This window comes from Mobula birostris, chromosome 6, assembly GCF_030028105.1.
Source record: "Mobula birostris isolate sMobBir1 chromosome 6, sMobBir1.hap1, whole genome shotgun sequence".
In the NCBI taxonomy this organism is placed as follows: domain Eukaryota; kingdom Metazoa; phylum Chordata; class Chondrichthyes; order Myliobatiformes; family Myliobatidae; genus Mobula; species Mobula birostris.
This window is the reverse complement of record NC_092375.1, coordinates 71,057,583-71,345,940: the sequence shown is the minus strand read 5'-3', so window position 1 is coordinate 71,345,940 and position 288,358 is coordinate 71,057,583. Positions and strand designations below refer to the sequence as shown.

The 288,358-nt window shown below is 42.3% G+C and overlaps 1 protein-coding gene and 1 long non-coding RNA gene across 4 annotated transcripts; one reads left to right on the top strand and one right to left on the bottom strand.

The window, feature by feature from the left end:
• Nucleotides 1-168,918: 168,918 nt before the first annotated feature.
• Nucleotides 168,919-174,548, bottom strand: LOC140199103 (uncharacterized). Its single transcript, XR_011886344.1, has 4 exons — nucleotides 174,463-174,548; nucleotides 173,289-173,512; nucleotides 172,979-173,164; nucleotides 168,919-169,981 (listed from the first exon to the last, which is right to left on the bottom strand). It is a non-coding gene; the product is annotated as an uncharacterized lncRNA (long non-coding RNA).
• Nucleotides 173,873-288,149, top strand: arhgap31 (Rho GTPase activating protein 31). Of its 3 annotated transcripts, none has more exons than XM_072260621.1 (12): nucleotides 173,873-174,480; nucleotides 238,118-238,220; nucleotides 252,850-252,994; nucleotides 255,542-255,624; nucleotides 256,869-256,976; nucleotides 261,706-261,851; nucleotides 262,845-263,043; nucleotides 266,234-266,355; nucleotides 270,502-270,561; nucleotides 272,595-273,215; nucleotides 273,843-274,141; nucleotides 284,967-288,149. In XM_072260621.1, the coding sequence occupies exons 1-12, from the start codon at nucleotides 174,378-174,380 to the stop codon at nucleotides 287,133-287,135; spliced, it is 4,158 nt and encodes a 1,385-aa protein (XP_072116722.1). In that variant the 5' UTR covers nucleotides 173,873-174,377; the 3' UTR covers nucleotides 287,136-288,149. The 3 variants fall into 3 exon arrangements, with proteins under 3 accessions (XP_072116722.1, XP_072116724.1, XP_072116721.1); XM_072260623.1 differs by having other exon boundaries at nucleotides 266,231-266,355; nucleotides 274,023-274,141; XM_072260620.1 differs by having other exon boundaries at nucleotides 266,231-266,355.
• The last annotated feature ends 209 nt before the right edge of the window (nucleotides 288,150-288,358 follow it).

The following is a 288,358-nucleotide window of genomic DNA, read 5'->3' as shown; positions in this document are numbered from 1 at the left end:
CCCTGGCATTCATTAATCAAAGTATTGAGTATAGGAGTTGGGATGTTATGGGGGGGTTGTATAAGACATTGGTGAGGCCAAATGTGGAGTATTGTGTGCAGTTCTGGTCACCTAACTATAGGAAGGATATCAGTAAGATTGAAAGAGTGCAGAGAAGATTTACTAGGATGTTGCCAGGTCTTCAGGAGTTGAGCTACAGAGAAAGATTGAACAGGTTAGGACTTTATTCCTTAGAGCGTAGAAGAATGAGGGGAGATTTGATAGAGGTTTACAAAATTATGAGGGGTATAGACAGAGTAAATATGAATAGGCTCTTTCCACTTAGATTAGGAGAGATAAATACAAGAGGACATGGCTTTAGGGTGAAAGGGGAAAGCTTTAGGGGGAACTTCACTCAGAGAGTGGTGGGAGTGTGGAATGAGCTGCCATCTGACGTGGTAAATGTGGGCACACTCTTAAATTTTAAGAATAAATTGGATAGGTACATGGATGGGAGAGATCTGGAGGGTTATGGACTGGATGCAGGTCAATGGGACTAGTGGAATAATGTTTCAGCACAGACTAGAAGGGCCGAATGGCCTGTTTTCTGTGCTGTATTGTTCTATGGTTCTATGAAGGCTGCTTGCTGAAGGCAGATGATTAGTTGTATAGTGCAGTGTAGGAAAACTTTGGGGAACTATAGATGGGAAGAGATCCATGTTACAGCAGAGACATCAGGCTCCACAACTTTGATGGTGGGGCAGACGAGGAAGAAGAAAATGCATGCAGCCTTTGAAGGCAGTCACCCTCGCCTGAATGGGTAGTGAGTACAAATGAACTGGGCCCTTTCAATGGTTGGGCCAGCGATCGAATGCACAGTCCAGAAGGGGAGTTCTTGCAGTCATTCAAATAGAGACTATCACAACCCTTCCTATACATCAATGAGAGGGCCTGTGAGCCTGATGCATTTACCTTGCTGGTGCCCCTGATCAGAGAGTAACCACTGACAGACATTGCAGTGTTTTAACTACCAGAAAATGAAGAGGTGAAGATAAAGAATGATATTAATCTGCAGTCGGCCAGTCGGGAAGGAGGCAACAGGCATACCAATGATGAAACAGCATTTTAAAGATTGTTGTCAAATTTCTGGAACAATCTCTGCTAGAGTTTTGCAGGTAGCTACTGGAGATTTAGCGTAGATGTAGATGTACATAGTGTAATTCGGAAAGGGAATTCCAAAGTATAAAGCATTTTTGCTGCCCTATTTGATTAGATCTTCCTTGAGATCTGGCCTTTCCTGTCCAGGACGGCCAAGAGGAGAGTATTTTCTGGAGTTAGGATATATAGCAACTATTAGCTTCAGCAACCAATCTTTAGACCTGAACATGGATTGTTGATTAAATTTAAAATGCAGCCCGGGACAATGGTTTCCTGGAGCTGTGGACATCTATTAGTTGAAATCCAGAAATACCGATCAACATTCATTTTGGTCGTCTGAAGCATGGGTGCAAAGAAAGAGGTAGAAAATTATATGTAATTCAGAGGAAGCATTCTAGATACATTGTAACTATAGAATTGTCCTGCCTCTACCTTTGATCTTTATCATATAAAACGACATGCAATATTGGGTCAAACAGGCCTTTTCCTTCAAGAGTGTGTCATTTTTTGAATAAAACACTTTTGTATCCATTAGCTTCAGTGTCTGCTCAGTGACCTTATTCACATTACAACAGCACATACATGTCTTCATATACAACCCTGAGATTCATTTTCTTGCAGGCATACTCAATAAGTCCATCATAGAATAATAACCATAATAGAATCAATGAAAGATCGCACCTACTTGGGCGTTCAACCAGTGACAACAAACTGTGCAAATACAAAAGGAAAGAAATAATAATAATAAATAATCAATAAATATGAAGAACATGAGACGAAGAGTCCTTGAAAGTGAGTCCACAGGGCTTCTCGTTGGAGAAGACACTGAATGATTTTGTGGGGATGCACTTGTCTACAAATGTGCACAGAATATTGTGATGTGGCCAATATTCTAGAGCACAAATCATACCCTGTGGGGTTTCATGGTGCTCTGGATTGCAGCTCATCACCAACGACGGTACTTGAATCACACTAATGGAAAAAAATCAAGGGATCTGAATATTTAAATTGGGATGTTGATGGACAAAATCTGAAAATATTTGGTTAATGGGTCAGTATGTAGAATGCCAAAACATCTGTGATGATCATTTAATACTAGCAGCCAGTGTAGAAACTTCTAATACATCTTACGTCAGCAAAGGGGATTGGTACAATTACTTCAGTGGTAAAAAATCATTACAGAAAATCCAATTTCTTGTGCAACTGGTTCAGGACACAAATTAGGTCACTGTTTCTTTACCAGCTTGGGGCTACTAATACTGGCACCTTTCAGAAGGTACATTTCAATTTCAAGGACTCAACAACTCAGGTTCTCAGAATTATTTATTATTAAGTTTCTTTGCATACTTACACAGTTTGTCTTCTTTTGCACATCGTTTGTTTATCAGTCTTTGTGTGTAGTTCTTCATTGGTTCTACCGTACTACTTTGTTCTGTTGTGAATGACTGCAAGAAAATGAATCTCAGAGGAGTGTATGGTGACATATATTGAAAATAAACTTACTTTGACTTTGAAAGGTCATACACATGTATCTAGAAATTTGGTTTCATCCATTTTTGATGCACTAAATTGCCACAGATGCTCACTTGGCCAGTAATTCACCATTACCTCTTTATTATAAAAATACCAAATTAATCCTATTAGTGGCTTTTTATTATTTACCCAGAATATTTTTTCCAGTTTATTTATTCCATTTTCCATTAAAATAGCCAACAGTCCTTGGCTCAACGGCTCTCATAGATGAAGCATTCTAGGCTGCAAATCCTTCCACCTGAATCCTTTTCTTCTCAGTTTTCTCTTAACTGATGAAACATCAGTTCAATAGGTGATGGCCCTTCATCATAGAATACCCAGACAGAGAAATAGTCTTCATAAACCTTATTTAAATCTTTGCTTAGCCTTCTATAATCAAACTTCCATAATGAATAAAATATTCAGAAAATTATTAACTTGAAGAAGGCCTAACAGAAGTGTGAAGATGTTGGGCAGAGTATTAAAGGAATTGCCAGATAATTCAGTGTTGTAAGATTTCCTGATACTTAGAGGAAAATATCAGATCTTCTCCAGAGCAGTCAGTGTTTCTTGAACAAATATGGATGAATATTTACCTTATCAGTTATCAAATGCCTATCCCCCCTTGTCTGTTCCAGAAGATTTGCTGGCAGAAAATTTAGGCGGAACATTGGATAAAAGCAGAGAGTGGGATTATGAAAAATACCCCAGACACTAGGGGTTTGTTGGTGATATGTTTGCAGTTTAGGCTTTCTTGAGGCTGCTTTCACAATATCTATTTTGATAAAACTAATTTATTTTGAAGCCATGTACCAGAGGTTTGGAAACATGAGATCTTACAGTAGTTGGAAGCTGATTGTCCCATCACATCTGTGCCAGCTCTTTGCAAAACTTACCCAATTACTCCCATTCCTAGCCTCTTAAGTTATAGATTAATGATCTGGATAATGGAACAGATGTTATCTGATGCCAAGTTTGCAGATAATTTAATGGTAAGTGGAGGGGCAGGTATTTCTGAAGAAGTAGAGAGTCTACAGAAGGAAGTGAACAGGTTGAGAGCATGGGCAAAGAAGTGGCACGTGGAATACAGAGTGTGGACGTATATGGTCAGGTATTTTGATAGAAGGAATAAAGGTGTAGACCATTTTCTAAATGGCGAGATGAGGGTAAGGCAGTGGGCGTTGTCTATATGGATTTTAGGAAGGCATTTGACAAAGTCCCTCATGGCAGGCTAACCCAGAAGATTAAGATGCATGGGGTCAGCGGTGAATTGGCTGTTTGGATTCGGAACTGGCTTGTGCATAGAAGACAGAGGGTAGTGGTTGAAAGGACTTATTCCAGCTGGAGGTCCATAGTTAGTGGTGCTCTGCAGGGATCTGTGCTAATGCCACTACTGTTTGTGATGTATATAAATGACCTGTATGAACGTGTAGATTGGTGGGTTAGTAAGTTTGCGGATGATATCAAGATTGGTGGAGCTGTGGTTAGCTTAGAAGACTGGCAAAGCATACAATGCAATACAGATCAGATGCAGACATGGGCAGAGAAATGGCAGCTGGAGTTTAACCCTGATAAATGTGAGGTGTTGCAATTCGGTAGAGCAAATGCAAGGAGACAGTACATTGTTAAGTGCAAGTTCCTTAACAGTGTTGCTGAGTAGAGAGGTCTTGGGATCCAAGTTCATAGCTCCAATAAGGTGATTAAGAAGGCTTTTGAAATGCTTACTTTTATTAGTCAAGTCATTAAGTTCAAAAGTCGCAACTTTATAAAACTCTGGTCAGGCCGCATAGGGAGTATTGTGTAGGGTTCTGGTTGCCTACCATAGGAAGGATGTTGAGGCTTTGGAGAGGGTGCAGAAGGGGATTACCAGGATTCTGCCTGGTTTAGAGGGCATGTGCTATCATGAGAGGCTGAATAAACTCGGGTTGTTTTCTCTGAAGTGGCAAGTAATGAGGGGAGATCTGAAAGACGTTTATAAGATTATGAGAGGCATAGATACAGGGGGTATCTGTTTCGCGGGGTAAAAATGTCTAAGACCAGAGGGCATGCATTGAAGGTGAGAGGGGGCAGGTTCCAGGGGGATGTAAGGGGTAATTTTTTTACTGAGAAAGTGGTGGATGCCTGGAATGCGCTGCCTGGTATGGTGATAGAGGCAAATATATTAGAGGCTTTCAAGGGACAATTAGATAGGCACATGAATATGAGGAAGATGGAAGGATTAGTGTTTGGGTGTTTTCGATTTGCTTTTTAGCTGGTATGGCACAACACTGTGAGCCGAAGGGCCTGTTCCTGTGCTGTACTGTTCTATATTGTATGTGGACTTTAACAAGGTCTTTGATGAGGTCCCTCATCGCTGGCTAGTGTGGAAGGTTAGATCACAGGGGATGCAGGATGAAATAGCAGACTGGATAAAAGATTGACTCAGTGGTAGGAAAGAAGTAGGTGACAGTTGTGGGGTGGTTTCTCAGATTGGAAGCCTATGTCTAGTAGAGTGCCACAGGGGTCAGTGCTGGGATCTTTGTTGTTTGTAATTTACTGCATATAAACAATGTGAATATGAATATACCAGGAATGGTTAGTAGGTCTGAGGATGATACTAAAATAGGTAGTGCTATAGATAGTGCAGGAGGTTATGAACAGCCATCAGTTAGTTATGCAAATAGCTTTTAGTCCAGAAAGTGTGAGGTGTTTGGATCCTGGGAGTCCAAACCAGGTTGGACTTACGGTACACAGTGAGAGGTAGGACCTGGAGAGTATCATGGAACAGAGGAACCTATGACCACACGTACACAGTTCATGGAAAGAACCATCACAAGTGGATGCGGTGGTAAAGAAGGCATTTGGAATCCTGGTCTTCGTCAGTCAGTGCACTGAAGACAGACGTTTGGAAGTTACATTGCAGTTATACGTGATGTTGATAAAACTGGATTTGAACTATTGTATACAGCTTTGGTCACCGTATTATAAGACAGAAGTAATTAGACCATGAAGAGTGGGGCAAAGATTTATAAAGATGCTATCTGGACCTGGGTTATAAGAAGAAGCTTCATAAACTAGGACTTCCTTTCCTGGAACGTAAGAGATTGAGGGGTGACCTGATAGTGTTATATAAGGTTATGGGGGTTATAGACATGATGAAAGTACATAGTCTTTGTCCTGGGGAGGGGGTATTGAAAACAATGGGGCCAAAGTTTAAGATAAGAGACAAGAGATTTAAAAGGGACATCAGTGGCAGGGTCATTGGCTGAAGCAGGCACATTACACTTAAAAACCACCTAAATAAGTAGAATTGGGCCAACGGGACTGTTTCCATGCTGTGTGATTCTATCATCCCTTCCAGAAGTCTACTCAAAATTGTGAAGATACGGTTCATCTGAACAGATTGACAGATAACCAGGTCAGTTGTCAGCAGTTTTAAAGAGAAATCAGACGTTAAAACACGCGTGCAGACACTTGTGGTGAATTCTCCTCAAAGCATTTCTTCCTTTGTTTTGTATTCATCACCTTTATTTTCTCTCCTTTAGCCCATCACTGCGGAGCCCATCTGCGCTCCGCTTCTTCTGTTAGGTTTCACTTAAATTCAGAGCTCACTTGTTAGGAGTCATTTTCTCTTCTGATCATTTTTGTCCTTGCCCGATCCTAAAATAGAGTCCATTACTGGCACCTGCACTGCCTGCAGACTTGATCTGGAGGGACTACTCAGAAGCAAAGTTGAATCAGTCACTTGCAAGATTACTCCAAGCAAACATAAGAAAAAGACTGTAAGAAAATAGGAACAGGAGTAGATCACTCAGTCCCTCAAACTTTTCCACCAGAAACTGATGAGATGGGATATGTGGTTAAGCACAACTCTTAAACAGTCGCCATTAATGAATTTCCAGCATCTGCAGAATTCCTCGTGTTTACGCCATTAATGTCGGGTTCTGTTCGTTTGGGCTAACAAAGCATTTAATCAGGATGTGCACTCTCCCTGATATGGGCATGTGCGTGAAGGGGGGAGGGGATCTGTGGGTAAGAAAATGATGTACTGAGTGTGAGCAGAGAAAGTAAGGTTGTTAAAACAAAAGAAAATCTTATCTTTGTGGTTTAAGCATCAACAATTAATACTGAAAAAGGATTAAGGACTAGTAAATGTTGAAGATCAGTCTCTGAATAAAGTACACAAAGCTTCTTTTCTTTCAGTTCTAGAAATGAAGGCAGTGATTTGATCGTATGTTTGCTGATCACTATTGATATTTTTAGTGATCTGTTGATTTCTGCTGCTACATACATCTTACTTATTGTCTGGGCACAATGAAGGCAACATTAACCCCCTCCCTCCACCCCCGGAGTAGATAGTTTAGGGTTGGGAATATCAAGCTTAGGCCAAGGATATAACAGCCAGGGATCCAAAGAATGAGAGTGGAGCCCAACAATAAGTGATAACTTCTTGGCTGATTCTGTGAATGGCTTGACACAACCTGTGGTGAGATTGCAAAGATGGGATGTTCGCAATGTGATCTGCAGTTTGGAGCTGTGAGATTCCACACCAGTATGGTCGCTGTTCTTGTTATTTTCGGAATCAGGTGAGGACTTTAATATTCATCATGAGAAGCAACAACAGCGGGACCAGTAACAGTCTTCTCATCACAGACTTGCTGTTTCACAGAAGGAAGGGAATAATGGAGATATACAATCCAAGGAAGTTCTCTCAACAAGTCTGAACCTCACTACATGGGTGCCATCGATAGGGTTCAGCCAGCATCTCCCAGAACTGATCCTGTTACCCTGTTGACCTAAGGACCACATTTAACAATAGGTGTAAAGTTCATGGTTGCTGCCCTTTATTGTGGCATCTGTCCTCTCTCTTTCCAGTCCCAGTGAAGGATCTGGGCCCACAGCATGATTCACTTCCCCTCCATAGATGTCGCCTGGCCTGCCTCATTCTTCCGGCATTTTGTGTGTTGCTCCAGGTTTCCAGCATTTGCAGTTTCTCTTGTGTTACCCTTACATTTTCTTCCCCTTTATTTTATACTGTGATCTCTATTCTTTGTCCTTACCACCAGCAGGAACAACCTCCCAGCATCCACTCAGTTCAAAAATCTCTCACCAGCTTATATACTTTGATTAAATATTCCCTCAGCCTTTTTTTCTCTGGAGAAAACATTTCCACCCTCTCTAATCTATCCTTGCGATCCCAGTTGCTTAGCCCACGCATTTTTCTTGTAAAACATTTCCGGACCCTTCCTCATACCCTCACATTTTTCCTATAATGAGGCAGTCAAAATTAGCACTCCAGTTGAGGCTTAACCAGTGTTTCCTATGTTTTCAGCACAACTTCTCTGCTTTTGTACTCTGTTCCACTATTAGATGAATTATGAGGTCAAGTCCCTTTTGAAAGCTAGAGCTGCGGCTTTTAGGTCCGGGGATACCAGTCGCTACACGGAATCCAGGCGTGAACTCTGGAAAGCCATTAAGGGCGCCAAGAGGCAATATCGAGCCAAGTTGGAAGCCCAGGCTAACCAAAGGGATGCCGGTAGACTATGGCAGGGTCTAAATGAGATCACTGGGTGCAAAGAAAAGGCTGGGAATATCAATAACTGTGGTGCTTCTCTTCCTGATGAACTTAACGTATTCTACGTAAGATTCGAACAGAAAAGGAACGTCCCGCTCCCTCCAGATAACCGGACCTGGTGGAATCGAGATTCATCATCACTAAGGAGGACGTTAGAAGGCCTTCCTGAAGATAAATCCAAGGAAGGCGACGGGCCCAGATGGCGTCCCAGGACAGGTTCTCCGGGCTTCTGCAAGCGAACTAGCTGGAGTGTTTGCTGACATCTTCAACCGCTCCTTGCTTCAGTCCAAGATTCCCTCGTGTTTTAAGAAGGCAACGATAATCCCAGTGCCGAAGAAGAGCAAGGTGGCATGCCTGAATGACTATCGACCTGTGGCTCTGACATCAATTGCTATGAAGTGCTTCGAGAGATTGGTTATGGCACACATCAACCACATCCTACTGGTCAACCTTGACACTTTGCAATTCGCCTATCCAAGCAACAAGTCAACGGCAGATGCCATCTCTCTGGCCTTACATTCCTCCTTAGAACACCTGGAGAATAAAGACGCATACGCAAGGCTCCTTTTCATTGACTACAGCTCTGCCTTTAATACCATCATTCCAAATAAACTGATTCCTAAGCTCCGGAACCTGGGCCTTAACACTGAGATCTGCAGCTGGATCTTCAGCTTCCTCACAGACAGGACCCAGGTTGTAAAAATAGGGGACAAGCTCTCCTCTACAATCACTCTGAGCACCGGTGCCCCACAAGGCTGTGTACTCAGCCCCCTGCTGTATTCACTGTACACCCATGACTGTGTAGCCAAGTTTCCATCAAACTCAATATATAAGTTTGCTGATGACACAACAATTGTAGGCCGTATCTTTGGTAATGATGAGTTTGAGTACAGAGAGGAAATTAAGAAGCTGGTGGCATGGTGCGAAGACAATAACCTATCCTTCAATGTCAGCAAGACGAAGGAATTGGTTGTTGACTTCAGAAGGAGTAGCGGACCGCACAACCCAATTTACATCGGTGGTGCGCAAGTGGAACAGGTCAAAAGCTTTAAGTTCCTCGGGGTCAATATCACAAATGACCTGACTTGGTCCAACCAAGCAGAGTTCACTGCCAAGAAGGCCCACCAGCGCCTTTACTTCCTGAGAAAACTAAAGAAATTTGGCCTATCCCCTAAAACCCTCACTATTTTTTATAGATGCACCGTAGAAAGCATTCTTCTAGGGTGCATCACAACCTGGTATGGAAGTTGTCCTGTCCAAGACCGAAAGAAGCTACAGAAGATTGTGAACACGGCGCAGCACATCACACAAACCAGTCTTCCGTCTGTGGACTCACTTTACACCGCATGCTGTCGGAGCAGTGCTGCCAGGATAATCAAGGACACAACCCACCCAGCAAACAGACTTTTTGTCCCTCTTCCCTCCAGGAGAAGGTTCAGGAGCTTGAAGACTCGTATGGCCAGATTTGGGAACAGTTTCTTTCCAACTGTGATAAGACTGCTGAACTGATCCTGACCCGGATCTGCGCCGTACCCTCCAAATATCTGGACCTGCCTCTCAATTTTTTTGCACTGCCTTACTTTCCATTTTTCTATTTTCTATTTATGATTTATAATTTAAATTTTTAATATTTACTAATTTTAACTATTTTTAATATCTTTAATATTTAATATTTGTAATCCAGGGAGTGTGAAGCACAGAATCAAATATCGCTGTGACGATTGTACGTTCTAGTACCAATTGTTTGGCAACAATAAAATATAAAGTATTGATAAAATCCCAAAACTGTACAGTATATGCCTTAGTAGCTGTTTTCTCAACCTGTGCTGCAACTTTTGATGAACTGGGTCCCTCTGTTTCTATACTCATTTTGTAAGGGAAATACTTGGAATAGATAGTCACAATCTCTTTCCCAAGACAAGCGAGTCTACAATTCTGAGAGGGGAGAAGGGAGAAGGGAGGTGAGATCTGAGGGGTATTCTTCACATAGAGGATGGCGCTTATCTGGTTTGAGCCATTGGATAAGCTGGAGGAGACAGAGAAAATTCTAAAGTTTATAAGGTGTTTGGATAAGGAAGGCATAGAGGGATGCAGGCTTAATGCAGACAAGTGGGTTTAACTTAGAAAGGCATCATGGACAGCATGGACTAGGTGGACTTATCTTTGCTGTATGATTCTATGATCTGTTCTGATTCATTTTCCATCAACATTTCCGGTGGTGCTCCCTTTTCTGTTCATGGTATCATATTGCAGGGGGAATCCAGGAACCGCCCTATACAATATATTGTCTTCCACAGAATCTTTCCTCTGTATCTACCTGAAGTGGACACAAGTGTAGTATGCAAGAAATTGAACTGGCATAATAAGGATATTTTTTAAAAAAACAGTTGACAAAAACTTCATTGTTCCATTCTTCATTCTGTACTTAATTGTAAATGTCATACAGTGGATGATGCTTGGTGTTCTTTTGTAAGTCCACCCATTGATGAGCAAAAGCAGTATAAAGAAAAATAAAGATCCGGTTTATTTCAGACCTTTGGGGTAATTTTACGTAAAACTTCAACAAAACAGAGGGTTATTATCAAAAAGAATGAACTTGCATCCTCTGTCTAATATAGGGCTGTAAATAATCTTCACTGAAGCACATGTACTATTCATGCCTTTAAAGTGGTGCTGACTGTACAGTATTTTAATAACTATAAAGTCTGAATAATAAATATAAAATGATACAACACTCTCTGCCAATGCAGTATGCAAGGTAAATCTATACAAATTTCAAGTATATCACAGAAAATTGTAGCTTTTCAAAAGGTTCCTGTATTACACTTGAAAAAATTTATTGCATTGGTATACATCATATTTGGTGGGATTTTTAAAAGATTAGCTTGCAGAGAAGCCTGTTTGGATGCTCATTAAACTCTAGTTAGCAAAAGATTTACTCTGCAGCTTCTGCAGTGTTAGGAATAGCTGGTGAGTCATAATACGTGTTATTCTCAGAGGCACAGAAAGGTTCCAACAAAACGTACTGAATGTTCAATTAAGAAACAATTATTTAACAGGTCAATATCAGGCAAAATCAATATCACAGAACCAAGCATCAGTGGCTGCACCCTGGAGCCGATGTAATATTCTCACTTCATGTTCCTGCTTGGTACTACGAAGTAAAAAGATTAGAGGTTGCAAGAACGAATGAACATAGATCTGTAGCTTATAAAATCCTCCAAATTACACAAGGACTATTCCCTGTTCTCTATTATACATTCTTGTGAATCATCTAAGTACTACAAGAAGGATTTATCAAATTTTATTTGATAGCTTGTGATATAGCTAAATATCTAATTACAGAGCAAAAACAACTGTCCATTACACTTGGCCACACTGTACTGATTTTGTGCAGAGTATCAACAATGGGAGACAATGGGCCTAACCAGTTCCCCTCTATCACTTGACAGAACTGGTCCTCACCATCAACAATTTCTCTTTTGGTTCCTCCCACTTCCTTCAAACTAAAGATGTAGCCATGGGCACTCGCATGGGCCACGGCTATGCCTGACTTTTCACCAGCTAAGTGGAACAGTTCATGTTCCAAGCCTACCCTGGTAAGGCTCCCCAACTCCTTTTTCTGCTACGTTGACAACTTCTTTGGTGCTGCTTCCTGTATCTAAGCTGAGATCTTCAGTTTCCTGAACTATGCCTCCAACTTCCACACTGTACTCAAATTTACTTGATCCATCTCTGACACCTCTCTCCCCCTTAATTTCTCTCTCTCCATCTCCAAAGACAAATTATCTGCTCAACATCTTTTACAAACCCACTGACTCCCATAGTTACCCAACTTCAGTTGTTCCCATCCTGTCACTTGTAAAAATGTTATCCCATGTCAGTTCCTCCAGCTCCACCCCATCTGTTCTCATAATGAAGCTTTCCGTGCCCAGTCATCCAAGATGTCAACTTTTTTGAGAAAATTAGTTTTTCCCTCCACCACTATCAAATCTGTCCTCACCCATATCTCCTCTACTTCCCACATGTCTGCCTCAGTCCTCGACATAACGGGGATTGGGTTCCCCTTGTCCTCAGCTACTACCACATGAGCCTCCACATCCAACATATAACCAACCCTTTGCAACCTCCACCATCTCTGACAGGATCCCATCATGATCCTTCCCTTCACCCCACCTTCCCTGCTTTCTGCAGAGGTTGCTCTCTCCACAACTCCCTTGTTTACTCCATTAATCTCTCTTCTGGTGCTTAACCCTGTAACCACGCTAGGTGCTCCACCTGCCTCTACACTTCCTCCCTTACCCCCATTCAGGGCCCTAAACAGTCCTTCCAGGCTGGGTGACATTTCACCTATGAACCTGGCAGGGTCACTTACTGCATCTGGTGCTCTCAGGGCCTCCCCTACTTTGGTGAGACCCAATACAAACTGGAGGACTGCTTCGTCACGCAACTTTCCTCTATCTGGCACTACAGCTAGGATATCCCAGTAGCTGCCCATTTCAATTAAACATCCCATCCCCACGATACTCTGTTTATCTATGTCTTCCTCCACTGCCATTCCTCCAGGTCAGACATAGGTTGGAGATGCAACATTGTGTAATCTGTTTTTATAGTCTCCAACCTGATGGCATGAACATTGATTTTTATAACTTCTGCTAACCACTCGCCTTTCTTTCCACACATTGCTTTGTTTTCCCTTATTCTGGTGGACTTCTCACGCCTTCGCTTCCCTTCTCCCAACCTCATGACCTGCCCATCAACTCCCTCTGATTCCCCATCTCCTTCCTTGGTCTACTCTTCTCCTTTTTCAGCCCTTTAGCACTTCTACCAATTAGCACCTTGCTTCTCACATCATTCCCTTTCATAACCCTTCCTCCATCCACTCACAACTTGCTCCTCACCTGGTCTTACCTATCTCCTGACAGTTGGTACTCTTCCAACCCCCTGCACCGTTTTACTCTGGCTTCTGCACCCTTCTTTTCCAGACCTAATGAAGGTTTTGGCTTGAAAAGTCAACTGTTCATTTCTATCCTTAGATGCTGCCAGATCAGCAGAATTTCTCCGGCTTTTTGTGTGCATTGAGGCAAGAATATATACAGATTTAATGTAGGATGGTTGTAATTAAGTGCCTGGTGATCAGTATAGACTCAGTCGGCCTACAGGCCTGGTTCTGTAATGTTGGGCTCTGTAATCTTGCCTATAAATTCATCCTTAGTCAGTAGCGTTCAATGATTTACATAGAAATATTCTTGTGTTGCTCAAGCAGAGCAGAATATAATAATACTGTTAAACATCAGGTTTAAGACAACTAAGGGTAAATTTCTGGGCAATTTTTTTTCTGGAATTAGAAAGTCCAGTTAGTAGGAGACAATAAGTCAATGAGTTTGTGCATGTGTCCATTACATACCCTTACAATTTTCTCATGACTCACATACATTGTCCTTAGTTCTAATCTCACACAAAAGTGAAAACATCTGTATCAATATCCTACAAAATGATTCACAAAAATGATTCCAGGATTGAATGGTTTGTAAGATGAAGAGCGTTTGATGGCTCTGGGCCTGTATACATTAGAATTCAGAAGAATGAGGGGTGACCAAATTGATAGAGTGGATGTGGAGAGCTTGTTCCTATGGTGGAAGAGTCTAAAACTAGAGGAAACAGCCTCAGAATAGAGGGGTGTCTTTTTAGCATGGAGATGAGGGGGAACTTGTTTCACTAGAGAGTAGTGAATCTGTGGAAGTCTGTGCCACAGGCATCTGTGGAGGCCAAGTATTTATGTATGTCTAAGGCAGAGGTTGATAGATTCTTGATTGGTCAGGGGTATGGGGAGAAGGCAGGAGACTGGGGCTGAGAGGAAAATTAGATCAGTCATGATGAAATGACGGGCCGGAGACGACGAGCCAAATGGCCTAATTCTAGCAGAAGCAGAAGGATAAGCTTAAATACAAATTTATCGTAACTTTTCTGCTTCTTTTTTCCATCCATTTCGTAATGAATTTTATTGCACTGTTTGATTTCCATGCTCTGGTAATACCTGACTTTTGCTGAGTTTTTATCCAATTTTAAGCAAACAGTCGACAATGGAGGATCAGTAGATTTAGGTGGAGCTGATTGCCTTCAGCTTGCAATGATAGATGGCCCCAAGGCTTCAAACGTAGTCTAAAAAGCATTTAAAAAAGAGTAGATTTAAAGCATTTAAAAAAGAGTAGATTTGATTCTTCTTGACAAAGTGTTAGAGGAGACACAAGAGATTCTGCAGATGCTGTAAATCTTGAGCAACACACACAAAATGCTGGAGGAACTCAGCAAATCAGGCAGCATCTATGGAGGGAAATGAACGGTCGACATTACAGATATAATATGTTGTAGATTAAGAATTTGATAGTGCATAATAATCACAAATGCCAAGAATTCCATTCAAGTCATGCATTGCCAGTTTTGTTTTCTTTGAGAAAGACACAGGTCTGGTTACAGAGAATCAAACATGCCACTGCTAGAATGAGGGAAGGTGCTCGAGTGAAGAAAGGTGACGTCACATTTAAGAACTTGGAAAGGCAAAAAAAAACTCTGAAGCAGAGTGGTGAGAATGAGGATTTACTTTTCAAAGTTGAGAGGTTATTACAAAGTTAAATAATGGAAGACCAAGTGGAATAATTCAAAATGTTAGCTGAAATTGAGGATGCAGAAGGGAAACTTTGAAGACAGAGTTAGTAGAAGTGTAATTGAAAGAAAATAAGCAAAGTCTTGTTGATGAGTGAAACTTAGGAGCTAGGGTTAAAACACTGGGGAGAAACTAAAATGGGAGGGGAGAAGACAAACTATGAGGAAGATCTCAGCCAGCTCAAACACGTTGGAGCTACAGCCAATAGATAGAGGAGCTTTTATGTCATAAACATTCACAGAGTTTGGGAAAATAGCAACAGGAACTGAAAAGAACATATGCTGATTCTACTGCACACTCAGGACACCAAGTTGCTATAAAATCTGTGACTGAAGTAGGATGCATGCCTCACAGGAGATGAAATATGCATAATCTTCATTATTATGCAGTAGTTCATAATCTTTTGTGAAGAAAGGAGATAAATTTACATTTAATAGTCCAAATTTGACCCAGCATGATGCCATTCTATCCTGTGCTGAAACAAGTATTGATGCTTTGTAATTGTCATGGTAACAGAGAGAGAGTTTTATCTAAAGTATGGAATATTATTCTGATTGTTATACCTAGGTTTGGAAACGATAGCTATAAGTAACCTAAGAGCAACACACAAAATGATGGAGGAATTCAGCAGGTCGGGCAGCATCTGTAGAGCAGAATACATGACTTTTCAGGCTGAGATGCCTTATCAGGCCCTGTTGAAGAGTCTTGGCCCAAATGTAGACTGTTTATTCCCCTCCGTAGATGCTGCCTAACCTGCTGAGTTCCTTCAGCATTTTTTTTGTTGCTCTGGATTTCCAGCATCTGAAGAATCTCTTGTGTTTATGAGTAACTTAAGTTCCCTACTACATTGTTTCTGCATAACACACAGATGATTTCAGCAAACTATCCACCAGTGTCATTCACCAACATCATACTTTTGCTACCTGTCAGACTAGTCACTCGACTAGCATGTAAGAGAGTACATTTCATTCCCAAAAGAAAATTACTCAAGAGCAAGAGATTAGGCACCAGATTCATGAAGGATTAAGAAAACTGGGAATGTTGACCTATACGGTGTAGATTGTTCAGGATGAAAGTTGCAAATGTCACTCCACTTTTTAAGAAGGAAGAGAGGCAAAAGACAGGAAATTATAGGGCAGTTGGCCTGACTTCAGTGATTGGCAAGATGATTGGCGACCTCAGCGATTCAGAAACAGCTTCTTCCCCTCTGCCTTCCGATTCCTGAATGGACTTTGAAGCTTTGGACACTACTTCACTTTTTTAAATATACAGTATTTCTATTTTTGCACATTTTTAAATAATCTATTCAATATACATAATTGATTTACCTGTTTGTTTAGTACCATGTTTTATTTTATTATTATCTTTTCTCTCTCTCTGCTAGATTATTTATTACATTGAACTGCTGCTGCTAAGTTAACAAATTTCACGTCACATGCCGGTGATAATAAACCTGATTCTGATTCTGATTCTGTTCGACCCATTATTGATATTTTGGGGTCCTTGGAGGCACACAATAAAACAGGTGGAAGACAACATGGTTTCCTTAAAGGGAAATCTTGCCTGACAAATCTCTAGGAATTCTTTGAGGAAATAATGGGCAGGATAGGCAAAAGAAAGTTAATGGATGTTGTTCCCTTGGATTTTCAGAAGCTGGTTGTCAAGGTGCCACACATGAGGCTACTAAACAAGGTATAAGCCCATTGAATTACAGAAAAGATATTAGCATGGAAAGAAGATTGGATTAAATGACTGGAAGAAGGCAAAGAGGGGGAATAAAGGGGGCCTTTTCTGGTTAGTTGCCATAACTAATGGTGTTCTGTGAGGAACAGTGTTGGGTCCACTACTTTTACGTTGCACGTTAATAATCTGGATGACAGAATTGATGGCTTTGTGGCCAAGTTTGCTGATGATGCAAAAGACCAGCTAGTGTTGAGGAAGCAGAGAGTCTGCAGAATGACTTGAACAGATTAGGTGAATGGGCAAAGAAGTGACAGATGGAATACAAAGTAGGGAAGAGAAGAGTGTTGTCATGCATATTAGAAGAAGGAATAAAGGTGTAGACTATTTTCTAACTAGGGAGCAAATTCAGAAATCAGAGGTGCAAAGGTAATTGGGAATCCTATGTAGAATTCCCTAAAGGGTAACTTGCAGGCTGAATTGGCAGTAAGAAGGACAAATACAACATCAGCATTCATTTCAAGAGGACTAGAATATAAAAGTAAGGATGTAATGCTAAGGTTTTTTTAAGGCATTTGTCGGACATTTGGAGTATTGAGAGCACTTTAGGGGGACCCATATCTAAGAAAGGATATGCTGGCACTGGAGAGTCCACAGATGGTTCATGAGAATGATCCCAGGAATGAACATGCTAACATATGAGAAGCATTTGATGGCTCTGGGCCGTACTCACAGGAGTTTTGAAGAATGAGGAGGGATCTCATTGAAGCCTACCAAATAATGAAATGCCTAGATAGAGTGGGCATGAAAAGAATGTTTCCAATTATGAGAGAGTCTAGAGCCAAAGGGAACAGCCTCAGAAAAGAAAGACATCCCTTTAGAACATAGATGAGGAGGAATTTATTTTGCCAGAAGGTGGTGAACATATGGAATTTGTTTCCACAGACAGCTATGGAGTCCAAGTCATTGGCTATATTTTAAGGTAAAGGCTGATAGTTTCTCGATTAATAGCATATCAAATGTTACGGGGGAAAGGCAGGAGAATGGGGTTAAGAGGGAAAATGAATTAGCCATGATTGAATGGCAGAGCAGACTCAATGGGGTGAATGGCCTAATTCTTCTCCTACGCCTTATGGTCTTATAACTGTTGTAGTTGCCGGTTGAGTTGAGCAGACTTCCTATTGCAGATTTTTTTATCTTAATCTTAGCAACAGCACCAGTTTTGGAGGTTGAGATTTATGTACTGCAGTCACTGATTCACAGTCTAGTGTGTCGCATAAAGAATTCTAAAGAAATCATGTTAGGTTGAAGAAGTAGCTGAATGTTTTATGATAGAGAAGTGATTAAGGGGTGTATGAGCTATAGCACAGCAAGGACGACATGTTAAGATTTTTTATTGCTTAGCAGAATGGTTTTTGAAGCCAAGTTGCCTCTCTATCAATTTGAACATGAGGTAAATTAATGAAGTCTACTAAAGCAAGATAGATTTCACCTGAGAATATCTGCAGACCTTGGGATTAAGTAACTGATGATCAGCATGGGTTTATAGGGCCAAGGGGCTGGTCTCCACACTGAGTGACTATGACTTTCAGCTCAGTGGGATACCAGCTTTATACAGTATCAGTTAACACACACCATTGACCTGAACCATGGCATGACCATGCTAGATTCTTACACCCTCTCAGACGTGCAATTTGCTTCTTTTGAGTTAGGCACGAAAAAAGCTCAGCAGCAGGTGTTACACATCATTTGTCTTGCTAACAGCTAGCATTCACTGCGAACATGGTCCATCTTTTTAAATTGAATACTGCTTACCAAGTGCCTGGAGCTTGAGAATTTGGGCTGGCACATAGGAATAAATTCTCTATTCCAGTTTCCCACTTAGTAATACTCTTGAGCACTGTGATATAACTGGATTCCAAGGCAATGCTGGGGGTAGGTTAAATGGCTGCTTTAAATTGCATCTACTGTAGGTAGACGTGAGAAAACAGAAGAAGGAAATTAACAGGATCTGAGAGAGAGTAGGTCATGGGGGCGGGGGGAGACAGGAAAGCTCTGAGAGATGGAATGGACTCATGGTCAGTAGCTTCCTCTGTCACAAGAAAATATGAACTGAAGACATGAAAATCATTTTTCTGAGTGTGCCTATTCCTCCAGTGCTCACTCGCAATGTTTGGTTTCTCAAGCACAGAAAACACAAATCGTCAGCTTACCTTAGCTTAGAACTATTAAGAGATGTAAAGATAGAAATTTGTTGAACCCAACACTGCTGCTGGCTGCAAGTAATTAGCATGAAGTAGGTGAGCATCTGTCTCCTGTTCAATAATTGCCCAATGGGATTGTCAGTCAGTGTGCACATCTTAAAAGCTTTCTACTGCTAAAAAAAAGCACTTGCTCTTTTCTTTGGAATTGACAACTGTTATTCTGAAGCCATGGGGAAAAAATGCCTACCAAAAGTCATGGCAACAGCAAGGCAATAGTGTTTATAGCCATAAAACTTCTGTAGCAGTAAGCGTGGCTGAGGAGGGCTGTCACGCTTCACTCTAATTCCTGGATAAGCATAGGTCAGAAGTCATTGATCAAAATAATAGCAGAGATACAGATAGAACAGTAGAGCACTGGACAGGCTATTCTTGATCCAAATTATGTTGACTGTTCTCCTCCTCCTGTGTGTCATCTATATCCCTGCATTCCCTCCACATTCGTATGTTTATCCAAAAGCCGGTTAAATGCCACCAAACTGCCTGCTTACACGACTACCTCTGCTAACCTATTCCAGGCAACTACCATTCCCTGCATTAAAAAAATTCTATCATGCCACCTTTAAAGCATGTCCTCCAGTCATTATCAAAATAACTTGAACTTGGAAAAGTGCCATCACCCTTATTAGAAACAAGTTGGATATTTAGAACCAATTTGGTTATAGATTACTGTAGGAAATATAACTGAGAAAAACACTTCCTTCGTATGTATGTTCACATTGTTGGAGTGTGTGAATACATTGGTATCATTTTTAATAAGCCAGCACTACTTTCCATAACCACCACCTTTGGTACCAGCCTCCTTTAGTACAGTACCCACTTTTCCCAAATCCTTCACTACATATTTCTCTTTTCCCAATAACTAGAGCTAGCAATAAACATTAAGCAGCAAGAGATGGTATAGTCGGTATATGAAGAGCTCTAAGTTGTGAATATTTCTTCATGTTTTAGGAGCATGTTTTTCAATGCAGTGGGCAAAATTTGGTAAAGTAACAGGAGGTGGTTATTTCCCATCACTGATCATACTTTATGTAGCATTCCCTCTACTCTGTTGGAAAGCAAGCAGTGAAAACCCTTCCATGTCAACACTCACACAAAATGCTGGAGGAACTCAGCAGGTCAGGCAGCATCTATGGAAAGTCTCGGCCCAAAACGTCAACAATTTATTCCTCTCCATAGATACTGGCTGGCGTGCTGAGTTTCTCCAGAATTTTATGTGTGTTACTTTGGATTTTCAGCATTGGCAGAAACTCTTGTGTCCATGTCAACACTGCCTCTTCAAAGTGTTGAGGAAACCCAGGATAAGGAACAGACACACACTTTCTCAACTTGTCTCCCTCTTTCAAACAGTGGAGTGGTGTAAAAAAATCAAGGTGGTTGGAAAGTAAGTTGGAAAGAAGATGGAGTGAAATGATGACCACAAAAGAGCAGGATCAGATGGAAGTACAAAGGACAGGTTGGATGGGGAGTAAGATCCAGAGATAAAGGAGGAAGAGTACTTGATCTTCAGAAGTCAATTTTCAAAATAACTTCTTGCAAGTCACCATTCTGTCAGAGCTTTCCAGTTTTAATGTAGACTTGCAGACCATCTTGGAACATTATGCAACTCCTGGGCCTTCTGGAGCACATCCGACCCCTTGCTACAGAAGAGACCCTCTTGCCCAAGTTAGCATTGCCTGTCATTGGCCGGGCTCCCTCCTCATTGACGCTGCACTGTTCTCTCAGATATTTTACAATGGCTTTCTGAACAAACAGAATAGCTGCAATAAATGTCTGTGCCGTGATAGGGTGTACTCACAGGGAACACCGCAATCTACGCCAGAAGAAGGCTGACCATGAATTGCTAGTTACTGATAATCCAGCTATGATTTCACTCACCCTCACTGATAACTTCATATATCCAGAGATCAGTCAGGGTCAGGCTGCAGCCAGATCCAGAAATACATGGATTATCGAAGGTAATGACTCCGACATTCAAATCTCACCTTTATCCCAACAGTTTTTATGGAGAGTTGCCAGTTAACCTAAAGGTACATAGAACATAGAACAGTATAGCACAGTACAGACCCTTCGGCCCACAATGTTGTGCCGACCCTTAAACCGTGCCTCCCATATAACCCCCCACCTTAAATTCCTCCAACAAATAAGAGAGCAGCATTGTACAGGCAATTATGCATTTGCAACTCAATGAGACGGAGGCATGGAATTTTACAAAATATAAGAGAATCAACTTGCAGAATTGTGGTGTTAGTAATATTAATAAAGATTTTCAGTTGAAGATATCTTCAGGCCATTTCTTGGCAACTAGATGTTTCCTTAACTTGACATTTTGCAAGTAAGGTGAGCGCACCAACCACAAGCTGGATCAGCACCACATTTACCACTCAGTTACAAAGAAACTCTGAAGGTCCATCTGAAGAAGACAGAGGGTTATATCATGAGCTTGAAGAGCAGGACGTCAGTGTCAAAGACATGAAGGCAAGTGTGAACCTACCTCAAACAAAAATGTCTTGTGTCGGTATTGAAAAGAGATCAAGGGGAGAAATCCCCAGTCAGTGGGCCAGTCCAGCAGTTCCTCTGCATGAAATGGTACAGTTTCTGTGAATGGTTCTGTAGATTACAGTACTGAGTCACCTCAGCATCCAATGAGAAACATAGCAGAAATACACTTCAATTCCAAGAACTGCTGAAGGTGTGGGTAAAATGTAAGAACTCATCAACGTGGAACCACATAGCAGCAAGAAATTGATACCTTTAGAAAAGAAAGCTTTTCTGGTTCACTGATTCATTTTTACCTGAACTTGTTGGTGCACATCAAAAAAAGAACAGCATTTTCCAGGAAGTATTTGGAATAATTAGAGTTCTCTTTTCTAAAGCTAGATTACGTTGTCTCCAGTTTGCAAGTAATGATTACACAGCAGCAGCGGAGGCACTGAAAGACTCTAGCCCTGATCCATCTCAATTAGTTGGCAGGAGATAGGCGACCAGTATTTCTAGTTAAGTAGTGGTAGCTAATAGAATCCTGTGATGAATGTGGTCGACATCTCACCAGCATTGGCTGAATGTGGGCATTTTAAAAGGAGACAGTTGGTGATGACAGAGTGCTAGTGTTCCCATACAATCTGACATCATATAATAGGCATGGCGGAGGTAATTCAAAGAGAACTGAAGCCAGTTGGCAACTGGTATTTAATTCTGAAGGATTTACATCCAAGCAAATTGATACTAAAAAGATAAATCTTTTGACCTCGCTCTTATCAAATTATCAGACTATCATACGGTTAGGGCCTATTTAACAAATTGTGTCCACTAATCAGCTATCCGACTAATCCCATTCTCCAGCACGTTCCTCTGGAAAATGATTTTTGATTCAAAAGAATATAATCTGAATTAAGAATAAGGTATGCTATGGCTTTTTAAAAAAATTACAACAATAATTCCGGCACAGAATATTAGGCTGACTGCCGATGGCTAAAATTAACAACATATTCACAGCCACTGGAGATTTGAACTGATTGAAATTGTGACCATAATAGTGCCTGAGATGGGCATGGCCAATGTTGTTTCCTTTGGCCCCCTAAGGAGACGTCCATCAGGAATTAATTATGTCGTGCTCGGTGGTCTGTATTCTCAAGGATTCTGGCACCGAGGAAAATCTGTTGAAGCTCATGAAAATTTACAAGAAACTGCAGATGCTGGAAATATGAAGACAAAAAGATTAATCGAGTAATGAAAACAATGTACGATAGATAATCAACTCAAAAGCTAAATCTTTAAGAAGTCGGCTCCAAACCTCCTTGAAGAACACTGGTGGCAGGAAAACGGTGAGGAGTGGCAGAGGGTCTAAGTATCTGTTCTATAAACCTGTAGAGATGTAGGCATGTCACTGCAAAATGAAACCTGTTGTGAATCAGTTTTTACTGGACTCTACACTTTGAGGTCAAAGTATTAGGTCCTCAAAACGTATATTGTCTATATAGAAGATTGTGTTCAACAGGAGCAATCCCTGGAAAAGGGCAACGATGTGTATCATGAATAGGTGTGCAACATGCAACTCTGGGCCTCATTCAGAACTGAATGGACTCTTGGGTTGTTGCACTGCTGGCAGTGACCATCAGATGCAAGGAATGCATACTTCTGCAGCACCTCATGCAGCAAAGCTCCCTCTCCACTCATGGATGTACAGTGCAACTATAATGAGGAGATAGCCTGCTGTGTAACCATCCTGTTTATGAATAATATGACATAAATGTATTTTTCTGGCAGCTAAAACTTTGTATCTCTAAAGCAAGTGCATTAGGAATTCTGGTGATCTGTCCCGGAGCCAATGCTAACAGTGATTTTACCTCATTATAGGTACCAGTCATCTGTCAGAAATATTTCTTGGTCTTCTCTACCAACTGGCATTCAGTCAAAAGATGTGATAATCAAACTTATGCTTCAAAACCACCCAAAGAGGAGCAGCCAACGCTGAAACATGTCATTCAGCCGAGCTGTTAACGTTATGTTCCACAGGAGTCTCCATCCTTCCTCCCCAAACACCATCCAATCCTTTTGACATAGTCTCTTATTCCTTTCTCCCTTTGGTATTTACTGTATATAGTTTCCTTTTAAGTACATCCGAGAGAGCATCATGAATTTTAATTGTGTTCCTCTATTCACACCTCCACTAGTCAGGGCAGCAATGATTAATAAAGATTCCTCACCCACTCTTAGAGGGCACTAACAGCATTGTTGTTAATGGATTCTTTTGCACACCACCCCACCATAGATATAGCCTCTGTTCTCACCGCCCTTCCACTTCTCTTCCATTTAAAACACACTTGATTTCTTACTTCTCCACTTCTAATAAAAGGCTGCTTTTTAACATAGAACGTGACAGCACGGTACAGGTCCTTTAGCCCACAATGTTGTACTGACCTTTTTAACCTACTCTAAGATCATTCTTACCCTCCCCTCCCACATAACCCTCCATTTAAAAAAAATCAATCATGTACCCATCTAAGATTTTCTTAAATGTTTCAAATACACCTGCCTCTACCATCACCTCTGACAGGGAGCTCCATGCACCTACCACTCTCTGTTTAAAAACTTACTGCTGACACCCCCACCCCCATAATTTCCTCCAATCAGCTTAAAATTATGCCCTTGTACTAACAATTTCTGTTCTGGGTAAAAGCTGGTGGCCATGAGCTCAATCTATATCTCTTATCATCTTGTACGCCACTATCAAGTTACTTCTCATCATCCTTTGTTCCAAAGGGAAAAGTCATAGCTCACACAACCTATCCTCATGAGACATGCTGTCTAATCCAGGTGGCATCCTGGTAAATCTCCTCTGCATCCTCTCTGAAGTGTCCACACCCTTCCTAAAATGAGACGTCCAGGGTTTTATAGGGCTGCAGCATTACTTCCCCAACTAATGAAGGCCAGTGCATCATACATCTTCTTAGCAACCCTGTCTACCTGCACTGCAACTTTGAGAGTTTTACGGACATGGATGCCAAGATTTCTCTGTTTTTCCATACCACTAAGAATCTTGCCACTAATCCAGCATTCTGCCTTTAAATCCAACCCTGCAAAGTGAATCAGAATCAGAATCAGGTTTAATATCACCATCCTATGCCATAAAATCTATTGACTTGGCAGCAGCTGTACAATACAATACATAATAATAGAGGGAAAAAAATGAGTTACAGTAAGTATACATACATTAAATATAGTAATTAAACTAAACAAGTCATGCAAAAATAGCAATTAAAAATTAGTGAGGTAGTGTTCATGGGTTCATTGAACATTCAGAAACTGGTTGTAGAGGAAGAAGCTGTTCCTGAATCATTGAGTGTGTGTTTTCAGGCTTCTGTACCTCCTTCCTAATGGTAGCAATGAGAACAAGGCATGACCTGGGTGATGGGAGTCCTTAATGATGGATGCCACCTTTCTGAGGTATCGTTCCTTGAAGACGTCCTGGATAGTACAGAAGCTAGTGCTCATGATGGAGCTGACTAAGTTTACAACTCTCTGCAGCTTAATTCAATCCTGTGCAGTAGACCCCCCCCACTCCATACCAGACAGTGATGCAGCCAATTAGAATGCTCTCCACAAAATTCTCAAGTGTTTTTAGAGACATTCCAAATCTTCTCAAACTCCCAATGAAATATAGCCACTGTTGTGCCTTCTTTGTAGCTCCATTGATACGTTGAGTCCAGGTTAGATCCTCAGAGATATTGACACCCAGGAACTTGAAATTGTTCACTCTCTCCACTACTGATCCCTCAGTAAGGACTGGTATGTGTTCCCCTGTCTTACTCTTTCTGAAGTCCACAGTCAGTTCTTTGGTCTTACTTCCATTCAGTGCAAGGTTGTTGCTACGACACCACTCAACTTGCTGATATATCTCACTCCTGTGCGTCCTCTTGTCATTGTCTGCCAACAATGGCACTTCACACTTTTCCAGGTTGAACTCCATCTACCAGTTCTCTGCCCAACTCTGCGTCTTGTCAATGTCCTATTGTAAACCACGCCAACCTGCTACACAATCCACAACTCTATCAAACTTCATGTCATTTTCAAGCATACTACCCCACAATTTCACTTCCTCATCTGTCATTGATAAAAGTCACAAAGAGCAGGGGTTCCAGAACAGATCCCAGCAGAATAGTGGGCAGAATACACTCCATCTACTACCACCCTCTTCCGTCTATGGGCAAACCAATTCTAAATCCACACAGCCAGGTTTCCCTGTATCCCATGCCTCCATTTGGTACTACTCCTGTGGCCAGTGAAGGACTCAAAGATCATCACCAAAGCCACACCAGTCTCTTCCCTCAATTCCCATAGTAATGCAAAGTATATCCCATCTGGCCGCAGGGACTTATCTATCCTATTGTATTCCTGAAGAGCACATCCACTTTCTTAACATATCAGCCTGTTTTACACTGTCCTCACAAGCATCAAGGTACCTCTCACTGGTGAATACTGAACCAAAGTGTTTATTAAGGACATCCTCTGACTCCAACCACATGTTCACTCTTTATCCCTAATTGATCCTACCATCACCCTAGTCATCATCCTGTTCTTCACATGCATGTAAAATGCCATAGGGTTTTCCTTACTCTTACTTGGCAAGACCTTCTCATGCCCACTTTCAGCTTTCCCAAGTCCACTCTTCAGCTCCTTCCTGGCTACCTTGTAACTCTCTGGATCCCTGTCTGATACTTACTACCTAAACCTTTCTTCCTCTTGACTAGATGTTCCACATCTCTTGTCAACCATAGTTCCTTTATCCTATCACCCTTTCCCTGTCTTAACTAGATAAACCTATCCAGAACCCCATGCAATTGCACCCAAACAATCTCCACATTTCTGTTGTCTACTTCCCTGAGTACATCCATTCCCAAATTATGCTCCCTAGTTCTATCTAATAGCATCATAACTCATCCTCACCCAATTAAATATTTTCCCATACCATCTGTTCCCATCCCTCTCCTAGGCTATGGTAAAAGTCAGGGGGTTGTAGTTACTGTCTCCGAAATACACTCCCACTGAGATATCTGGCACCTGACCTGGTACACTGTCTGGTTCCAGATCCAGCTTGGCCTCTCCTCTAATCGGCTCTCTACATATTGTGTCAGGAATCCTTCCTGGACACACCTAACAAATTCTACCCCAGCTAAACATTTTGCAGTAAGTGAGTGCCAATCAATACTGGAGAAGTTGAAGTCACCCAGGACAACATTTTATGTTCTTTTCTGAAATCTGCGTCCCAATCAGTTCCTCAGTGTATCTGTTGTTACTGGGGAGTCTATCGAATACTCCAAATAGAGACATTGCTCCCTTCCTGTTTCTGACTTCCACCCACACTAACTCAGACAGTCCTTCCACAACATCCTCCCTTTCTGAAGCTGTGATACTATCCTCGATTAACAAAGCCACCACTCCTCTACCTCTATTACCTTCAGTCCCTGTGCCTTTTGAAACATCTGAACCCCAGAACATCCAGCAGTCGTTCCTGCCCTTGTGACAGCCAAGACTCTGTAATGGCCACAACATTGTAGTACCATGTACCAACCCAGTCTCCTAAGTTCATCACCCTTGTTTGTGATACAGCTTGCATTAAAATAGGCACAGTTCAACCCATGACACTGACTGCAATTTTGCCCTATCAACTTCCTTACAGTCTCTCTAAATGCCACATCTGCCTGTATACCAATTACCCATCCTCTAACCTATCACTCTAGTTACCAGACTCCTACCTCCTAATGTTAACTTTGAGCATTGATACTGCTTGACCTGTTGAGTAACTGCAGGACTTTCTTCTTATTTCACATTTCCAGCATCAGTTTTTATTTTTGCTTTGTGCAGAACTCATAGCATAGGATAAAAAGCAATAAACGAGTCCAATACTCAATGTTCAAACCAGTGGGACAGTTCTACAAAGAAAGAGTTAGTATTTTCAGCACGGCATTGATGGAATTAAATAGCTCAATGGAGATTCATCTCCATGGCAACTCAACCCACAATCAACTATCTGATAATGCAGTCACAACTCAATGAGATGGAAGCCTAGAGTTGTATAAAGCATAAGAAGCATCTACTTGCAGAATAAATACACCCAGGCATCCAGTGGTGTCAATAATGTTAACAAAGGTTTTCCATTGAAGATATCTTCAGGTTCAGACAACATCACAGGCTTTTCAGAATTAGATTCAAAATCAGATTTATTATCCCTGACACGTCATGAAATTTGTTGTTTTGCGAGAGCAGTACAGCACAAAACATAAAAATCACTAAGTTACAATCAGAAATACATAAAATTAAATAAATAGTGCCAAAATGGAGCAAAATAGTGAGGTAATCTTCCTGGGTTTATGAACCATTTGGAAATCTGCTGGCAGAGGGAAAGAAGTTGTTCCTAAAATATTGATTATGTTTTTACATGAATTTTGTAAATTTTACAGGAAAAATAGTAAATGCATTAATTACCATCTTCAAATCTCAGGGCATTATGAACATTGTAAGAATATGAGAATATTGGAAAGATTACATCATTGTCAAAAGAGATAACCCAAGCAAAAGGTCAAAATAGGTTACTGACCTGACTAGGGGATCATGATTGGGACAGCAATGGCGTCAGTACTGACCCTGGTGGCACCTATGTGGAGTTTGAATTTTTGCCTTGTGATCACATGGGTTTCCTCCAGGTGCTTCAGATTGCTTCCACATCCCAAAGCTTACAATGTTCTCTCTAATTTGTAATGACCAGTGTGCACAAAAATCTTGTGCTGTGAAATTTTTTGCCCAGTGCCAACAACATGTGTACACTGAATTTTATATATTGAGGTATTAATTTTAAACAACTAGATCTTATTGACAATAAGTTCTTATTGTCAATAAGAACTTCAATCTCTTATGGGTTTGATCGTTTTCACTCTTGTTCATCTGCACTCTCTTGTTACGATTTTGTAACAGACCAGCTGCAAGAGAGGACAAATTGAGTTGGTTTTAATATTAAAACCACTATATTTATTTACATCCACTCAAAAATATAGAAAATTAAATAAACTACTTTCTTAACCAGAAGTTATTAGTGTTATGCGTCTATAGTTCTCTTATAGTCAAACTTAGAACTCGTTCTTAACAAATCTTCCTCAAGCACAGTCTTAAAGTGGCAGTTCAGAGAGTCCCAGTAATTCACAAAATAAATGAGAGGGGAGACTTGTGGGTTGCAGCAACGAGGCGATCATGACGAATTCCAAAGATTCCACGGCTAGCGAATGAAGAAACGGTTACGGAAGATCCCAGCTGAGGAATACTGTTCAGAAGTCCACAAAGAGCGATTTCACAAAGAGACTGTCATGAAATCCACACCCATGGATCATACGAAGGACAGACACATCTCCACAATGCACAGTGTGCTACTGATGAACCCAATCCTTTGGGTAAGGGTAAACATTAGACTTTATCCTTCTCAATCGTGAGCTGTTGCCGGATAGCCCAAAGTCTGCAGTCTTCACTCTCTCTCTCTTTCCTTTGACTCCTTCTCAGCACTATGTCCACATTTCTTTTATACCATCGGCATATGTCATAAGGTAACGCACACAGAAACAAAACTGTGGATTCCCAGTAAATAGAAACTGTAGACATGTGACGACCACAGTAAACAAAACTATGGGCTCCCAGGAAAACAAAACACTGGACACGTAACACCTTCCCCCAAGAAGAGAAAACTTTGATCTGTAAGAACAGAATTTTAACTACAGACTACAATATGTGAAACAATACATATGCGGTTATCAGACAGCACACTAAAAACCAATACAACATATTGCAGGAACATATACAAATAGTAAATTCCACTCCATTATTAAAATTACATTGCAAGTTTAACATCTGGAAAGACAATCAGCAATTACATTATCTTTGCCTTTAATGTGAGTTAACATGAGTTCATACTCTTGCAAAATCAAACTTCAACAGAAGTTAACAGTGTTATGCGTCTATAGTTCTCTTATAGTCAAATTTAGAACTCGTTCTTAACAAATCTTACTCAAGCACAGTCTTAAAGTGGCAGTTCAGAGAGTCCCAGTAATTCACAAAATAAATGAGAGGAGAAGCTTGTGGATTCACAGTGCAGCGACAAGGCGATCATGACAAATTCCAAAGATTCCACAGCCTAGGGACTCTTGCACTGACTCCCTTACTGCAAATAAAAGCAAATGAACTCATTCATCCCAATCCTTCTCATTTTCAGTACAGAATGTCCTAATCATGGTTTTGAGGGTAGAATAGAATCTCTCTAAGGCCTCTTGGGATTATGGATGATACGCAGACGACGTAATCTGTTTGGCTCCCAGTTTATAAACTACCTGCTGGATTAATCCTGACATAAAATTACTCCCTTGATCAGACTGAATTTCTTTAGGCAAACCAAATAAAGTAAAAACCTTTACAAGAGCCTTTGACACAGTTTTGCTTTTTATATTTCTGAGAGGTATTGCCTCTGGAAATCTAGATGTGGTACACAACATAATTAGCAAATACTGATGGCCAGCTTTAGTCTTCAGCAATGGGTCAATACAATCCACAATAACTTTAGAAAGGGGTTCACCAAAAGCAGGAATAGGCTGCAGTGGGGCCACTGGGGTGAGCTGATTAGGTTTACCCACAACCTGATAAGTGTAACAAGTCCTGCAAAATGTTGCAACATTTTTCCTCAACCTAGGCCAGGAGAATTGTTTTAAAACTTTTTTCACAATTTTATATGCACCTACATTGCCACCCAAGGGTTTACTGTGGACTAAAGTTAAAATCTCATTCCTATAGGCTTTAGGAACTACAACCTGGTGAACAATTGCCCATTCCTCACTTGCAGGAATATCAAGTGATCACCACTTCCTCATTAACATTCCATCTTTGAAATAATACCCTACTGGCACTTTATCAATCTCCTCACCTGAGAGAACTATTTCCTCTTAAAGCTTCAATCTCAGGGTCTCTGCTCTGTTCTGCTATAAACTTCTTCCTTGGCAGAGATAAATCTTTATCATCAGATTTAATACCTGGATCCTGGTGACACAATGAAGGCAGAAAAGTCCCTGACAAGTCATCAAAATCTGATTCCCTATTTGGACTATCATGAGTAGCCGAATCATGCTGCACAGGACCATCTGCACTGATAAGTTTCTTGGCTCTAGCTCGAGTTACTGCACATGAGGGATAAATGTTAGGGTCTATCCTTGAATCATCATTGATTGGCTTAGTTGTCAACTGCACTGCAGGAACAACTTTATCACCTGCTAGGTCATTCCCTAACAACAAAGAAACACTTTCCACGAGTAAACTGGGTCATAGTCCTATTTTAACAAGTCCCGAAACTTACTCTGACTTCAAAATTACCTTGTGCAGAGGTACAGAAACAAAGTCGCACCCAATACCTCGAATAAGATTTACCTCACCAATGGAAATCTCATCACCAAACTTTAGAACACTGTCTAACATAAGTGACTGAGAAGCCCCAGTATCTCAAAGAATTTTCACCAGTACCAGGGTTGACCCTTCCTTTACTGAAACAAACCCATCTGATGTAAAATGAAGGAATTCTTTCCAAACCTGACCGGACATCTTAGCCTTTGACAGAGATTCATCAGAACGTTCAGAACCCCATGGGTTCACAAGTGTTTCAACATTCTGAACACAGGCAGCTGGAACTGCTGAGGATGTCTGTGAAAGGACGAAGAGTGATAAAACGGAGGATTTCCTTGACAGAGCTTTTGCACACCGTCTGTACACAATTTGTTTGCTAAAGGACGCTTAAAAAAGTCATGTTTCCAAATATCGCTCCCCATTTGCAAATTCTCCAGCAACTTTTGCGTCGTGGCAATACACACAGGTAACACCAGTTTCTGTATTGTATGTAAATATATATTTTTTAATTTATTCATTTACGGGATGTGGGTGCCGCCAGCTAAGCCAGCATTTATTGCCCATCCCAGGCCGCCCTTGAGAAGGTGGTGATGAGCTGCCTTCTTGAACCGCTGCAGTCCCTGAGGTGTAGGTATACCCATATATCTTGTAGCCGCACTTTCCTTGGCTCATGAGCTTTTGGTATAACAGTTTTAACTGTTTCATTAAGCCATTCTGCCAGAAATAAACTAACAGTTCTTCTGCACTTTGTGCCCTATGCTTCTTTGGAAATAGACATAGTGAATCAATAATTTCTTCAATAACAGTATAAATAAGCCAGTTCTAAAATCTGCAGACATATCATCGCATTGTCAACACCGTCCGAATCAGAAGCCAGAAAAAGAAACGTGATCGTGTACGATCGTGAAATATACTTAGCATGCCAATGAGGTAGAGGGTAACAACCTTTTGTGTGTAATTTAAATTCCTTTGTGCACTAGTAGCAAAAGATGTGTGCACACGCCCATGCGCACACCTTAGAGGGAACATTGTATGGGTACATCAAGTTGCTTTGGCGTGTAGATGAGTGACAGTATCAGAGGGGGCTAATGAAACATATGCGAAATAAAAGTTGGGATGATTGAAGCATTAGTTTATTGGGTAGCTGACCTAGATCACAGGCTGAAGGGCCTGTTCCTCTCCGTGACTGTAACTGATGTGGCGACCTGTCTCCAGACACATGATGCATGTGATAGATCAGCTTCAGCAAGGATAGCCCATCAGTAGCCTAGCGTCTTCTCATAGGATCCTTCCAGCAATTAGACACACCACAGGAATAATTGGTTATATTGAACACTATTGGGATGAAGACTGTCAGAAGCTGTCTCACCCTAATAAATTTAAGGCCAAACCCATGTTTTGCAGTGGTCTACCAACTGAAAGCATGGTCTATAGAATGTTTGAATCCATGACCACCAGCAAACAGTGAAAACAAGACATCAGAATGGTTTTCTATTAAAGGAGAATTACTAATTTCATGGCCTCATGTGTCCTCATTCAACATCCTCTGTGTACACCTCCTCCAGTGAGATGAATGAACCTTCAGCACCCTCCCCTGGCTGGCATCATCTCCGTTTTATCACTCTTCGTCCTTTCACAGACATTTCCTGACACTCTCCACATAGTGACCACCATCCTGAATACTTCCCCATTTCCAACCTCACGCCTTGTTTTTGAACTTGTCCTTCAACCATTAATGCTGTTTCTCTCTCCAAAGGCTTATACGGTGAATCAGTTGAGCACAGAGACTTCCTGCTGAGCCTTATTCATAAGAATGACCATTCATTCATTTCTCTCAGTTTCTCTTCAGGAGAATTGCCAGATATGAAAGAATTGTGGTTGTTGCTGAACATGCAGGAATAACTGCACTATATGAACATTTAACATATATACTTCAGGAAAGTTGAATTTATGTTTTTAAATTAGGGACTAATTTTATATTACACCAACTGCAGGGAGCAGAAGGCAGAAGAGCTGCCCACTTTGTGTGCGGGCGTTCTGTTGTCATGGTTACAGGATGAGGTAGTGCTCCATGCTAGTCACTGAATTTGAGTGACTCACAAGTCTATTAGTTATCTGGTTGAGTTACAATTCCCATACATGGAATCGAAGTAACGTTGATAGGAACTCCTGACCAATGGAAGATGCACAATAACATGAAAAGATTATACAGAATAAAATACAACACTATTAAAACCCAAAAGCCAGAATTAATATTTCCCTGCCACCATCTTAATGCATATAGGCAACTTCAATGTTTTACACAAAGGTAAGTAAAAGTGGTGTATACTATGATGTCCTCCAAGAGGACCACAACCATGTCGTAGGTTTTAGAGGCTTGCGTGCCTCAATGACCTGGAGAATATTGTTGGTTGGAGTCAGGTCTTTGTGCTTTGATTCTTGGTAGGGTCACCCATGCCAAACAGGTAGAGTCCAGACTAAGAGTAGAGATAAGGGTAGAGTCCACCCCAGGTTCAGCTCAGGGATAACAAGCCTGACTGGTCAAAAAGAATTGTTATGGAAACTGCAATGAAGATGGAGAAACTTTTGTGCTGTCCCAAGTGCCAGCAGTGTTACAGGCAGTAAGTACATAAGTATACTATGAGGGGTGATTGACATGTTCCTGGTATAAGGTAGAAGGAGTCAATCTTAGAAAATCTAGCACAGTTATTTTTCAACATAATCCCCTCGGACATTTACACACTTAGTCCAGCGGTCGTGGAGCATACTGATCTTGGACCTCCAGAAAGTGTCCACAGATGGGTGATTGATAAGTTTGTGGCCTAAGGTAGAAGGAGATGAGTTATACAGCTCTCGTTACATGCACATGCAGGTCAACCCTTTGAGTAATTATGCAGAAAGTTTGAAGTTAATATCTCATCTCTTTCTACCTTAGGCCACGAACTTATCAATCATCCCAGATGAGTTATTAATTTCAAACTTTCATGAGGTCCATTGCATTATATTTCGTAATGTAACCAGCCACATGGATAGCCTCCAAGTTTACAGTTTCCTTCACAAGTCAGGAAGTCAGGAATATTTCCACAAGGGCTACATAAAATCCAGAACAACACACACAAAATGCTAGAGAAACTCAGCAGGTCAGGCAGCATCTATGGAAATGAATAAACAGTTGAATTTTCAGGCACAGACCCTTCGTCAGGACTGGAAAGGAAGAAGGAAGGTGTCAGAACAAGAAGGTGGTAAAATGCATCAAGCCCCTGAGTCAATATAACGCAGCATGTCATAGAAGCCACCAATGGTCAGTTATCCTAAGTGACAAATCTTATCACTTTTGCAGCAAGTGAAGAGAGACCACAACACACATCACAGGAGGAAACAAACTGGCCACCATGTAGCAGTTATCAAAAGAAGAGTACATTTCTATCTTCTCTCCTCAAGTGAAGATATACCACATTTGACATCTGTCACAGGAGGAGCACATGCCAGTCTAACAGAAAGAAGCAAGAAAGAAGGTGGTCAAACATGCTTCTGCTAATGCAACAACAATCCTATTATCACCTGTCAACAGGGTAAAAAGAAACTCAATCCAGCACTTGCCGTTGGGGAAAGAAATGACAAGGAAACACCCATTTTGCAAATGAGACATGCCAATTGATGGCATGCCTATAGAAAGGCCATATCAATACAAGAACCTGAGGGCATCTCAACTGGCTCCCATGTTAGAGAATTCACAGCTTTATCACTCTTTACATGTGGATATTTTTCTCATCTTAGTGATCAATGGCCTACCCACTATCCTAGGTTATTCTGCACCTTCCACCACATGGAGCATCTTTCTTGAATCGAGCCTGCCCAGTCCCATGAGGATTTTTCATGTTTCAATATCAAACCCTCTCATTCTTCTGAACTCCAGCACATGAAAATGTCCCACTCTCTTCACACATTAGTCACTGCTCTCGAGGGAATCTGTCTCATGAACATTCTCTGTACATGCTCAGACAAGGAGACCAAAACTGCATGTAAAACTGAACTTGTGGTCTCAGAAAAGCCAAGCAAGTAGCAGTAAGCCATCCCTTCTCCTCTATTCAATCTCTTATGCCAGCAGACCTTCGTTTTCTCAAACACTTGCTGCATCTGCACACTTTTCTTGAATGGTGGACAAGGACATCCACCATTGCTGCACATCACCATTTCTTATTCTCTCAGCATTCAAATAATAATTTCCCTTCATTCTTTTGCCTCTGGAGTGGCTGGTATTAATTATCCACTGTATACTGCTTGTGGCATGCATTGGCCCCTCACTAAATCCATTCCAATCACATTGGAACAAATACTTCTTCAGTATCACACTTCCTCCTAGATTTGTGTAATTGGTAAACTTGATACTATATTTAATTCCCTGATTTAAATCATTAAGGTACGTTTTGAATAGCTGGGATTATGCAGTTTCCTGCTAGTCACTTCTTGCCACTTGCAAAAGGACTCATTTGCTCCTACAGTTTGCTTTCTGTTGCCAACCATTTCTTTGTCTATGACATTACCCAATCCTGTGTACTTTAGTTTGGCACGCAAACCTCAAATCAAATCTTGGTAATAAACTTCCAAAGCTTCATACAAACCACAGACACTGGCCCATTCTACTATTGATACCCTCAGACTTCCAGTAAGTGTGTAAATCCAAGCGGACATTGAAGGTTCAGGTCTTTGTTTTCAAAATACTTTGCTTTTCATCTTTAATAAAGGATATTAACATTTTCCTCATTATCAAGCTCAGACTAATCAGTATAGGTTGGAATTCAATAACTACTCTTCGATCATTCTGAACTAATCCAGAATCTAAACAATTTTGGAATTCTTCAATTGTCAATCCCAGCAATTTTCCCTGTGTTATTTCCCTACTAATATTGATTTCTTTCTCTTTCTCCTTTCACCAAAATCTGGGGGAGTGGAGGGTGAGGAAGTTTCCTACACTTCAGAAGATTATTTGCCTCCACCTTTGAGAAGGTCTGGACTGAATATACTAACTGCATGTGCGTTGACTGAGACTGTATGGGGCTTAAAGAGAATTCAGTTCCATTGGAGTCAAAGCAGCCAAATTTTAGAAATACTGTACAGCCTGTGATCACAGTTTTATTGTGCATTTGTCCTGCTGAAGGGTCTCGACCCAAAATTTGACTGTACTGTTTTCCATAGATGCTGTTAGGCCTGCTGAGTTCCTCCAGTTGTGCTGACTCATTTTCACTAATCATTATCTCCCTGCGTTCTACCAACAGTCTCCCCCAAGTTTCCACCACTTTCTCACATACTAGGGATCGTTTTTAGTGTCCAATTAAACCAAATGACTGGCATACTGTTGGAATATGGGAGGAAACTGGAATGCCCAAAGGAAACCCATGCAGTCACAAGAAGAACATGCAAACTCCACACAGACAGCACCCAAGGTCAGGACTGAACCCAGATATCTCACTTCTTAAGGAAATGGCTCTACTGGCTGCACCACTTCATTGTGCTTGTTGGTTTTCACACTATGTTCTGGTGACCAATTTGTCATAGCCATCAATATGATAAAACCAGCAAGTGAAATACTGGTCAAAAACTCATCTCACGTTTAAACTCCCCCCATAAGTCAGAGTGGTAACAGCGATAATATGCTATTAAATCACTACAGTTTTGTGAAGGAGAGGTGGTTGGTACCAACTCAACTGCACACAGTCCAGCTCCAACCATGTTAGGAATGGACCATGTAGAAAGCCTCACTTAAACTTAAGTGTTACAGCTATCAGCTGGAAAGGACAGACTCACAATATATCTTGGTAGAGGAAATAAAACAGGCGGATTGGTATTTGTGTCAAAACATCAAGTGTAAAAAATGTAGCTGGAATGCGTTTAGTATTCATCCAATGTGAGCATTGCAAATTTCTAAGCCATAATGCCAAACAGAACGATAAATATCACACATAACATGAAGAACATTTTCAGCACAAAAGCTTTTTGATTCTTCCTAAGTCACATTGAAACATTTCTCTCAATTCTATTAGCTTAGATATTCAATCAGATGGTCGGGAAACAGTCAAAAAATCCCTTTAAGCAGCAGTTCATTTGTATTTTCTCAAATAGTACTTCCCTTCAGCACCATGACAACCTTCCCCGGGATCATAATCCAAAATAAATTTGTGATCTTGACTCAAGAGTTAACAAAAATTGTTAGAACGCTTAACTCAAATTCCCAGCATTGAGGTAATGTTGCACACGTGGGACGGAGAGATTTGGGACACATCAGGGATTTGTTTTACTTCAGTGAACCCATACTTTTACATCTCCGGAAGGGAACAAGTCCAAAGACGTGACTTTATGCAATGTCTATCTGTTTTGTGTATCATTGAGTTTAAAAAGTAATTGGGGAAATTGCCACTTGCACTCAACTAATTAAGGCTTTAATTATATGCTATTTAATAAGTCTTAATGCTTGGAGAGAAACCAATCTTCCTTTTTATGAAACCAGCTGTCAGAAGTTTTGAGAGCAGCTTTGCATCGCCCTTAAACTAGCACATTGTGGCCATAAGTACTCAGCCCCAAACACTCAGAGTCTGGGGCAGGAGATTAGACCACATACTTTCAGAAACTCCTCGGTACCGAAACAGAAAACATGACAAAATAAACAAACTATAATCCCTGCTTCCGCAGAGCACCTTATCACAGCAAAATGCTTCACCCTGTGCACTACTAAAGGCAGAAGGTGAATACATTTTTTGGAATTCTCTGGCTAGTTCAAACATACTTGACATGAAAGTAGATGAGAAAAGTTGTGTTATGAATGCTGGCTGCAATTCACAGAGATACAGAGAGACGCAGTTGGAAAACAGGCCCTTCAGTCCACTGAATCTGCACCAACCATCAAGCGCCAATGTGTTATATGACCCCTACACTGATCCTGCTGTGTCCTCTTCTCCATGATGACCACTTAGATTCCACCACTCATCCACATGCTAGCGGCCGTTTACAGAGACTGACCGACCTAACACCCACAAATCTCTGGGATGTAGAAGGAAACCGAAGTCTGAAGAGGAAACACATGCAGCCACAGGGACAATGTGTGAATTCACACACCCAAGGTCAGGAGTGAATCCAGGTTACTGAAGTTTTGAGAGAACAGCTTTACCAGCTGGGCCAGTGTGCTGTCTCAACAACCTTGGAGCTCTGTACCGACGAAACAGGTGAAATAAATAACTTGCACCAACTGCATGCAATAATATCCCTAACATTCCTGATTTGGTCCAAATATACTTAAAATTGACACATTTCCATTGGAGTCTGGAGATTTAGTCAGAATCCATGTAAAAGGGTCTAAGAAAGATTCTATGGGAAAAGAGCCTCTCCAATTGTGTTGTGTCATGAAGATTGCCAATATCTTCTCAATTTCAGATACCTCCCTTCCAAAGCAGTAACAGAGGTCAGCTGCCTCAGCTCCCCTGGGAGGAAGGAAGAACTTCAACATTTGCAGTCAGAAAAACTCCAACCACTTACAGACCAGGGAAGGAAATTTGTTGGTCTTTCAATTATTAACCAAGCTTTGCAGTATCCTTTGTGTTTTCCTATATCCATTTCTTCCCAGGGGACAATCCTTAAAGCCTACAACAGAAAATGTCAGAAGCACTTGATGGATCAGGCAGCATTTGCAGAAAGGAAAACTCGGATGAACAATCCCTCAACAGAACTGGACATGTGCGAATACAGGCAGGACCAAACATACCCAATATCTCCTTACATACCTCAGTGCCAAAGTTCATTCGTTAATATTTCTCTGATGTTTTCTTTTGATAATGGTATTATATACAGACACATTGCTTGATTCCTTTTAACTATAATGGCTTTTATTATCTCCATTATCCTATTTTGTGGCCATTTACTTTCATCTGGTGCTGGACAAGAGTTGGGTCAGCACAGGTGTGGCTGCAGCTGGCACGATTAATGGTTTATTGACCAATGAGTGCATTGGGTCTCTGTCGTCAGGCCTGGTGATTGACGGATACATCTGTGGCTGCATCTGGAGTGCCAGGCTGTGGACTAACTGATGGGATTGCTGGATAGCTGTCTTGGAGATGGGCAGATACAGATGTGGCTGCAGCCAATGCAATTAGATTTTTGAAGGTCATATATTATGTCGCAACTCCTTCATTTGAAAATGTTTCATTAGCGCAATAACAAACTCTCTAGCACCAATAAATGACATATAAAATTTTAATTTTGTCATATTTTTATTTGTTGGAAAATATTACAAGTGCAACTAGATCTATACAATATATAGCTAGGGCCTGATAAATAGCAAGTAATATTCCTGCCTCATAAATGCCAGGCAATGACCATTTCCAATCTGAGAGAGCCTGATCAACTACTTAGGGTACTGCCATCACTGAGTCATACACAGAAAATGCTGCAGGAATTCAGGTCAGGCAGCTTGTATGGAAATGAATGAACGGTCGATGCTTCAGACGGAGACCCTTATTCAGGACTGGGAGAGAAGGGAGAAGATGCCAGAATAAAAAGGAGGAGGGACGGGAAGGAGAACAAGCTAGGAGGTGATAGGTGAAGCCAGGTGGGTGGGAGAGGAGGCAGGGTGAAGTAAGAAGCTGGGAGCTCATAGGTGGAAAAGGCAAAGTACAGGAGGAGAAGGAATTTGACAGGAGAGGAGAGTGGACCATTGGAGAAAGAGAAGGAGGAGGTCACTAGGGGGTGGTGACAGGCAGCTGAGGAGAAGAGAAGAGATAAGAGGGTGGCCAGAATGGGAAATAGAAGAAGAGGGAGGTGGGAGGTGGAAAAATTACCAAAAGGAGAAATCAATGTTCATGCCTTCTGGCCAGAGGCTACCTATGCAGAATATGAGGTGTTGCTCCTCCAACCTGCAACAAAGTATGTTCTCTGTAGTTACATGGTTACTGGGTACACTTGATTCCCTGCTCTGTGGGGGCAACAAGAGGGTAAGTTGAACAATTTAACCTGAGTCTAGTGTTTCCACTGGCTGCCTCACCAAGTCTGCACACAGACACAAGTGTCATTTGTTAAAAGTACCATCCATCTGGGAGCAAACCCTGTCCCTTCAGGCAGCACCCTCACCATGACTTGGTCACCCAGCTCTAGGAGGACTATCTCCTTTCCCTCCGGCTCTCTTTGATCAGCAATGTGCTACTGTTATTTTGCTCGGTCCATCAACACCTTTAGGTTGGTTACAAAGGTCTTTCATCTCCTGTGTCATTCTATCCCTTTAAGCCCCAGGCTCACCGCAACCCTTAATTACCCCATAAGGGGTCGTATTGCTCACTCCATCAATAATCCGTAAGGGCTGAGACCCAGGGTGCAGTTTAGGGTTGCTCGCAATCTCATCAGGATTCCTGGTAATACATCAACCCATGCCTTTCCGGGCTCAGCTGTAGCTTCGGCTCAGGCATTCTTGATTGTTCGGTTCATCGTTTCTACCATTCCTGAACTCAGAGCGTGGTAGGGTACGTGGAACTTTGTCCAATCCATAACAGTCGGCACATTTCCTTCATCACTTTCCCTGTGTTTTCCCGGGATGTTGCCAGCTGTTGCTTTATGCCCTTACCAGGGCCATGCTGGGCTGAATTTCTCAACATCCCTGGCCACCAGCAGTCCTGCAGGAGGGTCAAGGACTAGCTCAGATGCTCAGGGTCCTCAGCCTGACGTTGCCTGATCTCAGTAGGTGCTATTCCGACAGATACATCTGGGTAAACCCTCTTCCTGAAATATCTCCACACCAATTCCCATACAACGCAAAACTTAAATGATGCATACAAGTTAAAAAGTACACAATTAAAACTGCAGAATTTACTCCGCAATCTGCCAGTTATGTGCGTCTAAACTCAGGATGTATTCCTTTGCATCACACTCGCAAAACACATCTGTTAAAATGCAGCTCCCGGAACGAGTGTACACGTCACCACTGGTGTCCCGAACCTCTAATAACCACCCTTCGCAACCGTTGGCTCTGTCTCATCAAATTAACACACAAAGTTCCGTCTCTTACATAGACACGCATGCACGTGCACACACTATTTTTATATCTACCAGTTCAGCTCTCCGCGTTCGTGATACCTCACGTTCCCCTAACAGATCCAAGAGTGAGTGCTAATTTTAAAGATGCTCCCCACTTAGACTGCTAAGATCACTGGCCACGCGATGGGTCGCACAAAGGTACCCCACTGCTGACACCAAATGTTATTGCGTGAATGAAGTCACCAGAGAAAAGTACTAGTAGTAAGGAAGTAGCCTCTTTATTCAGCAAAACAAGATACAGCAGGTATCATAAGGAGATCCTTTTGGTTGAAAAAGGTCTGCTTCGCCCAACCCTGCACATTATTTTATGTGATAAAGATCAAAGAAAAATTCAAACAAATCTGTATTTACAATTGTCATGGTCTGGTCCATGGACTCAGGACTCCGGATCTTCCAGCTGTCCCTTGTTTGACTAAATCAAAGGCACCTGATTCCAATCTTTGGCCTTGCAATATAAGTAGCCTTGGGATTGAGTGTGGGTTGCTGGTTCATCTTGTGAGTCCCCCTTAGAGCAATCTGCTGATGGAAGGCTAGTGAAACCATTTGTGATCTCTAGGCCTGGTTGAAGGACCACTGCTTCATGGAACCTTGTTGCCACTCATTGGAGTGGTCTTTGTGATATGGATCCGGCTGTTTCCCAGGCCAGCTGTGTGGCTGCCAGCCACTCTGAGCTAGGTAGGGATCTGGCTGTTTCTGTAGCCAGCTTAGGTTGCTGGCCGAACTGAGACTTGGAGCTTCCCCGGAGCAGAGGTGGAACTGTCTGTTGTTCTTTGGTGTTTGTCTCTTCTTGTCCTTGCCTCTGTGGGGTAAGCCAGGCCATTTTGTTGCCCTGCAGGGGGATCTGTCTTGTCTTGTCCTCACCTCTGTGGGATAAGCCAGGCTGTTTGGCTGTTTTGCTGTTGCCCTGCGGGGGGACCTGTCTTGTCTTGTCCTTGCCTCTGTTGGGTAAGTCTGGCCATCCTGCTGTTACCTGATGGAGAGACCTGTCCCACCTTGGTGTGGAGATGAAGTTGAGTCCCGGCTTGTTGTAGGATAAGTCCTGGCTCTATGTTTATGTTCTGTCCTGTCTCACGTTTGTGTTGTGTTAAAGATGAGTCCTGGCTTGTCAAAGGATAAGTCCCGGCTCTATGTTGATGTTCAGTTCCCAGTCTGTCTCTCAGCTCTAGTCTCCGAGTTATCAGCCTCCACATTTCAAGACGAACACCCCAAGCCTCGAGGATCCCAAGCCAAGCTCCACGAACCCAAGCCTCGAGGATCCCAAGCCAAGCTCCACGAACCCAAGCCTCGAGGATCCCAAGCCAAGCTCCAAGACCCCAAGCCAAGCTCAAGACCCCAAGCCTCGAGGATCCCAAGCCAAGCTCAAGACCCAAGACCCCAAGCCTCAAGCTATGTCATGTCCTTGCCTGGTTCTGGGGTCCGAGCCCGAGGCAAGACCCAGGTTCTGGGTCCTTGTCCAGTCTCGGACTCAGAGTCCAAGCCTTGTCTCCTAGTCCACGGTTCCTAGTCCTGGTCCTGCTTTCCCTAGCCCTACTCTCCATTCTTGTCCCTGCTCCTTGCCTGAATTCTGTCACGTCTCTACCCTAGTCAAGTCCTGTTCCTTGTACTTCAGTGTCTGTGTCTTGCATTTGGGTCCATTCCCAGCACCCCATGGTGACAACAATGCCCTCTTGAGCTATACGGACAATAGATTAAAATGTCTGGGTCTTCCCACCATCACTTCCAAAATAAGTGTTAATTAGATTAGATTAGATTCAACGTTATTGTCATTGTGCCAAGAACAGATACAAAGCCAATGAAATGCAGTCAGCATCTAACCAGGAATGCAAAGAATCGTGTTATTTACAAAATAACTGCGAATAAAAAGTAAGTGACAAATATAAAAGTACTGAGACAGTACAATATGGGTACAATACTGCTTAGCGCTGTGATGTGAGGTTCAGCAGGGTCACAGCCTCAGGGAAGAAGCTCTTCCTGTGCCTGCTGGTGCAGGAGCAGAGGCTCCAGTAGTGCCTACCGGATGGGAGGAGAGTAAAAAGTCCATGGTTAGGGTGAGATGCATCCTTGATAATGCTTTTCACCCTGCCCAGGCAGCGTTTATGGTAGATGTTCTCAATGGTGGGCAATTGGGTGCCGATAATCCACTGGGCAGTTTTGGATATTGTCGTATCCATGCAATGGGTTGTCGATTGTCTACATACGCATGCATCCAATCAGTTAAGTGTCTGTTTCCTGGTCTGCATTCTAAATTTAATCTCAATGAATATTCAAATCTGAAGGCCAGTGGCCTAAATCAATTAAATCAATTGCTACCTGTGCTAAATCCAAAAACTGCTCAATCCTGACTCCTTAAAGGGGCACTGCCAGCTATCTATATTCCGGAGAGCTAGTGCGCCTAAATCCCAGAAACTGGGGCAGTTGAGTACGTGTTGTAACAGGACCATCTCCCCTATGGCCAAATCCCGATGGCTCTTGGTGCTCGGAGAAATGGTGATGGTAGTAGTGGATGAGAGCTGGATCCAGGATGTCCCAAGAGGGTGGAGCAAAGTCTAGATGGTGCTAAGTGGCAACTTCTTTGCTTGCATCTTTGGAAACAGCTCTATTTCTGTCTTTAATATCCTTTTTTTTTTTCCTTTTCAAGGTTCTTTTGAAGACCCTGACCTGGAGTTACACTCTAACTTCATTCTTTGCGGGAATGGGACCTGCTGTCACGACCGGCCGTTTTTCGATATCCCAAGGATGTGGCCCGGAAGACGAGCGCGCCCTCAGGGTGCCGGATTTTCGTGGCTCTGGAGACGGGCTGATTCTAGGCCGGTGCCTCTGACTGAGGCATTGCGGGAGAACATGGAACATCAGGAGCAGTGGGTTAGCTGCCAGGGGCTGTGTGTTCAGAGACCTGAGCCTTCTGGGGCCGACTCTGGGCACAGAGCTCGGAAAAAGTGACGCAACAGACTTTTAACATCATAAATCAGCGAGTTATTTGTTATCTCTCCCCTCTCAGTATGAAACGGGGACACCTCTTTTTCCCTTATTAGGGAGAGGGAGAGAGAGCCTGTGGTATGTCAAATTACTGGGTGAACGAGTAGTCTTTGGGGCACTGCAAGTCTGTGTCTTTATTGATGCTTTGCTGCACATGAGTGCTTGGTGGAGGGTGCCGATGCTTTTTTTGCTTGTGGGTGGGGTCATTGTCTTACCCTTCCCTGGGGGGGAGGGGCTTTAGGGTTCTAACCTTTTAACTGTCATTCATTCTTTGGAGCATTCCTCTGTGTTCGTGGATGTTTGTGGAAGAAAAAGAATTTCAGAATGTATATTGTATACATTTCTCTGACCCTAAATGTACCCATCCAAATTTTCAGGAACCCAGCAGCTCTCTACAGGTTCAAATCCTTCCCAGTCCACGAATGACTGCGAACACCCTGAACAGATCATGAATCCAAAGTTTTTCTAACGGTGAAGACCTGTTCCCCTTCGACAAATCTGGGTGGCAGCGGGACTGATGGTGGTGAGGCTAAAGGACTAGAGTTAACAGGTTTTAATTAGGAGATGGGAAAGAGGGATTGATCTTGAGGGTCTTGGGGAGCTGCAAGGAGTAAGACGCTGGGTTTACCTTCCTAAGAACCTTGAAGGGTCCAATGAACTTTGGTGCCAACTTTCTAGACTCTGCCTAGAGAGGCAAATCCTAAGTAGACAACCAGACCTGTTGCCCAGGCAGCAAAGTGGGTCCCTGTCTTCTTCAGTTAGCCTTGATTCTGGCCTTCCAGGTCATGTCCAACAAAATATCCCTTGTCCTAGTCCATTTCTGTTCGCAGCGCTGGACGAGATCGGCAGCCACAGGAACCACAACCTTGGCTCCTGCTCAGGGAAGAGTGCGGAGAATAATGAAATTGGGGACATCCCGTGTGCTGAATGCTGCTAAATGTTATGTGCGACCCCTGCCCACATCAAATGGTCGTACCACTCGTCAGCTCACCCTGGGGGCAGGCATCTAAGGGTTCATTCCAAATCTTGGTTCACCCATTCTGTCTGGCCGTTAGACTGCAGGTGAAACCCAAAGGAAAGACTCACTGTTGCGCCAATCAGCTTACAGAATGCCCTCCAGAAATGAGATGCAAATTGAGCACAACAATCTGACATAATGTCCATCAGAAATCCATGGATACTGTAGACCTGGTACAGAACAATTTCGGCCTGCTCCACTGCAGATGATAGCTTGTCCAAGGCAATGAATTTGCATGCCTTTCAAACCCGATCGACAAATACCATGGTTCATTTATTATCAAAGTATACAACTCTGAAATTCTTTTTCTCCAGATAGCCATGAAAACAAGAAAGAAAAGAAAGGCAGCATGATCATCAACCCCCAAATCCCCAAATAAATATTACATTTATTGTGAAGAGCAACATAATGTGCTGTTATAAAATGTCATGGACATTGGGAAAAGTGTGCACAATGTGTGTAAAATGATTTCTCTAAAAAGCATACAATCACAAGAATCGCAAAAATTAAATCCAGGGAGTGGTCAAGCTGCGGGAGGGAGAGAATCTGTTTAAATTACCAGTCAAGCAGAATGTAGCTGGTATCAAAGTAATTTCTGCAGAAGGAATTGAGTTTCCCCATCCTTCTGCGTGTCGCTCCAGATTCCAGCATCTGCAGTCACTTGCATCACTGCTCACTAATGCAAATATCTAATCAGCCAATCATGTTGGTGTCAGACGGAGTGGCTTGAGTATGTCAGAAACCGCTGATCTCCTGGGATTTTCACGTACAATAGTTTCGAGAGTTTACAGAAAATGGTGCATGATAAAAAAACTGAGCAGCACTTCTGTGGGCAAAAATGGCTCGTTAATGAGGCAGGTCAGAGGAAAATAGCTAGAAAGGTTCAAGCAGACAGGAAGGTGACAGTAACTCAAATAACCATGGGTTACAACAGTGGTGTGTAGAATAGCATCTCTGAACACTCAGCACGTTGAACCCTGAAGTGGATAGGTTACTGCAACAGGTAACCACAAATAGACTCTGTGGCCACTATTTTTTTAGGTACAGGAGGGATCTAATAAAGTGGCCACTGCCTGTACCTCTGCCAAGATGCTGCTGCAAGGACAACCAGCAACATTTCAACTTAGCCGAAGAGCTAAGCGTAAACTGCTCAGGAAGGAGCCATCAATCTTAAGGCAGTACAGTTAAATCAAGACCACAACAGAAATAATAAGAGTACGAGGATCATTAAGGTTGCTTCAGTGGAGGCAATCACTTCAGGTGCACATTTCATAGTTGAATAGGCTGAATGATCACTGCAAGGGGAATGAGTCCAAAAATGTTCAGAAGTCCAAAAACGTTTAAAGCAAATGGAGGCAACTACAACAGGAACACCATTACCACAGAGGTCCCAAAAACCTGCCTCTGTGAAAGAATGGAGGCACAGAGAAGATGAAGCCCACTTCAGACCAATCGCAGTGATTACATTGCATTAATCTGACCCCAGATCTTCTGCGGCCAGTATGATGAAATGTGTCCCATATTTGAAGAACAGACATGGAACCTGCTCTGGAACTTAATCTGTTGATTTGCAAGTCTGACAGGTTTTTTGTTAAAGTCATGTACACAGGGATTGAAAATTTATTTTGGATTTATTATTCCCCTTTTCTAAAATGTATAAAACTGGCAACAACTTGATATCTTCATCTATGTTTCGAGACCTGAGCTTGAGTTAGAATCATAAATCACATCATTACCAGGGTTCTTAGACCATGAAATAGTAGCCTTAAAAAATTCTGATGAGGTTCATTCAAAATCAACAACATGCATGGGAGCATTAACAGTATGTTTACAGGTTAGCAAGATATAGTATAAAGTAGTAAAATTATCCAGCAATTTGCTTCTCAATTTTGTTGCCAGATTAGTACAGTATGTCAATTAACAACTGCTCTCATCATAAGCACATCGTTATTTTTCCAGCAAATTCTGGTACAATGTGATAAAAAACTGGAATATCTGCACACTTACTTCTCCACATTTTATCCTGGCCATTTTGTCTCTGCAATTTGTGGTTCCATATGACACAAGATCATTGTGTTTCCCAATAACCAGTGAAGAAAGGCATGCATTCATACATTTTTTCTCCACCCATCTTGTGGAAGTATCTCAAAATGCTGCACAACTGAAATGAACAACTGTCACGTGCAGCCTCTATAACAGAGGGAAACTAAAATCCCATTTCAGAAATTAATTTTTTTCTCATTTACCTTTCTCTCTCGGCTACATCTTTATATGTTATTTCCTCCTCCTGTGGCTAGAGCAATGAAGCACCACATTAATGTTTCAGCTGGTTGTGGTGGATATTAATGCTGTTAAAGTGTCTGGTCAGGATTAACCTTTTGTGCACAATGGATGGATTTAACTGTTAACACTTCTGTGTCTGGAAGAAACGGGCTTGTGTTCAGTAGCAGGAGTGTAATGTGGAAGCAGGTTCATGGGTTTGTTGAGTGAGACAGAAGAAACTGATTATGAATAAGCATAATAATCACTTATTTACAAACAGTAAAAGATTGGACCAAACGTCCAAATCCTCCAAGCTACACAAACTACAAAACTAAATATTCCAACAGATACTTAGCTAAGAGTGCATGGGGGCCTTCTAAGTCTGGAACATATCTTCACAATGGTTCTTCAGCACTGGTCGTGCCCACAGTATAAATCATGCCCAGGGAACAAAAGGAGAGAGCAGGTCTCCTGCACATGCTATTCTTATACCCCTGAGGTTCTTGAATCCGGACACTGGTGCCATAGAACACAAGGCAACCGATGGGAAAGAGCTGCTACATACTTCAAATGAGCCAATCCATGACCAGCACGATGGAAGCAGCTTTCAACCAACAAGTTATCTAACCCCCACATAGGCACAACACCGTGATAATTCAACCCTCAGATTAGTATGACCATCACGAACACCCCACTACACAGAAGTATAACACCCAGTACTGTAAAGCCAATAGTCAGCCCCTCCCTATGTACGACAGTAGTCCACCTGCCTCCCTGCACCCAAAAGGCCACCAGCCCCACCCCAGAGTGTAATAGCCAATGAGCTGGTCTCCCACTTAACCTTATCCACTGACTCTCAGATGTGATCAGCCAGCTGAGTGATGTTCCCTAACTCGTCAGGAATGTAGGTGCAGCAATCTTGACACCTTTCTTTGCGACCAGGTAATCTAGGGCCAGTCCGGCTGTACCATGCTGGGAAAGGTTATCATCCAGAGCCTTCCTTCCTCTGTAGTAGCCCACCATGGGCAATGTGCTCATCCAGGGCACTGGGGTGGTATAAATATGGCAGCACATATCAGCTGCACCACCCTGTGGGGAGCCATGGGCAGGCCTAGAAGCGGCCTATCCAGCAAGTGCCACTCAATGCCCACCTTCATAGCACCATATGCCATCCCAGGATACTGTTCCTGCTTACACTCCCTGTATCCCACTGAATGGTTGGACCTGTACTCATCATACCACCTCCACCAGCGTTCCTTTCCCTTCCCTGTCAGGTGGGGAAAGCACTTTAAGAGTCAGGACCTTTCAGTTGAACAAATGGCATGTAGGGAAGTACCAGCCCTTAAAACACTTACTCCACCAGGGGCTATTAAAGATCAAGACCCTTAAGGCTGCTACCACACTATGGGTCAAGGTCGGCTGGAGCAGACTATTCCCCCAAAACAGAATTCCAAAACCTGAGAAGCTAGATAATTTCCCCAAGTCTTTTTTCTTTTCAAAGGAATCAGTATTAGTGGCATCACTGCCACTGTGTAATTAGGAGGCCTCATAGAAATCCAGCAATCTGACACGTTGGTCCAGTGTGCAGATTCAAACACCATCCCCAGGAACGATCACAGGATCTCCCACCACGACAGCATTCACCACTTTGCAGGGCGATACAAACTCACTCACTCCTGATTAGTCACTGGGTACATAGGCACAGCCACACACAAAAACAATCAACAACTTCTATAATTGCTCCCCAAATGCCCTTTTCCCTCTGAAATGTGGGCATCTCATATTCTGAATAAAGATGCCGAGATTTCTACCCCACTAACCCAGATTTCAGACGGCCAAAGTGGAATGTGGGTTTTTCCCCAAAACCAATTGCATGGGCAAGACTGAAAACACAGACAGGGCAAACAAAAATTCGGGCATATACTTCTCTTCCTTCAAAACCTTCACCTGTAACTGAAAAATGAATAGTTAATTCGCACAGGGGAAAAAAATAACACACTATCCAAAGAACAACTGGATGGGGCCTGCCACAATAACATGTTCACACAAATTCAAAGACAAAACCCTCACTCTCACACTTCGAAACAAACTAAGATAAGTGACCGCATCTCACACAACACTTCTCCTGCACTTCACCCAATCCATGGGGAAGAGTGATGCAGGCCAAATGATGCCCTCCCTACACAAATGAGGCACGAAGACACGAACCACCCCTGATGCTGGCTGCCTCTGAAGGTCCATCAAAGACTTCTGCAGAGCCTCTTGCAAGAGATTTAAGGAACCCTGAATGGAGTGCGGGAGTTCAGCTGAGGACAAAAGAGGCCCTTATCAGGCGAGGGCTTGAAAGGTGACCCTTCCTCCTTAACGGCCTCTTGTCCGCTCTCCCTTTTGAAGTTCTCCCTCTACATTGCATAAAAGGGTGGGAGTGGGAACCCCATTTACCTGTTCCTTTGGCACACCAGCTTTGAGCAACACCAAAAAAAAAAACATTTCCTTATGTTTTGGGGTGTATGGGGTGTCAGGGAGGGGTAGCACCTCTGGTGGGGGAACATGTTGCACCCTTTTCAAGGCAGTTAATCCACCTTTCGCCCCCACCTGGCACTCAGCTCTCACCTGTGCATACGATAACGGCCACACCCCGGGCAATGGCTTCAACAAGCTGGCTAAACCAGGTGAGGGTAGATGACAGGTCTCAAACCCTCAGTGAGATAGGGAGTTGTCTATCTCAGCATGTGAAGACAGACTCCGGCGGATTGAGCGGACGAGACCAATGGAAGGTCCAACGGTCAAGAAGGCGGTCTCTGCAAGCATCGTGGAACGTGTAGAGCAGGACAAGACACAGAAGATGTCCTGGTCATCCACTGCGCCTAGTCCCATCTCCAGCCGTCTCGACTCTGTCTTGCCACTGGATCCAGATGGGAATTGGGAAGAGAGAGTGAGGCTGACGCTGCGCAACTCTCCCTCACTTAAATCCAAATCACACACTAGTCTCGACACCATCATAATGGTGTCGAGGTCCTCATCAACATTGACGATGGATGAACACTAAAGGACAAAACATGCCCTTACAGGACATGCGGGATACCCCACTCTCCTTCTGCTTAACAACTTCCGTACTTGCCTTCCAAAAGCGGGAAGTGAAGTGTGCTCCACGATCTGACACTATGTCTGGAGGGAAGCCATGGAGCCAGAACACATGTTGAACTACTTGTGTGGCAATCTCACGAGTCAACGGGAGCTTAGGGAGGGCAATGAAGTGGGGAGCCCTGGAGAATCGATCCACAATGACCAAAATGATAGTGTTTCCATTAGACAGGGACAGACCAGTGTTGAAATCCACTGAGAGGTGGGACCAGGGACAGTGGGGCACAGGCAGTAGACATAGCAAACCCACAGGATACTGGCATGACATCTTCTTCTGAGTGTAGGTGGGACAGGCAGATACAAACCGTGGACATCCTGCCTCTATCGTGGTGATTCAGGACATTTCCAGGCTTCGTGCTCCAAGCATCCAGTAAAAGAGGACACTTGTCTTCAGGGAGGGGAGTCCTGACCTTTGGATTCTCTCAGCAACCACCCTAATTGAGTTATGCTCGCAGCTTCCTTGTCATGGAGGTCTTGGACCCATGAACTTAAGGCGTTTATCGAGTCCAGTGCAGCCAGGAGTCTCATGGGCAACTCTCTAGCTTGAAGATTGGGACTTCTAACTCAGGAATTAAGAGAAAAGATCAACATCATGACCCTGGTTGGTCGAAACTTGCTCTCAGCACATTTGGATATGGCCCAAGTGTGAAGAGAGAGAAACACTGAAGTGGGTCGTTAGTTCACAAACTTTAAGGCGAACAGGATTTTAAGGGAAAGGAAAACAATAACTGTGACAAGCAGGGCCATTAACTAAAGCTGTCAAATGGAAAATTAGATGCCAACATCACGGCAGAAAGGAATATCTAAATATAAAACGAATACCGCTCGTCCTCAGCATCAGTTGACTCGATAGTTCACTTTCTCTGGCAAGGCTGACTGCAAACAGGCAGGGTAACGTTGCTGTACTTTGTCCAAGTCTCAACAAGTGCTACAACAAAAAGATGGGAGTTAAATACAGCCAGAATTAAATAATAATTAGCTGACACATGCATATTCACGAGCGCAATTGCTGACTCTGTTGCACAGCCGAGTCCGTTGTTGTGACAATACCTTTCCCCTAATCTCACCAATTCCTTAGGGGAGAACTTCCTGATCTCTGTTGTCTTAAAGGGGCCCATTGTACCACACCACCCACACATTTCCAATCCTCCTCCTCTCCCTCCTGCGAGGAGAAAGTCGCAGGCCGATGCCACCCAAGGAGGGTATGGGACTGCGTGATCATTGGCCCGCCCATGCCACTGCGGGTACATAAGGGAGAGAGCAATAATTTCAAGGGATAAACCTAGGAGTCCACTCTACCCTCTCTACCTGATCTTCACCATCCAGCCAGACATCCCCACCCCCATTCATGCAGTAGGATCATCACCTTGTTGTGTCAAAGCCCGAACCTTAACGGGATCTGGTTGCTAATTATCCTACTAGGCAGCCTCTAATTGCTGTACCTTCATTAGCCAATAGGCTATCCCTGTATTCTTATCTTTTTGCTCTGTGGCCTGGGTTTGGGCCAACTGCAGAGCTTTCCCCATAATGGAACACCGCTGATCTTGCTCTTCCACCTCATTCTTAAGGTCCATGAACATCTTGTGCTGCAGCCTTTCAATGGCAGCAAACAGCTATCTTTTCTCCTGGGAAATCCCAACGTTTTAAGTATGGACACGATGTGGCATCCATTTTCAACCATGAGGAAAACTAACTGGTCTGACCAATCTATGGACATCCCATAACCCACCAGTAAGTTGGCGAGATTCCTAAATCCATGGCTGTTATCAGCCCACCTTGGGACTTGACATTGCTCATATGGTGGGGGCGGGGGTCGTCTTTTTTAAATAATTTGCTAAAAGTATTCATTTTCCTCTCCAAGCCCTACTCGCAGTGCCAAATGTAATGTGACAGCAAGTTCACAGGTTTGTTGAGTGAGACAGAAGTCACTGATTATGAATAAGCATAATAATCATTTACTTAAAAACAGTAAAATATTCGACCAGACATCTAAGTCCCCCAAGTTACACAAGCTACAAAACTAAATATTCCACAAACAGATACTTAGCTAAGGGTGCGTACAGGCCTTCTAAGTCTGGAGCATACTTTCCCAATGGTTCTTCAGTGCTGGTCATGACCTCTGTGTGAAACGTGCCCAGGGAACAAAAGGAGAGAGGGAGCCTCCCATACTGCTATTCTTATACCTCTGAGGTGCCTGAAACGGGACACTGGTGCCATGGCATACAAGGCAACCGACGGGAAAGAGCTGCTGCATTCTTCAAATAGGCCAGTCAATGTCTGGCACATTGGAAGTGGCTTTCAGCCAACAAGTAAACTAATCCCCACACACCAAGGAGCTGATGCAAAATATTAACAAAGACCTCACCATGCCACCCTTATGTATGGAAACAGAGAATGCTGGATATTCTCAGCAGTTCAGGCAGTATCTGTAGAAAGAGAAGCAATTTAATGTTTCAAGTCAATGACCTTCCATTAGCTGTCAACTGAGAAATTTGTAGTCACTAAAATACCAGCTACATCCAATTTGAAAAAGGAAGACAGTTTCCAGAATTCCAAGGATTTACACAAAAAACTTTCTCCCCATCTCAGTCTGAAATGACCGATATCTTAGTTGTTTTAATTCCACTACGGTGAAAAATTATCCTGGACTTCTGGTTAAGATGGCAATAGCTTAAGTCGCTAAAACTATTGCTCCGCTCCATTTCATATATCTGCTTTCTTTTATTTTACTTCTTACTCTTCCTCCCACTGTTGAATCTGCCGGCTGCACAATGAGTGTACCTAAGACTACTAAATCGGCAAAAAAAGACATTCCATCGGGAGCCACTTTGAGTGAAATTGTGTCGCTGTTAGAACAAACCCGACAGGATATGTTTTCCCAGTTTGGTTCATTGGAATTGAAACTGGATAAACATAACTCGACACTGGAGAATCACGGTCAATGTTTATCACATGTTGAAGAAGTTACGAAGAAGTTAGATCATCGTTGTAAAGAGCTGGAAAAAGTTTGCTCTACCCTGAAAGAGCATAATAACAAGTTAACTCTTAAAGTTATGGATCTTGAAAGCAGGAGTAGACACAAAAATCTTTGAATTTTCGATTTGCCGGAGGCTGTTGAAAGTGGATCTCCTGCTGAATTTTTTTCAAACTTTCTATGTGAGATTTTTGGAAGTAAAATACTTTCCAGTCCTCCAGAGATCGATCGAGCACATCATATCTTTACGTCTCGCCCAGTGGACTGCCAGAGACCACGTCCAGTGATAATTCGCCTCCATTATTACCAAATCAAGGACTTACTAATTAAAGAAGCTCACCAATGTAAAACACTTCAATATAAAGGTCAAGCTATCTGTTTAGTGGAGGACTATGCACCTGAAGTTATGAGTCAACGTGCCGAATATAGAGGAGTTATGAAAGTTTTTTACAATCATGGACTTCATCCTTCTCCTGCCTATCCAGCCTGGCTCCGAATCAAGCTCGAGAACGGCGATTTTAAATGTTTCGATTCGGTTGCAGAGGCGCAGACCTTCATTGATAGCCTATCTGCGACTTCGAGTTCCTCAGATATGATATGATTTTTTGTCTTTTCAGCCTCTTTCGTTTTTTCTTAGATAATGGTTATTTCCTTTGTTTTATTTTCTAATATTCTAATCTTTATCTTTATCTTTTTTATTATCCAATTAATTCAATATATTTCAATATGATAGATTTCTATTTTTCAGTACGGACATTTTCACTTTACTTAATTAGAGCTAATTGTGAAATTTTGTAATTAGACACCTTTTAAAGGTCTTTGGAGATTTCATTTCAAAATGGAGTTGGTGTCGCATTAAGAAATTGTTATCGATTCGTGAAGTGATGTCTTCTTTGAATTGTTTCCTGTTTTTTTTTCAGACCAGTCGCTATTTTCTACAATTCTAGATTTTTTAAAAATTTAAAATGAAGCTGATGTCGCATTTAATTAATTAGTGGCTTAATTATGTTGCATTCTCCTATTGAAGTGTTTTTTCCATTTTCTGAATATTAGTTTCTATCTTTCATAATTTTAGTTCTGTAAAAGTTAATGAACTTTTTTTCCCTCCAGTTAGATTATTTTAACTTTAAACAGCAGTTGATGCTGTACCTTTAAATTCAGTTTCGGGTTTGGATCAAAAATCCTTTCAAATGGATCTTCCTTCAGCGGTTTTTTTTTCCTGTGTTTCAAGATGCTATTTATGTTTTTCTTATTTTTATGATTCGGATGGATTACTTATTACTTACGTGGATGTTAAAGCTTTTTTCATATAATTGGGTTTACAGATTTTTTTTGTTTATCTATTCTAGCGGGTAGGTTGGGGTAAAGTTCTTTTTAGATAATTATCATATTTTAAGATTTATAAACCTTGAATGTATTGTTTTTCCTTATTAAGGTTAATTTTAGTTTGCAATTCTTAAAGCTTTTTGGTGTTTTTTTCAGTACTGTATTAACTGTTGGAGTGGAGATAACTAAGGTGTTACCTAACTGGGAATTCAGTAGGGGAGAGCTTGCTGCTTTATATTTGCAGCTTTCTTGCTGTAGGTTTCGAGGGTGTGGGTGGGAACTCCAGTGCTAATATTATATATGGAATTTTGGCATATTTGCACTATACAGGATGTAATTTCACCCTGATTTTTTTCTTCTATACCTTTGCCCCAGTGTTGACATATAAATTTCAGATATGGTTTAATGCCTGCTATACTTTTTTTTTATGTTCGATGGTTAGTCCGTTGAACTTTGTAAGCTGGAATGTTAGGGGTTTGAATCATCCGGTTAAAAGGGGGAGGGTGTTCGTACATCTTAAACAGCTTAGAGCAGAGGTAGTTTTTTTACAAGAAACACATATCCATTACTCAGATAATTCTCGTCTTATGGCACGATGGGCAGGACAACATTTTCATTCAACTTTTCAAGCCAAGGCGAGGGGCGTTTCAATTCTTATGAACAAAAATGTTCCTTTTGAGCTTCATAATAAGATATCTAATCCTAATAGTCGCTTTATTATTGTTTCGGGGAAACTTTATAATATACGGGTAGTTTTAGCCAACCTTTATGCTCCTAACTCAGATGATGTAGGGTTTTTTGATTTTTTTTTCTTCATTGCCAGAACTAAGCTCATACTCTCTTATACTGGGTGATGACTTCAATTGTTGTTGGATCCAGTCTTGGACAGATCTTCTTCTATCCCTAGACAATTAAGTAAATCTGCTCTATCAATTCAACCTTTTCTTTCCAATTATGGAATATCTGATATTTGGCATTTTTTTTCATCCATATGAAAGAGATTACTCTTTTGTCTCACAAGTACACCATACATTTACTAGAATCGATTATTTTTTAATTGATAATCAGTTGATTCCATCCGTCCATTCCTGTGTCTATAAGAGCTTATTGATTTCAGATCATGCCCCACTTACATTGTCTATAGTTTTTCCTGGTCTCCCTCAAGTAAATAAACACTGGCATCTTAATTTGACCTCATTGTCGGATAACAACTTTGTAAAATTTATGAAGGATCAGATAACTTTCTTCTTAAATACCAATACATTACCTGAAACCTCAAGTCAGGTTGTTTGGGATGCAATGAATGCATATCTAAGAGGTCAAATAATTTCTTATACAGCAAATTTGAAAAGAAAGACTCAAAAAGAACATTTAGAATTGATCAATCAGATTAAAGCCATAGACCAATTATATGCCCAGGTCAAGGATCCAGAGTTGTATAAGAAAAGATTGGAACTTCAGACTAAATTTAATCTTATTTCTACTTACCCGATAGAATGCCAACTTTTGGGCAGTAAGAGTAAGTCCTATATTCATGGGGATAAATCTGGTAAGTCCTTAGTTAACCAACTTAGATGTTCTAAAGCAAAACAACACATCACTAAAATTCGAATGAGTAATGGGAATATTACCATGGACCATTCCAAAATTAATGATACATTCAGGAATTTTTATTCTCAACTTTATACCTCTGAATCCTTTAATGGTAATACTACTGTTATGCAATTTTTTAATAGTTTAAATATTCCTAAATTTTCTTCTGATCTCAAACATAAATTGAATGAGCCATTATCTTTAGAGGAAATATCCTCTGCTATTTCTGCTTTGCAGCCTGGTAAATCTCCTGGTCCTGATGGGTTCTCTGCAGAATTTTATAAATCATTTTCCTCATTGTTCTTATCCCAACTTAGTTTAGTTTTTTCTGACTCTTTTATACAAAATAAATTGCCTGCATCATTTGATGAGGCTTGTATTATTCTTTTAGTGAAAAAGGGCAAGGATCCATTAGAATGTGCTTCATACAGGCTGATCTCTATATTAAATGTAGATGTTAAAATTTTAACTAAAGTTTTGGCCCGTAGGCTGGAGACTATTTTACCTTTAATTATCTCTGAAGGTCAATCTGGTTTTATTAAAAATCACCTTCCCTTTTTTAATATTAGGCATCTTTTTAATATCCTATATTCATCTTCATCAGGGATTCCTGAATGTGTTATTTCTCTTGATGCTGAAAAGGCGTTTGACCGGGTGGAGTGGCACTATTTATTTGCGGTTTTAGAAAAATTTGATTTTGGATATCATTTTATTAAGTGGATTAAGATACTATATTCTCATCCAATTGCATCAGTTTTGAGTAATTCTCAGCAATCCCAACTGTTTGACCTTAAACATGGCACCCGGCAAGGATACCCTTTAAGTCCTCTGCTATTTGATCTGGCTATCGAGCCATTGGCAATTGCGTTTCGCAGTTGTACTGAATTGACTGGGATTTGGAGGGGCAGTCCTGAACATAAAGTCTCTCTATACGCCGATAATTTGTTACTTTTTATATCAAACCTGACCACCATCTTACCTTTGAAGTTTTCACTTCTGAATAAATGTTGTCAGTTATCCGGATACAGACTTAATCTAGATAAGTGTGAACTTTTTCCGATAAATAAGGAAGCACAAGCATTAGAATTTCAAAATCTCCCTTTTAAAATAGTAAACAATTATTTTACTTATCTTGCAACACACATCAAAGTTGCTGGTGAACGCAGCAGGCCAGGCAGCATCTCTAGGAAGAGGTACAGTCGACGTTTCAGGCCGAGACCCTTTGTCAGGACTAACGAGACCCTTCGTCAAGAACAGATGAATTTCCAACATCTGCAGAATTCCTGTTGTTTGTGCGTTAAGAAATTATCTATTCCTGCTTTACTTGGATTTATACTTCCTTGCAACTTGCCAAAATTTATTATTAATCCTGTAATCAGGCATACTCTGAGAATATGGGCTCAATTTAGAAAATATCATGGTCTTTATAGTTTTTCCCTTTCTAGTCCTATTCTATACAATCATTTATTTCAACCTTCTATGCAGGATTCCAGATTCCAAGACTGGTGTAGGTTTGCAACATTTGAACAGTCGTCTACAAAGTTTAATTTACCAAATACTCATTTTTTTAGATATCTTCAAATTAGACATTTCATGAGCACTTTAATACCACATTTTCCTGAACAACCTGATAAAAATGTTGTAGACTTGTTTCTTCAAATGAACCCCTTGGGTAAAGGTTTAATTTCTACTATTGGTGTTAAATTTATGAATCTCAGATGAGCCCCTTGTGATAAAATTAAAACTGCTTGAGAGCGTGACTTAGGTTTGTCTTTGTCCTATGAGGTTTGGGATTCAATTCTTAAGTCAGTTAATTCAATTTCTTTATGTGCTCGTCATTGTCTTTTGCAGTTTAAAGTTGTCCACAGGGCTCATATGTCTAAAACCAAATTGGCGAAGTTCTATCCTGATATTAGTCCCTGGTGTGACAAATGCAAAGGGGGTGAGGCTTCCCTTATTCATATGTATTGGGTCTGTCCTACTTTGGAAAAATTTTTGGAAGATTTTTTTTAACTTTATCTTCTATATTAAGTTGTCATTTGGAACCTGATCCTTTGATCGCTCTTTTCGGTATTTCTCAAGACTCTGACGAGCATTTGATCCCGGCTAAACGATGAACATTGTCTTTTGCCTCTCTTTTAGCTAGACGTGCAGTACTCCTTAATTGGAGAGATGTAGTTCCCCCTACCCATGCTCAATGGCTTTGAGATACTATGTCTTGTTTAGATCTTGAAAAGATTTACTATTCACTTTTTAATTCGGACATAAAGTTCCATAAGGTGTGGGGACCTTTTCTTGAATGTTTTCATAATTCTCACCTAGATTGATTGATGTATTTTTTTTCTTCCCTTGATAGTCAGATCCTGCATTTCCAGCTTTCTCTGATTCTTTGATTAGGTAGCAGGATGCACTTTTTTAAAATTATTATTCATTTCTCTTTTTACTACAATATATAGTTCTGGGGTGATAAAAGTTTATCTCAAATGCCCTTTCAAATATTTATACTTATAATATAATGGTTGGCTTGGAGATGGATAGTGGGTGGGTTGGGTGCTTTCCTTTCTAATTTTTCATTTCTAATATGGGTGACTTGCTCATTTGTTAAGATATGTATTATTGCTATTTTTGTCTGTATTGCAATGATTCTTCTATTTATACTATTGATTTTTTTCTTCTATGCTGTAGTTTGTAGAAAATCATAATTAAGATTTTTTTTTAAAAAAGAAAAAAAATTATCCTGTATTCTTTCTGTGATGCTTAGTCACTAAATATATTAAAAGCCAAGATGGGTAGATTTGGGTGCTCTGACGAAGCCAGGAAATTGGAGATCAGGCAGCACAAAATACGCAGACTGCCACAATCTTTCTCTATGATGGAACAGGATTAAAGGGTTGGATTGCCTGGTACTATTTCTTGGCACTTACTCCAATAGAAAACTCTGGAGCCCTTGCTTCAAAGCCAAGTTTACTGTCCAACACACTCTACTGTCCCATACTAATAGACATATATGTATATAACTATATATACAGCGGTCAATCATTTTATTCGATCAGATTGCCACCTTGCCATTGAAGATGAAATTTCACCCCAAACTGTAAGATTCTGCAGAGTAATTTCTAATGAATGGCATGGATCTTTCCACAGCAAGGGATAATCGCACCATATTGGCAGCAATTCCACTAAGCAATCTGAATGGTAAATGTGCTCACTAACAATGTTGTTACATTTCTGCTTGCTATGTCTTCCTTGTGTTCCTGAGCTGATTAGCTTGAAGCCCAGATAGTTGCATTAGTAATCCTGACATTAATTTAAATGAAAAAGTTGCTATGATTCTTAAGTCGAAGTGCAGCAAAGCCGGCTAACTTCTGCAACAGGTGTAGTATTTCTCAAAAGGCAGAGAAATACAAAACATCATATGGTATGAAATTCTACAAGATGGTGAATTATTTCTGTTCTCATCCTATGCTCACAGAATATTAGAGCAACTTTATTTTTAAAACTGATCTTAGAGATTCCATTGATGGTTTCCAAGTGATTTTGTTTCAAGCTTAACTGATACGATGCATTCTGGGCTCATTAACTCCGATAATCTAATTACCGGTTTAAAATATAGTGTTTGTACACTGATTGTGAATGTTATGTTGATCTTTTAGTGAGAATACCATCATGAAGCAGCTGAGTTTAATGCCTTGCTATGAATATCTACCAGAAATGCCATGACATATTTTACTGTTAAACAAACCTGCTATACAGCAGATTTAACAGTATCCTAGTGTGTGCATTGAAGCTAATTCAGACAATTCAGACATCAACAGAGCAGGGGGTACAGAAGCTTGAAATCCCACACCACCAGGTGGGAGGGCAGGTACAGTACTTCCCTTCAATCATTTGGTTCTTGAAACAACCAGCACAACCCTTATCACATCTGTTTAGCAATACTATGAACCCTTCGCACTAAAATGGACTTTATTTTTTTTATTTGTCTTCTTTCTTTTAAAAATTGTGCACAATTTAGGTTTTTTTATGTTTTTCTTGTGAATGCTGCTTATATGATTCCATGAACCTGTGATGCTGCTGCAAGTATGTTTTTCATTTATAGAGGTATTATTGGGGGTATAGATAGGGTAAATGCAAACAGGCTTTTTCTCTTGTGGTTGGGTGGGAATACAATTAAGGGTCATAGGTTAAGGGAGAAGGGTGACAGGTTTAAGGGAAACATGAGGGGAATCTTCTTCCTCAAAGGATGGTGAAAGTGTGGAATGAGCTGCCAGCGGAATTGGTGCATGCAATTTTGATTTCAACGTTTAAGGATAGTAGGGGTATGGACAGCTATGGGTCAGGTGCAAGTTGATGGGACTAGTCAGTTTAAATAGTTTGACATGGACTAGATGGGCCGAAGAGCTTGTTTCTGTGCTATACTTTTCTGTGACTCTATGACTCTACATTCTAGGTGCGGTTCACCTGTTCAATGCCCATTCAGAGGGGAAGAAGCTGTTCCTGAGTGTGCGACTTCAGGTCCTGTGCCTCCTCCCTGATGGTAGCAAAGAAAAGAGGGCATGTCCTGGGTGATGGGGGTCCTTATTGAGGCCGCGCTCATTGAAGATGTCCTGTGATGCTGGGGAGGCTAGTGCCCACCATGGAGCTGACTGAGTTTACAACTTTCTGCAGCTTATTTTGATCCTGAACAGTGCCAGCCCCCATACCATACGGTGATGTAGCCAGTTAGAATGCTCTCCACAGTTCATCCTTAGAGAGCGAAGCACCACTGCCATTCATGACGTTAGGTCTCGCTGTGTAGGAAGTAATGGCCTGCAAACCCTGACAGAGTTGACGTGCGTCCAATTCTGCCTCTAACTTTAATCAGAATTGTTCTTTTGCTCTTGAGATAGCCCTCATACCTGGACTTTGCATGTAGTCCTGGATCACCAGACTTGAGTGCCACAGTTCTAGCCTTCAGAAGACTGTGAATCTTCTAGTTCATCCATGGCTTTTGATTCCAGTATGTTTTTTGTATGTGCACTCTTCCATATAGGTTTTAATGAAGTTAGTGACAACTCTGGTATATTCATTCAGGTTTAAAGATGAATCCCTGAATATTGTCCAGTCCACAGACCCAAAGAAGTCCTGTAAGCACTCCTTCACGTCCATACTTTCTTGGTCCTCTCTATTGGTGCTGTGATCTTCAGTCTATGACTGTACTCAGGGAGATACAGCCAGATGATCAGACTTTCTAAAGTGGGGCATGGGCTGTTACCATAAACACTCCTGATCGTAGTATCACAGTGTTCCAGTGTGTTCACTACTCTGGTTCCACAAGTGATATGGTGGTGATAATTATTTAGAGACCTTTTCAAGCAGGTGTGGTTAAAATCTCACAAAATTATGGGGAAGACATCAGGATGCACTGTTTCATACCTGCCTGGTTACATCGCTCAGTTTGTCTAGAGATTGCTTAACACAGGCCTGAAGTGGGATATGCACTGCCACCGAGAAGCTGGTTTAAAATTCCCGCAGTAGATAAAATGGACAACACTTGGTTGTAAGATGTTCTAAGTCAGGTGAGCAGGACAGGGACAGAAGCACCACATTTGTACACCATGAGGAGTTAATCACAAAGCATACTCCACCTCCTCTGCCCTTGAAAGACTTAGCAGTCCTATCTTGGCGGTGAATTGTAGAGCTAGCGACCTCCATTTACAGTCGGATTTCAAGCCCTGTGCCAGGAAAGAACTAATAGCCAAAATTTTTCAAACAATGGAAATCTAAGGCTCTGGCAGACTAGAAAATTATTGAAAATTTTCCCAGTGGGAAGTTATCATTGATAGTGTCATCATGGCACACCTTTTTGTTCCACACCCCTGCCTTTTTCTCTATGGAAACACAACAGCAGATTCAACTGTTCCCTGCGATCAATATTGCTTCCCCTAATCCTGTCCTGTTGGAACAGTGATCCCAGCTCTATTTCTTCTCCAAGCTCTGTCTCCAGGGAAAGACTGATCCTAGCTCCAACTGTTTCCCTGTAATCGACATTCCCTCCCTTGGCCCTCTGATCATGGAAGTGTGATCCATTTCTAACCACTGCATGTAAAGAAGGGCTGGTCTCTGCTTTCAATATTCCTTCCTCTAATTCTGACTGATTCCTGTCTAACTTTTCCTGGTAACACACATAAAAATTGCTGGTGAACGCAGCAGGCTAGGCAGCATCTATAGGAAGAGGTACAGTCGACATTTCGGGCCGAGACTCTTCATTAGTCCTGATGAAGGGTCTCGGCCTGAAACGTCGACTGTACTTCTTCCTATAGATGCTGCCTGGCCTGCTGCGTTCACCAGCAATTTTTATGTGCGTTGCTTGAAATTCCAGCATCTGCAGATTTCCTTGTGTTTAACTTTTCCTGGTAATCACTCTGTTGGTTCTTTGTCGATGGAAGAGATTTATTGACACTGTGACTATGATTGAAAATGTTGTAGAACAGAGACGTTTTCTATCCCTGCTTTTTATTTATTGTTGAACGATTTAAAATTATTATTTATCTTAATGACTCTGCAAATGGCAGAAAGCTAGGGCATTAATCATTTTGCAGGGTTGAGGCTTATTTTTAATGGATTTTAAAAGCTGAAACAGGGAGAAACTTCCGAGTTGGAAATTCATCAATCATTTTGTCAGATGAGCCCTTCAGGACCTCTGAGCTGCAATTTATTTGCTTATGGAAATGGATTACAGGGAGATCCTTCTAAACTGCAAAGATCTGATAACTGTGATGAATTTCAAGCCATTAAGTTACTTTTATCCACCCACCTGCAGGAATATTGGTTCAGAGCCATCATTCCTCCTTCTGTTGACCACGCTGTGTGTGGAGACTAGAATATGAGCTTAAATGCATTGATGTCCTTCACATCTGGATAAAGTGATCACAGGTTCATCCTGGTATTATAGGGTCATAGCGCACGGAAACAGGCCCTTCCGCCCAATTAGTCTCTGTGTGCATCTTAAGTTTTTAGGGTAACCACTCCCTGAAGAGCCAGCTTAAAAATGTAAAAGTCCAGAAGAAGTATTCCAAGACTGGGGCGTTTGTGATTGCAGATGTGAAGCTCCTTAGATGAGTTGAATAATAGACAGAATACATTGTAAATACATTCTAAATATGTATTGGTGCAAAATCATCAGTGCAAAACATCAAGCAGACACCAGTGTGTGATAGAGACAAACTTTAGGCCAACGCTAGAAGCTCTCTCTAATAAAACAGCACAAACAGAAGGGAGCAGTGCCCTGACCTGGAAAAATGGATAATGTGCAAAATGTTTATTTTTCCACAGTGAAACACAAATAAACAGAATCACCTGATAGTAGAAAAACAATCACAGCAGTAAGTACTGTAGTCAGGAAGGGAGAAGCTGTTGGGTTCACTGAGTCAGAGCATTGAACCTAGGCCTAGAAATTACTATACAACATTACTCTGGCATTACACTAGTGCTCTGGGTCACCCTAATACCGTTTATGAAAGTCACATAGACTCTATGGGCTTGGAATACAAGGTTCCCAGCGTAGCACTGTTCAATTTCGCTGTGTAACATTTACATCCTGTCATTCTGCTGAATTATGGAAAGTTCTTGCAGTTATCACAATGTAGCACATCAGGACTAATCTGCTGGGGTACAGACGAGCTGCACTATGGAAGAGCCATCAGATCATGGAAAGACACAGCATAGAAACAGACCTTATTTTGCTTATTTATATTATTATTATTATTTCTTTCTTTTTGTATTTGCACAGTTTGTTATATTTTATGCATTGGTTGAACAGTCTAAGTTGGTCTGGTCTTCCATTGATTCTATTATGGTTATCATTCTATTGTAGAACGGTTGAGAATGCACGCAGGAAAATGAATCGCAGGGTTGTACATGGCAACATATACAGTATGTACTTTGATAATAAATTTATTTGAACCCTCCTGCCCACTAAATACACCCTATCCTCGTTATATGCGGGGGATATGTTCCTCAAAGTTGACGCATAATGTGAAATCGCATAATGTGAGTAATTATTTAAATGGAGAAAATAGGGATGCGTTCCAGAGGGCTTCCTAAACATGTTTTATCTGTAATTTATTCACATTTTCATACCAATGCAACACAAAAGCAGTACTACAAGACATTTGTATTATATTTCATCAATTTAAGGTAATTTTCAATGTAATAAATCATAGAAAATTAACATCCTAGGGTGTACAGTACTCACCAACAGTGGGCAGGTGTGTTCGCTCCGGGAGATGAGTGGTTGTTCTGGTGTCGAGCAGCTTTACACGGATAAGGTGGATGGTTGTGGTCGTCAGGATAATATCAAGCACAGCAAGGGGTGAAGGAAAACTCACAGAACTCTTAGAACTGCCGGCAGCAGAAGATTACAGCGATTTGCATAAAATGGTGAGGGTTGTTTGCTTGGCAACATTTTGTTTTAAATTTGTTTGTAGGGAAGAAGGGTTGACAGCAGGGAATGACTGAAATGCTGACTCGGTTTCTAAACTTGGGTCCATGCCCATCGCAATTTGTGCCAAGTGTTCCGACTTCCACTATTCCCTCACCGTTGGTAAACTCCTGGGATTTTCAAAATCGTCTGTTGCTTGCAGCATCTGAGAGGTAGTTCGCCGTTAAAAAAAATACGTACACCTTGAATATGGATCACACCATTCGAGTGGTTGAATCAGCAACGTTGTGTTAGGCGGCAGAAAATGCACTGTTATGTTAGGATGAACGCTGTCCAAATGTTTCGGATGGGCTGGCGCATTGTCAAGCAACAAAAGAACTTTAAAGGCAAGATTCTGTTCTGGGCAGTAGTGTCCCACAACTGTGTTACCTTCAGCTGATGCCGCGCTGTTATAATTTCCAACTTTTTTTCCAAGTGTTAAAGCGGTTCTCTGCCGCTCGGCTGATGGCCCAGGACATGACATCGGACGCTTAGGAGGCACAGTTAAATAGTTCAAGCACAAAATCACAGCACCATAGGTAAAACCAACAGAAGTTTAAGATCGCGCATCCACACCTTGCCAAAACCAATGCGAGACTGGCGGGAGTGAGATTGTGAGGTGCGTGCACCTGACTTGTATTGGCGGGAAAGCAGTGCTCCTCGTATAACTGTGAGTTTTGGACGCATATAACAAGAAGTTGGTAGAAATAGGTTCCTTGCATAACTGTGAATCCGCATAGTCTGAAGGTGCATATAATGAGGATAGGGTGTATGCGTTGACCATCAGCTACTCATTTTTACACTAATTCTACTTTACTTGATTTTTACCCATCAACCCCACCAAATTCTACTACTCATCAATAACACTAAAAACAATTAACAGTAACCAGTCAATGAGCCAACCTGCACATCTTCAGGATGTTGCTGGAAACTGAAGTCCTGGGTGGAACATGGGAAACCCACAGAGTCACAGAAGAATACAGAAACTCCATGCAGACTGTGTCCAAGGTCGGAATGGAGCCTCAGTCATTGGAGACAAGGCAGCAGCTAAAAGACTGCATCATGGTGCTGCCCTTGAATGGTGTCAGTAATTGTTGCAAAGACAAGGGGAAGAGGAATAAAAGGGCACAGAGGGCTGGGTGTCAGAGGAACTTAGGCATTCCTGCTTTTGTGGGCCAAATAAAATGTAGATGATGATTCTTCTCTTTGACAAAGGACTTTGGGCGATCTCTCCCAAAAGTCATGGGATGTGGCATACATCAGCAGCAATACCTGGAATCATCCTGAAACTAGGAAACTGAGAATAGTTTTGACCACAACCTCCTTGGGCATAGTACTTAAGGCAGGTGTACAAGTGAGACCATTGCTACAGACCTCAGTGAGACAGACAGTGCAGTTTGAGTGTTTTCATTCAAATAGCTCCATTACAGGTGATCGGCCTCCAGAGGTAGAGAGACCCCTCCACTTGACTCTTCTGCTGAGATTCTACTGTTGCTCAGCAGAGACACCACATACAGTGCGATGGATGGCACACCTTATATCCATGACCAGACCTGGGCTGAATCGTAGTGGATGAACACTGCCTCAATGGTACTTTCCAGCCCACTAACAGCACACTTGATAGTCATAGTCATAGTCATACTTTATTGATCCCGGGGGAAATTAGTTTTCGTCGCAGCTGCACCATAAATAATTAAATGGTAATAAAACCATAAATAGTTAAATAGTAACATGTAAATTATGCCAGGAAATAAGTCCAGGACCAGCCTATGGCCTCAGGATGTCTGACCCTCCAAGGGAGGAGTTGTAAAGTTTGATGGCCACAGGCAGAAATGACTTCCTATGACGCTCTGTGTTGCATCTCGGTGGAATGAGTCTCTGGCTAAATGTACTCCTGTGCCCAACCAGTACATTATGTAATGAATGGGAGACATTGTCCAAGATGGCATGCAACTTGGACAGCATCCTCTTTTCAGACACCACCGTCAGAGAGTCCAGTTCCATCCCCACAACATCATTGGCCTTACGAATGAGTTTGTTGATTCTGTTTGTCTGCCACCCTCAGCCTGCTGACCCAGCACACAACAGCAAACATGAACGTACTGGCCACCACAGACTCGTAGAACATCCTCAGCATCGTCCGGCAGATGTTAAAGGACCTCAGTCCACTCAGGAAATAGAGATGGCTCTGACCCTTCTTGTAGACAGCCTCAGTGTTCTTTGATCAGTCCAGTTTATTGTCAATTCGTATCCCCAGGCCTTTGTAATCCTCCACCATGTCCACACAGATCCCCTGGATGGAAACAGGGGTCACCGGTACCTTAGCTCTTCTCAGGTCTACCACCAGCTCCTTAGTCTTTTTCACATGAAGCTGCAGATAATTCTGCTCACACCATGTGACAATGTTTCCTACCGTAGCCCTGTACTCAGCCTCATCTCCCTTGCTGATGCATCCAACTATGGCAGAGTCATCCGAAAACTTCTGAAGATGACAAGACTCTGTGCAGTAGTTGAAGTCTGAGGTGTAAATGGTGAAGAGAAAGGGAGACAAGACAGTCCCCTGTGGAGCCCCAGTGCTGCTGATCACTCTGTCGGACACACAGTATTGCAAGCACATGTACTGTGGTCTGCCAGTCAGGTAATCAAGAATGGGGATCTTTAATGATGGTCTCCGCCATCCCAAGGCACTGCTCCTTGAAGATGTCTTGGATACTACGAAGGCTAGTACCATGACAGAGCTGACTAATCTTACAAGTTTCTGCAACTTATTTTGGTCGAGTGCAGAAGCCCCTCCCCCATACCTGACCGTGATGCAGCCAGTCAGAATGCTCTTCATGATACACTTGTAGAAGATTTCAAGGGATTTAGTTGACAAACCAAATCTCAAACTCGTAGCAAAATATAGTTACTGTCTTGCCTTCTTTACAGCTGCAGCACATAATCTGATGCATGTATTACCAGCACATAACCTGTTGCACCAGAGGTCCCAACACACAAGACCACTGCTACCCTATTGTTCCCTCCCGAGACGGCATTTTGGCAAGTCAGATCATTTGACTCTACTCCTGCTCCCTGCATACAGACAATGACTGAAAAGCAAGCCTGCAGAGATCAAGACAACTAAGAGATGATCGTGGAAAGTGGAATAGTTACAGGATTGCCTTGAATCAGTGGACTGGGCCTTGTTCAAGAACTCATCTGAGGACCTGAATAACTATGCCAGGGTAATTATAAGCTTTATTAAAGCACTGTGGATGAGTGTGTCCCACAAAATCATTCAGGGTTTTCCCCAATCAGAAGCCCTGGATGAACAATGAACTCCCGAACTTGCTGAAGGCCAGGTCAGAGGCATTCAAGTCTGGAGATCAAGAATGCTACAAGAGAGGCAGGTATGATCTCCGGAAAGCCACCTCTCGTGCGAAGTGGAGATTCCGGTGGTGGGCTTAGAGTGCCATATCCTTCTACAAAGTTAAATCTTGTGACATAGGGGACAGCAGAGTTTCACTTCCAGATGAGCTCAATGCCTTCTATGCTCGCTTTGAACACCAGAACAGGGAGGAACCATCACGCATCCCCATGTCTCCTGATGATCCTTTGGTCTCAGTATCTGAAGGTGATGTGCCAGCTGCCTTCAAGAGAATGAATCCAAGGAAAGCATCCAGTCTGGATGGAGTACCTGGCCGTGTACTGAAGACCTGGGCCGACCAATTGGCTGGTGTATTCATGGATATCTTCAACCTCTCCCTCTGGTACCCACCTGCTTCAAGCAGGCTTCAATCATACCAATGCCCAAGAAGAGCACGGTAACCTATCTCAATGACTATCACCCAGTGGCACTTACATCCACAGTGATGAAGTGTTTGGAGAGACTGGTGTTGAAACATACCAGCTCCCGTTTGAATGGTGATTTGGATCTGCTCCAATTCACCTACTGAAGCAACAGGTCCACAGCAGATATTATCTCACTGGCTCTCAACACAGCCCTAGAATATCTGGACAGCAAAGATGCATACATCAGGATGCTCTTTATCGATTACAGGTTGGCATTTAACACTGTTATCCCATCAGTAAACTCCAAGACCTCGGCCTCAATACCCCCTTGTGCAGTTGGATCGTGGATGTCTTTACTTGCAGACCTCAGTCAGTTCGGATTGACAAAAACATCTCCTCCACAATCTTCATCGGCACAGGAGCACCGCAGGGATGTGTACTCAGCCCCCTGCTCTACTCGCTTTATGCCTGTGACTGTGCGGCTAAGTACAGCTCCAACACTATATACAAGTTTGCTGATGACACCACTGTTGTGGGCTGTATCAAACGGGGAGATGGATCCACATGCAGGAGGGAGACTGAAAACTTGACTGAGTGGTGTAATTACAAAAACCTCATACTCAATGTTAATAAGACCAACGAATTGATTGTCTATTTCAGGAGAGGTAAACTAGAGGTCCATGAGCCAGTATTCATCGGAGGATCAGAGCTGGAGAGGGTCAGTAACTTTAAATTCCTGAGTGTCACAATCTCACAGGACCTATCCTGGATCCATCACATAAATACAATTGCAAAGAAACCTCAACAGCGCCTCTACTTCCTCCGGAATCTGTGGAGATTTGGCATGCCATCAAAAACCTTGGCAAACATCCATTGATGTGCAGTGGAAAATGTGCTGACTGGCTGCATTGTGGCCTGTAGGGGAGCACCAATGCCTTTGAGCAGAAAATCCTACAAAATATAGTGGATTCGGCTCAGTACATCATGGGTAAAGCCCTCCCAACTATCGGGCATATCTACATGATCCTCACCATCCAGACCATGCTGTTTTCTCTCTGCTGCCATCAGGTAGAAGGTACAAGTGCCTCAGGACTCACACCACCAGGTTCAAGAACAGTTACTACCCCTCAACCTTCAGGCTCTTGAACAAAAGGCAATAGCTCCACTGATTTGAGGACTCTGTTATATTGTTATTTCATGCTCGTTATTTATTGCTATTTATTTATATCTGCACTTACACAATTTGTTTACAGTTAACAGTTTCTAATGTTTGCAGTTTAGTTACTGTTCTATAGATTTGCTAAGTATGTCCACAGAAAATGAATCTCAGAGTTGTATGTGGTGACATGTACGTACTCAGATAATAAATCTTACTTTGAACTTTGAATCAATATGTTGCGACCAGGTTAGGTCCTCAGAGATGTTGACCCCCGGAAACTTGAAATTGCTCACTTCCTCCACTTCTGATTCCTCTATGAGGATTGGTTTGTGTTCCCTCATTTTACCCTTCCTGAAGTCCACCATCAGCTCTTTGGTGCAAGGTTGTTGCTATGTCACCACTCCACCAATTGGTATATCTCGCTCCTGTACACCCTTTCGTCACCATCTAAAGATCTGCCAACAATGTCTGCATCATCAGCAAACTTATAGATGACATTTGAGCTATGCATAGCCACACAGTTATGGGTGTAGAGAGAGTAAAACAGCGGACTTAGCACACATCCATTGGTGCACCTGGACTGATCGTCAGCGAGATGGAGGTGTGGTTTCTAATCCACACAGGTTGTGGTTTACTGGTTAGGAAGTCCAGGATCCATTTGTAGAGGAAGGTACAGAGGCTTAGGTTCTGTAGCTTTTTGATCAGGATTGTAGGAATGATGGTGTTAAATGCTGTCAACAAACAGCATCCTGACATATGTAGGTACTTGCATTATCCAGGTGATCCAAGGGCCATTGAGATCACATTTGCTGTAGACCTATTGTGGCAATGGGCAAATTACTGTGTCCAGGTCCTTCTTGAGACAAGTATTGATTCTAGCCATGAGCAACCTCTCAAAGTATTTCATCATCGTAGATGTGAGTGCTACTGGATGATAGTCATTGAAGCAGCTCACACTCCTCTTCGTGGGCACTGGTATAATTGTTATTCTTTAGAAGCGGGTGGGAATTTCTGACTGTAGCAGTGAGAGATTGAAAATTAGTTTGAAAACCCGCGCGAGTTCGTTGGCACAGGTTTTCAGTACCTTACCAAGTAAATGTAAAGATAAATTCCATGTTCACCAATGCACCCAGAAATATGTGCAAAATTACTCTAACAATTAAGTTTTCCAAATATTCATTTTGAAATTGTACGAATGAATTTCCTGTCCTTAATCATGAAGCATGCAATTACTTCAAATTCCAAAGAGAAAATGGTAGAAAAATGTGATATAATTCAAAATGATACGTAAGTTCTGGTGCTTTTGAAAACCAAGTTTGAAATATACAGGGCAACACACACAAAATGCTGGAGGAACTCTGCTGGCCAGGCAGCATATTGCTTGGATTGCCTCAAATTGCCAGCATCTACAGATTTTCTCGTAATTGAAATGTACACCAGTTTAAGACTCCTTATTTTAATATGTGTATAAACTTTGAATCAACCGTGATGATACTTGGTGCAAATTGAATTCTGAGCTTATCGGCAGCACCACAATCTCACTTGTGTAGGTTTGTAACATCAATTGTTCAAATACATGTACTGTACTGATAAATTAATGGAAACGCCCTCTTCTGGTGCATCAGTGTACAGTAACAAGTCACCAGGCACAAATAGCTTAACACAGAACAATACTGCATTGCCCAGCAATGCTGCAGAACAATTTGACAAATGACAGGCATTTAAATTAAACTTTCCACATTGAATGCCAGTAGCATTGAAACTTAAACTGAGGCAACTCTTCATGGCCCAGTCCAAAAGGATATCTTTGGTTCTGGAACAACAGCAAAAACAAATGCACATCTGCTTAGATCCCAGAGGACCAAGTTTCCTTTGCTGACCATTGAAACCATATATTCTTTTTTTTTGTAATTTATTTTTTATTGAAGGTCATCATCAAACAAACATTTCCATAAGATGTATTTCAGATATTGTACATATAGATCATATAATCATATTTGCCACAAATCTCCACATAATATTTATCTGAGGTATAGACCTATAGAAAAGAGAGGAAAGAAAGAACAAGCAAAAGGAGAAAACTATGTACAAGTAGGGAGTGATCTTTTTTTTACAACATATTCATTGATTTGTGAGAATAAAATCAGGCCTATGAGGTGTTATGTAGTTAAACCATTTTTGAAACCATAAAGATAAAGATTAGCTTTATTTGTCATATATAAACATAGAAACATAGAAAACCTACAGCACAATACTGGCCCTTCAGCCCACAAAGTTGTGCTGAACAAGTCCCTACCATGTACGTGGAAACATTGAAATATACAGTGAAATGTGTAATTTGTGTTAATAACCAACACAGTCCAAATACGTGCTGGGGGCAGCATGAAAGTGTCTCCACGCTTCCAGCATCAACATAGCATGACTGCAACTCACAAACCGAATCTGTATGTCGTCGTAATGTGGAAGGGAACCAGGGCACCCGAGGAAACCCACATGATCACTCAGAGAACATACAACCTCCTCACAGACGGTGGCAGGGATTGAATTCCGATCGCTGATTACAGGCACCGTAATTGCATTACGCTAACCACTCTGCTGCACCATGCTCATGTTCTTGCAACTTCCAACATGCTCACTATGTTTATCACATAGGTACTACTGAGTATCACCACATATCGGTAAGGATATGAGTAGTTTCTCACCAGCAACCTTCCACCTAAAGATCCCTGAGAGAATGATCGGAATGCAGACAATTTCATAACAGCAGTTTTGGAAAGGTGCTTCTGGAGACAATTTAATACCCAAGACAAATTCCAGGCAGTGTTCCTTCATTGATGGAACAATTGTAGGGTGGACAGTTTGAAACTTCAAAGGTATTAAATATCTTTTTTTAAACACAAGAGTCATAGAATCATAAAGTAATAGAGCTTTACAGCTTGGAAACAGGTTCTTCACCCTAACTTGCCCATGTGTCACCCACTGAGCTCATCCCATCTGCTGCTCATGTTTGGCCCCGTATCCTGACAACTCTCTCCTATCCATGGGCTTAACTGTGTGTTGGTCCAACCAGAATTAGGACAAGTTTGAAGGTGCCATTAGTGACTGATATCATCAAACTTCTGAAAGATTTTCTCAAATATAAGGTGATTCCAGGTTGAATAACAAGAACTCAGGCTGCAACAGTTCAAAATAACATCACCAAGTAATTTATTCTCCCTTCTTACAACCTCAAGAAAATAATCATTCCACAATACAGCACAGTGGTCTGTTGCTACCACTCTGTGTGACAGGAGTGTTGTTGCTACCACTCCGTGTGACAGGAGTGTTGTTGCTACCACTCCGTGTGACAGGAGTGTTGTTGCTACCACTCCGTGTGACAGGAGTGTTGTTGCTACCACTCCGTGTGACAGGAGCGTTGTTCCTACCACTCCGTGTGACAGGAGTGTTGTTACTACCACTCCGTGTGACAGGAGCGTTGTTACTACCACTCCGTGTGACAGGAGCGTTGTTGCTACTACTCCGTGTGACAGGAGTGTTGTTGCTACCACTCTGTGTATCAGGAGTGTTGTTGCTACCACTCCGTGTGACAGGAGTGTTGTTGCTACTACTCCGTGTGACAGGTGTGTTGTTACTACCACTCCGTGTGACAGGAGCGTTGTTGCTACCACTCCGTGTGACAGGAGTGTTGTTGCTACCACTCCATGTGACAGGAGCGTTGTTACTACCACTCTGTGTGACAGGAGTGTTGTTCCTACCACTCTGTGTATCAGGAGTGTTGTTCCTACCACTCTGTGTATCAGGAGTGTTGTTGCTACCACTCCGTGTGACAGGAGTGTTGTTGCTACCACTCTGTGTGACAGGAGTGTTGTTGCTACCACTCTGTGTATCAGGAGTGTTGTTGCTACCACTCTGTGTGACAGGAGTGTTGTTGCTACCACTCCGTGTGACAGGAGTGTTGTTCCTACCACTCTGTGTATCAGGAGTGTTGTTGCTACCACTCAGTGTGACAGGAGTGTTGTTGCTACCACTCTGTGTATCAGGAGTGTTGTTACTACCACTCTGTGTATCAGGAGCGTTGTTGCTACCACTCTGTGTATCAGGAGTGTTGCTGCTACCACTCTGTGTGACAGGAACGTTGTTGCTACCACTCTGTGTATCAGGAGTGTTGTTGCTACCACTCTGTGTGACAGGAACGTTGTTGCTACCACTCCGTGTGACAGGAGTGTTGTTCCTACCACTCTGTGTATCAGGAACGTTGTTGCTACCACTCTGTGTATCAGGAGTGTTGTTGCTACCACTCTGTGTATCAGGAGCGTTGTTGCTACCACTCTGTGTGACAGGAGTGTTGTTGCTACCACTCCGTGTGACAGGAGTGTTGTTGCTACCACTCTGTGTGACAGGAACGTTGTTGCTACCACTCCGTGTGACAGGAGTGTTGTTGCTACCACTCTGTGTGACAGGAGTGTTGTTCCTACCACTCCGTGTGACAGGAGTGTTGTTGCTACCACTCCGTGTGACAGGAGTGTTGTTGCTACCACTCTGTGTATCAGGAGTGTTGTTCCTACCACTCTGTGTATCAGGAATGTTGTTGCTACCACTCTGTGTGACAGGAACGTTGTTGCTACCACTCTGTGTATCAGGAGTGTTGTTGCTACCACATTGTGTATCAGGAGTGTTGTTGCTACCACTCTGTGTGACAGGAGTGTTGTTGCTACCATTCCGTGTGACAGGAGTGTTGTTCCTACCACTCTGTGTATCAGGAGTGTTGTTGCTACCACTCTGTGTGACAGGAGTGTTGTTCCTACCACTCCGTGTATCAGGAGTGTTGTTGCTACCACTCCGTGTATCAGGAGTGTTGTTACTACCACTCCGTGTGACAGGAGCGTTGTTCCTACAACTCTGTGTATCAGGAGCATTGTTGCTACCACTCCGTGTGACAGGAGTGTTGTTACTACCACTCTGTGTATCAGGAGTGTTGTTGCTACCACTCTGTGTATCAGGAGTGTTGTTGCTACCACTCCGTGTGACAGGAGTGTTGTTCCTACCACTCTGTGTGACAGGAGTGTTGTTGCTACCACTCCGTGTGACAGGAGTGTTGTTCCTACCACTCTGTGTATCAGGAGTGTTGTTGCTACCACTCAGTGTGACAGGAGTGTTGTTCCTACCACTCCGTGTGACAGGAGTGTTGTTGCTACCACTCTGTGTATCAGGAGTGTTGTTGCTACCACTCCGTGTGACAGGAGCGTTGTTCCTACCACTCTGTGTGACAGGAGTGTTGTTACTACCACTCTGTGTATCAGGAGTGTTGTTGCCACCACTCTGTGTATCAGGAGTGTTGTTGCTACCACTCTGTGTGACCGGAGCGTTGTTACTACCACTCTGTGTATCAGGAGTGTTGTTGCTACCACTCCGTGTGACAGGAGTGTTGTTGCTACCACTCTGTGTATCAGGAGTGTTGTTACTACCACTCCGTGTGACAGGAGTGTTGTTGCTACCACTCTGTGTATCAGGAGTGTTGTTGCTACCACTCCGTGTGACAGGAGTGTTGTTCCTACCACTCTGTGTATCAGGAGTGTTGTTCCTACCACTCCGTGTGACAGGAGTGTTGTTGCTACCACTCTGTGTGACAGGAGTGTTGTTACTACCACTCTGTGTATCAGGAGTGTTGTTGCTACCACTCAGTGTGACAGGAGTGTTGTTCCTACCACTCTGTGTATCAGGAGTGTTGTTCCTACCACTCTGTGTATCAGGAGTGTTGTTCCTACCACTCCGTGTGACAGGAGTGTTGTTCCTACTACTCCGTGTGACAGGAGTGTTGTTGCTACCACTCTGTGTGACAGGGGTGTTGTTACTACCACTCTGTGTATCAGGAGTGTTGTTGCTACCACTCAGTGTGACAGGAGTGTTGTTCCTACCACTCTGTGTATCAGGAGTGTTGTTCCTACCACTCTGTGTATCAGGAGTGTTGTTACTACCACTCTGTGTGACAGGAGTGTTGTTGCTACCACTCTGTGTATCAGGAGTGTTGTTCCTACAACTCTGTGTATCAGGAGTGTTGTTCCTACCACTCCGTGTGACAGGAGTGTTGTTGCTACCACTCCGTGTGACAGGAGTGTTGTTACTACCACTCTGCGTATCAGGAGTGTTGTTGCTACCACTCTGTGTATCAGGAGTGTTGTTGCTACCACTCCGTGTGACAGGAGTGTTGTTCCTACCACTCTGTGTGACAGGAGTGTTGTTGCTACCACTCCGTGTGACAGGAGTGTTGTTCCTACCACTCTGTGTATCAGGAGCGTTGTTGCTACCACTCAGTGTGACAGGAGTGTTGTTCCTACCACTCCGTGTGACAGGAGTGTTGTTGCTACCACTCTGTGTATCAGGAGTGTTGTTGCTACCACTCCGTGTGACAGGAGCGTTGTTCCTACCACTCTGTGTGACAGGAGTGTTGTTACTACCACTCTGTGTATCAGGAGTGTTGTTGCCACCACTCTGTGTATCAGGAGTGTTGTTGCTACCACTCTGTGTGACCGGAGCGTTGTTACTACCACTCTGTGTATCAGGAGTGTTGTTGCTACCACTCCGTGTGACAGGAGTGTTGTTGCTACCACTCTGTGTATCAGGAGTGTTGTTACTACCACTCCGTGTGACAGGAGTGTTGTTGCTACCACTCCGTGTGACAGGAGTGTTGTTCCTACCACTCTGTGTATCAGGAGTGTTGTTCCTACCACTCCGTGTGACAGGAGTGTTGTTGCTACCACTCTGTGTGACAGGAGTGTTGTTACTACCACTCTGTGTATCAGGAGTGTTGTTGCTACCACTCAGTGTGACAGGAGTGTTGTTCCTACCACTCTGTGTATCAGGAGTGTTGTTCCTACCACTCTGTGTATCAGGAGTGTTGTTCCTACCACTCCGTGTGACAGGAGTGTTGTTCCTACTACTCCGTGTGACAGGAGTGTTGTTGCTACCACTCTGTGTGACAGGAGTGTTGTTACTACCACTCTGTGTATCAGGAGTGTTGTTGCTACCACTCAGTGTGACAGGAGTGTTGTTCCTACCACTCTGTGTATCAGGAGTGTTGTTCCTACCACTCTGTGTATCAGGAGTGTTGTTACTACCACTCTGTGTGACAGGAGTGTTGTTGCTACCACTCTGTGTATCAGGAGTGTTGTTCCTACAACTCTGTGTATCAGGAGTGTTGTTCCTACCACTCCGTGTGACAGGAGTGTTGTTGCTACCACTCCGTGTGACAGGAGTGTTGTTACTACCACTCTGCGTATCAGGAGTGTTGTTGCTACCACTCTGTGTGACAGGAGTGTTGTTGCTACCACTCTGTGTATCAGGAGTGTTGTTACTACCACTCTGTGTATCAGGAGTGTTGTTGCTACCACTCTGTGTATCAGGAGTGTTGTTGCTACCACTCTGTGTATCAGGAGTGTTGTTCCTACCACTCCGTGTGACAGGAGTGTTGTTACTACCACTCCGTGTGACAGGAGCGTTGTTGCTACCACTCTGTGTGACAGGAGTGTTGTTGCTACCACTCTGTGTATCAGGAGCGTTGTTCCTACCACTCCGTGTGACAGGAGTGTTGTTGCTACCACTCTGTGTGACAGGAGTGTTGTTGCTACCACTCTGTGTATCAGGAGTGTTGTTACTACCACTCTGTGTATCAGGAGCGTTGTTACTACCACTCCGTGTGACAGGAGTGTTGTTCCTACCACTCTGTGTGACAGGAGTGTTGTTACTACCACTCCGTGTGACAGGAGTGTTGTTACTACCACTCCGTGTGACAGGAGTGTTGTTGCTACCACTCAGTGTGACAGGAGTGTTGTTCCTACCACTCTGTGTATCAGGAGTGCTGTTGCTACCACTCTGTGTATCAGGAGTGTTGTTACTACCACTCAGTGTGACAGGAGTGTTGTTCCTACCACTCTGTGTATCAGGAGTGTTGTTCCTACCACTCTGTGTGACAGGAGTGTTGTTGCTACCACTCTGTGTATCAGGAGTGTTGTTGCTACCACTCTGTGTATCAGGAGTGTTGTTACTACCACTCCGTGTGACAGGAGTGTTGTTCCTACCACTCTGTGTATCAGGAGCGTTGTTGCTACCACTCTGTGTGACAGGAGTGTTGTTGCTACCACTCTGTGTATCAGGAGTGTTGTTCCTACCACTCTGTGTATCAGGAGCGTTGTTGCTACCACTCAGTGTGACAGGAGTGTTGTTCCTACCACTCCGTGTGACAGGAGTGTTGTTGCTACCACTCTGTGTATCAGGAGTGTTGTTGCTACCACTCCGTGTGACAGGAGCGTTGTTCCTACCACTCTGTGTGACAGGAGTGTTGTTACTACCACTCTGTGTATCAGGAGTGTTGTTGCCACCACTCTGTGTATCAGGAGTGTTGTTGCTACCACTCTGTGTGACCGGAGCGTTGTTACTACCACTCTGTGTATCAGGAGTGTTGTTGCTACCACTCCGTGTGACAGGAGTGTTGTTGCTACCACTCTGTGTATCAGGAGTGTTGTTACTACCACTCCGTGTGACAGGAGTGTTGTTGCTACCACTCTGTGTATCAGGAGTGTTGTTGCTACCACTCCGTGTGACAGGAGTGTTGTTCCTACCACTCTGTGTATCAGGAGTGTTGTTCCTACCACTCCGTGTGACAGGAGTGTTGTTGCTACCACTCTGTGTGACAGGAGTGTTGTTACTACCACTCTGTGTATCAGGAGTGTTGTTGCTACCACTCAGTGTGACAGGAGTGTTGTTCCTACCACTCTGTGTATCAGGAGTGTTGTTCCTACCACTCCGTGTGACAGGAGTGTTGTTGCTACCACTCTGTGTGACAGGAGTGTTGTTACTACCACTCTGTGTATCAGGAGTGTTGTTCCTACCACTCCGTGTGACAGGAGTGTTGTTCCTACCACTCCGTGTGACAGGAGTGTTGTTGCTACCACTCTGTGTGACAGGAGTGTTGTTACTACCACTCTGTGTATCAGGAGTGTTGTTGCTACCACTCTGTGTATCAGGAGTGTTGTTGCTACCACTCTGTGTATCAGGAGTGTTGTTACTACCACTCTGTGTGACAGGAGTGTTGTTGCTACCACTCTGTGTATCAGGAGTGTTGTTGCTACCACTCTGTGTGACAGGAGTGTTGTTGCTACCACTCTGTGTATCAGGAGTGTTGTTGCTACCACTCCGTGTGACAGGAGTGTTGTTGCTACCACTCTGTGTATCAGGAGTGTTGTTGCTACCACTCTGTGTATCAGGAGTGTTGTTCCTACCACTCTGTGTATCAGGAGTGTTGTTCCTACCACTCTGTGTATCAGGAGTGTTGTTCCTACCACTCTGTGTATCAGGAGTGTTGTTCCTACCACTCCGTGTGACAGGAGCGTTGTTACTACCACTCCGTGTGACAGGAGTGTTGTTGCTTCCACTCCGTGTGACAGGAGTGTTGTTCCTACCACTCTGTGTATCAGGAGTGTTGTTCCTACCACTCTGTGTATCAGGAGTGTTGTTGCTACCACTCTGTGTATCAGGAGTGTTGTTACTACCACTCCGTGTGACAGGAGTGTTGTTCCTACCACTCTGTGTATCAGGAGTGTTGTTCCTACCACTCCGTGTGACAGGAGCGTTGTTGCTACCACTCTGTGTATCAGGAGTGTTGTTGCTACCACTCTGTGTGACAGGAGTGTTGTTGCTACCACTCTGTGTATCAGGAGTGTTGTTGCTACCACTCCGTGTGACAGGAGTGTTGTTGCTACCACTCAGTGTGACAGGAGTGTTGTTCCTACCACTCTGTGTATCAGGAGCGTTGTTCCTACCACTCTGTGTGACAGGAGTGTTGTTGCTACCACTCAGTGTGACAGGAGTGTTGTTCCTACCACTCTGTGTATCAGGAGCGTTGTTACTACCACTCCGTGTGACAGGAGTGTTGTTGCTACCACTCTGTGTATCAGGAGTGTTGTTGCTACCACTCTGTGTGACAGGAGTGTTGTTCCTACCACTCCGTGTGACAGGAGTGTTGTTGCTACAACTCTGTGTATCAGGAGTGTTGTTGCTACCACTCAGTGTGACAGGAGTGTTGTTGCTACCACTCCGTGTGACAGGAGTGTTGTTGCTACCACTCTGTGTATCAGGAGTGTTGTTGCTACCACTCTGTGTATCAGGAGTGTTGTTGCTACCACTCCGTGTGACAGGAGTGTTGTTGCTACCACTCTGTGTATCAGGAGTGTTGTTGCTACCACTCTGTGTGACAGGAGTGTTGTTCCTACCACTCTGTGTATCAGGAGTGTTGTTGCTACCACTCTGTGTATCAGGAGTGTTGTTGCTACCACTCCGTGTGACAGGAGTGTTGTTGCTACCACATTGTGTATCAGGAGTGTTGTTCCTACAACTCTGTGTATCAGGAGTGTTGTTGCTACCACTCTGTGTGACAGGAGTGTTGTTGCTACCACTCCGTGTGACAGGAGTGTTGTTGCTACCACTCTGTGTATCAGGAGTGTTGTTGCTACCACTCCGTGTGACAGGAGTGTTGTTGCTACCACTCTGTGTATCAGGAGTGTTGTTGCTACCACTCTGTGTGACAGGAGTGTTGTTCCTACCACTCTGTGTATCAGGAGTGTTGTTACTACCACTCCGTGTGACAGGAGTGTTGTTGCTACCACTCTGTGTGACAGGAGTGTTGTTACTACCACTCCGTGTGACAGGAGTGTTGTTCCTACCACTCTGTGTATCAGGAGTGTTGTTACTACCACTCTGTGTATCAGGAGTGTTGTTACTACCACTCTGTGTATCAGGAGTGTTGTTCCTACCACTCTGTGTATCAGGAGTGTTGTTCCTACCACTCTGTGTATCAGGAGTGTTGTTACTACCACTCCGTGTGACAGGAGTGTTGTTACTACCACTCTGTGTATCAGGAGTGTTGTTGCTACCACTCTGTGTATCAGGAGTGTTGTTACTACCACTCCGTGTGACAGGAGTGTTGTTGCTACCACATTGTGTAACAGGAGCATTGCTAAAGGAGAGGGGAGAAGGGAGAGATATAACTTCTTGTAACTGTGATGGCCTACAATAATCTATGTATTTCTACAGTCAGTACACAGCAAACAAACACAAGTAACTTCAAAAATGCAGTAAATGAAAAGATTCTCACATGGAGAATGCTGAACAAAACTTATTTCCAGGTATTATGATAATGGAAAATAGCACATAATCTGCATGAGCAGAATTTGCAACATGTGCCAATATATGGAGATTTAAATCATTGCTTCACTACCTGAGGTCTAAAGGCAAAGACAAGAATGTCATCAAATCCATCGAACAACTCTTCCCAAATGTAAGTTACAACTCGGGTGAATCAGAGTTCTTTGCTCTATTTGATTGACACTGTAACCCAAGCGGAGTTATAGGTACAAGCCCCAGAGGCAAGACACTACTTCCTGAACCAAGACTTTTCCTGTAGCCTTGAAGGCAAATATTTGTGAGATGGAGCGATATTGGCAGCACTACCATTGCATAAATGATAATCCACTTCAGCTGGATCATGCAGACTCTTCTATTAGTGGTCAGGGATGAATTCGTCTGTAGCACTTTGTTTCGTCTATAAACATTGCTAAACAAACGGTTCTATTTGTCACTTTTCCATTTTGTGTTTTCATAGACTCTTTTAGTTTTCAAACAATTTCAAATAATATTTTTGTCTTACATATTTAACCTCTGCTCACCTTTTCAATATTTATGATTTTCAAATTCTTTTTATTAATTTTATTATTGTCAACCTTCTTGTCTCATTATTCAATATTTTGGCTTTCTGTTTCACTCCTATTCCAACAATTTATTTTCTAATTGCTCTTCCTTCTCTTCCTCTGTTTTTTTTCTTCAATCCTTCTTCATTGTGCTTATTTATTTTGCTTTTCGGCTTACTTTCATTCTTTGTTAATACTCTAGACATAAATTTTTTGTTGCTTGTGGGATCTTGGCAGTGTGGAGGATCAGAGGGACCTTGGGGTCTGAGTCCACAGGACGCTCAAGCAGTTACGCAGGGTGACTCTGTGGTTAAAAAGGCATACAGTGTATTGGCCTTCGTCAATCGTGGAATTGAATTTAGGAGCTGAGAGGCAATGTTGCAGCTATGTAGGACCCTGGTCAGACCCCACCTAGAGTACTGTGCTCAGTTCTGGTCACCTCAATACGGGAAGGATGTGGAAACCATAGAAAGGGTGCAGAGGAGATTTACAAGGATGTTGCCTGGATTGGGGAGCATGCCTTATGAGAATAGGTTGAGTGAACTCAGCCTTTTCTCCTTGGAGCGACAGAGGATGAGAGGTGACCTGAGAGAGGTGTATAAGATGATGAGAGGCATTGATTGTGTGGATAGTCAGAGGCTTTTTCCCAGGGCTGAAATGGTTGCCAGAAGAGGACACAGGTTTAAGATGCTGGGGAGTAGGTACAGAGGAGACGTCAGGGGTAAGTTTTTTACGCAGAGAATGATGAGTGCATGGAGTGGGCTGCCGGCAACAGTGGTGGAGGTGGATACGATAGGGTCTTTTAAGAGACTTTTGGGTAAATACATGGAGCTTAGAAAAATAGAGGGCTATGGGTAAGCCTAGTAATTTGTAAAGTAGGGACATGTTCAACACAACTTCGTGGGCTGAAGGGCCTGTATTGTGCTGTAGGTTTTCTATGTTTCTACGTTTCTATATATTGACTACTTTGCATCTTAAATGATAGCAGTGACTACAGCCAAAGGTGCTGAGATGCCCAGAAGCAAAAGGCAATATATAATACAAGGTGCTTCTTCCATTCTTCCTCTGATGTCTGAGGGTTATTTGCAAGATCTCTTAATGCTTCCATTCTATCTTTTTTTTGTTAGAATCTTTTCTATTTTATTCTTTACTTCTTATCTCATTTATTTTCTTATCTTAGCTATTTTTATTTATTCTTATCTTTTCTTTCTTGTTTATCTTAACTGCAAGCTCAACATTGCTTTATTTTATTTTTCCATTTCCTCATTGAAACCCTCTCAGCTTTGTTTTCTATTATCCTTTTCTAATCCAGTTTTTCACTAGGATTTGTCTTCTTAAATTAGGATTACCTTTTTATCGCCTCTAATTAACTGCATTCGTATCATTAGCTTCTCATAGTTATATTCCTAACCAGTTGGTCTCTATTGCACTGCTAATATTTCCACACCTCATCATAATTTTTTATTGTTTTAGTGTTCACCCATACAAAGTTGAGAGAGAGTGTTAACTGGAACAACGATTTCAAAAACAACATTAACAGTATCAAAACCTAATTGTAAACTGACCAGTTGCTGTAAGACACTTGTTCCTTAAATATCCAGTGGACACTAATTCCACATTCACAAATACCGTTAAAATTGGGCATTGGGCACAATTGTGCAAAAATGCTTCCAACTCCATTTGTGACTTCTGGTCACTGTCAAGGCTGACCAAAATGCAGGAAATTGTATACAAACTTAAGCTTCTGTAAAATTGCTGTAAACTATTCACATTAAATTGCCCACATCACAATTCTCTGTAATCTTATGCAGCACATTGTCAAATCTTTTGATTGTATTATCTCCTCCTCAGGTTCTGCAGTGCTTGGCAGACAATTTCCTCTGGGGAGTGCAAAGAATTTCTCAATAGCAGCATCAGTCATAGAAGGGGAAGTGTGGAACTTCATTTATTCTGTTGCCAAGATGCAGCGTAGGGAAGGGAATACTGGCTCATTCCAATGCAGCTTGCCAAATATTGATGCAGTCATAAATCAGCAATTACTGCATGTGTTCAGTGTTGTATTTTTTAAAAATTAGATATAGAAATGATGAACTTGCACTTAAGATAAAGTCACTAATTCATAATATGGATCACAAAAGCACCTGGTTTCTTTTTTTAAAGCTCCTTTCTCTGTGTCAGCAGCAAAGCACAGAACACAGATTACTAAAAGGTAAGAAAGTACTTACATTTATACAGAACCTTTATTGAACACTTTATTGAACACTACTTGACAACTAACAAATCACTTTTTGAAATATGGTCACTCCCGTAACACACTAAATACCTTGCTGGGCTGTTTCAGGTGTTTGGTTGCTCATTGAGATGCAGACTTCACTCCACGCATGTGAACAACATTTTTATTGTGGAGACAGAACGCAGACTCTCAGTCCACCTCACACAGGAAGCAGTAAAATAGCTGAAGGGAAAAGAATTTCATGTACTTACAGCTTTCAAAACTTATCCAGACAATTTACCACTTGTGAATGGAGGGTAATAATTGGTTGTTGGTCGTGAAGCTCTCTTTACTTAATACATCACTAGATATTAGAATTGTTAATGCAGTATGTAAAAGAAAAGAAACGTGGTAAGGTATCAAAGTCCATTGTGAACATTGCCAAAAAAGAGTAATCAACAGTAGAGACCAGATAAATCAGGAGGTAGTAATTAGATCATCCTGAGCTCAAATTCTTCAGGAGTGAAAGAAGACTTTAAAAACCAACAAGATTTGAGATCATGAGAAAGAACAGTTAGAGAGTAGACCTTTGTAATGAGTCTCTTGTGTCAATACAGTGAGGTTAGAAGAAGAAGAAATGATTAGCAATCCATTATTAAACTACTGAAAGGGCAGGAGAGGGAAATCTAGTAGAGCATTTATCAATAAAATGCAGACAAGTTCATGATAAACATCAGGAAAATAAGGCATACAAGATCAATTCCTTCATGTTTAGGTCCAGAACTGTGGTTACGGTTCATGTTACGCCATGACAGCACTGGCTTGTATGCTCTCCCCTCGATGGCATGGGTTTCCTAAAGGTACTCCAGTTTCCTTTCATGTTCCAAAGACATACAGTTAGGCTAGTGAGTTGTGGGCATGCTATGTTGGTGCCAGGTGTGTGTCAACACTTGCCCAGCAGAATCCTCGCTGATTTGACAAAAATGACACTTTTCACTATATGTTTTAATGTACACGTGATAAATAAAGCTAATCTTTAACTTATCTTTAGAACTGGTTTCACTCAATTAAATGTAATAATGGTATGTAGGAAATAACAGTTATTAAAGATAGGTGAAAAGAATTCGAAGAAATGCACAAAGTCAGAATCCTCTGAGGCTCAATATACCACATGGCAATTTAAAGTGAAGTGTTGATGTGCAGGTAAACTCAAACACCCTGAGGATGATGTCCCAGTGGAGATGCTCTACTGTTAGTCAACTCATGAGAGGTTCAGATGACATCCTTAACTTGAAACATTCACTCCGTTCCTCTTTCCTCAGATGCTGCCTGACCAGCTGAGAGCTTCCAGCGATTTCTATTTTAGCAAGATCATTCACACTGAAATGTAACCCAAAGATGTAATGTTAGAAAGCTCCACCAGTGGAGGGGTGAAAACGAGGGCTACTGAATTTTGGAAAAGAAAGCTGTGCAAGAAGGAGGCATGGCTGATGCAGGTGTGGACAAGTGAGAGAAATGCAGCAAACTATTAGAAACTAAGATATAAACTATTAAAAGTGGAATTAGTAGTGAGTATCTTTACCCTACTTACTTGAAAACCTCAGGATGAAACCCCTGGAGGACAGACGTAGCGATAAAAGGTTTATTGAAGCTATGGCTATAGCAAGCAGCAGCTGTAGCATGATCAGCAGAGACGAGTGTCCAAGATCTGTACCGTGTAACCAGGAATTAGTTCTATTAAATCATGTCAAGGGATTTGGTTAGGTTTTTTTTTGTATAAGTTTTGTGAATCAACCTTCCATGGATGACCAACAATTTCAACCAACAAGTCAAGAAACAAGATGGCAAACCATCCAAGATCAAAGAACCAGCGCGGGAATGAAATGTTTCAAAGCATAGATGATTTAATATGGTTGGACGTATAAGTTTAATTCTCATTTGAAGGATCTGAAATTGATTTTCTGGAAGAACTGATTAGTTTTGCAAAAACTTTGATAAGCGAATGAGATTTTCTTTGTTTAAAATTTGTGATGTTGATGAATTCGTCATGAAGGGAGTTAAGCTATATATGTATATTTTTTTTTCAGATTTGAATTTGAAATTGTAGACATGCTGTCTTGAACTGAAACTGAAGTTAACCACAATATTTAAGAATAGGAATTCAGTTAGTTTTCTAACTAACTAGGGATAAATAGAAAGGAAATTGTTGATCTGTAAATAACACTCGATCTAATTAGTTAGAAAAATTGGGGTAATAAAAGTTATTCTAATGAAATCTCACAGATTCTAACTAAAATGGAATTTGGTTTTCATTTGGTATCTGAGATTTGGAACCTAAAAGGAAGGTTGGAATTTTGAATTGTTCTTACTCACGTAAATGTTTTGTATATATTGCTACTTTTATAAACAAAACTTGCCTCCAGAACTGTGTTTTCTATAGACTGCCTCCTCCTGATACCTAGAGCTTCTGATGACCAACTAGCACCTAGTGTGGTATTACGTAATTTGATTTTCTCATAAAGAGTACAGTGACAAGTCACACTCGATAAGACAAGCGCTACACAGGTGTTACAGAAAGGTAAGAAGACGTTGCATTTTCATGACAGGCACAAACAGTGCAGAAAATACAGTTCTGTTGAATCCATTGCTGGAAGCCTTCTGCTAGAAAGAGACCACTATACAGTAAATAGCATTAAAGTAGTTAACTGTTAATCTTTGGATTTTAGATGCAACTGTTTTGAAACACATAAAAGTTTAGATATTTGTATTTGTATTACTTTCCCTTTCAGTCTACTTAATTTCTCTTGTAAGCCAATTTCACTCTGTTTCATTTACTGCACATTTTGGATATTTAATACACCAAGTCGTTGCCTTGTTAATTTCTGAGTCACTCAATCTGACAGTTTAAGGAAACGAATAAAGCAAAAAAAATCAGATTTTGGATATCTGAAATAAAAGCCGAAGATTAAAAATCCAACATTTGTTTTTTTTTCCACTTTCATTTAATGTTGAATCCACTGTCACTGGACTTCCGGGAAGACACACAAAGAAGCTTCATTCATAACCCCTGTTCACCCTTTGTTGTTTCTCAAGTTCAAATTAATATTCAAGATTATTGTCATTCAAATATACACATATATACCACCAAACAAAACAATGTTCCTCTGGACCAAGGTGCACAACACAGTACATATACCTCACACACATTACATAAAGTAATAATAACACAAATAAATTAATAAATAAAAAGTTGCATTTACAACACAAGTTAAAAAGTAAACAAGATAACACTGCTGGCGCTTCATACAAGGTAAGACCTGGGTGGTGACAGGGAGTTCATTAGTCTGCCTGGGGGAAGAAGCTGTTTCCCATTCTAACAGTACTTGTCCTAATGCTATGGTACCTCCTGCTTGATGATAGGGGGTCAAAGAGATTGCTGGACAGATGGGGGGCATCACTAACAATGCTAAGGACCCTGCATACGCAGTACTTCTGGTAAATATCTCCGATGGGTGGACGAGAGACCCCAATGATCCTCTCAGCAGTCTTCACAATCATTTGTAGCATCTAGAAGTCTGACACCTTGCAAATCCTGTACCAGACGGTGAAGCAGCTGGTCAGGACACTCTCAATGATGTTCCTGTAAAAACTGGTTGGTCGAGGTAAGGTAGTCCAATTTACCTCAAGACCCTTAAGAAGTGGAGATGTTGCTGGGCTTTCTTGCTTGAAAAGATGGTGTTGAGGAACTAGGTGAGATCATACATCGACCAGGAACACAAGCTAGACCAGCCTCCTGCTCACTGTTGGAAGAAGAGTAGGCCAGAGGCTGGAAATCCTGTGATGTATAACTTTCCATCATCTCCAAGGTGCAAGTCCAAATTGCAATGGAATTCATTCCATTAATGTGGACGAGTTCAACTCCAACAATCAGAAGACTTGGCACCCTTCAGAAATAAGCTCCCAGTTTGACTGGCACTCAATCAACCACTCCAAAGATATTCTTTCCACCAGCAGCACACAGAAGCTGCAGTGGGAGCTACAAAAAAGCACTGCAGTAACACCATAACAAAATACTTCATCAGCAACATCCAAGCCCATTACCTCAAACCACCGAGAAGGATAACAGTGTTGTATATTTGGGAGTACCTCCACATCCAGGTTACATACAACCCTGATTTAGAAGAATTGCACTCTTTCCTCATTGACAGTGGGTATTCATCCTGGAACTGCTCATCCAAAACCTGCTGTGGCCATATGTTGCCAGAGAGACTGTAGCAATTCTAGGAATCAGCTGGTTTTCACATTCCTAAGGACAATTATGTCTGGGCAATAAATGCAGGAAATGCTCTTCTATATTACTTTTTTTTTGAAAAGTGACAAAAATCAATTCTCAGTATCTCTGGCCAGTCTATTATTAGTGTGTGTGTACAATTTTACAGTAGCTAACTGAAAATCTTTGCCTGATGTTCAGATTAATTGAGTTCCAACTGTGCAGAATCAAGTTCACTTGGACATTATGCTTGAATTGACTTGCTCATTTTATGTATAAGTGCTATATGATCTAAACTTAAGCTCAGGGGTGACCGCACCTTTGCTGCTATAGCCCCTAGACTGTGCAACAGCATTCCCCTCCCTATCAGATCTGCCTCCTCCATTGACTCTTTCAAATCCAGGCTCAAATCTTACTTTTATTCACTAGTGTTTGAATCCTCCTGATATGGCTGATTTTTGGCTTGTGCCTACGCCCTTGTGTTGTTTCTTTAGTGCCTATAAGCTGTTGCCTTATTGGTTACGTCTGTGTTTCTCGTATTTGTAATTTTAGCTATTCTGCTCTGATCTGTACAGCACTTTGGTCAATGTGGGTTGTTTTTAAATGTGCTGTATAAATAAATTTCACTTGACTTGACTTGACTATGTTACTGCTGTATGTACACAGTCTTCTTTTAAAATGAACACCCATGAATTACATCCCGAATGGGCAATTTTACAACCATTAAGCTGAAAGAACAGTGACAGATAAAGAATGAAGATCTACCCTTCCCTCTAGATAAAGTGTAGTTCCATTACCATGCACCACACAAAGCAAAATCTTTTATCATTAAGGACCATGCAGCAAAAAATGATTACCTATCGTTCTTACACACCATACAGAAATAAGTTAGCAAAGCCCATTGTGTCAAATTATGCTCTGGACTGATAGAAAAACCAAGATCGGTAACTCTCCCGAAATTTAATGCATTTCTCATTATCCTGAACAGTTCGTACTGAGCAATAATTATATTCAAATATAGATATGGTAATCATAACAAAGCTAAGTGCTGTCTTGCAGTAACTCCGCTTGCCAGTGAATGATCACTGCTGTAATTCAGAAGAAGTTTGTGTGTTACTCTCCGTTACACCAATGGCACTTAGGGCAGCAAATGAAGGCCCCCCATCTTTGGTAGAATTCAGGTTTTCCTTCATCATGTCCGTAGCTTCCTCTTGGTTTTCACCACTGTCAGTCGTGCAATTTCCAGGTGGAGTCTCACCAATACAATTGCACCCAGATGCAGAAAGATTTTTCACTGCTGTATCCATAACAATTCTGTTTTACCAGTCATGCTTGTTAGTCCTAAGCTGCACCCCTGAACCTGGAGGACCAGTGGACCATTTTTAGTCTGGCCTTTGCCCTTTGACCTGTTTGTCATGGGTGACCCTATCAAGAGTCAAAGCATAAAGCACCGACTCCAGCAACACGGCTCTCTGGATCATTGCGGCACGCAAGCCTCCAAACCACGACATGGTGGTGGTCCTCTTGGAGGAAAAGAAGTATGTTTAAGGAACTAACATTGGAAGCTCAAGTTTACCTCTCTCTCAGTTCAACTGCGGTATTAGTCTGAATTCTGGTCCCATTTGGGTGTTTAAGCAAGAGTAGTCCCAATGCTCATTAAAGTTAAATTACTGGAAACCCAATCCAATTCTCCCTGGAAGCTTCATTAGAAACCTTGAGGAGATTCACAAATAAAAAATATCAACGATATATTACTACTAGGATGAAGCAATATATAGTTCTATTGAAGACCTACAGCATAATTCAACATAGATCGACTGAAGACATAACTCAACATGTACAGTATTCAGCCCCCAACCCTTTGTTCACATAAATGAGTGTTACAACCAGGGATTTTGATCAATTTAACTGAGAATTTTTATTTGTGAATCATGTGCTCCTTTTTTTCACAGGAGTGCCCAGAAAACAGGAAAACACTGTAAAGCGTGAAAAACTAAAAATTCAAAAGCAGTTCAAAGGTATTCACCCCCTTCCCCTGCATTCAATATTTAGTTGAACTACCTCTCACAGCTAATACAGCCAGTAGTCTCTATTAGCTTTGCACAGCAAGATTTGTGCACTTCCCCTTGAAAAATTGCTCGAGCTGTGCCAGGTTAGTTGAGGAGTGGTGGTAGGCAGCGAACTTGAGGTCTTGCCAGAGATGTTCGATTGGGTTGAGGTCAGGACTCTGACTGGGCCATTCAAAGACATAAATTTTCTTCACCTGAATCTACTCCATGGTTGCTCTGGCAGTGTCCTGCTGAAAGACAAACTTCCTCCCCAGTTTAAGCTTTCTGGCAGAGGCCAGCAGGTTTTTATCCAGTATCTCTCTGTATTTAGCAGTATTCATTTCCCATCAATCCTGACCAGATTTCCATTCCCTGCTGCTGAAAAGCATCCTCACAGCATGATGCTACCTCCACCATATATTACAGTAGGGATGGTGTTACCTGGCTGATGCATAGTATTAGATTTACACCACACACACCACTTATTGTTGAGGCCAAAAAGTTCCACTTTAGTCTCATCTGACCACAAGACCATCTTCCACATAGAAAAGTACCACACAGACACAGGCCGTTCAGCCCAACTAGTCCATGCCAAACCATTTGAACTGCCTAGTCTCATCGACTACACCCGACCCATAGACAGCCATACTCCTACTATCCACGTACCTTTTCAAACTTCTCGTAAACATGGAAATCGAGCTTGCATGCACCACCTGTGCTGGCAGATCATTCCACACTCTCACACCCCTCTGAGTGAAGAGGATCTCTCATGTTCCCATTAAACATTTCACCTTTTATCACTAGTTGTAGTCCCACCTAACCTGAGTAGAAAAAGCCTGCTTGCGGTTATCCTACCTACACTCCTCATAATTTTGTATAACTCTGTCAAATCTCCCCTCAGTCATAAATTTCAAGGAATAAAGTCCTAACATATTCTATCTTTCCTTATAATTCATGTTCTCCAACCCCAGTAACATTTTTGTAAATTTTCTCTATACTCTTTCAACATTATTTACATCTTTCCTATAGGTAGATGACCTAAGCTTCACACAATACTCCAAATTAGGCCTCACCAACATCTTATACAACTTCAACATAACATTGTATCTCCTGTACTCAATACTTTAATTTATGAAGAGCAAGATGCAAAAAGCTTTCTTTATGACCCTATCTATCTGTACAACTGCTTTCAATGAATTATGGATCTGTATTCCCAGATCCCTCCGTTCTACCACACTCCTCAGTGCCCTACCTTTGACTGTATAAGATCCATCCTAGTCGATCCTATCAAAGTGCAACACCTCGTACTTGCCTGCATTAAGTTCCATTTGCCATTTTTCAGCCCATTTTTCCAGCTGGTCCAGGTCCTGCTGCAAGTTCTGATCATCCTCCTCGCTGTCCACTAACTTCCAGTCTTGGCGTCATCCGCAAATTTGCTGATCCAGTTAACCACATTATCATCCGGATCATTGATATAGATGTCAGACAACAATGGACCCAGCATCAATCCCTGCAGCACTCCACTAGTAAAGGGCCTCCAGTCAGGGAGGCAGACATCTAGTACAAGTCTCTGGCTTCTCCCATGAAGCCAAGGTCTAATCCTCATCTTGAATGCTAAGCAAAGGAACCTTCCTGGCCAATCTCCCATGTGGGACTTTGTAAAATGCCGTGCTGAATTCCATGCAGACAACATCCACTGCCTTACCATCAAATTTCCTAGTAACTTCCTTGAGTAACTCTGCAAGATTGGTTAGACACGACCTACCACGCACAAAGCCATGCTGACTATTCTTAATCAATCCCTCTCTATCCAAATACTCATACATTGGGTCCCTTAAACTATCTTCCAAAAACTTGCCCACTGCTGATGCCTAGCTCACCAGCCTGTAATTTCCTAGCTTGTTTTTAGAGCCTTTCTTAAAGAGCAGAACAACATTTGCTATCCTCCAATGTTCCCAGTACCTCACCTGTCACTAAGGGTGATTTAAGTATCTCTGCTAGGGCCTCTGCAATTTCTGCACTTGCCTCCCATAGGGTCCGAGGGAACACCTTGTCAGGCCCTGGGGTTGTATCCACACTAATTTGCTTCAAGATAGCAAACACCCTTCTCTTCAATCTGTATAGGGTCTATGACCTTTCTGCTGCTTTGACTCACTTCTGTAGACTCTGTGTCCACCACCCGAGTAAATACAGATTCAAAAAAATCCACTTAAGATTCCCCCCATCTCTTTTAGACCATTCTGATCTTCTAAAGAACCAATTTTGTCCCTTGCAATCCTTTTATTCTTAACGTATCTGTAGAATCCCTTAGAATTCTCCTTCAACTTGTCTACTAGGGCAACTTCATGCCTTCTTTTAGACCTCCTGATTGCTTTTTAAGTGTTCTCTTGCATTTCTCATACTCCATAAGTACCTCATTTCTTCCTACCTGCCTATACCTGCGATGCAGCTCCTTTTTTTAAAAAAACAAGGGCCTCAATATCTCTAGAAAACCAAGGTTCCATAAACCTGTTATCTTTACCTTTTATTCTGACAAGCACATACAAGCTTCGTATTCTCAAAATTGCACTTTTGAATGCCTCCCTCTTACCAAGTACACCTTTGCCAGAAAACAGTCTGTCCCAATCCACACTTGCCAGATCCTTTCAGAAACCATCAAAACTGGCCTTTCTCCAATTTAGAAAGTCACTCCGTGAACCAGACCTATCCTTTTTTATATTTACTTTGAAACTAATGGCATGATCATCATTAGATGCAAAGTGTTCCCCTACACAAACTTCTGGCACCTGCCCTGTCTTATTCCCTAATAGCAGATCAAGTATTGCACACTCTATTGTGGGACTTCTATGAACTGATTAAAGAAATTTTCCTGTGTACATCTGACAAATTCTATTCCATCTATCATCCTTTTTATAGGATGGGAATCCCAGACAATATGTGGAAAGTTAAAATCACCTACTATCACAACCTTATGTTTCTTGTACCAGTCTGCGATCTCTCTATAAATTTGTTCCTCTAAGTCTCACAGACTGGGTCGTCTATAATATAGTCCCATTAATGTGATGGGGATTGTAGTGGAGATATCGTCACCCGCTTCGGATACGGCCCAAGTGCGGAGTGAGAGACACTGAAGTAGGTCGATAGTTCACGAACTTTAATGCAAACAGTGTTAAAGGGAAAATAAAACAATAAACGCTAGGCCAAATAGGGCCGTTAACTAAAACTCCCAAATGGTAAACGAAGCCTACTCTGCGGCTGAAAAGAAAATCTAAACATTAAACGAATGCCGCTGGTCTTCAGAGACAGTTGACTCAAAAGTCCAATTTCTCAGGGAAGGCCGAAAGCAAACAGGCAGCGAAGCGTTGCTGTGCTCTGTCCAAGTCTCAACAAGCACTACGATGACAAGTATGGAGTTAAATACTATCACGATTAAATAATAATTAGCTGACACATACAAATTCACAAGCGCTGCTGAATCTGTGGTTGTGACAATATTCTTGGCAATCTGTATTGACTAGGGTCCGCAATGAGGAAATAGAGGATCCAGTTGCACAAGGAGGTATTGAGGCCAAGGTCTTGAAACTTATTGCTTAATTTAAGGGATAGTGGTATTGAATGCTGATGTAGTCAGTAAAGAGCGTCATGATGTATATGCATCCTTACTGTCCAGACGTTCTAGGGTTGAGTGAAAAGCCAATGAGATGGCATCTGCTGTGGATCTGTCATGCCATTAGGCAAATTGGAGCGGATCCAAGTCGCTTCTCAGCCAGGAGTTGATATGTTTCATCACCAGCCTCTGAAAACATTTCATCAACATAGATGTAAGTGCTACTGGATGATAGTCATGGAGGCAGGTTATGAAGTTCGTCTTAGACACTGGTATAATTGAAGCAGTGGCTACCTCAGACTGCCGAAGCAAAAGGCTACAGTTATCGGTGAACACTCCAGCCAGTTCAACAGCACAGGTCCTTAGTATTTGGCCAGGTACCCTGTCAGGGCCGGATGCTTTTCGTGGGTTCATCCTCCTGATGGCTGCTCATACATCAGTATCAGAGACTGAAATCATAGGATCACTGGGGGCTGTGGGAGTTCGTGATGGTTCCTCCATGTTTTGTTAGTCAAAGACAACATAAAAGGCATTGAGCTGATCTGGATGTGGAGCCTTTTTGCTGCTTGTTTTTACCTTATGAGAGGTAATAGCATCCAAGCCTGGCCACGACCGTCAAACATCTCTCATTAGTCCACAATTGCCACTTTTTCCCGTGAGGTGGCTTTCCAGAGATTTCACCTGGGCCTCTTGTAACTTTCTCTTCAGTTCTATGCTTTTGAGCTTGGAATGTTGCAGACTATTTTTCTATGTCTTGTTTGGAAACAGTAGAGAGTATAACAAAGGTAAGGAAAATATTTTTGTAGTAAAATTAGAAATCATGCATCTGGTAGAAATTAATCCTGCTTGGTGTGTTGTGCTCTGCTTCCATAAAGTTAGAGCTTGGCCAAGACAGTCCACACCGATTATAAGCACATAATCTACACTATTGCTACTCTATGGAAGAAACCCAGTCACAGAGAGAACGTGCAAACACCACATAGACAGCACCAGAGGTCAGGCCTGAACCCAGATATCTGGAGATATGAGGCAGCAGTTCCACTAGCTGCATGTCTGCACACAGTGAACTTCCAATGAAGATTATAAGAGTTGTCACACACAAAATACTGGAGGATATCAGCAGGCTAGGCAGCATCTATGGAAGACAGTACAGTCAACATTTCAGGCCGAGACTCTTCATTAGTCCTGAAGAGGGGTCTTGGCCTGAAACATTGACTGTACTCTTCTCCATAGATGGTGCCTGTCCTGCTGAGTTCCTCCAGCATTTTGTGTGTGTTGCTTGGATTTCCAGTATCTGCAGATTTTATCTTGTTTGTGGTTATAAGAGTTGAATTTTGGAAGCAGAGGACAGGTCAAAGTATTTGCTACATCTGTTCATTTAAGGCATATTTCAAAAATAATGGAATTACAGAAAAGCACAAAGTTCTGTCAAAGGGTTTCGGCTCGAAACATCGACTGTACTCTTTTCCATAGATGTTGCCTGGCTTACTGAGTTCCTCCAGCATTTTGTGTGTGTTACAGAGAAGGAAGTCATGTTATGTCTTTAAAAGACTTTACAAGGAGAAATCCAACTAAGACCACCCTGATTAAGCTAGAAGGGTTGCATAAAAGGCTCACAAATGTTCTGCAGGACTGGAGAACGTCAATTAAGAGAAGAGGCTGGATAGACTGGGACTGTTTTCTCTGGACTGAAGGGAATGGAAGGGTTCAGCTTATGTGTGGGCAGATAGGTTTAGTTTAGTTTGTCATTGTGGTTGGCACAGACATCTTCGGCTGGAGGATTTGTCCCTGTCTAGAAACCTGTATGTGACTCCCTCATTAGTAGGAAATTTTCAGCCATTAGTGCAAGGGGCACTACTGGGGTTTAACAAGTCCACATTAGAAAGCAAATTGTTGCTGGGAACAGTAAAGGCTGACTGGGCCACAAAAAAAAATCGTCAAAATAAAAATAATAAAAAATAGGATATGCAGCAAGGGATTCATCATTCCTGCGGTGCATTTGGTAAAGACAGAACAAGCTATTACCAGTACTGGATGACATAGAAAGACATCCTCAGACATATTAAATTTAGATGCCAATAGTACATCCATACAGAAAAATGGCATCATCTCACCCAATCCTTTGTACTGATTCACAGCAGAGCTATTTTCATGTCCATTGACCTCTAAAATACAATATTGCTTCAGTTATGCAGCTGCAATCTGTACCCAATTATACTAAATGTCTACTCACAATTGATATAAATAGCTGCAGCCTATCATCTTTATGACTAGTTTTTCAGGCACAACTATACTTATGATCATCACAGATGGGTCATAAAGCAATGAAGTGCAATGTGGTCTTTATTAATGAGACTACAGAGAGCAGTGCTTATAGTGACAGGCATGAATTGGATCTAATCAAGTCATACATTTCATTGCAAATAGCCGGAGTTACAGAACCTGGAAATTGCCCCTGCTGCAGGTACGTAAATAGATGGATAGAGTTCTGTGAAGCACAGACTTCATCTGGGCCCTTCATTATTTTATACAGTTTTCAGGCAATGAATGCAATGCCCCATGCAGTAGCTAGTGGCACAATGTAACATTTGTCCACTACATAGATACCCTGCGTTGCAGGATCTTTGTAATGAAAAGCATTTCCACTAGAGGGCACCCATGTACTCAATGCAGGACTCGCAGCAGATCCTCCAAAAGTTGGCTGTGAGCAAGGTTTCGACCTGAAGTGCCAACATTTTCTTATGCAGTGTGCACCCCACTCCCCCACCAGCCCACTGTACCCCACCCCCCCACTAGCCCACTGCACCCCACTCCCCCACCAGCCCACTGCACCCCACTCCTCCACCAGCCCACTGCACCCCACTCCCCCACCAGCCCACTGCACCCCACTCCCCCACCAGCCCACTGCACCCCACTCCCCCACTAGCCCACTGCACCCCACTCCCCCACCAGCCCACTGCACCCCACTCCTCCACCAGCCCACTGCACCCCACTCCCCCACCAGCCCACTGCACCCCACTCCCCCACTAGCCCCCTGCACCCCACTCCCCCACCAGCCCACTGCACCCCACTCCCCCACTAGCCCACTGCACCCCACTCCCCCACCAGCCCACTGCACCCCACTCCCCCACCAGCCCACTGCACCCCACTGGTGCTGCTCAGTCTATTCAGTTTTCAGTAAATTGCTTATTCCTCCAGATTACAGTTTCTACAGTCTCTTATGTCTCCAAATCCTTGGACTCTGGAGTACTTCTCCCATCTTGGGAGTCATCCTTTGGCAAAGGCAGGCGGTGATGAGGTTCACCACCACCTTCAATGCAACTCAGTCTCTACCAAACAGCAGTGACACCTTTCCTCCTGTAAGCTTGTTAGACCTCCAGAAAACATCTCAACAAACTGGAAAAATACCACTACTACAGTCGCCACAAAATCCGCCTAATTCATTGGAAGGATAGAAACATAAAAGAAACATCAAAAACCTACAGCAGAATACAGGCCCTTCGGCCCACAATACTGTGCCGAACATGTACTTACTTTAGAAATTACTTAGGGTTACCATAGCCCTCTATTTTTCTGAGCTCCATATACCTGTCCAGGAGTCTCGTAAAAGACCCTATCGTATCTGCCTCCACTACCATCACCAGCAGCCCATCCCACGCACTCACCACTCTCACGAGAGGGGGGGGGCATTAGCGGAAGTTGGAGAAGTCGATGTTCATGCCAGCAGGTTAGAGGCTCCCCCTCGTACTCCATCCGTTATTTATTTTTATACACACATTCTTTCTCTCACGCTCCTTTTTCTCCCTCTGTCCCTCTGACTATACCCCTTGCCCATCCTCTGGGTTCCCCCCCCCCCCCCGTCTTTCTTCCCGGACCTCCTGTCCCATGATCCTCTCATATCCCTTTTGCCAATCACCTGTCCAGCTCTTGGCTCCATCCTTCCCCCTCCTGTCTTCTCCTATCATTTTGGATCTCCCCCTCCCCCTCCCATTTTCAAATCCCTTACTCACTCTTCCTTCAGTTAGTCCTGACGAAGGGTCTCGGCCTGAAACGTCGACTGTACCTCTTCCTAGAGATGCTGCCTGGCCTGCTGCGTTCACCAGCAACTTTGATGTGTGTTGCTTGAATTTCCAGCATCTGCAAAATTCCTGTTGTTTGCGTTTTTAAAAATCAACCATGAGTGTCCATTTTCAATCCACAGGTGTTCCACTAACAGCAGCAGCCCAAATGCAAAGATGGGCTCTCCTTCTTGGAGGACACATCTACAAGATTGAATTCAATAGAACAACTAATCATGAAAATACCGATGGATTGTCCCATTTACCCTTGGGAAAGGAAGTACCTGAAAACTTTACAAAAAAGGACATTCTTCTTGATGTATTCCCTCTAATGAAATCAAAAGTCTCCCTATTATAGCAGAGGTGATCCAAAGAGAAATCAGAAAAGACCCTGGTTCACATGGCTACCCACAATGGCTGGAAATTACTGCAGTAATTTCTGTTCCCCCATTTCTACCAGTGCTGGGATGAACTTGCCCTTGACAGGGGTTGCCTTATGTGAGGATTGAGAGTTGTTGCACCATCCAAGCTGAGAGCTAAAGTCTTGGAGGAGCTACATGCCTGTCATCTAGGCATAGTCAAAATGAAAGCATTGACTTAAATCTTTGCTGGCCTGGGATAGATCAACAGATTGAGCAGATGCCATGCACTATTCAGGATGCCAACACATCAAGGAGACGCCAGAAGCAGCCCCTCACCATCCCTGGGAATGGTCTCTATTGCCCTGGCAGAAGATTCATGTGGATTTTGCCAGACCATTCATGGGTACAAATTTCTTGGTAGTAGTGGATGCAGCTACAAAGTGGCCATAAGTATTTCCAATAGCCTCTACTACAGCCTCGTACACTATTGATGTGCTGAGAAGCCTCTTCTCAAGGATTGGCGTTCCAGAACACTGGGTCAGCGATAATGGACCATAGTTTGTTGTGAAACAGTTTCAGTCACTCCAGGAAATGAATGGAATAAGACATATTGCATCTGCACTGTACCACTGACTACAAATGGCTTGTCCAGACCAAAGAACGCACTCAAGCAATGTCAGCAGAGCAGACTACACTAACACTGAACCAGAAGCTCACCAGTGCAGCACACTCCACAGCCAACAGCTCATCAGCTACGGGTTGTCCTTTGTGCTCACACTTGGATCTCCTCAAACCCAACCTCAGAAGGAGTACGCAGGACAAATGCTAAGACAAACTGAGAGCTCCTCAAATTTTGATTTGATGTTACACTCCTGGACAACCAGTCCTGACACGGGACTACAGAGGTGCTCAGAAGTGGGTACCTGGAATGATTAAGGACAGAACTGGACCACACCACTACACAGTGGAGATTGCATCTGCTATCATCTGGAGATGATGCATCAATCAGTTGAAGAGAGCAGAGTCTCTTAAAGAAAGGTACCCAGAGCTGTCAAAAGCACTTCCTGCAGGCCCAGAGTCAACTCCCACCACCACGGAGGAGGCCTGAGAACCTGAGATTGTTTCACAGCCATGTTTCACTTGCCAAGCAGATTGAACACCATCCTCCCCCGACAGCTTTGTCAGGGAAGATGTTACCCCACAAGAGAATGAAATCCTCCACAGTGATTACATCTTTACATTGCCTGAATGGGACAATTTAAAATATATTATGCTGTGGATTTCTATCTAGTAATTGTACCATACAGTATACTATATATACCCAGTAAACATACCCAGTACTGAGGGTCTAGATACACTAAATCTGCTCCATGGATCATATCAATTGCAAACCAAACACCAGATTCCCAAACCAAAACCTTTATTCTGATTTCTGTTGTAGGAAGAGGATGCCTGGCTGACAGAAAAATGATTTAAAGATGAGCTTGAAGGTTCCTTGAAAAAAAAATGCAAGGCCCTCGCTGAGAGTCTTTGGGCCATCTCTACTCAAAGCAGAGTAAAGACATCTAGATTTGTACTGAGAGAGACCATGAGCAAGTGCGTCAGGAGCACACCAAGTCCCCGTGCAAGTGGCAGAAGGAGTGCTCCGTCTCACCACCTGACAAGCTGCCTGCCCTATCAGGAACCTTCTGCTCCATCTGTGTGAGGAGTCTGCAGTCCCTGTAAAGACCTCAAAAACCACATCAGAATCCTCAAAACGGGAGTGAACCTAGTCATCCTAGATCGTAAGGGACTACCTAAGGTTAGAAGAAGATTCAATGAAAAATAAAATGAGATCTTGAAATTTCTGCTGTTTACAATGAAGTGTAGGTTCCAAGATTGTATTATCTGTATTATTTCTGAAATTTTCTTATTAGGGAAACTTTATAGTTGTAATGGATCAGTGAAGTACCCTAAAGAACTTTTTCTGATTACATGGAACAGTGAGAGTTTATATAGTTCCTGCAGTCTTATCCATCCATCAGTAAGAACCATAATTCTATGTGCCTGCCTACTCTCTGTATTTCTCAATGCCTGTCATTAACAAAGGCTGATAAATAGCAAGTCTTTTAGATGAACAGCAAAGTGAACTCCATTGTCTTTTACAGATGTGTTTTTTTTGAATTGCAACCATTGAATTTTACACTTGGAAGGAATGAACTACAAACATTTGTATTTTCAGGCAATGTTCCTAGTCCTAGATTTCCCAAGCAATGAGATAGTTTCTTCCTACTTACCACGTTAACACCTTGATAACTTCAAACAAATTACCCTTGATTTGCTCATTTCCAGGGAACACGGCTGAGTTTGTGTATGTCACCCCATCAGGCATCCTTGTAGTTAATCACTGCAATCTCTCTCGAGCTGTAAGTGTAAGTATACCTTTAAGAACTAGGGGTACCATGTGGTGTCATATTTAATACATTGTTGTTTTAGATACTCCAGTCAATTGAGAGCTTACTGCCTTCAATAAAGGATGCTCTGTCGGAAGCTCTGTTTCTCTTATTGCCTTGTCAGCAGAAACACTAAGCTGCCTTTTGGCACTGCATTGTCATTGAGACACGAGAGACAATAGATGCAGGAACCTGGACCAACAACGAAACTGAATACGGGGGGACTTAGCGTGTCGAGCAGCTTCCGTGGAGTCAAAGGGGATCGAGACCTTGCATCAGGATTGGCAATGAGTTTGGAATGTTACTGCTTGAAGAAACAGCGACACAACAACTCCTCGAAAAAGAACATAGAGAACTGGGTGCTTTAAGTAGACCGGGGACGACAGTGAGCAATGGCCTATATGCCAGAGCGCAGGCTCAGCCATTCACCTGTATATGGACCAAGTCAAGTATTACAGAGGGAAAACAATATTTTCAAAGCCCTAAGAATTCTATATACAAGAAGATTAGATTATGAGGACACTCAGTCCTCATTTATTGTCATTTAGAAATACATGCATTAAAAAATGATACAATATTCCTCCAGTGTGATATCACAGAAACACAAAACAGACCAAGACTAAAACTGACAAAAACCACATAATTATAACATATAGTTACAACGGTGCAAAGCAATGCCATAATTTGATAAAAGCAAACCATGGGCATGGTAAAAAACAGTCTCAAAGTCCCGATAGCCCCAACATCTCACGCAGACAGTAAGAGGGAGAAACTCTCGCTGCCATGAACCTCCAGCGCTGCAAACTTGCCGATGCAGCATCCTGGAAGCACCCGACCACAGTCCGACTCTGAGTCTGTCCGAAAACTTCGAGCCTCCGACCTGCCCTCCGACCCTGAGCACTGAGCACCATCTCTGCTGAGCACTTCGACCCCAGCTCCGGCCGCCAGCAACAGGCAAAGCCGAGGACTCGGGGCCTTCCCCTCCAGAGATTCTGGATCACACAGTAGCAGCAGCAGCGAAACTGGCATTTCAGAAGTTTCCCCAGATGTTCCTCCGTTCTCTCACGTCTGCCTCCATCAAATCAGAATTGTGCACAGCCTCCTACTTGACAGATAACAAATGTTCATCACTGGAGAGGCCGTGCGCGCTGCGTCACGCCGCCATCTTCTCCTCCTCCCGATCCTCCAGATGAAGGTGATATCATTGCTAGTGGAGAGGGCAAGAGTTATTTGCTGAGTCCACTAGCTTCATGAACTGCACTTGAAGCCTTTTATAACAACATGGGAAGAATGGAATGTGGATACCACCTGAGAGCAGGATAAATTGCTAGTGAACATTTGGTTAGGCTGAAGACACTGAAAACTGCCTAGTGCATCACCAGCACCACACTATCCGTCAGCAAGGATATTTATACAGGTATAATAATTTAATAGGCATCCGTTAGTCTCATGAGACCATGGATTTGCACCTTGGAAGGTTTCCAGGGCGCAGGCTGGGCAAGGTTGTATGGAAGACCAGCAGTTGCCCATGCTGCAAGTCTCTCCTCTCCACGCCACCGATGTTGTCCAAGGGAAGGACACTAGGGCCAATACAGCTTAGCACCAGTGTTGTCACAGAGCAATGTGTGGTTAAGTGCCTTGCTCTAGGAGACACACGCTGCCTCAGCCAAGGCTCCAACTAGCGACCTTCAAATCACTAGACGAGTGCCTTAACCACTTGGCCACGCGCCAACACATGTATACAAAACGGTGCCAGTAAAAGGCCAGTAATATCATGAAGGATCCCAGCCGCCTTGCTCATGGACTGTTTGTCCCACTCCCATCAGGGAGGAGGGCATGTAGCATCCATGCCAGGACCGCCAGAATCAAAACAGATACTTTCCCAAAGCACTAATGTTGGTCAATACCTCGACCCACTAACCCACCACCACAACCACTACTTTACCATTTTCTGTCTGAGTCACTTTATGTACAGACACTCCTGTATCTAGAGTCACTTTATGTACATATGGTCAATCTATGTTTATATTGCATTTTTATATTTATTGTTTTTTTATTGTGTTCTTTATCTTATTGTGGTTTTTTTTTGTGCCGCAGAGTAATTGATCCAGAGTAACAATTATTTCATTCTCCTTTACACTTGTGTATTGGAAATGACATTAAACAATCTTGAATCTTGAAAGGTAACTTCCAGATATTTTTAGATTACTGCTATGATGTCATTTTGTGGGCAGACTGGTTGATGACAGAAAACAGTCAAAGTTACTTAACGCAAAAGACTTACCACTCTAGGATAATATAGATCGAACACTACCGCAGAAGGGAAATTTAAGAAAATGAGGCAGCTTTGCATGCAAATGTAGAATATGATCATTTGTGTAAGCAAAAGGGGATGATAATGGTTTGTCCATTTTTTTTGTCTGTAGTGGTATATCACGTGGTTACAGACAGCTGCTTCAGTGGGAAACATTAGTCACAAGAGCTATAAAGCCGTTTTGGAAAACAGTCAGACAGGAATGTTCCATAAGCAGTGTACTATGACTGTCTCAAAAAAAAATCACCGTATAGTCTCTGCCGAGGATATGGCTCTACAGCAGTGTGTGCGGATTAAAGTTTAAAGTACATTTATTATCGAAGTATGTATACTTTATACAGCCTTGAGGTTCTTCTCCTTACAGGCAGCCACAAAAGAAAGAAACCCAATAGAACCCATTTAAGAAAAAGACACCGTCAAACACCCAATGTGCAGGAAAAAAGCAAATTATGCAAACAAAAAAAGTAAGTAAATAACATTCAGAACTGAATTTCACAGACGTGAGTCCACGGCCACGAAGCCAGTCATCACTGCAGTCTATTAGCTGCAGGCCACAGTCTCAGATCAGTGCTGAGGCAAGCAAACCTCACAGAGCAGCAAGCTGAACCAGCCCATCCCCCACCTCTGTCCCCAGCACCCCCCCCCCCCGGTCCCCCGTGACAATTACCATAAATTGCTGTCCAGTGTAGCCAGGAATCGGTATACATGGAGATTATGTATTACAGAGGTGACAGAACAGATTGGCAATGTTAACTCTCCCACTAACCTTGCCCCTTTGCCCAGTTAGTCACTCCCCCTTGTCTGTCCCTGGTCTAGTTTCCCCAGCAGTTCACACACTTTGCCCTTCCATTCTACAGTTCTTGGGAGTTCACCATTTACACACCCCAACAGTAAAGCGATCGCTAGTTTGGCTAATCAAAACGACCCCTTCAGTTAACGTGCTCTACTGGTTTATAACTCAGAAACAGTAAGGATTGTAGACACAGGTAGTTTCATTTAGTTTCACTCATGCCGCTACGTCGGTTTGCAGACAACAGAACGGCTCCAAAAGACCTGAGGGACAGTTTGGGGTGTCCTAAAATAATGCCTGGGTTAGTGGGGGCAGGTGCACTACACCCTACACAGGCAACACCACTGGTGGGAAGGCAATATTCTTTTATATTCATCTGAGCATGTGGACACTGATTTATGAGTTTGACTAAGGCACTTGTTGTGGGATGAAGCTGTAGAATGTTAGAACCCCTGTTTAAAAATTTTCAGTTCTGCACCTGAAATAATTATTAAGGTCTGGTCAGGTGATTATACCCCCAGATCAACAGCAGAATTTTCTGTTCCTTCTAGGCCAGGTGGAGGCAGACTTAAACCCTCAGTCTGGCTTTGTTAGAGTGGTAGTGGAGGTTGGATTTGATGGTTGGTGAATAGTTATATCGGAAAATTAAAGACAAACTGCATTGTGGAGAAAGCCTCTATATTAGTAAATTTTTGTATATACATATTTGTTTTCATTTGTCTATTTGTAATACTTTTTTTTCACAATTTTGGCCAGCTTTTGCATTGGTTTTCACTTTGTATTAACGTGCTGTTGTGGCTTACCATCTGTTTTTTTTTCAATTGGTGACCCTCACGGGCACGTTTACCCACACCTGACAGCGAGGTGCGACAATTGACCATGACACATATGGGCACTGTTCAATGCCACTCTATCAATAAGCAACAGTACCTGTCTGCAGGTGTACTCCAGGCAGGTCTTAGGGGGAATATCACACACAAAGACACAGATCACAGTTTGACAATGATCTTGGCCAATTGCACAGCACAGCCAGAATGGTGAGGGGTGTGGGGAGAACTGGTTACACACGCCATATTTCAAGTGGCCGCTGATTCATTGTGTTGTCTAACAGCTGGAGGGTCTGCAGAAACGTAAGCAACTCTTCACCAACTTGTGCAGCAACGTCAGTGGGGACAAACCTAATGCCCACACTTGTCTGGGGGCTAAACCCACTTACTGTCGGATGGTAACTGATTCTTTGTTTCCTTATGTGCAGGCACAGGAACAGATAAACAGGGAGTTGTGAAGGTCCAACACAATAAACCTGCAGTCCCATTACTGGTGAAAACCAAAGCTGATAAAACTGTATGTTATGTGGACACTAAAGAGTCACTCCAGACTGCTGATGATAAGCCCAACTCCACAGGGTTAATTTGCAAAATTCATGGGTTATCAATATTTTAGCAAGCTGGACCTGCCCACTGGCTGAAGAGAGTTGAATGTGGCCTCACTGAATCAGAACCACCCGACAATTAATATGCTTAAAGGACTTTATTTTACCCTAAGCTAGCTGTATGAGTTAGGTCAGTGTCACTGATCTTTGAACCTGTGGTGGATAAAATAATTCACGAGACTGCAAGATCTCAGATCCGATCATGATGATTTCCTCATTGCTACAGGGACCAAACAAACACATGAGGTGCAAAGGGAGTTACTCAGCATGTCGCAGAGGCAGAATTTACTGTAGAAATGGAACATGCGCATTTATACAACTTGAAGTTCTCTATCTGGGATTCAGAATTAGCAAGCATGGGCTGAGACTAATCTGGTGAATAGTTATATTAGGAAGTTAAAGACAAAGTGTCTTGTGGAGAAAGCCTCTGTATGTTTGTAAATTTTTGTACATACATATTTTTCATTTGTCTATTTCCATATACTTTTTTTTCACAACTTTGGGCAGCTTTGAGTGTGCTGGATATGAATGAGCAAAATAACACAACTAAATTGATTGGCATCTCCCTAGAGTGAGGGGTTTAGATGGGGTGGAGAGGAAGGTTTCTTGACACAATATGTAGATAAGCCTACAAGAGGAGAGGCTATACTTTTTTTTTAATATATTATTTTCAAAATTTTCAAAAAAAAATGAAATCAACAAGAACATACCAGCTCAGGCATGTATAAAAATGAAATAAGCAAAAAAAAAAGAAAGAGACATAACACTAGAGGGATGCTTATTGTACAAAGTGCTCAAAAATACGAAACATTAAATCTCAAATGAGAACCGTGAGAAATCAGCTGGGGGGAAATTGCTCATCCGCCCCCGGCCTCGTCCAAGTAGGCAAGAAATGGATCCCAGATAGCCGAAAATTTTTTAATTGAATTGGTTCTCAAGAACCTAAGTTTCTCCATCAGTGTGACTGAGATCATATCAGACATCCATCTCCGAAAGGAAGGGGGAGAAGGTGATTTCCATTCCCTCGAGATAAGTCTTTTGGCAACAATCATCCCCACCATCAGAGACTGTTGTATGGTTGCAGGGAAACGAACAGTAGATGGTGAGCAGCCAAATATAGCGAGACCAGCTTCCAAGGGGAAGGATCTTATACAGGCCTTTGAGTACCAGTCAAGTATTTTGGACCAAAATCCAGTCAATAAAGGGCAAAACCAAAAGGTATGTGACAACATGGCTTCCGTCCCTTGGCATCTATCACACATTGGCGAGACAGAAGGGTAAATCCTGTGCAATCTAAGCTTAGAGTAATGGAGATGGTGGACAACTTTGAATTGGATCAGTTGGTGCCTGCTCTTAATAGAGCAAGACTGTATCATAGACAAACACTTATCCCAGGCAGCTTCAGATAATTCAATGCCCAACTCCTGTCTCCAGGCATCTCTAATCTTCATGGTAGACACTACAGCGCAATTACAAACAAACGTACGAACCTAGAAACAAGACGCCTGGATTCAGAAGGGTTCTTTGAAATATCAAAAAACATATGTTTTCCTGGAAGGATTTCAAAATTACAAATCTTAGATTGAATGTAGTGTCTAATTTGTAAGTAACGAAAAAAGTGCGAATGAGGCAGCTCAAATTTCTCTTTCAGCAGACTAAATGCTGCAAACCGTCCCCCTACGTACAGGTCTTCAATAGAAACTAGACCCTTCTCCCTCCAAGCATGGTAGGTTTTAATCTGACCATGAGGGTAGAAAGGAGTGACTGAAACAGATTGGTGTTTGTACAGAGATCTCTGGTAAATTCAGAACGCTCCTAATCTGATTTAGAATTCTGATGGAATTTATCAAAATAAAACTCAAACTTTTTGAAGTCCCAGGCTTCTCTAACTTAGAGAACAGCATGGCTGGCAAGGAGGAATTGACAACAGAGTTAGACTCCATACAAAGTCACAAGGGAGCCCCAAGGGCTAGGTTATCGGGAGTTCCCTGTTGCCAAAACATTAAAGCCCTAGTATTGACAGCCCAATAATCGTGTCTAAATACAGGTAATCGCAGCCCTCCTTCAGATTTGGGCTTTTGTAAATGAATTTTCGAAATCCTGTGATTCTTATAATTCCAGATATAAGACAATATTATGGAGTCCAACTCTTTAAAGAAAACTGATGTAAGAAAAATGGGGAGATTTTGAGAAAGATAGAGAAACCTAGGAAGGGAAACTATTTTAATTGAGCTTATATGACCAATCATGGACAGAGATGGGGTTTTCCAACTTTCTATATTCTGTTTAAGTTTTGAAACAAACTCTGAAAAGTTTAATTTGAATATTAATTTAGGATCTTTGGGGATTGTCAAGCCAAGATAAGTAAAGTGATCTTTAACTACCCTGAACGGGACACTTTCCAAAAAACCCCACGTGTAGTCGATGGAGAGGGGCACAAAGTCACTTTTTGTCCAAATGATTGAGTATCCCGATAGTCTGCCAAAAGAGGTGATTAAATCTAGGAGAAGAGGGACTGGCTTTTCTGAGTTTTGTAAGTAGAGTATCACATCGTCAGCATATAAACTAATAAGTGTTTCATTACCTCCCACTTTCAAACCCAGAATATTTGGGTGACTTCTTATTTTTAGGGCAATGGGCTCTACTGCGACGGCAAAAAGGGCCGGCGAGAGAGGGCACCCCTGCTGGACTGAACGGTGTAGGGGAAGCAGAGCTGACTTGTCACCATTAGTTATAATAGAGCACATTGGGCTGGCATATATCAGTTTTACCCAAGATACAAATGACTCCCCGAACCCAAACCTGTACCGTGACTCAAACATGTAAGGCCACTCAATCTGGTCAAAAGCCTTCTGTGCATCAAGGGACAAAATTGCTGCCCCATTAGCTTTCCCATGATCAGCGTATATAGTATTAAGGAGGCATGTGACATTGGGAAAAGAGAACCTACCCGGGACAAATCCTGTCTGATCAGGATGAATGATAGATGACATCCTTGCCATAGAGGGAGTACAAAGAAGGTTCACCAGATTGATTCCTGGGATGGCAGGACTTTCATATGAAGAAAGACTGGATGAACTGGGCTTGTATTCGTTGGAATTTAGAAGATTGAGGGGGGATCCGATTGAAACGTATAAGATCCTAAAGGGATTGGACAGGCTAGATGCAGGAAGATTGTTCCCGATGTTGGGGAAGTCCAGAACGAGGGGTCACAGTTTGAGGATAGAGGGGAAGCCTTTTAGGACCGAGATTAGGAAAAACTTCTTCACACAGAGAGTGGTGAATCTGTGGAATTCTCTGCCACAGGAAACAGTTGAGGCCAGTGCATTGGCTATATTTAAGAGGGAGTTAGATATGGCCCTTGTGGCTACAGGGGTCAGGGGGTATGGAGGGAAGGCTGGGGCGGGGTTCTGAGTTGGATGATCAGCCATGATCATAATAAATGGCGGTGCAGGCGCGAAGGGCCAAATGGCCTACTCCTGCACCTATTTTCTATGTTTCTATGTTTCTAAATACTTATTTAGTTCTGAAGTGCAATGGGCCTATAGCTGGCCAGGTCTGTTTCCTCTTTACCTTTCTTTAAAATGAGGGAAATGTTAGCCTCGTACAATGTCCTAGGCAAGGCTTTATCTCTCTTAGAGCAAGATATCATTCTGAGGAGAAGTGGGGCAAGGATATCACAGAATTTCTTATAAAATTCACAGCCAAATCCATCCGGCCCAGTAGCCTTGCCGGACGGAAATGACTTAATGGCAGAAGTTATTTCATCCAATGCGGTCAGAATATAGGTCCTCCCTAGCAGCGTCACTAAGTTTCGGCATTACAAAAGAATCAAAAAAGTCATTCAAATCAGATTGAGTGGCATTGCATTTAGAGGTGTAGAGTTCGCTGTAAAATTCTTTAAAACAGTCATTTATCTCCTTGGGGTTAGTTAACCGCCCTCGATCTAATGCAATGAATTGACCTTAGGGCTGGGGCGCCCCTGAGCTGCCGAGCCAGGAGCCCCTCAGGCTTGTCTCCCATTTAGAAATGCTTTTGTCTTAATTTTAAGAGGAGGTTATTTATTTGACTACCCAAGATACAACTGTACTCATATTTAAGCTTCATTATTTTATTATAATCTTCAGAGGATTTCGAAGCCTGGTGTGTCGCTTCGAGAGTTGGGAGAGTATTCTCAATCTCTAATAATTGCCCTTGTCTCTCCCTCTTAGCAGTGGATTCATATGAAATTATATACCCATGAATTACAACTTTTAATGTCTCTCAGAGTGTGGAATCTGACACCTCGCCGTTGTCGTTAATTTCTATAAAATCTTTTAATCTGGTGGTGATATATTCTATAAATTTCTTATCTGCGAGTAGGGAGGGGTTGAAATGCCAGGAATAGATTCGTTTGGAAAGGGAGAGATTTAGGGACATTGTCAAGGGGCTATGGTCAGAAATTAATCTATCATGATATTTTGTATTGGTAACACAAGATATTAAATGAGAGTCAACCAAAAAATAGTCTATTCTACTATAAGATTTGTGTACATGAGAATAATAAGAATAGTTCTTGTCGGTGGGATGTTGAACTTGCCAAATATCTACTAAATTCCTAGATCTAATCGAATTATTTAGGACCTGCACTGACACGATATTTGAGGGTGGGCGGGAGGACAATCTATCTAAATATGGATCCAGGTAGCAATTCAAGTCACCGCCAATTATTATATTTGAATTACTGGCATCCAGAAGTAAATCAAAAACTTTCCTAAAAAAACTTGGCTCATCTGTGTTTGGACCATAAATATTAAGGAAGGTTAGCAGAAATGAATTAATGGTCCCAGAGATCATAATAAACCTGTCGAGGGGATCTGTGGTCATGGAAATGAGTTGAAATGGAATATTTTTCCTAAAGAGGATAGCCACACCACGGGCATGAGAAGTGAATGGTGACTGGTAAACCTGCGATATCCAGCTGGATCTCAATCTGCGTTGTTCAGTTACTTTGATATGGGTTTCCTGTAGAAAAATCACATCTGCAGATAGAGATTTGAGATGTCTAAAAACTTTATTCCTCTTAACAACATGACTAAGGCCCTTAATATTCCATGAGACTATTATAATATCTTTACCACCGCCCCCCCCCGCCAGCTGCGTTCTACCGCAAGGCCTCTGCATATGAGAATAAAAAAGGGATTATTAGAGTTGAGCACAAACATAGTAAACAATGCAAAATAACTGGCAGCCTCATAAGAACACAACATACACAAAAAAAGCATGTCTGAACTACAAACAAAAACAACACACACCCTAACCCACCCCCCACCCTTCGTGTCTCCCTAAACCAGACACATAGTTCCCCTTCTCCATCCCAAAAGGAGCTGCTGGGCAGGTAACTAACACACAATTATCACAAACCCTCTCTCCAAGAAAATTTATAACACAAATTATATAATACCGTTAAACAGATGCTATTAGGGCTGGGGAGAGTTATCCAATGTCCGCACCTGAAGCTGAACATTCATGACACCAACTCAAATTTAACCCTTATAATAACAAAAACATTTAGAACATTCACCGCAATTAAATCCCAGTGCGGCATACAGCACTGCAAAACTACATATAACAAGCAAGTCCCTCCCCTTATCCCAACATGGAAACCGGCACAAATATAAGCTGAATAAACAGTGTCAATATATCTACTCCCTTTTGAGCATATTATTCCTTTCCAAGAGTTGTGCTGCTTCCATCGGGGCGTCGTGTACTTTATGCGCTCGTCCATCTTGATGGTAAATATAGAGCCTAGCCGGATACCGCAGGGTGTGCTTGATTCCTCCATCACGCAGAGTTTGCAGTACATCACGAAAGGCACGACGTTGAGTCATCACCTCTTTAGTACAGTCTGGGAAGATCAAGACCTTATTTCCCTTGTACTCCATGGGTCGTAGTCTGCTGTGGTGCAGGATCAGCTCTTTCACTTGAAAGTGATGAATATGTGCCAAGATGGTGCGCGGTTTAGCACCGGCAGGCGGCTTCAGCTGGAGAGAGCGATGCGCGCGATCGACTTTAACCGGGTACAGGAAATGCTCTTCCCTGAGCAACTTGGGAATCAGTCTGGAAACAAATTCAGTAGGTTTACCATCCTCCTCGCCCCCTTGTATCCCTACAATCTTAATATTATGTCTCCGGGAACGAGCCTCTAAGTCATGCGCTTTAGCTTCAAGCTGGCTATTTTGTCTCATCAGCTCTGAGTATTTAGCTTCAAGCTCTTGCACGTGTGCTTCAAGGTCACTGGTGGTTAGTTCTTGATTAGCCACATGGGCTTGTAAGTCAGCCTGTGAGGCCACAAGCGCCTCAAACTTGGTCTCAAAAACATCAAAACGGTTGTTAATGCCGCACAGAACTGACTGAGAAATCACCGGACATAATTCCTTGCACATAGCGTAAGTTTTATCCGGCAGTATCTCAGATGTTCAGGGGATATTTGCATGGGGTTCTGCATAGATACGTCCCAATGAGACAGGGAAAGGATGGTAGGGTACAGGAACTGTGGTGTACAAAGGCTGTTGTAAATCTCGTCAAGAAGAAAAGAAGAGCTTACAAAAAGTTCAAAAAACTAGGTATTGATAGAGATCTAGAAGATCATAAGGCTAGCAGGAAGGAGCTTAAGAATGAAATTAGGAGAGCCAGATGGGGCCATGAGAAGGCTTTGGTGGACAAGATTAAGGAAAACCCAAACTTTCTACAGTATGTGAAGAGCCAGAGGATAAGACGTGAGAGAATAGGACCAATCAAGTGCGACAGTGGAAAAGGGTGTATGGAACCGGAGGAGATGGCAAGAGTTCTTAATGAATATCTTGCTTCAGGATTCACTACAGAAAAGGATTTTGGTGATTGTATGGATGACTTGCAGTGGACTGAAAAGCTTGAACATGTAGATATTAAGGAAGAGGATGTGCTGGAGCTTTTGGATTTTGGACTTATCAATTTGGATAAGTCACTGGGACCAAACAGGATGTACCCTAGGCTACTGTGGGAAGCGAGGGAGGAGATTGCTGAGCCTCTAGCAATGATCTTTGCATCATCAATGAGGATGGGAGAGGTTCCGGAGGATTGGAGGGTTGCAGATGTTGTTCCCTTATTCAAGAAAGTGAGTAAGGATAGCCTAGGAAATTATAGACCAGTGAGTCTTACTTCAGTGGTTGGTAAGTTGATGGAGAAGATTCTGAGAGGCAGGATTTATGAACATTTGGAGAGGCATAATATGATTAGGAATAGTTAGCATGGCTTTGTCAAAGGCAGGTCATGCCTTACGAGCCTGATAGAATTTTTTTAAGAAGGGACTAAACACATTGATGAAGGTGGAGCCGTAGATGTAGTGTATATGGATTTTAGCAAGGCATTTGACAAGGTACCCCATGCAAGGTTTATTGAGAAAGTAAGGAGACATGGGATCCAAGAGGACATTGCTTTGTGGATCCAGAACTGGCTTGCCCACAGAAGGCAAAGAATTGTTGTAGATGGGTCATATTCTGCATGGAGGTTAGTGACCCGTGGTGTGCCTCAGGGATCTGTTCTGGAGTGATTTTTATAAATGACCTGGATGAGGAAATGGAGGGATGGGTTAGTAAATTTGCTGATGACACAAAGGTTGGGGGTGTTGTGGATAGTGTGGAGGGCTGTCAGAGGTTACAGTGGGACATTGATAGGATGCAAAACAGGGCTGAGAAGTGGCAGATGGAGTTCAACTCAAATAAGTGTGAGGTGGTTCATTCTGGTAGGTCAAATATGATGGCAGAATATAGCATTAATGGTAAGACTCTTGGCAGTGTGGGGTCCGAGTTCATAGGACACTCAAAGCTGCTACGCAGGTTGACTCTGTGGTTAAGAAGGCATATGGTTCATTGACCTTCATCAATCATGGGATTGAGTTTAAGAGCCAAGAGGTAATGTTGCAGCTAAATAGGATCCTGGTCAGACCCCACTTGGAGTACTGTGCTCAGTTCTGGTTGCCTCACTACAGGAAGGACGTGGAAACCATAGAAAGGTTGCAGAGGAGATTTACAACGATGTTGCCTGGATTGGGGAGCATGCCTTATGAGATTAGGTTGAGTGAACTCGGTCTTTTCTCCTTGGAGCGACGAAGAATGAGAGGTGACCTGATAGAGGTGTATAAGATAATGACAGGCATTGATCGTGTGGATAGTCAGAGGCTTTTCCCCAGGGCTGAAATGGCTAGCACGAGAGGGCATAGTTTTAAGGCGCTTGGAAGTAGCTACAGACGAGATGTTAGGAGTAAGTTTTTTATGCAGAGAGTGGTGAGTATGTGGAATGGGCTGCTGGCGGTGGTGGTGGAGGCGGAAATGATAGGGTCTTTTAAGAGACTCCTGGATAGATACATTGAACTTAGAAAAATAGAGGGCTCTCAGTAAGTCTGGGTAGTTCTGAGGTAAGGACATGTTCGGCACAGCTTTGTGGACCGAAGGGTCTGTATTGTGCTGTAGGTTTTCTATGTTTCTACGTTTCTAAATTTTCTTTCTTTCCTGAGGATGCTTCAGTATTCATTAAAAAGTCTAGTATATTGTGCTGCCTTCACAAATTATTACACAAAACTGAACCCTGGTTTTGTGATAAGTAGGAACAGAGGGCTTATAAGCTCAAATGAAGTGCTTTGAGCACTTGTTATGGATCGCATTAAGTCCCATCTTCCTCCTACAGTAACCTTTCCATTTCACCCCTATCACTCAAGTAGTTCCACTAAGGATGCCATGGCCTCTGCCCTGTCCCACATGGAAAACAGTGCCACATATGCCGGCATACTGTTTATCGACTTCAGCGTGGCATTTAATGTGATCATCCTTCAGAAGCTGGAGGGTAAACTGGGCTCACTGGCTCTCAACACCCCTCTCTGTAAACGACAGAAGGGCCATAATCAGTCCGTGTTGGCAGTAACATGTCCAGCTCCATCCCTTTGGACTGCGTGCTCAGCCCTTTGCTGTTCACGCTGCTGATGCATGACTGTACCACTAGATCCAGTCCCAACCAAATCATCAAGTTCACAGATGACGCAACCATAACAATCATGAGATGTGGAACAGAGGTGAAGCAGGATGGTGTGAGCACAACAGCTTGAGTCTCAACATGGACAAGACTAAAGAGATGATTGTGGATCTTATGAAGGTGCAGGTTCACCAGTCCTCACTGCACATAAACAGCTCCTCTGTGGAGACAGTTAGGAACACCAACTTTCCAGGAGTGCACATACAGAAAATACCACCTCAACACCATCTCTTTAATCAAAAAAGCACAGCAGTACCTCCACTTCCTGAGGAGCCTGGGGTGAGCGAGGCTCTCCCACTCTCCCATTCTAGCCAATATTTACAGGAGCACCATTGAGACTAGCTGCATCACCATCTGGTATGGAAATTGTAAGACATCTGACTACAAGACCCAGTAAAGGATTGTGAGGACTGCTGAGAATATCATCGGTATCTCTCTTCCACCCTTACAAGGAGCACTGCATACACAGACCCATAAGCATTATCAATGACCCCTCCCATCCATCCTGCAATTCCCCCCCCCCAGTCAGGAAATGGGACTGGGTTGTTAGTATGGGAACCAGCTTCTTTCCTCAGGCCATGAGACAACTGAACTCCCTGCCACCACCCACACATGAAGTGCTAGTGGCATTATACTCTTTATTTTTTAACTTGGGACATAAATGCACATTAATATTTGTTTATTTATTTGTGGTAATATTATTTTATGTGCTGTGTGAGAGTTGTATGCACTGTATTGTGTACCTTGGTCCAGAGGAACATTGTTTCATTTGGCGGTATACATGTGTATGGCTGAAATGACAATGAACATGAACTCTACCTTTTCTTAAGAAAACCATTTGGACTGTTTCTGTTTTCTCTATCTTCTTGCGCTCATTTATTTTACTTGTTGGGTTAGTTAATTTCTTTTAAAACATTTACTTTTGTGAGAACACTTTGGGGCCAACTGGGCATTAATCTCCTTTTCAAAATCAGGGTCAATGCTGCCTCCATCAATTAAATCCAAGGCAGTGGATGTGTGACAAACTCACAGCATATATTTAGCAGGAGGCACCAAGGATCGTGTCAGCATTTGTAAGAAGTTCAGTTCAATTAATTTGTAGCAGACCCTAGCACTAGAGTGATATATGATGCACAAAATACTCCAAAACCACTGCCTCAGGAGGATGTAGTTCTTTATAAATAGAAATGTTGTCTTCTGTCAATACTTAGGGCTCTAGACCTTGACATCCCCTAGTAACACAATGCTGCTGTTAGCCAGCAATGGGTATCCCACAGTCTCCAGTTAAGCAGAGATAATATCAGTCAACACCAGGTCTCTGGACACCACACAGATATTGTTAGCCAAACCTCTGGCTATACAGAAATACTGTCCACTTGAACAGAGGTAACAATGATCAGCAATGAGACCATCGACATCCATATCTCCAGTCAGGTAGAGAAAATGCCATGCATTGAAGTGAGAATGCGTGGAGGTGTGGTTCACCACAGTCTGTGCATATCGGTGATAACATCTCCTCCTTGCTGACGATCAACACTGGTGTACCCCAGGGGTGTGTGCTTAGTCCACTGCTCTACCCGCTATATACACATGACTGTGTGGCTAGGCTTAGCTCAAATACCATCTATAAATTTGCAGACGATACAGCCATTGTTGGTAGAATCTCAGGTGGCGACGAGAGGGCGTACAGGAGTGAGATATGCCAACTAATGGAGTAGTGGTACAGCCACAACCTGGCACTCAACGTCAGTAAGACGAAAGAGCTGATTGTGGACTTCAGGAAGGGTAAGACGAAAGAACACATACCAATTCTCATAGAGGGATCAGAAGTGGAGAGAGTGAGCAGTTTCAAGTTCCTGGGTGTCAACATCTCTGAGGATCTAACCTGGTCCCAACATATCGATGCAGTTATAAAGAAGGCAAGGCAGCGGCTATACTTTATTCGGAGTTTGAAGAGATTTGGCATGTCAACAAATACACTCAAAAACTTCTATAGTTGTACTGTGGAGAGCATTCTGACAGGCTGCATCACTGTCTGGTATGGAGGGGCTACTGCAGAGGACTGAAAAAAGCTACAGAAGGTTGTAAATCTAGTCAGCTCCATCTTGGGCACTAGCCTACAAAGTACCCAGGACATCTTTTGGGAGCGTTGTCTCAGAAAGCTGCGTCCATTATTAAGGACCTCCAGCACCCAGGGCATGCCCTTTTCTCACTGTTACCATCAGGTAGGAGGTACAGAAGCCTGAAGGCACACTCTCAACGATTCAGGAACAGCTTCTTCCCCTCTGCCATCCGATTCCTAAATGGACATTGAAGCTTTGGACACTACCTCACTTTTTTTTTTACTACACAGTGTTTCTGTTTTTGCAATAATAATTGAAAATACACGTGGACTAAGATGTTAAATGTCCTGGGCTATCACCAGCGGGATCATCAGTTGATCTGCCACCTGTCTTCAGGAGTTTCAGCCCGCTTATGATCAAGACTCCCTCGAGGTGGTGGGCCAGCAGTGCTAAAGCACCACCTCCCACTGGTGAGCTTAAAAACTTGGCATCTGCCTCTATCAGAGTTGTTGGTCACTTCCATCCAACAGATAGTCTGCTCTTCAGCTGTCTATGCAACTACTGAAGGGTTTGCAAAAGATGTATACTCTGTCTGACTATCTGCCCCTCTGGACATACTTGGTCCACATTAAAATCTATTCAATATACGTAATTGATTTACTTGTTTATTTATTATTCTGTTTTATTTTATTTTTTTTCTCTCTACTAGATTATGTATTGCATTGAACTGCTGCTGCTAAGTTAACAAATTTCATGTCACATGCCGGTGATAATAAACCTGATTCTGATTCTGTCTCTGGACACTCAATGGCAGCACTGAAGAACAATGTTGCCCAGTGCGGCAGATATATAGGGTGTCAATAGACGGACACTATATATTCTGATGCCTGTGGCTCCCAGTAGCATAGGTGGAATAAATTAACTCATAACATTGAAAACAATTTTTCAGAGCAAGGCCAATTTTAAGTCAGTCACACAAGCAAATTCAATCCTTAGATTTTAATATTAAACTGTTGCTTAATTTTGTGTTTAACTGACCTCAGAAGACACTGTTGCGTGAAATCTCAAAGAATTAGATCCTTCAGTCATACAACTGGACTTAAGCAGCTATCTCAAGACACCTGCATTTTAAATGATCATGAAACGCCTTCATTGCAAATTGCATCTTCTTTTTGTTACATTCTCCACTGTGATGCTCTCACTGTATTCAACCTTGTATGGTTTTCTGAAAAAAACTTGTTTAAAATAGCCGGACACATGAGTAAAACCTACCTCCACTCATTGCTGCTCTCATTTAGAGCCACATAAACAGATGTCTAGCAAAGAGAAACATAAAACTCACATTAAAAACACATTTCTAGCTTTCTGTTCCTCCAGGTGTTGACTCAGATGATCAAACAGAGAAAGATTCCTTTCTTGTAGAATCTGTTTTCTCACTTACAAAGCTGAATATTCTGCTTTCAGTAATGTTCCTTTAGTAGCCTTGTACGTGTCCCTTGCTGAGGAGAATTTGAACTCTCTAACAGCTGGTAACTGCTCCAGAATCCTTCTGCACTTACAGCGTACTGGGCCTCTAAGATTAAAACAAGGCATTAGTGGTAACACTAAAATACTGTGTTGCCAGTAAATCTACAAAAATGCCCATGCAATATACTTTGTGTGAGTACACAGGGGCAATTTGGATTATGTGTCATTGTGTAACTGAATACAGGGTATGTTAACAACCCCAGTCAACATCTCATTCTCTGTCCATTTAAACTGTTGCTGGCATTGGATGTTGAGCCAGAATTAGCCAGGCACTGTCTCTTGCCGCAGGTTTCTGATGGAACCACAAATTTACCTCGGGTAACCCAAGTGGCAGGAATTTGAGCAGTAAGGCAGTGAGGGACCTAATCCTTGCAGCAAGGCCTCAGGAAGCAAGAGAGCCTTCCACCCCAGAATGCTGGGAGTGTTGGCAGCAGGGCAAACCTCACCCAGCCAGATCTGTGAGACAATTTTTAGGCAGCAGCTAAGTGATGCCTTCTTTCTCACCCTGAAATGCGAAGGGGCAAATGTTTCTGATTGTTTTAGACACTCAAACAGAGACACTCAGAAGCTATTATTATTAGAGCTATTTAAAAATCAATAAAACATAAAGGCAAAAATAATCTTAATTAATAAATATTCCTTCATAGCCAGCCCCTTCCATTGAAATGAAAAGCAAAACGTTGTCTACCCCACTTCCAACCTAGATCAGGAGACAGTATGGGTTCCTTATCATAAGGGGTGGGGGAGCTCCTCTACTTCCCACACCCACACAGAAATCTAGAGGCAGAGTGCAGTTGGCAAAACAGTCAACATCTAATAGCAAACTTGTGGCCAAAAGGTGTTTATATCAACAAATGAGAAAGTCACAAAGTTGCCTACAATTACAAAAGGAAACATCAAAGGTTCTGTCGACGTTTCCCTGAAAAACTCGAGCCAACACCGTGCCCTATTTTCTATCCCAAAACTAGATGAGGTTAAGACCTTGCAAGCATTCAGTTTTCCTTAAGTTCTATCTTCTCTCTTCTCATTTAACACCATTAATACATCCACCTCATCAATGGGATTGTTTCATAGAGGCTGCCAATCGTAATGTACTGCACAAGCATCAACCTGTTCCTGATTGCACTGTGATTCACCATGGATCTATTGTTTCACCACACACCAGAGCCAATGACTACAGCACCATACTAAAGAAGTGCAGAGAAATCACCTGAAGTCAGGAAATGGTTTATGATAAATCATTGAGTAGTTTTAATGAGAATGTTATTGCTGTATATTTTTATACAATTTTATGATGTCAGCAGTGCAGCCAAGGCCCACGTTTACTACCCATCCGAATTGCCGTTCAGAAGATTCTGGTGAACTGCTGCAGTGCTTCTGGCGATGGTGCTCCCACAGTATCGTTAAGTAGGAGAGTTGCAGGATTTAGACCCAGTGCCAGTGGAGGACCTGGTACAGGTACATCTGCAAACCAGAATGGCTGTGAACCGGCAGGAGTCAGTGTCCATGTGCCTACCAGTTTTGTCCTTTGGCTAAGGGTTTTGAAGATGTTGTTGGAGAAGCCTGTGTGAATAACTGCTGTATATCTTGTAGCTGGTACATATGGCAGCCATTATGCACTGGCACTGGAAACAATTGCCATTTAGAGAGGTGGACAGTGCCAGTCAAGTGGGCTGCTTTTGTCTTGGATGTCGTCCAAAGCTCCTGAGAATTGTTGGAATTGCTCTCATCCACCGCCCCAGTCCTGACTGTGCTGCACCGTGGATGTTAAGAGCTCGGGGTGTCAGGAGCTGAGTCACTTGCTGTAGGTTAGCCAGCAGCTGACCTGCTCTTTCAACTAGTATCAATGTGGCTGCTCCAGCTGAAGGCTGCATTGTTGCTGACACCTCCACAGAGCTCTGTCAACTCCAGGGTAGAAATGCTAACCCAAAGCAGTACAACCCTAGCTCCTACTTCAAGCTGAGGAATTCCTGGGTAAAGTATTTGGATACACTAGAACATACTATCACTCCCAAAGTTGTAGTCACCAAATTGCCACCAGTCTTAACACAAGAACTGTGTCCTGCATTAGGCTCTTTATACCATGTTTTCTGCTTAGGACCTCAAAATATTAGCAACCAATTTCAATCTCAGTGTTTCCAAGAGTTACATTCTTTAGAACTTATTACCGATGACATTCATCTCAAACTCAAAATAGCTCCACCACTATCACCACCCACAGTTTTTATTCACATCATTCCATTTCCATCCATTTAATGACTGTGAATCATACATCCCTGCTGTATTATTTAGGCCTCTTGAACTACCACAAATCCGCTAGCTATTGAGGCATTAAAATTCATGTGTAAGATTAGTCTTATTGCACTGCAGATGGTGAAAAGGTTTTAAGTGTCAGGATGTGACTCACTTGCTGCAGGATACCCAGTGAAGCCACATTCGGAGCATTGTGAGAAGTTCTGGTCATCTGCTTACAGGAAAGATGTCAATAAACTTGATGGAGTGCAGAGAATATTTGCAAGGATTTTGCCAGGACTTGCGGACCTGTGTTATAGGGCAAGGTTGAACAAGTTAGGCTTCATTCCCTGGAGGGTAGGGAAATGAGGGGAGATCTTATAGAGGATGGAGGATATAGATAGGATGAATGCATGCTGGCTTTTTTCTCCTTCAGGTTGGGTGAGATTATATCTAGGGGTCATAGGTTTAGGGTGAAAGGTGAAATATTTAGGAGGAACCTGACGGAACACTTCTTCACTCAGAAGGATTGTAAGTGTGGAACAAGGAAGTGGTAGGTGTGGGTTCAATTGTAACGTCTAAGAGAAGTTTGGATGGGTACATGGATGGGAGAGGTTCAAGGCTTTTGGTCTGAATGCAGATAGATGAGATGAGGCAGAAGATCAGATCAACATGGATTAGATAAGAAAAAGTGTCTGTTTTTGTGCAATGGTGCTCTACGACTCCATAATTCTAAAGTTACAGGAACTCCATGACAGTCACACTCAATAGTATGGAAAATTAGCCAAATGTGATGAATTTTCAGAACAGCAGCATCCATATAACCAAGACTTGCTTTTTACTTTTGCTCTCAGACGCAACCAGACAGTAATATTGGCCTTCATTTTGCTCAAAACACAAAGCATGAAATAAGAGAAGCCAAATCAAAATTACATTAATAGTGCAAGTGGCATGCTCTGCAGAATAGTATTATCTAATCTTTAATTGATCACAACACCTTTGCAAGCCTTTGACAGCAGGCCTGAATTATTGTTATCAATTAGGCATTCAGCCAGCCAAGAGGAATTAAATGAACAATTCATTATTGCTCTGGCTTTGTGTCTGACAGAGCTGACAGCCTACAGCTGCCATTTTCAGTAATAGTTCATCAGACAAATGAAGCTATTCTGGTGGTTCATTCAAAGCATGTCCAAGGTTGAGTTTGCTCCGATTGTGGGAGGAATGTCAAGTGCTGAGATGCTTTCTTGAGCATAAAAATGGCACACAGACAATCCAATTTAACAAGGAGCAACATGTCCCAATGCTGAGCATGCATTGTCCCCATTAAATCTGTGGAATTTTTTTAGGTGATCTAGGACGTAGCTGTGTCAGGAGGCAAACCTCCACTGAATATGTAAATTGACACTTAGATCATCTCGTTACTAAACAAATAGCTTGGCAAGAGAAAATGACGTCGGTGCACTGAAATTCTGGAGAAAAGTCATGCAAATGAAATGCTAATTCTGCTTCTACCTTTGCAGATCCTACCATCTTTTTCTGTTTTCATTTCACAGTCCCAGACATCGCAATTTGACTTTTTTGTCGAAGGATGTCAGTGTTCAAAAATGGAAGTTACACGTCTCAAATATTCTGCTTCAGGTCGAGCACTTCCAACTCTGGTGCAGAGCAGTTAGGTTCAAACTGTAGAAAAGTGAATCTGGTGGTTTCACAGTGGTTATTTTATGAGGCTAGTAATCCAAAGATCTAAAGTAACAATCCGAAGGCATTAGCTCAAATCCCACTTGAGCAGTTGTGGGAATTATCTTTAATTAATAACCTAGAATTTTCCAAGTTATTTCCAACACAAAATCAGTCATAATGCTGATCACAAAACAACTGTCACACCGTAAAAACCCATTTGGTTCCCTCATACCCTTCAGGAGTGGAAATGCACCGTCTATACCTTGGTGGCAGGGTGCTCTGGGGTGCAAGTTAGTGCTCCTGCCTCACAGCCCAGGGACCTGAGTTTGACTTGGATATTGTCTGTGTGGTGTGTGCATGTTCCATCTGCAAACACATAATGTTCCTGTGGTGCCTCCAGATTCCTGTCATAATGCAACAATGAGTTAGTAAGTTATTTGGTGATAGTAATTTTACCCTCAGTGTAGGTTAATGGCAAAGAGAATCAAAGATAACTTGGGAGAGAATAAGTTTCAGGGATACAAAGCAACTTCTGGCGTGGGGGAAGGTGAGCTAGCATAGATCACGTGGGACTGAATAGTTTCTTCAGTGCTGTTATTAGGTTACGAGTTTGACTCTGAAATGACCACAGGTTGTATCAGAATGAAACAGAGAAACTCAGTATTGTTATGCTCTGTAACTTCAAAACATTAAACTAAATCAAAGGTAAACAAGAGCTGAGAGATGTGAGTCTTAGTTCGTGTTTAGTTTGTGATATGTGAACTGTGCACATATCACATGTGAGAACCATGACATATGTAATTCATGTATTTTTACTTAGAACCACAATAAATTACATAAACAACAAAGAATACTTAATAAAACAATATATTTACTATACAAGATTACTCAAATGCCATGCTACTGAAATATTAAATACACAACAAGTATCATTCTGGGCTCTGAATTTGCACAGTCCAAGTCACTCCCAGCTAATTGGCCCCTTGCATTGTCCAAAGACAAGTATGTAAATCGGAGGTCTAGTCAAGCAACAGCCTGGCTCATTCGTACTCATGTTGCAATCCCTGAATATGCCCGATCTCATTGGTAGAGCCACCAGACGGTGTGGCTAAGTAGCGTGCATCAGACATGGCTGAGCGTGACAGTGTGTGAAATCAAAGAGCTGGAGAAAACGCAAAGGAGACCTACTAGGATGTTGCCTGGATTGGAAGACTTTTGAGCTATAGAGAAAGATTGGATAGCCTGAGCTTGTTTCTGCTGGAATGAAGGAGAATAACGAGTGACCTGGTAGAGGAGTATAATGTAAAATAAGACAGAGATGGACAGTCAGAATCTTTCTCCTCTGATATGTATATAAATCTAAAACAAAAAAGTACAGGTCTCAGGTGCAAGGTGAGAGTTTTATAGGGGATCTGAGGGGTAAGGTTTTTACAAGAGAGTGGTTGGTATCTGGAATACAATGTCAAAGGAGATGATGGAATCTGATACAGTTACTAAGTTTAAGAGGTTAGAAAGACACTTAAATAGAAAAGGCAGAGAAGGACATGGTCCTAATATGGGCAAATGTGTGTCATGGATATGATGGACAAATATACAACTCTGTGACTCTACGAAGAGCTCTGGTAAACCCAATTGGCCTTCACATGGTAGGCAACAAACACCTGCAAGCACAGTTCAAGATACACTATGGAATACTCTCAAAGGCCTTTCTTTTTGTGCTTGGCTGTCTCATCGTGCTTTGGAAGTGAGGAGTGACAAGGTTCTGGGGGTAGTAGTGGTGGGTTTGTGGTCTGATTCATGGAGTATGAAATTGAGTTAGGGTGATCAGAAGGTCAGGGAATTAAAGCTGGCAAAAGTTGAGCAGCAGATTGAACTAGGTGAGGAATTTTGAATGGCAAATCTTTTTGGACAAGTGAGGTGTTAGATTCATGGGATGCTGTAGGCAAGAAATGGTGGGTGGGGGTGGTGGGTGGGTCGAGAGTGGGTTCAGCTGGTAGATCCGTGGGATGGGGATTGGTTAGAGAACGGCCAGTAGGGAGAGGATGTGGAGCCACAACTGCATGGGTGGGTAATCAGGTAATGACAAAATTGGCCATACAAACACCACAAGGAACAGTTTCTAAGGCACTGACTGGCCACATGTGTATGGTCCAAATTCACTGTGAGGTCTGGTTCCACTGCCCATCTCTGAGCCCCAGACATTTAGAGGAACTGGAAAGAAATAAACCATCAGGGTCTAGCAGGCCAGCTAGACTCCAAGGCACAAGACAAACGACATGTCCATTGCCTGTTGACTCTATCCCTTGAAGCTAACCCTTTACTGCATCAAGGAGTTGTTTTCCATTTCCGACAATAGTCAGTCTACAGTTCTTTGGCTAACTTATCACCCAGACTTATTAGGCACAGGAAATGTTAAGTGACAGATGGAAAGAGACTTCCATCCAATTAGTCAAAACAGGATTTGAATTAGGATAAAAGATCAATATCTAACTCAATTACTATTAAAAATGATCTGACAAAGTGGCTTGGATTATATGCATCACAGCCAGCTCCTGTTATCTCACCCAGTGGCTATTCCTAGACAGAGAAAATCGGCTATTGATCTACAGTGGGCAGAGTCCTCCTGTCTCGAATTTGCACCTGGAGCCACAAGGTATCAGTCAAGATTAGGAGCAACAGCTGACCTTGAAACTTATTCAGGAAAGTGTGAATAAAAGTGGTTGTACTTCCCTGTTATTAGCATGAACTGTAATCATCAAAGTGAGAACAAGCACAGAGGGCCGGAAGCCTCCTTTTGTAGGAGATTGTTGTGTCTTTAATATTTCAGTAATATTTGAGTAATCTTGTAAATATATTGTGTGATTAAGTATTCTTTGTTGTTTACATAATTTATTATGGTTATATGTAAGAATATGTGACTTGCATATATTATGATGGTCCTATGTGATAAGTGCGGGCCTCACTTAAAGTAAACATGAACTAAGAGTCGCATTTCTCAGCTCTCTTGTTTTCCTTTGAATTAGTTTAACGTTTTGAAGTTACAAATCATAAGAGTGGTGAAGAGGCATTTTTAAAATGACCCCAAGATGGGTACTCACTTGTTGAAGTGAAGCAAGAAACAATAAGTAAAAAACAGCATGAGTGAGTTAAAAATAGGCAGAAAACTGATTAATTCATGGGTTCATAAACAATGAGCACCTGGTGATAATAATGGTAGGAAAAGAGTAATGGCTGGCAACATTGGAAAGATAGACATGATAGATTGTTCAACAGGTAACTGGCTCATGTTTACAGAGCTGATTCAACAGTATCTTGAAGATAATGAAATAGCCAATGAGAAACAAGTACCAATTTTGTTGAGTGCATTGGGTCCAAAGGCATATGGTTTGCTTCAAAGTTTAACTGCTCCAACCAAGCCAACAAAAATGAGCTTTGCTGATATTGTGAAAGTAATGCTGGAACATTTAGAACCAAAGTCATTGCTGATTGCAGAATGCGGTCATCATAAATGGCATCAAAAGGGAGGGAAGTCCATTTTAACTTAGACAGCTAAATTGAAGAGATTGTCTGAGCAGTATGGACTTAATGATACACTAAGGGATCACTTAGTTTGTAGAATCTTACAGGAAAACATTCAAAAATGACCCCTAACTGAAGCACAACTTACATTTGAAAGAATAGTTCAAATTGCTGTATCAATGGAAACAGCAGACAGAGATGCAATTGAGTTGCAGTCAGGAAGGCAAATGAGCATGACAAAATTAGGTCTAAACAAAAACCAGCCTGGCCGAAAAAAATGTGTTACTGTTATAGCAGGGGCTCACGTACACCAGATTGATGCAGATTTAAAGGTAAAACTTGAAGAAAATGTGTTAAAGTAGGCCACCTACAAACAGCATGTCGGGCAGACAAAAATAAATGGATAGCACAGAGAAGAAAAAAAGATAAAAGTTTCAAAAAAGCACCAGTCAGCATACTGTTGATGAAAAATCTGATCATGTTGAGAGTGATAGAGGACTGACTAGCCTTGAGATTTACAGTGTGAAAACTAACAATAGACAAGCAATATGGCTTACACCAAAAGTGAGCAGCAAATCAATTAAAATGGAAATGGACACCGGCTCAGCTGATACTGAGCTTACAGTATACCGGAGAAAAGATAACTGCTGTTGGAATGGCATTCATAACAGTGAGATACAACAACCAAAAAGGCCACATTGAGTTTGTACGTGGTAAAAACAGGAAGACCAGCATTGTGAGAGCATGAGCGGCTGAGACAACTACATCTTGACTGGAGATCCATCCATCATTTACATGCCACATCCCCTGTAATAGAAGCAACACACACAAAATACTGGAGGAACTCAGCAGGACAGGCAGCACCTGTGGAAAAGAGTATAGTCGACATTTCGGGCCAAGATCCTTCAGCAGTAAGAAAGGTACTGGATGATACCACAACTGTCTCTATGCTGTACGCCATGAACTGTTCCCCAAAAGAGGGCAAACAGGTGCTGGTGCCAAACCTTGTGCCCTGGTTGGAAAGCATTTTGGATCAAGGAAGGGCCATGATGCTCAGAGGAATCGTAAAAGTGACAAAAGCAGTGGGCCAGCTGCAACAGTTTTTGTAGGCAACATATCTGAGAAAGCTTCTGATATGTTAATCAAGCAGTTACTTGTGAAATGTGGCTTGGTTTTCAGCTGGAAAAGAGTTCAAGGACCTTCAGGAAAGTTGCAAGCATTCAGCATTGTGAGTATAAAGAACCAGAATCTATTTCATGTGCATTAACGTTATTGCATCAACTTCAAATGGGGGACTTTTACTGCTTGTAAAAGTGGATACAAAGACCAAAGCCCATCTGGATGAAGTTGGGCCCTTGAAGACAGAAGTGGGTGAATTTATTATGGGGAACAAGGAAATGGCAGACAAGTTGAACAGGTATTTTGGATCTGTCTTCACTAGGGAAGACACAAACAATCTCCCAGATGTAATAGTGGCCGGAGGACCTAGGGTAATGGAGGAACTGAAGGAAATTCATATTAGGCAGAAAATGGTGTTGGATAGACTGTTGGGTCTGAAGACTGATAAATCCCCGGGGCCTGATGGTCTGCACCCTAGGGTACTTAAGGAGGTGGCCCTAGAAATCGTGGACGCATTGGTAATTATTTTCCAATGTTCTATAGATTCAGGATTAGTTTCTGAGGACTGGAGGGTAGCTAATGTTATTCCACTTTTTAAGAAAGGAGGGAGAGAGAAAACAGGGAATTATAGACCAGTTAACCTGACATCAGTAGTGGGGAAGATGCTGGAGTCAATTATAAAGGATGAAATAGCAGCACATTTGGATAGCAGTAACAGGATCGGTCCGAGTCAGCATGGATTTATGAAGGGGAAATCATGCTTGACTAATTTTCTGGAATTTTTTGGGGATGTAGCTATGAAAATGGACAAGGTAGAGCCAGTAGATGTAGTGTACCTGGATTTTCAGAAAGCCTTTGATAAGGTCCGACATAGGAGATTAGTGGGCAAAATTAGAGCACATGGTATTGGGGGTAGGGTACTGACATGGATCGTAAATTGTTTGGCAGACAGGAAACAAAGAGTAGGGATTAACGGGTCCCTTTCAGAATGGCAGGCAGTGACTGGTGGGGTACCGCAAGGCTTGGTGCTGGGACCGCAGCTATTTACAATATACATTAATGATTTAGATGAAGGGATTAAAAGTAACATTAGCAAATTTGCAGATGACACAAAGCTGGGTGGCAATGTGAAATGTGCGGAGGATATTGAGACAATGCAGGATAACTTGGACAGGTTGGGTGAGTGGGCAGATGCAGTTTAATGTGGATAAATGTGAGGTTATCCACTTTGGTGGCAAGAACAGGAAGGCAGATTACTATCTGAATGGTGTCAAGTTAGGAAAAGGAGAAGTACAACGAGATCTTGGTGTCTTTGTTCATCAGTCACTGAAAGGAAGCATGCAGGTACTGTAGGCAGTGAAGAAAGCTAATGGCATGTTGGCCTACATAACAAGGGGAGTTGAGCATAGGAGCAAAGAGGTCCTTCTGCAGTTGTACAGGGCCCTGGTGAAACCACACCTGGAGTATTGTGTACAGTTTTGGTCTCCAAATTTGAGGAAGGACATTCTTGCTATTGAGGGAGTGCAGCGTAGGTTCACACGGTTAATTCCCGGGATGGCAGGACTGTCATATGTGGAAAGATTGGAGCAACTGGGCTTGTATACACTGGAATTTGGAAGGATGAGAGGGGATCTGATTGAAACATATAAGATAAGAGGGAGTTAGATATGGCCCTTGTGGCTACGGGGATCAGGGGGTATGGAGGGAAGGCTGGGGCGGGGTTCTGAGTTGGATGATCAGCCATGATCATAATAAATGGCGGTGCAGGCTCGAAGGGCCGAATGGCCTACTCCTGCACCTATTTTCTATGTTTCTATGTTTCTATGATTATTTGGATAGCAGTGGCAGGATAGGTCCGAGTCAGCATGGATTTATGAAGGGGAAATCATGCTTGACTAATATTCTGGAATTTTTTGAGAATGTAACTATGAAAATGGACATGGGAAAGCCAGTGGATGTAGTGTACCTGGACTTTCAGAAAGCATTTGATAAGGTCCCACATAGGAGGTTAGTGTGCAAAATTAGAGCAAATGGTATTGGGGGTAGGGTACTGACATGGATAGAAAATTGGTTGGCAGAAAGGAAACAAAGAGTAGGGATTAATGGGTCCTTTTCAGAATGGCAGGCAGTGACTAGTGGGGTACTGCAAGGCTCGGTGCTGAGACCGCAGCTATTTACAATATACATTAATGATTTAGATGAAGGGATTAAAAGTAACATTAGCAAATTTGCAGATGACACAAAGCTGGGTGGCAATGTGAAATGTGCGGAGGATATTGAGACAATGCAGGATAACTTGGACAGGTTGGGTGAGTGGGCAGATGCAGTTTAATGTGGATAAATGTGAGGTTATCCACTTTGGTGGCAAGAACAGGAAGGCAGATTACTATCTGAATGGTGTCAAGTTAGGAAAAGGAGAAGTACAACGAGATCTTGGTGTCTTTGTTCATCAGTCACTGAAAGGAAGCATGCAGGTACTGTAGGCAGTGAAGAAAGCTAATGGCATGTTGGCCTACATAACAAGGGGAGTTGAGCATAGGAGCAAAGAGGTCCTTCTGCAGTTGTACAGGGCCCTGGTGAAACCACACCTGGAGTATTGTGTACAGTTTTGGTCTCCAAATTTGAGGAAGGACATTCTTGCTATTGAGGGAGTGCAGCGTAGGTTCACACGGTTAATTCCCGGGATGGCAGGACTGTCATATGTGGAAAGATTGGAGCAACTGGGCTTGTATACACTGGAATTTGGAAGGATGAGAGGGGATCTGATTGAAACATATAAGATAAGAGGGAGTTAGATATGGCCCTTGTGGCTACGGGGATCAGGGGGTATGGAGGGAAGGCTGGGGCGGGGTTCTGAGTTGGATGATCAGCCATGATCATAATAAATGGCGGTGCAGGCTCGAAGGGCCGAATGGCCTACTCCTGCACCTATTTTCTATGTTTCTATGTTTCTATGATTATTTGGATAGCAGTGGCAGGATAGGTCCGAGTCAGCATGGATTTATGAAGGGGAAATCATGCTTGACTAATATTCTGGAATTTTTTGAGAATGTAACTATGAAAATGGACATGGGAAAGCCAGTGGATGTAGTGTACCTGGACTTTCAGAAAGCATTTGATAAGGTCCCACATAGGAGGTTAGTGTGCAAAATTAGAGCAAATGGTATTGGGGGTAGGGTACTGACATGGATAGAAAATTGGTTGGCAGAAAGGAAACAAAGAGTAGGGATTAATGGGTCCTTTTCAGAATGGCAGGCAGTGACTAGTGGGGTACTGCAAGGCTCGGTGCTGAGACCGCAGCTATTTACAATATACATTAATGATTTAGATGAAGGGATTAAAAGTAACATTAGCAAATTTGCAGATGACACAAAGCTGGGTGGCAGTGTGAAATGTGAGGAGGATGTTATGAGAATGCAGGGTGACTTGGACAGGTTGGGTAAGTGGGCAGATGCATGGCAGATGCAGTTTAATCTAGATAAATGTGAGGTTATCCACTTTGGTGGCAAGTATCCACTTTGTATACACTGGAATTTAGAAGGATGAGAGGGGATGTGATTGAAACATATAAGATTATTAAGGGATTGGACACGCTAGAGGCAGGAAACATGTTCCCGATGTTGGGGGAGTCCAGGACCAGAGGGCACAGTTTAAGAATAAGGGGTAGACAATTTAGAAAGGAGTTGAGGAAAAACTTTTTCACACAGAGGGTTGTGGTTCTGTGGAATGCTCTGCCTCAGAAGGCAGTGGAGGCCAATTCTCTGGATTCTTTCAAAAAAGAGTTAGATAGAGCTCTTAAAGATAGTTGAGTGAAGGGATATGAGGAGAAGGCAGGAAAAAGGTACAGATTGTGAATGATCAGCCATGATCACAGTGAATGGTGGTGCTGGCTCGAAGGGCTGAATGGCCTACTCCTGCACATATTGTCTATTGTCTATTGTCTATTATCAAAGGATTGGACACGCTAGAGGCAGGAAATATGTTCCTGATGTTGGGGGAGTCCAGAACCAGAGGCCACAATTTCAGAATAAGTGGTTTGCCATTTAGAATGGAGTTGAGGAAAAACTTTTTCACCCAGAGAGTTGTGGATCTTTGGAATGTTCTGCCTCAGAAGGCAGTGGAGGCCAATTCTCTGGATGCTTTCAAGAAAGAGTTAGATAGAGCTCTTAATGCTAGCAGAGTCAAGGGATATGGGGAGAAGGCAGGAACGGGGTACTGATTGTGGATGATCAGCCATGATCACAGTGAATGGTGGTGCTGGCTCGAAGGGTCGAAGGGCCTACTCCTGCACCTGTTGTCTATTGTCTATTGTCTATTGAATGGAAGGCCAAAAAGAAAGTCATCAATGCAGATATGAAAACAGAGGATTCATCACATGATGTCGTGGATGCAGAAACCAAGAGAAGCAATCAGATCTTAAAGGGAGCAGTAGAAGGATTAATAAGAGAACACTCCAGTGAACTAAATGCACCTTCCCAGGATGAAGATGCAAAAACAAGAAGTAAAAAAAAAAGGAAGGAGAAGAAAGCTGTCAGGACCACATCGTGCAGTCTCAACCACCATGGAGGAGGCCACAGAACCTGAGACTGGTCACACAGCCACAAGTCTCACCTGCCAATCAGAGTGACCCCCTTGTCAGGAGAGTCATTATCTCACAAGAGCAAGAAATTCTCTACAGTGATTCAATCTTTAGGGCTGAATAGGGCAATTTAAAATTTACTGTGTTTGGATGTCTGTATATAGTATTTGCATTATATAATATACTGCGTATATATTTGAGATGCATTCTCTGTTGAGTTGGAGGTTTGTATCTAAGTAAGGAGGAGTGTTGCATATTTAATACTTCAGTAGTATTTGAGTTACCTTGTAAATGTATTGCTTGATTAAGCATTCTTAGTTATTTATATAGTTCATCATGGTTATATGTAAAATATATATGTGAATTGCATGCATCATGACTTCATGTCATATGTGCACGCCTCACTTAAATTAAGGAACAACTAAGACCTGCATCTCTCCAATCTCTTGTTTTTCGTTGAATTGGTTTAATGTTTTGAAGTTACAAAACATAACAGAGATCACCACACTTTTAATTGAGAAATAACCTTAAAGTTACTTCCCATTTTGATGCACGCAAAATACTTGAGGACAGAGTCTAAAGGCTTCACCCCCAAGTATTTTAGATGTGTCAAAATTAGGTTTCTAATGCTTCCTAATTTAACCTGCTTTTGAAATACTGTTCAGTTTTTATGTCACACTGTTATTTTATATCTAACAATATATTATTAATGCAGCACAACTGAATGAAAACAACTGAATCGGAACTTGATAATTAGGCACAGCTATGATATCTACAATCTCACCGCTGGTAATCTATAAACTCTGACCACATGCAGATAAGCAAATTCACCTACACAAAGCAACAAAAATATTTTGCAGAAAACGTATCTTTTGCAGGAAGATGATTAAGCACACTGACCGAAAGTTAAGAGTTCAGGGTACTTAGTGGCTGGCAATATTCTGGCAGATTTTTTTCCTGGGTCTAAGCATATGATGCAAGGATCAGATGGGTCTATTGAGGAATATAGGGAAGCGAGAAAGGAGCTTAAGAAGGGGCTGAGAAGAGCAAGAAGGGGGAATGAGAAGGCCTTGGCAAGTAGAGTAAAGGAAAACCCCAAGGCATTCTTCAATTATGTGAAGAAAAAATGGATGACAGGAGTGAAAGTAGGACCACTTAGAGATAAAGGTGGGAAGATGTGCCTGGAGGCTGTAGAAGTGAGCGAGGTCCTCAATGAATACTTCTCTTCAGTATTCACCAATGAGAGGGAACTTGATGATGGTGAGGCCAACATGAGTGAGGTTGATTTTCTGGAGCATGTTAATATTAAGGGAGAGGAGGTGTTGGAGTTGTTAAAATACATTAGGACGATAAGTCCCCGGGGCCTGACGGAATATTCCCCAGGCTGCTCCATGAGACGATGGAAGAGATTGCTGAGCCTCTGACTAGGATCTTTAAGTCCTCGTTGTCCATGGGAATGGTACCGGAGGATTGGAGGGAGGCGAATGTTGTTCCCTTGTTCAAAAAAGTTAGTAGGGATAGTCCGGGTAATTATAGACCAGTGAGCCTTACGTCTGTGGTGGGAAAGCTGTTGGGAAAGATTCTTAGAGATAGGATCTATGGGAATCTTGGTCTGATCAGGGACAGTCAGCATGGCTTTGTGAAGGGCAGATCGTGTCTTACAAGCCTGATAGAGTTCTTTGAGGAGGTGACCAGGCATGTAGATGAGGGTAGTGCAGTGGATGTGATCTATATGGATTTTAGTAAGGCATTTGACAAGGTTCCACAATGGTAGGCTTATTCAGAAAGTTAGAAGGCGTGAGATCCAGGGAAGTTTGGCCAGGTGGATTCAGAATTGGCTTGCATGCAGAAGGCAGAGGGTCGTGGTGGAGGGAGTACATTCAGATTGGAGGATTGTGACTAGTGGTGTCCCACAAAGATCTGTTCTGGGACCTCTACTTTTCGTGATTTTTATTAACGACCTGGATGTGGGGGTAGAAGGGTGGGTTGGCAAGTTTGCAGACGACACAAAGGTTGGTGGTGTTGTAGATAGTGTAGAGGATTGTCAAAGATTGCAGAGAGACATTGATAGGATGCAGAAGTGGGCTGAGAAGTGGCAGATGGAGTTCAACCCGGAGAAGTGTGAGGTGCTACACTTTGGAAGGACAAACTCCAAGGCAGAGTACAAAGTAAATAGCAAGATACTTGGTAGTGTGGAGGAGCAGAGGGATCTCGGGGTACATGTCCACAGATCCCTGAAAGTTGCCTCACAGGTGGATAGGGTAGTTAAGAAAGCCTATGGGGTGTTAGCTTTCATAAGTCGAGGGATAGAGTTTAAAGGTCACGATATAATGTTGCAGCTCTATAAAACTCTGGTTAGGCCACACTTGGAGTACTGTGTCCAGTTCTGGTCACCTCACTATAGGAAGATGTGGAAGCATTAGAAAGGGTACAGAGGAGATTTACCAGGATGCTGCCTGGTTTAGAGAGTATGCATTATGATCAGAGATTAAGGGAGCTAGGACTTTACTCTTTGGAGAGAAGGAGGATGAGAGGAGACATGATAGAGGTGTACAAGATAATAAGAGGCATAGATAGAGTGGATAGCTGGCACCTCTTCCCCAGGGCACCACTACTCAATACAAGAGGACATGGCTTTAAGGTAAGGGGTGGCAAGTTCAAGGGAGATATTAGAGGAAGGTTTTTTACTCAGAGAGTGGATGGTGCGTGGCATGCAGTGCCTGAGTCAGTGGTGGAGGCAGATACACTAGTGAAGTTTAAGAGACTACTAGACAGGTATATGGAGGAATTTAGGGTGGGGGCTTATATGGGAGGCAGAGTTTGAGGATCGGCACAACATTGTGGGCCGAAGGGCCTGTACTGTGCTGTACTATTCTATGTTCTATGTTCTATACACACAAAGTCAGCTGAGCATAGAGAGTTAATTCAAACCATATGTTGTGCTCGCTTTTAAATCACGTGTGTAAAATATTATGGTATACAGAAAGCCACAAGTCGTGTCACCCTTGAATCCAGAGCTTGAGGTTTTCGTTGAGATGGTAAGACCGTAGGTATAGGAGCCAAAATGGACCATGTAGCCTATTGGGTCCGCTTTGCCATTCCATCATGGCCAATTTATTATCCTTCTCAACCCCATTCTCCTGCTTCTCCCTGTAATGTTTGATACCCTGAATATTCAAGAACCTATCAGCCTCAGTTTTAAATATAATGACTTCACCTCAACAGCCGTCTGTGGCAATGAAATCCACAGATTTATCACCTTCTGGTTAAAGAAATGTCTCCTCATCTGTGTTCTAAACGGACATTCCTCTTTTCTTAGGATGAGCCCACTGATTATAGACTCACCCACTATAGGAAACATCATCCTCTCCACATCCACTCTATCCAGGCCTTTCAATACTCAATGGGTTTCAATGAGATCACCCTTCATTCTTCTAAATTCCAGCACGTACAGGCCCAGAGCCATCACACGCTCCTCATAGATTAATAGTTTCATTCCCAGAAACATTCTGCTGAACCTCCTCTGGGCCCTCTCTGTTGTGTATTCAATGTATCAGTAATATTTGAGTAATATTGTAAAAAGAGTGTTTGATGAACCATCCTTTGTTTGTTTAAATAATTAATTATAGGATATATGTGAATGGCAGACGTCATAAAGAAACCAGAAAAAACTAGAGGGGAATTAAGAAAGCCAGGAGGTGCCATGAAAAGTCCTTGTCAAGTAGGTTAAGATGAATTCCAAGGCATTCTATACATATATCAAGAGCAAGAGGATAACTAGGGAGACGGTGGGACAACTCAAGGATAAAGGGGGTAACAGTTGCTTGGATGTGGAGAATGTGAGTGAGATACTTAACGAGTACTGTGCTTTAGTATCTATGAAGGAAAAGCATATGGAGGACCAGGAGATCAGTGCTGAATGCATAAATATGTTAGGGTGATTAGAGGTCATGGAGGGGGAAGTGTTTGGCCCCCTAATCAGTACTAAGGTGGATAAGATCCCAGGGCCTGATGGGATTTACCCCAGATTATTGCAGGAGGCAAGAGATGAGAATGCTGGGTCCTTGATCAGTATCTTCGTGTCCTCTTTAGCCACAGGTGAGGTCCTAGAAGACTGGCGAGTGGGTAATGTTGTACCTCTGTTTAAGAAGGGAACAAGGAAAAATCCTGTGAAATCATTGTCAGTTGTAAGGAAATTGCTAGAGAAAACTCTTAGGGATAGGATATATGAGCATTTGGAAACTCTAGGCCTAATTAGGGAGAACCAGAATGGCATTGTGCAGGGCATGTTGTGTCTTACCAACTTGCTTGAGATTTTGACAAGGTGATGAGAGAGATTGATGAGGGTAGGGCAGTGGACATTGTTTACATGGATTTTAGTAAGGCATTTGAAAACGTCCCCCTTGGGAGGCTAATCCAGAAGATTAGCATCCATTTAGTCCATGATGAATTGGCTGTTTGGATTCAGAACAGGCTAGCACATAGAAGACAGAGAGTAGTGGCTGAAGGGAATTATTCGAGCTAGAATTATGTAATTAGTGGAGTTCCACTAGGACCTGTGGTGGGACCTCTGCTGTTTGTAAAGTATATAAATGACCTGGATGAAAATGTAGATGGGTTAGTAAATTTGTGGATGATACTAGGATTTGTGGAGCTGTGGATAGTGTACAAGATCGACAAAGAATACAACATGATATAGGTCATAGAAACCATAGAAACTACAGCACAGAAACAGGCCCTTTGGCCCTTCTTGGCTGTGCCGAACCATTTTCTGCCTAGTCCCACGGACCTGCACACAGACTGTATCCCTCCATACACCTCCCATCCATGTATCTGTCCAATTTATTCTTAAATGTTAAAAAAGAACCCGCATTTACCACCTCGTCTGGCAGGTCATTCCATACTCCCACCACTCTCTGTGTGAAGAAGCCCCCCCTAATGTTCCCTTTAAACTTTTCCCCCCTCACCCTTAACCCATGTCCTCTGGTTTCTTTCTCCCCTTGCCTCAGTGGAAAAAGCCTGCTTGCATTCACTCTATCTATACCCATCATAATTTTATATACCTCTATCAAATCTCCCCTCATTCTTCTACGCTCCAGGGAATAAAGTCCTAACCTATTCAACCTTTCTCTGTAACTGATTTTCTCAAGTCCCGGCAACATCCTTGTAAACCTTCTCTGCACTCTTTCAACCTTATTTATATCCTTCCTGTAATTTGGTGACCAAAACTGAACACATACTCCAGATTCGGCCTCACCAATGCCTTATACAACCTCATCATAACATTCCAGCTCTTATACTCAATACTTCAATTAATAAAGGCCAATGTATCAAAAGCTCTCTTTACGACCCTATCTACCTGTGACGACACTTTTAGGGAATTTTGTATCTGTATTCCCAGATCCCTCTGTTCCACTGCACTCCTCAGTGCCTTACCATTAACCCTGTATGTTCTATGTTCGTTTGTCCTTCCAACGTGCAATACCTCACACTTGTCAGTATTAAACTCCATCTGCCATTTTTCAGCCCATTTTTCCAGCTGGTCCAAGTCCCTCTGCAGGCTCTGAAAACCTTCCTCACTGTCTACTACACCTCCAATCTTTGTATCATCAGCAAACTTGCTGATCGAATTTACCACATTATCATCCAGATCATTGATATAGATGACAAATAACAATGGACCCAGCACTGATCCCTGTGGCACACCACTAGTCACAGGCCTCCACTTGGAGAAGCAATTCTCTACCACCACTCTCTGGCTTCTTCCATCGAGCCAATGTCTAATCCAATTTACCACCTCTCCATGTATACCTAGTGACTGAATTTTCCTAACTAACTTCCCATGTGGGACCTTGTCAAAGGCCTTACTGAAGTCCATGTAGACAATATCCACTGCCTTCCCTTCATCCACTTTCCTGGTAACCTCCTCAAAAAACTCCAACAGATTGGTCAAACACGACCTACCACGCACAAAGCCATGTTGACTCTCCCTAATAAGCCCCTGTCTATCCAAGTGCTTGTAGATTCTGTCTCTTAGTACTCCCTCCAATAACTTACCTACTACCGACGTTAAACTCACCGGCCTATAATTTCCCAGATTACTTTTCGATCCTTTTTTAAACAATGGAACAACATGAGCCACTCTCCAATCCTCCGGCACCTCACCCGTAGACAGTGACATTTTAAATATTTCTGCCAGGGCCCCCGCAATTTCAACACTAGTCTCCTTCAAGGTCCGAGGGAACACTCCGTCAGGTCCCGGGGATTTATCCACTTTAATTTTCCTCAAGACAGCAAGCACCTCCTCCTTTTCAATCTGTACAGTTTCCATGGTCTCACTACTTGATTCCCTCAATTCCATAGATTTCATGCCAGCTTCCTTAGTAAATACAGACGCAAAAAACCTATTTAAGATCTCCCCCATTTCCTTTGGTTCCGCACAAAGCCGACCACTCTGATCTTCAAGAGGACCAATTTTATCCCTTACAATCCTTTTGCTCTTAATATACTTGTAAAAGCTCTTTGGATTATCCTTCACTTTGACTGCCAAGGCAACCTCATGTCTTCTTTTAGCCCTCCTGATTTCTTTCTTAAGTATTTTCTTGCACTTCTTATACTCCTCAAGCACCTGATTTACCCCCTGTTTCCTATACATTTCATACAACTCCCTCTTCTTCTTTATCAGAGTTGCAATATTCCTTGAGAACCAAGGTTCCTTATTCCTATTCAATTTGCCCTTAATCCTGACAGGAACATACAAACTCTGCACTCTCAAAATTTCCCCTTTGAAGGCTTCTCACCTACCAATCACATCTTTGCCAGAGAAACAACCTGTCCCAATCCACGCTTTTTAGATCCTTTCTCATTTCTTCAAATTTGGCCTTCTTCCAGTTCAGAACCTCAACCCTAGGACCAGATCTATCCTTGTCCATGATCAAATTGAAACTAATGGTGTTATGATCACTGGAACCAAAGTGCTCCCCTACACAGACTTCTGTCACTTGCCCTAATTCATTTCCTAACAGGAGATCCAATATTGCATCCCCTCTAGTTGGTCCCTCTATATATTGATTTAGAAAACTTTCCTGAACACATTTTACAAACTCTAAACCATCTAGACCCCTAACATTATGGGAGTCCAAATCAATGTATGGAAAATTAAAATCCCCTACCACCACAACTTTATGTTTCCTGCAGTTGCCTGCTATCTCTCTGCAGATTTGCTCTTCCAAGTCTCATTGACTATTGGGTGGTCTGTAATACAATCCCACTAATGTGACCATACCTTTCCTGTTTCTCAGCTCCACCCATAAGGACTCAGTAGACAAGCCCTCTAATCTGTCCTGCCTGAGCACTGCTGTAATATTTTCCCTAACAAGCAATGCTACTCCCCCACCTTTCATTCCTCTGCCTCGATCACATCTGAAACATCGGAACCCTGGAATATTAAGCTGCCAGTCCTGCCCCTCCTGTAGCCAAGTTTCACTAATTGCTACAACATCATAATTCCACGTGTCAATCCACGCCCTCAACTCATCCGCCTTCCCCGCAATACTCCTAGCATTGAAATATATATACCTCAGAAGATTTTTACCACCACTCACAACCTTTCTATCAGTGGATTTGCTTAAACTTTCAACATTATTTATTTTCACCCCAGCCACACTGTGAGCTCTGGCACTCTGGTTCCCATCCCCCTGCAAATCTAGTTTAAAGCCTCCCCAATAGCACTAACAAACCTCCCTGAAAGGATATTGGTCCCCCTGTGGTTCAAGTGTAACCCGTCTCTCTTGTACAGGTCCCACCTGCCCCAGAAGAGGTCCCAATGATCCTGAAATCTGAAACCCTGCCCCTTACACCAGCTACAGTCATTTACAGATATAAGGCAGAGAAATGGCAGATGGAGCTTAACCCAGATAAGTGTGAGCTGTTGCACCTCCATAGGGCAAATGCAAGGAGACAATAGACTATTAAGGACAAAGCCCTTAAAAGTGTTGCTGAAACGAGAGATCTTGAGATCCAAGTTCATAGCTCCTTGAAGGTAGCTGCACAAGTCGATAAGGTGGTTAAGAAAGTTTATGGAATGTTTGCTTTCATTAGTCAAGCCACTGATTTCAAAAGTGACGAGGTTATGTTGCAAATTTATAAGACCCTGGTTAGGCCACATCTGGAGTATTGTGTACAATTCAGGTTGCCCCAATATAGGAAGGATGTTGAGGCTTTGGAGAGTATGCAGGATGCTGCCTGGTTTCGAGGACGGGTGCTATCATGAAAGGCTGGATAAACATGGGCTGTTTCCTCTGCAGCGTCAGAGGCTGAGGAGAGATCTGATGGGGGTTTGCAAGATTATAAGTGGTAAAGATAAGATAGACAGGGAGTATCAATTTCCCAGGGTTGAAATATCTGATACCAAAGGGCATGCAAGGAATGTGAGAGGGAGCAGGTTCAAGGCGTGAGGAGTAAGTTTTTTATTGAGAGAGTGGCGGATGCCTTGAATGTGATGTCTGGTATGGTGGTAGAGGCAAATACATTAGATTTTTAGATTATGAGAATACTCAGTCCTCTTTTATTGTCACTTAGAAATGCATTAAGAAATGATACAATGTTCCTCCAGAGTGATATCACAGAAAAACAGGACAAACCAAAGACTAACACTGACAGAACCACATAATTATAACATAGTTACAGCAGTGAAAATCAATACCATAATTTGATAAAGAACAGACCATGGGCACAGTAAAAAAAAAGTCTCAAGTCCCTATCGACTCTCGACTCCCTGATAGCAGGCGGCAAGAGGGAGAAACTCCCTGCCATAAACCTCCAGGCACCAACAACTGCTGATGCATTGGAAGCAGCTGACCAGAGCCGACGCCGAGTCCATCCATCCGAAAACTTCAAGCCTCCGTCCAGCCCCTCCAATACAGCCTCCTGAGCACCATCCGCTGCCAAGCGCCTTCGACCTAACCCCGGCTGCCGAAACAAGCAAAGCCAAGGATTCGGGGCCGTCTGCTCTGTAGATTCCGGTTACCACACAGTAGCAGTGGCAGCGAAGCAGGCATTTTAGAAGTTTCTCCAGATGTTCCTCCGTACTCTCACATCTGTCATTAGAGGCTTTTATGAGACATTTAGATAGGCACATGGATGTGAGGAAGATGGAGGGATATGGACATGCTATAGTTAGGAGGGATTAATGTTTGGGAGTTTTTGATTTGATTTTGAATAGGATCTGTCATAGTGGGGGACACTGGTGGTGGACCCAAATGCAAGACACAGACACTGAAGTAAGAGGAACAGGACTAGGAGTGTAGGACCTGGACAAGGAACTTGAAACAAGGAGCCTGGACTAGGACTCCGAGCCAGAGACTGGACAGGGACCCAGACCATGGGTCTTGACTCGGGTTCGAAATCCGGATCCAGGTGAGAACTCGGGACTAGGAACAGACAAGACACAAAGATAGTACAGGGAATACGAAGCCTTGACATGGACTGGATGAGGCTCTAAGACGAGGCTGGGACAAGGAGAGGTTCTTGGGCGTGACGAGAAACTCCAGGACGGGACGACGAATTTTCAGCACAGGACGAGGTACTCTAGCACTGGGCTGGGCATGGAACTTTGGATTCGGCTGGGCTCGGCTCTTGACTCTTGGACTGGACGAGGTACTCTTGGACGGGACGTGGCCCCAGGACCCGGCTTGGCTCACCTCTTGGGTACTTGGCTAGGCTTAGCCCTTGGACTGGGCTTGGCTGGGCTCTTGGGTACTTGGCGGGGCTCGGAGCCGGGAGTCCTTCTTGGGGGCTCAGAGCCAGGACTCCTTCACAGAATGCAGAATACGATGAGACGCTTCCCAACACAAGGCAGCGGCAGACGGCTGAACCTGCCTAGCGAAGGCATGGACACAGATGTTTCCCAACACTAGGTAGCTGCAAATGGCCAGACCTACCTAGTGAAGGCGTGGACACAGAGACAGTTCAAAACAACGATAGACAGTTCCTTATCTTGCTCCGGCAATGGAACTTGACAGCGGTGCAGGCGAGGGTTATGGGTGAGGCAAAGCTTCAGACGAGGCGAGGCCAGGCGAGGTGACAGAAGGAAGGGAAGGGATTCAGACAGGGGGTTTGGACAGGAACAATCCAGCAACCAGAGGCTGAATCCTGAAGCTATTTATGAAGCCAGCCCAAATGAGAATCAGCTGCCTCAACAGAAACTGGGGAAAATTGGAAAACCTGGAATAAGGAACATGGACCGGACCGTGAACCAGATTGCGGATTTCACGGACTGGACCATGACAGGTTCAGCACAACCTTGTGAGCTGAATGGCCTGTTCCTGTGCTCTACTGTTCTATGTTCTATTTTCTATTATGCCACCATGTTATTAATGTGTGCTCACTTAATGTAAATAAACAAAATGTATCTGTTCTCCCAGTCTCCCCATGTTTTACTTTCAATTATTTTATGCTTTGGAATTACAAAACATAACGGTGGTGATGAGGAAGTTTTAAACCAACCTGAGACAATGACTTACTTGTCGAAAGCAGCAAGAAGTTCAATTTTTAAAAAGGCACATCAAGAAGTTTGAGTGTAAAAAAAAGTGCAGAGAGGCATTCGAGTTAAATAAAAGAGAGAAAATGGATAAATTCATGGGTTCATAAACAATGAATGACCAGTAGGGTGAAAATAATCACAATAAATAAAAATAGTGCAGATACGGCTCAGTACATTGTAAAAATAAACACTTTTGATTACACGGTGGATAACTGGTTGATGTATACTGGGCAAATTGAGCAGTATTTTAAAGCAAGTGGAATAGCCAATGAGAAACGAGTGCCAGTTTTGCTGAGTACTATTGGTGGAAGAGCATACAGTTGGTCTAAATGTTTGATTTTTCAACCAAGCCAACCAAAATGAGCTTTGCTGATACTATGAAAATAATGCAGGAATATTTAGAACCAAAACCATTGTTGATTGCAGAACACTGTAGGTTTCATAAGTGGAGTAAAGGGAGTCCATTTCAGGATATGTGGCCAAATTGAAGAGATTACCTGAGCATTTTTAGTTCAGTGATGGGCTTAATGATGCACTGAGAGATTGTTTAATTTGTGGGACTTGACCAGAAGGCACTCAAAAATGGCTACACACTTACATTTATAAGAACAGTTGAAATAGCTATCTCAATGGAAATAGCAAACAGAAATGCAATTGAGTTACAGACAGGAATTAAAGTGAGTGGGAACAAAATTCCAGTGGCTAAAGAGAAGGCAGCCTAGCTGAACAAATTGTGTTACCGTTGTGGCAGAGGCCCACATACATCAAACCAATGCAGATTTAAAGGCAAAACTTGCAGAAAATGCAACAAAGTAGGACTCATGCAAGCAGCAAGTTGAGCAGACAAATATAAGTGGACTACACAGGGAAGAGAAAAAGATAAAAAGTCAAGCTACATTTTCAAAGAGAGCGTTAGTCTGCATGTTGTTGATGAAAAATCTGATGACTAGGGTGTCACAGGACTGCGTAGCCTTGAGATTTACAATGTGGAAACTAATGATAGACAAGCAATACAGCTTACATGAGAAGTGAACAGTAAAGTAATTAAAATTGAATTGAACACACTGGTTTGGCTGTTTCACTATTTCCACGACATGAGGTTGAACTGCATTTCAAAGATGCTGAACAGAAGACTGCAGATATCCAACTAAGAACTTATACTGGGGAAAAGACCATTCCTATGGGAATGACATTCAAAACAGTGAAATACAACAACCAACAAACCATATAGGATTCATATGCTTTACAAACAAGAGGGCCAGAATTGTAGGGTTGTGATTGGCTGACACAACTACAGCTTGATTGAAGATCCATCCACAATTTGCATACCACACCCCCTGCAATAGAAATAACTGAAGGCATATTAAGAAAGCTCTGGATGATGTCACAACAGTGTTCAAAGATGACAATGGAAAACTCAAACTTATCAAGGGTAAAATAATGTTAAATGAAAATGCCATACCCATGTTTTATAAAGCCTGTCCAGTTCCTTATACCATCTGTGATAAAGTAGCCTAGATCACATGGAAGCTAAAGGAGTTCTTTCTGAGGTTGAGTGGAACCCATTGGCAACACCAATGCTCCCAGAAGCCAAGACGAATGGGTCTGTCAGGATCTGTGGAGATTTTAAGTTCACCATCAACCTAGTGCTCTAATTAGATCAATACCCTCTGCCCAGGATAGAGGATGTCTTTGTAAATCCCTCTGGAAGGAAACACTTTAGCAAAGTGGACATAGCTAAGTCCAACCTACAAATGGAGATGGAAGAAGAGTCCCAAGTATTTCTCATAATAAGCACTCACAAGGAGCTTTATCATGATAATAGGATTATTTTTGGAGTAGCGTCTACACTCCGGCAGAAAGCTATGAACCAGGTGCTACCTGGATGACATAATTGCTACTGATGAGAATGATAAGGAACATCTTGCAAACCTCAAGGTAGTGTTAAAAAGATCAGAAGATTATAAACTCACAGTATGACTCTACAAGTGAGAATTCTTTAAAGCAAGCAACACTATCTGTGGTCACACCAGTCACGCACAAGGATTACACAAGTGTGCTGAGAAAATACAAGTAGCACTGGATGCCTCAAAGCGAATGGATGAGTTACAGTTTTTGTCATTTTTAAGATTTGTCAATGACTATTACAGGTTCCTGCTAAACCTTGTTACTGTTCTCCACCCTACTGATCTCTTTGCTACAGCTTGGGAAGAAATGGCAATGGACAAAACAGAGTGAGGTGGTTTCCAAAAGGCAAAGGAAATTGGTGACGTCAGACACTGTCCTCGCAAATTATGATTCACAGCGTCCAGTGAAGTTTGCCTGTGATGGCTCACCTTATGATATAGGTGCAGTCATGTCACAAGTTATGAATAATGGAAGTGAACAGCCCATAGCCTTTGCATCACATTCCCTTGTAACTGCGGAGAAATATTACACACACAAAATGACAGAGAGGCCTTGGGTCTGGTTTCCGGTGTAGAACATTTCAACCAGTACATGTAAGGGAGAAGGTTTACTCTCATTACACTAACAGCAACATCATGAACTTAGAGATAGGCTCTGTTTCTCGGTGGAGACAATTACAAGATCAAATTCAAGAGGATGACTATCATGGAAATGTTGATGGACTGTTCTGTTTACCTTCGGAAAAGGAAATACCTGAAAAAATTACAGAAGAGGACACTCCTCTTGACATATTCTCCCTAATGTAAAAATCGAAAGTCTCCCTATTGCAGCAGAGATAATTAGAAGGGAAATCAAAAATGACCCCACACAGTCTCAGGTCTACATGGCCACCCAAAATGGGTGAAGTCTGCAGCACAACCTCCATTTTCCCCATTTTCACCTGTACCAGGATGAACATACTATTGATGAGGGTTGCCTTATGTGGAAATTGTGATATGTTGCACTATCCAAGCTAAGAGAAAAAGTGTTCGAGGAGCTACATACTGGTCATCCAGGCAAAGTCAAAAGGAAAGAACTGGTTTGAAACTTTGTCTGGTGGCCTGGGATAGATAGGTACTGTTCGGAATGCCAACATATTCAGGAGAAAGGTGTCCAGAGTTGTCAGAGCCACTTCTTGCAGTCTCAGAATCAACTCCTATTACCAACACGGAGGAGACCTGAGAACCTCAGATTGTTCCACGGTCATGTCTCACCTGCCAAGCAAAGAGACCACCCTTGTCAGGAAAGAGTAAGAAATCCACCACAGCAATTAAATCTTTAGGCCTGAATGGGACAATTTAAAATTTACTACGCTGTGGATGTCTATATAGTAGTTGTATTATATAGTATACTGTGTACGTATCTTTGTATTGTCTGCAAGCTTGGCCACAAAGCCATCAATTCCATTAACCAATTAGTTGGCATGCAGAATATTGTAAAATGCAGCAGACCCAAAATTGACCCCTGCAGATTACCACTGATCTCTGGAGCCATCCAGAAAAGGGCTCCCTTTATTCCCACTCTTTGTCTCCTGCCAGTAAGCCAATCTTCTATCCATGCTAGTATCTTTCCTATATTACCAAGGGCTCTTATTTTGATAAGCAGCCTCATGTGCAACACCTTGTCAAAGGTCTGAAAATTCAGGTATACAACATCCTCTGGCTCTCCTTTGTCTATCCTGCCTGTTACTTCCTCAAAGAGTATGTGAGGCAAGATATCCCTTTAAGGAAACCAGGCTGTTTCTGGCCTACTTTATCATGTCCCTCCAAGTACCCTGAAACTTCGTTCTTAATAATGGACTCCAAAATATTCTCAACCACCGGCCTGTAATTTCATTTCTTCTGCCTCACTCCTCAATAAAGAGTAGAATGATATTTGCAATTTTTCAGTCCTCTGCTACCATTCCAGAATATAATGATTCTTAAAAGATCATTACGATCTCTTCAGCTACCTCTTTCAGAAGCCAAGGGTGTAGTTCATCTGGTCCAAGTGATTTATCTATCTTCAGACCTTTCAGCTTCCCAAGCGCCTTCTCCCTAGTAATAACAAGTACACTCATTTCTGCCCCCTGACTCTCGCAAATTTCTGGTACACTGCTAGTGTCTTCCACAGTAAAGACTGATGCAAAACACTTCACGAGGAATTCTGCAGATGCTGGAAATTCAAGCAACACACATCAAAGTTGCTGGTGACCACAGCAGGCCAGGCAGCATCTGTAGGAAGAGGTGCAGTCGACGTTTCCAGCTGAGACCCTTCGTCAGGACTTGGCCTGAAACGTCGACTGCACCTCTTCCTAGAGATGCTGCCTGGCCTGCTGCGTTCACCAGCAACTTTGATGTGTGTTGCAAAACACTTATTAAGTTTGTCTGCTATTTCTTTATCCCCCATTACGATCTCTCCAGCATCATTTTCCAGCCGACATCCACTCTCACCTCCCTTTTACTCTTTATATGACCAAAAAAAACCTTGGTATCCTCTTCTATATTATTTCTAAGTTACCTTCACATTTCATCTTTTTTCACCTTATGGCTTTCTTCGTTGCCTCCTGTTGGTTTTTAATAGGCTCCCAATCTTCCTCACTAATTTTTGCTATAATATATGCCCTGTCTTTTCCCTTTATACTGTCTTTGACTTTCCTTGTCAGCCATGGTTGCCTCATCCTCCCTTTAGAATACTTTTTCATCCTTGGGACGTATCTATCCTGTGCCTTACGAATTGCCCCCAGAAACTCCAGCCATTGCTGTTCTGCCATTAACCCTGATAGTGACCCCTTGCAATCAATTTGGTCAGTTCATTTCTCATAACTCTGTAATTCCCTTTACTCCATTGTGATACTGATACATCTGACTTCATCTTCTCTCTCTCAAACTGCAGGTGAATTCTATCATATTATGATCACTGTCTCTAGAAGTTCCTTTACTTTAAGGTCCCTAATCAAATCTAGGTTATTACATATTACCCAATCCAGAATTGCCATTCCCCGAGTCGGCTCAACCACAAGCTGCTCTAAAAAGCCATCTCATAGGCAGCACCAACCTGATTTTCCCAATCTACCTTCATATTAAAATCCCACGTGACTGTTGTAACATTACCCTTGTTACAAGGTGCGCCTTCCCCCTTCCCTCTCAGTCCTAAAGAAGAGTCTCAGACCGAAGTGTCGACTGTTTATTCCTCTCTCTATATGCTGCCTGACCTGCTGAGTTCCTCCAGCATTTTCTGTGTGTTGCTTTTTGTTATGTCTGTGCAACTACATATCACTTAAAATAAATGCACGCTGCAGAGAGTGAGGTTAACAATGTATTCACATTGCAGGGAGAGAGAGAGGATCAATGTGCATGTGGAGACAACAGATCACTGCCCATAGGTAAGTTATTAGTCCATATGTAGTGCTAACGGCAGTCATTGCTCTAAAAGACTAACTTTATCTATCTCCAAATGTAATTTATATCCCACATCCTGGCTGCAGTTCAAATACTATCAGGGACATTATGTTCTTGCAGTTTCTTAATTCTACCCAAAAGGATTCTACATCTTCCAGTCCTAAGTCACTTCTTTCTAACGAGCTGGTTTCATTTTTTACCAAGTGTCACCTCACCCCCTCTGCATACCTGCCTATCCTTCTGATACAATGTGTATCCTTCGACGTATCCTTCTATAGATGTAGCATGGAAAGCATTCTGACAGGCTGTGTCACTGTCTGGTATGGGGGGGTAGGGGTGGGGGGGTTGCTACTGCACAGGACCGAAAGAAGCTACAGAGGGTTGTAAATTTAGTCAGCTCCATCTTGGGTACTAGCCTATAAAGTACCCAGGACATCTTCAAGGAGCGGTGTCTCAGAAAGGCAGTGTCAATTATTAAGGACTCCAGTGCCCAGGGCATGCCCTTTTCTCACTGTTACCATCAAGTAGGAGGTACAGAAGCCTGAAGACACACACTCAGTGATTCAGGAACAGCTTCTTCTCCTCTGCCATCGGATTCCTAAATGGGCATTGAACCCTTGGACACTACCTCACTTTTTTTTAATATATTATTTCTGCCTTTTGCATGATTTTTTAATCTATTCAATATACGTATACTGTAATTGATTTACTTACTTATTATTATTATTATTTTATTTATTTTTGTTTTCCTCTTCTTCTTCTATATTATGTGATGCATTGAACTGCTGCTGCTGTTAACAAATTTCACGACACGTGCCAGTGATAATAAACCTGATTCTGATTCTGAAGCTCCCAACTATAATGTTCTTTCATTCATGACTCGGTGATGCCCACAACATCGTACCTCTGAATCTCTAACTGCGCTACAAAATCATCTACCTTATGCTGAATACTGTGGGCATTCAAATATAACATCCGCTGTCCTGTATTCATCACCCTTTTCGATTTTGCCCCCCATGCTAGACTTCAGCTCACCACACTGACTGCAATTTTGCCCTGTCATCGACCTGTCCTTCCTCTCAGTCTCAGTAAACAATCCATCGACTTGAATACCAACCGTCCAGCCTTCAGTCTGATCACTCTGGTTCCCTTCCCCATGCCAAATTAATTTAAACCCTCCCCAGCAGCTCTAGCAAACCCACCTGCAAGGATGTTGGTCCAACTTGGGTTCAGGTTTGACCCATCCTTTTTGTACAGGTCGTACCTTCCCCAGAAGGGATTCCAATGATCCAGAAATCTGAAACCCTGCTCCCTGCACCAGTTCCTCAGCCACTCATTCATCTGTACTATCTTCCCATTCCTGCCCCAACTAGCACGTTATACTGAGAGTAATCCACAGATGACTACTTTGGTGGTCCCGCTCTTCAGCCTCTTCACTAACTCCCTATACTCACTGCACAGGACCTCTTCCCCCTTTTTTTTACCTACATCATTGGTTCCAATGTGCACCAGAATTTCTGGCTGCTCACCTTCCCTCTTGAGGACCTTCTGCAGCTGGTCTGAAACATCCTGGACCCTGGAACCTGGGAGGCAACACATCATCCAGGTGTCTCTTTCATGACCACAGAATCTCCTGTCTGTCCTCCTAACTATAGAGTCACCCATCACTGCCACCCTGCCTGACTTTGCCCTTCCCTGCTGAGCCTCATAGCTGGCCACAGTGCCACTGGCCTGGCTGCTGCTGCTGTGCCCTGATCAGTCACCCCTCTCCCACTCGGCAGTGTCCAAAGGGGTATACCTGTTTCGAAGGGGGATAACCACAGGGGAACCCTGCACTGACTGTTTACTCCCCTTATTTCTTCTGCTGGTCACCCATCTACGATCTGGAGCCTGCACTCTGGGTGTGACCACCTCAGTAAAAGCCTTGTCTCTGAGGTTTTCAGCCTCCTAGATGATCCTGAATACATCCAGCTCCAGCTCCAGTTCCTTGACCCTGTCAGTCAGGAGCTGCAACTGGATGCACTTCCTGCAGATGTAGTCATCAGGATGTTCAGATACCCTGAAATCTCACAAGCAGAGCACTGCCTTAACTACCAACCTGTCTACACTTGTTATATCTCTAACTTATCAAGCTTAAGTTCTAGCCTGTGCAGCTTCTCGCCAAAGCCTGGCCACTCTAACACTGGCCAGCTCCAACAATGACCACTCCGCCTACACCTTGCATTTCTTTATTGTCCCTGTCAAGTGCCTAAGAGATCATTATGATTGCAGCCCTCTAAAAGTTCAGAAAGGCCCTGAGCTCTTTTTAAACCTCTCACTGCCTCATCAATGAGTGACTTCTCACGATGACTACAGCCTGCCAAAAAGTTCTGAATGGTCCCGAGCTCTTCTTAAACCTTGCATTGTCTCACCAAGAATGACTTCTCACTATGAACGCAGCCTGCTGGAAAGTTCCAAAAGGCCCACGTTCTTTTTAAACCTCATGCTGTGTCACCAACGAAGGACTTCTTGGGATGATTGCAGCCCGCTGAAAAGGCTGCATACGTTTGCATTACTGAATCAAACCAACTTTTACTTAGGTCATCAGCATGGTATCCAATGTATCCATTTCCTTCTAGTACTGTTCTTCTTAACGGTTATTTAGTCATGTGTTCTTTCCATTTCCATCCTTCCGGCCAATGATGCCATTGTCTTTCCCCTGCCCACGATTTTCTCCCAAACCAATATTCATCTCTGATCATTGGGTCATAAGACAAACAGCTTAGGAACAGTCCCTCCTGCTTAGAAACACTGACAATCAATCAGCCGTTTGTACTAATCCAACATTACTTCCCTCACAGGCGTAAGAGAGTACCAGTATTCCCAAAGCCCAAAGTATCCAGCAAGTTTGAATGAAGTTGACTTAATGGTGTCCATAATACACCATTTTCCCATCCTATTCTACTTGTTATATGCACTGATTAGGTTTTAAAGGTTGCCTACTAGAAGTTAAATCAGGGCGATAGGTTCCTTATTGCTTTTTTGCTTTTACTGATGTAAATGGTGATGTCATGAGCTATGGAATAAATTAACTGTTTATGAAATGAAGGCCAGCATTACTTGAGATGAAAATAGTTTTTAAACTCAGAATTCTGAGCACTTTGAGAAGACAGTTCATGAATTCTGTAACGTTTTAAGGCAAAAACAACCAAGACAACAGTCATGGAGTTGGCCTATTTTTAGCACATCTCCAGCCACTCCAATGAATCAGGTTTATTATCACTGATATATGCCATGAAATTTGTTGTTTTATGGGAGCATTACAGAGCAATACATAAAGATTCTCTGAGTTACAATAAGAAATATGAAATATAACCAAACCAGCAAATACATAAATAGTGCAAAAAAAGAACAAAATAGTGAGTTAGTGTTCAGGGGCTCATTCAGAAATTTGATGGTGGACGGTTAAAAGCTGTTCCTGAAACACTGAGTATGTGCTTTCAGGCTCCTGTACCTCCTCCCTGAGAAGAATGCATGTCCTAGGGGTGGTGGGGATCCGAATTTTGAAGCTAGTGCCCATGTTGGAACTCACTGAAGTTACAACCTTCAGCGTTTTTTTTTCTGATCCTGTGCATTGGCCCCAGTATGGAAACCAGGGTCAGAGCAGTGTTTAGACAGTGATGCCCAGTGGCTGTTGTAGCTGAGGTGAGAGGGTGGTGTGATCGGGGGTCAGGTCAGGTCAGGTCAGCAATGAAGATGAGGAATGTGGTCCCAGTGGAGGCAGGGGGAGATCACATTGATAGTTGGAACAAGGGCTGAGAAGGTACGTGAGAAGGTAAGTGAGAATTGGTGAGTGGATAAATTGGGTTTTAATGCAGGGGAAGGGGGCCTTTGATGACTCCATCCTACCTTTCCCAAACTCTCCAAAAGTTTGTCAGTCTCATAAGAGCTTCACCTGAATGAGAAACCTTGTATGATGATGCCGCAGCTCACATCACACAAAAGCTTTTAGCAGGAAAATATCCAACTTTTGTTGAACCATCAAGTCTTTACGTGCTTGTGAGCTATGCAGCCTTAATGAAATTGTTGAGGATGTGGGTTGGTGGAGGGGGTTGGAAGTGTCCTTTTAAGAGGAAAGAGCACAATTCAGGTAGGGTGCAGAGCCTTGTCATCGCTTTAAATTCTCTGCAAGATTGTAGGAGGACTGCCTGGAGTCCAGACGATGTTTGATTTTTCTTAGTTTTGTTTAAGTTCTGCAATACAAGCAGTGTACTCCCTTTTGCAGTTTCCTCTGTGAATTGTTATAGATTTAATGTACTGATTGTTCAGAATAATTTTACTATTACCCAGATAAGAAACACATACACCACGTTGTTAGCAGAGGCAAACACAATTTTTATCAAGCACTGATTTGATAAGAAAGAAGTGACAGCCGTGGTATGAACTTGGGCTTGCTGGAAAATAACTTGCATCTCACTCGTCATGCTCCCTGGCTCACAGTGTCAATCACTGTCACAACAACTTCCAATTGTGAAAAGAATTCCTTGGAAATCACTCAAATGGAAAAAACAAAATTTCACCAGAACTACCTTTCCAAATCTCTTTGCTGTAATGTGATATGTTAGCTATTGTATCACAGGACATGTGGGGCAAATGAAATATCCACAGCAAGAAAGAGACAATAGAGCAAAAACATTGTTGACTGTTGGACAAATATTGGCCAAGATGTTAGAGATAACTTTCCAATTCCCTTTCATGGGATGGAATTATTTTATATCCATTGAACTGTGGACTTGTGTTTAGTTTTTATCCGGAAGGCAGCACTCCTGACTGTGCAGTAGTCCGTTAGCGCAGAGCAGGTTATTTGTATAAGAAATCTTAAGATCTGCTTGAGAAATCTTAAGATCTGATCTTAAGCAAAGAGCACACAGCCTAAGGTCAGGCTGCAAACCACAAATGTATTGAACATTAAACAGGTAACCAAATAATTCTTGACGCAATGTGTATAAAGTACAATTTCTAAGATAAGCTCTATTAGTAGAAGCAGAGGAAGCCACAGAGGCAAGCTTCATGATGTTCTACATGTGGTCAGGAGGTCCAAGAATTTCCCTCAGAAGAATTGGGACCAGGAATTATTCTCAGAAGAGTTAGGTCTGCAGAAATCCCATAACTACTTACACCCTTCCCGACTGCAAGATCCTTGTGGAACTTCCTGATCCTATAGAACCTTCAGTTCCAGTAAGCCCAGTGCTGAAGAACAGCTGCTAATTCCAATTCATTCATCAGCTCTTCTCTCAGGAAGCTGACTGCTAACCCAGTGATTTTGGCAATTAGATAAACTCCCCACAGTTTTATTCTGCCACTTTATTCCAGTGGGCTTGAAAGCAGCTAACCCCGCTGGCTTTCTATCACAGTGAGTAAATTTTAGACCTTGTGTGCTTTAGATAAGTGCTCAACGAAAGAGAAACAATGGGATATGGAAGAGCCCCTGCACGTGAGATTATCACTATAGTTTGCCGAGGACAAATCACCAGCATGGTCTAACTAGATCTGTGCATGTGTTTTAAAATCTGTAATACACACACTTAGTGATTTAAATTTTCACTTTTCTTGCATGTGCATAAAATGTTTTAGAACATGCTCACCCTCTGTAAAAGAAACATTGCCTTTGTATCCCGATTAATAATTAACATCATAAAAATACAATTAATGCATGCATCTCTGTTGTTGTGAGAGATTAAAATGTACAAGCTGACGGCAGACTTCCCTTCATTGCAACAGTTTCTGGACTACAGACAAATTTCATTGGTTGGAGAGGGTTTGAGGTTGTGAAAGAAACTAATTAAATAAAAACTGTTTCTTCATTAAGGTAACGAACCTCTCCACCTCCCAAACTGATTGTTGACCATCCTTGCACTTTACCTCCTGTGACAGATACCCCAGAGATTTTATTTGCTCTGTCATGGTTCCACATTTGGTCTAGGCTCCACTGGGTCTGAGATGTGGCTCAGGCACTTCCACATCTGAAAGAAAGCTACAATAACACTTGCAGAACAAAATTTTAACCTTATTAATGTAATTTCGCAAAACTTAGTGGCTGATATTTCAAGCTCACACCCAAATGGCCATTGAGTAATAGAATGCCACTAAATGTTTCTTAGTTCTATGTAAAAAGTTAAGATAACAATAATTATCTGTGAATTGATATTGCCTTCTCCCTCTCTCCCTGTACTGTTTTTTCTTAAACATGGAAAAGCACAATTGACCCAACTTGATGCCAACCAGCCAATTTCAGTGACAGACCCTACAAAGCTATACAAAAAAGCCATGTATTCAAATAAATCTTCTCACTTACTCAGGGATTTCCACAGTACTTCATATTCATCAAAATATTTGAAATGTTATGGCATGATTCTGATCATGATTCTAAAAATCTGCGTAAAAGAGCACAACTTTTCCAGGTAACCAAAATTGCTTTTTTTTATTTGAAGACTAGGCCAGTTTTAACCTAGGAAGTACAACAACTGATTTCCACAATGCACACTCCAACAAACTCCAAAGTGATAACAACCATATGACTTGCCCGTGCAGTGCTCAGTGAAGAACAAATATGGCTCAAAATCAATTCAAAATAGTGGAGCCTGGGAGGAAAAACAGGGCCCCAGTTTAAGATCAGGATTTTAGGGACAGTACTTTCAGCAGCATGGTACTGCAATGGGTTGCCAAACTAAAAGTTGGCATTCACATCTGGAGTGGGATTTCATCTGGCATAAAGGCAAGATACTATCTCCAGAGCCCCAGCTGACAACACACACTGTAGTCCAGGAAATTATTAGCAGCTGACCAATAACTCTAAAAGTCACTCTGCTTGGAAACAGACCAAAATAGATTAATGCCTTATGAAGGACAAGGTTGCTATTTTCACTTTGGACAATAGTACAAGACAGATTATATTTAGTCACCCACTGTTAACATCACTTCCAATTTATATTCCTATGTTTTGGTTTAATGAATCATCTTCAATTCATTCCAAATTCTTCCATTCCTTTGATTTACCTTTCCTGTGAAGACTTTAGGTTCCCATGGCCAGTAATAAGGCGAATGCTGTCTCACAGAGACCTGGGTTAAAATATAAATCTTTGAGGATGTTTTCCTCTTTCAATTCCCATCCTCCCCATAACTTCATTAACCTTTCCTGCTCACTTATTCACATTGCCGTACATTAAATATCAGCTTTTTCAGGGGAAGGTCATGTTATGACCTTGAAACCTCCCTGTGCAACTGAATCCTCGATTTCTTCACTTGCAGACCCCAGTCAGTTTGGATTGACAACAACATCTCCTCCACATTCATCATCAGCACAGGTGCACCAGAAGGTTGTGTGCTTAACCCACTGCTTGACTCCCTTTACACTGATGAGTGTGACACTTAACAAAGCTCCAAAGCCATATTTTGGTTCGCTGACATTGGCCGGATCAAAGGTGGTGACGAATCAGCATATAGGAGGGAGATTGAAAGTCTGGCTGGGTGGTGCCACAACAACAACAATGTCAGCAAGGCCAAGGAGGTGATTACTGTATATAGGAGGAGACCAGAGGTTTAGGAGCCAGTTCTCATCATGGGATCAGAGATGCAGAGTTAAATTCCTTGACATTATCATTTCAGGGGATCTGTACTGGGTCAAGCTCGTAAGTATAATAACAAAAAAGCAAGTCAGTGTCTCTCCTTTCTTGAAGTTTGTGAAGATTTAGCATGTCTTCTAAAACTTTGACAAACTTCTATAGATATGTGGTGGAGAGTATACTGACTGGCTGCATAACGGCCTGGTATGGAAACACCAATGCCCTTGAATAGAAAAGCTTACAAAAAGTAGTGGATACAGCCCAGTCCATCAAGGGTAAAGCCCTCCCCACCATTGAGCACATCTATATGGAGCGTTGTTGCAGGAAAGCAGCATCTATCGTTGAGGGCCCCCATCATCGAGGCTAAGTCTCTTCTTGCTGCTGCCATCAGGAAGGAGGTATAGGAGTGTCCGGACCCACACCATCAAGTTCAGGAAGAGTTATTACCCCTCAACTATCAAGCTCTTGAACCCAAGGAAATAACTGCACTCAAATTCACGCAACTTCACTCACCACAACAAGAATGCAATGCTGAGGCTTTAAAAGGCATTAGTCAGACTGCACTTGAAATATTGTGAGCAGTTTTGGTCCCCTTACCGAAGAAAAGTTGTCCTGGCATTGGAGAGAGTCCAGAGGAAGTTCAGGAGAATGATTCCAGGAATGAAAGGGTTAACGTATGAGGAGTGTTTCATGGCTCTGTGCCTGTACTTGCTGGAGTTTAGAAGAATGAGGGGGATATCATTGAACTGTTCTCTCAATCAAGGAACTCACTTTCAAGGACCCTTCATCACATGTTTCAATAATTACTGTTTATTTAATTTTTTTGTTACTTTCTTTTTGTGCTTGCACAGTTTGTTATCTTTTGCATGTTGGTTGTTTGTCAGCCTTGTGTGTGGGTTTTCATTGTATCTACTGTGAATGCCTGCAAGAAAATTAATCTGAGGCTTGTATATGGTGCCATATATGTACTTTGATAATAAACTTACTTTGACCTTTGAACTTTGAAGTAATGAGCAAAACCTCAGTGCATCACCTGCCCCTTCTATGGATCAGTACTTTCTGTCCCTGACCTTCAACCGGCATCTTGTTCTAATGAACACCAGTATATGCTAAGCTTTCAATCAGCATAATGTGCTTTTTTAAAACAAGCTATGTGTAAGCATATTACATTCTTATACTAAGTCCCCTATTTACTTTTACTTAAACATATGCAAAAAAATTAGACATTTTGTCTGTTCACAATGAATTCAGGTGGAATGTACTTCAAATCCAAGAGCGTTGAATGGTCTGAAAGTTCAGTTTAGAAAAGGGTAAAACCATAAGACCAGGCTAATAGGCCATTCAGCCTATCAAATCTCCTCTGCCATTCCATCATGGCTGATTTATTAACACTCTCAAACCCACTAGCCTGCCTTCTCCCCATAACCTTTGATGCCCTGACTAATCAAGAAACTATCAGCCTCCACTTTAAATAGAGTCAGTGACTTGACCTCCACAGCAGTGAATTCCAGAGATTCACTACCATCAGGTTACTCTTTCTCATCTCTGTTCTAAATGGATGTCCTTCAGTCTATTCTAAGGCTGTGCCCTCTGTTCCCAGACTCACCTACTGTAGAAAACATCGTCTCCACATCTACACCATCTGGCTCTTCCAAAATCTGAAAGGTTTCAATGATACTCCCCTCATTTTTCTAAACTCCAACAAGTACAGGCACAGAGCCATGAACCACTCCTCATACATTAATCCTTTCATTCCTGGAATCATTCTCCTGAACTTCCTCTGGACCCTCTCCAATGCCAGGACAACTTTTCTTAGATAAGGGGACCAAAACTGCTCACAATATTCCAAGTGCAGTCTGATGAATGCCTTATAAAGCCTCAGCATTGCATCCTTGCTCTTATATTCTGGTCCTCTCGAAATGAATGCTAAAATTGCATTTGCCTTCCTTACCACCAAATCAACCTGCAAGTTAACCTTTAGGGAGTCCTGCACAAGGACTCTCAAGTCCCTTTGCAGTCACCTCAGTCATAAGCAAATGCTTTGAAAGTCTGGTTAAGGACTACATCTGCAACATGCTACTACCCATGCTGGACCCCCTACAATACACCTCCTGACACAACCAATCATCAGACGATACCATAGCCACAGCACTACACACTGTCTTTACTCAACTGGAGAAGAGGGATGCTTATGTCAGAATGCTGTTCTTGGACTACAGTTTAGCATTCAACACCATAATTCCCCCCATTCCCCAGGTTTGACAAAAAGCTCAGAGACCTCAGCCTGCAAAAGCCTTGTGCAACTGGATCCTGGACTTCCTGTCAGATCACTGACAGTTGGAAGGATGGCCTCCCTCACCTCTGCCCCACTGACCCTCAAAACAGGAGCTCCCTAGGGCTGTGTCCTAAGCCCCCATCTCTATTCCCTATACACCCACAAATGTGTTGCCAAGCATAGCTATAATCTGCTGATCAAATTTGCAGATGACATTGATCAGCCTTATTTTCAACAATGATGAGACAGCCTACGAAGGAGAAGTCAACGCTCTGACACAGTGGTGCCAAGAAAACAACCTCTCCCTCAATGTCGAAAAAACAAAGGAGCTGATTGTGGATTACAGAAGGAACGGAGACAGGCCAGCCCCTATTGACATCAGTGGAACTATAGTTCAGAGGGTGAGTAGTTTGGTGTACACATCACTGAGGATTTCACCTGGACTGTACATACTAGCTGTGTGGTGAAAAAAGCACAACAGCGCCTCTTTCACTTCAGACGGCTGAAGAAGTTCGGCATGAGTCCCCAAGTCCTCAGGACTTTCTACAGGGGCACCATCGAGAGCATCCTGACTGGTTGTGTCATCACCCGGTACGGGAACTGTACTACCCTCAGTGCAGGTCAATGCAGAGAGTAGTGCGGACAGTCCAACACATCTGTGGATGTGAACTTTCCTCTATTCAGGACGTTTAAAGCAGCAGGTGTGTAAATAAGGCCCAGAGGATCATTAGCAACTCCAGGCAGCCCAATGACAAACTGTTTCAGCTGCTTCCGTCTATCAAGTGGTGCCACAGCATTAAGGCCAGGACCAACAGGCTCCGGGACAGCTCCTTTCACCAGGCCATCGGATTTATCAATACACATTGATCTGATTGCATATCTGACTGTACATACATGTATATAGAATGATTTTGTATACAATCTTAGTGTTTGGACAATATCCTCCCACGCTTGCCTTCCTTGTTGCTTGTACATAGCGACAAAGAAACAACATAAAGATATTTACTTCTTTGGATGTAAGAAATAAAATAAAATGCAAATACAAATATCTCAGATTTTTGAATTTACTCCCCACTTAAAAATAGTTTTTATTCCCTCTACCAAAGTGCATGCTCATACACTTCCCTGAATTAGTCCATCTGCCACTTCTTTGTCTATTCTCCCAATCTGACCAAGTCCTTCTGCAGACTCACTGCTTCCTCAACACTACCTGCCCCTCTACCTATCTTAGTATCATCCACAAACTTGGCCACAAAGGCATCAATTCCATCATCCAAGTCTTTGACATAAAATTCGAAAAGAAGCAGTCCCATCACTGACCAATACGGAATACCACTAATCACTGGCAGCCATTCAGAATAGGGCCCCTTTAATTCCAACTCTTCGCTTCCTGCCAGTTGGACAAACTTTTATCCACTTGTTACATACACCTGTTAGGGTGCATTCTCCAGTTACCTTATAAGGTAACCGTAGCCTTCAGCCAGGAGCAGGTATCACCAGGTGGTTCCCAACCTTCACAGAGTGTTTCGACCCTTAACCAAGACACTCTCCAGGTGGTGGCCGGCAGTGGTGGCCAAATTACTGCCCATCTGCTCCTGGCTTCCAGCTTCCCTCCTCTCGCCTACTCCAAATCCAACAAGAGGCTCGTTCTGCCTCTTCCCTCATCCTACGAGCTGCTTGTTATTTGCTCCTTTCGTCCAGGCCCAGATCTGACAACAACCGCCATGCTGATTTGGCTGGGAAACCTCTGCAGCCGATCTCCACAGGGAACAACCATGCCTGCCATCCCCTGTCTTTACACTCCTGCAGTGAGGGCTGGTACTTCAAGGCCTTTCTCTCGTGGGCCTCTTCCCATCCCCCATCCCTCTTCCCATTGCACAATCAGCTCAACCAGAATTATTTTCTTGTCATCAGTTGACCACAGTACAATGTCCACAATAGGGTTGTGTGCACCACATCCGGGAACTGCAACCTCCTTCCCACATCGACCCTCATCTCCCAGGACCTGGCCATCATACTAGTATCTTTCCTATTAAACCATGGGTTTTCAGCTGGTCAGGCAGCCTCATACGTGACATCATCTCAAAGGCCTTTTGAAAATTCAAGTAAACAACATCCACTGACTTCCTTTGTCTAACCTGCTTCTTATTTCATCAAAGAATTCTAACAGATTTATCAGGCAAGATTTCCTTTAGAGGAAACCATGCTGACTTGGGCCTATTTTATCACGTGCCTCCAAGTGCCCTAAAACTTCATTCTATTAAGAGATTCCAACATTTCCCAACCACTGAAGTCAGGCTAACTGGCCTATAATTTAAAAATGCAGGCACGAGGAAATCTACAGATGATGGAAATTCAAGCAACACACACAAAATATGCTGGTGGAACGCAGCAGGCCAGGCAGCATCTATAGGAAGAGGTACAATCGACATTTCGGGCCGGGACCCTTCATCAGGACTAACTGAAAGACGAGATAGTAAGAGATTTGAAAGTGGGGGGGGGGGAGGGGAGATCCGAAATGATAGGAGAAGACAGGAGGGGGAGTGGTGGATCTAAGAACTGGAAAGTTGATTGGCAAAAGGAGTACCAGACTGGAGAAGGGAGGGGATCATGGGACGGGAAGCCTGGGGAGAGAGACCGGGGGGAGGGGAGCCCGGAGGGTGGAGAGCAGGCAAGGAGTTATAGTGAGAGGGACAGAGGGAGAAAAAAGAGAGAGGGGAGAAAAGCGGGAAAAATAAATAATATATTAAATAAATAAATAAGGGTTGGGATGTGAAGGAGGGGAGGGGCATTAGCAGAAGTTAGAGAAGTCAATATTCATACCATCAGGTTGGAGGCTACCCAGACGGAATATAAGGTGTTGTTCCTCCAACCTGAGTATAGCTAGTCCTCCAAAACCATTCCAGAATTTACTGATTCTTGAAAGATCATTATTAATCCCCCCACAATCTCTTCAGCCACCTCTTTCAGAAGCCTGGGGTGTAGTCCATCTGGTCCAGGTGAGTTATCTATCTCCAGACCCTTCTGCTGCTCAAGCACCTTCTCCTTAGTAATAACAACTGCATACATTTCTGCCCTCTGGCTCACTCAAATATCTGGTATACTGATAGTGCTTTCCACAATGAAGACTAACACAAAATACTTATTAAGTCCATATGCCATATCTTTGTCCCTCGCATTACTACCTCTCCAGCGTCATTTTCCAGTGATCTGATATCTACTCTCTTCTCTCTTTCACTGTTTATTGATCTGGAAAAAAACCTTTGGTATCCTCTTTTTATAGTATAGGATAGCTTACCTTCATATCTCATATTTTCTCTCCTTTTGGCCATTTTTAGTTGTGAATCCTCTAAATTCCCACTAATTTTTGCAATACTTTATTGCCTTTCTTTTCCTATTATGCAGTCTTTGGCTTCGCTTGTCAGCCATGGTGTTGCAATCAGCAGCTGGAGCGGACCCAAATGCAGGACACAGGCACGGAGAGCGGATTAGGATTCTTACGCAGACTTGAACGTTGACTTAGACTTGGAACCTGGACTTGGATTTGACTTGGACACCAAGCCTGGACTTGGACTTGGACTTGGACTCGGAGCAACAAAACCGAACAATGACAGACAATTCATATTGTGGCTTGGAGCAGCGGCAAACGGCCAGCAATACTCAGCTGGACACAGGACGACAAAAAGAAACAATAACAGACAATTTGTATCGCGGCTTGGAGCAGCGGCAAATGGCCTGCAATACTCAGCCGGACACGAGATGACAAAAACCAACGACAGTCCATTCGTACCTCGACTCCAGGTAGCACATGAAGCAGCAAACGGCTGGTAAAACTCAGCCGGATGGCAGGCTCTCAACTCGACCCAGGAACTGCAGACGACTGGCTCTCGACTCAACTCAATCCTGGCGGCCCAGAACAAGCATAACTGCACTGCTGAGGTGCCGAACCAGCAGCGAGTAGTTGTAAGCCGGAGTTTTTATGCTGTCGGTTCAAATGAGGACCAGGTGCCCTAATCAAGGAGCCCAGTGGAACATGGGGAAAAGGAAATTAACTGAAATGAGGAGTCAACAGACCGGACCATGACATGTGGTTGCCTCTTCCTCCCTTTGGAATACTTCTTCATCCTTGGGAGTATCTATCCTGCACCTTCTGAATTGACCCCAGAAACTCCAGCCATCACCCCTACCAGTATCCCCTTCCAACCAACTTTGGCCAGCTCCCCTCATTCCTCTATAATTCCCTTTGCTTCACGATACTACTGATACTTCTGACTATAGCTTCTCCCTCCCAAACTACCGCACTTGGTGAATTCCATTATATTCGGATCACTGTCATCTTTGAGTTCCTTTACCTTAAGCTCACTAATTAAGTCTAGTTCATTACATAACACCCAGTCCAGAACTGCCTTTCCCTTCATGAACTCAACCACAAGCTGCTCTAAAAAGCCACCTCGTAGGAATTTCACAAACTTCCCTTCTTGGGATTCAGCACCAACCTGATTTTCCCAATCTACCAGCATATTCAAATCCCCCGTGGCTTTCATAACAATGCCCTTTTTTGTGCCTTTCCATTTCCTAATGTAATTTGTACCCCACATCTTGGCATCTGTATATAACTCCCATCAGTCTTTTTACCCTTGCAGTTTCTTAACTCTATCCAAAAGGATTCTACATCTTCTGATCCTATGTCACTTCTTTCTAAGGACTTAATTTTATTTTTTACCAACAGAGCCACACCTCCTCTGTCCTTTTGATACAATGTCTCGAAATGGTTGGATGTTAAAGCTCCCAACTATGATATTCTATCAGCCACGACTCAGTGATGCCCACTATGTCATACCTGCCAATCTCTAACTACACTGCAAGATCATCTACCTTATTCCATATACTGTTAGCATTCAAATATAACACCTTCAGTCCTGTATTCATCACCCTTTTCAATTTTGCCCCCATGTTACACTTCAACCCATCAAACTGACTGCAATGTTTCCCTTATCATCTGCCTGTCCTTCCTCACAGTCTCACTACTCACTGCATCTACTTGTATAATAGCTGCCCCATGCTCAGCCCTGTCACTCCCATTGCAATACCCCTGCCAAATTCTAGCAAATCTGTCCCCCTTGTGTGCAAGTGTAACCTGAACTTTTTGTACAGGGCATACTTACCCCAGAAGGAATTTGGAACTCTACCCCCGCACCAATTCCCCAGCCAAATCATCCTATTCCTACCTTCACTGGCGCATGGCAAAGGAAACAATCCAGAGATTACTATCATGGAAGTCTTGCTTTTCAGCTTTTTACCTAAGTTCCTATATTCTCTCTTCAGGGCCTCTTCCCTTTTCCTACCTATAGTATGGTATGGAAACCAACATGTAGCATGACTTTTGGCTGTAAGCAGCAGAGGCACTCAAATGTATGAAGGATTTTGATGGAATTATTGTTTGTTCACTCATCAATGAGACATTTCATGTTAATTCATTGTCCTTCCTTCATTGCTCTTTGTGCAGACTGGCTTGCTATGCCATTTCAACTACAGTTTGTCTATACTGAGAGTCTGCCATCCTACAAACAAGACCGCATAAGAAAGACAGACTTTCTTTCCTGACTTATCACTGTTAATGAGATGACATTATTGCATGCATTCTAAATTCTACTCTATTCACGATGAGCTAGAAGGGGGCATGAGAAGGCCCTGGTGAGTAAGATTAAGATAAACCCCCTAGTGATAAGCGAAGAACAGGATAATGACTAGAGTAAGGGTAGGACCTACCAGAGATGAAAGAGGAAACACGTGCCTGGAGTCAGAGGAGGTAGTGGGGGGCCTTAATGAAATTTTGCTTCAGTATTCACCAGTGACAGGGACCTCGAAGAATGTGAGGTCATCATAGGTCCACTAATATCCTGGAACATGTCAATGTTATGACAGAGAGTTTAAAGGAACTTTTAAAAAACATTAGGATAGAGAGGTCCCCACGGGCCAGGCAGGATATACCCCAGGTTACTGTGGGAAGTGTGGAGCGAGGTTGCTGCACCTTTGGCAATTACCTTGAGCACCTACTGGGCATGGGTGTAGTACAGTGGCGAAAGTTATCCGTTTGTTCAGGAAAGGTAATAGGAATAATCCTGGGAGTTATAGACCAGTGACTCTTACATCAGTGGTGGGCCAACTATTGTAGTGGATTCTTCGAGACAAGATGTATAAGCATTTGGAAGAGCATAGTCTGATTAAGGATAGTCAGCATGGCTTTGTGACAGCAGGTCACAGCCTGAACTTCAGGAGCACGAGTGAATTCTTTGGAAAAGTAACAAAACTAATTGGAATTTGGAGGGGGAATTTCTTTAGCCAGAGAGCGATGAATCTGGGTCTTTTTTGTTATGGGTGGCTGTGTCATTGGGTATATTTAAAGCAGAGGTTGAAAGGTTTTTGATTAGGCAGTTCATGAAATGTTATGGGGAGCGGGCAGATGAATGGGGTTGAAGGGGAGAGCGAATCATCCATGATTGAATAATGGTGCAACTTCAATGGGCTAAATGGTCTAATTCTGCTCCTATACCTTATGCTCTTATAAGATAATAAGAGGCATAGAGCGGACAGTCAGAGTCTTTTTATTTCCCAGAGCAGCAGCGGCTAGTACATGAGAGAATATTTTTAAGGAGATTGGAGGAAAGTATTGATCTTCATGTAGGTTAAAAAGTTAGCACAGCTTCATGGGCTGAAGAACCTGTACTGTGCTGTACTGCTTGCTCTATGTTCTGTGCTTTATGATACAGACATGAAATTAAAAAGCATAATTTTCTCTGGAGGACTTGGACTGAAAGCGAGAAATGGCTGTCACAAGATTACTGTGAGCAGCAGTATTTCTAGCATTGAATTCTTGAGTTTCGAGCATCCACTCCTCACCTTGTCTACATTTAGCAACATATATCAGTTGCCCCAACATTACCTGCAGAGAAGAGTTGCTTTAGTGATAACTTTCTGTGCTCTAAGTATTTATGATTCTGTAACAGAGCTGCTCGGAAGATTCCTAAAATTCACCTGCTTTATTTTGGAAGGGAAGATTCCCCACACAGAATTTAAACATCAAACATACTGGATTTAGGACATTGTAGAGAATTAGAGGAAATCATGTTAAGATCAGGATTTTATTTTATCGCAGTTTTTGTCATGAAGACTCTTGACGTTTCATTAATAAAATGTATTTATTTGTAGCGGTCAGAGTGGGAATGCTGAGGGAAGAGAACCACTCCTGTGGTCACTTAAAATAATTCTCCTTAATCCAGAGCCAGCCTTCAAGGCTCAGGAATAGGTGTTTGTCTTTTACAATCCACACTCTCCTTGTTTGTTTTTTCGTCTATCTCCACTGGGACATATGCAGTGTTTTCCTGTTGAGGAGGGGCAGCAATTCAAACTGAACACAATACATTGTAGGCATGCCTTACAAACTATGTCAAACAGTCCTTTGCAATGAATATCTGCCTTATGACACATTTCATTTGTTTCGTAGGACCAGCCAGCTTCACACATTGTTCTGCTTGATTCACTGGGTTTGTCTGTCACCTTTCTTTTCCTCAGCCAAGGTCAGGCCAGCCTTCACAAGACCGAAATAAGCTACAGAAAGCTGTAAAGTTAGTCAGCTCCATCTCGTGTACCAGCCTCTGTAGTACCCGACATCTTCAAGAAGCGGTGTCTCAGAAAGGCGGCGTCTATTATTAAGGACCCCCAGCAAGTGTGAGGTGTTGCACTTTAGAAAGTCAAATGGTGGAAGAGGAAAGAGTACTCTTAATGGCAGGCCCCTTATTAGCAATGAGGTACAAAGGGATCTTGGGGTCCAGGTCCATAGTTCACAGAGAATGCCCTTGCAAGTAGATAAGGTGATAAACAGTTATTTATTTATTTAAAGATGCAGTACAGAATAGGCCCTTCTGGCCCTTTGGGCCATGCCACCAGAACACCCGATTTAACCCTAGCCTAATCACAGGACAATTAACAATGAACAATTAGCCTACTAGCCGGTGTGTCTTTGGACTGTAGGAGGAAACCAGAGAACCCGGAGGAAACCCGCATATCCCACAGGAACAACGTACAAGCTCCTTACAGAGAACGTCAGGATAGAACTCTGAGCTCCGACGCCCCGAGCTGTCATAGCATCGTGCTAACACTACGCTACTGTGGCACCCAAGATAGCCTAAGGAACATTTACCTTCATTGGCCGGGTTGCTGAGTATAAGAATAAGGAAGATTTGCTCTAGAAAACACAGAGTATTGTGTGCAGCTCTGGTCAACCCATTGTAGGAAGGACATGGAGACTGTGGAAGGAGTGCAGAAGAGGTTAGAGGTTATGTGTTATAAGAATAGGTTGGACAAACGCGAGTTGTTCTCCTTAAAGCATGAGCAACCTGAGAGAGATTTTTTAAATTTTTGGGAGGCATAGATAGGATAGGCCATCAAAATCTGTTTCCCGGGGTAGAAGTGTCAAACACTAGAGCAAATACTTTTAAGGTTATGGGGGAAATTTAAAGGTGATGTGAGGAGCAAGTTTTTTACAGAAGGTGGTAGGTTCCTGGAAGGGATTAGCAGGGTTATAGTGGAACAGGGAGTTTAATGGAGTTTAAGAGGTTTTTAGATGAATACATGCACATGAACCGAGTAAAGGTTATGATGATAAACAGAAAATAGGCACAATATTGAGGGCCAAATAGTCTATCCAGTGTTGTTCTATGTTCTATGGTCTATGATCTATGAGTAGAAGGACCAAAATGAAGTGAGAAAGATCACACAATTTCTTTTAATAGATCAGTGATTTTCTCATGTTACCCATGCCAGCAATCGGGAGAGTGTTTTTTAATTCCTGGAGTTTCCCATGCATGTCTTGAGGCTTGACAAATCCACTTAAAGGTGAGTTGAGCTCAAACAGTTTGTCCAGGTAACACCCTTTCCAATCCAGATGTCTGTTATAAATGAAAGAGGTGCAAACGCCAGTGATGGCATTCGTGTTCAAACAAATCACTAGCTGGAAAGAAAGCTTCTTACACACTTTATTACTCTCATATGATTATGATTATGAGGACACGCAGTCCCCCTTTATTGTCATTTAGTAATGCATGCATTAAGAAATGATAGAAATGTTTTTCCAGAACGATATCATGTAAACACATGACAAACTGACTTAAAAACTAACAAAAACCATGTAATTATAACATATAGTTACAACGATCACACAGTAGCAGCGGCAGCAAAGCAGGCATTTCAGAAGTTTCACCAGATGTTCCTCTGCTCTTTCTCACGGCTGTCCCCATCAAATCCGAATTGATGCACGGCCCCCTAGTTACACATTATTACTCTCATACGTACCCAGCTTGCACTTGACATGACTTAGAATGGTCAAATGAAGGCCAGATGCTTCGGTGAAGGAAGAGGAAAGCTGGAGGTTCTCCATTTCAGTAAGTTTTGAGTAAATAGCTCTTGAGGTTGGCATTGCAAAAAAATCCCTGTTGTGTATTTAACATTTCAGTAATATTATTGTTGATTAAGCATTCTTTATTTGTTTTCATCATGCATTGTGGATTATATTAGCAAACTCAGAGACACTCACAAGAAACTAGAAGAAGAAAAGGAAGGCAAGAAAGAGAGAGCTGTGAAAGAGACTGGGAATAAGAGCATAAGCAGGATTGGGACCATGAGCAAGACCGTGATAGGGATCATGAAAGAATCAAGGATAAGGAAAGGGAGAGCGACTGGGGAAGGGGATGAGAGTGGGATAAAGAAAGAGAAAGAAGCCGGACTGAGAGAGAAGCAACGAGAGAAGAACATTCAGAGAGAAATGCCAAGAAAAGGAGAAAAAAGTTGTCCAGAGTGGTCAGAATCACTTCCTGCAGATCCAAAGTCAACTCCCTCAACCTCCATGGAGGAGGCCCCAGAACTTGAGACTTTTTCACAGCTGCAAGTCTCACCTGCCAAGCAAAATGACCTCCTTTGTCAGGAAAGACGCTATCTCACAAGAGTAAGAAAGCATCCACAGTGATTAATTGTTCAGGCCTGAAGGCGACAATTTAGAATTTACTATGCTGTGTATGTCTTTAAAGTAGTTGTATTGTATAGTAAACAGTGCATGAAGTATTTCTATACAAGTTAAGATGCATTCTATATTGAATAGAAATTTACAGCTAAGCAGGGAGGAGTGTTGTGTATTAAATATTTGAATAATATTGTAAATATAGTGTTTGATTAAGTATTCTTTATTTACTGACATTATGAATTGCAGGTTATATGTAAAAGTACGTAAATAGCATACATTATCATGCCTCTGCATGATATGCTGGCACTTCACAAAGTAAAAACATGTTAGAGTCTCATTTCAGACAATGCCATTTTTCTTCTGGTTAGTTCTATGTGTTTGAAATTACAAAACTTAACAAAACCAGAGTAGTTGAAATACATCATGGAGAAATGTGAAGTTATCTAGTTTGAAAAGAAGAATGAAAAAGTGAATTATTATTGAAACAGAAGTGTTGCAATACAGACCAGTATCTTTATTTTCCTGTTACATGAAACATAAAAAATTAGCAGACATACAGCAAGCAAGCAGGAAGACTAATGAAAATTTGAGCTTTACTATGAAGGGCATGGTATGTAAATATAGATTAGTTTGATGCAACTTAAGGAAACAAGTGAGACCACACCAAGAATACAAAATTAAGTTTTCTTGCTCTCCTGTTTTAAGGTAGAATGGATAATAAGAAGATTCACTAGGCTGATTCTTGCAAGGAAGGGAAGTGACATATGAGAACATTAGAGCACAAATGAACGAGGAAGTCTTTTTGTAACATGAAAGGTTTAGAAGAGGAATGACATGGTAGATGCTGAGAGGATGTTTTCCTTAATAGAGTTATCTAGAATTAAGGACAGTTTCAGAAAGAGTGCTCACTTACTGAAAATAGAGATGAGAAGGAATCCCTTCAGTTAGAGTTTTGTAATCCTTAGAATTCCTACCTCAGACACCTGTGGAGGGGGTATTATTGAATACATTTCATGGGAACATTCACATTCATTTAAGCCACAGAGGAGTCAAGGGGGATGAAAGAAAGCAAAAAAGTGGTACAGAGACCAAGAAGGTACAAAAAAAAAGGGCAATTAAAAAAGTAAATAAACAAAGTCCTTTGTAGTGGCCAAGTGGCCGCAGTTGTCATTTTGTCACTATACAGAGGTAGCAATTTGGGCTGTATGATTTCAAATGTGGTTATTTTAAATGGGCATGCCTCAGGGACCACCATGAACAAGGATGGCGAAGATTGTTGAAAAGACAAGGCAGGTTGTAGAGTTTGGACGGACTGATGTTTATATGCAAAGTGAAGAATGGAAGGTCAGCCAATGGACAAATAGATTGAGCATCATGGTGAAAGGCATGATTGACCACGTTAATAGTGTTTGGATTTGATACATTGGAAATTATTAACTGGGATCTATTTTATCAATTTGCCACAGTTCTCATAACTATAAGAACTGAAAGTGATGACATTAAAAGGAAGTCTGAGATAGTCAAGTCATCATTTGCCAACTTGAAACTTACGGATTATACATACGTTTTCAAGTTGCAAACAAAGAGGAGCTCAGAAGCAGTTCACTTGAGCCTGGTCTAAGCAAAGTCGAGTCTGAAATCCCTCATGTTTTCCTTCTTTCTGTTAAAGACTTTTCAAATATTTGTCCAACATTTTATCTTTTAACCTGCCATTAAGGCAATGCTACTCAAGCTTTTAAGCAAATAGGAACCACCAAGTGAGTGTAAATTGTTTTAGGCTATAAATCTGTACCTTAATCTCTATAATTTGGTGTAAACATTGAACAGTGAATTTAAGAGTTTCAAGAGTTGACAAGTATGCAGCATTAGAAAGGAAATTATCGAAACAATGAAAAACCTGGGAGTGAACAAGACTTTCCAAAAATAACCACAGTGTCGCCTATGTCTTTGGTTGTCAGGGCTCCAGTTAAAACAGTGCCAAGTACAAACTGACATCATTCCACATGTCACAAAGTCACCTAAAGGGAATAGGAGAGAGGCTGACTGAAGAAATTATATTTTTATATGTAGAGCCACAGTAAAGTGTGATTATCTCCCTTATCTCTTCTGTTTGCTTTGTGAGGCACCATTCAAATGTCAGGATTTAGATATAAATTTAATGAGTACACAAAATTTAAGAAAGTAGATATTGAATTAAGAACTTTTACGGCTTTTTTTGTTAATTTCCTTCAAACTTCTGGTAGTGAAACCGCCTTGACATGGTACATGAACTTTGTATTTCAACCACTTATTTTTGAATCTGTAAAATGACACCATTACATGTGAAAGGGCTAGAAAGATTTTTTTCCTGGCAAAAGACAGAAATACACAGACGTGGCTGCCTTCCAAACTAAACAAGCTGATATAAAGTGAGCATTGCCACTCCGTTGCCTTCTCTGAGAGTGACAAAATCTGAACATTCGATCTTGCCCTGCACATCTTCCTTCACGTAACAAAACCCAGGCCATACAAGTCAGCACAATTCTTTGGGTGACTGGTGTGCCTGTTTGTTTCCAATTTGGCATCCTTTGCACTATCCCACATTTGCAACATGAGATGTACCAGCGCATTGGAAAGGTGCTATATTATGCCTGTCAGCGATAAACAGGGCAAACAGACCCTAACGTCCATCGGCGTGTAACTGTCAAATGCAACATCCATGAAGTATACAGCACCCTGTCTCAACACACATGGAGGATCCAGCATTGTACACACAAAATGATGGAGAAACTCAGCATTTCAGGCAGCATCTCTGGAGAGCCAAAGTTTTGGGCCGCATCAGGACTGGAAAGGGAGGGGGAAGGAGCCAGAATATGAAGCTGGGGGTGGCGGGGGGGGAGAGAAAGGAGTACAAAATAATAAGTGGAACTGTGAGGTAGGAAGGGTGTGGGGAAGGGGGAATGAAGTGAAAAGCTGGGAGGTGATAGGTGGAAAAGGTAAGCGGCTGACGAAGAAGGAGGAATCTGATAGGTTGAGAGTGGGCCATGGGAGAAAGAAAAGGAGGATGGGCTCTAGAGGGATGTGATAGGCAGGTGAGGAGAGGGAAAGGGGTAACAGTAAAGCTAGAATGGGGAATGGAAAAAGAAAGAGGGGGACCGAGAAGAGAAATTGTCAGAAGTTAGGTAAATTGATGTCAGGTTGGAGGCCACCCAAATGGAATATTGCTCCTCCAAATTGAGAGTACCTCATCACAGCAGTAGAAGAGGCCATGGACTGACATGACAGAATGGGAATAGAGAGTGGAATTAAAATTGTTGCCAGCAAGAAATCCTGCCTGCTGTGGATGGAGCAAAGGCGCTTGACAAAGCCATCCCCCTATCTACAAGTACATCGGATTCAGTATTTGACAGTGGGAGGGATCCTTCCCACTACCTCCTCCAACACATTGCTGTGTAAAGAGGTTCATCGTTTACTTACAGACTAATTGTCAGGTTAGTGTTTGGTACTTCCGGACTTCTTAGGAGTTCAGATGTCCGAGCTGCTTATGTTTAGTTTGCACTGACTCCAGCAATGCTCAGTCACTCCTGGATGCTTTAAGATCGATTCCTCTTGAAATGCAGCATTGCAGAGAATGAGTACAGGACATGCCGAGATTAACAATCCTGGAAGTCAAGAAAATAAGGAGGGTACCTCTGCTGGAGACTCCATTCTCTAGTATTCTTCAATCTGTAATTAGTTAAAGAGATTCTTATTCAATTATGACAAGTGCCTCAGGCACACCTACCAGGACTATGTTTCAGTCATTCGAAGTTCAAAGTTCACAGTAAATTTATGATCAAAGTAAAATATATGTCACCATATACAACCCTGAGATTCATTTTCTTTGGGCGTACTTGGCAAATCTATACAATAGTAAGTACAACAGGATCAATGAAAGACCAGCCAGAGGAGTGGGAAACCAGAGCGGTTGTTCAGGCTATGGTGACTATCAACTTGTACACTTCCTAGGCTGAAGCTAGAAACACAAACAATGCTTACAGATTGCTTAAGCTGCATAAGGGAGTTGGTTAGTCGTTTTCGATACCAAATCAGTTGAGTACACCTCATTCCAACAAGAACGTAGCAGTCAAGGCTTGTGGCTTCACCAAGATTTGAGCTTCCAAATAGAAAGGGCAGGACATTGAGTACCATTGTATACCTTGTAAACCCCAAATGTGAACTCAGGGATATGATACACCTGAAATGCAACCCCTACCAGACTGGTGCAAGACTAAACATAGCCAATGGTGCTAACCAATGGTGATATTCTGGCAGGGCAGCAGCATTCTCTAAGCAGTAGTCTATTCTTATGTCTATACTTGCGCCTCCACAACAAACTAAAGGAGTGATACCTGATAACAACTAGCGACATGCAAATCACACATACACTGCATGTGACTATAATGAATACCATCTATGATTTCTGGATATTAAGGAAATCAAGTGATGTGGATATAATGCACGTTATAGATAGAAGGCCAGCCACGATGTTAATGAAAGGAAGACCAGGCTTGAAGGGTCAAATAGCTGATGTCTGCTCCTAATTACCATGTTATGTTCACATGTCCACTAGCTCAGTATGCGTAGATACCAGCCCTGTGCCAGTTCTTACGTCATGCAAAAATTTGCATCGAAGCTGCTGACTGCATGCATCATCAGTAATCCCTCCAGTCCTTTTTGCCTTCTCTGGCATTCAAAAAGTCATGGCTGATCCATAACCTTAGAGCCATTTTTATGCACTAACACCAGATGCCTTATTTCATTCAGTTTATAATCATCTATCAGATTTTGTGTGGGCACGTGGCCAAGTGGTTAAGGCATTGGACTAGCAACCTGAAGGTCGTGAGTTCCAGCCCCAGCTGAGGCAACGTGTGTTGTGTCCTTGAGCAAGGCACTTAATCACACATTGCTCTGCAACGACACTGGTGCCAAGCTGTGTGGGTCCTAATGCCCTTCCCTTGGACAACATTGGTGTCGTGGAGAGGGGAGACTTGCAGCATGGTCTTCCATACAACCTTGCCCAGGCCTGCACCCTGGAGAGTGAAGACTTTCCAGACACAGATCCATGGTCTCGCAAGACTAACGGATGTCTTTACCTTTTTTTTTTATCAGATCTCAGCCTTGAATATACTTGGTGACTGAGACTCTCAGTTGGTTTCTTAGCGTCTAAAGATTTAAAATTCTGAAGATTCACTACAGGGGAAACATCAACTTTGAACCTTGAACTTCATTTCTACTTGTCATTGATGAAGTAACTTCATCTTTGCTCTTTTCCCATTCTAGTCCCATCAAGTTGCCAGGTTGAAGAGAGAAGGAATGTCTCTGAGACTTTAGATGACATTCTCTACACTTGCAGATGGGGAAAGGATGAGAGTTGAGGGGGGATAATGTGTTGGGAGGAGGACTATTTGTGAGGAAACTGTCATGCTCGGTAATCCGTATCTATGAACCCCTTATCTCCTTGTTCACCACAGATTCCATCATGGTTGTAAGCATCCTCTTGAGGGTAGGTCATGTGTTGCAGTCATAATCCTTCTATTCTGCTTCATTGCTACTGGCAGCAGTTGCATGTACAGTTGTCCAAGAGGAAAGTGAGAAGAGTATGACTGAGTTGGAAAATAGGTCGCCAAGAGACTCAGCAAGCCCCATTGAACACTAATATCCATGGGTACGATGGCAACAGGTTGAGCAGCTAATAGGCTTGGGTCGCAAATGAGAGAAAATCTGCAGATGCTGGAAATCCAAGCAACACACACAAAATACTGGAGGAATTCAGCAGTCCTGCTTAAACGAGTTAGTTAGATGTTTTCTATACCAAGTCAGTTGAGTAACCCTCACTCCTACAAGAATGCAGCAGTCAAGGCATATTTGTGGTTTCACCAAGATTACATCAGTCCTGATGAAGGGTCTCGGCCTTACTATTTACTCTTTTCCATAAATGCTGCTTGGCCTGCAGAGTTCCTCCAGCATTTTGTGTGTGTTAATAGATTTGAGTGATGTGCCTATCATGGTTGACAATACACACAAGGTGTGAATGTATGTATATAAATAAATAAATAATTGGATGGGGTACGAGGGGGAGGTGGGGCAATTCATTTATAGACATACATTCTTTTTCTCTCTCTTTTTCTCCCTCTGCCCTCTCACTATAGCCCTTGCCCATCCTCTGGGCTTTTTCCCCCTCCCTCTTTTCTTTCTCCCTAGGCCTCCTGTCCCATGATCCTCTCATATCCCTTTTGCCAATCACCTGTCCAGCTCTTGGCTCCATCCCTCCCCCTCCTGTCTTCTTTTATCATTTCGGATCTCCCCCTCCCCCTCCCACTTTCAAATCTCTTACTAACTCTTCCTTCAGTTAGTCCTGACGAAGGGTCTCGGCCTGAAACTTTAACTGTACCTCTTCCTAGAGATGCTGCCTGGCCTGCTGCGTTCCCCAGCAATTTTGATGTGTGTTGCTTGCATTTACACAACCTACTTCCTGACGTAATGATGCTAAAAAGCATTACCCAGACAGTCTTGCAATGCAGGAACACAACAGCTAATTTATTGACAGTAAACTCTGACAAAGCGGCAACAGGATGTTGATCAGGTTATTATATTGACTACACAATAACCATTGGCTAAAACAGAAGTGAAAAATCTCTTCTAATTTTTTTTAAATAATGCTATGAAATTTCTTACGCCTACCTGACTAGACAGACAGAACCTCAGTTTTGTATCTCATCTGAAAGACAGTGCAGCACTCACTGCCCCTCTGAACAGTAAGGTTAGATTTTTTTAAATCTGTGAAGCGATGCCTGCAAGCCCAGAAACAAGTGCTCCCTTTGAGCCACAGCTGAAGGGCATCTCTGTTGGTGAATGTCCAGGAGGTGCCTGTATAAATCAAAGCCACAATAAAGAAATTAACCAGAAAAAAACAATGCACCTGCTCATTAATTCTTAACAGCTTCTGAAAAGGTTTGGAAAGAAATTGCACTCTGCAGACAACATTTCTTACCTCAGAACAAAACAGATAATTGCCCTTATAGGTGGTTTGCCTTGGATGTTATGACCATCAAGAGGAGCCCAACACAAGGTGGAGAGTTACTGTATATAGAATCAGCAGCCAAAAGCCAGCATACATCAAAAGATTAAGTGGACTGGAAGGCACTTTGTAACATCCTGAAGCTGTGAATGGTGCTACAAGTGTAGGTTCTTGTCTTCATCCACAATGTCTCAGGGCTTAGGGGAGAATAAACAGGAACATGTTGCAGGAAATTAAACATTGATTTGATTTTGCAGTGGAGCCCTGGCTTTAAAAATAAACATTTTGTGACAAATATTAATCCTGCTTGCCAGTTGTGAAATAGTGTTTTAAAAGAACCACTAATTCTATTAAAAATATAATTCAACAGATATGGTGTAAAGACCTTCCATAATTACATCTGTGCCGTAACATTTTGATACTCGTTTACTGAAAACCATGGAGCCTTTTTATTTCTCCCCTGTATATGTATGTTTTGTAACAGAGACTGCAACAGGATGTGGTTTAGCACAGAGCACCAAGCCTGGCCTGCAGCAGGTTTCCTGTCAGGCAGCGACTGTTCAATGCCGGAGCCGTTATCTCCCTGCTGTCAGACCCGGCTAAGCGTAAAGTTTGTCCTGAGTGCCTCACTTCCTTGGTTTCTTACAGCATTTCCTGAGCACAAATCGATAAACCATTGACACGCTTTGGAAAAGTGGGGGGGGGGGAACTTTTAAGGAAAGCAGGAGAAGCTGATGTTTAAACTCCCGGTCTTGCAGGCCTGGAAGAGAAAACTCCCGCAAATTTGAGGCGGTGCAGACCTGAAGAACTGGCGGACGAGAAGTGGGACAATTAAGGAATCGTATCGTTTCTCGTCGCCCACAATGTGGACTCTGCAGAAATCATTTTCTGTCAGGACCGACTGATTAAGCGTGGTGCCAGGATGTGAGTCTGCAATTGGCCGGCAGTGATTTGATGGGATTGTGTTTTTTTTCAAAGGAGCAGAAACTCATGGTTGTTTTCGGATAGCTCCCGCGACAGAACACTTTGACCCAAGGATTATTGAAGTCAACTTGTTCACCGATGAAGAACAAGGCGGCAAAGCAGAAAGGAAAGCGGAAGGGTGCAAAGGACACAGCGTTTGGCTGTGACCTGGGCGAATACTTACAGAACTCCAATCAGGATGGTAATGTAAACGCTTATTTGGACATTGTTTTTAAAAGCTGCTTTTCCGAGTGAATGGTTAGTCCCTGCGCGCCACCACTGTTCCCGTTCCATTATAAACCGTGCCGCAGCTCACTCGGTGAAAGGAAATCTTATTTCAGTTAAATCGTAAATGACAGAACATGCAATGAAACTTCTGTGTTTTACAGTTTGGTTATAACATCCCGGGGGGGGGGGGGTTCAAATGAATGACTGTGCATCTCTTGCGGTTGATTTCAGCATTTTGCACGCAATTGGTTTCAACGCTCAGGCGTTAAAGCGCTTCCCAACACCTGCAGATTGTCTCTTGTTTGAAATTCCGGGTAGATCTCCATTAAGACCATTGCTTACTGTTTATTTCCTTGACAGTCTCAGCAGTGGACAGCACTTTCCCGAATAAAATGGAAATCAAGGAGATGCGTTAACTATCTAACACACACTTCAAGCTTTCAATGGCTTGTAAGAGCATTTCTAGTTTTAAAAGGATGCTTTCTTTGACACTGGTAGTGGCATTTAGACCTAAAGTCAGAAGTAATTTGTCAGCCAGTTCCTTCCAGTGACAGGATATGACAGGGGTAATGGGAGAGGAAAGAGTTAGAGTATGGAAGGGGCAACCCCCTGCCTCTAGAAAAGTTCCATTGCAGTTGCTGAAAGGTGGGAACTGATTTCAAACCACAGGTCGAGTTCTCTTGGCCAGTTCCCAAACAGCCGGCAAGCAGATCTTTCCAGCTCTGTGACTGCACGATTCAAGGATGGTAAGTTTGGGAAGGAGTGTCACGGCTGAGAATGCAGTGGAGAAAAAATAACCCTGTGAAATCAAATGCCTTACACGACGTTGAGAGTGTGAAGGATGTGATGCAGGGAAAGAAAGGCCACTGACATTCCTTTAATAATTTGATCCATAAACTCAAACTCGTCCCTATTGACTCCCATAGGAACAATGTCCGGACTCCCGCCACATACGTCCAACAATCACATTGCAGATCATTACAGTAATTGGTTAATTTTCATCGGGTACTACATTTCAAAGTGCGAAGAAACGGGTCAGTTTATCCGTTGGTTAAAGAATCAGTGGAGATCGCTTTCGTCAGCACTCGACCAGTCTGGGGCACTGCTTCCTGTTCATTTCGTTGGAAGAGATGCCTTCTCATAAGGCTCAATGTTCACTTGTCCCAGAGTTACGCATTAGGGTTTCTGCCCCGGCCCGAAGTAATGTGGCGTCGGCCTAGTAAAATTGTCTCGCGGCAACCAACAGATCAGAAAATGCTGGAAATGCTCAGAAGCTCATGATGCATCTGTGGGAAGAGACCAGCTGAGCATTCCCAACATTTTATGCTTCGGATTTTCATTTACAGTTCAGGTGGCCAAATCGTTGAAGGCCGGTGTCTTGGCTTTGCTCATTTTTGATAGTCCCTTATCTCCCCAGCGCTGCTTTGGAAACATGTTGCTTAGATGGTGGACATGCCAGTCCAGTTCCTGATGCTAGTTGAAGAGGCCTGGTTGAAATGGGAGGACAAGTGGGGGCGAGCAGGTGCCAAACCTGCAGACGTGTTTATTCGGGCTCCACAGAAATCCTGTGTTCCACGAAATCCTCATCAATACCGAGAAACTAATTGCTCTCCTCACCACTGTGCTTTTGCTCAGCTGCAACGTTTTTCATTCTTAAAAGGTCCTGAGTACTGTCAAGCAAGAGTGATAATATTTGTTGCTGTGCTTCCCAATGTGCTTTGAGGTGACTGGGTTGCCTTTGCAGTATGAAACAGAGTAAGTGGTATACAAAGAGTTAATAAGCACAGAGCATATTCCAACCCCAGGTTAAGAATGCCTGACTTACAGACACCTTAGATGTACGTAGAAGCTCCCATAGTATTATTAATTTCTGAAGTATGAAGTGGACACATTTGTTTGCTCCTACAAACAGCAGAACTGTTTTCTGCTCTCTAAACTTTTATTACTTGTTGGTACTTATCAGTCAAATGTGCCTCTGATGTCATTCATTGCAGTACAGTGGAGGTATAGTTACCGTATCAGTGACTTTGTGTACGTTCCGACTTATGGACAAAATCAACTTGTGAACATCTGTAAAAACAGAACCCTGTGCTGACCTAGAAACAGCCTGAAGTAGATTAACAATACTTGCATTATCGGAATTTAAGCATGACCGATTAATATGTGTAGCAGCAGAACATGTTACCATATCTAGGTTGCACATTCTGTCCAACAACAAAATCTTAGAAGTTTCAGTTTATTTTCAAGAATTAAAATGTGTTGCTAACAATGGGGCTGTGTCCTGTTTATCCCTCTTGCCGCCCTCCCTGCATCTTTCTTTTTATCTACTTGCCTGTTCAGATGAAGGGCTTCCAAATCGAAAGATTAAAATCTGTTTCTTCCACAAATTTTGCCAGAACTGATGAATGTTTCCAGCATTTTCTGTTTTTAATTACAGATTTCTAGCATCTGTGGTATTATTGGATTTTCATCAGATGAACACAGTTTGAAATTATTAACCTTCCTCATCTTTTGCCACCTCAAGCTGAGCAATACAAACAACTCAACAACAGAGTCCCCATGTTCCATGCCCTGTTTCTCACCTGGGTCTGCATCGATGCTGATGCAGGTCAATTTACCATCTAAACATGAGTTCCTTTTCACAGCACAAAATGCTTACCATTTAACTTATACATTATCTTTTACACATTAATGCCAATTTTTATTACTGTGCTTGTCATACTAACGCATGTCCCTGTGGATATTATATGTATTTCCGCATATAATGTGTAAAATATGTCCCACTTTACAGTGAGACTCATCCCATCTTTGCTTTCCCTGTCAATGTACTAAATTTAAAATGGATCTCGTACCAGTTCATGAGAATGATGAGGCAGTGCTGACCATCTCTGTGATGACCTGCTACATTGGTTCCATCTTTCAGACTGTTGATTTGAAGCACACTCATATCACTTTATTGTAGTGATGGTCAGTAAGTGATATCTAACATGGAATTTTTGTACTTGTCATCGATCAATCCTTAGTCTGCAGTGAGATCTAAGAACCACGGACACTTCACTAGTTGTTCTATTATTAGCTGCCTGGGAAATGTTAAAAACACATTACTGCTATTGCTTCATGATTTATTTTTACATGGTCAAAATCTGATTCGCTGGAAAAAGATTACTAGACCCCACCTAACCACTACCTCTTAATGCCTTTGTGAAAATTATACACACATAGCTATAATCTTTCTCAAAAGAATAGGACTGATGCCTCTAAAATTCAGTGATGGCTAAATTTAAGTTCTGTTTGGGTGATTGTTTTACCCTGCGGGTAAAGTTGGTTGCCATGATGTAGAGACAGGAATGTAATGAATTAACCTGCTGTGTTTGCAACTTTAGAGATAAGGTTTAAATACAGTATGAACCAATAGGATCAATTTATCCTCTTGGTGTCTTATGCAATGGATGTGGTTTATCTGAAACAGAAACAGAAAATGCTGGAAGCAATCAGCAGGTCAAACAGCATCCAGGAGAAGCATCTTCTGTTTTTGTTTCCATTGCCCAACCTTTTATGTTTTTGTTTTGGTTTTCCACTCTCTATGCCCTTTTGCTCCACTTGTTTTTTCTCAATCCTGGTTCTTGTTGAATAGCACAAAAATTCTCCTCGTTTGGGGTAGACAGGCACTTTAATGGCACTTGCTTGAGACGTAGAAACTTGTCAGTCTGTGGGGGTTTGAGATGTGCTTCTGAGGTTGGATGAATGGGTGCTTTATTCTTCATACTGATTACTCACAACGTGTAGAAATTGTAATGCAACCCTAGATCATATGTGAATCTTCAAGGTTCATTTATTAAAATGAATTCAAAATCATGCAAATAAAGAGCAATTTGCATCAATGCAATAGAGAATCACAGAGTCATACAGGGTAGGAACAGGCTCTTCAGTGACTGAATCATCAACCCCCATTTGGATCAATTCTAAGTTACATTTATTTTATTCTCTCCCTCCCCACCCCCCCCATAATTTCCTTGAATTGTCCACAGATTATACCTCTTATCTATGCACTAGAGACAATTTATATTAGTCCTCTTACCAACCTACAGATAGTTGGGATGTTGGAGGAAACCAGGGCACTTAGACGAAACCCACACGATCACAGGAAGAATGTGCAGACTCTACACAGACAGCACCCAAGGTCAGGATTGAACCAAGATTGCTGAAGTTGTGTGACAACGATTCTACTAGTGCCGCCAATATTCCTATTGGAGATTTACTTTTATCAGCTTCATTACAAGTTTCTCTACTGTTAAAGATTAAGATTTATCCTAATCTCTCAAAGAGAAGTTATAACTTTTATTTTCATTTTAGATGTATGAAATGAAATAAAAGATATAACTTCTCTTTAAGAAATTAGGAAAAATCTTTATTTAGTCTTCATCAGGCAACTTATGTGATGCTTCAAAGGAATTAGACATTCCAATGGCCTGGCACACATTGAAAGCTCCGTAGTTATAGAGTTGCTTTTTGAAGTTGCCTTTATTTTCCGCCACACTCTACTCATGCATCTCAATCAGTTAATGTGATATTTTCGATCCAGTTTTAACAGAAGTAATTTCTTTGTAGTTTTATATTCATCCAAGGGATGTGGGTTTTGCAGGCTGAGCCTGACTTTAATTGAGGAGTGATACTGAGCTGCCTTCTTGAAGTGTGAGTGTATCCACAATGGTATTAAGGAGAGTTCTAGGATCTTGATGCAGTAATGGTGAAGGAACAATGATGTATTTCCTAACTAGAATGGTGCCTGGATTAGAGAACAACTTGTAGGTGTTGGTGTTCCTATGCTTTCACTGTCCTTGTCCTTCTAGTCATAGAGCAATGCAGCATGGATTCAGGTCCTTCAGGCTAATGAGTCTATACCCTCCCAGCCAGTCCCAATTCCCTGCATTTGGCCCATATTGCTCTAAGTGCCATCCCTCTATGTGCCTATCCAAATGCTTCTTAAGTGATACTATTCTGGTTGCTTTAGCCATTCCCTCTGGCAGCTCATTCCATGTTCTTATAACCCTCTACATGAAAAAGTTGCCCTTCAGGCCCCCATTAAATGTTTTCCCTCTCACCCTAAATCTATACTCCCATAATTTTGGTCTCCCCTATCCTGGGGAAAAGACAGTCACCATCCACCTTATCTATGTCTCTCAAAATTTTAAATATTTTACAAGGTCACTCCTCATTCTTCTACATGCAGTGTAGATGCAGTGGATGTTGTATATTTGGATTTTCAGAAGGCCTTTGACAAGGTGCCACACATGAGGCTACTTAAGAAGATAAGAGCCCATGGAATTATGGGAAAGTTACATACGTGGATAGAGCGTTGGCTGATTGGCAGGAAACAGAGAGTGGGAATAAAGGGATCCTATTCTGGGTGGCTGCCGGTTACCAGTGGTGTTACACAGGGGTCCGTGTTGGGGCTGCTTCTTCTTACATTGTACATCAACGATATGGATTATGGAATAGATGGCTTTGTGGCTAAGTTTGCTGATGATACGAAGATAGGTGGAGGGGCCGGTAGTGCTGAGGAAACAGAGAGTCTGCAGATAGACTTGGATAGATTGGAAGAATGGACAAAGAAATGGCAAATGAAATACCATGTTGGAAAGTGTATGGTTATGCACTTTGGCAGAAGAAATAAACGGGCAGACTATTATTTAAATGGGGAAAGAATTCAAAGTTCTGAGATGCAACGGGACTTGAGAGTCCTCGTACAGGATACCCTTAAGGTTAACCTCCAGGTTGAGTCGGTGGTGAAGAAGGCAAATGCAATGTTGACATTCATTTCTAAAGGAATAGAGTATTGGAGCAGGGATGTGATGTTGAGACTCTATAAGGCACCGGTGAGACCTCACTTGGAGTACTGTGGGCAGTTTTGTTCTCCTTATTTAAGAAAGGATGTGCTGACATTGGAGAGGGTACAGAGAAGATTTACTAGAATGATTCCGGGAATGAGAGGGTTAACATATGAGGAGCATTTGTCCGCTCTTGGACTGTATTCCTTGGAGTTTAGAAGAGTGAGGGGAGACCTCATAGAAACATTTCGAATGTTGAAAGGCATGGACAGAGTGGATGTGGCAAAGTTGTTTCCCATGATGGGGGAGTCTAGTACGAGAGGGCATGACTTAAGGATTGAAGGGTGCCCATTCAGAACAGAAATGCGAAGAAATTTTTTTAGTCAGAGGGTGGTGAATCTATGGAATTTGTTGCCACGGGCAGCAGTGGAGGCCAAGTCATTGAGTGTATTTAAGGCAGAGATTGATAGGTATCTGAGTAGCCAGGGCATCAAAGGTTATGGTGAGAAAGCAGGGGAGTGGGACTAAATGGGAGAATGGATCAGCTCATGATAAAATGGCGGAGCAGACTCAATGGGCCAAATGGCCGACTTCTGCTCCTTTGTCTTATGGTCTTACATTCCGTGGAGTAAAAAATCAGAACGAGGTTTATTATCACCAGCGAATGTTGTGAAAGTTGTTAACTTCACAGCAACAGTACAATGAAATACATGATAAATAAATATAGAGAAAATAACTGAGTTACCTTAAATATATATGTATATGTCCATTAAATAATTAAGTCAATATAAGTCATGCAAAAAAACAGAAGAAAAAACAATAGTGAGGTAATATTCATGGGTTCAATGTCCATTTAGGAATCTGATGGCAGAGAGGAAAAAGCTGTTCCTGATTCACTGAGTGTGTGCCTTCAGGCTTCTGTGCCTCTTTCCCAATGGTAACAGTGTGAAGATGGTATGTCCTGGGTGGTGGGGGTCCTTAACAACGGTCGCAGCCTTCCTAAGGCACCACTCCTTGAAGATGTCTTGGATACTACGGACGCTGGTACCCGTGATGGATCTGACTCATTTTACAAATTTCTGCAATTTATTTTGATCCTGTGCAGTAGCCCCTTCCCCATACCAGACAGTGATGCAGCCAATCAGAATGCTGTCCACAGTACAGATGTACAAGTTTTTGAGGGTTTTAGTTGACAAATGAAATTTCTTCAAACTCCAAGTATAGCTGCTGTCTTGCTGCCTTTATAGCAGCATCAGTATGTTGTGACCAGGTTAGGTCCTCAGAGATCTTGACATAACTTGAAATTTCTCACTCTCTCCACTTCTGATTCATCTGTGAGGATTGGTTTGTGTTCCTTCATCTTACCCTTCCTGAAGTCCACAATCAATTCTTTGGTTTTGCTGACATTGAGTGCCAGGTTGTTGCTGCGACACCACTCCACTAACTGGTATATTTTGCTCCTGTACGCCCTCTCGTCACCATCTGAAATTCTGCCAAAAATGGTTGTATCATCAGCAAATTTAAAGAACTAGTCACTCCCTATAACTCAAGCCCTTTTGCCTTGACAATATTCTTGCTAATCATTTCTGAAGTCTTTTCAGTTTAATAATGTCTTTTCTATAACAGAGTGACCAAAACTTACAAAGTACTCAAATACAGTCTCAACAACAACTTATAGATCTGCACTATAATGTCCCAACTCCTGTACTCGGTGCCTTGATGAAGGCCAGCATGTTAAACACTTTTTTCACCATCCTGACCACCTGTGACGCCACTTTGAATGAATAAAACATTTGTACTCCTAAGTCACTCTGTTCCACTGCACTCCCTAGTGCCCTACCATTCATAGTACAAGTTCAGTGTTTGAGTTTCCAAAATGCATCAAGTCATGGTTATGTGTATTGAAATCCATTTACTGTTCCTTGGCCCACTTCACTAACTGATCAGGTTCCCCTTGTTATCTACGATAACCGTCTTCAGTATCAACACCTCCTAATTTTGTAAACGCAATATAATCTGCAGCTGCTGGGATCAAAGCAACACTCATAACACGCTGGAGGAACTCAGCAAGCCGGGCAGCATCCGTGGAAACAATGAGTCGACGTTTCGGGCCGGAACCCGTCGTCAGGACTGTAGAGGGAAGGGGCAGAGGCCCTATAAAGAAGGTGGGGGGAGCGTGGGAAGGAGAAGGCTGGTAGGTTCCAGGTGAAAAACCAGTAAGGGGAAAGACAAAGGGATGGGGGAGGGGAAGCAGGGATGTGATAGGCAGGAAAGGTGAAGAAGAAATAGGGGAAAACACAATGGGTAGTAGAGTAGTATGGGTAGTATGAATAGTAGATGCCTATCACCTCCTTCATGGTTCCATCTCCTTCTACTACCCATTGTGGATCGGCCAACCGGGGTGGGGGGTGTTCAAGTAGGGTTAGACTCACCTCAACATGCCTTTTACAGTTAGGGTTGCCAACTTTCTCACTCCCAAATAAGGGACAAATGTAGCAGTCAAATCCCAGCACACTTTACCCCAGGAAAGACTACCATGACCATGAAGCCTTGCACGGGCACCTGTGTGCGCATGCGTGACATGCGCATGTGATGTGCGCGTGCATGTACGTGCCGATTTTTTTCCCACAAATTGGTTTTGCCTTCATTTTCTCGACTATACGGTACATACAGTATTTCTACTTTATATAGGCTGTATATTTATCATATCATTCCTGCTTTTACTTTATGTTAGTATTATTTATTTTCAGTGTTATGTGTTATTTGGTATAATTTGTTAGGTTATTTTTTGGGTCTGGGAATGCTCAAACATTTTTCCCATATAAATTAATGGTAATTGCTTTTTCACTTCACGCCATTTCGGCACGAAAGGTTTCAAAGGAACACACTACCTTAAGCGGGGGAAATATGGGACAAGGGCGGTCCCGTATGGGACAAGCCAATTGAGCCCAATGTACGGGATGTCCCAGCAAATACAGGACAGTTGGCAATCCTATGTTCAAGTTCAACAGTGCATGACAGGGAATGAGGAAAGGTGCAGCTGATTCATGTCGTTTCCTCGCCGCCCGGTAGCTCATGCTTTGCGGCCCGGTACCAGTCCGCGGCCTGGTGTTTGGGGACTGCTGCACTACATCATGCTTAGAGCAATCAGTTTATAAATAATGTTAATTGTGTTCAAAAAGCCATGATTTTTGTCACTGATAGTTGGTGAGAAATAAGCAGTAAGAACTGTTTTCCTCACTGTGGTTTCAAGCATTCAGACTTAGGAATGCCAGAAGCGGCCGGGAGTGAAAATGAAACTATTTCACTACTTCAATAAGTTTGGAACTATGTAGAATTTGAAGGTATCGACAATCATATTGAAAGTTGCCTTTGGTCCCGCCAGACACTCAGCTCTCACCTGCGACTCCGAGTAGCTGCTTGCGTGCGACAGGGGCCACACTGCTTCAACAGGCAGGCTAAACCAGGTGAGGGTGGCTCACGGGTCTCATACCCCTGTGAAATATGGACATGCCTTTCTGAGCATGCAAATTCAGCTTCGGCAGGCTGTGGAGTAAGGTAGTGTTCATGGGTTCATTGGCCAATCAGAATTCTGATGTCAGAAGGAAAGAAGCTGTTGCTAAAACATTGAGTGTGGGAGTTCAGACTTCTCTATCTCTACCTCTCCCCTGAAGATAGTAATGGAAAGAGTGCATGTCCTAGGTGACAAGGATCTTTAATGACGGATACCAGCTCTTGAAAGCTCAATATAGACCCGTGACCCCTGTGAATCTTTCATCCAAAGCCCCACACCCCCTTCCCCTCCATGATTCCTAATTTCTACAGGCCAAAGCTCTACACTGATTGTCAAGCAGTGAGAGCAGTCTAGTCCAAAACCCAGCAGTAAATGGAGAGACTGTTACTGTCAGGTCTTAAGACAGCCCTGCATCCTTTCAGTGAGAACCACCTAAAGTAGCGGTGTTAAGTACAACACATCATCAGGACGAGGGTGTTAATCATATAGGCCAGAAAGAGCCATGCGCTATCTAAGAAGTGGACATCAAGCGTAAATGATCAGTCACTAACATTGGCAATTTTTATCTCTGATACTGGGTTGTTGATCACCTTCAAGTACAACATAGCCCAGTTGCTATTAATGTGAAAGAAAATCTGAAAATGCTGGAAATATTGAAGGGAATGGAATTAACTTCTTTTGTTAATTAATTATCCTTCCGAGCTTGTGACTTTTATAACTACTCTCCCATTTCTTTGTTATCTCTTATAAAATGAATATATTTAAAACTAACCAATTCTGAACTACTCCCATTACTAATCAATAAGTTTTCTCACAACTGTTATGATGTAAAAAGCTGTCACAAAACTCTGGCTAAGCAATGTCCTTAAATGACCCATTAAACTGATGATAAGTGATGGCTCATTATCTTCTGTGCGTTGACTCCCTACTATAATATCTCATTGCACTTGAGTACCAGAGTTCTGTGCAGTCGATACACAAGATGTAGCCTTGAATACTTTGAACATTTTGCTAATGAAACTCGGTAAGCATCGAATCAATGGTAGCAGAGAGATCAAAACAAAGAGAGAGAGAGCCCAAGGAGGGATACAGAGCGTTGATTTTCAGCAGGCGAGGGCTCGGGATCTCATGAATGGTGTCAGGACATTTATCTTTCTGGTGGAAGAGAGTCAAGATCTGATTGGTTGGGGAGGAGGTCGATTGAGGCTCAAAGGAGGCCCCCGATGAGAGGGCCAAGACCTGCAATGAGGCAACTGGAGAGGGGTGAAAGTAAAAGGTTAAAAAAATCAAGTGTGAAATTCCATAGTGATAGTGATGTTCCAGTTAAGCCAATTTATGCTGTGACCATGAGTGACCCATGCCATTTGTAGGCTATGCAGCTGCATAAGAATTTTATGAGTATCCTAATGTACTTTGAACATTTCTGTACACAATTCACATATCTAAGAATTTCCAAACATAAACACATCATGTTCTTGAGGACCCAGATGCAAACTTGTACATATGCATACGACAATAAATTTGACTTTAACTTTCACCATGCCAATATTGGAGTTTCTATTGCTTACCACATGTAAATGTTGCACAGTCCAACAGATTCCATGAATTAATGCAAGACTAACATTAGAAAGCTGAGTATGTGGGACTCATAGACACAAGACATTCTGCAGATGCTAGAAAACCAGAGCAACACACACAGAATGCTGGAGGAACTCAGCAATTCAGGCAGCACCTAGGGAAATTAATAAACAGTCGACGTTTTGGGCCAAGACCCTTCAGCAGGACTGTGTGGGATTCGAGCTACTGTTTGATGTAGACCTCCTGTCTAGTCATGCCCAGCTCTAAGCTGAGCAGCAGGTGAGCTCAGCGTTATCGAAGAAATTAGCAATTGTGACATCAGATCAGAGGGGTAAAGGTGAAACAAAAGTACGTATATTTCTATAAGCTTGATATAGGATTCAAGAGCTAGTTACTATCCCCAAGCTCTGCCTCAGCACACTTGCTCATATCCATCCTGAGCCTTATCATTTTCCCCTCTTCTACACCCGCTTTCCCCACCTCTACACCATTCCTACCCTGGAACAGACTCATGCAAGCAGCCAGGTGAGACAACAGGCTTAGAACCTCTATTGCACCTCTGCAGATACCAGGCACTAAATCCCATTACTGAAAACACTCCAGAATTACAATTTACAACGAGGGGATTGAAAGTTCAGAATGGTGTGCAGTGGATTGTTCTAACCTTGTGTCATGGTCTGGATCGGGGCCCCCTTAAATTTACCTTGTTTACGTTACGATCCGGACCGTTGATTCCCTGTTTTCCCGTGTCCCTCGACTTTGGTGATTAAGGGCAATTAACGCTCGACTGAACCGATAGTTTATAGTCTCCGGCTTTCAGCCGTTCAGTGCAGGAGCATTTCCAAAGTCATCAAAGGTAAGGCGTGCCAATGTCATCTGGCCGGAGGAAGCCTAGTCTCCGCCCAAAGCGAGTGCCGGTAATTCGCCTTTCCTCACCGGAGAAACCTTGTCAAGTTACCTCGCCAAAACGAGCTTGCAAAGTTTCCTCACTGAGGTGGATCCATCAGTTAACCTACCGGAGGGAATCAAGAACCACTGTCTAATGTTCCCGGGCCGAGTCGAGAGCTCGCCACTACCCGGAGGCTCCAAGTCAAGACCTGGCTCCGACGGCATTCAAGCACCACGTCCACGTCCAGGCTCTGGCGGCGTTCAAGTACCACGTCCACGTCCTGGCCCTGGCAGCTTCCAGTTCTGAGTCTAGTCCTGGCTTTGACAGTCTGTGATTCCTGTCCTACGCCCCTGTCTGAATCCCTTCTCTGCCCCTCTCGCCTGTAGCCCTCATCCGTAGTCCCCGCCTGCACTTCGGTCTAGTTCCATCACCGGAGCTAGATAGGTACTGTCTGGTGTTCATTTGTGTTGGTCTTGTCTTGTCTTGTCCTCGCCTCCATGTGGTAAGTCTGGCCGTCTTGCCGTTGCCCCGCGGGGAGTCATGTATCGTCCTGTCCTCGCTTCTGTGGTGTAAGTCAGGCCGTCTTTCCGTTGCCCTGTGGGGAGTCATGTCTTGTCTTGTCTTGTCCTTGCCTCCGAGGGGTAAGTCTGGCCGTCTTGCCGTTGCTCCGTGGGGGGTCATGTCTTGTCTTGTCTTGTCCTTGCCTCCGTGGGGTAAGTCAGGCCGTCTTGCCGTTGCCCCGAGTAGGGTCATGAGTCCCGGCCCTATGTCCTGTACCCAAGGAGGGGTCCTGGCTCTCTGTTCTGTGTGTGAGTCCCGGCCCTATGTCCTGTACCTAGTGAGGGGTCCCGACTCCGTGTTCTGTGTATGTGTCCATGGTTCCATGTACCTGCTCTCCCGAGACCGAGGCTCTGTGTTCCCATGTTCCTCCTCTCCCTAGCCCATATCATGTCCATGCCTGGTTCTGGGGTCTGAGCCCGAGGCAAGACCCACGTACTGGGTCCTTGCCCAGTCTCAGGCTCGAAGTCCATACCCTAGCCTCTTCATGTCTCCTCTAGTTCTGGGAGCCGATTCCGAGTCCTAGCCCAGACCCTTGGTCCCAGCCTAGTCGTAGTCCTGAATCCTTGTCCAGTTCGCTACTCCTGCTCCTGCCTAGCTCTCCTGATATCAAACAATAAACTAAATTTAATTAACCTCACAAGATGTGTCTTGCATTTGGGTCCACTCTTGCTCCCAAAGCCCCCGCCACTGTGACACCTTGTGACTTGTCCAGATGAATTCTACATTCTGACAAGGGTCATGAATAAACTGGAAATGATAAACATGCCTTGGAGGTATCTTTATCTTGAAAGACTCCTGGCTTCATTGACAGTGTGTGTAAATAAGTCACATTCTCTTCCACCATTGGAGTCCAGACCCTGAAATGCAGTTCTGTGATTCTGCCACCAGTTTGTTTGACCACTGTAACAGTAAAAATACTAGGCACTGCTACAGGGACCCCGTTCTCCCCCTGTCCAAGTTCTAAGACTGCCAAATACAGTCACATCTCAAGAGGAGAACTGCACTGCAGCAATTAATGTGCAGATGGGAATGTGGAGGTAAGGAGGAGTTTGTAGAGAGCAGCTGGTCCAGGTTAAATGGCAGAGACATGGGAGTCAATGAAAATCTTGATATTTAGCCAGATTATTTTGGGGAATTAGGGATTACCCGGCCTGGGAAAGGAACAAGATTGACTTAACTTTCTCATCCAAGTTCATGTAGTTTTAATATATTTTCTTTAGCTGTATTCTCAAAGGCTGAGAATTCTGCATCCAGCTGATTCAGAGCTGGTTTCCCGAAGGTCTGAGCCCAAGGGGCTTTGCACATGTGACTGGTGATCCTGAAATAGCCCAAATAACTTCTCTAGTCATATCTGGAAAAAAAAGGTTTCAGATATAGATCTAAAAGCTCATAACAATGAACATCCTATCCACAAACCCCTCCCATCCCGTCACAACAACCCCTTTAAATCAAGGACAAACTGCTGTGTTGTGTTTGAGTTATCATATTTTGTCAGGAAACACCATTGATACACACCTACAGAAATCAGCAGGTGGCCTTTGTATTTAAGAGATGGCTCTAAGAAATTAATTTGCCTTTTAAATGTAGTGGATCTGTCACTTATTGTTCTAATAAAATTTGATATATATGCTGCAGACCTACACATGAATTGAATTGGAATTGGTTTATTGTTGTCACATGTACTGAGATACAGTGAAAAGTTTGCCATACATACTGTTGGTAGAGATCAGTTATTACACAGTGCATTAGGAAGTACAAGGCAAAGTACAGCTATTGAGAATGTGCAGTGCAGGTAGACAATAAGGTGCAAGATCATAGTGAGGTAGATCGGTAGATGCTTTATTGATCCCAAAGGAAATTACAGTGTCACAGTAGCATTACAAATGCACAGATATAAATATTAGAAGAGAAATAAGAAAGAATAAAAAGTAAGTTACCACAAACAGTCTAGCAGGACGGGGGTCAAAACTTCCCTGGCTATAGGTTGATTCATTATAGAGCCTAATGGCCGAGGGTAAGAATGACCTCATATTACGCTCTTTGGAGTAAGCACAGTTGTCTTAGTCTGTTACTTAAAGTGCTCTTCTGTTCAGCCAAAGTGGCATGCAGAGGGTGAGAAACATTGACCAGAATTACCAGGATTTCCCGGAGGGTCCTTTGTTCTACCACAGTCTCCAGTGTGTCCAGTTTGACTCCTATAACAGAGCCAGCCTTTCGAAACAGTTTATTGAGCCCGTTGGCATCACCCATGTTGATGCCATTGCCCCAGCACACGACCGCATAGAAGATTGTACTGGTGACAACAGACTGGTAGTACATGTTAAGGAAAGGCCTGTATACTCCAAAGGACCTCAGTTTCCTCAGGAAGTAGAGGTGACTCTGACCCTTCTTGTACACAGCCTCAGTGCAGATCATGAGGTCAAGATTAAAGATTACCTTTATTTGTCACATTTACATCAAAATATACAATGAAAGTGCATCATTTATATCAAATCAAATCAACGAGGACTGTGCTGGGCAGCCTGCAAGTGCCACCATGCTTCTGGTACCAACAGAGCATGCTCAGAACTCTCCTCCACCAGTTTTGGATTAATCAGAAATTACATTCCATTCAAAATTTCACTCCATTCTATAATCTGATTTAATGCACAGATTTTCTGGAAGTTATTTGAAATTGGTGCAGGTCAGCGGTTTCAGGAATCTCAATTGCCATTTTCATTCAGTAGCTCTTCACTGCCTTTTCCACCCTGCACAAGATACACAAACATCCCTTTTGCCAGATCTCTACGATAGTGTCAGTAGGTTCTTGAATGTTACAGTTTAGTAAGGCAAGAAACAAGTGGAATTTCTAACAAAGCTCCATTTTTGAAAGGAGTCAGCACTCAACTAACAGCAGCCGGTGCAATCAATAATAGGGTATAACCACAGGGTATCACAGTTATAAAAGGGATATATTTGTATGTACTGAACGTTTACTTTAAAAAGTAACTACAACATGCAAACCTCTAATTATTTACATAGTGCATATTGAGTTGTATCAGCAAACTACTTATCTGTGTAAATGTATACTGTACAATCAACAAATGTTGTAAATAAGCACGGCTCAGACCCTAATCTAGCTGAACATACATTTACACATTTCTGTAGTCCCTTCACCCACGATTCCTCCTGCATAAGCTAAAATTAACATCTGTACAGTATCCATTCCAAGAATAGATAATTTCCACAAAATATTTCTTCTTGCGTCCTTCATCCTATACTACATCCTTAAAGTATAACCATAAATACTTTGTACATTTGCTGAACATCAGCTTATATAATCAAATAATACTTATTAATTCACGCAGCTAAAATTGCACATCATTTTCAGTATATTACGTTTGTACTAAGCATGTAAACCCAACCATATTATGTTCTGCTTCGATCCCTTCTCGAGTGCCTCTGCTCTGCCTTGCATCTGTAGTGTAGACGCTGAACTTTTTTTCTTTCCTGCTTTTCCTGCTGAAGTTAGAATATTATTCTCCGTAACCAGGTCCAACATATTATTTTCCGTAACTTCCGCCACCTCCAACGGGGTCCCACCACTAAGCACATCTTTCCCTCCCCCACTCTCTCTGCTTTCCGCAGGGATCGCTCCCTACGCAACTCCCTTGTTCATTCGTCCCCCCCATCCCTCCCCACTGATCTCCCTCCTGGCACTTATCCTTGTAAGCGGAACAAGTGCTACACATGCCCTTACACTTCCTCCCTTACCACCATTCAAGGCCCCAGACAGTCCTTCCAGGTGAGGCGACACTTCACCTGTGAGTCGGCTGGGGTGATATACTGCGTCCGATGCTCCCAATGTGGCCTTCTATATATTGGCGAGACCCGACGCAGACTGGGAGACCGCTTTGCTGAACACCTACGCTCTGTCCGCCAGAGAAAGCAGGATCTCCCAGTGGCCACACATTTTAATTCCACATCCCATTCCCATTCTGACATGTCTATCCACGGCCTCCTCTACTGTAAAGATGAAGCCACACTCAGGTTGGAGGAACAACACCTTATATTCCGTCTGGGTAGCCTCCAGCATGAACATTGACTTCTCTAACTTCCGCTAATGCCCCACCTCCCCCTCGTACCCCATCCGTTATTTATTTTATACACACATTCTTTCTCTCACTCTCCTTTTTCTCCCTCTGTCCCTCTGACTATACCCCTTGCCCATCCTCTGGGTCCCCCCCCCTTGTCTTTCTCCCCGGACCTCCTGTCCCATGATCCTCTCGTATCCCTTTTGCCAATCACCTGCCCAGCTCTTGGCTCCATCCCTCCCCCTCTTGTCTTCTCCTATCATTTTGGATCTCCCCCTCCCCCTCACACTTTCAAATCTCTTACTAACTCTTCCTTCAGTTAGTCCTGATGAAGGGTCTCGGCCTGAAATGTCGACTGTACCTCTTCCTAGAGATGCTGCCTGGCCTGCTGCATTCACCCGCAACTTTGATGTGTGTTGCTTGAATTTCCAGCATCTGCAAAATTCCTGTTGTTTGCGTTTAGAAATTCATCGCCTCTGACGTCCAGTTCTTGCACTTCAACCATAACCACTTCTGGCCTCACTCGGGACACTTGACCATTCTGTATAGAGCTGACATCCATTAAGTCTAAGCCTGGGATAACGCATCTCATGGGATCTTCAGATCACTTCAGTCACCTCTACAATGCAATGCAGTCCTCCCACAAATTAGCCAGTCTGTGAATCTGCAAACAACAGAAGCCTAGTTGGCATCAAGCTCTTTACCGGTATGTGTGGTTTCAACAGCTACAACATTATTTGCTATACTTGAGCTGACCTCACTGCCATGGGCTGTGCAAGTCTATCGCCATACACAACATTTATGTTCCTTGCAAATGGCACAGACATTGCTCTGACAATGTGATAAATCAAAATATATTCTCAATAAATAAGGGTAGATTTGAGCACTTTGGTGTTAGTCTCTTCTTCAGACATATGGCAAACACCATTCAACTCATCTGTTGTCACCACTTCATTAAATAATCCCAATGTCCAAATTATTTCGCAGTGAGATTGGTCCACATCTTTACTCCAAGGTTTTCAGAGCAATGAGGTTCATCACTTTTTTTCTTTAAGGACTTGCACCTCCGTGCAATATACCTTAATCTGTAATGGTTATTACATCATCTTTAATAGGCTTTCTGAGGTTGCATGGCTCCCACAACATTACTATTAAGGTTTCTCTTTTTATAGCCACTAGATTATGGTTAATGGCAGGATTTTTAACAGTGTGGAGTCCACATCCATAGATCCCTCAAAGTTGCTGTGCAAAGTTGATATGCTAATTAAGGAAGTATATGGTGTGTTGGCCTTCATTAGTCAGAGGACTGAGTTCAAGAGCCAAGAGGTAATGTTGCCACTGTATAAAATCTGGTTACAGCAGAGTTAAAATATTGTGTTCAATTCTGGTCACCTCATTATGGGAAGTGGCATAGCTCTCTGCCTTCATGTGCTCCAGGCGAAATGCTTTAGATTATTTTGCACCGTCCCAAACCGGTCAAGGAGTGCTTGTAACATTTAAGTTTGATCTAATGAATGACACTCCAGAGACTTGACATTGAAGATGAAGAAAAATCACATGTGGCCAATTTTAACCTCAGCAACAATTTTATGACCTCGATTACAAGATTAACAAGAAATTTTAATATCCGAGTACAAATAAAGCTAAACATATTTTAAAAAGTGATCTAATAAATCCTAATGAAACTTTGTAAGAAACGTAACTATAATACAGTTAAACTCTTCTATAATTTTAAACAATGATTTATAACAATGAATATTTCAAGAACGTTAATCAGCATTTGAGTAAACTGCTCAACGTGACATCTCCGTGAAGGGAGTTAGGAGAATCGAATTTCTGGGAGTGCACATAATGGACAATCTCACCTGGTCCCTCAGCATCACCTCTTTGGTCAAGAAAGCACAGCAGCATCTCCAGTTCCTGAGGAGATTGAGGAGAGTCAGGCTCCCCCTCCCATTCTAACCAATTTTTACAGAGGCACCATCGAGAGTGCCCTGACCAACTGCGTCGCCATCTGGTATAGGAATGGCAAAGCACCTGACCTCAAGGATTATGAGGCTTGCTGAGAGGATCATTGGGATCTCTCTTCCACTCGTCAGAGATATTTATCAGCAGCTGTCCATACGCAGAGCCCTTAGCATTGTCAATGATTCCCCCCCTCCCACCCTTCCAACAATCTCTTTTATCCCTTACCGTCAGGCAGGAGGCACCGTAGCATTAGGACAAGAACTGTTAGGATGGGAAACAGCTTCTTCCCCCAGGCTGTGAGACTGCTGAACTCCCTGGCATCACTCAAATCTCATCACTTATGTAGCACCAGTAGCATTATACTTTAATATTACTTTATGTGTTATGTGTGTGAGTTATACATACTGTGTTATGCACCTTGGTCTGGAGGAACATTGTTTCATTTGGCCGTATACTTGAATGACAATAAGCTGACCTGGAACTTGAATTTTAGCAAATGTGGTTAAAACCTTTTGCAGAGTTTTGATGAATTGAAGTTACACTAGGGCCCTAATTTTAAGGCAGAAATTCAAGGATGGTGTAACGAGGAGGTATGTTTTCTCTGACCCCTGTTCTATCCTAACTAGCAGGTACATACAGGAATTCAGAGGCAGCAGTCATTTCAGAGGACTGTAGAAGCACATCCAGCAATCCAATAGGCAGTGACAGGATTCTGGATGTGATCAGGAGAGGGAGCTCCGGATTATGGCATTGGGGAGCTGGATTCCTCCTGAGTTTCAAGGAGAGTTCTTACTCCATGATTCATGAAAAAGAACCTAAAGAATAATTTAAAATGGGAGAATTGCTGTGTCGCTGTTCCGGGGATCTGAGTTCATCCTGATCTCTAATATTGACTGTGTGGAGTTTGCACGTTCTCCCTATAGCTACTCGAGTTTTCTCCAATTGCTCCAAGTTACTCCCACATCCAAAGATTGGTAACCAGTTGCTGTAAACTACGAGTGTGTGTCAGTGGGGAGTCAGTGGGAATGTGGGGGAAAGAGGTTGCAGGAAATGTTAGTGTGGGAAATAAGAGCTGGTATATACTTAATGAACTTCCCTTAAGTCTCTGTTGTGAGGAAATATGGCAACAAAATACTTCCTGAACTGGGCAGGCATTGGAATTTTTTTCCCCTTACTGCATGAACAAAATTAGGACGGAATAACTCAGAATAATTTTTTTGACGGTTATTCTGATGGCATGGAATCTCCAGAATTTAGGGCCTCAGCAGCTGAAGACACAGCCATTGCAGATGCTGCACTTAAATTATGGTTTGAAAAAGAGACCAGAATGGAGCGCAGGGTATCCTGAAAGGCTGGTGGTTAGGAAGAGATTACAAAGGTGAACAGGTGGAAGGACAAGGAATTGGAAACTGATAGGTACTTGGGGTATGACCAAAGGAAGAAAAAATGGTCGAAGTCGCTTAGCACTTTCGTGCAAGGATGTTTATTAGGTGAATCAAAATTCAAAGTTACAAAAATAGCGAAAAGAGAACTGCTGATGTTTACAAAGAGATATCTACTGAGGGAAAAAAAACAATAATAGCTGCATAATATTTTTGTCCAGTGTGAACTCCTGGCAGGCCCAATCTCTCTCACCTACTGAGACCCCTGTTTATTAGGCACTGAGACATGCCATCCTTTATTACCCACAGAGTTAACTTAAGACCACACATGTATTGGAATATGATGCACCCCACAATGTAGCTACAATCATACTACAAAATAAACAGAAGTATCCACCTTAAATACAGTATACAAACAATATATAGACACATTATTTGCACATCCACATTACTAAAGAAATGGAATATTCTGCCATGTATGGTAGGGAAAGCACACCTCCTTAGGCCCCATTATAAGAATATACTGGGGGTAGGACACTGAGGTGCATACACTCAATGCAATGGCAGCAGAAAAACAAGGTACTGTGTGTGAGAGAGAGGGAGACAGAGAGAAGTGTGTTTACTGAGCGCTCTCCATCACAAAAACAAAGATTAGAATTTTTCCAATGAGATGCTTCCCAACTGGGAGACAACACTGCAAGCACAGGGCTAATGAGTGTCTGCATTTGGCACAGCCAGCTCAGTTCTGGGTGACCTTAAGCACTTATCAGAGGGCACAGCTTTTGACGATTCTAACAGATAGGATTTACTGATGAATACCAATATAAGTGTGCAGATTACGTTAGGATATGTGGAAAAGTGATTGTAATCAAATTAAGCAGTTGGCTAGATTCTGGAAAGACTAGAGCACCAAAGAAACTTGCTGAGCTGTTGCCTAGTTTGAAAAACCTACTTTGAGGTCATGGGGAGAGATTGGATAGGGACAGCTTGTTTTCCCTGGAGCAAGGAAGGCTGAGGGGTGGCCGCAAACAGCCAGACGGGGTAGAATCAAATATAATTGCTATGTTTAAGAGCAGTTCAACTGGCAAGTTAAAGGAAGCGGTGGAATCAGATATAGTCATTACACTTAAGGAATAGGCAAGGTTGAATGACTCTAAATCTCTTAATGTTGTAGATAAGTAGTCAATAGAATAAATTATCAATTAGCTGGCAAGTGTCATTTGTTGTTACTTCCTTTTAGGTGTTGTATCGTGAGTCCTGACTGTGTTGGCTGCAAAACCTGATAGAAATGGGGATCACTTCACCACTTCAGAGAATAGTTTTTGAACTACAGTTGGAGTACAAGCCAGTGAGCTGGGAGTTCTATGTATATACTGTAATTCTACCCAGAAGTCAGAAAGAATGTGTTTTTGGGTTCTCTAACCAAGCTCCTAGAATAACAAACAAGTAGCTTACAAAAGAACAGAGGCATTCCACTGGGTGTTGTTTTTGAACGAGCAAGGTCCTAATTTGACAAGGTACGTTTAATCATCATCACTCTGTAACCTCCGTGATTTTACTTAATCACATCATTCAGAACCTCAAAGCTCAAGCAATCTAAAAATCAGCAGCAGAAACCCTGTCATCAGATGAGAGCGTTTTACCTGCTCCTTAATTTTGAGCATTTCTATCCATACAGGTATATTACAGGAGGACCATTGGTACTGACATTCTGTAAATTGGTTCCATTCAATTTTCCAGATATTGTTTACCTGTGAGTTGTTATTGATCTGAATCAGATCTAAAAGAGAGAAAAAAAATTATTTGAAGTGGATGACCCTCATTCTAGCTCAATGATGCATCAGTAGAACATCAAAAAGTAGAAACATAACACAAGTTGTCATTCAGACCTTTAAACTGCTCTGCTATCTGACACATTCATGACTGATCCTTTATTTCAATCCCATATCCCTGCTCTCTCCACATACACCTTGATGCTTGGTGTGTCTAGAAATCTATCTATATGGTTCCTAAGTGTATCCAGTGACCTGCTCTTTGTGGTAAAGTATTCTGAGTGTGCAGCATTGTCTAAGCAAAAGGTTTTCTCCTCTCTCAGTCTTTCCCTAGATCCTGAAACTCTGACCTTTATTTCCAGCCAGTGGAGGCATCCTTCCTTTAAATGAGATTTCATCTTATTCTTCTAAAACTCTAGTGAATCGAACCAACCCCATCTCTCCTCATAGACAATAGACAATAGGTGCAGGAGTAGGCCATTCGGCCCTTCGAGCCAGCACCACCATTCACTGTGATCATGGCTGATCATCCACAATCAGTATCCAATTCCTGCCTTATCCCCATAACCTTTGATTCCGCTATCTTTAAGAGCTCTATCCATCTCTTTCTTGAAAGCATCCAGAGACTTGGCCTCCATAGCCTTCTGGGGCAGAGCATTCCATATATCCACCACTCTCTGGGTGAAAAAGTTTTTCCTGAACTCCATTCTAAATGGCCTACTCTTATTCTTAAACTGTGGCCTCTGGTTCTGGACTCACCCATCAGCGGGAACATGCTTCCTGCCTCCAGCGTGTCCAATCTCTTAATAATCTTATATGTTTCAATAAGATCCCCTCTCAGCCTTCTAAATTCCACAGTATACAAGCCCAGTCGCTCCAATCTTTCGACATATGACAGACCCGCCATTCCGGGAATTAACCTTGTGAACCTACGCTGCACTCCCTCAATAGCAAGAATGTCCTTCCTCAAATTTGGAGACCAAAACTGCACACAGTACTCCAAGTGTGGTCTCACCAGGGCCCTGTACAACAGCAGAAGGACCTCTTTGCTCTTATACTCAATTCCCCTTGTTATGAAGGCCAGCATGCCATTCGCTTTCTTCACTGCCTGCTGTACTTGCATGCTTGCTTTCAGTGACTGATGTACAAGAACACCTAGATCTCGTTGTGCTTCCCCTTTTTCCTAACTTGATTCCATTTAGATAATAATCTGCCTTCCTGTTCTTACCACCAAAGTGGATAACCTCACATTTATCCACATTAAACTGCATCTGGCATGCATCTGCCCACTCACCCAGCCTGTCCAAGTCACCCTGCATTCTCATAACATCCTCCTCACATTTCACACTGCCACCCAGCTTTGTGTCATCGGTAGATTTGCTAATGTTACTTCTAATTCCCTCATCTAAATCATTAATATATATTGTAAACAGCTGCGGTCCCAGCACTGAACCCTGCGGTCACTGGTCACCGCCTGCCATTCTGAAAGGGAGCCGTTAATCGCTACTCTTTGTTTTCTGTCAGCCAGCCAATTTTCAATCCATGTCAGTACTCTGCCCCCAATACCATGTGCCCTAATTTTGCCCACTAATCTCCTATGTGGGACTTTCTCAAAGGCTTTCTGAAAGTCCAGGTACACTATATCCACTGGCTCTCCCTTGTCCATTTTCATAGTTACCTCCTCAAAAAATTCCAGAAGAGTAGTCAAGCACAATTTCCCCTTCGTAAATCCATGCTGACTCGGACCGATCCTGTTACTGCTATCCAGATGTGTCGTAATTTCATCTTTTATAATTGACTCCAGCATCTTTCCCACCACCAACGTCAGGCTAACCAGTCTATAATTCCCTGATTTCTCTCTTCCTCCCTTCTTGAAGAGAGGGACAACATTAGCCACCCTCCAATCCACAGGAACTGATCCTGAATCTATAGAACATTGGAAAATGATTACCAATGCATCCACGATTTCTAAAGGCACCTCCTTAAGTACCCTGGGATGCAGACCATCAGGTCCCGGAGACTTATCGGCCTTCAGACCCAACAGTCTATCCAACACCATTTCCTGCCTAATATAAATTTCCTTCAGTTCATCCATTACCCTAGATCCTTTGGCCACTATTATATCTGGGAGATTGTTTGTGTCTTTCCTAGTAAAGACAGATCCAAAGTACTCGTTCAACTTGTCTGCCATTTCCTTCAACCAACACACATCAAAGTTGCTGGTGAACGCAGTAGGCCAGGCAGCATCTGTAGGAAGACCTTCGTCAGGACTCGGCCTGAAACGTCGACTGCACCTCTTCCTACAGATGCTGCCTGGCCTGCTGCGTTCACCAGCAACTTTGATGTGTGTTGCTTGAATTTCCAGCATCTGCAGAATTCCTGTTGTCTGCCATTTCCTTGTTCCCCATAATAAATTCACCCGGTTATGTCTTCAAGGGCCCAGTTTTGGTCTTAACTATTTTTTTTTTCTTTTTCACATACCTAAAGAAGCTTTTACTATCCTCCTTTATATTCTTGGATAGTTTACCTTCATACCTCATTTTTTCTCCGGTATTGCCTTTTTAGTTACCTTCTGTTGCTCTTTAAAAGTTTCCCAATCTTCCGGCTTCCCACTCATCTTTGCTATGTTATACTTCTTCTCTTTTATTTTTATACTGTCCGTTCCTTCCCTTGTCAGCCACGGCCTGCGCCTTCTGCATTATTCCCAGAAACACTTGCCATTGCTGTTCCACTGTCATCCCTGCTAGGGTATTGTTCCATTGAACTTTGGCCAGCTCCTCCCTCATAGCACCGTAGTTCCCTTTGTTCAACTGTAACACTGACACTTCCGAGTTTCCCTTCTTCCTCTCAAATTGTAGATTAAAACTTATCATATTATGGTCACTACCTCCTAATGGCTCCTTTACCTCAAGGTCCCTGATCAAATCTTAAATAGAGCAGTTGTGCCTTCCCAAAAATTGTTCCAATGAACCTTCATTGCACTCTGCATGTGGCAAATATATCCTTTCTGAAGTAAGATGACTAGAAAAATGCACAAAATACACCAGGTGTGATCTCATCAAATTTCTTATCAAAACTCTTGTAATAAAGGCCAACATACCCTTTGTCTTTCTGTGCTTGCATACTCTGAGTGACTGGTATACAAAGAGACTCGGATTCCCTTATACATTTCCACATCTATCAACATTTTAATGTAATTGTATGCCTTTATGTTTGTCCTACCCAAGTGAAGAAATTCTCACGTATCCATTGGCCAGTGTATTGGTTTGCTAATCCAATTTATCAAAATTGGCTTAAAGCCCCTTTATATCCACTTCACAATCCCACATCATATGCTGTGTTGTCAGCAAACTGAAAACATTACCTTTGGTTCTTTCACTCACACCATTGATGTACATTGTTAATAACTGGGATCCAAATGCTGTAGTGCCCCCGAGTGATTATTTACTGCCCCAAAAAGGACCCATTTATCCCAATTCTATTTCAAATATGCTGACATACTACAATCACAAGAGCTTCAATTTTGCACATTAGCTTCTCATCAATACACTTCTGAAAATCAAATCCTAACTAATCTAGCAGCTACCATAACAGCTTAATACATAGGAGCAGAATTAGGCCTTTTGACCCATCGAGCTTGCTCTGCTATTTGATCATGTTTCATTCATTTTCCCCCTCAACCCCATTCTCCTGTCTTCTCTCTGTAATCTTCGACACCATTCAACAACTATCAACCTCTGCTTTAAATATACCCAATAAACTGACCTTCAAAGCCATCTGTCACAATGAATTCCAAAGATTCACCACCCTCTGACTAAAGAAATTCCATAGAAACCATAGAAACTACAGCACAGAAACAGGCCTTTTGGCCCTTCTTGGCTGAGCCAAACCATTTTCTGCCTAGTCCCACTGACCTGCACACGGACCATATCCCTCCATACACCTCCCATCCATGTATCTGTCCAATTTATTCTTAAATGTTAAAAAAGAACCCGCATTTACCACCTCGTCTGGCAGCTCATTCCATACTCCCACCATTCTCTGTGTGAAGAAGCCCCCCCTAATGTTCCCTTTATACTTTTCCCCCCTCACCCTTAACCCATGTCCTCCGGTTTTTTTTCTCCCCTTACCTCAGTGGAAAAAGCCTGCTTGCATTCACTCTATCTATACCCATCATAATTTTATATACCTCTATCAAATCTCCCCTCATTCTTCTATGCTCCAGTGAATAAAGTCCTAACCTATTCAACCTTTCTCTGTAACTGAGCTTCTCAAGTCCTGGCAACATCCTTGTAATTCCTTCTCATTTCTTTTCTAAAGGGAGGTCCTTTTATTGAGGCTGTGTCCTCTGGTCCTAGACTCTCCCACTACTGGAAACATCCTTTCCACGTCCACTCTATCCAGGTATTTCAGTATTTGGTAGATTTAAATGAGACCACCCCCATCCTTCTAAACTCCAGTGAGTACAGGCCCAGAGTCATCAAATGCTCCTTTTCCAATGCCAACAGATCCTCCCTTTGATATGAGGTCCAAAACTGCTCACGATATTCCAAATGTGGTCTCACCAATGCCTTATAAAGCCTCAATATTACATCCTTGCTTTTATATTCTAGTTCTCTCAAAATGAATGCTAACATTGCATTTACCTTCCTTACTAGTGACTCAACCTGCAAGTTAACCTTTAGGGATTTCTGCACCGGGACTCACAAGTCCGCTTGCATCTTTGATTTCTGAATGCTCCACCCATTTAGAAAATAGTCCATGCCTTTATTCCTTCTACCAAAGTGCATGACCATGCACTTCCCTGTGTTGCATGTCCACCACTACTTCGTTATTTTCCTACCTGTCCAAGTCCTTCTGCAGACCTCCTGCTTCCTCAACACTACCTGCCCTTCAACCTATCTATGTATCATCTGAACGCTTGGCCACAAAGCGATTAATTCTTCATCCAAGTAGCAGACCCAACACAGACCCCTGTAGAACACCCCTAGGCACTGGCAGCTAACCCGACAAGGTCCACTTATTCATACTCTTTGCCTTCTGCCAGGCAGCCAATCTTTTGTCCATACTAGTACCTTTCTTGTAATGCCATGGGTCTCCTATCTTGTTTAGCAGCCTAATGTGTGGCACCTTGTCAAAGGACTTCTGTAAACACAAGTAAACAACATCACTGACTCTCTTTATTCTGCTTCTTACTTCCTCAAAAAATTCCAACAGATTTGTCAGACACGATATCTCAATACAGAAGCCATGCTGATTTTGACCCATTTTATCAGATACTTCCATGTACACTGAAACCTCATCCTTAATACTGGACACTAAAACGTTACCAACCACTGGTCAGGCTAACTAGCCAATAATTTCCTGTCTTTTTCCTCACCCATAATTAAAGAGTCGAGTGACATTTATGATTTCCCAATTTTCTGAAATCATTCCTGACTCTAGTGATTCTTGAAATGTCACTAACTATGCCTCTTCTATTTCTTCAGCTACCTCTTTGAGAAACCTGGGTTGTAGTCCATCCAGTCCAGTGACTCATGCATCTTCAGACCATTCAGCTTCCTAAATACCTTCACCTTACTAATAATAATTACTCTCACTTCTGTCCCCTGACTCTCAAATCTCTTACATGCTATGATGTTGGTGTCTTCCATTGAAGACTGATGCAAGATACTTATTGAGTTCATCCACCATCTATTTGTTCCCCATTACAACTTCTCCAGCACTATTTCTTAGTGGTCTGATGTCAACCCTTGCCTCTTTTTTACTCTTTATAAATCTGAAAAAAAGTTTGGATACCTCTCTTACTTGCTTACTTTCATATATCAGTTTTCTCCCTTTATTGCTTTCTTAGTTACCTTCTATTGGTTATTAAAAGCATCCTTCCCCTCTAATTTCCCTCTAATTTGTACTATAATGCATGCTCTCTCTTTTGCTTTTATTTTGTCTTTGATTTCTCTTGTCAGCAACGCTTACCTTATTCTCCCTTTTGAATGCCTCTCGGGACTAAATTGAAAAGCAGCAGCAAAAAATTAAGCAACACACACAAGAAATGCTGGTGAACACAGCAGGCCAGGCAGCATCTATAGGAAGAGGTACAGTCGACGTTTCAGGCCGAGACCCTTCGTCAGGACTAACTGACGGAAGAGCTAATAAGAGATTTGAAAGTGGGAGGAGAAGGGGGAGATCCGAAATGATAGGAGAAGACAGGAGGGGGAGGGATGGAGCCAAGAGCTAGAAAGTTGATTGGCAAAAGGGATATAAGGCTGGAGAAGGGAGAGGACCATGGGACAGGAGGCCTAGGGAGAAAGAAAGGGAGAGGGGAGCCCAGAGGATAGAGAGCAGGCAAGGAGTTATAGTGAGAGGGACAGAGGGAGAAAAAAGAGAGAGAGAAAAAGGGAAAAAAATAATAAATTCCTCCATCCCTCCCCCACCTGTCTTCTCCTATCATTTCGGATCTCCCCCTCCCCGTCCCACTTTCAAATCTCTTACTATCTCTTCTTTCACTTAGTCCTGACGAAGGGTCTCAGCCCAAAACATCGACTGTACCTCTTCCTAGAGATGCTACCTGGCCTGCTGCGTTCACCAGCACTTTTTGTGTGTGTTGCTTGAATTTCCGGCACCTGCAGATTTCCTCGTGTTTGCATGGCAAAAAGTTAATCCTCTCCTTTGGGATAAAATGACCATGCATCTTCTGAATTGCTCGCAGAAACTCCTGCAATTGCTACTCTACTATCATCCGTGCTAGGACCCTTTCCCATCAACTGGCCAGCTCCTCTTTCATACCTCTGTAGTTACCATTACTCAAGTGCAATACCAATATGTTTGATTTTAGCTTCTCCCACTCAAACTGTAGGAGTAATTCTATCATATTATGATGACTGACTCATGAAGGTTCCTTTAACTTAAGCTCCAGAGTCAAATCTTGTTCATTACACACCAAATCAAGAATTGTATTTTCCTTAGTTAGAACACAAACTGCTGTCATAGCATTCTGCAAATTCCCTTTCTTGGGATCCAGTGCCAACCTGATTTTCCCAGTCTACTTGCATATTGAAGCCCCATATGACTATCATAACATTGCCTCTCTTACATGCCTTTTCACTCTCCTGTTGTGATTTATACCCACATCCTGGCGATGATTTGGAGGCCTGTATATAACTCCCATCAGAGTCATAGACTCTATGATAGACTTTCACTTTAACTCTGCCTGAGGATTCTGCTTCTTCCAATCCTATATCACATACTTGCGATGGATTTGATTTCACTTTTTACCAAGAAATCGAGTGTTAGTGAACCCGGTCACTGACACTCAATTCTTGCAATTGTGTATAATGCCTTGACTATACTATCCACAATTACAACTAAATTTCTCTTCTTTCTCCTCTCTTGAATGGCTTCCTGAACCACTCTCACCTTCGCAGGGAGTCCCCGGAGATGTGAGGGAGTGGCTTCCCAAGTTGCGCTCTGTGCTGCTCTAGGAACTATTTCCTATCTGCAGGAATTACACTCCAAACTTGCAATTTTTCCCATGCTGGGCTGGATGCCTTGTGGCATTTTTGGAATACCAGGTGTCTTTTGAACCACCACTACAATGCTTAATGTCACTTTCTGCAGGTAGTTTAACTCATTTTAGTAAGACAAGTTGAACAATGCATTAAAACTCAGGGGAAGCTTGAGTTGTCATTTTCACAAAGATTATAGCAAAGCTATACAAATCATTTTGGTATTCCTGGCATTTTGCTGCTCTTACTCAACCCCTTCCCTGTCACATCTCACTTGATGACTTTAACATATCCAACTGCATTATTTCCCACATCTGAAATCTGGTTAAAAGACAAACCCATCTCAGGTATGAACATTATACCCAAACTATAAATACCAGATAAATGTCTTAAAATTTGTGGTGAAAATAATATATTTAATTCTCAATCTCCCAGGTAGATAGTAATTTCTCCAATGAACACTGTGGGATGAACAGAGAGAAGTAACTATACTGCTACCTAGTTTGTTAGATCCAGACTCTGTATCATTGCTGGGCCAGTCATCTGATTCCTAACTTTAGAATCAAGTCAATTACCGGAAAGAGGGCCTGCTAGCCAGATAGACTAAAGGATATGACAGATGCATGAAGGCACTTGCAATTCCCACTAATGAATCGAGCATTTGACCTTAAGCACGGACATTCAGCTTATGTTTCTATAATTCTTTAATTATCAGTATTCAGTGACAGAAGATCATGCGCTTGTGTGTGTATGTGTAGAAAATTGAAATGATGATTTTGTTGATGTTAGCTCCCCCAGAGAGTATCTTTGTTAGTGAGGTTTTATAGAAAGAGGTTTTGATTTATTTAGTTTTGCTAAGATCAGGAATGCCATTGACATCTGAGTGGTGATACAAACATTACATCAGTCATTGTTGGAGGAAAAGGATTTGGAACATTTTTATTCTGGCATCTCAGCAGAGCAAATATTGATTTCCTATTGTTTGATGAATGTTCGCAGGAGGTGGGATCTAGCACTCTGCGTACAAGTCAGCAGCCAGGAGGTTTTGTTCCCTTTGAACGCAAAACTCTGATCTGACCCTCCAGTTCTGTGGTGAGGAACAGCTGCCTTGTTTGCCCCTGTTGAAGTGAAGCTCCAACTGCCCTTACATAAATAAAGAAGGGAGCTATTCCCAGTGCTGGACAAATCATATCTTTCAATCTGCATCAATGAAACAAAATCTTTACTTCAGACTGCAGTCTGTGGGGGCTGGCGGTGACCACACATGTCACCATAGTAGGATACCCTGAGGGAGTGAAAGGAGCAATGCAAACACAAGTCCTTCCTTTTTTTCATATATACTGCTTCCACTCTGACTTAATCAGCAATAACTCACTGCAATTCACTTCGGTACCTGAGCCACGGTTGAGAAATCCTTTGCATTTGTATAGCCAGGTCATCAAAGAGCTGATTTAAGAATGCTCAGTTCTTGTTGCAGTTTCAGCAATAGCTCATGGCGAATTGCTAGCAAGGTTGTAGGTCTTTAATTCTGTAGATTTTAAAGTGCTCATATTTGCTTTCAAGCCCTGCCAGATGCCCACCGTTCTGTTTTGCTGCCAGAAGGCCTGCAGCTCTCCCTCTCCCAACTCTGTCACTCCCTGACAGTGCCAAGACTCTGACATTCCCTTCCCGACTCACTGGCACTCTCCTTGCTCTTCGCATTGAAATGCTGTCAGGAAGTGTGGAGAAGGCTTGACCCAGAAGCAGAGCAGTGAGATGATTTAGCAGTAGACAATATTTTACTAATAATTGCAAAGTCTCAGACTGATTAGGTAACTGTCACCAAACTGACCCTGGTGAGTGAGGTTTTCGGTTCTAATAATCCAGCTCCTGTTAAATATATGATGGTTTATGGAACGAGTTTCTAATGAGGCAGATGTCACAGAAAGGTTCTTGCCACTTTTCAAATCAAAATCAGCAGACTATGCTCAGTAAGCATTACAACTTTGATTTAGGGAGAACTTTACTGTGTCAGTTGCATTTTTTCCCTGTTTGGCTTTCGCCAATCTTTCTCTTTATGTGTATAAAAATTGTATCTGTTAAGTTTGTGTTTAATGCTAAGTTGCAACCTATAACATGTTTCCTAAATAATTCCATGCTTGCCATGGAATGATTGTTAACCTTTGACACATGCTTTGGAAAAACAATGGACTGCAGCTGGATTTCTGACAAAAAGTATACTTCATTTCCATGTGTTTTTTTTGCATCCGTTGTACAACAGGATAATGTTTGGAACTATTTGCTTTGCTATCCCTTGATTCTGCTGAGTTCAACCACTGGAAAAACCTGGTCTAAAATATTTCGACCCCTTAGTTTATAAATTGTTATAAAAGATCAAATAAGTTATCTACAATTCCTTCCAGTTGACTTATGGTTCAATGTCCAATGAAGCCATTTGGTTATAAATAATTAATTGTCCTCATTGCCAGTGTTAATGTTTTGCCCTTAAGGCACTACCTTGTGATGTTCTCTCTAAAAATATCACACAGGAAACTCTTTGAGCTCCATCATATGTTTACTGGGTGTTTCTGGTGTCGAAACAATTAGTTGGGCTGTTTGGCTCATAAGGCTAACTCCTGGTGCACGTGGAAGACAGATGCTTGTCTCTGGTTTAGTATTCAATGGAGCCAGTAGATAGAAAACTATATTGAGAATGCAAATTGCACTCTTCAAGTACAGTATATCAAGAACTTTTACTGCTTAGGCTTTCTGTTTAGCCATTTCAAACTGATACTTACCTTGTGGAGAAAGAATTAATAACTTCTTTATTAACAGCTGCCAAACAAAATGGCAGTTCTGGAAATGTTTTTCCAAGAGCAATATAAAAATATAATATATTTGAGAAGCTCAAGTTTATAATTTCCAGCCAAAGCCATGCAAGGTTGAATGCCAGATTATATGCCTGAAATATCTAAAAATATATTTTCATAGTTTTTATGTAGTAGATAGAAATAAATGTGTCTTTATGCATTTTGGGAATTACTAACCTCCATGTGGATCAGTTGTGATGCAGTATTATACAATCTCAATAGTCTATGTGCTACATGATATTTATTGACCCAGACAGAACCATCCATTAAATACAAACATTTACTACCCATTCATATAAACCAAACATTCAGACTCTTTCCATATTAACTAATCTTTGTGGTGCATAATAACTCTTAGTGTGTTCAATTCAGAATATCAGCATAAACCAACCAAAAGAAAGCATAACTAGAACCATTTTTAGTAAAACGCACAAAAAAAAGATTTGGAATTGGACATCAAAGTCTAGTATACATAAAGTCTTGAGGGCGTCTTTCGATATTGAGTGTGAAAGTGTTTCTCCTTCAGGTACAAATGTTCTGCCAAATATTTTAGGTGCAACAATTTCACTTTCACAAAAATTCCAGAGACATGTAATTTTCATGATCATTGTCAAATCCCTGTGTGAGACTCAAGGCCATGCAAGAGTACAAAATGGAAGTTGCAGCCTTTTCGTATTGTTTGCAGGTTGTTCTGACTCTCTCCATGTTGAATAAGGAATTAGGATCAGCTGAATTACTCTGTCATTTGCCAGTAAGGACGGCAAATGCAGTGCCACCATACATTCTGAGAGGACTAAAATGTAAAAGCAAGGATGTAATGCTGAGGATTTATAAGGCACTGGTCAGACCACATTTAGAGTATTATGAGCAGTTTTGAGCCCTATATCTCCAGAGGAGGTTTATGGGAATTATCACAGGAATGAAAGGGTTAATGTAAGAGGGGCATTTTATGGCTTTGAGCCTGTATTGCTGGAGTTTAGAAGAATGAGGGGGAACTCATTGAAAACTACCAAGTATTGAAAGGCTGAGATGGAGTGGACGTGGAGAAGGTGTTTATGATAGTGAGAGAGTCCAGAACCATAAACAGAAGCTTCAGAATAGAAATTCGTCCCTTTAGAACAGGGATGAGGAGGAATTTCTTTCGCCAGAGGCTGATGAATCTGTGAAATTCATTGCCGTGAATGGCTGTGGAGGCCAAGTGATTGGGGATATTTAAAGCAGAGGTTGATAGTACTCAATTAGTAAGAGTGTCAAAGGTTATGGGGAGATGGAAAGAGAATGGGGTTGAGAGGGGGAAATAAATCAGTTCATGACTGAAAGCGGAGCGGACCCAGTGAGCTGAAAGGCCTAATTCTGCTCTCATGTCTGATGGCCTTATTGAGAATGGCACATCAATGCAAATAATTCATTGTACCTTCCATGCAAATGACCTAATATGTGCATTTAAATAAATAGCAACATTAAAAAAAACATTTTATAAGGCACATCGAATTATTTATAGTTCTAGTGTGTTGTTACTGGGCACAACTAAATTTAGATCTCCTTTAAACAATGAATACCACCAGGGCAGACACTTTGAAACCTGCACTTCCTTTGCATAACTGATCCCCAATCTAAATGGGAGGTCACAGCTGATTTAATATGACCTCATAGAGTTTTCTCAGGGCAGATCTTCTTCTGTTAAAAGTTATTTTTTTATATATAAAATGTTTCACTGAACTGTTTTTTCACCACAGAAACAAGTTGTAATTAGAAACAGCAGGAAAATGCCATCACTGCTGTCTACTTGGTCTGCTCATCCAGTTGCTTGTTTGTTTTAAATTAAATCAAGGGCTGGGATTGACCTTAGGTAATGCAGGCTGATTCTTTGGCCCTGGATCTGTGTTCCAGCCTGGTGATACATGGCTCTTGCCTGGTCTGTACTCTAGTGTTGAGCTCCCCCCTGTTTTTGGGACCACTCTTTGGTTTATCATTAGCTGGATTGTGTAGGTGTTAGGCCAGGTGTTGTGGATAGAAGGGGATGGTTATAAGCAGTTTTATTGTTCATTAGTGTCTACACCGTTGCGTGTATCACCACAGCAGAGAGGGAAAGTTCTCCAAACTTCTCAAAACTTCAGTCTGCCTTCCGAGCAGAGAGAGAGTGTGGCAGCCTGCATGTGGTGAGTTCTCAGTTTATGTGCTCGGCCCTGTTGGCATCGACCCACCCCCAACGTGTGAAGGCGGGAACCGTAGCACTTGCGTGAATGTACTGCTGAGCACTGTAATGGCGGGTCCCCATGGATCCCCTTTAGGGAGTACCTGCGATCACCTGGTCTCCGCATGTCGTCTGGAGGATCCTGCTCGCTGCACTGGAGGAGACGAAATGAATCAGGAGTCACACAACCACCTGCACCTGACTGCACCATTGGAGACCAGCACCCCACCCCACCCCGCCCCGCCCCGCCATCACCCACTGGCCAAAAGGTACTTCAGATCCTTCCTTTCACTTTACAAAGCGAAATTGTGTAAGGTAGAGGCGCAGGGAAAGGATTTGCTGCTCTGGTGCCAGCAGTATTGACTCACCTGGCCAATGCACAAAGAGGGAATTCACTCAGGGAGAGTAACATGGTCTAAGGAAGCCACAAAGTATTCCATTAGTTAGCTTAAGTAAACAGAAAATCAGAGACAGTGATGGTGCATGTGATTACTTCCATTCCATCTTGTTCCATTCACTAAGCCCTGGTAAAACACAGAGTAGGGGCAGTGGGTCAATAGATGATGCCATGAACCTGACCAAACTCCTCGTCTTGAGAACTCCATAGACTCCCAAGTCAAACTCAAAGTCGAGTTTATTGTCACGTGCACAAGTACACGTAGACACAGGTGTACAAAGAAACTTACCTGCAGTGGCTTCACAGGCACATAGCATTAGATACCCAATGTTTACAAGTAAAACATAAATAAACAATATGAGTTACGCAAAATTATACAGGAATACAATTAAATGCCCATAGTGGTGTTGATTGGCCATAGTGTTGATGCGCTGAGGTGGTGATTTGGGTTGTGCAGGTTGCTTCAAGAATTGGATGCTGAAGGGATGTGACAGCCATATGTAAATAAATTTCTCCTTATCCCACTGAGTCAATTCCTTCTTGTCCTAGACTCTCCAATACACCCATGTATAGACGATGATAATGCTGCACTTATAAATCCATACAGTGGATTGCCAGAATAAGGATGGAAAAGTCCACAGGATTTGAACACTATATCCACTAATTTTGGAGGGATTTTCTCAAAGGTATTGGTGTTTTCATACCAGACTGCGATGTAGCCAGTCAATATACTCTCCACCACACATCTATAGCAGTTAGTCAAAGTTATAGGTGTCATGACAAATCTTCACAAACTCCTAAGGAAGTAGAGGTGCTGCCATGTTTTCTTTATAATTGCACATGTGCTGAGCCCAGGACAGGTCCTCTCAAATGATAACACCGAGGAATTCAAAGTTGCTGATCCTTTCCACCTCTGATCCCACGATGAGAACTGGCTCATGGACCTCTGGTTTCCTCCTCTGAAGTCAATCATCAGCTCCTTAATCTTGCTGACATTGAGTAAGATGTTGTCGTTGTGTCACCATTCAGCCAGATTTTCAATCTCCCTCCTATATGCTGATTTGTCACCACCATAGATGACAGTGGTGTCATCAGCAATGTTAAATATGCCATTGGAGCTGTGCTTAGCCATATAGTCATAAGTGTGAACCAAGTAGAGCAGGGGACTAAACACACAGCCTTGTGGTGCACCTGTGCTGATGGAGATTGTGGAGGAGATGTTGTTGCCAATCCGAACTGACTGGGGTCTGCAAGTGAGGAAATAAAGGATTCAATTGCACAAGGAGGAATTGAGGTCAAGGTCTTGAAGCTTATTGATTAGTTTTGAGGGGACGATGGTGTAGTCCATAGAGAGCATCCTGATGTTTGCACCTTTGCTGTCCAGATGTTCTAGGGTTGAGTGAAGAGCCAATGAGATGCTCCTGCTGTGGACCTGTTGTACCATTGTGTTACCAAGGAGAGGCTGCTGGGAGATCTGTGCAATATTCCGTTGGCTGTTCCATTGCTTCTTATTAACAACGAGGGCAGAAAACATTCAATGACAAAAAAGAATATTGTCAGTTCAGCACTGATTTGTGTTCAAATAAAGGGGTGTGAACCTGGAATCATATTTACCCAACACTAAAATGCTAGGTTAGAAACAAGAAATCCAGGCACATGAAAAAATCCACTGTCCTCTGGGTAAAATCTGAATATCAATGCAGCTGTACTGTATTTCTATCTTTTACAGATAAATGAAATGTACAATAGCTTTTGAGCAGATTCTGCTGGAGGTACATTGCAAATCCACTGCAAATTTTGATGAACAATCCTACCCTGAAACTCCCACCTTCCATTTACAGATCTGTTTTAGCTGAAGGAAACTCATTCAAATTGACCCACACTTACTCCCAGTTAACCTATCAGTTGCCACTGAAACTCATTGATAACAGAATAAGAAAATAAGATCAAAATAGGACCCAAGAGATTCTACGGATGCTTAAAGTCCAAAGCAGTATATAGAAAATGCTGGAGAAACTCACCAGGACAGGCATCTTATGGAGAGGAATAAGCAGTCAACATTTCAGGCAACTCTTCTCTTCTCTTCTCCTCACCTGCCATACTTCCCATTCCCCATAGTAGCTCCCCTCTTACCCTTCTTTTCTCCTCACTTGCCCACGACCATTCTATGGTGCACCTCTTCCTTCTCTTTCTCCCATGGTCCACTCCCCTCTCCTGTCTTCTTTAGCCCTGTACTTTTCCACCTATCACTTTCCAGTTTCTCACTTCCACCACCCGCCCACACACCATCCTCCTCACCTGGTTGCACCCGCCAGCTTGTACTCTTTTCCCTCCCCCACATTCTTATTCTGGCTTCTTCCCAATTACTTTCCAGTCCTGATGAAGGGTCCCGGTCTGAAACGTTGACAGTTTATTCCTCTCCATAGATGCTGCCTGACCTACTGAGTTCCTCCAGCATTTTGCATGTGTTGCACAGAACCAAACCCACTTCAATCGTGCCCTACTATTCAAATTGATCATGGCTTATCTGCCCCAGGCAACATCTCCTCTTCTGTGGGGTTCCCCAGAGCATTCAGTTCCCTGGATTTCTCAATAAAAAATGATATGCCTCCCCACGAAATGCTCCCAGTAATCTAACCTCCACATGTCTCCAGGATAGAGAATTCTCTGGGGTAAGGAATACTAAAGACACACCACCCTTTACAATAAGAAACTTCCCACAGGTCTTGTTAAATAACAAACCCCCCACCCACCACGTCCTCATAACCATGTCTCCTGCTTCAAGATCCTCCCTCTAGTGGAAACTCCTCAATTTCTACCCTGCTGTATCCTCAAGACTAAACTGCTTCAATAAAAGTTGATAAAGCTGGAATGGGTTATGTGTAATAAGACCATGAAGGATCGGATTGGAGAGCTGTTCAGGATTTGTAATCCAGAGCCCTTATCTGGGAGCGGTAACCGGGATCCCTAAATAGTAATTTGGCAAATAGAGAATTAGTTCCAGATACCACACAAGGCAGGTTACAAATTAGAATTCAGGGTTTTTTTTCTCTCCCAAAAAATCTGCAGATATGGCTGAAGAAACCAAGAAGCTCTTGAATTGTAGTAAAAAGCCGTCTGGCCGATTCATATTCATTAGGATAAGAATTCGGCTCCCAAACCCAGCCTGGTCTATGCTTTGACTTCAGCATTCCAACCAATGATGTCAACTAATAATTGCTCTCAAACATCCTTCTGTCTTCTCAGAACAATTAATGGTGGTCAGTAATCACCAGGAAAGCCCACATCTAAGGAGTGATTTTATGTAAAATAAGTGTGTCTGTCCCTTGACAGCTCCCTTCGAATATTTGTACCAGTGTGTGTTAATTGTGAACTTCCACCTTGTGGCTTCCTGCTCTGTAGCAGGCTTGAGTGTTGCCTCATCTTTCACCAGAATTGCTACAACATTGACAAATAAGGAATGCATGTCAATGAGGTCAGCATTTTTTGTGAGCTGTCTGTTTTTCTTAAATCAGCCGCGCAGGCCCCAGCTGCTCCCATCTGTAGGTAGTTTGTAATATTGTTATAGTCAGGAACCCACAGGTCACGCTAGGGCAAGCCGAGTCCAACAGGATGTGTATTCTAACACGCCACTAGTACTACAGATTTTCTTAGTTGCCTAGACACTTTGATCATGTCAACAGCACATGTGGTCAATTCTAAACTCCGTATGAGCAAAACAGCAACCACTTCAGTGCAACAGTCAACCACTTCTCATTGCATGTACATCTGTCCCAATTGCTCATGAACTTTTTGCAAAACACTAGGAAATGAATGGTTACCTCTCTAACTGGTGGGCTGTCACTAGTGGAGTGCCACAGGAACTGGTGCTGGTCCATTCTTGTTTGTCACCTATATCTACAATCTGGATGGTAATATGGTAACCTGCATTAGCAAACCTACAGGTGACACCAAGACTGGAGGTGAAGTGAATAGCAAGGAAAGTCATCAGAGCTTGCAGTGGGATCTGGACCATGTGGAAAATGGGCTGAAAAAATGGCAGATGGAATTAAATGCAGACAAGTGTGAGGTGTTGCACTTTGGGAGGGCAAACCAGAGAAGGACTTACACGGTGAGCTTTAGGGCACTGAAGAGTGTGGTAGAACAGTGGGATTTGGGAATACAGTCCATAATTACTTGAAAGTGGCATCACAGGTAGAAAAGGTCATAAACATAAGGCCACGTTGGCCTTTGTAAATCAAAGTATTGAGTACTAGAGATGGAATGTTGTGATGAAGTTGGATAAGACATTGGTGAGGGCCAATTTGTAATGTTGTGTGTAGCTTATATCACCTACCTACAGAAAAGATGTCAATAAGATCAAAGAAGTACAAAGAAAATTTGCAAGGGTGTTGCCAGAACTTGAGGACCTGTGTTATAAGGAAAGTTACAGGGTGTTATAGGGGCCTGAGAGTAGGTTAGGACTTTATATTCCTTACCGCAGAAAAATGAGGGGAGATTTGATAGAGGTGTACAACATTAGGAGGGTTATAGATAGGGTAAATATGAGCAGGCTTTTTCCACTGAGGTTGGGTGAGACTAGAACCGTGGTGAAATAATTACAGGGAACATGAAGTGGAACTTCTTCACTCAGAGGATGGTGAGAGCGTGGAACGAACTTCCAGCAGAAGTGGTGGACGTGGGTTCAATTTCAGCGTTTAAAATAAATTTGGATGGGTACATGGATAGGGCAGGTATGGAGGGGTACAGGTTGCAGTTAATAGGACTGGGCAGAGTAACAGTTTGGTATGGACTAGATGGGCCAAAGGGCCTGTTTCTGTACTGTGATGCTCTATGACTCTAATAAACCATCGAATGTCCCCAGCTGACAGTAATCAATCCCAAATTCATCTCAGAGTGACTCCATTTTACAAGGATGTATTACCATGTGTGCAGCCATATCAATACTGGTGTTCTAGCATATGTCCCAATGATTGGGCTATATAATACCCCAGTCCTTATCACATTCCTTGATGGGTTTTACAGACAACTCTTAGCATCTGAGGAGACAAAGGATGCCAGGAGCACTATGTTAACAGATAGGACGATGTATCTTCCAGCACTCATCTGCATAATTATTACTATTTATTTTTTTCTCAGCTCAAGCTGGTAAAACCTGAGGTACGGGCACAGCCAAGCATGCACATTTCTCAATTGCTAGGAACTTTCGGACTATTCTAGTGATGTTTACTATTCTGGCTTTCAGAAGGTTTACATAAATATTGCTGTGTAGGCCCAATAGTTTAATGCTATTGTGTGTTGCCTTTGGGATGACACCAGTTGTAGATATTGCTATCAGAACAACGTATAGTCTGTTCATGTTCCATAGTCTTTTGATTTCCTCTTTTAATTCAGCATATTTCTGGTGTTTTTCACTGATTGATTTCTGTACGTTATGTGCATTTGAACTGGCTATATCTATTAAATAAGTTGTTCTTGCTTGTTTATCCTGTATTATTATATCAGGACGGTTATTATGGATTGTCCTGTCTGTAAAAATAGATCAGTCATAATATAATATGTAGAACTCTGACTCTAAAATTGGATCAGGCTTGTATTTATAGTACTGTATGATTTCTTTTATAAGTTTGTATTTTAAAGCAAGATTTTGGTGAATGATGTTTGCCATTTGATTGTGCTTGTGTAAGTAATCAGATTGAGTTAAACCGCTGCAGGATCCTGTAATGTGTTGGATTGTTTCTGGTTTCCCTTGGCATTTTCTACATTTATTGTCTTGAATTTGTTGGTCTTTTATTATTTTTTTGATAATATTTGTGTTAACCTCCTGGTCCAGTATTTCCATAAGGAACCCTGTTTCTGGGAAGAGGTCTCCAACTCTGAGCTAGGCTTTCATGCTTCCTTGTCAACATCTAGTCTGCTCAGATCGTGGGGATGTCTTCCATGGAGGGTCATGCTCTTCCATAATCATAATGTTTTCTGAAATTTGTCATTTCAGTTCTTTGTAAATTTTCTAGACAGATTTAGACCAAGATATTATGTGAAAAGAATACATTTATATGGGTGGCCTGGAAGAGTTTATTGCCTTTGTTCTATTTTTACTGTTGAACTCTGTTTGGTGGTTTTTCTTAATCCTTGAGGTAAATTCTGTCAAGAGTTTTTCCTTTATCACATTGTGATCAAGTTTCTTTGCTTGTTGATATCCCAGATACTTATATGTTGCATGTTCATCCATCAGCTGGATTGCACCCTGCTGCTCTGTTTCATATTCTACTAGCTGTCCAGAACAGCTGTCCAGAGGTGGAAAGAGGCCAGCACCCCAACATTGTTTGCTTCTAGCTCTATTGCACCTTTCTTTATGTTTAATGTTCTGCATTTATCCAATACGAAGTTTATGTTTATATCTTTCGAAAATAGTTCTACTATTTGAATTAATTGCTCTAGTTTTACTGATGAAGCGGCGTATAATTTCAAATCATACATGTAAAGAAGGTGTGTCAAAGTATAATTCATTTTGTTTTTTCTGATTTGATACCATATTTTCATCTGATTTAGTAAATTAGAGAGCGGGTTTAAAGCTAGACAGAACCATAGTGGAAGACAGTCACCCGGAAAAACACCACGGTTTATTTTGATAATGGTGGTTGTTTACCTTTTTTGGTTTTTGATCAGCTGGTTCATCAGATGTTAAAGAAATTTCACAAGTACTGGGTGCAGTTCACATATATATTAAGAACTTCTATTAAATAAGTGTGGGATAGAGTCAAATGCTTTTTGGTAAGCAATATAGCAACATGAAAGATTTTTGCTTTTTCGCCAGGCTTGATTTAGAATTGCAGAATCTATTATCAGCTGCTCTTTACATCCTTTCTGCTCTCCTGTAAATATATTGTGGTTATCTAAGTGACTGGTGATTGGTTACAAGATGCATGATGTTACAAATTTATATATAGTTTGTAAACGAGCAATAGGACCATATTTTATGGAACATTTGTGATAATAAATAATAATTTATGATTATTCTTTATTTTTTTTTGCATTTGCACAGTTTGTTGTCTTCTACACATTGCTGCTCTGCCTTGTTGGTATGGTCTTTCATCAATTCTATTACGGTTATTGGATGTATTGAGTATGCCTGCAAGAAAATGAATCTCGGGGTTGTATATGGTGACATAGATAATAAATTTACTTTGAACTTTGAACTATGGTTTCGGACCCATCTGTACATGTCTATGGAATTCCTTCCACCATAATCTGCGTTCCTTAACCCTATTGAGGATTTTTATTTTCCTCCTGGAGATGAGAGGTCTATGATAATCATATGGCCAAATACCAATGATGGATGCAAGGACTGAGGTTTGTCGAGTAATCACTGTTGGTTCTGGATTAGGCATTCCAGGAGCTATTTCCCCACTGCCCCACTAGGGAGCACATTAAGATGTTGATGAAAACCCGTGGCCCAATACTTGGGACAGAATAGATCAAAAGTGAAGATCACTGTGCTGCATTTCTGATGTAAGATCTTAATTTCCTGAAGGTGTGAGCAATTTTTTGTTTGACTTTCACGTAAAGACCGATAGTACTGTAAACTGTCGTGATTACAGTGGAGACTCTGTGTTTTCATTCTTGCATCTCTTTCTGCTGGTCCTTCAGTGTTCCAACTCATGATTGGAGTTCTGATCATTATATTTACCACAGACATCCCACCTCTCCCGGAAGTTCCAGGAGTCTCCTGCATATTGATAGCAGCTCCCTGACGCCCAGAAATTATATACAATATCCCGGAAATCAATTTTTTTGAGAGGGAAAGGGAGAGGGAGCATCCTGATTGGTCTCTCTTTGTGCTAAGTAGACCTATCAGTTTTCTCTGTGGGCGGGCTTTACAGTCGACCTCAAAAATAATGACAGTGCAGCTGTGACTTTCCTATTGCCCATGGTGGGTTAACATGTAAAAGACGTGCTGAGGTGAGCTTAACAGGTGTCATTCGTTCATTAGCGTACCTAACGTTATTTAAACTAGCTGGCTTGCTGCTAAGGAGCTACTCTATTTATGTTCTACGTGATGAGGCCAAACTCCCCGTAAACTTGCTTAAAGTTTTAATAGAATAAACATGATAATATAATATAAGTACATATTGTAATGTCACATTTTCTGCATAAACCCAACTTGGTTTACAGATTAGACAAAATCACCGAACAAAGTATTACATACACCCTTGGAGGTCGACTGGGGGTGGGGGTGCTACCTCCCTGAAATGAGTTTTTGCAGGGTGGGATGTCTGTTACCATAATGCAGCGGTCCCCAACCACCGGGCCGCAGACCAGTACCAGGCCGCAAAGCATGTGCTACCGGGCTGCGAGGAAACGATACGAGTCAGCTGCACTTTTCCTCATTCCCTGTCACGCACTGTTGAACTTGAACATAGGGTTGCCAACTGTCCCGTATCTGCCGAGACATCCCGTATATTGGGCTAAATTCGTTTGTCCCATACAGGACTACCCTTGTTCCATATTTCCCCCGCTAAGATAGAGCGTTCCTATGAAACCTTTTGTGCCAAAACGACGTAAAGTGAAGAAACAATTACCATTAATTTATATGGGAAAAATTTTTGAGCATTCCCAGATCCAAAAAATAACCTGCGAAATCATACCAAATAACACATAAAACCGAAAATAACATTAACATTTAGTAAAAGCAAGAATGATATGATAAATACACAGCCTATATAGAGAAGAAATAACGTATGTACAGTATAGTCGGGAAGATTAAGCCAAAACCGATTTGTGGAAAAAAATCGGCACATATGCACATGCGCACACAGGTGCCCGTGCAAGGCTTCATGGTCATGGTGTCTTTCATGGGGTAAACACAAGTGTCTCGGGATTTGACTGCTACTTTTGTCCCTTATGTGGGAGCAAGAAAGTTGGCAACCCTAACTGTAAAAGATATGTTGAGGTGAGTTTCACCCTACTTGAACACCCACCCCCCCAAGTCGGCCGGTCCGCAAGAATATTGTCAATATTAAACCGGTCCGCGGTGCAAAAAAGCTTGGGGACCCCTGCCATTATGGACTAAATGTCCTGATCTCTGGCATTATACACAGTCAGCAACAAGCATCAGACTGTTCGACTGACCACACTGTTCATTTTATGCCACAGTAAGGAAGATGGTCAGTGTTTTGCCAGTGATTATCCGGTAATTGCTCCGGAACCTGGGCCTTAGCGCTCAGATCTGCAGCTGGATCTTCAACTTCCTCACGGACAGGACCCTGGCTGTAAAAATAGGGGACAAGCTCTCCTCTATAATCACTCTGAGCACCAGTGCCCCACAAGGCTGTGTACTCAGCCCCCTGCTGTACTCACTGTACACCCATGATTGTGTAGCCAAGTTTCCATCGAACTCAATATATAAGTTTGCTGATGACACAACAATTGTAGGCTGTATCTCAAGTAATGATGAGTTTGAGTACATAGAGGAAATTAAGAACCTGGTGGCATGGTGCAAAGACAATAACCTATCCCTCAACGTCAGCAAGATGAAGGAATTGGTTGTTGACTTCAGAAGGAGTAGCGGACAGCACGACCCAACTTACATCGGTGGTGCGCAAGTGGAACAGGTCAAAAGCTTTAAGTTCCTCGGGGTCAATATCACAAATGACCTGACTTGGTCCAATCAGGTAGAATTCACTGCCAAGAAGGCCCACCAGCGCCTTTACTTCCTGAGAAAACTAACGAAATTTGGCCTGTCCCCTAAAACCCTCACTAATTTTTATAGATGCACCATAGAAAGCATTCTTCTAGAGTGCATCACAACCTGGTATGGAAGTTGTCCTGTCCAAAACTGGAAGAAGCTGCAGAATACCGTGAACATGGCGCAGCACATCACACAAACCAATCTTCCATCCTTGGACCCACTTTACACTGCATGCTGTCGGAGCAGTGCTGCCAGAATAATCAAGGACACGACCCACCCAGCCAACACACTTTTCGTCCCTCTTCCCTCCGGGAAAAGGCTCAGGAGCTTGAAGACTCACACGGCCAGATTTGGGAACAGCTTCTTTCCAACTGTGATAAGACTGCTGAATGGATCCTGACCCGGATCTGGGCTGTACCCACCAAATATCTGGACCTGCCTCTCGGTTTTTGTGCACTGCCTTACTTTCCATTTTTCTATTTTATATTTATGATTTATAATTTAAATTTTTAATATGTACTAATTTTTACTATTTTTAATATTTAATATTTGTAACCCAGGGAGTGGGAAGCGCAGAATCAAATATCGCTGTGATGATTGTACGTTCTAGTATCAATTGTTTGGTGACAATTAAGTATAAAGTAAAATTGCTTACATGTATATGTGTTAGTGATCTGGGCCTTGGCCTAAAATGTCAACTGTTTATCCTTTCTGTAGATGCTGAGTTCCTCCAGTATTTTGTGTGTGATACTGTTTTAATTTAATTAATCACTTTTGCTGCAAGTATTTATTGTTTTTATTGGCTCAGTGCATTTTGCAGTGAGAATGAAGAGTTGTGCACAATGTGAGGTCGCATGTGGGCTGTATCAACTGGTCTGACAGTGTGGCTACTGTTTTGGTCAAGCAGCTGAGAAAAACTGCAGTATCATTTCTGTGCATTTTTTAACTTATTAATATTCACTTCTTGGATAACACAGGCATCAGTGAGGAAAGGTCAATGTTGTCCTGACTCATCAGTTTTTAACTGATTCTTCTCTACAAACCAGGGTTGTGACAGGGTCCAGTTTGATTTATTACTCTCACTAAACCTTTTGGTTGAGGCATCCACAATCCAATTTGTCAATGATGTCAAATGGTCCATCAACAACCATTCAGTGTTATGTTTCATTTAGTCCACATCGAAAAGAATAAACAAAATATCCCAATCACACACAGTAAGTTGTGGGCTGCTAAGTTCAGGAACTGTACTATTTTTAAAATAAAATCAATTTTTAAAGTTAAAAAGAGGAGCTTAACAATGACAGACAGATAGAGAGTTTGTGTGTGAGAGAGACAGAGAGAAGACAGAGACAGAGAATGATGGGGAGTATGCCGGAGGGGAGAGGAGAGAGAGAGAGATCACTGGCCCATTGTTGTTAAGAGAAATTTGCTGCCAAACTGCTAAGTTTGAAAGTTGGTGTTGAAAGGCTCCATGCCATTGGGAGAGGGTGGAACATGACTGTGGAGACTTTGATAACTGTAACAGAGGACAACCATGTTGGATATCTGGAGGAAACATTGGAGAGGCCAGGCCCCTCCAATAGATAAGATACCTTTCATGAATACAAAGATAAAATTTCAATTCAATTTCATCGATTTTGCCTCCAACTTCCACTGTGGCTTTAAGTTCATTTGGTCCATTCTGGACACCTCTCTCCCCTTTCTCAATCTCTCTGTCTCCAACTCCGGTGAGAAAACCATCTACCGACATCTTTTATAAACCTACTAATTCTCAGGCTATCTTGACTATACCTCTTCCTACCCTGTCTCATGTAAAAATGCTATTCCCTTTTCTCAGTTCCTTCGTCTCCACTGCATCCGTTCACCAGGATGAGGCTTTCCTTTTCAGAACATCAAGGATGTCCTCCTTCTTCAAAGAACAGGGTATCCTATCCCACTCCATTGAAGCTACCCTCACCTGCATCTCCTCCATTTCCTGGACATTCGTGCTCAACCCATCATCCCACCACCACCTTAACAGTGATAGAGTTCCTCTTGTCCTTACATACCACCTTATGAACCTCCATATCCAACACATCATTCTCCACAAATTCCACCATCTCCAAAGGGATCCTACCACTAAACACATCTTTATTCCCCCCCCCAACCCTCCCTTTCTGCAAGGATCGCTCCCTCCGTGATTCCCTTGTCCATTCATCCCTCCGCACTAATCTCACTCCTGGCACTTATCCCTGCAAGTGGTCAAAATGCTACACCTGTCCCTACACCTCCTCCAAACAGTCCTTCCAGGTGAGGCAACACTTCATCTGTGAATCTTTTTGGGTTGTCTGTTGTATCTGCTGTTCCTGATGCAGCCTCCTCTGCATTGGTGAAACCGGTCATAAATTGGGAAATCACTTTGTCAAGCACTTTCGTTCCAGTCAGCGAAAGTGGAATTTCTTGGTGGCCAATTATTTTAATTCCTATCCCCGTTCCATTTCTGAAATGTCAGTCCATGGCCTCCTCTTTTGCCACAATGAAGCCACTCCCAAGGTGGAGGAACAGCACCTCATATTCCATCCAGGAAGCCTTCAACCTGATGGCATGAAAATCAATTTCTCATTCCGGTATTTTTTCCCTCTCCCTTCCCTCTTGTTCTATTCCAAACTCTGGGCTCTTACCTCTTCTCTTCACCTGCTTATCACCTGGTTCCTCTCCTTCTTCCCTTTCCCCTATGGTCCACTCTCCTCTGCTATTAGATTCCTTCTTTTCCAGTTCTTTACTTTTCCCACCTCCCAGCTACTTCCTTCATTCCCCTCCCCCACCCAACTGGCTTCACCTATTAGTTTCAAGCTTGTCCTCGTTCTCCTCCCCCCACCTGGCATCTTACCCTTTCGTTTACAGCCCGAAACTTTGACTGTTTATTCATTTCCATAGACGCTGCCTGAACTGCTGAGTTCCTTCAGCATTTGGGCTTTGGATTTCCAGTACCTGCAAAATCTCTTGTGTTTAAGACAAAATTTAGCTGTTTTTTTACACTTGCACATCAAAACATGGAGTAAAATCCATTGTGCAAGTCAAATCAAATCAGCAAGGACTGTGCTATGCAGCCTGCAAGTGTCACCATGTCCCCAGTGCCAACATCGCATGCCTACAACTCACTAACCCCAACTCTTAAGTCTTTTGAATGTGGAAGGAAGACATCTTTGATATTGTTTCAGCAGTTTTACATATTGATTTACAACTTCATCCTATTACTGCAATTTTTGGATTACCAATGATTGATTCTAATTACTTATCACCTTCAGCCTGCTGTTTGATAGCATTTGTTACGCTGATGGCTAGAAGATTCATTTTATTTATATGGAAAGATTTTGATCCCCCTACTGCACTTAAATGGTTTTCTCAAACTATAGCTTGTTTAAACCTAGAAAAAATCAGGAGTGGCATGGTTAATTCCTCCATTAAGTTCAAGGAAACTTGGGAATCTTTTATTCAATATTTCCATACATATGACTTAAATTGATTTTCTTTTTGAATCCTTTTTCCTAACATTTAATTGTTTATGGAAGGAGGAACGGAGTCAAGGACAGAATAATTATAATTGACAAATTATGGCAGCCCAGTTTTTTTTTCTGTTTTGTTTTCTATTTAGTTTAGGGGGGTTTTGTTTTTTTTTTTGTTTTTTTTTCTTGAACAAATCTTTTGACCTTTTTTTTCCTTTTCAATTATCAAGAGATCAGGAGGATGTGTCTGGATGTGATATTTGGAACTTATGCTTCTATATATTACTGCTATTATTGTAATCCTGTTCTCTTGGTATTGTTATTATTGATATGTTCATTTAACTGATTATAATGCAATAAAAAGATTTGAAAAGGAATGTGTAAGGAAACCGACATGGCTACAGGGAGATCGTGCAAGCTCCATACAGAATATGCAGAAGCACCTAGTGGTCCATCACAAATGATTCTATGTCTGCCTTTCATAAAGGCTTAGGAAACCTCAGCCCTTTGAACACACCTACCAGCGATCCTTCATCCTCTCATTACGCCTCATTTTCCTAGTCAGAGCCCACAACGTACTCTTACTCAGCACCTATAATCTACAATGGCTGTCCTGAAGTGGTGAGGTGGTAAGAGGCCAGCTTCCCAACATTGTTTGCTGCGAGCCCTCAGAAATCCCGAACATACTGCACAATAAATTTTTCAATGTAGCAAATGAAAATTTCTAATACTGTTTGTGGCATGACTTTTGACTTCTTGTTGTACTCGCTGCTGCTGCTACTTGAAAACTCACAAATGTATCCTCCTTATTCATCTTGGTAAAGAACAATACCACCAAAGAGCCTACAGGCGTATCACCCAGTAAACAGCACACCTGCAAGCACAAATCCCCACCAAAACATGCCAGTAATTGCCTAATTGTGTTCAAACAGGTATCATTTGTGAGCCAAAGTCAAATTAACGTACAGGACATATTACCATATACTACCTTGAGATCCATTTTCTTGCGGGCATTTACAGGAAAATAAAGTAATAGAATAGAATTTATGAAGAATCATTCAGAAAGACTGACAACCACGCAATGTGCAAAAGAAGACAAACTGTGCAAATAAAAAAAGAAATGAACACATGAATTGTCGAGTCCCTGAGCGTGAGTCTGTGAGATGTGGAATCAGTTCAGAGTTGTATTAAGTGAAGTTATCCACGCCGGCTCTGGAGCCTGGTGGTTGTAAGGTTATAACTACTCCTGAAACTATAGTCACATGCTATAAAGCAAATTGCATCTATCCCTTCACCAGCATCTGCAAGCACAGTTCATATAGCACTAGATGTTAGTTACTGTCCACACTGCTAATGCACACTGCTTCGACAGAATGCATTCACGTCCATCACAGTTCATCAGTGGAATCATTGTTCACATCAAAACGGGGAAGATCAATGTAAAACAAGTACAGTATTTGGGTAACATGGTAGATTCAAAGAAAATCACTGAAACTACATCTTTATTCTGAACTGCTATAAGATTCAAAATTTACCATGAAAGCCATAAATATTCTTACTTTATTTACTTGGGTCTCTTGTATGTTGACCTGCTCTTTAAATTGGGCATGGCATTATCACAAAGTCTGGACCTCTAAGCTGCTTATTACTTGTGGTTCTCTCCCCGGAGTATAAAAGCAGCTTCACTATCCTTTTCTGGTTTAAGATGTCACTGGTGAACATCAGCGACTTCTGGCTGGTTGCTAACGAAACAAGCAAAACAACTAATTACTTTATTAATCACACTTTTTCTGGTAAACGAACATCACGAGAAATAGTCTATAACTTCCCTTTCGACTTGGAGGCAATTCGATGAGGCGGGGCAGTGGGCCCATCGCTGAGAGTGAGGGAGACCCGAAGTTCAATTGACTCAAATCGGAAAGTTTGGCTACAAGCTGAACCGAAGCGTATATCGAGGCAACTGAACCTGATGTTTGGACATCGACTTAGGCACCGGGCCAGATTTAAAAGTTAGTGTGTCAGGTGCGAGGGGAGGGATGCGCTGGTTCAGCTCACTGCTCAGTTATACCTACACTGCTCTGTGCTGAAGTTCAGATCAGCATTCGCTTCTGGTTATTGTTTGCGTGATTTGTTTTTTTTTGCTCTCTGCACATTGGGCATTCAACAGACTTGTTTTAATGGGTTCTTTTGGGTTTCTTTGTTTCACAGCTGCCTTATAGGAGACATATCTCAAGAATGTATAATATCCACATACAGTACTTCAATATTAAATGTACTTTGAACTTTTCACACCATATATCAGGTTGTTTAGGAGCAGAGTGCAATCATAGTTGTTCAAAATATGTCATGAATTAACATCGTCACCTATTGTTCATTCGATTTTGTATTGAAAGGCAAACACTAGAGGAGAGCAAACGAGAGAAAATCTGCAGATGCTGCAAATCCGAGCAACAGACACAAAATGCTGGAGGAACTCAGCAGGCCAGGCAGCATCTATGGAAAAGAGAACATCAACGTTTCAGGCCGAGACCCTTCGGCAGGACTGGAGAAAAATACCTGAGGAGTAGATTTGAAAGGTGGGGGAGGGGAGAGAGAAACGCCTGGAGACAGGTGAAACTTGGAGGGGGAGGGATGAAGCAAAGAGCTGGGAAGTTGATTTGTGAAAGAGACAGAAGGCCATGGAAGAAAGAAAAAGGCGGGGGTGGGGAGGAACACCAGAGGGAGGTGCTGGGTGGGCAAGGAGATAACATGAGAGAGGGAAAAGGAATGGGAAATGGTGAAGAGGCGGGAGGTATTACTGGAAGTCTGAGAAATTGATGTTCATGTCATCAGGTTGGAGACTACCCAAACAGAATACAGGGTGTTGTTCCTCCAACCTAAGTGTGGCCTTATCACGGCAATGGAGGAGGCCATGGATGGACGTATCGGAATGGGAATGGGAAGTGGAATTAAAATGGGTGGGCACTGGGAGATCCTGCTTGTTCTGGTGGACGGAGCGTACATGCTCAGCAAAGCGGTCTCCCAATCCACGTTGGGTCTCACCGATATATAGGAGACCACACCGGGAGCACCGAACATGGTATATGACCCCAACAGACTCGCAGGTGAAGTGTCAACACACCTGAAAGGACTGTTTGGGGCCCTGAATGGTAGTGAGGGAGGAGGTTTAGGGGCAGGTGTAGCACTTGTTCTGCATGCAAGGATAAGAGCCTGGAGGGAGATCAGTGGGGAGGGATGAATGAACAAGGGAGTCCCGTAGGGAGTGATCCCTGTGGAAAGCAGTAAGTGGGGGTGGGGGGAAGAAGATGTGCTTGGTGGTGGGATCCCATTGGAGGTGGCGGAAGTTTCTGAGAATTATGCGTTGGATGCGGAGGCTGGTGGGGTGGTAGGTGAGGACAAGAGAAACCCTATCCCTGGTAGGGTGGTGGGAGGATGGGGTAAGAGCAGACGTGCTTGAAATGGAAGAGATGTGGTTGAGGGCAGCATTGATAGCATTGATGGTAGAGGAAGAGAAGGCCTTTTCTTTGAAAAAGGAGGACATCTCCATCGTTCTAGAATGAAAAGCCTTATCCTGAGAGTGAATACGGAAGAAACTGAGGAATTGACAGAAGGGAATGGCATTTTTACAAGTAGCAGGGTAGGTCGGCTATGTGGAACAGTCTATGTTCCAAGCCCACACTGGTGACTGTCCCACACTTTTCCTACGCTACATCGACGACTGCATTGGTGCTGCTTCCTGCACCCATGCTGAACTCATCGATTTCATCCACTTTGCCCCCAACTTCCACCCTGCCCTCACTTCCCTCCCTTTTCTTGATCTCACTGTCTCTATCTCCAGAGACATGTTATCCACCGAAGTCTACAATAAACCAATGGACTCTCACAGCCACCTGGACTATACCTCATCCCACCCTCCCCCTTTTTATCTTCTATTGGCCTTCTGTCTCTTTCACCAAGCAACCTCCCAGTTCTTTACTTCATCCTTCCCCCTCCAAGTTTCACCTATCGGCTGGTGTTTCTCTCTCACCTCTCCCCTACCTTTCAAATCTACTCCTCAGCTTTTTTTTCTCCAGTCCTGCTGAAGGGTCTCAGTCTGAAATGTTGACTGTGCTTTTTTCCATAGATGCTGCCTGGCCTGCTGAGTTACTAGAAGAATGTACGTCACATATATAACACCACCATACACAATAGATAAGCCGGCTGGTAGAGTAGTGGCATCAGCGCCGGACTTCGGAGCGAAGGTTCCCAAGTTCGAATCCAGCCAGCTGCCTTGCATGCTTTCCATCCATGCTGGGTTGAGTGTCTTGCTAGCAACTTGGCCTCATAAAATAAGAAAGCCTGCTAAAAAAAAATCCCGATGACTCCACTCGGAGTTAAGGGCTTTCTTCTTCTTCTTACACAGTAGATAAAAAAACTTAACTCATTACACAGTAGAGTAGGGATGTGAGCACCTCCTGCTGAGGGAGTTTACCTTTGTATTGTAAAAATCAGGAAGACTTTATATCTTCTGCATACAAAAGCCTGGGAGAGTGTAGTTAGAATCATTAAAAACTGATCTAAGGATCTAGGTATAACATTACTGATATACCTGGATTTGACTGGACAGTTCTGATTGTACATTAGGCACTTTTCGAAGTGCCAATCTTGAACCAATATGATGTAAAGTATGGAAGACCATTGATGAATGAACACTTTAGCTGAACGCCAAAAATAGTTAGCCACTTTTTGATGAAAATTATCAACTGAAATGTTAGCACCTTATTTCTCCACAGATGCTATCTGGCCTGCTGCGTACTTCCAAAATATTTTTGTTTACAGTTCAGATTTCCTTCCAGCATCCACATTACCTGGCTATTGTGTTTTTCTGTGTCTACGTCTGTGTCTACACGTACGTGTGTGCGTGTGTGTGTGCGTGTGTGTGTGCGTGTGTGTGTGTGTGTGTGTTTGTGCGTGTGTGAAGGACCATGTCAATGTCCTGTACAATGACTAGAAACTTGCAATAGTAGGGCCACCTCACTCTAATGACCTGAACATCAGTTTCTCCAACTTCTAGTAATTTTCCCCTCCCTTTTCCCTCTTTTTCGATTCCCCACTCTGGCCCCTTGCCTCTTCTTCTCACCTGCCTATCACTTCCCCCTGGTTCTCCTCTTCCTTCCCTTTCCCCGTGGTTCACTGTCCTCTCCTGTCTGATTTCTTCTTCTCTAGCTGTTTTGCCTTTTCCACCTACCTCTTCCCAGCTTCTGCCTTCATTCCCCTCCCCCTCCCACTGGCTTCGCCCATCACCTTCTAGCTTGTCCTCCTTCCCCTCCCCCCACTTTCTTGTTCTGGCATCTTCTCCCTTCCTTTCCAGTCCTGATGAAAGGTCTTGGCCCAGAACATTGACTGTTAATTCATTTCCATAGACACCGCCTGACCTGCTGAGTTCCTTCAGCATTTTGTGTGTGTGCATTGCCACAGATTTCCAGCATCTGCAAAATCTCTTGTGCTTACAGTAGGGTCACAAATCAGATTCTGCTGCAGAAATCTTAAGACTTCAACTAGTGAAGCTGAATAAATTAATGTGTAAATGGCTGCTGCATGAGGGAGGCTCAGAGCGGTAAAGACAGAACTGAATGGCCAAGAATGTTGGCATTATTTACATACCAGCCAGCGCAAAAGCTGTCCTGTAACGGGGAGCAACTGTTTTTAGAAGTAAAATGAGTGGAGGTATTCAGAAAGTCATCTGCAGAGATTTTAAAAAATCAACTGCTGGTAGCTTTTGATATCAGAAGGCCAAAATCTAAATGCTTTGCCTTTTTAATATAATTCAAACTTGGACTGCAGTACAGTCTTGTACTGTTCAAACTTATGAATACAGCAATTCATATTCTCAGTTTGGGTGAGTCTGTGAGATTTTCCTTCATCCTACTTGGGCCTTCTCCAAAACTAAGTAAAAAACATTTGCAGACAGTGGTGTGTGTGGACTGGATCTAGTCTAGTGTTCGGTTACTATAGATATCACCACAGCAGCCAAAATGACTCACAGATGGAACCCACAGTGAATATCCGCCCGAAGTTGGGAAAAGTGTGGGAGGACTTTGGGATGTATGCTGTGGAAGGTGAAGCTGCAGACAGGTTCAAAGGGCAAATGAGAGGCAATGCTGACAGAGCAATGTGACACCTCAAATGCGGTGGAAGAAAACCTCTCTGCCCCTTGTTAGTGAGAGAGAGAGAGAGAGAGAGAGAGAGAGAGAGAGAGAGAGAGAGAGCGAGAGAGAGCCTGTGTCATGTCAAATTATTGAGTGAACAATGGTTTTTGCTGGACTGCAGATCATGATCTTTCTTTGGGTGCTTTGTTATTGCTCGCTTGGCGGATGGTGGACGCAGACGCTTCCTGCTGGAACAAATGGGGAGAGGGCTGATGCTTTGTGGGAGGGGGTGGGGATCTTTGGGGTTCCAACGTTTTTACTGTCATTCATTCTTCGAGGTTTTCTTCTGTTTCGCAGATGTCTGCGAAGAGTAAGAATTTCAGGTTGTATAATGTATAGATTATCTGATATTAATTGGTACCATTGAACCATTATTAACCTGCAACAAGGCTGAAAGGGTGTGACATTTCCAGTTAGAGTTGGGAAATAAACTCTTTCCCTCAATCGTCAGCCACTAAATGCCCAGAGGGAAATCTGTAAAACACTGCACCAGAGATACCAGGGTTGCTTTCTAATTAGAAAAATGCAGCTCATGGTTGATTTTTGAAACAAGTAATCTGACTTCATGTGGCATTGCTCCTGAAACAATGCCAGAGTGGATAATGACTGCAGGTAGAGCAGAATAGCGTGACTCGTTGATCATAGTCTTGTGCATCAATGAAGTCTCTCTTCTATAACTGATCTTTTCCTATAATTACTCCTCCTTTCAGGCAACCGACACTCCCAACTGCCACTTCACCCTGTTATTTTCCCCTCCTTGTCAAAGGCCTGATGGTCTTGTGAGTGTTGCTCAAATCACTCAAGATCAGAAAGGCTGGTGTATGGCAATAGTAGAGACATTATACTGTATTAGATTTGTTTTATTTCTCACACTTATTTTGATATATATGTGACAAATAAAGCTAATATTTATCTTTTCATTATTTTTGTATATCAAGCTTGCTATCTCTCCATGTTCTCTCTCTCTCTCAATGTCACTCACATTGACTCTCATTTTCATTCTCTCCCCAATCTCTTATTCTATCCAATATCCCCATTTCTTCCTCCTTATCTCCATCTCTGGTCATATTCTCCCCCTCATCTCTCTTTCTTTCCAGTTTCTCTGTTTTCAGTCTTTCTATCCATGGTTACCCTTGAACTTGTCTGCCTGCCTCCCTCCCTCTCTCCTTCTGCAAGGCATTTGCCTCAGAGATCAGATCACTCGAGAAGACAAACAGCAACTACACGGCAGGGCAAATGACTTCAAGGCCACGTCCAAAAAGATAAGTGGCAGGTGCCGCAGAAATGGCAGGCAATGGCCATCTCAGTTGTATCATCCGTCCTGAAAATGTTAATGGCATCATTACTGCAGAGTCCTTGTCATTAACATGCTGAGCACTAGTAAAGAACATTGCTTTCGTGTTTTGCGCTTCACTAAAGAGGTTCCCTTGAAATGTGTCCTCTGCTGCAGCCACGCCAGCAAGCAGAGCAGAACAAGGACAGTGTTGCCAGGTACTATCAAGTTCAGCATGGCCAAGACATATTACTCTCTGCAGACAGAAGCTGAAAATATTTGCAATGTATCACAACTTTGCACGTTCTGCTGCATAAGGGAGAATGCAGAGGCACTTTTAAAGAAAGCCGACTATTTAGTTCCCTCTTGCTGGTAAGCAGATCTCATCAGACAGTGAGCATGTGGCTTCCACCAGGATTAGAAATGCAGCCTGCTCGCTCAAGCAAGGGGCGTGCATTGTGAACTTCATGCAGTCAATTTGGGCGTCCTGCTGTAAGTTGCTGGCAATGTGCTTTGGCTGTGATAAGTGGGCACTGAGGCTTCTAGCAGTTTAAATATGCAAGCTTCTCATGGACCACGTGAATGTTGGGAATGAAAGGTTGATGTTGAGAGTGTGGTGAACTGAACAGGGTATTGGGGGAATATGTGATTTGTCAATGCATTTACTGACCTTGAATATGTAAGGCTTTGAACTTCTTACAACGCTACATTCAGGAATTCTGAGCTTGCTTTCCAGCACTGAGATCCACCATTATCTGCTGCCGCTATCTTCTGAGTGTGAGGCTCCCGGCCTCCTGCGTGCACCAGATAACTCCATTGCTTTGCACTTCCTCCAACTGCCCATGGATGCGGCACCCACAACTCGATACTTGCTGCGCCATTTGTCAGCGTTTCCCTGGATATGACTGCCCGTGCTTGTTCCAGCTGAAATTCTGCTCCATGAAAAGGAGTGCAGAGTAATTTTCGGCAGTGCAAACAACCTTAACCAGAGCAAGCCCTCACGATATTCCCCCCCTCCCGTTCTACTATATCCACACAATCAAATACACCTCCAGCAGTAGCTCAATGCTGAAATCATGCACAAAGTCAGTGTCTGAATGTCAAGCAATAGGCAAAGGTTAACTGCAAACCAACTATCTGTTTACAGGAACGATCCAATTTGGTCTTTGTTTTGTACACAAAGAATAATACAAATGGAATGCAACAAAGCATCCATTGACTGGGCTGATGCCTGACTCCAAAAATTATAGTTAAAGCTATAACCAACACGGAGCTAAGAGAATTGTTTACTGAAATCTCTCAAGAGGACTGAACCGAGCCAGAGTAAGAGTGTGGTGTGGTGGTGGTAGAGATGGGTGGGGTCCAAGAAACAGAGAAACTTCATTGCATCATCTCCAGTTGAAGCATTACTTCCCGCACCCTGCAACACTCTGCAAACCTCATCACAAGTGCCTTTGCAGCCTCCGGAAGCAAGACCGAGGAAGCCTGGGAATGAGTTTTAGCCCAACCATGATTCAAAGGAGAAGCAGAAAAGGTTCCTGCTAACAGACGTAAAATCCCAAACATCACCACCTGAAATAAAACCTATAGTCAGTCTCCAAACCAGGGATTCTACACACCAGACACACCATAGGTTTCATTCCTCTCTTCCCAACAGCCAGCAGAGGGAGCAAAGCCAGAAAGACCATTTAAATTACCTCGACACCTAACCATATTGATTCAAAGAAGAATATCCTCTCAAGCATATCCAGCGTCACAATCCCAGGAAACTCAACCTGTTCAGCAGAGGAAATGCCCTGCAATAATAGCTGACAACTATCATTGCTGGCTGTGGAAAAAAGCATCCTCCTTCAGGACCTAGTTCAGCAAGAAGTTCCCACAAAAATGTGCGCCTGAAGTACACTGGGCATCAGAACAAGGTCTGGCTTTGCCTGGAAATAAGGAGACAAGAGCCTCTTCCTTATGACTCGCCAACATGAACTACCTCCTCCGTGAGGCAGGACACGCACATCAGCCTGCATATTCACTACTGCCAATCCCCAGCAATCAACAGTGCATCAGCACTGTTGCCCCCCTCCTCCACCTCCACAAAATGACTGATTCCAAGGCCAATTAACGCACCAGCAGCCTCAACCGCTTGCTGCATCATTCCCAGTGTACGAAGTCTGGAACTGGTTTTTCAATTCTCTCACACAGGAAGAAATTTCATGAACTATATTTGGCAATGTACCCTCTCATAAGATGTCTAGATATACAGTTGCCTCTTTAAATGCATTGGGGAATGTTTTTCTTCATCGTATAATATCTTTGTTACAATATATGGATGTGTATGGATATATTTACTAAGGACTTATAATAAATTTAAATATAAAATGTTAAAAGAATGTGCTAACTAAGAATATCAATCTATCTGCCAGAATGCAGGGCCACCTCTCCTGTTTTCACTAGTTCTCAGTCGTACCCCTCCTTTGTAAATGATGACAGCAGCTGATCTGTATAATTCTCTTTGCAAACAGCGCTCAGCACGCCTCAGGGTCCAGGGCTTAAGCCTGCTACATTTTCAACACAGCAACAACACTCTCATGTTGGGTGTGTTACCTTGCTTTACTGAAACAAACAACCAGTTTTCATTTCCTGTGACCTCAACCTTCCTGCTTGCAATGGAAACAGCCATTCAAAATCTTGATTTAGCAATGACACAATGCAGGGAATGAGCTCGTTTTTCAAAAGGGCCAAACCCATCGGCAATATTGCCATACTTGGAATGTGTCAATAAAAGGACCTCAATGTCCTTGTTCTGGTGGGAAGTAAACAAATATATTGCTATGAGAAAATCCTGATTTAACTTGTTGCACCCTTTTTAAAACCGCTTTCACGACATCCTGTGCATTATGTGTTAATTCAAAGTTTTCTTTTAGATCAACGAAAATTTCAAAGCTTGCTTTTGTGCAAAATCATCATCTTGTTATGTTTTTTTTGCTGCCTAATTCCCAACGCGTTATTATTTAAGAATTAAATACTCTGGGCAATTTAAAGTTTTGAAGGCAACTTGCCAGGATGGGAACTGGAAATTTTAAATGTGTAAAGGTTTTGCGCACAAATTTCCGCAAGGGAAAAGGGTAAAAGGCGGGCTCATTATCTTATTGGTGGGAACAAGACCAACTCTTCAAGCAGCCGAGGTCAATTTTCTGTAACAACTCAGGTCTATGTATGTGGTGTCTATTGAGAAGATAATAAAGGAACCTGGTGAAATTTGGCAGAACCAGTCCTGGACCTCCGTAGTGAGTGGATCCTGGTACTTACACAGCAAATACCTCCATCCGCCTTATGGAGGCTTAGATGTGTTGACCCAGGATTTGCTGGCAAAGTGTACCTCACAGTGTACCTCATTGGTTAGATTTTTTTTCGCTAACGTGACTGCTTGAAAATGTTTTGGCCTTTTATTTACTTATCTCAGATGTGGCACATTTGAGACGGTAGTGGGGTTTGGCTTAACTGTCCATCTCTTTAGAAAGATTTGAGAGTGAGAATTGAGAGAAGATAGTGAAGGAAAAAAAATGCTGAATCAGATTCAAACCAGGTAAAGAAAGAGAAATAAAGAAGAAAGTAAGAAGATGGGACTGAGAAATAAAGAAACGTAAAGAAAAAATTTCAGCAATGTGCTTAAAAATCACGATCACAATCGCAAACACTTAACAGCAGAAAGAAGCTTCAGAAATTAAATTGTCAATTTTATTTAGCTAAGAAATCAATTGGCATTGCAAAAACATAAGTCTCCTCATTAAAAAAGCTACTTAGCTGCTAAGTAGCTGCTGTAACTCTTTGCAGCAGGTTCAATTATTTTTGAATAAGCAATGACGGCTTATTCGAAGGAGCTCTCTAGAATGAGAGATACTGGAATCGATGCTGAAGATCAAAGTCCATAAGTCAGTCGGAAGTACGGAAGTCAGGGCCCATTGGCTGAGGCCCTAGTCTGTGATCTGCAAGTCCAGTGGGGAGGCAGCAGCCAGGTATTTGCAAGCCCGTGACTCCATCAGAGTCTGGAAGCCTGCAGCCAGCCTGGTCTGGGGTTGGAGGACTCTCTGTGAGTGAGTGGCAGGAAGGGGGCTTGCTTTGATGTTGTTGTTTTGTTGCTGTTGCTCTGCTGAATACTGGGGGCCTGCTGTGCTGGTGTCAGAATGTGGGGCAATGCCTGCAGACTGGCCCCCAGCACGTCCTTGGGTTGTGCCGGCTGTTGATGCAAATGACACGCCTCACTGTATGTTTTGATGTTCATGTGATAAATGAATGAATCTGAATCAGAATAAATGAAATGGTTCAAGAAGGCTTCACAGCCAAGCGTTATAACCTCCGGGGCAGTCAGTGTGGAAGCAGCCCTCAAAGAGAATTAGAATCAGGTTTAACATCTCCGGCATATGTCATGAAATTTCTTGTGGCAGCAGTACATTATAAAAACTATAGATTAGAATAAGGAGTATATATAAAAATTGTAAAAACGCTGTTGTCTACATCTGTAATATCCTTATATCCCAGCTGGAGAGTTGTATGAAATGGTATTGCCAGTTCTTGTTACTGGTCAACACATCCAGCCAGTAGCTGCTGTGCTTCATAACCAATGGTGCAGTTCCTGCTCTGCTTGAGAAAGCTAGTAATTAAACCATTTATGTAAAACCCACACCAATGATGATGAGAAAAGCCAGGCGTTGGTTGGGGAAAATATACTGTGGTTCCCCACACTTGTCAGAGTGGGCAATGTGATCTGTTCCCCTCACGCAGGAAGACAAACAGAATGGCAATTTAACATCAGCTCCAAATTTCAACATTTTCCTGAGCATAGTTCTACCTCTTTACTATGCCAAATAACTTTCTTCAGAATCAGGTTTAATATCACGGGCATATATTGTGAAATCTGTCTCAATTATGAAATGAGACTTGAGTCCACAATCTTCTCATTTTATGAATTAGGTTTTGGCTGAAGATGGATTTTATTCCTTGAAAGTAATCGTGGATACAGATCAGCTTGTTCTGAATTATGCAAATGTTGTGTTTCTAAGCTGAGTAGCCAGTGAAGTGATGGTCATTTTGAACAAAAGGGGTTTTTGGAGTGTTAATTGAAATAAGTCTACGAGGAGTGATTGTTAAGTTTGTGGCCTACGGTAGAAGGAGTCAATTTTAGAAAACATAGCAAATTTATTTTTCAACATAGTCCCCCTCCTACATGTACTCACTTAGTCCAGTGGTCGTGGAGCATACAGATTCCTTCTTTGTAGAAGTGGACCACAGCAGGGGTGATTGATAAGTTCGTGGCCTAAGGTAGAAAGGGATGAGTTGTTAACTTCAAACTTCCTGCATTATCACTCAGAACTGCACATGCATGTAATGAGAGTGTCTTGGACCTCCAGGTAGTCCACAGCAGGGGTGATTGATAAGTTTGTGGCCTTAGGTAGAAGGAGATGAGTTATACCGCTCACGTTACATGCATGTGCAGTTCAACTCTTTGAGTGAAAATACAGAAAGTTTGAAGTTAATAACTCATCTCCTTCTACCTTAGGCCACAAACTTATCAATCACCCCTGCTGTGGACCACTCTAGAGGTCCAAGACTCCGACTTCCACAAAGAAGGGATCCGTATGCTCTACGACCGCTGGGCTAAGTGTGTAAATGTAGGAAAAATAAATGTGCTAGGTTTTCTAAAATTGACTCCTTCTACCTTAGGCCATGAGCTCATCAATCACTGTGTGTGTCACTGTGTCAGTCCTTTTCTCACATCTTCAATGCTGCTGGTTGTAGCTGTTCTCATCTGCCAGAGGACCGACCCACAAACTCTGCCACTAATCCCTGCTGGCACTAGTCTGACAATCAACCTGAACTCAGTGAAGCCTTGCCCTTGGGTGGGGATGGTTTGATTCTAATGACACTGCAAGAAGTCAAATAAAGGAACTGCAACTTTATAAGCCACTCTTTCGCGTGCGGTAGCATTGAATCCGTCAGACGTGTAGCTTTAAGTTGATACACACTGGCACAATTTAAAGTTTCTTGTCAGAATGAGGTTTCTATTTTACATTTATTTCCATGATTTCATTCCAATCATTTCTCTTTCCTATTCGTAACTCTTTAATATTAAATCAGGAGTAATATTGCAAACATGGAACAGTATTGTGGGCTAATGTGTTTCTGGGACATGGTGATCTTCATCTTAGCTGTAACAAAACCCAATTTCCCTCGGGATCAATAAAGTATATCTATCTATCTATCTATCTATCAATTAAGTGCTCATGAAATTATTAATGTGTTTACTTTAATTTTCCAAAATCCACTAGATTTAAAGAAGGCTCTTTTAGATTAGAAAATAGCAAATATGACTCCTTTATTCGAAAAGCAAAAGAGAACAGAATGCAGCTATTTCAAATGAGGTAGCTTAATTCTGTCAGAAAGAAAACGTTGGAAGCTATTATAAAGGACATTATAGAAAGTCAGCATTTTGTGACAGGGAAATCATGTCTGACCAACATGTTAGAATTATTTGAGGATGTAATCTGTGCTAAGAGAACTAGTGGATATATTGTACATAGATTTCCTGAGGACATTCAGCAAATGTCATGTCGTTAGTTACTGCCAAAAATAAAAGCTCATGTCATAGGAAGCAACACATTTGCATGGGCAGGTGGTTAGCTGGCTAATGCGAAACAATGAGATGGCATTAGTGGTCCTTTTCAGGTTGGCAAGTATGTAATCAGGATTAGCATTAAGGCTTCAACTTTTTATATTTTATGTAAGGGATTAGGACGAAGGACGAAATGTGGTTAGTAAATTTACTGTTGGCCCAAGGGCAGGCAACAGAACAAAATATGAAGATAAAATACCAGGGCAACAAGGAGATTTAGATGAGTTATTAAGGGGACTAATAACTGGGAAATAGATTGCAGTTTTGGAAATGTGAAGTTATTCATTTGGAAAGAAAAGTAAAAAGGAAGCATATAATTTAAGTGACAATAATTACAGAGGTGGGTGATGCAAAGAGACTTGGGTGTCTTGTGTGACACCCAAAAGGCTGTTCTATGGATACTGCAGGTGACCAGAATCAGAATTTGGTTTAATATCACCGACATATATTGTGAAATTTGTTAACTTAGCAGCAACAGTACAATGCAATGCATGATAAATAAATGAAAAAATAAATCAATTACAGTAAATATATATATATTAAATAGTTCAATTAAAAATAGTGCAAAAATAGAAATAATAAAAAAGTAAGGTAGTGTTCATTTAGAAATCGGATGGCAGAGGAGAAGAAGCTGTTCCTGAATCACTGAGTGTGTGTCTTCAGGCTTTAGTTGTGGTAACAACGAGAAGGGGGCATATCCTGAGTGATTGGGGTCCTTAATAATAGACATGGCCTTTCTGAGGCACCACTCCTTGAAGATGTCTTGGATACTATGGAGACTGGTATCCATGATGGCACTGAAAATGATTGCTTATTGAAAAGTAAATTGGTTACAAAGGTAGGATTCTAATGTTATGCCTTCAGCAATGTGCTGGGGATTTTTTTTTCCATTTCTGCCCTTCCACAGACAGTCACTACTTGTATGTAAATGCAGGGCATTAATACTGCTTTTATTCAGTTCCTCAACCAGTCCAACCTATTCTACCCAGGGAGCAATAAATTCCTATTTCTGTCTCTTCATTCCTCCCATTTAAACTGTCATCTTGCTACAATGGTTCTTGAGAGAGGGACAAATGAAACATTTCTCTGCAAATAAATTCCATGCCCAGGAACATACTTCCTTAATATAATTTCATAATAAGCTTGAACAATGTACAAACTGGACCCAGAAGAAGTGGAGAGGCCCAGGCTCTGCAAGTTATTTCCCAACTTTTGAAGAACACACAGATTCTAAGAGTTAAGGGCAAACATGCTCATTAGCTCTCCTTTTATATATTGTAGATAGTCTAAGTGCAGAGAGACACAGCCCACTTTGCCTCACCTCCCCTCCCTGCTGACCAAAATTATTTGACTCTGGAACCTGGATTAATGCACTGAAATTCATGGCAACAAAAAGTTAAGATCCTGTGCACCATGCTTGGCTGTGCAAAGTATTACTTTATAAGATCCTTCTAATCTTAAAGGAGTTTTTCAAAAATCGAGCTGCATTTTCTCATGCGAACTGAATCTCTGAAAGCTTAAGTTAGAATGTGCCATTGTAGCTGTGGTGAGCAGTAGTGCAGAATGAATATTTACTCAGTATATGTTACAGTCGGAGAAAATGCTATGTGGATTTAAGCTATTAACTAAAAGAAAAAGACACACTTTACCAAATATATTTCTGTGAAGCTTTTAAAGATCAAGGTTCACTTTTCTGAAGATGTTTTCATTTTATATTTCTGTATAGTCATCAGCTAAGGAGAAAGAGATTGAATGCATTGAGCACTGAAACAATTGTCCATCTTTTCTTTATTTAAATAGTTCCTCAAGTCCTCAAAAGCTGTGCAGAATTCATTGAGAAACACGGCATTGTAGATGGGGTCTACAGACACTCAGGGATTACATCCAACATTCAAAGGCTAAGGTAAGGCATCACTTGTGGCAGCTTTATCTGGTTTTAATGGTGTAAAATTGCACAAGTAGATCTTACATTGAGACAACACTCCATATTTGAAATCCTCCAGGTTAAGCTAAGCTTTATCCTTAAACATGAATTAGTGCAGATGTATTGTGTTTGACCTGAAAGATGTCAATAGTACCTGTTTTTACCCGTTGAAGGCAACCTCAGTACCGCACGAAGTCCCCTCTTGACCTGGTCTTTAGCACTGTACAAATCTCTGATTAAAGCATTTGAAATTTTAAAAGGTAAAAATGCCTTACATTGTTTTTGTTAATGTAAAGAGCATCTTAATAATGACCAATCAAAACAGAAAATGTTGGAAAAGTGCCACAGGTCGGACAGTATGTGGCAAACAAGAGGCGGTCAATTTTTCGGATCAGTGATTCTTTTGATTTTCATTTAAAAATTACCAATTTGAATTTAAATAAAACCTTGTCCCTTCTACCTGCATCATCTTTTATATGGAGTCAGAAAAGGCTTGATGTCCGTTTTATTCCAGCGCCAAGAGAGATAGGGCACAAAATGGTGTTAGTGGTCTATTCATACTGACGCAAATATTGGTGAAATGGAACTTTGTGCTGCAACTTACAGTTTTTAAGCACAGCAAGAGGATTAACGCATGCCAATTACCAACTCTGGGCCAACAGGCAAAGCGACTCAGACAGGGAAAGCTTTGATTTGTATGTGTATGGTCAGCACAGCACAAAGTTAACTTGAGTCACTGGCACCCTGGGTCAAACCGCTCTCTCATATTCCAACACCATTCTCTGTAATCACCCTTCTACCCCTGAGTATTGTTTGATAGGACAGCCTAGTATCAAGTCACCAGGATCTGATCAGCGATGTCGGGACGTACAATCAATGAGCCTTCAAACCCCCACCATTTAATCTGTCAGTTCACCATCTCTCGCTATATATCACTTCCTCACCCCAGGTTTGAAGTGCCATCCGGGCACGCATGGCTGGCTGTCTCCCAGGAGTCATGTCTGACCTTGCTGATGGCATGAATTACGATATGTGGCCCTGGGTTTGCAGCAGTTCGGTTTGCCCTGCACGTCACCTTCACAGTAAATCACTGAAAGTCGATTGCTTCATGTGTTCAGATGTCTAAAGCCTAAACAATGTGTGTTTACTTTCTCATTAACATTCCATGGGTTCTTTCTTCATTTATGGTGCCGAGATCACGGGGGAATTATACCACCAGAACATATTGCACTTGGTAACTTCCATTTCTGGCAATGGTGCCCTGGCTCCAATGATATTCATAGCTCTTGTGATCCATGTGTAACATCTAATTTAGATCCCATCAAGGAAAGAGGAAGTACACCGAATTTTCAAAGGAGCTGCTCTAAATGTGTTTAGTTTCCGAGAAAGAGCGTACATTTGTAAAGTGACTAATTGTGTCCTCTAGATATCACAAATCCTACAGTGCAGACACTACTTTTTGGGTAACTGCAACATGTTTTAATTAACCACCAGCAGTAACAAAAGAAAAGAATATCTATGTCAGATTTTTGTTAAAGGGAAGGATGTTGACCATCAGATGAAAAGCGGTCCCTAATCCCTTCCAGTAGTGTGTGCAATGGAATGCCGAGTTCAGCTTCACAGTTATGCAGGATTTCCTCCTTATAATGGAGTATCAGTCTGAATGACATACTCATCTCTGTCGTGTCACAGAAGTGAAATTACTTTCAGCTGCCACATTGTTTTCAGGTATCAGTAAGCGATTGTCTCCAGTTATCATTAAGCTTTATTCTCTTCAGTACCTTGCTGTAACTTTTGCTTCTATATTTTTATTTTACTTATAAATACATCTAGTTTCAGCCTTTATACAAACGGTTGTTATTGTGTAGATCTTCTGTCCTCTGAGTTAGTGAAGGGAACATGCTTGGGTCTTCCATAGTAACACCAAATAATTGACCATAGTTTGTGGCTATCGACTTATCAAAGTTGTGGACTTCAAGTCTGAAGATTCATTCAGGATTGTTTAATGTCATTTTCAGTACACAAGAGTAAAGGAGAATGAAATAATTGTTACTCCAGATCCAATGCAGCTCAAAAAAAAACACAGTAAGATAAAGAACAGAATAATAATAAAACACATAATAACTATAAATACATAAAAAGCTGATATATATAGATTAATTATATGTCCATAAAGTGACATTAAGCATAGGAATGTCTATACATAAGGTGACTGACAGGAATGATAAGTAATGGTGGTGGGAGTGTTGAAGGGTGGGTTAGTGGGTGGAGGTGTTGATCAGCCTTACTGTTTGGGGGAAGTAACTGTTTTTGAGTCTGGTGGTTCTGGTGTGGATGCTACGTAGCCTCCTCCCTGATGGGAGGGGGACAAACAGTCCAAGAGCTGGGTGCATGGGATTCTTCATGTTGTTACTGGCCTTTTTCCAACACCCTTCTGTGTATATGTCCTTGCTGGTGGGTAGGCTGGTGCCATTGATGTGTTGGGCAGTTTTGACTACCCAAATGTAGACCCTTCCTATCTGCCGCAGTGCAGTTTCTGTACCATGCAGTGATGCAGCTTGTTAGGATGCTCTCTGCTAAAATTGATGTGAGTATAGATGTGCATTGTCCAGCTCTCATCAGCCTGCTCAGAAAGTAGAGGTATTGGTGAGCTTTCCTGATTGTGATTAAAGTGTTCTGGAACCAGGGATGCCTTCTTCTTGGAGTTTGAAACCTCTTGCAGCTGATGTAAGAGTGTACGAATGGCATGAATCCTCCCGAACAAAGAGGCAGGTGTGAGATGGTTTAATTTTATCTGCATGTAATATGGATATGCTTAATATATTGCCCTATACAAAGACAATGGAAAATAACATGAATAATGAGCGACTCATCTGACACTACCATTATGCACTATTACTCAAAGCTGGAATTATTATGCACTATTACTCAAAGCTCAGTCTTCAGTTCATTAAAGGCTTTATTTGGTGAAAATGTATTCCAACTAGTTTTTTTTTAATTATTCGGGAACTTTTAAAGCCCTTTATTCATTTGGTTCTGATGCATGTTTTCAAATTACCAATTCTCTTTGTTAGAATTTAGTAAAGCTTTCAGTAAGGTACTGAAGGTAATTACCTGCAGATTGTGTTTGCATACCATATTTTATGACACAGTCTTAAGATTTCAATTCATTCATCACAATTAATAGTATGTCATGTTAGATCTGTGTTTATGTGCAAAATATTAAAGGAACTGTTAAATTTTTTAATTTACTGAAGGAACAGGGTGGTCAACTGTGAAGAACAAAATAGTAAGGATCACAATAGATATTAAGCTACTTTCCTGTAAGTCACTTGGTCTTTGTTCTTCTGGGAAATGTTTCTGCCTATCAGCGAGTCTATCTCACATTTCATAAAGTTTCCATTTGGTTTACCTTCCCGATAATTCATTAATGCATCCAGTACTTTAACCGCTTGCCACGAGTTACATGGGATTTATTTTATATAGAAAATATTTAGAGAATCAAGTTAAATGTCTGCCACATATTTTGAGGAACAATTCACACATCCTTTCTCTCACCTGTAGTTCAAAAACAACTGCAAGCTGACTTTGGAGGGTTCTTTCCAATAGGCTTGAAACAAGCATCTGAGCTGCTATCTGTGTTGACATGTAAGATATTGTCCACAACTAGACAGAGACACTCAGGTTTTGTCATAGACTCTTTACAAATAAAGTGCTTGGACTAAAATCCAGAAATGGAGTGGCCATCATAGTCTGAAAGAACTTACCAAGCTTATGATCCATAAAAGACAGGGTAGTAAGTGGAGGGGACACTGTTACTCCTGAGGCTCCTGCAGAAATACAAAACATCCAGAGTTGAATATGGAACAGCTGGTTACTGATGGCCACTGAATTAAAACCATGTCTGCAACCAGTAACACCGTGGGATGACATTGTCTCCAAGGACTGCATTGGGTCAAGAGAACAGTTCACCCCACCACCTTCTCAAGAGTAGTTAAGGAGTGCAAAGCATTCCAGCCTTCCTTTTGATACCCATATCTGAGAATAAATTAATAATATTTTCCAGAAAGAATTCAAGAACATGGATAATTAAACATCTCGTCATGAATTGTAATTACAAAATTATAGCCTGCAAAGGGTCAGGTGGTGCATGTCGTTTCTGCGGGGTCAACCAAAGATCACAAGACATTAAGAACTTGAAGTACTGCAGGTCTACTCCTTCAGCAAGTTGCTCGTTGGTGGAGGAACTGAAGGAGCTGGATGGTGCAGACCGTGCTGCTACTTGAGTCAGAGAGACGGCGGAGAAGTCATTGTGCGATAGAGATATGCAGTATAACAGCAAGTGATCATCTTAGTCACTTTTCTTGAGATTGCAAGACCCTGTTGGACATTGTTGATGTAGAATGCTGTAAGCCAGATTCTACTGATTTATTGGCCAATGGTAGGGGTGGACAGTGAGGGAGCTGCATACCCTCAATTGTAGCAAGGACTAGGCCTCAAGCCATGGGGTTGCCTGTTTACAGCTGACCAGGAGAGAGACACCATAGCCAGTGCACTCCACCAGAGGCGATGTGGCACGACGTCCAAGCTGGAGTCGGTGCAGCCCTCTATGTTTGCTTGGCGGGAGACAAGTTGTATTCTGGTCAACTACAGATTTCTGCAAAATTTACGGACTCTGTCTTAGACTACATTTTTTGTGTGACTGTATCTTACTGATATCTTATACGTGCTTGCTATCTTATACTGTATGTGCTGTCTGTGCTTTGTGCAGTGTATGACTGTTGGTATTAGGTTTTACACATCAGCCTCAGAGTAATGCTGTTTCATTTGGCTGTATTCATGGGTATTCATGTCTGGCTGAGTGACAATTAAACTTGAACTTGTAATTCAACATGTGAACTTGCATTTGCTGCAGAAGGAATCCTTCTCAATGCAAAATTAAAAGTTGTGGCTTGCTTCAAAGTTTAATGAACTTAAGCACTGATTTATGGATGCTTACCACACAGCATTAAGGATGTGAATAGCTGCCCCTCCAAAAGCAGTCAGATTAAATCCTTGCAACCCCTCAATGCTCATGTTCTTCCTTCCTCACCAATAACTCTGTAAGACATCTTTCCAGAGAAGTGATGTATAGAAGTTGTATTGTCTTCCCTGCTACCCCTCCCCCCACGATAGGTGGATCCAGGGTAGGAAATTCTTTCCTGGCTGTCTTGAAATACTAAGAGCCCTCCTAAACCCACCATCGTTTCTGAGATATAACATCAAGAGCAAAGTCAGGTATCGAGCAGGTGGGAACTCTGGTGCATGAGAAGACTGAAATTCCTTATGATTAGGTACATAATGGACTGGTTCTCTTTCCCAGCACAGGACTGTGTCTGTATTCTGTGCTGCATCACCATCACGTTCACAAGTAGGACATAAGTCAGCAGAGCAGGAAAGGAGGCAGAGATTCTGCAGCACAGAAACATTCTCCATTTTAAGCTGCCAAATATTGTTGGGGCGGATTTGTTCTGAGAAATACTGGGAGCGCTCATTGTTAATTGTTTCATCTGAAATTTCTTTGAATGCCAATTCAATAAAAAAAATGACCTAATTTTGACTCTTTGGCTATTAGTACTTACAGAGCCATCTCTTCTCAAGTAGCCAACTTTAAACGGCTCCTCCATTGCCTGTGATCCTACATTGCCAAGCAACAGTGAGGCAATAGTCAATCCTGCCTGGCAGACACATTTGAAAGACTCAATCTAAAGATCACTATTACCAAAGGAAACTTTCCAGCACCAAACCTTGCTGCAATAGCAGGCAGCAATCGGTCACAAAAACAAGACATAAAAGCATTAATTACTGGACCCATTTTGTGTTTTGACAGTAGTGTTTGATTTTTAATCGGAGTTCTGAATCAGTGCATGCCACATAATACTGGTCCACAAACAATAATTTGCATTGCACGCCTTTAAAGATAATTTCATGTGACTGACTGTTGGCTATAATGGCAGAAAGTTTTGCAACAATAAGTTCTCTTTGGTAAAAATGAGTTTTTGTTTGAGGTTTTTAATGCTTACAGTTGCTAAAAACCATCCTGGATCAATAAGTTGCATTCAACCATTAAAGGTCATATAACAAACAGCCTTGCTTAAGTTAAGTAGTGACCATCCACAGATAACCAGTTGCAGTGTAGTTCAGCTCTCTAATACACACGTCTGCTCTGCTAAACCACAAGCAAGTGTCACATTGGTGTTCCACCCTTGGTGGGTTCACAGGAGGTGCAAAGTGACAACTAAAGATAGCTGTTAAAAACCAGCCCGTCCTTCTGCTTTCATGCTCAGTCATGCAACACCAGAAGTGTAGAGCGTTTCGTACCACACCCATGCTGTCCTTTTAGTTCTCCAATATTTGTTCCAATAACACTACTACTGAATCTCCATCTGCTGCACTATAGAACAGAACTAAGGGAATAACTCCTGTCAAATAAAAATGCAAACTCCTTGAAGCAGATAGTGTTTATGGAGAAACCGTCAGTGCCGTTCAACTGTTTCAAGCCTTTGGCTGCTGAGGTGTGGAAAGGGACAGGGTTCTTTAGACACTGAGTAATAACATTCCCAACACGCAAGAAATCAAAACATCAGAGAAAAATGGTTTGCATTTCAGCTTGTGCCTTTGGACAAAATTCCAATATGACCTCCACTGCACAACTCAGTTTTCCATTTCCTTTGCCTCAGACTCTGAATGCTCCCCATGCTACACACAGCTATAGTTTGTTACGGTCATTGTACAGGATATTGAATAACAGGCCGGCACATGCTTTACGAAATGATTACTTCATCAGTAGGAAAGGAAAAGGAAATGATGGTTGTTTTCTAAGCTCGCGAAAAGCAACATCTCATAAATCTTACTCTCATTTCTTGGTTCACGTTAAGGTGGCGTGAATCAGATCAAACCTCATTAACTGTTGCCTGATGGCAGGTGACAACAGGTGAAAACAGCTGCTCCACATTTTCACCCAATAGAATAGGGGTTCTAAATCTTTTCTTACACCATGGACCCCTATCATTAGCAGAGGATTCCGTGGACTCCAGGTTGGGAACCCCTGCTATAGAACAACAAATATTTGTCGTTTGAGAAGATTTAGAATTTCTAGTCAATATACACAATGACTGCTGCCTTAATGATCTTCAGCCAGCCTGTGATCTGAAATTCCTCCCCAGACCTCCTCACCTCATTGGTTTGTCCTCCCCCTTCAAAAGACACGCTATAAAATCAACTTTTTACCATAGGTATATTAAGAAGGCAGCTAGGGAGAGAATAGGCCCCTTTAAAGATCAACATGGCCAAAGGTGAGATTTTCAATGAAGATTTCTCGTCAATTTTTACTGTGGAGGAAATGATAGAAGCTAAGGATTTATAGGAAATGAGTGGTGTTGTCTTGGACTACATATGAATAAGTAAGAAGGAGGAATGGGAAGCCTTAACGTGGATAAATTCGCTAGGACCTAACTTAGTGCATTCTCAGACCTTGTGGGAAGTTAGAGAGGTGGGCCTTACAGAGATTTTTGCTTTTTCGATGGCCACAGCTGAATTTCTGGAGGACTGGAATTCTTATGACTGAGTGGCTAAGCACATTCCAATGTCAAGTTCAGGTCTCCTGACAACACCGCTGTCGTAGGCTGAATCAAAGGCGGTGACGAATCAGCATATAGGAGGGGAAACTGAAAATCTGATTGAATGATGCCACAACAACAACCTTTCACTCTTACTCAGTGTCAGAAAGACCAAGGAGTTGGTTATTGTCTTCAGGAGGAGGAAACCAGAAGCCCATGAGCCAGTCCTCATCGGAGGATCAGAGGAAGAGAGGGACAGCAACTTCAAATTCCTCAGTGTTATTATTTTGGAGGACCTGTCCTGGGCACAGAACGTAAGTGCAATTATGAAGAAAGCATGGCAGTGCCTCTACTTCCTGATGAGTTTTCAAACAGTTGGCATGACATCTAAAACTTGGACAAACTTCTGTAGATGTATAGTGGAGATGTATATTGTCTGCCTGCATCACAGCCTAGTATGGAAACAGCAATGCCCTTGAAATCCTACAAAAAGTAGTGGATGTGGCCCGGTTCCTCAAGGGTAAAGCCCCCTCACCCCCACCAACATCCACCATTGAACACTTCTACATGAAGCATTGTTACAGGAAAGCAATATCCATCATCGGAGACCACCTACCACACAGGACATGCTCTCTTCTTACTTCTCCCATCAGGAAGAAGGTTCAGGAGCCTCAGGCCTCACATCACCAGGTTCAAAGACAGTTATCACCCCTCAGCTATCAGGCTCTTAAACCAACGGGCTAACTTCACTCAACTTCACCTGCCCCATCATTGAAATGTTCCCACAACCTATGGGCACACTTTCAAGGACTCTTCATCTCACGTTCTCTTTATTCCTTAATTATTTATTATTATCATTTCTTTATTTTTGTATTTTCAATGTTTGTTGTCTTTTGCACACTAGTTGAGCACCCGAGCTGGTGCGATCTTTCACGGACTCCATTGTGGTTATTGCTCTGTTATAGATTGATTGAGTATGCCCCCAGAAAATAAATCTCAGGGTTGTATATGGTGAGCTATATGTACTTTGATAATAAATTTATTTTGAACTTTGAGGAAATAACTAAGATGGTAAATGAGATTAGGGCGGTGGATGGTGTCAATGTGGACTTTAGCAAGGTCCCTCATGACGTGCTAGTCTGGAAAGTTAGACTGCATGGGATCCAGGGGTTACAGCAGACATTCCACCTGTCCCGGAAGTTCTGGGAGTCTCCCGCAAATTAATAGTGGCTCCCTGATGCCCACAAATTACATACAATGTCCCGGAAATTGATTTTTTTGACAGCGAGTGTGAGAGAACGCACGAGAGAGAGCGAGTGCAAGAGCAAGAAAGCAAGCGCGAGAGAGCGAGCGTGAGTGAGAGCGACCACGAGAGAGAAAGTGAGAGTGTGAGAGAGAGAGAGAGCGAGAAAGCAAGCGCGAGACAGCGAGCGCGAGTGAGAGCAACCACGAGAGAGAGAGCGAGAGAGCGTGCGCAAGAGAGAGCGAGAAAGCAAGTGCAAGAGAGTGAGAACGAGAAAGCAAGGGCGAGAGAGTGAGAGCGAATGAGAGCGACCACGAGAGAGAGCGAGAGAGCGTGCGCGAGAGAGAGTGAGAAAGCATGTGCAAGAGAGTGAGAGCAAGAAAGCAAGTGCGAGAGAGTGAGAGCGCGAATGCAAGCATGAGAGAACGAGAGCAAGAAATCAAGGGCGAGAGAACGAGAGCAAGAAAGCAAGGACGAGAGAGCGAGAGCGAGTGAGAGTGACCACGAGCGGGAGAGCGAGAGCAAGAGCAAGAGCGAGAGAGTTCCAAAAAAAGTCAGAGTGGCACAGTGTTCCAAAAGAAAATATAAAACGTACCTCACCCCAGACTACACTAAAGTGTACCCCTGCCTAATAGGAGTCAAAAATAATGACAGTGTTGCTCACTGCGCTGTTTGCAACAATGACTTTTCTATTGCCCATGGTGGGTTAAGACTGTAAAAGACATGTTGAGGTGAGTTTAACAGGTGTCATTTGTTCATCAGCATAGCTAACGTTATTTAAACTAGCTGGCCAGCTGCTAAGGAGCTACTCTATTGCAGACATCCCACCTCTCCCGGGAGTCTCCCGCAAATTGATGGTGCTACCTCCCTGAAATTAGTTTTTGCAGGGTGGGATGTCTGTTATAACAAATTGGATTTATAGCTAGAAGCAGAAGGAGATAGCCAAGAGTTGTTTCTGAGACGGTAGTGTGCCCCAGGGGTTGGTGCTGGGACCAACATTTGTTGTGTGTAATTTATATAACAATTTGTATATGAATATGTAAGGCACGATTAGTAAGTGTGCAGATGGTACTAAAATAGGTGATGTTACAGATAGTGTACAAAGTTATTAAAAAATGACGGGAGCTGGGTGTGTGAGCTGAAGGTTGAGCAAATGGTTTTCAATCAAAAAGTCTGTGAGGTTTTGCATTTTAGGAGATCAGAACAGTGTAGGGCTAATATGGTACATGGTAGGGCTCTGGGGCTTGTTATGGAACAGGGAGACTCAGGAGTGTAAGTGTATAGTTCACAGATAGTGGTGTCAAAGGAAGATAGTGTGGTGGAGAGGAGGTTTGGCATGCTGGCCTTTATCAATCAGGACAGGGAGTACAAGAATTGGGAAGTTTCTTTGTACCATGGAGAGCATTGTAACTGGCTGTATCACCATCTGGAATGGGGGTGGGGTGGTTCTACTGCGCAGGAATCAAAGTTAGCTGCAGAGCGTTGTAAACTTAGTCAGTTCCATCTCGGGCACTAGCCTCTGTAGTACCCTGGACTTCTTCTAGGAGCAATGCCTCAAAGGTGGCATCCATCATTAAGCCCCCCCCAATCCCCAGGACATGCCCTCATCTCATTGTTACCATCAGGAAAGAGGTACAGAAGCCTGAAGGCATGCACTTAATGATTCAGTTTCTTCCCCTCTGCCATCCATTTTCTGAATGGACATTGAACTCATGAACATTACCTCACTAATTTTTTTATTTTTATTTTTGCACTACTTCATTTAATTATTTAATAGATATACTTACTGTAATTCACATTTGTCTGGATTATTATGTATTACGTTGTACAAAGACAACAAATTTCATGACATATGCCACTAATATTAAACCTGATTCTACTTCTGATTCTGAGTTGGTGAGGCCACATTTGGAGTATTGTATACAGTTCTGGTCACCCTGTTATTGTAAAGTTATCATTAAACTAGAGAAGTGCAAAAAGGCTTTACTGAGATGGACAAGAGCCTAGCTGCATAGAGTAGGACTTTATTCCCTGGAATGTAGGAGATTGAGGTGTGATTTGATACAGGTACATAAGATGATGAGGGGATTTAGAAGGGTGAAAGTGCATAGTCCATTTCCCAGAGGGCATAGGTTTATTAAGATCAAAGGTGAGAGATTGAAAAGGGTCATCAGGGGCAGCTTCTTCATGCAAAGGGTGGTGCATATTCAAAATGAACTGCCAGAAATGGGGGCTGATGTGGGCAGATTAGTAACACTTAGATAAGTGCATGGATAGGAGAGGGTTAGAGGGTTAAGGGCCAAACGTGGGCAGATTGGACTATCTCAATGGGCAACACATCTAGCACACGTCGATGAGTTGGAATAACAGACCTGTTTTGATGTATGACTCTAAGTATTTGGCCCTTACTTAGCTCACGTAAAGTACTTTATTGAGGCATTCTGGTATACTTTACCCCATTAAAAGGTACTAGGAAAATGCAAATTGTTGTATAAAGCAGCCCTCTGTATATATACTGATTGATAACTCAGTGCAGCATCACAGTCTATTAACAATTAACAGAAGTAGCACTGAGATGTGCCTTCAATGAAAATTTGAAAGTTTTAGTTAGCTTGGAGAAATAATTAAAGAGGAAAGTGAGCCTAGGCCTCATCCACGCTTTATGCAGCTAAGTACCCCTGTGCTATTACAGCTGTAACAGAGAACAATGACACAAAGAAATTGTGGTAATTGTTAGCTTATTAGTAGGGTGCAAGTAAAGGTGTCATCACATTATATCTCTGAGCCTTGTCGTGTTTCAGGGAAGTAGTCATCCCTAAGTAGCAGGAGGCAGGTACGTGGGAAAGGGAAAGGGTCAGGAGAGGGCAAGGAAATGGGCAGCCAGTGCAGAGCATCCCTGTGGCCATTCGACTCAATACTATGTATACCGCTTTGGCTACTGTTGGGGGCGGGGAACCATAGGGGGGGGTGCGCAGGAACACCACAGCAACAGGGTGCCTGGCACTGACTCTGTGGCTCAGAAAGGAAGGGAGGAGAAAGGGACTACAGTAGTGATAGCAGCTTCCATAGTTAGAGGAATAGACACGAGATTCAGTGGACGCGATAAGACACCCAGACGGTATTTTGCCTCCCAGGTGCCAGGGTCAGGGATGTCTCGGATTGCGTCCATGGCATTCTAGACGAGAAGGATGAGCAGCCAGAAGTCTTGGTACACATTGGCACCAATGACATAGGTAGGAATAGGGTGGGGGTCCTGAAGGAAGGTGCAGGATAGATATATCCCAAAGATGAAGAAGTATTCTAAAGGCAGGATGTTGCAACTGTGGCTGACAAGGGAAGTCAAAACCATCAAAAAAGTAAAAAGAGGACATATAATACAACAAAACTGAGTGGGAAATTAGAGGATTGGGAAGCTTTTAAAAACCAACAGAAGACAACTAAAAAGCCATAAGGAGAGAAAAGATGAAATATGAAGGTAAGATAGCCAATAATATCAAGGAGGATACCAAAAGTTTTTTTTTCCAGGTATATAAAGGGTAGAAGAGATATCAAACTGATGGAGAGGTGGTAACGGAGGGCAAGGAAGTGGCGGATGAACTGATTAAGTATTTTGCATCAGTCTTCACTGTGAAAGACACTAGCAGTACAGTGAAAGTTCGAGAGTGTCAGGAGGCATAAGTGAGTTACTACGGAGAAGGTACTTGAAAAGCTGAAAGGTCTGAAGGTAAGTAAGTTACCTGGACTACACCCCAGGGTTTTGAAAGAGGTACCTGAAGAGATTGTGGAAGCTAAGTAATGATCTTAAAAGAATCAATAGATTCTGGCATGGTTCCTAAGGACTGGAAAATTGCAAAAGTCACACCACTCTTCAAGAAGGGATGGAGGCAGAAGAAAGGAAATTATATGCCAGTTAGCCTGACCTCAGTGGTTGGGAAGATGTTGGAGCTGATTGTTGAGAATGAGGTTTTGGGGTACTTAGGCATGTGATAAAATAGGCCATATTCAGTGAGGCTTCTTTAAGGGAAAACCTTGTCTGACAAGTTTTTTGGAATTCTTTGAGGAAATAATAAGCGGGATAGACTAAGAAAAATCAATGGATGTTGTGTACTTGGATTTTCAGAAGGCCTTTGACAAGGTGCTGCATATAAGGCTGTTTAGCAAGGTCCTAAGGTACTTCAGGAAAGATACTAACATGGATAGAGTATGGCTAATTGGCAGGAAGCAAAGAGTGGGAATAAAGGGAGCCTCTTCTGGTTGGCTGCCGGTGACTAGTGGTGTTTTGCAACAGTCGGTGTTGGGACCGCTTCTTTTCACGTTTTATGTTAATAATTTGGATGATGTAATTGATGGCTTTGTGGCCAAGTTTTCAGACAATACGAAGATAGGTGGAAGAGCAGGGAGTGTTGAGGAAGCAGGGAGGTTGCAGAAGGACTTGGACAGATTAAGAGAATGTGCAAAGAAGTGGCAAATAGAGTATGGTGTTGAGAAGATCATGCACTTTGGTAGGAGAATTAAAAACATAGACTATTTTCTAAGCAGGGAGAAAATTCAAAAATCAGAGGTGCAAGGGGACTTGGGGGTCCTCGTGCAGGATTCCCTGAAGGTTAATTTGCAGGTTGAGTTGATGGTAAGGAAGGCAAAGGCAAATTCAGTTTCGAGTGGACTAGAATATAAAAGCAAGGATGTAATGCAGAGGCTTTATGAGGTACTGGTGAGGCAGTTTTGGGCCCGTTATCTAATAAAGGATGTGCTGACATTGAAGACGGTCAGAGGAGGTTCACGAGAATGATTCTGAAAGTGAAAGAGTTTCCTATGAGAAACATTTGGCAACTCTGAGCCTGTCCTTGGTGGAGTTCGGAAGAATAAGCGGGGATCTCATTGAAACCTATCAAATGTTGAACGGGAGATGGATCAGCCATGATGACACGAGGGGCTGAATGGACTAATTCTGCTCCTATTTGTTGTGGTCTTACAGTCTACTGGTCTAAACTGTCAAACATTTTATAAACATTTAGTAGATACTGCACTGTAAATATCTACCGGAAGTGTGCAGCATAGACAGATCTTGACATCACCGGCTTCTCCCCTCTTCCTGTATATTATTGGCATTACAGAAAATCCTACTGCACTTTTTCCAGCAGCAACCAATCAAAACATGGCCTGCTCTGTTCTCAACAACAAAGCAAAGGGAGGGTCTCTTAGAATGCCACCCAAGGGATCTCAGAATCACATTTATTATTTCTTTGGGTTATTACCAAGCTCTGAAAGGCACTCCATTCCGCAGGGACTGGTGTTATAAATGGGAGGAAATGTTCAATCGCCCTGCAGTCCCCCAACTGTGTCTCTCTGACAATGCACGTACGTTAGCCTTACATCAGCCCTGGCGTCAGGGATGCATGTGGTACAGGGTGCACTCCAGCAGGGCCAATAATCAGTAACTTACTAAGGATGTACTACATTGTGTAATATATATGTTTAATATGCCTCTCCAAAGCAGACTCTAAAGTTCCTGCTCACATCACTGTGTGGAACTGACTGCTGTCATTTTCAGAGTAACTTCAGGCTCCTCACTGCATTCTGAATGTGGTGTTATAACTTAATCCATCCGATATTTACCTGTTAAAATGTGTAAAAGCTCCACAATTGCAGTTCAAATGAGGCTGATGTCATTCATTTGTGAGGGGAACAGATTTTCTACTTTTTCACTGTGAAACTCTGATACTTGTCAATGTCCTGCCATCAGCCTCTCCTGTTTTTGCTGTTGCAGGCAGGAATTTGGCACAGAGCAGCGGCCTGACCTGACTAAGGAAGTGTATCTACAAGATATCCACTGTGTGGGTTCTCTCTGCAAGCTCTACTTCCGAGAGCTGCCCAATCCTCTCCTCACGTATGAACTCTACAAAAAATTCACAGTAAGTACTCCTTCACTTCCAGCTCTCAAATTTACGCTTTCTTCCTCCTCGTCCTTCTCTGGTGAAGGCAATGGTTTGCATGGAGGTACAAGCCTACAGAAAACTGTTGCCCCCACCCCCCCAGCACTTCACCTTTCTTAGGGAAACCCAGCAGGTGTGTGCTGACAGGGCCTTTGACCTGTGGGGTGTGGGAGGGACGACAAAGCATCACAACTGATCCTGCACCTGGGAGACAACGAGCAAAAAAAAATCCGATCATGAGCAATACTCCCAGCGGACTTTACTTTTGTTTCCGTTTGCTACCCAGCTGGGATCACTCTCCTCAGGCTCGATGCTCTGTTTGATTTTGCATTTTCATGCTCAGTAAAATAGGCATGCTCCCACAGCAAGGAAGGCAAACGTCTTGTACGTAGGCCAACGTCTTGTACGTAGGCCAAGTTTCCCCGAGGAAGGAGAGACTAGTATCTGATGGCACAGGACTAACTGGAAATTTATGGCTCAACCATTAATATCCCATTAAATTCCATTTCACTTTCATCCCCCCTCTGCTGAAGCTCAAAGACATTAGTTGCTAAGCCGAACTGACCAGGGACCTCAGCAACTGTGAAAGATTTATGTCTCTTGGCCATCTGGCTTACTCACATTTTTCTTAAACAGCTACTTATTGGAAAACAAAGGCTTTTACTTTCTCTTTAGAAATCTGAGTAATCCGTGTCTTCTCAGCTTGCTCCTGATCCCATTAGAGGTGGGGATAGAACAGCAAACCTCCTAAAGTGTGTACAAAGCAAAAATAGGCTGCTTTGCATGCTTGACTTGTGAGGTGTCCAAATCTGATGTTGAACGAGGAGGGTCAGGCTGTTGGCATGTACATTATAATATTTGATCCTGCTGCGGGCCAGAATTTTATGACTTTGATAGAGGTTAAACTTGTATTACAAAGGGGTGCCAATACAATCTGCTGCTCCATGCTGCTCAGAAGTTGTCCTGTGCAAGTAGGCCTTTTAAAGGAGTGATTTATATCCTTAGGTTATGGTTGCTGGCATTATCTCCGACGTTATTGCACTAGTTGGTTTTAATGCATAGCCTTACATTTTTTACTTCTCTCATTTTATTCTTGACTTCTTTGGGTTATGATATTTCATGCTGGGTGCCTGGGAAAGACAGAAAAACTATCTGGGGTTCTCGATCTCCTGCATAGCCAGGATGAGGAAGAGGAAAAGGTGATCACTGTGTTACAGGAAAAGTATGATCACACAGGAGAGGGCTGAGGATGTTACCAGTTCCACCAAGCCATTGGTATGAGGAAAGATTGTATCAGTTTAGAGGTGCTTTCTTGGGAATAGAGGAGGCGCAGCAGAGACTTTGTTGAGGTGCATGAGGACCTGGGTAGAGACAAGAAGAAGGACTTATCTCCCCATGTGGAAAAGTCAAGAACAGAAAGTATAGAATTACAGCAATTGATTGAAGAATCAGAAGGGAAATGAAAGTATTTTTCTTCCAGTAATTGGTGGGGATGTAGAATTCACTGCCGAAGCTCTAGACATACTGAAACAGTACTTGCCTGTGTAATTGAAGAACCATAACCGCAGGGCTTTGGACCAAACACTGCAAGGTCGGATTAGGCAGTAGCACTTGCACAGATGCAATGACCCAAGTGGCCTTGCTGTGTGCCATAAATCTCTGAGTCTATGATTGCACAAAAGCATGTAAGCAGATGTGAGTTCATCTGCTTCAATAAAAATATAGAGATTTGTGCTCACACACAATCAAGTGTTCTGATTTATTTTTTGCCAAACATGTTCACAGGGTTAGGTGTTCATGGACATTCACAGGTCAAAGCTTAGAAGCAAGAAGAGACCAATCAGCTAATGTGACTTCTCTAGTTAATCAGCTTTAATGGTACCCTGTAGCTGCATACTGCCTGATACCCAGTCAAAAGTTTAAGGCTTCTGGATGGGAAGTGAATAGTTGGGGAGGGGATGGGGGTCTAGTGAAGAATAGGAGGTTCCCACTATTTCCCCTCATTTCACCCATCAGGAAACACATACCAGGACAGGTATATAATACCTATTGATTTTAAACATGCTCCATTCCTGTCGGTGGGTTACTTTGAAACTTCCTTGGACCATTGGTCAAATAGCATTTAGAGATTAAGTCTTCAGCCTGACAGCCAAAAGTCTGGATTATAATTATTTTTCATAATATGAAACTCTGAAATCAAATTAACTGAACAGTTTTATAGCAATGGAATAGAATAACGTTTGATTTTCTGCACTGAGTAAGGCGTTTCAATAATTTCATGGAGATATTGATTGCCTAGTATACTGTGATAGGTAAGATAACATTTTTATTACCACAAAAAAGCTGGAGGAACTCAATGGATCTGATGGCATCAACGGAAATGTGGACAGGCGACCCTTCATCTGGTGTCTCCATCGTGTGTTTTGATTAACTTTCTTCAACTAACAACCAGTTACCTTACACTAATCTAACTAGACCGAGGGTATCCTATAATGCTTCACCAAGTTCTGTTGTTTGCACCTTCAGGAAGCAGTTGCTGCTCAGTCAGAGGAGGAGCAGCTGTTGAGGATCCAGAATGTCATCAAAGAGCTTCCTCCTCCACATTACAGGTAATAAAGCCGGCCGACAAATGTCCCACTCTGCAGATCAGTCAGAACCATGCCCCATTTGGCTTTTCGTGATCTTCTAAGCGCATTTCCGACAGCTAACATGCAAGGAAATTCTCAATCATGGAAATAACCTAGGAGGAAAGACAGACTAAGTTGTGATAGAAGTAGAAAAATAGGAATTAAGTTATTTTCTAATACCTCTCCCTATTTATGAGTGCCTTTTTAATTCCTAAATATTGCAGATTAAAGATCAGTTTTTTTGTCACTTGTGTATCGAAACGTACAGTGAAATGCGTCATTTGCATCAAAGACCAACTTAGTTTGAAAATGTGATGGGGGCAGCCCACAACTTAGTAACTCTAACCTGTAGTCCTTGGAGTGGGGGAAGAAACTGGAACACTTAGAGGAAACCCACGCAGCCACAGGGAGGGTGTACAAACTCCTTACAGACAGTGGTGGGAATTGAATCAAAATCGCTGGCAGTCTCATGCTAGCCACTGCGCTACATGGCTCTATTGTACAGTTTTGAAAGACCGGTCAATAAGGCATAGTAGGATTCAAATTCGTGATTTTGATTTTTATCATAAGTTTTATATCATTAGTTGGAAGGTATGTTGCGGGAGGATTCCTCAAGCTCCCCAACGATACTGGAAGCAGACCCCATGACTCAGTACCAATGGGGGTTAGTTGAACCATGGTAAAATCTGGTTTTGTCCCACTGAATCATCTGAATCTTTTCTGCTGTTACATCAGTATCATCTGTAGCATTGGTGCGATTAAGTGTGCACCCTGACAATCAAAAGTCTGGAATGTTAATCAAAATCATGAATTTGAATCCCACTATGGCAATTGGGGAATATAAATTTACGTGATTAAATAAATACAGAATTACAAAAACATACTAGTCTTGGTAAGAGTAACCATGAAACCATTGGAGTGGCATAAATCCACATCTGGGTCACGTATATCCTTTGGGGAAGGAAATCTGCTGTTTTTATTCCTTTTGACCTTCATATGGCTCCAGACCCACCAACGTCAGCAAAGTCCATAATGTGCAAATGAATAATAGGTGCTTTTAATACAGGAATTTTAGATGTTATATTGAGTAATTATATGAATGTGTGGTGCAAGGCATATACATTATTCAATTTGGATATTAATATTGTAATGTTAAACAAAAATAAAAATTCCATAAAGTGCTAGAAATCTTATTCATAAACTTCACCCCTTTTTTCTTCCTGCAGAACTTTGGAATACCTGAGCAAACATCTAACGCACATAGCTTCCTTTAGCACCAAGACAAACATGCACTCCAGGAACCTGGCCCTTGTCTGGGCTCCCAATCTGCTGAGGTAGGTAACTAAAGCTAACACATTCTGTTTGCAGACTTGGGCTAGTTGTACAGAAGAGGAAACATATTGGATGAAAATACCACTTTTGCCAATCGAAGAACAAACTGAAACCAGAAACACGGGAGAAATGAAGCAGCACAGCAGGATATCTATGGAAAGAGAAATTTAATATGATAGATGAATGGAAATCGGTGTGGCAATAGGAGTTCAACAGGTTCCCTTCTTCCACTCTGGGGATTTGAACTTGCCCGAAGTTCTGCTGCCCAAACATGCCTCACTCTGTTACTTGTCTCTCACCCCTCTGTTCACTGATCTGCACTGGCTTCTAGTCCTGCACTCTCTAAAGCTAAAACTTTTATCATTTCCCTTAAATCCCTCCATTGCTTACAATTCCATAATTTTCTCTTGCCCTCCAAAGCTCCTGGGCCTTTATATTCTTCTAATTCTGCCAGATTCCCGTTCATTCACCCGACCATCAATAGTAATGTCTTCAGCTATCTAGGCCATAAGCCCTTGAATTCCTTCCTTAAATCTTTTCACCTCTCACATGCTGACACCCGCATCATTAAACAATCTCGTTCTTTTGACCTAATATGTTCTTAGGTGGTTGTGAGGCCTTAGGCAGAAGTTAGTACGCTCAAGTTTTTGGGGAGAAGGCAGGACATTGCATTTGGGGGGAAAGAAATCAGCCTTGAGTGAATGGCAGAGCAGACATATTGGACCAAATGGTAGCTTGTGGTCTTATCGCTGAGGTACCTGTCACCATGTAGGGCCTCCCTGTGACACAAAAGTCAGTGATAACTCATTGTAGGTGAGTGGCAAGTGGACGTGGTTCACCACTGACCACAAATTCTGGGCCAATGATTCATGTCGATGATTTCTCATCAGAAAAGGGGAACTTATGAACACTGCAGGTTTTAAACATGTGCAGATGGAGAGGAAGTGGCTACCCAGAACACTTATATTCAGACCACACGTGTGGTCCTGAGTTGCCCTTATTCCTATCGATTTCTTTGATATTCAGAAATCTATTGTTCTCAGTTTTGAACACATCAATCATCGAATATCCACACCCCCAAAGATAATTCCAAAGATTTAACCCCTGTTGAGTAAAGATATTTCATGTCATCTTGTTTCTAAAAAGCCTTCCCCTTATTCTGAGACTGTACCCTCTCCCCCGCCCCCCCAGTTCTCTATCCTTCAGCCTGAGGTAACGTCCTCCCCAGATTTACCCTTTTGGACCCCTTCAGCATTCTGGACATTTAAATGAGATCACTTTTCTAAAATCTGAACTCTTTATTATGGAATAGAGCGTGGTAATGGGCAAGTGAAGGAGCAAGAAAATCTTTGGGTGACACATCAGCGTAGTGGTTAGTGCAACGCCTCACTGTGCCAGTGACCCAGGTTCAATTCCCACTACTGCCTGTAAGGGGTTTGTAAGTTCTCCCCATGACTGTATGGGTTTCCCCCAGGTGCTCTGGTTTCCTCCCACAGTCCGAAGTTGAATGCGTTAGTAGGTCAATTGGCCATTGTAAATCGCCCCATGATCAGACGAGGGTTAAAATTGAGTGGGGAAGTGCAGCTCAAAGGGCCGTAAGAGTCTATTCCATGCTGTATCTCAATACATAAAATTTTGACAATCTGAATATGGAGTCCTCATTCGTGGATTGAGAGAAAACTTTGTGGGTCACATTGACCCTAAGCTTCTTGTTGCCCATCACTTAAATTCTCCATCTCATTCTCTCTGTGACCTCTCTCTCTTCCAATGAAGTTGAATACAATTTCAAGGATCAACTCATCTTCCGTCTCGACACATTGCAGACTCTACGATGAATCCGCCTATTTCAGGTATTAGGCCATGAGGAGCCAGCCATCTCACGTCTCTCCTCCTGTGATATTTCACAAGACCCGTTTGCATCTCCTCGAGCCATGCCTTTGCCACCTACTTTCAGCTGGTATTATTACCACTTGTGTCACTGGAGTCTCCTGGTGCCCCCTGTCCAAATCATTCCTGTGTGTTTCCTCCAGCTTAAAACTTGCCTCAGCTTTCGTCAGGCTCAGGTTGGTTTATTGTCATTTACGTGTATGTAGGCATGATAAGTACAATAGTAAAAAGAGCAACGGCTACAACACCAAAGATTGTTGGGCACTCTGAAGTAGTGTGAAACAAATTGTTAAAATTGCTATAATGCAATGATCTAGTGAGGTGGATTAAAAAACTGAGAATGTGGCAGCACCACCAGGAAGGGCAAGTGAGAGAGGTGCTTGGTCGGAAGGGGAGAAGCTGGACTTCAGGGATTTCACACCTAACCTGAAATATTAACTCTCTGTCACCATGTGTAGCCTTCCTTCATTCACCCTCTGTATATGCATCTAGAGAAAATGTAATTCACAGCAGCAAGATTTATTTCCAGGTAAAATCACTGATGCTAATATGAAATGGTCGAATTCAGATTTTCAGTCTGGAGGTCTACGAAGTCCTTTATGTGAAGATGATGTGCTGTTCCTCATTTACATTGGTATTGTGTTATAGTCAAACGGGCAGAGAGTTCAGAGTGACAGTGGGGCAGGAGGTAATGTGGTGAGTAATTAGAAGATCCTGGCCACACTTGTGATCTGAGTGGAAATGTTTTATGTAGAACATTCGCCCAGAGTATGTTGGGTCTCTCCACTTTTGAGAGTCAGTTTACCTACATTAATTCCTCATGCTAGTTTGCTCCCATTCTCAGTGAAATATAAACAGTTTGAAACTCTGACTGGGAAAAGTCATCACACACATACAGAGAACATTGTTGTAGAATGTTGAAATTTGCAATCCATAATTCCAAAGCAAACATGAAAATGAGTTCATCTCCAGGCAGTCAAGCTCTGTTCAGAATTGTTTCACAGATTTGTAAATCCAGTGTTTTTTTAGGGACAAGTTCAAGTTTTTGTTGAATCCTCATTGAGTAGAAACTGTCGATCCATTGTTGGTAAACAGAAATAAATAATGTGTGGTCTATGATACACCAGCTCAAGCTTTCTCTTTCCTAAGGCCCCACTCAGGCAGTAAGGATCAGCAGGACAATTTTGCCTGTGGCCAGTCAAACGTCATGGTGGCGAATTTGATCCAAAACCACTGAGCAACAACTGTGGTTAACGGAGAACTAGAGTACTGGCAAGAAAGCTCTTCTTCTCTACTGACTGTGATAATTGTGCCTCCCCACCATCCTTAAGTAGAAGTTTCATACAGGCCTTTGCAAACTGTATTGGTCTTGCTAAACACCTCTACATTGCACCAGTTCTTGTATCATCAGATGTATGTCACCCGATCCCCTGCCCTTTACACTGTGACTACTGCTTAGTGTGTAAGGTGCCAGTCCTTCCCCTGCCCCACAGGGAAAGTCACTGCCTATAAAATATCTTGTGACTTTGCCAGCATTATAGGGGCCCCAGGTTTGACCTTGGGGGATGTGAGGATGAGGACCTTATGTGCAAGTCCACTATCCCTAAATAATAACTTACATTAATAGCTCCATGCTATTATCAGACAGAATGTAACACTGAACTGTATAAAAAATGTCATGTTGAGCAAGGCATCGGTTTCCAGAACGTTCTGTTTTCAAGAAGGCAGAGAGGTTTAGGGAAGAAATTCCAGAGTTCAAGACATGATGGAATAGCCACCAACGATGGAGCAATGGATATCTTGGATGTGCAGGAAAGCATAACTGTCTCTCAAGTCTTGAAAGAATTCCACAAAGTGTGTGTGCGGTGTGATATCTAACCCATTGTGAGCATCTTACTGAGAGGGGAGGGGTTGCAGCTGCCTCTTGCCTCGCTTTCCTCCCCCCAACCATGGGAGAAGTAGACCAAAGTTTAATATTGGATATTCTGCAGAGGTGAGGGGCTTGGTTAGGGAGAAATCTGCTGAGTAGAAGAGCTATAGTCACCATCTTCCCCATCTGGAGCACTGGTAACAGTACAAGACCAGCAAAGGGGAAGGACTATAGAGGAAAGGAGAAAAACAATTCGCAGGCACCTTGAGACAAAATGTTAAGCAAATCATAAACACAAGTAACTCCACAGATGCTGGAAACCTAAAGCAACATGCTCAAAATGCTGGAGGAACTCAGCAGGTCAGGCAGCATCCATGGAAATGAATATACTTGCTAAGCAGATACACAATAAAAATCAAAAATGGCCCCATGGGTGTAAATTATTACAGCTATTACTGCCTAAAACTAAGTGCATGAAAATCAGTGCTCAGGCAAACGTTCTGTTCCAGTCTCCAACTTACACTGTTGTCAAAGGCAGGTAAGAGTGATAACACTGAAATGTGGGGCACAATTAGCACAAATGTAAATGCATTGTAATTGCTGCAGGTTATATTAGAATATGCCCCAGAGGAGCTCTCAGAGAAAGTAAACAAAAAATATGCTTGTCTAGAAATGTAAAAATCCATGAGAAGTGCAGATTCGAATGGAGAAAACTGGTTATTGGGTTACTGTTTTTTCCGGAATGTGTTATAAAACCTAGTACTTTACTCTTAAACATGAGAAAATCTGCAGATGCTGGAAATCCAAAGCAACACACACAGTACTGAAGGAACCCAGCAGGCCAAGCAGCATCTATGGAAAATAGTAAACAGTCAACATTTTGGGCTGAGACCCTTCTTCAGGACTGGAAAGGAAAGAGAGAAGTCCGAGGAAGAATTTGTTTTTACGCGTGCAACCATGTTATTTATCCACAGGTCAAAAGAAATAGAAGGATCGGGATATAACAATGATGCTGCATTTCTGGAAGTGCGAGTTCAGTCCATTGTTATTGAATTCATCCTGAATCATGTCAATCAGCTATTCAACAGCAACACCGCCCAGCCCAAACAGGACTCTGAAGGTAGGACTGAGAGAGCAGCAGTGAGGTCTCCATCCCTATCTCTAGCTGAGCAGTTTGAACGTGCTGTGTGTTGTGATATTAGTCTTTTCAGCCTGCAGAACAACTCTGGGCTTGTATTTTTTCAGGATTTTATCACATCCTCGGGACACGCAGTGCATCTTACTGCCAATTAGTTACTTATGAAATTCAAAGCAAAACCCTGCAGATTCTCGAAATCTGAGATATAGTGAAAACAGAAAATGCTGGAGATATTCAGCAAGTCAGGCAGCATCTGTGGAAAGAGGGACAGAGGTAATATTTCAGGTCTGAGATTTTGACACTTTGACAAAGTTCTTGGACTCGAAATATTCAATCTGTTTCTCTTTCCACTGATGCCGCCCAACCTGCTGAATATTTATGACATTTTTTGTTCTTATGAAAAATAGCGATTTCTGATCTATAACAAGAGGCATTTGTTGGTTGCATGTATCTTTGCATACGAAGAGGAAAGCTGCTCATGACCATGACCCATGGCTGTAAAGTGGCATGAACAAGCTGGTGAGGAGTCCACAGATGAGATTCCATTGCCATCGGTCTGGTGAGGAAAGTCTTCTCGTTTGCAGCAAATACACTCACCTGCCTCGTGTAGGAATGTGTTGTTCCAGACGTAGACCACACATCTGCAAATGAATTCTGGTCTAGTAATTGTAAATTGTGTACTGTGCAGCACTTTGCATTGATCTCCATGTCTGGAGGTCTCCAAGCACAAGGGTGACTCGTGCACAGGGGACTCAGAACATTTGTAGCTTTCTGTGAGAACTATACAGTAAGTACCCGATCATATGTAGATCAGGCTTTTGATGGAATTTCTTTACATGGTTTATCAATTTTCATTGCTGTGCAATGTAATTTCCAGCCTTCTTTAATTGCTCCAGATCTGGATGAAGAGCCGGAATGGAGAATAAGCAAAATAACATCTTTGTAACATTCTACTTTAAATAATTTACTCCACAGCACACAATCCTGTTGCTAAATGCAAGTCCCTTCCTATTGTATCACCTGCCATGAAGCTCCTATCCCTAGAGGAGGCTCAGGCCAGGACCTTGAAACCAGACCATCCTGCTCGCCTTGAAAAAACACATTGTGTTCCAATGGACACTGGACCTGCTGCTGGGACCATTTATCACACTGTCATCGACCTGCCAGATCCTAGGTAAGTGTACTTTTCAAATTATTTTACTTCCACAGAGCCCTCTAAATTCTTAACTGGAATCTTACAGCAGTCCACAGCTTGACAACTTCTGACCAGCTAATCTTCATCTTTTCATATGAAATGTAGGCAGATTTCAGTTGTATTGACTACCACTGATAATATATTGTATACTAGCTGATGAAGAAGGGAACTAATCATTATAGCTGGAAATTGCCTGACTCATTTTGGTTCCAGAGAAGGAGACATATTAACCTAGCTTCCTCCTGTTGATCAGTATCAACTCAAGGAGGTAAGTTTTACACAGACTCTAAAGTAGGGCTTCTCAACCTTTACACGAGGAATTCTGCAGATGCTGGAAATTGAAGCAACACGCATCAAAGTTGCTGGTGAACGCAGCAGGCCAGGCAGCATCTCTAGGAAGAGGTACAATCGACGTTTCAGGTCGAAGGGTCTCGGCCCAAAACGTCGACTGTACCACTTCTCAACCTTTAGTATGCCATGGACCAATACCATTAAGCAAGGGGTCCATGAACCCCAGGTTGAGAACCCCTGCTCTATAGGAAGGGGAGAGAAGGAGCAAAATGATTTGGTGAAAGGATCAACTCAGATAAGGACACAATGATTATTGACGGAATGGAGGCATGAATACATGAGAGGCCTGGGTTAAAAGATCCAAAAGTCCTGCAGAGCTGGGGGTCATGGAGAGAGTATGAGGTAAGGCTGCACGTGACTCAAACACTTGCAAGTGATGTGAGGCTAACAACCTTCTTGGTTTGCATATCCATGGGTTACCAGAGGACGAAAGTGATGTCATCTTCCTGCGGAGGGAATTCGGAAATCTAAAAGTTCTGCCACACACTCTTGTTGATGTCACATACACAAAATTTTTTAAAGTGAGTTAGCTAGATGGAAATGAGAAAACAACAGGGTATGAAAGTGGGAGTAGGCTATGGGTGACTCATAGACAAAAGCATACAGCCCATTCTTCAACGTAACATTTGAGGATTTAATGTGTTGCCTAGTTACACTGGCAGTCAACCTGACTTCCATTCGTCATGTGGAGCCAAAATAATTTCAAACATCGACATATTTTTGCACGTCAAGAAAGTAAAAATAGAGACAATTAATAGACAACACCTGACATGCCAGCAACCAAATTGCAATTAAAGTGACTGCTTGGTTTAGTTAATGGAGTTAGATCCACGTCAAGCAATTTCCCAGTGTGTTGATCTTGTTTTAGACTGAGGCAGATAGAAAAGAGCCAAGTTTAATCATGTGCTCACCCACAACCTCAACAATGCCACCCTCTCCCTCCCACCAGCACTCCACCCAATCAGAGTTGATTGATTTCAGCTTAGATCCCAAAAGAAGATTCGCAATTTGCCTTTGCACCCCTGAGGCAAACTGGGAGATAAATAATGAACCATTGGTCCCAGTTCTAACAGCACTACCATGGGATTACTTCTAGTGAGCTAGAAGATGAGCTTCTTTATTACAAGATTGATGCCAGTGCTACATAGTAGTTAGTACCAAGACTAACTACAAAGTAATATTTAGTCATTATTACCTCTTACCACCAATTGAGAAACCATAGAGAAATTAATTGGAGAAAATGGGTGGAAAACTAAACTCCTATTTGAAACAAAATTGGAGGTAGGAAATTGTAAATTTCAAAGTAAATTTGTTATCAAAGTACACATATGTCACTATATACAACCCTGTAATTTTTAAGTTGTCCTAATTTATTTAACATCATGTGGGGGAAGGTGTTGATAGTATGGAAATGGTCTATAGGATGGGGGTTGGGGTTGTCAATAAATCTGGGCACTGGTCTTGGGTAGGCCATCGATATATCTGGGTAGTGTTGTCAGATGCAGGGGTTGGAGTGATAGTCTGGAGTGGTCCTGTGAGAGATGTTGACGTGTGTGGGCAGTGGTACTGGGGTAGACAATGTGGATGTTCTTTCTGGTGATAGATCCTAGGCTGGATGGTTAAAGATACTTTTAAGTCTTTATAGACAGTGAGGGATCTTCTCTATGAGAAGTGATTATTCTAATTCACCACCCCATCCACCCCAAATCTCCTGCCAGATTCCTCTGGTGCCAAAATTAAATATTCAGATTCCACTTGTTTGGTTTCTTCAGGTAATGTGGATTTCATCACTGGCACCACCCTACCCACCATTAATGACGTATGTACAGGAAGGTGCCAGAAAAAGGTCAGCAGTACAATGGAGGATCCCACCCACCCTGTTTACGGACCATTTGTCCCACTCCCATCAGGGAAGAGGCTACATGCCGTCCACGCCAGGACCACCAGACTCACAAATAGTTACTTGCCTCAAACCAGCAGGCTGATCAACATCTCCGCTACATATACATCACCTAGCATCACTTCATGTACACACAACCAGTCAATGTACACAGTAGTATATATAGCCAGGTATATATTGTCTATATAGTAGTATATATTGTCTAAGACTTTAGCAATTTTATGTATTGCACTCAAGAAATAACAATATTTGGGTCTCCTTTGTGGACTGAGAGTAGGAAGGGGGCAAGGAGAGGGGAATCATGGTTGGAAAAGGGGGAAGGGAGAGTGGAGTGAGCGGGAAGCACCAGAGAGACATTCTGTAATGATCATCAAACCAGTTATTTTGGAATCAAAGACCTTGCCTGGTGTCTCAGGGTTGGGTGTGTCTGTATCCGGGCCGCCACCCCGTCCCAGCACTCCTTCTCCTCCACCTGCCCCACACCCGACCTGCCGCACTCCAACCTCACCACTCCCTACATCCTTTGCTCCCACTAGATTTATAAATGTACTCTCCACCCCACATTAACAAATGCAGTACTGTGCAGAAGTTTTAAGCACCCTATGTGCCTTGGACTTTTGCACAGTACTGTATAACAATCACTTGTATATCCTGTTTTTATAAAATTGTTTTTATGTTTATATTTATTGTGTTTTCTTGTTTATTATTGTGTTCCTTATGCTTATTGTATTTTTTATGCTGCATCAGAACCAGCGTAACAATCATTGCACTCTCCTTAATACTTGTGTACTGAAGAATGACAATAAATAGTCTTAAATCTTCAATCTTGAATTTCAGGGATGAGTTGAAATTATGCAGTTTGACGCAAAGGTTAAATGAAATTTACAATTAAGTTAGATTTTGCCTCACTTCTAGAAGAAAGCTTTCTGCAAAGCCGAAGAAGTGGAAATCCATATTTAACCTGGGGCGGCTGGGAAGTGACTCAAAGGGTAAACTAAGCAGGAATGGCAGTGTGTTTGTGAGAGCGCCTCCGTTTGCAGGTAAGGAGTGTATTCATACCCAGTGGCCGTGTATTTTGTGTTGGCAGCAAATCCTGCTTTCCTCAAACAATTTCTGGCAAAATAAAGGAAAATTATTGGTACGTCTAGTGAGGAACATAAAAGCACTGGTAGTGGGTTAATCATACGTGAGACACCCAGCAGTCTCAACTGTCTTCTACCCTTTCCTCAACCACCATTTATTCTATCCAATAATTTTGAGGGAAGCACAGTGTGTGCAAGCGTACAGAAGGAAGCAGTTCAGTTTTACCAACTGGCAGAAGAAATAAGACTGGAAGTGTTATGCTTACAAATTTCTGATGGGTAAGAAAAATGAATGACGTACATACTTAGAGCAGTGGTTAGATTTAGCACAGAGAAGAAAGAGATTGGTTATGACAGTACACTCAGTTCTATTACCGGCTACAGGGTAATGCAGCCATTATTATATCAGCTAACCATTCTCTATCAGTGCCCATTCTAAGTTCTATTTGTACTTCATTGAGACATACATAATAGGCAGCTGATCTGTCTGTGTTATTATAGTCTTACACTAAAGCCACTGTGCCCCCCAGTTGTTTTAAATATCAAAACAATGTGGAAAAATACTGTCAGACTCACAGCCAAGTGATTTAGTTTGAGCGTTTAGAATGGCCAGGCTGGACCAGCCACAGTGAAGGTCTGATTACTACCCTTGAGGAGTGCTACGCTGACATTGTGCTCAAGTTCAAAATAATTTTTTGGCATTTGACCTGGCAGCGAGGAATGACAACAGAATGAGGACCTGATAGGCCAAAGCTCTTTTGCTTGTCTTTTATTTTCTCCTTGCTCTCATTAGATATTTGAGTCCTGAGCGGTCAAGTGCAAGGGGATAAAAGTGATTAATTTGCTGTAGTGTGGCTGTCATGTTAATATGTCATTGCAGGTCAGTCTTCCTCACAGGTACATAGGTTGTGTGGGGTTAACGACATTGTAGTTAAATTACTGGATTAATATTCGAGGCTTTTGGCTGGAGGAGTGATGAGCTCAAAACTCCACCAAGCCAAATTAAAACTGCAGTTTCTTTAGGCCAAATTGAAGAGAGGTTATTATGCCACAATTAAATCTTGCCGAGTTAAACATACCTCAACAAGGAAAAGAGGGTAGGGACTGGTTGCACTGAGGAAAACAACAGCAGCAGAAGAAGATGGGAGTAGAGAATCCATGTAGGTATCATTGAAAGAAAAAAAAGGACCATTCCCAGTTGTAGGATACCAGGAAGAAATAAAGTAGGGATCTACAGTCTAGGGAAAAGAGAAGAAAAATGTGAAATGATGACTAGGAATTGGAAAAAAATCTAGATTTATTTTTGAATCCTAATAAGAAACGGGCAGTTAAATGGCTTAGCCGAACAACAATACTGTATCCACAGAGCAATATCTTGGTGCTGTATGGAAATATGAGCCTTGATTATACACTCAGATCCGGTCTTGAGTAAATAACCTTCCAACTCGGCGGGGAGATCTCTATCACTGCACCATGTTACCACACTTCCATTTACACAAGAAATCACCAGTTAACAGAGGTGGGTGAGGGACAATAGTGCTCCTAAAATGTGTAGAGGTATTCTTTCAACCATGGAGTTTTAAAAGACTGACAAGTGATAATTTACTCCTAGTTCTAATAACTGGAAATGAAGTGAGAGACTATAAGTCTATACAATAACGAAAATAATATGCACTCGTAGATAATGATTGCAAAATACACAAATCGATAACAAGTTGGTACTGAGGAGTTGAGGATGGATTTTGGAAAAAGAAGATTGATCAGTTTATTAGCAAAAAGAGAAAGGAAGCCCTTAAAATTATTTTCAACAGAGTATATTCTGTTAAATAATTTAGAACAACTTAAACACTTATGGGACCCCATAGTTGAAATTGGGAAAAGTACTGAGGTTACTGGAAGAGATATTACTAATATGTGAACAGGAAGGTATAATATGGAAAAGCAAATATGACTTGATTCGAGACAGGCAAGTCTTCCCCTCCCCCCATCTTACCTGCATTTTACAGGAGCACCATTGAGAGCATCCTGACAAGTTGCATCTCCATCTGGTATGGGAGCAGTCGAGCACTGGACCAGAAATCCCTACCAAGGACTGTGAGAACAGCTGAGAGGGTCATCGGGGTCTCCCTACCATGCACTGGGGACATTTATCAGGAGCGCTGCATATGCAGGGACGTTAGTATTACTGTATTAGGGATCCCACCCACCTATCCAGCATCTTCTCTGACTTTCTACCATCAGGCAGGAGACTACGATGCATAAAAACAAGAACGGTCAGGATGGGAAGCAATTTCTTCCCCCAAGCCATTGGGTTTCTGAACTCCCTGTTACAGTGTATTCAAAGTGTCACTGGTTAATCTGTTCCATGCTTTAATATTAATGCTTTTTAGTTTGTCATTTATGTGTGATTCATCTGTAGATTTTATCCTTACCTTCATAAGTTATTGTATGTATGTGTGTTATGTGCACTACTGTCTTTACGTCCTGGTTTGGAAAAACGTTGTCTCGTTTCTACAGTATATACATTATAATATTATGATTATATGGTTATACACGTATATAGTTAAATGACAATAAACTTGACTTGATTCAGAGAAAGAGCACCAAACAGCTAGTATGACAAAGACAATGTAACCAAGGAGGATAAAGCAAAATAGTGAAATATTCTGCATGAAAAAAAGCCTGATAGTGTCAGGGCCACAGAGAGGTGGTCAAGAATAAAATCACTGACACCAATACCAGGAATATGCAATAATTACTTCAGTATTCAGGGAATACAGAGCAGGTAGACAATGTCAAAGGAAGAGACCAGAAAAATATAGGAACTTAGTAATTCTTGAAAGATCATTACAAGTGCCTCCACAATCTTCTCAGCTACCTCTTTCAGGACCCTGGAATGTACACCATCTGGTCCAGGTGACTTAACTTCCTTTCAGCCTTTCAGCTTTTCAGCTTCCCACACCTTCTCTGTAGGAATAGCAACTGTACTCATTTCTGCCCCCTGGCGGTCTTGAACTTCCAGCAAACTGCCAGTGTTTTCCACAATGAACAAAGTTTCAAAATGCTTATTTAGTTTGTCCACCATTTCCCTGTCCCCATGACTACCTCTCCAGCATCATTTACCAGTGGTCCAATATCTAGTCTCACCTCTCTTTCACTCTTGATATATATGAATAAACTTCTGTATCTTCTTTAATATTATTGGCTATCTTACCTTCATATTTTACCTTTTTGCTCCTTATGGTTTTTTTAGTTGCCTTCTCATGGGTTTTAAAAGCTTCCCAATCCTCTACTGTCCCACTACTGTTTGCTCTATTCTATGCCCTCTGTGCCCTCTATGCCCTCTGTTTTGCTTTTATGTTTTTGACTTCCCTTGTCAGCCATGGTTGTGCAATCCTGCTTTTAGAATACTTCTTCTTCTTTGGGATGTATCTATCCTGCACCTTCTGAATTGCTCCCAGAAATTGTAGCCATTGCTGTTCTGCTGTCATCCTTGCTAGTGTCCCCTTCCAATCAACCAATGGCACATAGCTCTTAACCATCTGAATAGGCCTATAATGAAGGCAGACTGTATTTTTGGTTTAATGTTCCATGCCAAAGGCATCACTTCTGAATCAGATAACTCAGAGGCATGAATGCTGTCACTCAGCCGAAGTTGACCAAGGATATGGTTTGCACAGTCCTCTTCTCATTGTTACCATCAGGAAGGAGGTACAGAAGCCTGAAAGCAGACACTCAATGATTCAGGAACAGCTTCTTCCCCTCTACCATCCAATTTCTAAATGGACAATGAACTCATGAACACTACCTCATTACTTCTTTATTTCTGTTTTTGCACTACTTATTTAATTAAACTATTTAAAAAAAATATAGATATACTTACTGTAATCCAGTCTTTTTTTCTGTATTATCATGTATTGCATTGTACAGCTGCTGTGAAGTTTACAAATTTCACGACATATGTCAGTGATATAAAACCTGATTCTGATTTGACATAAAGCCTGAATTTTGTTGTCAGGGCTGAAAACCTTGATTAAAGGGTTATCTTGTGACTCCCTCTAGATTTGTTGTTCACCAGGTCTCTGTTTGCTTTGTTTTGAACAGAAAAGGGCAACATCCGCCCTGCAAAGAGTATGGAGTCCCTTTGCTCCTTGCCAATAGAAGGTAAGACATTGTATTGTTGAATATTCTCCTTTTGATGCAAGAAAGTTGAATGTAATCTCGTGCCATTATAAACATTACAGCAGGTTCACCATGGGTCCAAGCTTAGGAAGAGAGCAAAAGAGCTGCTCTGGAACACATTAAAAATAATTGCCGTGAGCACCCTTTAAAAAACTAAACAATTCTGAACCGTCTTGGAATCTTCTTATTTTGTTTCAGCTTCTTCAGACAGGTCTTGTTTTAAATGTCAGTGTGTTATAATTGAGTGCAATGGTGCATTGAACCTGTTATGTTTCATGTTGCAAAGCAAGGAAGCAAATTAACAAGCCAGAAGGAAAAGGATATGGGTTAATCCCTACTCTTCCTATCAGGCTGGTGAGATAGAGCAACTCAATCCCTGTGATAGAGTCACTGGTATTCGCAATCTCAAATGGAAAGAAAAAGGATGATCATAATGGTAAAGAACTAAAAATAATCCATTGTTAACCATAATTATAATTCATCAGGCTGGTAGGTCCCAGATTTGAATCCTGACTCTTGATCGTAATAAACGCAATAGTGGATTGCTACATTCATGCTCAATATTTCTTTGAGAATATCATAGAAAATATGCCCAATTTTGCACTTTTAGTAGTGATCTGATGGAGGTGTGTTACTGTAAGCATTGCACAAGGGCAAGACTGTCTTTGAGCTGTAATTGTTGAAGGAAGCAACTATGAGAGAAGATATCCAAAAAAAACTGCCACACCACATACTGTACCTAATAGTACATCTTGGAAGACAGATGAAGGCAAACCAGAGGGAAGAGGAGAAATACAATTAATAACATACTTCTATTCCTTCAAACATTGACTTTTTTACTAAAACTTGTAATTCTGCCATGAACAATCTAAGTTCAACTTTTCTTGTCATCTGCAGTAACCATGGAATTAAAGAAATCACTTCATTAAAGCCCATTACCACGCAGCCAAGATTGCAATTTTCATTGCAACATTCTAACATCAAGGGTTAGACTTTTCGGTGGCAGTGCCTATATGAAGAGACTTGGTGTCAATTTAATTTCTGCTGTCTCATTGTTATATACTCAGTGAGTTCCTCCACATATTTCAGGAGGCAGGGTTAAGTGTTCGCTCGTCGTAGGCGGGACAAGATTAATTGAAATGTCTCAAAACACAAGTTTTCAAATTTAAAATGGAAACTCTATTTCTCTCCAAATCCCCAAACACCTGACTGTGACTAAGGTTGAGAATATCAGAATAATGTGATGTGCACTTGTGCTCAACCTGTCCCAGAGTAAGGGTCCGTTGTATTATCTAGTTAGTTATCGAGTCATAGAACACTGCAGCACAGAAGCAGGTCCTGTGACCCATCTAGTCTGTGCCGAGCCGTTATTCTGCCTAGTCCCATCGACCTGCACCTGGACCATGGCCTTCTATATCCCTCACATCCGCGTACTTATCCAAACTACTGCAGTCAAGTCACTTCCACACCTGCACTACCCCGAGAGAAAAGAGGATTCTGCCCCCCCCCCCAGGTTCCCCTGAAACATTTCCCCTTTCTCTGCAGTTTAAATCCAATACCCTTGCCTTTTGTTTCTGTTCAGGATTTTTTGTGGACCAAAGGATAGGAATTGATAAAGAACCCCACAGCTCTTTCAAACCGTATCTAATTTGAGCTATTCATTGGGTTTATATGGCTTTCCTTTATTTTTCCAATTGTTCCTTTCATACTCGCCTATAATGGAATTATTCTTCACAACCTATATTTTCCATAATGTACATCTTTCCAAGCTGCTTTTCAATGATTTATAGGAGATTTCTTACTGATTTCGCAAATGGTAGTCTTAGCATCATATCAGCCTTATCTCCTAGTATGGGATTAGCTCATTGCTTGAGAGTAAGGCATTGAGTAAACTTCCTCAAAAGAAGTGAAGTGAAAAATGACACTCTCTTACATACGGACCCCATCCCTCAAAAGTCTAATTTGTGCAGAATTTTATTTCAGGCCTTATTTGGTATGTCATTGCTATTTCCTAGATGGTGAGAAAGGAGTTCGATTCAAACATGGTGGAACTTTGGGAGGAGGTCTCTCGGCATCTATGAAATCACGCACTCTTGGATCGGGAAGTTCCTACAGTCTGGGTCGGAGGCACAGCGATTGGGATCAAGAAGACCTGGTGGGTGCAATTGGAGGATGTATGGGTAATATTAGCCCAGGAACACGTGAAAAAGAGCCAAAGGCACAAGCAGAGCAGCCGAAAGCTTTTCGTGGAGATGCCATCAACAAATTGGAACCATCACCGAAGACTAGGCGGTTGTTTTACTCAACAAATCCAAATGATTCTTCAGCAAAGTCTAATTTCCCGGGTAACTTGTTTCCCCTTGAAGCATCACCTCGGCATCATAGGAAACCAATGGCAGTGAATATTTCTGAGCCCTTTTCTGTTTCTGTGCCACTACACATCTCAGGAATTATCAGCTCGAGTGCCACATCCTGTAAGGAAGCACAAAATCATGCACAAGTTCTGAATGACACAGAGTCACAGGAGACAATGGACAGGTCAGCAGAAGCTGAAAGCAGCAGAACGTCGAAGGCCAGTGAAGAGAAGGGAGATCGGCTCAGTACACAGACTGATTCAGACCAGCATGGGTTAAATGGTATGTTCCATAAATCCTAATAGATACTTACTACCTCTGAATATGATGTATCTGAAATGTGATGAGCACCTTATTTATCACCCCATGTCCCATAATGTCCCCTGTAGTACTAAGAAACTGGTATAAAAAGGGAATGTTTCAAATCAATGATCTTTCGTCAGAACCCGTACCAGTACCAGAGACTCGGGTTCAATCCCCTCCTGTAAGGAGTTTGTATGTTCTCCCCGTGATGGTGTGGGATTTCCTCTGGGTGCTCTGGTTTCCTCCCATGGTCTAAAGACGTACCGGTTAGTAGGTTAATTGGTCAGTGTGAATTGACCCGTGATTAGGCTAGGGTTAAGTTGGGGGTTGCTGGGTTAAATCGGGGGTTGTTGGGCAGTGTGGCTCGAAGGACCGGGAGGGCCTGTTCTGTGCTATATCTCAATCCATCAATCAATCCATAAATGGATAGGTGAATGAATGGATAGATAGATAGATTAATTAATTAACTTAGAGGCGTGGAGAAACAGGCATTAGAGAGCAGAAATGGAGATCTCTGACAGGATGGAAGCGACAGATTATTACTTTAATGACAATTTCTCTCTACATTAAACAAAATTACTTATCTAACTTTTTTTTGTTATTTAGATGAAAAGGACAGTGAAAACGTGGGATTGAAGCCTGAATCCCTTGTTGTTTCTGCAAATTCAACCTCCCAGAATCAACCAGAGCTTTCCCTAAATCCCACACACCAGGATTCTGATTCACTGCAGCCTCTCTTGTCCTCAGAGTCAATTACCACCTCATCTGTTTCTCTAAATCCTTTAGAAAACGCAAAGTTGGAAGAAGCACCTTCTCCAATTGTTTCCTCAACAGAGAAATCATGTGAAACTAAAACTGGAAAACCTTGTAGTGGAAGCAGTGAGGAGCAGCCAGCAACTAAACAGGTAAGAAAAATCACTGTACGTTTAATTCAGTATTTCACAGAATTGATACTCTGTGGGATGAAGAACATGGGAAGTGTTCACATCGGTGTAGTTACGGTGTCATAGCATGGTATTGCACAGAAACGGGACACTCATCCTATTACCTGCGTTACGCCAGGAGCCACCTATGCCTTGGTGACTTAAATGTAGTGAAAGATTCTGCCTGCACCTATTTCCATCTCCAGAAAACTGAGTGAGGTGCAGGTGGACTGCTATCTAAAGGTACAATCACCCATCCTTCTGTGTTTCACGTGGTATGTGTAAAATTGTTCACTTCATATTACGTTCATTGGGTTTGTTTTGAGACAAACACCCAGATTGTTGCTGTGCCACGCCTGCAATTTGAAAGGCTGGTGATTCTCAGATTTCAATTACCCATCAGGGAGGGAAGCATGCTTTTTCTAATGAGAACAGCTCCCCTTCCCTGACTTCACTATGTGTCTCCACCCTTGGGAAGGGAGAGAGAAAACAGAAGGGGAAAGATGTAAAGAAAACTAACACAAGGAGTTGGCTGGAGGCGAGTTCATTGTGGCCAATTTCAACACCTCTCATTTCCTGAAGTCTTTGATGCCCTGCTGTGTATGGTGCCAAGGACATGCGCACTTTGTGATGCGTTTGCTTTATGGCATCTCAAAAATGCTCAATACCCAGCATAAGTGTTCTGATTCTCAGCTCGAGGTCATAGACAGACGCAGCGCAAAATCAGGATCTTAAACTCATCAAATCTATGTTGACCATCAGCCACCATTTACACTCATTTTACATCAATCCCACTTATTGTCCGCCCTACAAATGTCATTCATCTCCCACCCCACGGGATTATGTCCCTCTCCTACACTAGGAGAAGTTTACAATTATCAATACCCCATTTTTGGGAAGTAGGAGGAAACCAGATTAGCTGAGGTGCAGGGAGAATGTTTGTACCTCACACAGACAGCACCCACAGCCAGGATTAAACCCTGGTCTGCACTCCTCACAGCTAGTAGAGGAACAGCCCCAGTGGTTTCTCTTCCAGCATGTATAAGGACTGGGAAATGTTCTTTCTGGTGGGCTCTACAACAGTAGATGTAGTTACAGTGTGGTCATTATAACGTCTGTCTACAAAATGTAGTATGTCCCAACTAACTCGACACAAAATTTAATCCAGGCTCTGTGCAGTAGGAGCTGTGCGTTTGCAGAGAGCATCGTAAGAAATCCAACACAACAAAATCCCAGAATTTACATTTAACTTATTAAACAAATCTGGATTAAGAAGTTAGTTGTCAGTCACGGTGACCGCTGGACCAGTTGGCTACCGGAAGAACTCCTCTGGCTCGCTGATATCTTTCAGGAATGGGTATTTGGAATCTGGCCAATGAGACTGCTTTAACTGTTCTTTAAAACGGCCTTAGGAGCCGTTCAGTTTTTAGGAACACCAACGCAAAGACAACTGTTTTCTCCAGTGCTCCCCATGTAGGGTAAGTGAAAAATAGAAAAGATTCCACGTGAAATTATTGAAATTGCAGAATCAATGGCTGTGCTGCTACTGCTTTCAATATTCTTAACCAGTGATTGGAAGTGGAGGCCCAATTGCAACCCCACATTACTGAATAACTGGCTGAATTAGCAAAAGCAGAACTCCCAACATAATTTATTTCAATACTAGCCATCACTATCATTATGTACCATGTCGTATGACGTGGGCGATCATGGTCTTTGACCCTGATTGATCTTGGCAAAATTTTTCTTCAGAAGCAGTTTGCCTTTGCCTTCTTCTGGACAGTGTCTTTTCAAGACAGGTGGCCCCACCCGCTGTCAATACCCTTCAGAGATTGTCTGCCTGGCCTCAGTGGTCGCAGAACCAAGACTTGTGATACGCACCAGCTGCTCATACGACCATCCACCTCCTGCTCCCATAGTTTCGTGTGACCCTGGTTGGAGTGCTACACCTTACCCAAGGGTGACCTGCAGGCTAGTGGAAGGAAGGAGCGCCTTACACCTCCTTTGGTAGAGACCCCACCACCCACATACTGGTAGAAATTTTAAAAAGCTTATGTTTGTGAGAGTCATTGTGTTGTGGAATGTGTACTCTGTACTCAAAGCAACATGATGCAATTTTGTGGCACTCCCAAGGGTGCAAAATGCACAAGAGCATTTCATGGCAGAGCCTTCTGTTGCCAGTGATGGAAGCAGAGGTGAATAGAAGGGGTGTGGTTATGATTGAGTCATATATCAGTACTGTAGTTACAACAGCGTACTGTGTAGTAACACATTCTTTCAAAACTCAGGTGATAATGTAACAATAACAATAATGATGTTTAGAATGAGTTTTTTTTTTGCTCAGACATAACCATCTTTGAGGATAATTTAGCTGCTCTGGGTAACATCACCTGGACTTCAGGCAGTATTTGAGTGGAGAGAAATGGCGTTGGATCCATAAAATCGGTGGGACGCCTTTACACACTGAACTTAGTGCTGCCATTTTAAGTGAGTGGCCTCTGAAATTTACAGACATATTTGAATGAGGTCCTGATGATTCATGGCTTTGCAAGGATCATATTACATCATTGCCACTCATTTATACTAACGTCAGAACACACCCATATAAAACAGATACTCAGAGTTAGTCCGGAAATAAATTGCATTCCAATTTAAAGAACGCAGTAGGCTGTGAAAATGGTCACAAATATGAAATTTTCAGTCAGTTTTAATTTGAACCTTAAATCTGCTGTTAAATTCTTGAGCCTCCTGCTCTTGCTCCTTCATTCTCCCAACTCCCAGTTCTGGAGAAGAAACAATAATGTATTTCCCCTTTTTTTTGTACAAAATCAGAGAGACAAGGAGATCAGGTTGGTCCAACAGCGCAGCACGCACTAGACACACGGTCTCCACAACATTCACGTCGGAATTTCTAAACAGAAGGAATTTTACATCTGAATCAGACCTGGTAATAAGTTTGACAGAGACTAGTCTCCAATGAGGATATTATCATCGCGTCATATCCACACCCAATCGTAGCCTGTGCCAAGTTCTATTCATCCAGGAATCACGGTGATGTCAGCTGAAAATGGCTTAGCTGCCTTATTTTTTGAAAAAGTTGACCTATTGTGCTGCTGTGGTCTCCTTAAATTGTGGGACATTGTAAAAATCCCCTTTAAAATTTAGTGGCTTGTTTTCCTTGTGTTTGAATCTTCCTCACGTTTGCAGCATATATCTACTCATTAACTGAAAAGGGATTTATTCATGCACACCATGGAAAATCTAATGGCCATTTGAATTTTTTTAAAAAAACTGCACTATAAGCAGAGCTGCCCAAATATTGTTTCCGTGCAGAGTGAAGTCACATTTAGATCTGAAAGTGGCTTGGATTTTACCAATGTTCTATGGATGTGTAGCACTGCTGCCCTCTAGTGGAAACGATCAGTATGTACATTTTGTCTTCACAATTGCAAGGGGTATGTAAGAAAATGCTTCACAAATTCAAACTCCCACAGAAAGCCACCTTCATCTAGGCCTGTATATTGTAATTTTAAGCACAGATGTCAACAGGTGCATAGAACACTCTTCAAAAGTCATCTATTTCCACCCCCAGAATTCCCACTGCACAAATAACATTTTTTTAGTTCATCTTGCCATTCAAACAAGCAATCTCAAGTCTGACTCACAAGTGTGGAGATATATGATTTTTGATGAACGTTTTAGCCATTCATTTTAATATATGGCTATCTGACGTTGGTTTCTAAGTCTGAATTCCAAATCAGGGGGATGATTGAAGACAATTTGCTCTGGGAGCTTGAATCATGAATCATTTCCTTAATTATTATCTATGTGGTGAAGGAAAAGTGTTCATAGCATTACTTCCACTAGAGGATATCTAAAGGTCATCTATTTAATGGAAGACAGAGGAAAATTGTAGCGATGAGTATGCAGGCTTCGGGAGGAACTCTTATGTGTTATTTTACCTGTATCAGCAGGTGTGAAGAATCATTCTTCCAGTGGGGGAGTTCTGCTGTTTCCTAGACAGTATTTTCCAATCAACTAACACTAAAGAACACAGATATTCATGTCACATGGATTTGTTATTTGTGGACTAATGGGTTGTAAAGTACTTCAACAGACATTATATAATATAAGCTCCTACTTATTTTTGAATGTGGTGATTCTCGCGAAAGGGCACATTAAATATTACAAAAAGCCCCATGGCATCTCAGCACATGGTTATTTCACATGTATAAGACCATAAGACCATAATATATAGGAACAGATTTAGGCCATTTGGTCCATCTAGTCTGCTCCGCCATTTCAACATGGCTAATCCATTTTTCCTCTCAGCCCCAATCTCCTGCCTCCCCCCCCCCCCCCCGGTATCCCTTCATGCTCTGGCTGATCAAGAATCCATCAACCTCTGCCTTAAATGTACATAAAGACTTGGCCTCCACAGCTGCCTGTGGCAACAAATTCCACAGATTCACCACTCTCTGGCTAAAGAAATTCCTCTTTATTTCTGTTCTAAAAGAACGCCCCTCTATTCTGAGGCTGTGTCCCCTGGTGTTAGACTCTCCCACCACAGGAAACATCCTCTCCATATCCACTCTATCAAGGCCTTTCACCATTCGATAGGTTTCAATGAGGTCACCCCTCATTCTTCTGAATTCTAGTGAATACAGGCCCAGCCATCATATGCTCTTCATATGACAAGCCATTCAATTCTGGAATCATTTTCATGAACCTCTTTTAAACCCTTTTAGGCTCTTTTAAAGTGTAAGCACATCCTTTCTCAGATAAGGGGCCCAAAACTGCTCATAATACTCCAAGTGAAACCTCACCAGTGCCTTATAAAGCCTCAACATTACATCCTTGCTTTTATATTCTAGTCCTCTTGAAATGAATGCTAACATTGCATTTGCTCCTCACCACGGAGTCAAATTTCAAAATTACCTTCAGGGAATCCGGCACAAGCACTCCCAAGTCCTTTTGTCCTTCTGTATTTTCTCTCCATATAGAAAATTGTCAACCCTTCCATTTCTTCAACCATACTCCATGATCATACATTTCCCAACACTGTAGTTCATCTGCCACTTCTTTTTCGATTCTAATCTAAAGTCCTTCTGTAGCATTTCTACTTCCCCAAAATTACCTGTATCATCTGCAAACTTTGCAACAAAGTCATCAATTCCATCATCCAAGTCATTGACGTATAGTGTTAAAAGAATCAATCCCAACCCAGACACTGTGGAAAACCACTAGCTTGTGGCACCCAGTCAGAAAAGGCTCCCTTTATTCCCACTTCTTGCCTCCTGCCAATCAGCTACTGCTTTATCCATGCTAGAATTTTTCCTGTTATACCCTGGGCTCATAGCTTGTGGCATTTTGTCAAAGGCCTTCTGAAAATCCATGTACACAAAATCAATTGATTCTCCTTTGTCTATCCTGATTGTTATTTCTTCAAAGAATTTCAACAGATTAGTCAAGCAAGATTTTCCCTCGAGGAAACCATGTGACTACGGCCTATTTTATCATGTGCCTCCAAGTACTGTACCCTGAAACCACATGCTTCACATCTTCCCAACCGCTGAAGTCAGACTAACTGGTCTATAATTTCCTTTCTTCTGCCTCTCTCCTTTCTTGAAGAGTGGAGTGAAATTTGCAATTTTCCTGTCTTCCAGACGCTTTCCAGAATCTAGTGATTCTTGAAAGATCATTACTAACGATTCCACAATGTCTTCAGCCACCTCTTTCAGAACCATGGGGTGTACACCATCTGGTCCAGGTGACTTATCGACCACCAGACCTTTCAGTTTCTCAAGAATCTTCTCCCTGGTAATGGTGACTTCACACACTTCATCCCCCTGACACTTGGAACTTCCACCATACTGCTGATGTCTTCCATAGTGAAGACTGATGCAAAATACTTTTTCAGTTTGTCCACCATTTCCTTTTCCTCCATTAGTACCTCTCCAGCATCATTTTCCAGTGGTCTGATATCCACTCTTGCCTCTCTTTTATACTTTATGTATCTGAAGAAACTTTTGGTATCCTCTTTAATAGTATTGGCTAGCTTACTTTCATATTCTATCTTTACCTTCCTGATGACTTTTTTAGTTGCCTTCTGTTGGTTTTTAAAAGCTTCCCAATCCTCTAACTTCCCACTACTTTTTGCTCTGTTATAGCCAAGTTAATATCAGGGAATGTATACACTATACAACCTGAAATTCTTGCTCCTCAAAGACATCCATGAAAAACAGAAGGGTGCACGAAAGAATGAGTGACAGTAGAAACATTAGAACCCCAAAGCCCCTTCACCCCCCTCCCACCCTCAAGCAGCAGCAAAGCTTCAACCACTTATTTCATCAAAAAGCATCAGCCACCAAGCAAACAATAGCAAACCCCCCAGGAGAGACCATTACCTGCAGTACAACAAAAACTAATTGTTCACCGGACAATTCGACATACCACAGGATCTCTCTCTCCCTAATAAAGGGAAGGGAGGTGTAACTCTGCGAGAGGGGAGACAGAAACAAAACAACTTGCTGGCTTATGGTGTTAAAGTTTGCCATGTTGTTTTTTTCGAGTTCTCTGACTTGAGAATAAGCGACAAACTCTCCCGCTCCAACAAGGGAAAGAGAGTGAGCGAGTCATTGAGCACCGAGACCTCCGACAGTGGATCCGCTGTTCCCGGTATTCCATTTCTCCCACAATGTTTCAGTCAGTGACACAGGCCAGGAATCAGCTCGTCCACAGGGCCGAGAAGCCTCAGAACCCCGAAAGTGTACTTTTCTTCCAGGCCACACCCTTAGGCCATCAATAGACAGCTAGTCAGTGGGCCCCGGGAGTGGGACCACAACCATAAAGAACCACAGTTTGAATGCATCTGGAGGTCAAAGGCACTTACAGAACCCCATCCACCTTGAAAAGGAGAAAAAAAGACATTAAAGGTAGAAATTAAGCTGTTTTCACAAATGAGCTCAAAGAAACTGCTCTCTAGCACCATTGTAGCTCCACCTTCTCGTTGGTTTTTATGTTGGCTTTGCCTTCCCACAGTTATGTCATCTTGCCGTCTTTCTCTTTGGGATGTATATATATCCTGTGCCTTCTGAATCGCTTCCAGAAATTCCAGCCATTGCTGCTCTGCTGTCTTCCATGCCAGTGTTCTTTTCCAATCAGCTCAGACCTACTCCTTTCTCATGCCTCTGTAATTCCCTTTACTCCACTGTAATATTGATACATCTGACTTTAGTTTCTCACTCTCAAATTTCAGGGTGAATTGGTCATATTATGAACACTTTCCCCTAAGGGTTCTTTTACCTTAAGCTCTCTAATCAATTCTGGGTCATTGCACAACACCCAATCCAGAATAGCTGATCCCCTAGTGGGCTCAAACATGAATTGTTCTAAAAAGCCTTCTCGTAGGCACTCTAGAAATTCCCCTTCTTGGGATTGAACACCAACCAGATTTTCCAATATACCTGCATATTGAAATCCCCCACGACTGTTGTAAAATTGCCCTTTTGGCATGCATTTTCTACCTCCCATTCTAATTTGTAGACCACATCCTTACTACAGTTCGGGGATTTGTATACAACTCCCATCAGGGTCTTTGCACCCTTGAAATTCCTTAGCTCTACCCACAATGATTCAATGCCTTCCCATGTCACCTCATTCTGATGATTTGATTTCAATGATTATATTTCTAATGATTGTATTCAAGTAGATAAGGAACTGATTTATCCAGCACCCTTCATTGTCTCAGGACATTACAAAACATATTGTATCCATTGTAATTTCATGAGAAACTATCCATGCATTGTGGGAAACATAGTATCTATTTGGTTAATGGCAAGATCTCGGAATAAAGTGACATTGTCATAGAGTCATATAACACAACAGCATAGATAAAGGCCCTTCAGCACATATAATCCGTGCCGAACTATTATTCTGCCTAGATCCATTGGCCTGCCCCTGGTCCATGGCCCTCTCTCATCCCTCTTTCATCCATACAACTATGAAAACTTCTCATGAATTTTGAAATCAAACCCACATTCACTGCTTCCGCTGGCAACTCGTTCCACACTTTCACCACCCTTGGAACAAAGAAGTTCCCCTTCATGTTCCCCTTAAACATTTCACCTTTCACCCTTAATCCATGACGTCTAGTGCTAGTCTCAACCACTCAGTGAAAAAGCCTGCTTGCATTTACCATATCTATACCCCTCATCATTTTATCTATCTCTATCAAACCTCCCCTCGCTTTCCTACACTTCAGGGAGTGAAGTCCTAACCCATTTAAATGTTTCCTATAACTCCAGTCCTCCAGTCCTGGCAACATCTTTGCAAATTTTCTCTGCACTCTTTAAATCTTATTGATACCTTTCCTGTATGGAGGTGACATAAACTGCACACAATCTATTGTCTAAGCCAATGTCTTAGACAACTTTGTCATAACATTCCAATTCCTGTACTCAATAGATAGATGAATACTTTATTGATCCCAAAAGAAATTACAGTGTTACAGTAGCATTACAAGTGCACAGATATACAAATATATAAATATCAGAAGAGAACTAAGAATAAAAAATAATAAGCTACCTTGAACAGTCTTAAATCCAGTACTTTGATTTATGAACGCCAATGTGCCAAAAGCTTTCTTTATCTACCTGTGATGCCACTTTCAAGCAATTATGGATTGTATTCCCAGATCCCGCTATTCTCCCACATTCCTCAGTGTCCTACCGCTCACCGTGTAGGTCTTACCCTGGCGGGTCCTCCTAAAGTGCAGCACCTCACACTTGCCCGCATTAAATTCCATCTGCATTTTCTCAGTCCATTTGTCTTTGTAGCTGGTTAGATCCTGCTGCAAGCTTTGATAAGCTTCCTCACTCTCCACTGCACGCCAAGTCTTGGTGTCATCCACAAGTTTGTTGATTCAGTATCCCACATTATCATCCAGATCGTTGACATAGATGACAATCAACAATAGAACCAGCACTGCTCACTGCGGCACTGCACTATGGCACACACTCCAGTCAGAGAGGCAACCGTCTACTACCACTCTCGGGCTTCCCCTGCGAAGCCCATGTCTAATCCAATTTACTGCCTTATCCTGAATGCTAAACAACTGAACCCTTCTTGACTATCCTCCGATGCAGGACGTTGCCAAAGGCCTTGCTGAAGTAGCTCCCTCATGGCAGGCTGGTCTGGAAAGTTAGATTGGATGGGATCCAGGGGGCATTCGCAGATTATATCCTTAATTGGCTCAGCAGATGGTGATGGTTGAGGGTTGCTTATCCGACTGAAGGCCTGTGTCTAGCAGAGTGCCACAGGGGTCAGTGTTGGGACATCTGTTGCTGGCAAACAACTTGGATATTAATGTAGGAAGCGTGGTTAGTAAATTTGTGGATTATATGAAAATAGAATTGTTAATGTTTATGAAAAGTTAGGGGGGGATCTTGATCAGCTAGGTATCTGGATTAAGCATTGCCAAGTAGCTCTCAATCCAGATAAATGTGAGCTATTGTATTTTGGGAGATCAGCCAGGGTAGAGCGTATACAGTAAATGGGAGGGAACTGCAGAGTTATGGAACAGAGGGACTTAGGAGGGTTAGTGCATTGTTCACTGTAAGGTAGATAAGGTGATAAAGAAGGCATTTGGTATGTTGACTCGAGAAAACTTGCAGATGCTGGAAATCCAAAGCAACGCTCTCAAAATTCTGGGGGAACTCAGCAGGCCAGGCAGCATCTGTGGAAAAGAGTAAACAATTGACTCTTCAGGCCGAGACCCTTTGTCAGGACTGATGAAGGGTCTCGGCCCAAAATGCTGACTGTTTACTCTTTCCCATTTGGCATGCTGGCCTTTATCAGTCAGGGTATTGAAGCTGGAGTCGGGAGAAGCTGCATACTGTATACCAGGACGTTATTGCTGGAATGTAGGAGATTGAGAGGTGACCTGATAGAGGGATATAGGATCATGAGGGATACAGAGAGGGTGAAACCACATTGTCTTTTTCCCAGGGAAGGTGAAAGCAAGGGGGCATAGGTTTAAGATCAGAGGTGAGAGGTTTAAAGGAGACATCAGGGGTAACTTCTTCACACAAAAGGCGGGGGATGGGGTGCAGATCTGGAATGAGCTGCCAGAAACAGTGGCTGAGGTGGGCAAATTGGTAACGTTTAAAAGCCATCTGGATAAGCACAGGGGGGAATGGGGTAAAAGGGATATATGACAAATGTGGACAGATATGACTAGCTCAGTGGGCAAACACGGTCAGCATGGATGAGATGGGCCAAAGGGCCTGTTTTCGTGCTGTTATGACTCCGTGACCAGATATCCTCCTTCAACGAAATTGGTCATGACAGACCAGTGACAACTTTCTTGTTTCTTTTCTAAAAGTTGCCATTGTTTCTGTGCCACCCGGAAGAGAAGGCGTAGCTTTTGTTTAGTGGCACTTGGCACTCACAACCATGTAGCATCCTCTCAGTTCTGCAGCGTAGGGTGAAACTCAGACAGATTGCCATCTTGGCCAAGGGAATGGGCAGCGTTAAGGAGCACAAATCCTGATTAACTTTTGTCTCTGCATTATAGGACTATTCAGGTCAATTACATCCCTGAGCCAAGAGTGGTTCCCATAGGTAGAGAATCTGCTCATTATCTAGTGCAGTTGTCCCATTGAACTATCCATTGCACCGATGTGTAGGTGCCTAAGTTACTTCTGCACCATCTGATACAGAGCACTATTAGTCAAAGACAGTGTACACTGAAGATGTCATTCCACTGCAGGCTCCATAAATATCAGTGTCTGTGTTTTTTTTGTAGGACACAAATAACTCTGCCAAGGTTGTCGTGGAGCATCTGTGGCCCCTTACCAAAGAACTTAAAATCATTGAACCTGAGGAGATCACCGAGCCTGATACCTTTCTGGAAAATATGGAAGAAAAGTTTGTCCAATCTCATGATGACAGTCATATTACGTATACACCCTTGCCTGATGCCTCAACGGCAGTAAATATGTCTGGACAGCAAAGAATGCACAGTCTCCCTAATCTCTTTTCACAAAGTTCACCTCTAATGCTTGAAACTGATCCTGAAGAAACCTCTCTACAGTCGACAGGTAGCCACTGTTCCAGTGAAAGGGACAGCACCAAGACACCCAATCAAAGCCAAGCTCAGCAAATCCAGGGTACTGGGTCCTTGCTGAGCCCTTCTTCCAAGATTGAGCTTACACAATCAATAACTGATCAAAATATTTTGAAGGCAGTAACAGAGAGCTCGCCAACAGAGTGCTTTGGAGCATCTGTAGATTCAAGTCAATTAACTGATATTAATTCAGATCCAAAGGATCAACATTCAATTACTTCTCAAGAATTACAGGCTTCAGGATCTCGCATTAACAAACTTGGATCAAACTCAGAATTAGATATTAAATTTTCAGAACTATGCTCAGATGGCTTGCACATGGGGGCAGAACATTCAATGCAGAATCTCTCCTGCAATGAAAGAGTTCATGAGGAGCAACTGGCAGGTATTCAGTCGCATCTGAGATCTGAAGCCTTGCCAGCTGATACCGATGAGCCTGGCGCCCCTGGCCAACAGTGGGTGGACAGTGACACATCAAATCAACCCAACTCCCCTTCATTCCAGCTGGTTGAAGCCAAAAGCGATGAGGAAGACTGCTTGGCAAGGTTGTCACCAGATGAATGGCAATATGCTGATCAGGATTTATGGCCCCTTGATGCTCTTGCAGATAAAGTAGCTCCTGAAGAACATTATGATATGCCATGTCAATCTGCTAACAAGAAGATTGAGTGGAACAATCAAAGCCCAGAGACTCCTTCACCAATTTGTAATGGTGAACCTGTAAACAATGGCTGTCCTGTGACCAAACCTGTAGATGCCCTGAATGAAATAGAGGCAACCTCCACACAAACACAGCAAACTGTTTTGCCAGCTGAAGATGATCCAATTGCATCTTCTCAATTGGATAGTCTACATGTTGGAAGCATTGGGGCAACACCATGCTTAAAGAGCACCAATGCGATATCAACAGTGGCAACGCCTGATAGCACTGAAGAAGGACGTTTCAGGTCTGAAGATAGGCCACCAATATTTGCTTCACACCCAGTCAATAACAAACCTTCTGTACCTGATGGATCCCCAGTGCAGTCATTCCCAGTTGGCGTCACTGCTATTCGAACAACCTACATGATAAAAACGTGTCAAGTCAAAGCAATTCCCGTCATTCCACCGAAGGTACAGTTTACCCAGGTCCCCCAGCCTTTGCCAAAGAAGAACCTCACAATCCCTTCCCTCCCTCTGGACAAAGTACTAACCATTCTGCAGCCAGTGGCATTGTGTGAATCAAATTGCCCTGAAAGCAAACAAAGACTGGATTCACCTTTAACCAATTCATCAGTGGCGGAACCTAAAGACGGGAAAGAACATGGTCTGCCGAAATCTCAAACACCTGAACATGCAAAGTGTGCCATCTCTGCAGATAGCTCGCTCTCCCAGCCCAACACCAGTCAAGCAGCACCGACAGTGAAGACAACCCCCAAGACGAAAGGGGAAGATTTACCAGACGGCTCTGTGCCTTTGAGAATGGAAAGATCCGCAGCGCAGCAGAAGCCTGCGTTTATGCGACACGTACAGCACAGGGCGAAGGCAAGTAGACCCCAGAGCCTCATTCTGTTCAGCCCTCCCTGGCCAAACATGGAACGCCCTTCTCCTGTGGAGGCCAGCAAGGCACCCCTCAGCCCAGTCAAATCCAGTCCAGAGTCACACACACCAGAGCTGGATCACCCAATTTCCAGCAGCTGCTCGGCTGAACTTACCGAGAGTCAGAAAGGGCCAGAGGGCGTCACTCTTCGAAATCGCATGAGCATGCCTAAAAGTGGGCAGAGGCTGGAGACCTCAACCAGTTGCTTCTACCAGCCTCAGAGGAGATCCATGGTATTTGAAAATAGAAGTGGCAGACAAATCGAATGACTGCTTTTAATGATCTCACAGACTATGGAGACTTGACAAAAGATTCTATTTTTTAATGACTCGTTCCATCACCAACACCATATGTATTCTTCTTCCTAAGCTCAAACACCTCACAGTTTTAAAGTATATGTCCGAGTAAGAAAGGGGTAGAGAATGTAAAGAATCCAGACTTGTACATGGTAGGAAATAAGGTTATTTGGTTTACAAGGTAAGATAACTTTAAACGTTTAAAATGATAGGCCTTTAATAAACAAAAAGGTGCTTGATTCTAACTTTGGTTTCCACAACATATCCATGGTCAAATCAGAATGGGTGAAGGATAATGTAAAATAGGCCAAATAATAGGAAGTATTTCATTAAAAAGAATATTTTATAAGCTTTCTCGGAATGAAACGTGTGCCTTGAAAGTGTGGAAGCTGGTAACTGCAAAAAATCAGTCCTGCTGATGAATCATCTCTCACTGTAGCCTAATTTCTACAAGGGGTACATTACTGTAATTATTCGTACATTTTCTAGCAATGCCTGTAAGAGAAAGATTTTACTTTATGTATAAATAAATGCAGAGAATTCATTGTTGATGTTTAATGCACTTAAAGATTGACTTTCATTATCATTACACACCATGCTGTTTTCCTATTGGTTTCTATACCCATTACTCTTATTACTGCAATGGACAGTCAAATTATCTCCCCTTCCAAATTTGTATTAATTTCTTTGTACCTCATGGAAAAGTTTTTAAAAAATGGCAAATAATGAAGTAAAGAGTGACTTTTGACCAAAGCAGATAATCTACTTAAACATACTACTGGATTATTTATCTCAATGCAGCCATCTCAAAGAATAGACATCAGTGTTTTTGTAAATGCTTTATCATCTCAGTTTCCAATGTTAATGTACTTCTCATATGTATTGAAATTATTTCTATATTGTCAAATATTAAATATAAGTATTTTTTGTCAAGTATGAGAATTAAATTGTTTGAACACAAGTATACAGTGTTGAGTGTTTAGTGATCCCTAGAAGCAGAAAATGGTGGGAGTGCTCTATGGTTCAGGCAGAAGGGAACATAAAACATAGAAATCTACGGCACATTACAGGCCCTTCGGCCCACAGTGTTATGCTGACCATGTAAACTACTCTAGAAACTGCCTAGAATTTCCCTACCGCATAGCCTTCCATTTTTCTATGTTCAGAGTTAAATGTTTTTAGAACAGTGGCTTCTT

Bases quoted from the DNA above. Each gene is read 5' to 3' on its own strand.
- arhgap31 (XM_072260620.1), top strand. From the start codon at position 174,378: ATGAAGAACAAGGCGGCAAAGCAGAAAGGAAAGCGGAAGGGTGCAAAG. The intron at 252,995-255,541 runs GTAAGTACTCCT...TTGCACCTTCAG, and splicing joins AACTCTACAAAAAATTCACA to GAAGCAGTTGCTGCTCAGTC. The intron at 266,356-270,501 runs GTAAGGAGTGTA...TGTTTTGAACAG, and splicing joins GAGAGCGCCTCCGTTTGCAG to AAAAGGGCAACATCCGCCCT.